Genomic DNA, 261,656 nt, shown 5'->3' with positions numbered 1-261,656 from the left:
CCGCCGGCCTCTGTAGGTCACATTCCTCCCAGGGCGGGGGTGGGCTCTGGTTACTTTCCCTCCTCCTGGCGAGAAACGAGACGCCCCAAACCTTCTGGATTCCATGATCTGTCCAAAAGCCTTTTAGATTCCATCTGTCCGTTTCACGCCTCTTGTCCGGCGGGGGGTCAGGGCTAGACGAGGAGGGCTTTGGCAGGTCAAATCGTAATTCTTGGCGGGATCGAGAAAGAGGACGCTTTGGCTTTCACCGTGCTGAATGATGTTACTTTGCATTCGTGATGCTCTATGTGGTTTGGGGGCAGAGGACACTGAACTGGGTGCAGATCATTGGACTGGAAGCGCACTGGGAGCAGAGCACTGTACTGGGAGCCTGGTGGGTGCAAATAACTGTTCTAGGCGATTGGAAAATATAATGATAATAATGATAATTATGGTATTTGTTAAGCTTACTATGTTCTAAACACTGGGGTAGATACACATTAATCAGGTTGGACACAATCTCTGTCCCACACGGGGCTCCCAGTCTTAATCCCCATTTTACAGATTTGTTCAATCGTATTTATTGAGCGCTTACTGGGTGCAGAGCACTGTACTAACAGCTGAAAAATAATAATGATGGTATTTGTTAAGTGCTTACTATCTGCCAAGCACTTCTAAACACTGGGATAGATACAAAGTAATCAGGTTATCCCCCGTGGGGCTCACACTCTTAATCCCCATTTTACAGATGAGGTAACTGAGGCCCGGGGAAGTGAAGTGACTTACCGCAAGTCACACAGCTGACAAGTGGCGGAGCCGGGATTAGAACCCATGACTTTCTGACTCCCAGGCCCGTGATCTATCCACTACGCCACATCGCTTCCCAGAGAAGTAAATTCCAGAGAAGTAAAAGATGCGACCTCTGTCTCCGAGGAGTTTAAAATCTGTCACCCACCGCCAAAGTACGGGGCTGAAACAGAACGGGATCTGCGGCTTGGTCATTTTTCTTGCACGTTGCGGATAAGATTAAATATTGGATGGCGATTGTGGGTTTTTTGAATTTGTCTCATTCGGTCCTGGGGTTGAGAGAGAGGAAGGCTTAAAGAGGTCTCAGAGTACTGAGGAAGACTACAACGTCAAAGAAAGGAAGGGAGCGATGACAAGCTCACCGGTCAGCGCCGGAGGCCGGGGCCCGGGGTGCGGGGCCGGGGGAGCCGAGAAGAGAGTGCAGGACGCTGAACTGGATTGACTCGATTTGACGTGCGGCCTCGAGGAAATCTTTCAGGATCTGAAGGAGCCGTGGCCTCGCACTTCGGGCTGGGCCGCTCCAGCCCGGCTGTACTCGGTTAATGTCAACAGCCATTAGGAGAGCAAACCCCTAAGCGAGGGAAAGAGAGAGATTCCTTGCCCCCATCAATAACTGTTAAAATCCTGCTCCCTTTTCTCCACGTCTCCCTGTCCTCAGCTCTATTCTCTCCACCAATAAAGAACAGATTTTATTCCCAGCTCCATCACCGCTAGCATCTCTCATTCATTCATTCATTCGATCGTATTTCTTAAGATCTTACTGTTCAGAGCACTGTACTAAGAGAAGCAGCATGGTTTAGTGGAAAGAGGCCGGGCTTGGGAGGCTTGGGTTTGAATTCCAGCTCCGCTGCTTGCCAGCTGTGTGACTTTGGGCAAGTCGCTTCATTTCTCTGTGCCTCAGTTACCTCACCTGGAAAATGGGGATTAAAACCGTGAGCCACACGTGGGACAAGCTGATCACCTTGTATCCCCCCACAGTGCTTAGAACAGTGCTTTGCACATAGTAAGCGCTTAACAAATACCACCATTATAACTAAGCACTTAGGAGAATACAATATAACAGTGAACAAACACATTCCCTGCCCACAACAAGCTTACAGTCTCCGACAGGCCTGAATACAGGAATTAACAGTTCCAGGATTTTTTTTTATAGAAAAGAGTCCCGCTCCTAGGGCAGAGAACCCAATAGGCTATTGTTGGGAATTATTATTGTTATTGGTAACAATAATAATAATAGCATTTAAGTTCTATAATAATAATAATAATAATGGTATTTGTTAAGCGCTTACTATGTGCCAAGCACTGTTCTAAGCACCAGGGTAAATACAGGGTAATCAGGTTGTCCCACGTGAGGCTCACAGTCTTAATTCCCATTTTACAGATGAGGTAACTGAGGCCCAGAGAAGTGAAATGACTTGCCCAAAGTCACACAGCTGACAGGTGGCAGAGTCGGGATTGGAACCCATGACCTCTGACTCCTAAGCCTGCGCTCTTTCCACTCGGCCACGTCGCTTCTGTGTGTCAAGCCGGCACTAAGCACTGGGGTGGATACAAAATAATCAGGTCCCACATGGGGCTCACAGTCTAAGCAGGAGGGGGGACAGTTATTGAGTCTCCCTTTTGCAGATGAGGGAACTGAGGCACAGAGAAGTCAAGTGCCTTGCCCAAGGTCACACAGCAGATAAGTGGTGGAGCTGGGATTAAAACCCAGGTCCAGTGATTCCCAGGCCTATGCTCTTTCCACTGGGCCACACAGCTTCAACCCATCAGTGGGATTTACTGAGTGTCTAATGAATGCAAAGCATTAGGCTCAATGCTTGGGAGAGTGCAGAGAAGCAAGATGCACGTTCCCTGGCTTCAGGGAGCTAACCGTCCAGTCAGGGAGACAGATGAGACAAAAATAATGAACCAATAATCGGGAGCAATTAATCAATCAATCAGTAGTATTTACTGAGTGTCTACCGTGGGCAGAGCACTATACTAAAGTGCTTGGGAGAGTAGAACAGAATAAGTAGAGATGATCCCTGCACTCAAGGAACTTACAATCTGGAGGATCAACAGATAGTGGGAGCAGAGAATGAAGAAGAGGGATAGAACAGGTAATAGCACAAATAGATCAAAATTGAATAGCTAAAGAAATAATGGAGTCTACCATAGAATACACACGTGTATATAAAGAGTGGGAAGTAATTTCTTCTCTCCCCAGACCCTGCATTTCATTTAGGAAATGACTTCTAAGAACTCTTACTCAAACTGGAGTCGTCTTACTTCATTTTGCTTCAGAGGAAAATGGTGCACTTCAGATAAAATATTTCAGCAACAGCTACAAAGACACCGACGAAAAAAACCCTCCCTCTCTCCCATAAGTCTGTCATCTTATTATATGTATTCACATTCCTCTCTTTCCAAAATGAGCTTTGCAGTTTATGTTTTTGTGGCACTGAACGGCGGGGGAAATTAAGTACAGTTAAGAACCGAACTGATTTTAACAACTCTCCTCCCTGATTACGGATGTCCCCTCTGCCTTGAGCTGACTTTACGGATGGGATCCCATTCTCGCCCCATCTCTGGCCAACAGCCCCAGGGAGGACCTCGCAGGGCAGCACTGTCCCATTGGAACAGGAAGCGCTCCGTAAACACCATTGATTGATGGACTGATGGATCGACGGGTCGGCAGGACCAGGGGTTTCAAGAGCCAGAGCTCCTCAGCCAGACCCTCGGTCTTTCCCCTGGGTGAGGCCGAAGACCGAGGAAACGTACGGAATTTTTTCCGGGCCACGATCTCTCCAGCTGGAAGAGGACAAAGAAAACTGAAAATGAGACTTCTTCCCACCCTGGCCTTCTCCCAACCAGTTAAACAACTTTCTCATGAGCAAGAGGTTCATGTCGCATCCTGGCCCATTTTAACTCATTCCAAACCACAAACCTAAAGGTCATTTTAAAACAAATCGGTCGTCCGATATTCAGTCACCGAGTGACCGCTTGCTCGCCAAACCACTCAGGCACGAACCTCTAACCCGAATCCTAACACACTGTGAATGCAGAGTGAGGGCCTGGAGCCCCCGAGACCAGATCTGGATAATCTGCCAATGGAAGCTCGCGGGGAATGTCCGTTTTGGGGCGATTCGATGATGATCGGCTAGTTCCCTGATGCAGGAGCTCGAAAGTCCCATTGCTGTTTGGGAGAAGCAGCTGGTGAAGTAAACCCTAATGAGGAAGGAGGTGATGACAAACCAAAACAATGAACAGCAGCATGATCTTGTAGGCTAGGTCCACTTGGTCGAAAACAATGAGAACATGGAACTCGGTAAGGCGGATGAGAAAAGGCAAAAGAGAGGGGTAGGGATGGGTAACCCGTCAATTGTATTCTCAGCTCTGAGGGCAAGAAGTGGCCTAGTGGGTAGAGCACGGGCCTGGGCGTCAAAAGGATCCGAGTTCTAATCCGGGCTCTGCCATTTATTCGCTGCGTGACCTCGGGCAAGTCACTTCCCTTCTCTGTGCCTCAGTTACTTCATCTGTAAAACGGGGCTTACGACCGTGAGCCCCTCGTGGGACATGGACCGTATCCACCCGATTATCTTGTATCTACCTCAGCTTTTAGTACAGTGCCCGGCACAAAGTAAATCCTTAACAAATACCATAAAAAAACAGAATGGGCACTCGGTTTTATTCCCGCCTCTCGGTGGGATCCTTAATGGGAGCTGGAAAGTCATGTCCAGTGATGGAGAGAGGGTCTCCTCTCACATTTAACTTACTGCTAAAATGGGCTCGTTCTTCCTCCACAACATTTCTCGCATCTGCCCCCATTCCTCTCCACCCAGATGACTACCATCTTGGTCCAAAGTGGGGGAGCAGCGAGGCCTAGCGGATAGAGCCTGGGCCTGGAAGTCAGGAGGACCTGGGTTCTAGTCCTGCCTCCACCACTTCTCCGCTGTGTGACCTTGGCTGAGTCACTTCATTTCTCTGGGCCTCAAGTACCTCACCTGAAAAATGTGGATTACGACTGTGACCCTAATGTGGGACATGGACTGTGTCCAACCTGATTCCTTGTATCTACTGCAGTGCTTAGAACAGTGCCTGGCACATAGTAAGTGCTTAACAAACTCCATAAAAAAAGTGCTTATCCTAGCATGACTAGACTCTTCTCTCAGGTTCCTTGTCGGTCTCCCTGCCTGAAGCCTCTCTTCTCTCCAGTAATAATAATTATAATAATGATGATATTTGTTAAGCCTGTACTACACACTGGTTCTCCTCATCTCACTGGCTGTTCATTTTCAGTCTCCTTCGCAGGCTCCTCCTCTGTCTCCCAACCCCTAACCGTGGGGAGCCCTCAAGATTCAGTTCTGGGCATCTTCTATTGCCCATCTACGCCCACTCTCTTGGAGAACTCTCTCGCTCCCATGGCTTCAGCAACCACCTCTACACGGACGATACCCAAATCTCCATTTCCAGCCTTGATCTCTCTCCCTCTCTGCAGACTTGCACTTGCTCCCCACTTCAAGACATCTCTTCTTGAATGTCCCCCGCATCACCTCGAGGTTAACGAGTCCAAAACAGAACTCCTCATCTTCCCACCCAAATCCTGTCCTCCCCCTGACTTTCTCATCGCCCTAGACGGCACCATCATCCTTTCCTTTCTCACAAGCCCATTACCTTGGTGTTATCCTTGACTCCTCTCTCTCGTTCAACCCACGTATTCAACCCATCACTAAATACTGTCAGTTCCACCTTCACATCATCGCTAGAATCCACCCTTTCCTCTCCATCCAAACTGCTATCACGCTAATACAATCACTCATCCTATCCCACCCGGATTGCTGCATTAGCCTCCTTGCTGACCTCCCAGCCTCCTGTCTCTCTCCACTCCATTCATTCATTTATTCATTCAGTGGTATTTATTGAGCTCTTACTGTATGCAGAGCACTGAACTAAGATCTTGGGAGAGTACAATACAAGAACAAACCAACACATTCCTTGCCCACAGTGAGCTTACAGTCTAGCGGCAGAGATAGACATCGATATAAATAAAAATCACAGATATTCATTCATTCATTCAATAGCATTTATTGAGCACCTACTATGTGCAGAGCACTGTACTACATGAGTGTCGTGGGGCTGGGAAGGGATGTTGAAAGAAGGGAGCGAGTCAGGGCGATGCAGGAGGGAGAGGGAGGATTAGGAAGGGAGGGCTTAGTTAGGAAAGGCCTCTTGGAGGAGATGGGCCTTCGATAAGGCTTTGAAGAGGGAGAGAGTTATTGCCTGTTGGATTTGAGGAGGGAGGGCGTTCTAGGCCAGAGGTAGGACCTGGACAAGAGGACGGTGGCGAAACAGATGAGATCAAGGCATAGCGAGAGAGGTAGCATTGGAGGAGCAAGGTGTGCAGGCTGGGTTGTAGTAGGAGAGAAGCGAGGAGAGGTAGGAGGGGGCCAGGGGATTGACTGCTTTAGGGCCAATGGTGAGGAGTTTTTGTTTGATGCTGAGGTGGATGGGCAACCACTGGAGTTTCTTGAGGTGTGGAGAAACACGGTCTGACCACTTTTATAGAAAATGATCCAGGCAGCAGAGTGAAGTACGGACTAGAGTGTGGAGAGAAAGGAGGCCGGGAGGTCAGCAAGGGGGCCGGTACAATAATCAAGGTAGGGTAGGATGAGCGATTGGATTAATGCAGTAGCAGTTTGGATGGAGAGAAAACAGTGGATTTCAGCGATGCTGCGGAGATGGAATTGACAGGATTTAGTGATGGATTGAATATGTGGGTTCAACGAGAGAGAGGAGTCAAGGATAAAGCCAAGGTCGCGGGCTTGTGAGACAGGAAGGACGGTGGTGCCGTTAACAGCGATGGGAAAGTTAAGAGGGAGGACGGGGTTTGGGTGGGAAGATAAGGAGTTTCGCTTTAGACATGTGAAGCTTGAGGTGACGGGAGGATATCCAAGTAGAAATGTCTCGAAGGCAGGAGGAAATGCGAGGCTTCAGAGAGGCAGGGAAATAAGCACTGCAGATGTAGAGTTGAGTAGAGGTGGTAGTTGAAGGCATGGGAGCCAATGAGTTCTCCATGGAGAATTGCAGGGGATCCAGAGTGAAGTCCATACTTCACTCCGCTGTCCGGATGTTTTTTCTACAAAAATGTTCAGGACATGTCACCTCCCCTCCTCTAAAAACTCCAGAGGTTGCCCACCCACCTTGGCATAAACAAAAACTCCTCACCACTGGCTTTAAAGCAGTCCATCACCTTGCCCCCTCCTACCTCACCTCGCTTCTCTCCTACTACAACCCAGCCCACTCTGCCCTTCTAATGCCAACCTTCTCCATCTCGCCTGTCTCACCGCCGACCCCTCGCCCACATCTCGCTTCTGGCCTGAACTCCCTTCCTCCCGAAATCCAAAGACAGTGACTCTCCCCACCACTTAAAAGCCTTATTGAAGGCATAGCTCCTCCAAGAGGCCTTCCTTATCTCGGCTTCCTTTTCCTCTTCTCCCATCCCCTCTGTGTCATCCTGACTTGCTCCCTTTGTTCATCCCCCCTCCCACAGCACCTATGTACATATCTGTCATTTATTTATTTAATGTCTGTCTTCCCCCATCAGACTGTAAGCTTGTTGTGGGCAGGGAATGTATCTATTTTCTCTAGTGAACTCTCCCAAGAGCTTAGTAGGGTGCTCTGCACACGGTAAGCGCTCAATAAATTCGATTAAGTGAACTGAATGATGAACACTTGATTCTCCTGCCTCCGTCCACTGGTCTGCCAGGCTGGAACCCTTTTCCCCACCCATCACAACAGGCCACAGCTCGTCCCACTTTCAAAATCAAGCCCCCAGGCCGCCCAGGGCCAGTCTGTGCTGGCGCCCAATATGGACAGGGTGGTGGGTGGGTCTCACGTCGGCCTTCTCGGCCCACCTAAGCACTGCAAAAAAGCATCGCTGTAGACGGCCTCTTCTTGGAGTACTAGGCAATGCGTTCACCTAAACGCCTCTGCCTCAGATCCTTATGTAATAATAATAATGATGGTATTTGTTAAGAGGTTACTACATACCAAGCACTGTTCTAAGTGCTGGGGTAGATACAAGGAAATCAGGTTGCCCCATGTGGGGCTCACAGTCTTAATCCCCATTTTACAGACGAGGTAACTGAGGCCCAGAGAAGTGAAGTGACTGGCCCAAGGTCACCCAGCAGACAAGTGGCAGAGCGGGGATTAGAACCCACGACCTTCTGACTCCCAGGCCCCACGCTCCATCCACTACGTCATGCTGACCAAAACAGCTTTGGAATTCTCTCAAGTTTCCTCTGCTCTTCACCCCAACCTGGTTTTTGCCCAGTGGCATAATAATAATGATGATAATAATTACGTAACTTAAGCACTTATTCTAGACTGTAAACCCATTGAGGGCAGGAAATGTGTCTATTATTGTACCGTACTCTCCCGAGTGTTTAGTACGGTGATCTGCACACAATAACTGCTCAATATATAGGATTGAGTCGCTAACTAGCTTACTGTATGTCAAACACAGTTCTAAACACTGGGGTAGATACAAGTTAATGAGGCCAGACACAGTCCGGTACTACATGGGGCTCGGTCTGAGGAGGAGGAGGATTTAATCACCATTTTACAGATGAAGTAACACAGAAAAGTGAAACTACTGGTCCAAGGCCACACAGCAGGCCCAGGACAGAGCCGGAATTAGAATCCAGGCCCTCTGACCCCCAGGCCCGAACTCCTTCCATTAAGCCCCGCTGCTTCTCAAGCAACCTGCAACTCCGGGAGAAAAATCCCATCCTGGGTACCTCTGGACTCTCTTGGTTTTTCTTTCCAGGCACTGACTGCCCACTAAGACCTCGGGGCTTCAGGAACCCCGGCTGACTGCTGCCCTTCACCGGGAGGAGTTCGGTGCTCTCCGGGGGAAAGCGGTTTCCACCAGCCCAGGGCCTTCTCAAGCAACGACTTTGCTCCCTTGCCCCTTCAGCCCGAGGGAAGGTGCAGAGGTGAGGCTCCGGTTGGAGCGGAGCAGGGGAGAGCGTGCTCTGGAGTTGGGGCCCCTTCCGTCCCGAGAGGCGGCGGGCCGATGCGGGGACAGGGGAGTTTAAACCGGCCGTGCGTCTCCGTTCTAACCTCCCGGTCGAGCAGATAAAGGTCAAGCCAGTGGCAGCCCAGAATGACTCGCCACTGGTGCGCTGCCATTAATTTTCATTTGTTGAAGAGCTGCACCTCCCTGGCAGGGCAGACTGCCAGGCTGTTCTGCGGGAAAGATCTGGGATGAAAGGCTCCGGGGGGGGGATGGGACCCTGCCCTCCACAGGGGCCCAGGGGGAGGGGGACGGAAGGACCACCGACAGACAGACGGGACAGAATCCCCTGTAACGGCTTTCGGAGCCCCGGGGGAGGTTCGGCAGCTGCTTGGACCTTAAATGGGGTCACCGCTCCCTGCCCCCAAGAGGAGTGGGGAGGAGTCCCACATTCTCCAGGTAATTTTTTCTCTCCCCAGGTTACATCCTCCCAGCAAACAGCTCAGCGGCTCAGCGGATGCTCACGACCTCCCGTCCAACTCTGGACTATAATGATTTACACGCTGCGCTACTGAATCACTTCCTCCTCCTATCCATAAATGATCCGGTCTCCCCTTGCTGGCAGGGAATTGGCCTCCTAGGCTACAAGCCCCTCGAGGGACACAACATGGTGTAGTTGAGAAGCAGCCTAGCCTAGTGGATAGAGCCCGGGCCTGCCACTTCTCTGCTGCGTGACCTTGGGCAAATCATTTCACTTCTCTGGGCCCGATGACCCCATCTGTAAAATGGGATTAAGACCGAGCCCCATGCGGGACGGGGACTGCGTCCGACCTGATTAGGTTACATCTACCCCAGAGCTTAGTACGGTGTCTGGCACATAGTAAGCGCTTAACGAATGCAAAAAAAAAAATTGTCGAGGCAGGCTCTGGTGAGAGTAAAATTGGCTCCTTCCATGAAGAGAGAGGGCCACGTGCTTCTTTGGAACAGGGATGGCATTGTTAGGACCAACACAAGTTTCATCTGTTTATCCCACAAACACTAAATGCTCTGGCAGCAGACATCTGGGATGAAAAGCCCACTAAAAACAGATCTGGCATTTGGGATTCTCCCTCCACCCACCCAGCCAAAATATGGGGCAGGAGGCAGAAGTTCAGGAGCTCTCGCTCTAGAATGCTATTTTTCCATTTTAAAAATGTGACGCGATGCCTTCAGGAGAAATCTTGGCCTGGGACATCTCTGTAGTTCTTGACATCACCATCATCATCAATAAGAAGATTTACGGGGAACCAACTGACGGCAAAGTGCTAAACTGGCCGGTTGCGAGTGCCCGATAAAAAGGGAGAAGCAGCGGGGCCAAGAGGGAAGAGCTTGGGCCTGGAAGTCCGAGGACTTGGTTCTCATTCTGGCCCCGCGCCTTGTCTGCTCCATGTCCTTGAGCAAGTCCTTCAACTTCTTCGTCCCTTAGTTCTCTCTGTAAAATGGGGATTAAGACTGTGAGCCACTGATGAACTTGAATCTACTCCAGTGCTTAGAATAGTGCCTGGAATTTAGTAAGCACTTAACAATTGCCATTTAAAAAAAAAATGAGACACAATCCCATCCCTTCAGCATTTTATCATCTAATAGGATATAGAGACTGACAAAGATCACACGCGACAACAGGCAGAGGAGGGAAAAAATAGGTACAACTAGTCGTAACAGAAGCAAGCACAACACGGATGAATGAATGAATAAAAGCAGCATGGCTCAGTGGAAAGAGCCCGGGCTTGGGCGTCACAGGTCATGGGTTCGAATCCCGGATCCGCTACTTGTCAGCTGTGTGACTTTTGGCAAAGTCACTTCACTTCCCTGTGCCTCAGTTACCTCATCTGTAAAATGGGGATTAAAATTGTGAGCCCTAAATGGGACAACCCAACTACCTTATATCTACCCCAGTGCTTAGAATGGTGCTAGGCACACAGTAAGTGCTTAACAAATACCTTTATTATTATTATTATTATTTGTTAGAGAAGCAGCGTGGCACAGTGGAAAGAGCACGGGCTTGGGAGTCAGAGGTCATGGGTTCGAATGCCGGCTCCGCCACTTGTCAGCTGTGTGACTGTGGGCAAGTCACTTCACTTCTCTGGGCCTCAGTGACCTCATCTGTAAAATGGGGATTAAGACTGTGAGCCTCATGTGGGACAACCTGATTACCCTGTATCTCCCCCAGTGCTCAGAACAGTGCTCTGCACATAGTAAGCGCTTAACAAATACCAACATCATTATTATTATTTTACCAGTTGGTCTCCAATCCTCTCGCCTCTTCCCCACCCCTTGGTCCTTACTGGGCCGGGACCGGCATCCAGCCGGCCTTCGGCCGCTCCGGCGCTTCAAGGCGGAAGTAAGACTGGATCTGGTCGCGGACATTCAGACTGCAACCTCACTGTAACTACTAACTCTTTTATAATGACAGCGCTGGTATTTGTTAAGCACTTACTATGTGCCAAGCACTGTTCTTCCTAAACGCTGGGGTAGATACAAGGTAATCAGGTTGCCCCCACGTGGGGCTCACAGTCTTAATCCCCATTTTATAGATCACTGAGGCACGGAGAAGTGAAGTGACTTGCCCAAGGTGACACAGCTGACAAGAGGCAGAGCCGGGATTAGAAGTCATGATTTCTGACTCCCAAACCCAGGCTCTTTCCACTGAGCCACGCTGCTTCCACAGGCTTCCAAATTATACTGGATCAATCAACAATCATATTTCTTGAATGCTTACTGTGTGCAGAGAACTGTACTAAACACGCGGGAGAGGACAACATGACAATATAACTGACACCTTCCCTGCCCACAGTGAGTTTACAGTCTAGAGGACTCTCCCAAGAGCTTAGTACAACGCTCTGCACAGAGTAACGGTTCAATAAATACGATCGATTGATTCGGAAGAATATGCAGGCGTCAGGGTGGGCCCCCAAAGGGAAGAGTCGATGAGTCAATCTTAGGGTGACGGAGAAGAGGGCCCTGACTTACTGGGAACAGCATCTGCTCAAGTCTCTGGCCACCATCGTCAACCATCAATGGTATTTATTGAGCGCTTACTGTGTGCAGAGTACTGTACTAAGCGATCAGTCCAGCGCTTAGAACAGTGCTCGGCACATAGTAAGCGCTTAACAAATACCAACATTATTATTAAGAGTACAACAGAGTTACTGGACGTTCCCTGCCCACGACGTGCTTACAGTCTACGGTATAATCATTTATTCTTCAGGTGTCTTGAAGCCAGTCCTGCATCTTGCAGGTCAAATACGAGCCTTGAAGTCACCTGATGGGCGAACGAGGTGGAGAACTTGGAGAAAGGACATCGTTTTGTGCCTCTTGCTTCTTCCTGGGGCTCTCTGGCTGCTGGGCTGGAGAACCGCTCCTGAACGCAGGAAAGATTTCACCCCTCCCAAAGAATCCTAAACAGCCCCACTAAACCGTGCTGAAAAATGTAAAGAAACCACTTGTTTAAAAAAGCCGAAACTGGTGCTCGGGTTGCTAGGGTGACCGGGTAGGATAGTTTCAGGCCCGAAGCTTTAGTTTCACAATCAAATGACCGAGAAAGCCAACAGAAGGGTTAGAGGGAATTTGGAGAGGGGGCGCAGATGGCCGGAGTGACTTTTTCCAGACAGTGGAAGAAATTGAATCTCTGAGAAGGGTGCCCTCTTCTTAATACTTTCCTCTAAAGAAGGATCACCTCTCCATCTCTCCCCTTCTCCCCGAGGGCCCCGTTTATGCAGAGGGAGAAGTCCCTGGACTAACAATCTACCCACTGGGTGGGAATCAATTACTCCTGTCTTTATAATACTGGGCAGTCTCCAGTCAACTGATTTGAAATCCAATCCTCCCATCCCATTTGGAACCAAAATTTTCTTGGGGGCAGGGAAATCTTACTCTACCAGGGAAGTTCTCGGGAGGGTAAAAACACTTCTTTAGGGGCTAAAAACAACTGGATGGTGGGGCTTGGATCACCTCCCCCGACCACTAGGAGTGGGCCACTCACACACTCAGTCCCTGGGAATATTCCAAACGAGTCCCCCGCCCCCCCAAGAGTTAGCTGCAATCAAGTTTGCTTCTTTTAAGGAGTATTTATAACTGGGGGTTGGGGAGGGGGGAGAGGCGGGAAACAGGGGGAGACAAGGGAAGAAAGAGGGAGGCAGGGAGAGACAGGTGGTGAGGAGTGCAAGATCAATTAATGGTATTTATTGAGTGCTCAATGTGTACAGAGCACTACTATGTGCTTAGGAGAGCACAAATTCAACAGGATTGCTAGACATGCACCCTGACCACAGGCTTACAGTGTAGAGAATGAGAGTCCAGACGGTGGGAGAGGTGTGGGATTCTGCAGTGGGGGAGACGTCTTGGGTTTTGCTGCCACGGTGGTGGAACCAAACTGATATCCAGTAGCTCCAGAAAACTTCTGACTTGCATATCCCCATCCCTTGTTGGGGGGTCCCACACAAAGAGAGGGACGGCTGGTTCAGGTCACTGGCTCAGAGCTTGCAGGTATGTGCATGAAGTGATCCCAATAATAATAATTGCGGCGTTTTTTAAGCGATTAACTCTGTGCCAGCCACTGTTCTAAGCACTGGGGTTGATAAAAGATTATCGGGTTGGACACAGTCCCCGTCTCGCATAGAGCTCACGGCCTCGATCCCCATTTTCCACGAGGTAACTGAGGCACGGAGAAGTGACTTGCCCAAGGCCACGCAGCAGACAAGTGGCGGAGCTGGGATTAGAACCCCAAACCTTTTGACTCCCAGGCCCGGGGTCTATCCACTGGGCCACGCTGTTTCTCTTGGTCTAAACAGAAAAGAACATTCTCCAGGGCTCACAGGGGGTCCCGAGGAGAGAGTGTCCGGCGGGGCTGTGAACCGGCTCTTCTTCCTCGGTAGCACAGGTAGCGCGTTGCCCCGGAGAGACCCTCACCAGAGGCCTGACCCTCTGCCCGACGTTTTCTCCTTGGAGGGTCTGGCAGCTGCGGCCAGGGCTTCCCCACCTGCACCGCTTAGCCCCTTATCCGGCCATGATCTCCCTCCTCACCTCAGGTCCACCTGGGGCGCCTGCAGCTGGACCCCTCCGCCGGGCCGAAGGCTCCAGACCCGGCTCTAAGTGATTTGACGATCCCCGGGACTTGGGGGCAACCGGAGTCTCAGGGAAAGGACGATCCCCCTGTCCCTTGCCATCTGGAGGATGGGAAAATTCCCTGATCATGCTTGGCCCCAAAAGCCACACATACAGATCCCCAACACTCGCCTCACACCCGAACACCCTTCCAACATACACCCGTCTTCTTCCCGCAAACGCTCCACACAGACACACGTGTGTAGCCCTTCCCTATAAACTTGCTCATAGTCAGCCCCATGCCTCTCCACTTACTCTCGGGACACAGATTCACACCTCCATTGACCTTTACCCTCTCTTGCAGAGAGATCCGGATACTTGACACAATAACAACACAGAACATGGTTTTACACACCCTCACCTGCAAGCACTCAAGAGATTTCAACTGGGACCCCTTCACAGGAGAACATACCCCCAAGGACTTGGACAGAGACACACCCCTTCCCTGGCTCCGGAAGCAGAGAGTCAAGTCCACACGTGCCCAGAAGAGAGACAGGCAGAAGGAGGGATACAGGGTTAGCAGAGAGCAGCTGCACAGTCAAGGCGACATAGAGAACCAGCATCAGGAGAAAAGTGAGAGGGCAGGGGAGAAAAACGAGTAATAGATTTTCCGCCTAACTCTGCTAGCCACACATAAAGAAGAAAGGTGAAGTAGAAAATGAGTCCTCCATTAGAAGATAAGACTTAGGACGCGCAGCAGTCAGAGCGGAATTCTCAACACTCACCTTTAACGGCTCACTCAGTCCCCGTGCAGGTCGGGGTTCTGTGGCTCGGAGGTCCTCGCTGTTTTGGAAATGCTAAAGATCTTGGTTACGGCTGCTTGAGGGGTAACTCTTTGAGGAGATGCTGCAGTGTCCTATTATGCTTAAATAATGCAAGCCTTCCCCTCACTCTAGGAGAGCAGCTGTCAAGGGGGGAGGGTGTGTCAACCTCAGGGGATACTTCAAAGGGTTGCGGGGATCAGACCTTTATGGCAGATGGGCAGGCAATGAGGACAAGCGAAGGTGGCCCGGTAAGGAGAGGCGACGACAGCAGGAGGTGATAAGGCAGTGCCCTGCTTAATGATGCAGGAGTTCTTTTCTCCCGTCGCTCGCTCCGGCTGCTGGCGCTGCTGCGGCTCTGTGCTCCACAGACGCTCAGTTTCAGGGAGTGTTTCCGAATGGGTGCGAGGGGGTGGGTGTGAGAGAGACAGAGAAAGAGGGTATGGAGGTTTGAGGGTGTGAGAGTGAGGGTGTGAAGGTGTGTATGTGTGAGAGTGAGAAAGAGAGAATGAGTGTCGGTGTCTGGAATAGAATGGATATCCTGGGTAAGTGGGGCAGGTATGTGATGGAGGTGGGCGTTTAAGATAAAACCTTGGATAGCGAGGGCTAGTTTTACTGAAAAAGGTCAAAAGCCCCCACCCTAAGGAGGAAAACTGCAGTTAGTAGCTTAATATGAGGATTTTCTCCTATCCCTAATTGCTTCAGGTTGACCCTTCCTATTTCGTGGCCCGCCAACTCGGGATGGTTCTAAAGTTCCCCTTAGGGAAGACGATCAAGGCTGCAAGGGTCCGGTGCCTGCGACAGACTTCTTCCTCGCGTTGCTCCCTTCACAGCTCAGCAGAGTCGTGCTCGCCGTACCGCGATTCCCGCCACCCCCTCTGCCGAGGACAGACGTGCTCCGAATCCCTAATTCTCTCTCCCCGGCATCGGGTCGAAGAATATTTTCTGGAAGGTCCTTCTGTGGACCGCCCGTCGCCCAGGCTGTGAAAAACGACAGCTCCGAACCGGGTAGGCCAATGTGAGTGGTTGCGTTCCCACGGCCTCTGGTTTTAGGCCCGGGGTGCCTGATGAATGGAAGGAGGAGCTCGATGGACATTCCTTTTTCAGTGGGCGGTTAACCAGCTTTTATTGCGCGCAAGTTCCCCCACACGGTTTTGGCCACTGGAAAATGGAAGGTGTACCCAAACGGGGATGCACAGGGGGTTGTAGAAAAGGCAGGGGAGAGAGGGAGAGACCGTTGACCAAAAGAACCCCAACCTGGGACAGAATGAGGTGACTGTGGTAGTCATACTATTTATTAAGCGCTTACTTTGGGAAGGGGCAAGCCCACGCACACATCAGGTCATCTGGGCGAGCCCCCTCCGCCTGGGGGGCTGGTCAGGAATCTGCCAGAAAGGTGTCTGAGCGTCACTGCTGGATGACATTCTACCCAGGGGGGCTTGGAAAGAGGGAATATTCCGGCGGGTTTCGACCCGAGCCTCCGAGGAGCGACTCGAACCCACCGCTCTCCTCCCCGGCCCTGCCACACACAGCCCTCGCGGCCAGGCTCTCTTCGGAGATGGGGTGAAGCGACCGACCCCGGCGGGCGAACAACCGGTGGGTTGGTCCCGCAAGGAAGCGGCAGGGCCCGCGGGATGTCCGATGGCACGCACTGGAGCCCGCCCGCCCGCCCTCCCGGGATGAGTTCAAGCAATCTTCCAAGACTTTTGTGTTGGCCAAAGGGAGAGAGCCGAGGGCAGAGCTTCCAGGGGATCAGAGCGAACGCCCTGAGTCTGTGGATCAGTCAGGGCTACGGGTTTGCCCAGTGGATGGTTCCTCTTGGATAAGTGGCCTGGGGGAAGACCAGGGGCTTGCGGGGAGGGGTCCGGGCGCGGGACTCCAAACCTTTACATTCGGTGCCCGCTCCCCCGACTGCCTCCCATCGCCCTTCCCAGGCACCAAGCAGGGAGAGAGGTCAGAGCAGCCAGCTGGGTGGGGAGGAGGTGGGGAAGGAAGCAAGGGGAGAGGGAAGGATAGGGTCAGGGTCACGGTACGAGCCCTTTAAGGAGGCTGCGGGGTCTCTCCGTCCCAACTCCCCGGAGAAGCAGCTTGGCCTAGTGGATAGAGACCGGGCCCGGGAGTCAGAAGGACCTGGATTCTAATCCAGGCCTGCCACTTGTCTGCTCTGTGACCTTGGGTGAGTCACTTCACCTCTCTGTGCCTCAGTTACCACATCTGTAAAATGGGGATTAAGACTGTGGGCCCCACGTGGGAGAGGGATGGCGTCCGACTTGAGAGAAGCCGTACATGGGACAGGGACTGTGTCCAACCTCATCAACTTGTATCTACGCCGGTGCTTAGTACAGTGAAGCAGCGTGGCTCAGTGGAAAGAACACGGGCTTTGGAGTCAGGGCTCATGAGTTCGAATCCCAGCTCTGCCACTTGTCGGCTGTGTGACTGTGGGCGAGTCACTTAACTTCTCTGTGCCTCAGTTCCCTCATCTGTAAAATGGGGATTAAGACTGTGAGCCTCACGTGGGACAACCTGATTCCCCTATGTCTACCCCAGCGCTTAGAACAGTGCTCGGCACATAGTAAGCGCTTAACAAATGCCAACATTATTATTATTATTACAGTGCCTGGCACGTAGTAAGAACATTGCAAATGCTATAAAAGACTCTCCTCTCAGCCCTGGGAGGGGACAGAAGGAAGAGAGGCTAAAGCTACAACCAAAAAGTGAGAAATGTTTTTCTAATCCCGGCTCCGCTTCTTTGTCTGCTGGGTGACCTCGGGCAAGTCACTTCACTTCTCTGTGCCCAGTTCCCTCATCTGTACAATGTAAATTGAGCCAGTGAGCCCCACGTGGGAAAGGGACTGAGTCCAATAATAATAATAACAATAATGGTATTTGTTAAGCACTTACTATGTGCAAAGCACTGTTCTAAGCGCTGGGGGGATACAAGGTGATCAGGTTGTTCCATTGAGGCTCACGGTCTTAGTCCCCATTTTATAAATGAGGTTACTGAGGCACAGAGAAGTTATGACTTGCCCAAAGTCATATGGCTGACAAGTGGCGGAGGCGGGGTTATTTGCTTGTATCCACCCCAGCGCTTAGTACAGTGTCTGGCATATAGCAAGCACTCAACAAATACCACAATTATCATCATTATTAACTCACTCCCTGCCAGGCTCGCTGTCTGATGGAAATCAATTCCACGAGCCTCTCCGCTTGGCCTTCTGCAGTGCTGATGCTCAGAGCGGCTCCCGCCACAAGGTCCGGAAAGCTGATGCTGGACTGCCCTTATGCTAAGGTAGACGTGGTCCAGGAATTGTTCCTGGGCGCTCCGTGGCCAGGGAAGCCTCAGGATAAGGTGGAGTTGGGAAGACATAGGGAGGTAGGGGGTGTCAAAAAAGGTGGCTTGTGTCAAACCCTCAGGGAGGCACCCAGCGGGACCAAGCAGAGAGGGGTGATGGAAACGGCGTGGGTGCGGGGAGCCCCGTGTGAGGGGAAAACCTGAGGCTCTGGACCTCCACGGCTGCCTAGCCCGGTCCTGGGCCTGAGGGAAACACCCGTAAATGGGAAGGAACGGCAGGAACATCCATTTTTCGGGACCAGGAAACCGTAACGGCAGAACCGCAGAGTCGGATAAAGGGTGCGATCCTCGAAATGCAGAAGGCAGTGGGTTTTCCGTGGAGAAAGTCTCGGCCATCACCTGGGTACTTGACCCAGACTTTTTTCTTTAAATCCAAAACACATTAGTCAAGTTTTCGGTGTATATGTGTATATATTTAAAAAAAAAATCCACCACAACATTTACTTGTGCTTTTAAAGCACAACCCATTTCTTCCGGGTCTTTCCTGGGGTGAGATCTTTCCGGCCATTCGGCTTTAAAAACGAATAAAAAAAAGAACGAACGGTGACGAAACCAGCCAACCCTGATCTCTGGGCTGCCAAACTCCCTCCAGCTAGGCTGTCCATCAGACAGGGGCTGCTACAAAAGAATCCCAGTTCTACACGGCGTGCAATCCTTTACTCATTAAGAATGCTTTCTGGTTTGGCTCACGGTTCAAGAAATTCTGAAGCATGTCCATGCCGTCCAAGGATCCCCCAGGTTTCAGGATGAGGTTTCGGTATTTCATACCCACCTAGTACGAGAAAGAGTTACGTGTAAGGGTTGGTGTGAGAGCCCGTTTGCCAAAATCCATCGGGCCAATCGAAAAGGGGGGCGCAGGAGACCCACCGCACTCGGCTGAGTATGGTGGGACCCAGGACTCCTGTCCCCTCCCTCTGCCCTGATTCCTCCACAACGCCCTGACCCCGTCGAGGGGCTGCTCTGTGGTTGATATGCTCTGGAAAGAGAATAATAATAATAATAAAGCAAAGAATTACGGTATCCGTTAAGTGTTTACGATGTGCCAGGCCTTGTACTAAGCACTGGGGTGGATACAAGCAAATCGGGTTGGACACGGTCCCTGTCCCATGAGGCCCTCACAGTCTCAATCCCCATTTTACAGATGAGGTAACTGAGGCCCAGAGAAGTGAAGTGATTTGCCCAAGGTCACACAACAGACAAGTGGCGGAGCTAGGATTAGGACCCATGACCTTCTGACTCCCAGGCCCGGGCTCTACCCACTACACTACGCTCCTGTGGGCCTCTCCTCAATACCTTGTGTGCAGGGACTGTCCCTCTTTATTGCCGTACTATACTCCTCTAAGCGCTCAGTACACACAGTAAGCACTCAATAAATGCGACTAAATGACTGAATGAATGAAAATCGTGGCACCTTGAATCTGTAAGGTGCTTGTCTGTTTTTCTACAGCGCTTTCCCCTCATCGCTTATCTCATTCCTGCCTCACAATACCTCTGAGAGGATAGGGGAGACAGATTATTATCCTGCTTTTTCAGGTGGGGAAACGGAGGCAACAGAGAGATTTAAGTGAGTTGCCTAAAGTCATCGAGCAGGTCTGAGGCACCAGACCTCTCCCATGCCTAGAACTCGGCTCTTTCCAATGTCTCCGAAAATTTGCTGCGCCCCTCTCTGCTGATAAGATCTCCAGATGTGAGAATCTTTCAATCTGCCAACTCCTGCGGTCCCCTCGAGGGCACGCCCTGAAGCAGCTGCTTCTCTTGTTGACTGTCTGAAGAATAATACTAATAATAATTGTGGTATTTGTTCAACTCTTACTATAAGCCAGGCTGGCGTAGATACGAGCAAATCGGGTTGGACCCAGGCCCTGTCCCAAGGGGGTTCACAGTCTCAACCCTCCATTTTACAGATGTGGGAACTGAGGCTCAGAGAAGTGAAGTGACTTGACCGAGGTCACCCAGCAGACAAGTGGGAGAGTCGGGATTAGAACTCGGGCCCTCCTGACTCCTCGGCACACTCGCCAGGAGGAACTGCTGTGGCCCGATCTGAGGGTTTATCCTTTGACCCCGGTCTGCCGTGCATCGAGGCGAGCAAGGGGAAGAGAGGGACTCTACCCCGACCGGAATGGACGACCTGTCCGTGCCTGGGAGCTGGGGGCAGAGGGGCTCCGATGCCTAAAGGGATGTGCATTTCTTCACTCGCCCCCTTCATGAAGACACTTGGGAGTGACAGCCAAGGGGAATTTGGATCGGCACCGCCCGGCAGGGTGTGGCGATGGGTTACATGGAGTTCCCGGATGAACGGCACACCCAGTTTTATCCAACGAACGTGATCGGACCCAGAGAAGCGGGAAGATGTGGCCAACGTCTGGTCCTCCCTCCGCGTTCCCCGCTCACCCTCCGGGCCTGCTCGGGACAGGGTGGAGGTCAAAAACCGGGCAGCAGGAAGACCGAAAGAAGAGGCGCTGGGTAATCACACCACGTATCAATGACACTCACTGAAGACCCGAAGCCGGCTCTACGTAGAATGTCTGGCCCCTTCCTCTTTATCAAACGCCACCTCCTTCTAGCTTCCTAAATCCATCTCCTCCATGAAGTCGGCCCGGGTTTAATGCGCTTGGCTCCAGTCCCTCTCGATGAGTAAACATCTTTGCCATGCCTTTTCCTAGGTTTCTAAGATGCCGGCTTCGGTACCTTGTGGGTTCCGTTGGTTTTTCTGTGGTTGGGTGAGCGCCCTCTTTCCCGCCTCCTCCTGTAGTGGATGGCTGAGCTGCTGCAGGCAGGATTCTCCACAGTCTTCCCGGGCTTAGAATCCTCCTCAGTCACACCACATCGCTACCCCGCACTGTCAAAAACAGCTTAATGAGAAGCAGAGTGGCCTAGTGGAAAGAGCACGGGCCTGGGAGTCAGAGGACCTGGTTTCTAATCTCGGCTTCCGCCACTTGTCTCCTCAGTGACCATCAGGCAAGTCACTTGGCTTCTCTGGGCCTCAGTTACCTCACCTGTAAAATGGGGATTAAGACTGGAGCGCCATGTGGAACATGGACTGTCTCCCCCCGGATCAGATGGTGTCTACTCTAGCATTTAGTACAGTGCCTGGCACATAGTAAGTGCATTGCAAATACTATTAAAGAAAGGGTGAACTTTGCTCTCTCATTCAGAGTGCTTAATCAATCAGTAGTATTCATTCAATCGTATTTATTGAGCGCTCACTGTGTGCAAAGCTCTGTACTAAGCGCCTGGGGGAGTACAATATAATAATAAACGGACACATTCCCTACCCATAACGAGGGGCAGACAGTCTAGAGGAGACATTAATATAAATAAATGACAGCTATGTACTTAAGTGCCGGGAGGGGGGATGAAAAAAGGAGCGAGACAGGGTGACGCAGAAGGGAGTGGGAGAAGAGGAAAGGAGGGCTGAGTCAGGGAAGGCCTCTTGGAGGAGAAGGGCCTTCGATAAGGCTTTGAAGTGGGGGAGGATAACTGCATGTCAGATGAGCCCTTTACTGAGTGCTTACTGTGTGCAGAGCACTCTACTAAGCACTTGGGAGACTACGATATAGCAATATAGCAGACATATTCCCCGCACACAGCAGGGGTTCAGCCAATCTTGGTGTCTCGTGGAGGTACCTGTTGCAATGAGGGGCCAGAGGAGATTTCCCCGGCCACCCAGGGAAAGGGTAAGAAGCCACCTTTCGGTCAGCCGATAAGATCCCCGTCCCAGCCCCGTCTCGCAATCTGGCTCACTTCCTGTGATAGAGGTCGCAAGCCCTTCCGATCATTAGCGGCGAACGGCCGTGAAATCCGTTTCGGTGCCAAGGAGCCGACTGAGGGATTATTATGAGAGCTGGCGAGGCCTAGCGGAAAGAGCCCGCACTCTGGTCTCAGCACTGCCACCGGTGAATTGCATCAAATCGGGCAAATCGCTCAACTTCTCTGGGCGTCCTCAGTTTCCTCCTCTGCAAAATAGGGAGAAGAATCCCTGCCCCTCCCTCACAGGGGTGCTCTCAGGGCAAAATGAAATGAGTCCGTGTTAATGCGCTACAAACCCAAGGCAGGATTGTTCAGGGACGAACTGCAGGCCCGCCAGTGGGCAGAAACCTGAGGGAGTCGGCAGGGTCGGGATAAGAGTCAGCGGGTGGAGTGGAGCTGGAGAGACCGTGAGTGAGATAGCGATAGAGGGTGGGGAGTCAGAGGGGGAGGGAGAGGAAGGGAGGGGATTATTAATGGCAGATTCAGAGGGGGGATTTGGAAAGGGCAGGGGTAATCCACCAGATCTGCTAAAAGCTCAGGGCCCAGAGTTTCAGGCGCGACAGCCGACCGGTCTCCCAAGAGCAAAGCAGGGCCCAGGATTGGTCAGCGGGGAAAGGCCATTTCAAAGCAGGGCACTGTTCAGGCTCACCATATGGGGTTCGATCCAGTTTGAGCCTCCCAGTTGCGTCCAAGCTCCAAACAGGCTTATTCAATTTCCTGAATTACGGAGCAATGGGCTCTTAATAGCTCCATTTCCTCCGCAATGAGATTTTGAGCCGGCCAGCCTGAAGCCCATCTGGGAATGGGGAGGGGGCTGCTGGAGGTCAGGGTTTCTTCCCCCTCTCCAAAGAGTTGAGCAAACTCTGGGGCTTGGGGCTTGAGGAAGGGGCCGGGGAGCTCGAGGTGAGAGTGTGGAGCTCAAGGGGGTTTTGCCAGGAGGTTGTTCGGTTGCGTACTCTGCCACAGGGTCGCCAAAGGGATCGTTTTTACCCACAAAAGAGGCGTGAGGATGAGGAGGGGAGGAGGAGAAGGAAGGGACTTGGAAAGAATAGGAGAATGAAGAGGAAGAGGAGGAAAAAAAAAATAAGGAGGGGAGGAGGAAAATGAAGAGGAGGAAAGAAGGGAGAGAAGAGGTGGAGGAGAAAGAGAAAAGGTGGAGGAAAAGGAGGAGAGGAGGAGGAGGAGGAGAAAGAGGAAAAGAGGAGGGAAAGGAGGAGGGAGAGGAGGAGAAAGAGGAAAGGAGAAGGGGAGAGGAGGAGGAGAAAGAGGAAAGGAGGAGGGAAAGGAGAAGGGAGAGCAGGGAGCCGAGGGAGAGGAAGGTGGGAAGGGGAAGGAGGAGGAGGGAGAAGGGGGAAGGAAAGGGAGGAGGGGGAGAGAAGGGAGGGAAGGAAGGAGGGAGCGGGGGGAGGAAGTGAAGGGGGAGGAGGAAGGGGGGGAAGGGAGGAGAGACGAGGATGATTGTGGCTCGAATCAAAAGCTGCAGCAGCAAACCTGAACCCAAGGAGGAAAGCAGTCATTTAGAGCCACTGGGAACGTGTCTGTCCACTCTGCTGTAATGTCCATTCCCAAGCGCATCGTACGGTGTTCTGCACATAGTAAGCACTCAATAAATACCATGTAGTTGCAGGGACTGTCCCACCTAGGTCCCCTCGACCTCTCGATCCGGGGCTGCTCCGGCCAGCGGGGTAGCTCGGGGGCCGTGGGGGTTGTGGTTGAGGGCCTTGGGACCCCAAGGTACCCGCTCTGGGCTAAGAGGGCTTCTGGGCAGCTTGGGAGAAAAGGTGAGAGGAGGAGAGGGGAATGGAGCCCAGGGGCCAAGCAGCTCCACCATCGCACTCAACGCTGGACCACAGCTCAAACTCCCAAACGGTTTAGGACGAAAACCACCCCCTGCTCTTACATTTGAATCTACGCCCTTCATTCACCCCTCCCTCAAGCCTCACAGCACTTAGGTACGTACCTGAAGTTCGTTTATTTCTATTAACTACATTAACCCAGTTTATTTATATTTCTATATATTTCCATATAAACACAGACCGTGGCTCAAATCGAAAGCCGCGGCAGCGTACTTGAACTGAAGGAGGAATCATTTAGAACCACAAGGCACGTGTCCGCCAACTCTGTTGTAAGGTTCTTTCCCAAGCGCTTAGGGCAAGGGAACTACTACCGACTCCCAAGCGCTCAGTACGGTCCTCTGCACACATTAAGCGCTCAATAAATACGACGGATTGCTCGATTGCTCTGGGGCCCGGCCTGCCCGGGATGAAGAACAGTCCACCTGCCCGGCAGCCGGTGAGCTCGCCGAGGGGCCAGGAGAGGAAGCTCCGCTCGTCCCCCGTCCGGAGCCCAGCTGGCAAGAGGCTAGGGAAAGAGGGCGAGTGGGAGAGGGGCCCACCGGGGTCTGCGCGGTCTGCCCTTCCACCCCGCCACCGGGCCGGACCCCCCCCAGAGGGGAGGGTCCGGAGGCGTCCGGCCCGGCACCGTGCCCACGCGGGCGCTGACAAATTCACTCTCCGCCGCTGGAATGTGTGAAGGTCAGCGGTCAAGCTGCAACTCGGTTTCTCGGGCGGCCCGAGGAAATCTTTCAGGGGCCCTTGTGAGCCAGAGCTGCTGTTCTCCTGCTGATCTCGCCAGAAAGGGCCCTTTGTTCGGTCACTGTGGGGAGACTTTCCCCAAGTCGCCGCTGACCTAGCTCGGCGAAAATCCATCTCCCCTCCGTGCCCTCCCTCAGCTGGGGCCGCCCGGGTGGGGAACCGCAGAAGGACCCCCCTCCGTCGGCAGTCTGGGACAACCCTGGGGAAAGCCCCGGGGCAGCGATACAAAGACCGACAGCTCAACACCTCAATGTCGGCACACTTCACAAGGCGCCGTGGGGCAGGGGGTTTCCGCCTCACCGAGGTGCTGAGGGGCACGCCAGGGAGACGGTAGCCGGGAAGCAGCACGGTCTAGTGGCTAGAGCCCGGGCCTGGAAGTCAGGAGGACCTGGATTTTAATGCTAGCTCCGCCATTTGTCTGCTGGGTGACCTCGGGCCAGTCACTTCACTTCTCTGGGTCTCAGTTTCCTCACCTGTAAAATGGGGATTAAGACCGTGAGCCTCACGTGGGACGGGGACTGTGTCCAACATGATTAGCCTGTATCAACCCTAGTGTTTAGGTCAGTGCCTAGCAGTTAGTAAGCACTTAACAAAATGCCATTAAAAAAAAAGGGGGAGGAGTGGCTTCCGTGTAGCCCGTAGGAAATCAGCTAGATGCCCTAGGTGTGCACAATGTTGTAGGGAAGAAGTTGCTCTCGCTCCTCTCCCGACAATAATAATGATGGTATTTGTTACGCGCTTACTACGTGCCAGGCACTGTACTAAGCACTGGGGTGGATACAAGCAAATCGGGTTGGACACGGTCCCCGTCCCACACGGGGCTCACGGTCTTGATCTCCGGTTTTACAGATGAGGTAACTGAGGCACAGAAGAGTGAAGAGACTTGCCCAAGGTCACACAGCAGACAAGGGGCAGAGCCAGGGTTAGAACCCAGGTCCTTCTGAGTCCCAGGCCCGTCCTCTATCCACTACACCACGCTGCTTCTCATAAGCCCAACCTCCTGCAAAACCAGAGGGCCGAGGGGCACGTGGCAAAACCGGCCTCTGTGATGCCCAAAGAGGTCCAAAACGGAGCTTTAAAATATTAATCATGCGACGTATCGGGATGTTAATGAATGGGAACAGACTGCAGAAGTAATTAATCACTTCACCCGGCAATCCGTTGCCACGGACGTGTGATGATCTTAGGAGACGGGGGCCTCTGAAGAAGCGAAAAGAAATGACTGGGACAGGTGTGGCCACTGTGCTCCCACTCAGAAAGGGGGAAAGAGGGACGCTGTGGGGAGAGAGGGCACCCCAGAGGAAGCTCCCTACCTCGGGATTCATCAATCCTTCTCGCTGGAAGCTGCTACAGAAGATGTCCATGGAAAACACTTCGCTCCAGAGGTATCCGTAATACTGGCCATCGTAGCCGCCTGCCAGGTGTCCAAAGGTAGCCGGCATATTTGTTCCTGGGGAGCAAGGCACGCTTAAGATCGCGGCTCGGGTCGGGATCTGGGAAGCCCCCGGGGGATCCCGGCTCGCCCAAGTGTCCAGGCCGAGGTGACCCTGAAATGGCCGGGACCGCCCGACCCCACCCGTAGCCCTTCCTCAGGTCACCGTGGAGCTTCCGAACTCTTCCTCCCTCCCTTTCTCTCCCATCTAGGTCCCCTGGTGCAGGTCGGTGGTGGCGTCAAACTGACGAATGCCCCAAGGTGCCCATCAGGCGCTTGGGTAATTCTGCTGTCTTCCTGCCTCTGCGAGCTCTCGGCGGCCACACCCGCCATTCCCCAGCCCCCAGGCTTGGACCTCACCTTGCCCCCTCTCACTTCCCCTGGCTACTGAGAAGCAGCGTGGCTCAGTGGAAAGAGCATGGGCTTTGGAGTCAGGGCTCATGAGTTCGAATCCCAGCTCTGCCACTTGTCGGCTGTGTGACTGTGGGCGAGTCACTTAACTTCTCTGTGCCTCAGTTCCCTCATCTGTAAAATGGGGATGAAGACTGTGAGCCCCACGTGGGACAACCTGATTCCCCTATGTCTACCCCAGCGCTTAGAACAGTGCTCGGCACATAGTAAGCGCTTAACAAATACCAACATTATTATTATTATTATTACTCTCTCTGCAGGCTTCCCTCCTCTAACACCAACCTTCTCACCGAACCTCCATCTCATCTTTCTTGCCGCTGACCCCTCGCCCACGTCCTCTGGCCTGGAACACCCTCCCTTCTCAGATCCAACAATGACTCTCTCCCACTTTGAAGGCTTAATTGAAGGCCCACCTCCTCCAAGAGGCCTTCCCTAAGCCCCCCTTTCCTCTTCTCCCACTCCCTTCTGCGTCGCCCTGACTTGCACCCTTTATTCAACCCTCTGCCCAGCCCCACAGCACTTATATGCACATATCCGTAACTGATTTATTTCTATTACTGTCTGTCTCCCCCTCTAGACCGTATGCTAATTGTGGGCAGGAAAGGTGATTGCTTATTGTTATGTTGTACTCTCCCAAGTGCTTAGTACAGTGCTCTGCACACAGTAAGCGCTCAATAAGTACGACTGAATTGAATGAAGGTCACTCCCCACGACCCTACGAGTTTGACTCTCCCAGCTCTAGGACCTTGCTCACGCTGTTTCCCCGGCCTGGAATTTCTTCCCCCCTTTAAATTCACCTCTCCACCTTTTCCTCCAGGGAACATTTCCTGGGAAATTTCTGATTGTGTCATCCCAACAGCAACTCTGAGCACTTACCAATCAATCCACTGTAGGCATATATATATATACACCTACAAACAACCCTCCATAACCCACGTGTGACAATCCATCTATGCACTATGCACTCTACTTGCTTATTCACTTAATTCAGTCATTCATTCACCTTTCTACGCTTTTGGATTTCCCTACTTCGCCCTCATTTCCTCTTTTCCCACTCCCTTCTGCATTACCCTGGGACTTGGATTTTGCTCCCTTTATTCACCCCTCCCTCAGGCCCACCTCCAAATCCCTAATTTATTTATTTCTACTGATGTCCATCTGGCTCTCTAGACCATAAGCTTGTGGGTAAGGAACGTGCGTCCCAACTGTTATATTAATATATTGTACTGGCCTAAGCACTTAGTACAGTACTCGGCACACAGTGAGTGCTCAATGAATGCCACTGATCGGTCCGTCTCCCCCGTTAGCCCGAGTGCTCTTTGAAGGCAAGGGGCGTACCTTCGAACTCTTCGGTACTCTCCCAAATGTCAGTCCAGTGCTCTGCACGCAGTCGGTGCTCCGAAAAGAGCATCTGTGGACCTCTCCAAGGATGGAAGACTGGGCCGAGGCCTAGCCTGGAGGGCTGGGACTGTGGATGGGGATTCCCTCTGTGCTTATAAGCTCTTGTACTGTACTCTCCTAACTGCTTAGGACAGTGCTCTGCGTAGGGTTCATGCTTAATAAATACCACTGACTGATTAATTGCTACTCCTGGTGCTGAATGCCTAGCTAGAGGGTAAATCCAAGCGTCTACAGAGCTGCCCTCTCCTGGCTCTGCCCATCTGCAGTAAAGCAGCGTGGCTCAGTGGAAGGAGCACGGGCTGGGGAGTCAGAGATCGTGGGTTCAAATCCCGGCTCCACCACTTGTCAGCTGGGTGACTTTGGGAAAGTCACTTCACTTCTCTGGGCCTCGGTTACCTCATCTGGAAAATGGGGATTAAGACCTGTGAGCCCCACGTGGGACAACCCGATCACCTTGTATCCTCCGCAGGGCTTAGAACAGGGCTTGGCACATAGTAAGCGCTTAACAAATGCCATCATCATCATTATTATTATTATTAGGACCACTCTTGTAGGACTACATTATGACAACCTGGGGCAAAATACTAACCACCAGACAATATCCCAACCACCCAGGCCCTGAATGCCGAAATGAGAACTTAAATCATTTGACAGGCACACCCTTCTCCTCTTCCTCCTCCTCCTCCCCAGCGATGAGACCCACAGGGACAAAACCGGCACCTACCTGGAGTTGCTGAAATCCCTAGGATCTCCAGGCAGAGCTTGGCGTACTCGTTTGCGGAGTCCAGCGACGTGTTCGTATGAAGAGACTGATCCACTTTGCTCAGAACAATCTGCCGCAGGGTCAACAGGCCTAACGGGGAGAGAGCGTCCAAGCGTGGGCTCAGGAGCCACTGGGAAACCACCCAGGGGTCCAAGCCCACTCCCGCTCCCCACAAACCAGAATGCCCACGGGCCACCGCTAGCAACTCCTCAGTCCATATTCAAAGGAAAAAAAAAGAAAACCTAAAATCATCTACTACACTTAGCTTGAATATATAGAGTGCTTTCATTTTGCCCAGTGTTTTCCCACCGATTAATTCACTTAGTCCTCCTAACAGCCTGGGGGCTGGAAAGGTAGGCGCGATGAGCCCCATTTTTTTCCACAGACGAGATGTGCAGTATGGCGGAGCGGATAGAACCCGGGCCTGGGAGTCAGAAGGTCGTGGGTTCTAATGCCGGTTCGGCCACTTGTCTACTGTATGACCTTAGGCAAGTCACTTCACTTCTCTGGGCCTCAGTTACCCCATCTGTAAAATGGGGAGATTGTGAGCCCCACGTGGGACGGGGACTGTGTCCAACCCCATTTGCTTGTACCTACCCCAGCACATGGTACAGTGCCTGGCCCTGTACTAAGGGAGAAGGCTGCACTATGTACTATACGCTTAAGGGAGGAGGCTGTACTAAGGGAGAAGCAGCGTGGCTCAGTGGAAGGAGCCCGGGCATAGGAGTCAGAGGACGTGGGTTCTAATCCCGGCTTCGCCACTTGTCTGCTCTGTAACCTTGGGCAAGCCGCTCGACTTCTCTGTGCCTCAGTACCCTCATCTGTAAAATGGGGAAGACTGTGAGCCCCACTTGGGACAACCTGATTACCTTGAATCTACCCCAGCGCTTAGAAGAGTGTGCGGCACAGAGTACGCGCTTAAGAAATGCCATAATTACTGTTATAATTATTACATAGTGAATGTTTTACAAATGGCATAATTATTACGATTATCAGATGAGGAGGAAGAGGGGGCCCAGAGACGTTCGGTGATCTATCGGTTGCCGAACTGTCCATTCCAAGCGTTTAGTACAGTGCTCTGCACATGGTAAGCGCTCAATAAATACTACGGAATGAATGAATCCGTCCGAGGTCACACAAAGTGGCGGGGCGGAGCTGGGACTGGAACCCGGGCCCCCCGACGATCAGGCGGCCTTCTTCCCTTTTTCCGCAGCGTCGATCCCTCTCCCACCAATCGCTGCAGGGCTGCGGCTCCGGGACGGCAGTAATCTGCCCCTGGCATCCGTAGGCATCCCCACCCGGCCTTAAGGGGCGTCGGGAACGGCACCCCGGGACGTTCCGATGCGCTTCTTTTAGCTGACCTTCTGGGGCCTACCTGTGTTGACCAGCCGGGAAGCCACGAGGTTGTCCAGGAGGTTGTCTGGGATGGGGCTGCCGTCCTTATAATGTCTGGAGAGCTGCCGGAGGGAGTCGGGGTCCCACACCCAATTCTCCAGCATCTGGGAAGGCACCTCGACGAAGTCGGTTTCCACGTTCGTGCCGCTGAATCGAGCAAAATCGGTCTGGAAGGAGAACGGGTAGGTGGTTGATATTAATAATAATGATCAATCAATCAATAGTATTTAACGGGGGCTTACTATGTGCTGGGCAAATGCCATAATAAGCGCTGGGATAGAGACGAGCAAATTGGGTTGGACACAGTCCCCGTCCCACATGGGGCTCACAGTCTCAATCCCCATTTCACAGATGAGGTAAAATGAGGTAGATTCATTCATTCATTCAGTAGCATTTATTGAGCGCTTACTATGTGCAGAGCACTGTACTAAGTGCTTGGAATGTACAATTCGGCAACAGATAGAGACGATCCCTGCCCAATAATGGGCTCACAGTCTAAACGAGATAACAACAACAGTGGTATTTGTTAAGCGCTTACTATGTGCCAGGCACTGTACTAAGTGCTGGGGCAGATATTAGAGAAGCAGCGTGGCTCAGCGGAAAGAGCACGGGCTTGGGAGTCAGAGGTCATGGGTTTGAATCCCGGCTCTGCCACCTGTCAGCTGTGTGACTGTGGGTGAGTCACTTCACTTCTCTGGGCCTCAGTGACCTCATCTGTAAAATGGGGATGAACACGGTGAGCCTCACGTGGGACAACCTGATTACCCTGTATCTCCCCCAGCGCTTAGAACAGAGCTCTGCACATAGTAAGCGCTTAACAAATACCAACATTATATAAGGTGATCTGTTTGGACACGGTCCACATCCCACGTGGGGCTCACAATCTCAATCTCCATTTTACAGATGAGGGAAGTGAGGTACAGAGAAGTGAACTTGCCCAAGATCACACAGCAGAGAAGCGGCGAAGCCGGGGTTGGAAGGCAGGTCCTTCCGGCTCGAACCACTAGGCCACACTGCTTCTGTGGTTAAATACCGGGCGCTCGGCAGGGATAGAGCGGTGAAGGAGCCTTCGACATCGGGGGCGGAGACGCACCACAGGGTGACAACTTTCCTGGCCTGGAGGAATCGGACCCCCAGGGGACCAGCCCGATGGCAGGGTCCAGCTTTCTGTAATAGTCCAGAGCGCTTCTGCATCGACCGTCTCATATTTGGTCTCACAACAGCCCGTGAGGCGGGGAGAGCTGAGGTTTACTGTCCCCATTTTACAGAGGAGAAAACCACGGCGCTCGCAGGCGGGCCAACGCCGGGTCCCCGCCCCGTGTCGCCTCCGTGAGGAGGAGCCGAAGCCTTGGGAGCGAACAAGTTCGAGGGTGAGTCCCTCCGAAGGCGGGCTGGGTCAACCTCGGGTTTTCAAACGGGGAGCCGGGAGGGGAAACATCCTCTGGACAGAACGGTGTGGAGATAGCGTCTGGAGATTTCCAGCCCTCCAAAGGCCCGAGAAATGATCGGGAAGCTTTGATCCCGACACGAGTATCTATACGTCCCTCCTAAAATAAATAATTACTGTCGAAAGCCAAAGCGTCTCCTGAAAGAATGTTCCTCTCCAAACAGAGAGACACATAAATCCAGGCCGGCAATCGTACCCCAACCTCCCCTCCCCTCCCCGGCCCTCATCCGGTTATGTTTATTCAGTACATGCCTTTCTAGACTACTCATCACCCCCGCTGTCTGAGCCCTCGGCCTCAATGAAAATCAAACAATTCGACAGCCCCATTACAACAATTCCACCCGACGGCCCTCCTGATGGATATCGTCGTCGCATTCTAGGGAGCCGAGCGTTGCAGACTGCTTCCTGACCTTCCTGGGGGGGGCTAAGAAAAGTCCCCTCTTCCCCCAAAAAGGGCTCAAGCTCTGGGTTGTCCCGGCTAACGGATGGAAGTTAAGAGTTAAGTGGGGGCTGAGGCAGGGGGTCCGAAGCGGGGGAGGAGTGACGGCTCCTGGGAATTTTTTTTCTTGAGACCGTGGGGGCCCTCAGGGTTGGGCAGAGGAGGGAAAACAACGGGCGTGGGCAAGTATCGAGAGAACTATGTCACGACAGCTACGGCGAAGACGATCCGGATCCCTTGGGGAACGGGGACGAAATCAAAAGCCAAGACACACGAGGGGAGCCGGATGCCAGAGGGGTTCTTGGGGGAGTTTGGGGACTATCGGATGAGTGCCCAGAAAGGCCACGGGGGAGGAAACAATATCTTCTCCGTCGCAGCTCCCCCCTCTGAACCCCGGGCTGGAGACGGTTGGCGCCCTCACTCCCTCCCACCTGATCTCCGTCGGGCTTCTCGGGAGGGACAGAGGCTGGGAAGCCCGGTCTGAGCAGGGGGTACCGGGGTTGTTTCCGGCGGACGAGGCCGTGGATGGCTCTCGCCCAGAGCCGGGGAGCGAAGGCTGAGCCGGCCCCTCCCCAGGACGCGCCCGGGAGAGGCAGGACCAGGCCGTGGACACCGGCTCTGGTCTGTGGCCATTCTAAGTCAATTCATAAATGGTATTTACTGAGCGCTTACTACATGCAGAGCGTTGCGATAGTCTCCTGGGAGGCAGTAGACACATTCCCTGCTTTCAACGAGCTCACGGTCTAGAGGGGGGGAGATGGACGTTAATACAAAATGAACTCCGGAATGCTGTGGGGAGGAGGAAGGGGTGAAGAGAAGGAGCAAAGTGCAAGGGGGATGCGAAGGGAGAGGGAGAAGAGAAAACGAGGGCTGAGTTTTGGAGGAGATGGACCTTCGATAAGGCTTGGAAGGAGGGGAGAGCGATCATCTGCCAGATATGAAGAGGGAGGGCGTGCCGGGTCAGAGGTAGGATGTGGGTAAGAGGTCGGTGGCGAGATAGATGAGATCGAGATACGGCGAGTACTTAGAGGAGCGAAGTGTGCGGGCTGCGTTGCAGTAGGGGAACAGCGAGGGGATGGGGGGGGGGGGCGAGGTGATTTAGTGTTTTAAAGCCGACAGTAAGGAGTTTCTGTTTGATACGAGGGGGGTGGGCAACCACTGGAGGTTCTTGAGGAGTGGGGAGACACGGACTGAACGTTCTTGGAGAAAAAACGTTCAGGAGAAGCAGCGTGGCTCAGTGGAAAGAGCACGGGCTTTGGAGTCAGGGCTCATGAGTTCGAATCCCAGCTCTGTCACTTGTCGGCTGTGTGACTGTGGGCGAGTCACTTAACTTCTCTGTGCCTCGGTTCCCTCATCTGTAAAATGGGGATTAAGACTGTGGAGCCCCACGTGGGACAACCTGATTCCCCTGTGTCTACCCCAGCGCTTAGAACAGTGCTCGGCACATAGTAAGCGCTTAACAAATACCAACATTATTATTATTATTAAAAATGACTTGGCCAGCAGAACAAAGTACGGATTGGAATGGGGAAAGACAGGAAACGGGGAGGTCAACAAGGAGGTTCATACGGTAGTCAGGGCGGGATGAGAAAAGTGCCCAGATTAACACGGTAGCGGTTTGGATGGAAAGGAAAAGGTGGATTTTAGCGATCTTGTGAAGGCTGAACTGACAGGATTTAGTGACAGATTGAGCATGTGGGTTGAACGAGAGGAGTCGAGGATAATGCTAAGGTCTGTGGGAAAGGAAAGATGGTGGTGTTGCCTGTCTACAGTGGCGGGAAAAATTCAGGGGAGGACAGGGTTTGGGTAGGAAGATAAAGAGTTGTTTTGGCCATTCTAAGGAATTTGGCCTGGACACTCTTTTTTTTGTTTAATGGTATCTGTTCATAGCTTATAATGTCCTAGGCCCCGTACTAAGCACTGGGGTAAAAACAAGCTAATCAGGTTGGACCCAATCCGCGTCTGGCATGCGACTCACGGTTTTAATCCCCTTTTACGGATGAGGGGACTGAAGTACCGAGAAGTTAAATGAAGTGCCCAAGGTCACACAGCAGACAAGGGGCAGAACTGAGATCAGAACCCAGGTCCTTTGGACTCCCAGGCCCGTGGTCTACCTAACCACTGGGCCCCGCTGCTTCTCTGGGCTGGATGGAATAGTTCTGGCTTCTCGTTTCCTCGTCAGCTTGGGGAGGGGAAAGAACACCCACTCCTCTGGAGCTCCCTAACTGGGGAGGCGGGGTGTCGACTGATTCCCTCTTGCCCACGGGGTTCACCCCAAATTTCAAAACCATGCGGAAGGGGATAGAGAAGCTCTGAGAGACAGCCAATCTGACCTACTCTCCAGACTGCCGTCCTCAGAAATTATGCGGCGTCTCCCGGGAAGGGTGCTGTATCGAGCGCCTACTCTGGGCACAAGGCTGTCCTGGATGCTTACCGTGAGCGGAGCGCCGTCTCGGGAGGCTAACGTTGGCGGAGGGGCATATTAGACCCTTGGGAGCATATCTCTGTCACCATCATCATCCCTACCGATATGGACGGTGGCATTTATTGAGCACGGTGCCAAGCACTTCTGAGATGACAATACAACAGAGTTGGTAGCCACGTCCCACAACCAACTTAGCCTAGAGGGAGACAGGCATGATATAGATGAATAAGTTCTAATGGATCACCTCTAGATACGTACGTAATGCCGTGGGGCGAATATCAAATGACCAAAGGTCACAGATCCAAGTGCGGAAGGGAGAGGGAGGTGGAGAAAAGAGGGCTGAGAACTGGTGGAAGACTTTCGTCCCTGCCTTCGACGTGTGGTGCTCTGCAGCGGCGTAGGCCGGCCGACTCCAACAGAGTCACACGCCGGCTCGTGTCGATACAGTGCAGGTGGTCATTTCCGCAAAGGCTGTGGAATATCCAATGAGGGGAAGCGGCGCGGCCCACTGGCTAGAACCTGGGCCCGGGAGTCAGAGGGGCCTGGGTTCTAATCCCGGCTCCGCCGCTGGTCAGCTGTGTGAAGTCCCTTCACTTCTCTGTGCCTCAGTTCCCTCATTTCTAAAATGGGGATTAAGACCGTGAGACCCACGTGGGACAACCTGATCACCTTGTATCCGCCCCCAGCGCTTAGAACAGTGCTTGGCACATAGTAAGCGCTTAACAAATACCATCATCTTCATCATCATCATGTGGGACAGGGTCCCTGTCCAACCCGATTAGCTCGGACCTACCCCAACATTTAGTACAGTGCCCGGCACATAGTAAGCGCTTAACAAATACCATTAAAAACAATACGGGTTTTAATACGACACCAGTGGGCTCCACAAAAATGAAATCCATAGAGCCAATTCCCAGACAGTGTCAGCCTGAACGGTTTTCCAGGAAAACACGTTGAGGGAGGGTAAAATGCAAAAACCGACACCGTCGACCCCGAGGACCGAGCCATCGCCGGTGAGCAAGGATGTGCCCAAGTCAGGGATCGACACGGCCCTCCTCGAGTCGCCCGGGGTAGAGCGGAGGTTTGATTCCGCGGCCCCAGACCAGCTTGCTTGGGGAGAGAGAGAGCAGAGCCAGCTCACCGACAGATCGACCGTGTCTTCTGGAAACAAAAGGAAATGTTTGCTGGGAGTGGATTCTAAAAATAGCTCTCCTGCTCACTCATTTCCCGCCACGCTGCTCTCGCTCTGTGCCCCAGGGGCAATACCGCTGGAATTAATTTCGAATAAAAGGCCGCACCAGGCCCGCTGAACTCCAAAGCTGATTTCCCACAAACGGGGCTCCGGAGACAAAGACCCCTATGCAGCCACTTCTGGTATGCGACTCCCCCCGCCCCGACCCCACAGCCCCCTCCCAAATGGGCAGAAACCACTTTCAGCCAAGGCTGGGGCGTCACATTGCACAAGAGAGGCCCTGGGCAAACTGGTTCTCACATTATTCCTCTCTCCCTAGGTCCCATCTGCCTCCCGTCCCAACCGCCCACGCTCGCCCCGCTACTTTAGGAGAGTGTCAGGAAGCAGAGAAGCAGCGAGACGCAGCGGATAGAGCCCGGGCCTGGGAGTCGGAAGGTGGTGGGTTCTCGTCCCGGCTCCGCCGCTTGTCTGTCTGCTGCGTGACCACGGGCGAGTCACTTCGCTTCTCTGGGCCTCGGTTTCCTCATCCGTAAAACGGGGAATGGGAACGTGAGCTCCATGGGGGGCGACGGGGACCGGGTCCAACTCCATTTACTTGTCTCCACCCCAGCGCTCAGTACGGTGCCCGAAACACAATAAGTGCTTAACAGATACTATTCTTATTACTATTTAGGGGAATTTTCCCCGTGGAAGGATGGGGGGGGTCTTCGAAGAGTTCCTTCGCTTTGAGAACTGACGAGTGATTCAGCTCACTGTGGGCAGGAATGTCTCTGCTGTTACGCCGTCTTCTCCCAGGCGCTCAGTACAGTGTTTTGCACACAGGAAGCTCTCAATAAATACGGCTGACTGAATGGTCAGGTTTTCGATGCCGGGGCGAGTACCGCACCCGTCAAGACACTGCCGGATGCGGCTGCTCCAGGAAACCGCTGTGACCTTAAAGATCTGGACAACTTCCCTTGGCTGGACTCCTGTGAGGTGACGAGTCCTTGACACGAGCAGGAGGTTGACTCGGCCCCAAGGCTTTCCTTCTACTCGGCTCACCCAGACTGCAGGAGTCCAAGACGCTGCCTCAGGACTCCTGGCCACTCCATCGGTTGGTACTTACTGAGCGCTCGTGACAGGCCCGAGGCACAGCCTGGTGGAAAGAGCCCGGGCTTGGGAATCGGGACGGATCCCGGCTCTGTCACTCGTAATAATAACAACGGTGGCATTTGTTAAGCGCTTCTATGTGCAGAGCACTGTTCTAAGCGCTGGGGGGATACAAGATGATCAGGTTGTCCCACCTGGGGCTCACAGTTTTAATCCCCACTTTGCAGATGAGATCACTGAGGCACAGAGAAGTGAAGTGACTTGCCCAAAGTCACCCCGCTGACAGGCGGCGGAGCCGGGATTAGAACCCATGACCTCTGACTCCCAAGCCCGGGCTCTTTCCACTGAGCCACGCTGCTTCTCTGTCTTCCGTGTGACCTTGGGGAAGTCACTTCACTTCTCTGGACCTCAGTTCCCTCATCTGGAAAAAGGGGGATGGAGCCTGTGAGCCCCGCGTGGGACCACCTGATCACCTTGTATCTACCCCAGCGCTTAGTACTAGTGCTTGGCACACAGTAAGCGCTTAACAAATACCATAATTATTATGATGATTATCATCTCGTAGTCTCCGTTCCTGTCCCGTGGCTTTACTGTGGTTTAGGCTTCCGGCAGCCCTCTGGCCTTTTCAACTTCTGTTTCCTCTCTCCATTCCTACCTCCCAAAGATGACTCTCTGAAGCGCTGGTGTGAGGGAACGATCAAACAATCAACTCACGGCATTTACTGAGCGTTTCCTGGGTGCGTAACGCTGTAATAATGCTAAAAATGATAGCAATAATAATTCCGGTACTTGTTAAGCGCTTCCCATGTGCCAAGTCCTGTTCTAAGCACGGGAGTTGATACAAGTTAATCAGGTTGGACGGGGTCCCTGAGAATAATAATTACGGTATTTGTTAAGCACTTACTATGTGCCAAGCACTGTTCGAACGGGTTGGACACAGTTCCTGTCCCACACGGGGCTCCCACTCTCATTCCCCGCTTTCCAGGTGAGGTAACTGGGGCCCAGAGAAGTGAAGCGACTTGCCCACGGTCACGCAGCAGACAAGCGGCGGAGCCGGGATTAGAACCCACGACCTCCTGACTGCCAGGCCTGTGCTCTATCCACTGCGCCGTGCTTGAACCAAACGTTTAAGCTGAGCTGGACGCATTCCTTGCCCGCAAGGAGCTTGTAGTTTAGAGGGGAGAAGATATTAATATAAATAAATGACGGACACGTACAGAAGGGTTACGGGGCCGTGGGTGGGGAGAAGACCAAGTGCTTAGAGGCTACAGATCCAAATGCATAAAGCAGAAGGGAGAGGGAGCAGGGGATAAAGGAGGCTTAATCGGGGAAGGCCTCCTGGAGGAGATAATGATCTTAATAAGGCTTTGAAGAGTGGCGGTCTCATATTTGGGGAGGGAGCAGCCGTGTGGCCCAGTGGACAGAGCGGGGGCCTGGGAGTCAGAAGGACCGGGGTTCTGCTCCCAGCTCCACCACTTCTCTTGCTGTTCATTTAATGTCTGTCTCCTCCTCTAGAATGCAAGCTCACTGTGGGCAGGGAACGTATCTAACCGTTCTGTTATAATGTAGTCCCCCAAGCGCTTAGTAGGGTGCTCTTAGTACGCTCACCTCCTCACCGTCCCCCGTTGGCGCCCGTCCCGCCGCGGACCCCCGGCCCACGTCCTCCCGCCGTCCCGGAACGCCCTCCCTCCTCACCTCCGCCAAACTCACTCTCTTCCCCTCTCCGAAGCCCTACTGAGAGCTCACCTCCTCCGGGAGGCCTTCCCACACTGAGCTCCCCCTTTTCTCTGCTCCTCCTCTTTCCCCACCCCTCAGCTGAGCCCTCTTTCCCTCTGCTCCTCCTCCCCCCCACCCTCCGCTCTTCCCCCTTCCCCTCAGCACTGTGCTCATTGGTATGTATTATTTATTACCCTATTTATGTTGTTAATGAGGTGTCCATCCCCTTGATTCTATTTATCGTGATAATGCTGCCTTGTTTTTGATTTGTTCGGTTTTGCACTGCCGTCCGTCTCCCCCGATCAGACTGTGAGCCCGGCATCGGGCAGGGATCGTCTCTGTTGCCGAATTGTACATTCCAAGCGCTTAGTACAGTGCTCTGCACATAGTAAGCGCTCAATAAATACTATTGAATGAATGAATGCTCTTCACCGGGTAAGTGCTCTTTCAATACCACTGATTGCTTGACTACCGTGTGACCTCGTGCAAATCACTTGACTTCTCTTCGCCTATTACCTCACCTGTAAAATGGAGATGAGACAGCGAGCCCCGTGGAGGACTGCGTCCAACCCGACCAGCTTGTACCTTTCCCAGCGTTACGACTGCGAGCCCGTCATCGGGCAGGGATGGTCTCTGTCTGTTGCCGAACTGTCCATTCCAAGCGCTCAGTACAGTGCTCTGCACGTAGTAAGCGCTCAATAAATACTATCGAATGAATGAACGAAATACCACTTCAAAAAAAAGAAAAACGGGGAGGACGGAGTTCCACATCCCTATGGGTCAGTGGGGAGACAGATGAGATGGAGGCGCAAGCCGGCGCTCGAGGAGCAGAGCGCGCGGGCTGGCCTGTAGTTTGATGCGGGCAGGGAACACACCGGGCTCTCCCAAGCGCTCAGTACAGTGCTCTGCAGACAGTGAGCACCCAATAAATACGACCGACTGATCGGGCTGCAGTAGGAGAGCAGGGAGGATGCCGGCGAAACCCAGCCGTGCCCGAAGAGCTGGTTCCGTGCCAGTCGACACCCTGGGCCAACACCGGCCGGAGCGGGCGGCGCCTCCGAGCTCCCTCCGGCGGGCTCCGACGGGCTCTGTCTGGCCAGCGGCGCTCTCGCCTTTGCAGACCAATCTGCCGAACGGGTTGTGCTGGTTTCCTCATTCGTTAAGCATCTCCCGGGCAGCTCGAGCCAAAAGTACCCCTGTAAGTGGAAGCGTGGTGGAGGCAGCGTGGCTTAGTGGCAACAGCCCGGGCTTGGGAGTCAGAGGACGTGGGTTCTAATCCCGGCTCCCCCACTTGCTGCTGTGTGACCGTGGGCAAGTCGCTTCGCTACCTCTGTTCCTCAGGGATCTCCTCTGCAGAACGGGGATAATAATGTTGGTATCTGTTAAGCGTTTACTACGTGCCGAGCGCTGTTCTAAGCGCTGGGGTACATACAGGGTAATCGGGTTGTCCCACGTGAGGCTCACAGTTAATCCCCATTTTACAGATGAGGTCACTGAGGCACAGAGAAGTGACTTGCCCACAGTCATACAACTGACAAGTGGTAGAGCTGGGATTTGAACTCATGACCTTTGACTCCCAATCCCGTGCTCTTTCCCCTGAGCCACGCTGCTTCTCATGAAGACAGTGAGCCCCGCGTGGGAAAACCTGGTCACCTTCTACCTACCCCAAGGCTTAGAACAGTGCTTGGCATGCTTGGCATGTAAGTAGCGTGGCTCAGGGGAAAGAGCGCAGGCTTGGGAGTTAGAGGTCATGGGTTCTAATGCCGGCTCCGCCGTTTGTCAACTGTGTGACCTCGGGCAAGTCGCTTCACTTCTCTGTGCCTCAGGTACCTCATCTGTAAAATGGGGATGAAGACTGTGAGCCCTACGCTGGACAACCTGATGACCCTGTATCTACCCCAGCGCTTAGAACAGTGCTTGGCACATAGTAAGCGTTTAACAAATACCAACATTATTATTAGTAGTAGTAAACATTTAACAAATACCATATTTATCATTCTTATTCTTGTCATCGTGCATTTGAGTGTCACAGGACAGGATGCCGGGCTCCAGAAGGGCGCCTCAGCCCCAGCATGTGTCCGTAGACTCTGTCGAATCGCACTTTTCCAAATGCTTCGTCCAGTGCTCTGCACATAGTAAGCGCTCAATCGATATCGACTGATTGAAGCAACTTGGCCTAGTGGATAGAGCCTGGGCCCGGGAGTCAGCAGGTCCCGGGTTCTAGTCCTGGCTCTGCTGCTTGTTTGCTGTGTGACCCTGGGCAAGTCACTTAACTCCTCATGGCCCCAGTGACCTGTAAAATGGGGGTGAGGACTGTGAGCCCCATATGGGACAGGGATTGGGTCCAACCTGATTAGCTTGGATCTACCCCGGGGGCTTAGAACAGCGCCTCGCACATAGTAAGCGCTTGACAAATTCCAATTATTATTATTACTATGAACAGGGGTGCTTCACCCGCTGGTGATCTGTTAGCCCCAAACCTTGAGAAAGCAAACAGAGCGGGGAGCAGAAAACCCTGAAACAGTATCGCCTGATGCCCCGATGGACGAGGAAACGAGAGATCGTTCTCAGCAGCGGGACTGGCCGAGGGAATGCACTGAAATTGAATTCGACGGGACAATAATTACGGTATTTCTTATGCGTTCGCTATGTGCCAGGCTCTGTACTAAGCCCTGGAGTGGATCCCAGCAAATGGGGTTCGACGCAGTCCCCGTCCCACATGGGGCTCACAGTCTTAATCCCCATTTTACAGGGGAGGTAACTGAGGCCCAGAAGTGAAGTGACTTGCCCAGGGCCACACAGCAGATAAGTGGCAGAACTGGGATTAGAACCCATGACCTTCTGACTCCCAGGCCCATGCTCTAGCCACCGGGCCACGCTGCTTCCTCCGTGTCCGCTTTTCCTCCGCGGACTCGATCCCGCCGGGCGGAGCCCCCGGAGTTGGGCCCAGCTCCGGGAACGGATGCAGACTCTGGCTGCCGAGGAGATTTCAAGTTCTTAGATGCCTAACGCCCCGGCCAGGCTGAAACATGTGCCGGGGGGGAACAATTTGGAAATTCCCGAAGCTCCAGTGGTTTTACACCGGAGTAGATGTTCCAGTGCAATAAAACAACCAGCAAATTAGGGACCTTTCTTTCTGTGTGAATTTTTCTTAGTGGCATTTGTTCAGCCCTTATTACGTGCCAGGCAGAAGCTACTGTCCACAGACCCTCGTCCTCAGCACGTTCTGTGTGTGAGGTCCCACACTGGGTGCCCAGTCCTGTCATAATAATAATAATGTTGGTATTTGTTAAGCGCCTACTATGTGCAGAGCACTGTTCTAAGCGCTGGGGGAGATACAGGGCAATCAGATCGTCCCACGTGGGGCTCACATTAGTGGATGCCTTATTGAGCACGTGGATCTGACCGAGAGCACAAGCCGAGTATAAATCACAGTCCCCGTCCTGGAGCTTACCCCCGAAAGATACCTTCAGGAGAAGCAGCGCGGCTCAGTGGAAAGAGCCCGGCCTTGGGAGTCAGAGGTTGTGGGTTCTAATCCCAGCTCTGCCGCTTGCCAGCTGACTGTGGGCAAGTCACTTAATTTCTCTGTGCCTCAGTTACCTCATCTGTAAAATGGGGATTAAGACCGTGAGCCCCACGAGGGACCTGATTACCCTGTATGTACCCCAGCGCTTAGAACAGTGCTCCGCACATAGTAAGCGCTTAACAAGCACCAACATTATTACCAAGACGCTCTCTCTGAAATCCCCGTCGCTGCTAGAAAGGGCCTCGTTTCTTCAGGAGTCGAGAGCGCAAAACTCGTCCTGCTCGGGTACCGACCCCGTGTTCAATTAGCAACTGAGAAGCGGCGCGGCTCAGTGGGAAGAGCCCCGGCTTGGGAATCAGAGGGCGTGGGTTCTAATCCCGGCTCCGCCACTTGTCAGCTGGGTCACTTTGGGCAAGTCACTTCTCTGGGCCTCACCTCATCTGTAAAATGGGGATTAGGACCGTGAGCGCCACGTGGGACATCCTGATCACCTTGTATCTCCCCCCAGTGCTTAGAACAGTGCTTGGCACATAGTAAGCGCTTAACAAATGCCGCCATTATTATTATTATTATTATTATTATTATTAACTCTGCCTGGAACTGCCCCTTCCCAACTCATGACCCTCCCCAGCTTCAAGGACCTCTGACAAAGCCACCTACTTCAGGAGAGAGACACCCAAGAAATTTTAAGTATGGTGGTCTCTTGCAGAAGGGGTTTTTTTTCCTTTACGGTATTTGTTAGGCGCTCACTATGTATCAAGCACTGGTCTAAGCGCTGGGTTAGACAGGAGTGAATCAGGCCAGGTACAAGCCTATCCCACACGGGGCTCGCAGTCAAGTAGGAGGTAGGACACGTGTTGAATCCTCATTCTACAGCCGAGGAAACTGAGGTACAGAGAATAACCACCACAGTAATAAAGGTGATATTTGTTAAGCGCTTACTACGTGCCAGGCACCGTACTACGCTCTGGGACTGATACAAGCAAATCAGGTTGGACACAGTCCCCGTCCCACATGGGGCTCACACCGTTCATCCGAGGTAACTGAGGCACAGAGAAGTCAAGGGATTTGCCCAGGGTCACACAGCAGGCAAGTGTCAGAGTCAGGATTAGACCCCAGGTCTTTGTGCCTCCCAGACTCAAGCTTTACCCATTGAGCCACGCTGCTTCTTGACCAAGATCTATCCAAAGTACCCTCTTTAATAGTAATAATAATAATGTTGGTATTTGTTAAGCGCTTACTATGTGCAGAGCACTGTTCTAAGCGCTGGGGTAGATACGGGGTCATCAGGTTGTCCCACGTGAGGCTCACAGTCTCCATCCCCATTTTACAGATGAGGGAACTGAGGCCCAGAGAAGTGACTCGCCCACAGTCACCCAGCTGACAGGCGGCAGAGCCGGGATTCGAGTCCGTGACCTCTGACTCCCAAGCCCGGGCTCTTTCCACTGAGCCACGCCGCCTGAAGTGCTCAGCTCTGGAGAAAAAACATGGATCAAGGGCAGAGAGTCTTGATGCGGGGATGCAGAGGTCTGAAAAGTTACCACAGGCAAGAAGTGTGAGATTACGAGTCTGAAGAATTTCCTTAGCTTGGAGTCAAAGGATCGAGGGAGGAAATATCTGGCATGCCACGACTTGCAAATCTGGACGGATTCATTTCCTAACCCTCTGCCGATACTTTTTTAATTAAAGCGGGTGAGCTCCGGGGTGAATTTACGTGTTCCTTCTTCCTATCTGTAATTTCTTTTAGCATCTCTCTCCCCGGCTAGACCGGAAGATCCTTGAGGATAAGGGATCGCACCTACTAATTCTATCGGCATCGCCTGCAGGCTAAGTCGGGTGCTCTCTGCTCATGGCAGGTGCTCAGGTATTGTTTAACCGATTAAGAGTCCCACCCAGAGATGGGAAGCTGAAAAGAAAAAGTCACGACAATATCAGCTGCTTGAACGGCCCTTCTCAACTCCCACTAGGGACAGAAAAGGAAAGGTGAGGGCTTTGGTAGTGATGATAATTCAAAAAATAGCCACTGTGATATTTGCTAAGTGTTAACTACGCGCCTCCCCTCTCCGGGCCGCACCTGGAGAGTTTCCAATCCCCTACCGGTCCCGACTACGGGACGGAGAGTCAAGCAGAGGCCCGGCGGTTCCGTTCCCGGCTTAGGCAGTGGCCGGCGAGCGGAAGGCCATCTGCTGCAAGTCAAAACTCCCCCGTGCCGGGCAGCGGCGACACGGGGGTCGAGGGGGGAGAGTCGAGTTTACCGCGTGGAGGGAGGCGAGGGTCAGTCGCGTCCCGATTCTGACGAAGAAAACTCTACGGAGACACTACCGGAACGACTGCAGATGGAGGTGGGGCGACCTGGGAGAGACGTGTCCGTGGCGTCGCTACGGGTCGGACACGACTCGACGGCATGAGACCACAAGAACGACGATGTGCCAAGAAGCGTGCCCTGAGGTAGATCAAGACGATCCGGTTGGCCACCTCTAGACTGTAAGCTCACCGTGGGCAGGGAACGTGGTTATCACTCATTAACTCAGTTAATTGACTAATTAAACTCAGTTGTACTGTACTCTCCCAAGTGCTTTAATAAGTGCTCTGCACACAGTAGGCACTTGTACTGTACTCTCCCAAGTGCTTTAATAAGTGCTCTGCACACAGTAAGCCCTCCACCGAGAAGCAGCGTGGCTCGGTGGAAAGAGCCCGGGGTTGGGAGTCAGAGGTCATGGGTTCGAATCCCGGCTCTGCCACTTGTCAGCTGTATGATTGTGGTCAAGTCACTTAACTTCTCTGCGCCTCGGTTACCTCATCTGTAAAATGGGGATGAAGACCGTGAGCCTCCCGTGGGACAACCTGATGACCCTGTATCTACCCCAGAGCTTAGAAATAGTAGGCGCTTAACAAATACCAACATTATTATTATTATCAATAAATACCAGTGATTGACCGAGCCGGTTCCTGGTCCTCAGGGAGCACGGGGACTCTAAGTGAGAGGGAGAACGGGGCTTGAATCCCCCAACTACAGATGAGGAAACTGAGACCCAGAGAGACGATGCGACCTGCTCTAGGTCCCACGGCAAGCAAGTGGAAGGGGCAGGATTAGAACCCAGGTTCCCTGACTCCCAGGCCCGGGGTCTTTCCACCAGGCCCCGCTGCTTCTTGGTATCTACTTTTACTCAACGATGAGACCGTCCCTCTTCTCAGCCCCAGGACAGCCCCTCTTTAGGGGGTTTACTACCAGAGGCGCAGTCCCCGGTGACTTGTTCCTGAAGCGGTAAACCGTGAACACGGCCACAATTTGTGCTTTTAGGGAACGGACGCAAACCGCTTGAACGCGTTGGGTTTATGAGAAGACAGACGCTTTCCCCGCAAGACCCTCCCCCGCCCCTCCTTCAGAGCTCTGCTGAAAAGTCATTTATTTCTGCCCCGGAGCAGTCCCCAACTAACCCCTCCCTCCCCTCCCTTCCTATCGTTTGTTGCGACGTCCCTGCTCTTTTACGGATTTGCTCTCTGGCAAGGTGTCCGCTTTAAGGTCCCATTCAATTCTAAGTTCTCTATGGGCAGGGACCGGGTCTTTTCGTGACTCAGTGGAAAGAACCCGGGCTTGAGAGTCAGAGGTCAAGGGTTCGAATCCCAGCTCCGCCACTTGTCACCTGTGTGACTGTGGGCAAGTCACTTCACTTCTCCGCCCCTCGGTTACCTCAACTGTAAAATGGGGATGAAGACTGTGAGCCTCACGTGGGACAACCTGATTACCCTGTATCTACCCCCGTGCTCAGAACAGTGCTCGGCACATAGTAAGCACTTAACAAATACCAACATTATTATTATTATTATATCTGTATCTGTTATATACATACAGAGAGAGATGTGAATCTATCTATCTTATAGTTAGATATATATGCATTTATCCGATATGTATGTTATTTATATATGTAAGTATGCATAATAATGTCGTTCTCCCTCTCTAGACTGTGAGCTCATTGTGGGCAGGGAATATGTCTGTTGTGTACTGTCCTCTCCCAAGCACTGAGTAGAGTGCTTTGCACACGGTAAGCATGCAATAAATACGATTGAATGAATGAATGAATCCGGAGGTGCACAGCAAGAATAATCATAATAATAAAAATCCTGGTACTTGTTGGCGCCATGTGCCAAGCACAGTTCTAAGCACCGGGGTAGATATAAGCTCATCGGGTTGGACAGAGTCCCCGCCCCACGCGGGGCTCACAATGTGGGCGCTTGGATTCAAAGAGGAAATGAGAGGGCGGTGAAGGTCCCCGACGCCACTGACCTGTGCACATATCTGATGCATGACGTGGCCGAACTCGTGGAAGTAGGTCCTCACCTCGTCGTGCCGCAGCAGGGAGGGCCGGCCGGCGGCCGGCCGGGAGAAGTTCACCACCAGGACGGCCACGGACGTCATGCGGCTGCCGTCGGGGAGGAGGCAGCCGGGCTGGAGGCCGAAGCAGGCCGCGTGGCCGTACTTCCCGTCCCTGGATGGGCGAGAGAGCCCCGGTGAGCCGGATCCCGGAGGACCCTCTTTCCGGGGCTCTCTCTCGCTCATCAGTCCCTACGCTTGGGAGCCAGGGGTGCGGAAAGAGGAGGGTGACTGTTCGGGACGACCGGGGGGTGCTTACTGCACCTGGTCTGGCTTTCGGAGGATGGGGAGGGGAAACCAAAAAACCGACATACACGCCTAGCCGAAGCGTTCGATACTCTCACCTGGGGCTGTTTCCCTGTTTTGATAACCGATTACTGAAACGAAGAGGAACGTCACCCCCCCGTTCCACCTGAAAACCCAATCTGAATACTACCCGTTATCCCCGAGGCAGAGCCCATTCGATTTTTGCCAACGGGAAAACCGCATTCATTTGGAGTCCTCGAATTCAGAATTCCCGACCTTCCCGACCCACAGTTTTCTCCCCCTGCTCTCCCTTCTGCCACCCACGCCAGGAAGCTTTTGCCTGACGAAGAGAGTACTCCACTTAGGCGATGCTCAGCAAAGCCCCAGGACACACGCTTGAAGGACCGAGGAGAGAACGGCGAGGCAGAGAGACATTTCCTGAATTTCAGCCCATCCCTTAGGGATCGAAGGCGAGGCAGGCCGTTACAGACCGCAGGAAGCTAAATCCAAGTTCGGCGGACATACGGAGTCACACACGTTTACCCCACGGGGTGGTAAAATGGTGTTAAAAACAAACAAACGTACATTCACGTTGAATTTATCCCCCCATTATCCAAATTACTGGGCTCATTCCACTCCACTTTTTCATTGTCTTCTTTCAAATACAGCTATCCTGTGTCTATACAACAAAGTCGTCTGTGACCTTCATTTTTTTGGTAGGGGTAACGAACCCATAAAATGACTCATCTTCCAATTCTGTCGAAGACAACTGCATACCAAAACTTCCCGGAATTGGGGATGGAGAGCTGAGACATTTCACTCTGTCTCTCCCCGCTTTCTCCTCTGGCTCCGAGCCTGAAGCCGGGTCAGAGACCTAGGCTGGAAGACCCGAAGTTTGTGGGTTTTTCCCTTCTTAGAAGAGTGGTCGGGGCTGAGCGCCAGTGCTCTTGAGCCCAGGAAAAAAAACAAGTAGAGGTTTGTTTGTCTTTTCTCCTGCCATACCCTTCTTGGTGGGGGTGTGCGTTGAGTTTGTACGCCCGTGTGGGAGTGTATATGAGTGTCTCGCTCTACCTCCCTAAATGACTCCTTAAACTGAGTTTCCAACAGTAAATTATCCTGAATGAAGCACCATGGTAGAAATAAAAGGTACATGAGGTGTCAGGTCAAGAAAAATGAGGGGAAAAGGCAAAGATGAGCTACTGAATTGGCCGTCTCAACACACACACAAAGGTTAATAATGACAATAATAACGGTAATAATAACTGTGGAACTTGTTAAGCGCTTACTATGTGCCAGGCACTGTACTAAGGACTGGGGTGGAGACGAGCAAATCGGGTTGGACTCGGTTCCCGTCTCACATGGGGCTCCCAGTCTCCATCCCCGTTATATAGATGAGGGAACTGAGGCCCAGAGATGTGAAGTGACTTGCCCAAGGTCACACAGCAGACCAGTGGCAGAACCGGGATTAGAACCCATGACCCTCTGACTCCCGGGCCCGCCCTCTATCCACTACACCAAGCCGCTAGGGAGGAATTCATTTTTCCAAACTGCAGCTTTTGATTTAAGGAAGCTTCTCCCGGCCCTCCAGGATAACCATCCCTTACTCGAGGATGAACGACGGGCTCTGAGGGAGAAACATCAGGGGCCACAGCCCTGAGACGCGAGGGGTCGGAAAATAAAGCACTTGATAAATACGACTGACCGACTGAATGACTATTTGGAGCTAAGCTGTTGTCGCGGAGGGAGTCTGGGGTGTTTCGTTTCGTTGTCTGCCTCTCCCTTCTAGACCGTGAGCCCGTTGTTGGGTAGGGATTGTCCCTGTGTGTCGCCGATTGGACTTTTCAAGCATTTAGGACAGGGCTCTGCACACGGTAAGCGCTCAGTAAATACGAATGAATGAATGAATGAAGAGCTCAGGCTGCCCTCATGAGTGCTCTGCAGACAGTAAGCGCTCAGTAAATACGACTCAAGAGCTCAGGCTGCCCTCATGAGTGCTCTGCAGACAGTAAGCGCTCAGTAAATACGAACTGAAGAGCTCAGGTTGCCCTCATGAGTGCTCTGCACACAGTAAGCGCTCAGTAAATACGACTGAATGAAGAGCTCAGGTTGCCCTCATGAGTGCTCTGCACACAGCAAGCGCTCAGTAAATATGACAATGAATGAATGAAGAGCTCGGGTTGCCCTCATGCTCTCAAGCCGCCAATTCCAATAATTAGAAGCTGCAGGTTCCCCTCGCCCCCGAACCCACACCCGAAGGCCCAGAGCGATGGACGGGGGCTACCTTGGGTAGAGGTCCAGGTAGAACTGTCCCAAGGTCTCCCCGGTAGCCTTATCCTTCACGGCGTAGAGGGTGACGCTCTCATTCCAAACGCTGGCGTCGGCCACTTGCTCGAACGACAGTCCCAGCAACTCCTGGTAGATGGTCAGCAGGCCTTCCGTGACCGCTTCGATGGGGAAGTACTCCTTGAGCTTCTCCTGGTCGATGGAGAATTTGAGCTCCTCTACCCGGGTCATGTAGTAATACAGATCCCAAGCGTTGATTTTCCCGTCGTAGTCAAACCCCCGCTCCGCGCACTCTTTTTTCTTCAGGTCCAGGATCAGCTGGCGCTCCTCCTCCCCTAGAGGTTTCAGCTTCTTGCTTAAGTCGTCTGCGAGGACCAACGCAAGAGGTTACCTTTCGTTAGCTTTAGGAACCGGAGGGAGCCTAGTGGGAAGAGCCCGGGCCTGGAAGTCAGAGGGCCCGGGTTCTAATCCTGACTGCGCCGTTCACCTGCTCTGTCACTTCACCTGCTCTGTCACCTCGGGTAGGTCGCTTCACTTCTCTGGGTCGTTCCCCCAACCGCAAAATGGGGATTCAAACCGGTTCTCTCTCCTTCTTGGACTGTGAGCCCCGTGTGGGACCTGATTAGCTTGTATCTACCCCAGTGCTTGTAAGCTTGGCATACAAGAATAATTACGGTGTTTGTTAAGCACTTACTCTGTGCCGAGCAGTGTTCTAAGCGCTGAGGGGGATACTAGGTAATCAGGCTGTCCCATGTGGGGTTCATAGTCTTAATCCCCATTTTCCAGATGAGGGAACTGAGGCACAGAGAAGTGGCTTGCCCAAGGTCACACGGTAGATAAGTGGTGGAGGCAGGATTAGAACCCACATCCTGACTCCCAAGCCCCTGTTCTTGCCACTAAGCCACGCTGCTTCCCTTGTAAGTGCTCAGCAAAACCACTATCATTATTATTCTTAGCTTTTCTCCTTATCTCCACTACTTATCTCACTCACCTATCTGTCCATTTCTCTTTCTTGCTCCTATCTGTGAATCCTTTTTGCTCCTTCCTCCCCCACTATGCTGTGAACTCTTTAAGAGCAGGAATCAGGTCTCCTACATAATAATGATGGCATTTGTTACGCGCTTACTCTGTGCCAGGCACTGTACTAAGCGCTGGGGTGGATACAAACAAATCGGGTTGGACCCAGTCCCTGTCCCACCTGGGGCTGTCTCAATCCCCGTTTTAGGGATGAGGAAACTGAGGCACAGGGGAGTTAAAAGACTCCCCCAAGGTCACACAGCAGGCAAGTGGCAGAGCCGGGATTAGAACCCATGACCTTCTGACTTCCAGGCCCGGGCTTTATCGGCTACTCCGTGCCGCCCTTCACGCTCTTCTTTAGTCCATCTAAATGTATTCTCCCAAGTGTTTGGAACAGTGATTGTTAGACATGTTTCTCCTGCTTAATAATAATAATAATAATAATGTTGGTATTTGTCAAGCGCTTACTATGTGCAGTGCACTGTTCTAAGCGCTGGGGTAGATACAGGGTAATCAGGTTGTCCCACATGAGGCTCACGGTCTTAATCCCCATTTTACAGATGAGGTAACTGAGGCACAGAGAAATTAAGTGACTTGCCCAAAGTCACACAGCTGACAGGTGGCGGAGCCGGCCCTCGAACCCATGACCTCTGACTCCCAAGCCCGGGCTCTTTCCACTGAGCCACACTGCTTAGACCGTGAGCCTGTCACTGGGCCGGGACTGTCTCTATCTGTTGCCGAATTGTACGTTCCAAGCGCTCAGTACAGTGCTCTGCCCATGGTAAGCGCTCAATAAACACTACTGAATGAACACAGTAGATGTTCAGGAAATACTATTGATTGATTTTGCAAGTTAGAGCCCTAGTCAATCCTTGGAAGGATCTTTCTGCCAGGTTGAAGAAACACAACTCTAGGCGGTAGATTTCACTTTTGAGTCCAAAAAGCTTCTAAGCACAAGGATATGCTCCCTTCACCGCTGGTAGCACTATAATGGCATTTATTAAGCACTGATAATAATAATAATAATTTTGGTATTTGTTAAGCACTTACTATGTGCCAAGCGCTGTTTTAAGCGCTGGGTAGATACAAGGTGATCAGGTTGTCCCACTTGGGGCTCCCAGTCTTCATCCCCATTTTCCAGATGAGGTCACTGAGGCCCAGGGAAGTGAAGTGACTGGCCCAGGGTCACACAACTGATAAGTGGCAGAGCCGGGATTAGAACCCACGACCTCTGAATCCCCAGCCCGGGCTCTTTCCCCTGAGTCACGCTCCCTCTCAAGAGATCTGATAGGACGTGAATCACTGAATCGAGAGCTGGCGGGAGAGGAATGAATGGACATAAATTCAGATGCAATCCCTGCTCCCAAAAGTAGCCTGTGAAGGTGGTCCAACCCCATTTGCTTCTATCGAGTGCTCAGTAGAGTGCCTGGCACATAGTAAGCATCTAACAAATACCGCCGTTATTCACAGTGCCTAGCCATTCATTCAGTCGTATATATTAATAATTATGGTATTTGTTAAGCGCTTACTACATGCAGAGCACTGTTCTAAGCTCCGGGGTAGACACAAGGTAATCAGATTGTCCCACGTGGGGCTCACATTTTTTTTTTTACCGTGTGCGGAGCACTGTACTAAGCGCTTGGGAAAGTACGACAACAAACGGTGACGTTCCCTGCCCTCATTGACCTCACAGTCTAGAGGACGGGGGGATGTGTTTAGTCCTGGGGTGCGTAAAAGAGAATCTGATCCAACGCAGTCTCCGTCCTACCAGGGGCTCACAGTGTAAGAGGGAGGGAGAGCGGAGATTTCGGGTTGAGAAAACTGAGTGTGAGAGGTATAAAACCCAAGCGCTCGCTCCCCGGGGGTGAAGGCCCCGCTTGCCTTTCCCGGCCTGATTCCCAGCCTTGCTCCGGCCTGGCCACTGACGAGGCCTCAGAGTTGCCATTTTCTGGGGAATGGCAAAAAAAATTCCCAAAGAAGCGGGGGAAAAAAAGAGTCAAAATGGTTTTCTGGCTTATTAGCCCTTCAGAGCTTATCTCCTCTGCCACGGCCTAAATAATAATAAATACTAATGGTGGTATTTGTTAAGCTCTTAGTATGTGCAAAGCACTGTTCTAAGCGCTGGAGGGCTACAGGGTGATCAGATTGTCCCACATGGGGCTCACAGTTTAAATCCCCATTTTTACAGATGACGTAACTGAGGCACAGAGGAAGTGAAGTGACTTGCCCAAAGTCACACAGCTGGCAAGTGGCGGAGCCGGGATTAGAACCACTGACCTCTGACTCCCAAGCCCGGGCTCTTTCCACTGAGCCACGCTACTTCTCTAAAATCCCGGCTTCCCGTCAACCCACGGGCAACGCTTAAAATGAAAAGTTGGTGCTTCTGGCAGAAACTTAATATGATTGCTGAGAGTGAGGGGATTCTGAAAACAGGATGCCCCGGCCGCCGCCAGCTGTTTTTAAACTTTGAAAGGCTCCTCCGTGAGCTGAGGGTAACAGGAACCTCCGCTTCCTTTCTCTGGTCTCGGGGAAGTAAAGAGTGGGAAGACCAGAGTCATACTGCTGCCCAGCACCCATTCTTCTTCCCGAGCGGGCTTCTCTTCTGTCACAAATAAATGCACAGCTATCGAGAGCAACCCGCGGCTAACTTTTCTCCAAAAAGCTCAAATTGCCTGTACTAATTCCCCCTACGACCCTCTTCGCGTAGAAATGATTAGAGTGTGAGCCCGTCAGTGGGCAGGATTGTCTCTGTCGCCCAATTGTCCATTCCAAGCGCTTAGTACGGTGCTCTGCACATAGTAAGCCCTCAATAAATACTATTGAATGAATGAATAATATAAATAATTGTAGTATTTAATAAGAACTGTGGTATTTGTTAAGCCCTTACTGTGTGTTAAGCCCTACTCTAAGCGCTGGGGTGGAATCAAGGTAATCAGGTTGGCCACAGTCCACGTCCCGATCTTGATCCCCATTTGACAGATGAGGTAATCGAGGCACAGAGAAGTGACCCGCCCAAGGTCACACAGCAGACACGTGTCCGAGCCGGGATCGGAACCCACGACCCGACTCTCAGGCCCGTGCTCTTCCCACTAGGCCACGCTCGTTGTGGGCAGGGAATGTGACTCTTTATTGTTATATTGTACTCCCCGAGCGCTTAGTACAGTGCTCTGCACACAACAAGGACTCAGTACGACCGAATGAATTTACCGTGTGCCAAGCACTGAACTGAGCCCTAGAGAGACACGAGCTGATCGAGCGCCTCGATCACCTCGTATCGGAACTACCCACATGAGGTTCCCAGGGTAAGTGGGAGGGAGAGCAGGTCTTTAGCCCCCATCTGACAGATGAGGAAACTGAGGCACAGGGAAACGAAGAGACTTGCCCCAGAAGGGGGTTACTGTGGCCTTGTTCTCCTCCCCCGAGAGTCACCCGGCCCTATGAGGGCAGTCCCAGTAACAGGAACTGCGGGAACCAGCTCGATGCGGAGGGAGGGAAATGAGCCGGTGTAGAAACAGATGCCGGAACGCACCGAGGAAGACAGCTACGCAACTGGTGCTCTTCGCAGTGTTCACCTCGAGAACGAAGTCGGCGTGGGTGTTATAGCCAAGCAGCTCTGCTACTTTGGCACGGAGAGGAAGCAACTCCTGAAGGATCTTGGTGTTCTCCTAAGAATTTAATTAAAAAAAAAAAGGGCGATAATTAATAGAAGACAAACCCATTAGGAGGAAAAACCTATTTCGGTTCAAGCTGACGTCCCTCGTGGGGCTCCTTGAAAAGAAGTTTTAATATTGTCCCGGGAGAGGACATCGGGCCGGCCAGTTCCGGCTCGCGGAATTCCCTTGCCGTCAGTCTCGTCTGGTGCCGCCGAGTCGTTTCCGACCCACGGCGACCCCCGGACGCGTCTCTCCCAGGAACGCCCCGCTCTCCGTCTGCAACCGTTCCGGTAGTGGATCCACAGTGTTATCGTGGCCCAAATCCGGCAGCGGTTGACCCTCACCTCCTTCCGCGCGGTAGACTCGAGTGTCCGCCCCCCCCCCCCCCCGACTCTCTCCGGAGCCGCCGCTGCCCGGCACGGGGGAGTTTTGACCCAGAGCCGATGGCCTGCCGCTGGCCAGCCACTGCCCGAGCTGGGAATGGAACGGACAGGCCTCTGCTTGACTCTCCCTCCTATAGTAGCCCAGAGAAGGGAAGTGACTTGCCCAAAGTCACAGCAGACAAGCGGCGGAGCCGAGATTAGAACCCATGACCTCTGACTCCCAAGCCCGGGCTATTTCCACTGAGCCACGCTGCTTCTGCTTGTATGTACCCCAGTACTTAGAACAGTGCAGCGTGGCTCAGTGGAAAGAGCACGGGCTTTGGAGTCAGGGCTCATGAGTTCGAATCCCAGCTCTGCCACTTGTCGGCTGTGTGACTGTGGGCGAGTCACTTAACTTCTCTGGGCCTCGGTTCTCTCATCTGTAAAATGGGGGTTAAGACTGTGAGCCCCACGTGGGACAACCTGATTCCCCAATGTCTACCCCAGTGCTTAGAACAGTGCTCGGCACATAGTAAGCGCTTAACAAATACCAACATTATTATTATTATTATCACATAGGAAGCATTTAACAAGTACCATAATAATAATTATTATTATTATTATCTCGTCTGGCAGACGGGGCCCTGGTCATGGGCTACAATCCCTGCTACTCTCCCCTCCCTATCCCTGCTTCCCCACCACAGCGGGCAAAGGGCTGGGTGGTGAAAAGGTGACTTCGTCACGTGACTTAACTTCTCTGTGCCTCAGTGACCTCATCTGTAAAATGGGGATTAAAACTCTGAGCCCCACGTGGGACAACCCGATGACCCTGTATCTATCCCAACGCTTAGAACAGTGCTCTGCACATAGTAAGTGCTTAACAAATACCAACATTATTATTATTATTATTCACCTGCACGACACGGCACCTCCTCACCCACCGGCACGGCAAAAAATAAAACCCTTTCACTGCCCGAACTGCGCACAGTCCACACTTCGTTACTGGAGACGAAGGAAAGCAACGCTGTTCCCCAAAATGGGCAAAAAGCAATGCTCAACCGCAGCATCTCTAGGTACCTCTTTGCACCTTGTGTTAAAAGCAAGCTCCATCTTCCTTCTGGTCTCCGAGATGCAGCACTTTTTCATGACCGGAAAGTAGTGGGGATATTTCAAGGTAACTTTATATTTGTTATTTTCCACCTTTTCTAAGCTGTCAATGAAATCATCGGGAAGGGAGCCTGTTTGAAAAAACAAACAAAAAACAACAGGTTTTGCCATAAATTCAATTCCCCGCCTTCAAAAATGGGTTTCTTTGGTGTTGAACAGTGCATTTCTTTTTTAAAACAGATGCATTCATATGTTCAATCCTATTTATTAAGCATTTACTGTGAGTAAAACACTGTATTACGTGCTTGGGAGAAGACAATATGACAAACAGACATATTCCCGCCTTTAAAAATGGGTTTCCTTGGTACCGAACAGTACATTTCTTTTTAAAAACAGATGCATTCGTTCACTCAATCCTATTTACTGAGCACTTACTGTGAGTAAAGCACTGTTCTACGCGCTTGGGAGAAGACAGTATGACAGACAGACACATTCCTGCCCACAACGAGCTCACAGTCTAGAGGGAGAGACAGACTTTAATATAAATAAGGATAATAATGTTGGTATTTGTTAAGTGCTTATTATGTGCCGAGCACTGTTCTAAGCACTGGGATAGATCCAGGGTAATCTGGGAGTCCCACGTGAGGCTCACAGTCTTAATCCCCAACTGTATATATAGAGACATATACAGTGTATATATAGGTGCTGTAGGGATGGGAGGGAGGGTGATTGAAGGAGCAAGGAAGAGCGGCGCTGTAGGGAGTGGGAGGATTTGATGAACGGACATTAGAAAATAATAATTATTACAGAAAATATTATATAATTATAATAGAAAATAATAATCCTTCCTTCAGGTACTGTAAATGAGACCCAGACTTGACAGACTATAAAATTAAAATACTATACTTCATTTACTATAAAATTAAGTAAACAACAAAAAAGAGAGAGACAGACTCGGGTCAGAGTCAGAGGAATCAGAATCAGACCGGGTTGCAGCTGGAAGGATTTAGACTCGAGACAGTGATACATCAGACAGTTTTGCAAAAAAGAGACCTAACCCCTAAACCCTCCCGTCTTCAAAAGGAAAATACTTATACAGTCCCCCCTCTGGAATATAAGCTTGCTGTAGGCAGGGACGTGGCTACCAACACTGTTAGACTGCACTCTCTCAAGCACATAATAAGAAGAATAACAATAATTAAGTGCTTATTACGTGCCAAGCCCACTTTGAAGTGCTGAGACAGACACATGTTGGTCAGGCTGGACATAGTCTTTGTCCCACACGCGGCTCACAGTCTTAATCCCCATTTTACAGATGAGGCAACTGAGGCACAGAGAAGTTAAGGGTCTTGCTCACGGGACGGAGCGCGACCTCGGACTCCCGGGCCCGGGCTCTTGCCATTAGGCCACGCCGCTTCCCAGCAGACCGTTCCGCACATACAGTCAGCGCGCCATAAATAACGACGATCGCCTACCAAGTTCATCCTTGGAGAATGTCAGGAAGCTGTTATCTTCATTAAGGTTCTTGTTGAAGTCTATACACAGTTCACTCATCCGCTTCTTCATCGATTTAATTTCCTGAATTGCAGGAAAAGGAGAGGAACGGTGAAAAGATCACGGCACCCATTCTGAGGTGCCCTTGAAAATTTGCTCGCCGGGAAGCGTCTGAAACCACGCCCTTTCGGGTGAGGTCAAATATACGGTGGCATTTTGCCTCTCTCTCGGTTGAGAGTTCAAGTGAAATCCGCTACCCCGTTAATAGCGGGGTATTAATAGGTTAATAGCGGTATTAATAGGTTAATAGCGCCTCCGGTGACTATCTAGGGACCTAAGAAGAGAAGCAGCGGGGCACCAGTGGTTAGGACAGTGCTTGGCACATAGTAAGCGCTTAACAAATGCCATCATTATCATCATCATAGTGGACACAGCACGGGCCTGGGAGTCCGAAGGTCATGGGGTCTAATCTCGGCTCTGCCACCTGTCTCTTGTGTGACCCTGGGCAAGTCACTTCACTTCTCTGTGCCTCAGTTCCCGCATCTGGAAAATGGGTAGACTCTGAGCGCCATGTGGGACAGGGACTGTGCCCATCCCGATTTACTTGTATCCATCCCAGCGTTTAGTACGGTGCCTGGCGCGTAGTAAGCGCTTATATTATTGAGTCCGACCACGGGAATAGCCATCCGAAGCCGTGGCTCTGCCCGGCCGGTGATTTACTAGCGACGCGAAGCACATCGGAGGAGGCCCTGCCGTCGCCTCGCTCCCGGGGAGGGGTGGGACGCCAGACTCACGCTCTGCACTTCCGGCGACAGATGGAGGCCGTTCCTCTTCCCCATCTGAATGGACTTCTCCAAGTACCGCTTGGCTTCGGGCTTCACCTTCCCGAGGTCACACGTCCGCTGGAAGGAAAGAACACGAGAACCGTCTCCCAGCGGCCACGTTCACTCGCCAGCCCCAGGGGCAACTGGCTCTGGGCTCGGTCTCTTCCAGAGGCCCAAGTGCCACGTTGGCACCCCTCTACCCGCTCCCCAAATTCCCTTAACTTGCCCCCGACATAAAACGATCCACCCCCTTCACCAGCCCGAGTGTTCGTTGTGTTAGGTCACCCTAGGAACTCCTTCCCGTGGCGGGGCTCTCTAAGGCACATTCTCTGTCACCAATCCCCAGGTTTCTATTTTCAACCGTCGGCTGACCCGGCTCGAATTCGGGCTGCTCTCTGATCTCCCTTCCTCCTCTGTCTCCCCGCTCCAGTCTAATCTTCACTCCGCTGCCCGGCTCATCTTCCCGCAGAAACGCTCTGGGCATGCCACTCCCCTTTTTAAACACCTCCAGTGGTTGCCTATCGACCTCCGCACGAAACAAAAACTTCTCACTCTAGGCTTCGAGGCTCTACGTCACCTCGCCCCTTCCTACCTCTCCGCCCTTCTCTCTTCCTACCGCCCACCCCGCACGCTCCGCTCCTCCGCCGCCCACCTCCTCGCCGTCCCTCGGTCTCGCCTATCCCGCCGTTGACCCCCGGGCCACGTCCTCCCGCGGTCCCGGAACGCCCTCCCGCCTCACCTCCACCAAACTGACTCTCTTCCACTCTTCAAAACCCTACTTAAAGCTCACCTCCTCCAAGAGGCCTTCCTACACTGAGCTCCCCTTTTCCCTCTACTCCCTCTACCCCAGCTAAACCCTCTTTTCCCCCCATTTCCCTCTGCTCCTCCCCCTCTCCCTTCCCTCCCTCAGCACCGTGATCGTCCGCTCAACTGTATATATTTTCATTACCCTATTTATTTTGTTAATGAGATATACATCGCCTTGATTCTATTTATTTGCTATTGTTTTAAGGAGATGTTCATCCCCTCGATTCTATTTATTGCTATTGTTCCCGTCTGTCCGTCTCCCCCAATTAGACTGTAAGCCCGTCAAAGGGCAGGGACTGTCTCTGTTACCGATTTGTCCATTCCAAGCGCTTAGTACAGTGCTCTGCACATAGTAAGCGCTCAGTAAATTTTACTGAATGAATTCGGGGGCAGAAGCGTAGCCACAGAGGACGGGGAGAGCGGCCAGCGTCCCTCTCCGTGCGTGTCAACCAAAGGCACCCAGAACCAGGGCCAGAAAGGAGCTCCCGAAGCCTTGGGGGAATGTCACCCGGTCCGACCGCAAAGGGCACGCGAGGGGAAGGGGGACACAGCAAGCAGTGTCCGGGAGCCATTTCTGGAAAGGGTGAGTCAGCGCTGGGTCCGCGGGGGGTCGGGATCGGCTCCCGGGGAGTGAGCGACGCTCGTTCCAAGGAGCCCTGGGCCCAGAAGCTTCTCCTGTTGCCAATCCCAAAAGGCAAGGAGGAGGCCGGCAGAGGTGGCTAAACGGAAGATGGCTCTTCCTCCCCCTCCTCCATTCGGGGTGGCATCGGCAAGTCATGCTGGGGGTCCCCAAAGAGAAAATAATGCACAGCCCGAGTCAGGGAGCCCTGTGGGATTTAGTCCCACCTCTCTGCACTCCCGACAGGCTGACGCTGCTGTCAGGTGCTGGACCTTCCCCTCCCGAGACGGTGCTTTTTAAGCAGCCGGATGTTCGCGTACCCATCTGAGCGGTTCGGTCACCACAGAGAGCCCGCTGTCTGTAGTTTGGCCCTTATACAGAGTAATAATAATAAGGATGGTAACTGTTAAGCGCTTACTATGTGCCAAGCACCGTTCTAAGCGCTGGGGGAGATACAAGGTCATCAGGTTCCCCCCCCCCGCGGGGCTCACAGTCTTCATCCCCATTTTCCAGATGAGGAAACTGAGGCCCAGAGAAGTGAAGTGACTTGCCCAAAGTCACACAGCCGGCATTAGAACCCCCGACCTCCGACTCCCAAGCCCGGGCTCTTGCCACTGAGCCATGCTGCTTCTCTTTCCCCCGGGGCCACGCTTTGGGCCCCGAGTCTGGGCAACGCCACCCCAGCCTTCCCTGGTCTCATCGGTCATGTGGTGCTAAATTTTAGCCTGAGCGAGCCCGGGAGGTTCATTCATTCATTCAATACTATTTATTGAGCGCTTACTAGTGCAGAGCACTGTACTCAGCGCTTGGAATGTACAATTTGGCAACATGTACAATTCGGCAACAGGTGAGGGGAAGCGGGGAACGGGGAGGCGACCGCGTGGGAGATAAATGATGCGAAAGGGATTTGAAAAAGTGGAGTACGAAATCCCTCTCTGCATTCAACACAACATCGTTAGTATTATCGGTATTATCGCGACTTGCTCTGTGGGGAAGCTGCTTAATTCAGCGGGGTCCCATCCGCTCGCTCCGGCGGCCACCTGCCGTCGGGCAGGCTCCGGAGACCGGGTCACTCGGTTTTCGGGAAAGGGTGGACGCCGGCCAGGGACCAGTCACCCTCCTTCACAACGCCCTCCTTGGCGGGCCCTTCCGTCTTACCGAAAATGCTGCTGCCGTGGTGAGGGAGAGACGGAGCGAAGGAGAAAGGACAGAGGGAGGCGGACGCGGGGCCAGGAATCGGATCGGGTCCGATTCCAAAGAGGGACCTGGTCCCGGCTCTCTGCGGTGGCCTCGGGCAAATCAGATCCCAGCCTCGGTCACATTAATTCATTCCTTCCATCGTACTTATTGTCTGCAGAGCCACGATACCACAATAAACAGACACATTCCCCGTCCACAACTAGCTTACAGTCGAGAAGCAGCGTGGCTCAGTGGCAAGAGCACGGGCTTCGGAGTCAGAGGTCATGGGTTCGAATCCCTGCTCGGCCACAGAGCTGTGTGACTTTGGGCAAGTCACTCAACTTCTCGGTGCCCCGGTTACCTCATCTGTAAAATGGGGATTAAGACGGTGAGCCCCACGTGGGACAACCCGATTCCCGTGTCTACCCCAGCGCTCAGAACAGTGCTCGGCACATAGTAAGCGCTTAACAAATACCAACATTATTATTAGAGGAGGAGACAGACATTAATCTATATAAATACACCAAAATTCCCGGTATCCCAGCAGCAATCAGGTGATACTTAGGTCCGCTGAGAGTACAGTGGACACTGGGGATGTTCTACCCTACTCCCAACGAGAACTCCAGAACGCTGAACCAGATGCTTCTGTCCCTTCAAAGATGCTTCTCGTTGAAGGTGGGAGCGGGAGTTTTCCCTAGCGCTTTGCGTAGAGCGCTGTGCTGCGCTGGGCCGGACACCTCTGCAGCCCGACGGTCTCCTCAGCCTCCCTCTGCAACCCAGCTGAATTCACGGAGGGCTCCCAACGGCTGCTTTGCCACTCGGTCCAATCAATCAATCGTACGGCGTGCGTACTGTGTGCCGAGCGTGGCACTAAGTGCTTAGAAGAGAAGGATTCAACAGAGTTGGTAGACACGTTCCCTGCCCAACTAAGCTGCCACTCGATCAATCGATCGATCAATCGCTGACTCTGCGCAGATCACTACACTAAGAGATTGGGAAAGTACAGAACAACCGAGCGGAGAAGCACCGGGGCCCGTGGCTCAGTGGAAAGAGCACGGGCTTTGGAGTCAGAGGTCATGAGTTCGAAGCCCGGCTCTGGCACTTGTCAGCTGTGTGACTGTGGGCGAGTCACTTAACTTCTCTGTGCCTCAGTTCCCTCATCTGTAAAATGGGGATGAAGACTGTGAGCCCCACGTGGGACAACCTGATTCCCCTGTGTCTACCCCAGGGCTTAGAACAGTGCTCTGCACATAGTAAGTGCTTAACAAATACCAACTTTTTTTTTTTTATTATTTAATGGTTTAGAACACGGGCTTGGGAGTCAGGAGGACCTGGGTTCCAATCCCGGCTCTGCCACTTGTCTGCTCTGTGATTCTGCCCAAGTCACTTCACTTCTCTGAGCCTCAGTTACCTCATCTGGAAAATAAGGATTAAGACTGTAAGCGCCACGTGGGACATCGACTGTGTTCAACCTGATTACTTTGTGTCTACGCCAGGGCTTAGAAGAGTGCCTGGCACCTAGGAAGTACTTAACAATTACCATTAAAAAAACTCCCCAAAACCAGATTTAGAAGACGCAGGCCCAACCCGTTAGGAGCTTTCAGTGAACAGCGCGAGTGGCACTCTGTGCATTCAGGCCGAAGAAAATGGGCAGGGTCCCGGGCAGCAGATCTGCGACACCGATTCATTTTCTCCGGGATATTGGGATTTCCAGATAGCCATTCCCTCCCCCATCACCCTCCAATGAGGTGGGGGAGAATTACACGGCGATCCGCCCAACCCGTCACTGCAGCACCAGCAGGATTAGGGGGAGGTCTGTTCCCCTCATGGTAGGTCCCTCTCATGGGAGAAGCAGCACGGCGAAGCGGATAGAGCCCCGGCCTGGGAGTCAGAAGGTCACGGGTTCTAATCCCGGGTCTGCCACTCATCTGCTGTGACTTTGGGCGAGTCGCTGCAATTCTCTGGGCCTCAGTTACCTCGTGTGGAAAATGGGGTTTGAGACTGAGAGCCCCACGTGGGACAGGGACTGCGTCCAACTTGAAATGCTCGTAAGCACCCCAGCCCCGGCACTTAGTACAGTAACTGGCACATAATAAGCGCTTAACAAGTACCATCCTTGTTATTACTATTATGGTGTTTCACGAGGGCAGCTGTGGCCTGGGTGGCGGGGGGAGGTCACGTATTTTTGAGATGGAAATGGACGGGTTAATTCAGAATACACCCTAAAATATTAGGCCACGGGTAAGAGATGCTGACCATGACACACACAATGAGGAAAGAATGAATCTAATGGTCCTCTGTAACACACGGGGTAAATAATAAAAAATAATCGCTCTGCACAGATAAATTACCGATAATGATTTCAGAAAGTCATGACTAGAGCTCTTTCTGCGCAACAGAATAACACAAGACTGTTCCTCGGGATTCAGGAAACCAGCTTCGTGAGCCCGGCCAGACTGAACCCATTGTGGAAAATAAAATAAAGAAGGCAGTGTGGTGTCATTAGAGAAGACAGAACCGGATCTTGGACTGAATGAGAAAGCCCGCTAATTTCTCAAAAGCTGAAAGAGCTCTGTTACCGTATTTTCTTAAGGGTGGGTGTTTTCTTCCAGGCTCCTTCCTCTCCCTTGCCCCCATTTCTGGAAAAAATACATAAAATCTTCTTTCGTCCCCATTAAAACCTAATTTTGGGTCCTTACCTCAGGCCCAGAAGGATTTTATTCCAGTTGAGGAAGAAAGTGTGTGTTTGTGGGGGGAAGGGATGGGGGGAGGCGGGTGATGGGATTTGCCAGAATGTTCTGGGCACTCAAGAAGCCCATTCCAGGTCTCCAAGGCCCCTGTGCCCTGCTGGCTCTGCCCATGGGAAACTGGGAATGGGAATCTGGGAATGTCAGCAGTCGCTCCAGCAGCTTCAAGACTCTGGGTCTCACATTTCCATTTCCTCCTGCCTTCAGGACACCTCTACGTGGATGTCCCGGCCAAAGTTTTTGTTTTGTTCTTTTTTTTTGTGGTATTTGTTAGGCGCTTACTATGGGCCAAGCACTGCTCTAAGTACTGGGGTAGATACAAGCTAATCAGGTTGGATACAGTCCCGGTCCCACGTGGAGCTCACGGTCTTAATCCCCATTTTACAGATGAGGTAGCTGAGGCCCAGGGAAGTGAAGTGACTTGCTCAAGGTCACAGAGCAAACCTGGGGCAGTTTCCTCATCTATCAAACGTGCACTCGATATCCGTTCTCCCTCCTCCTTAGACGAGGAGACCCATGAGGGATTACCTTGTAACTACCGCGGTGCTTGGACGCAGAGGGCTGGCCCAGATGACTACTTAACATTCCTTCTAGGTTCTGGGATTCCTTTTTTTTAATGGCATTTAAGATTTTACTACGTGCCAGGCACTGTCCTAAGTGCTGGGGTAGATACGGAGTAATCAGCTGGGGCGCAGTCCACGATCCGCATGGAGCTCACGGTCTTCCTCCCCATTTTACAGCTGAGGTAACTGCGGCCCAGAGAAGTGAAGTGACGTCCCCACAGTCAAACAGCAGACAAGTGGCGGAGCCAGGATTAGAACCCAGGTCCTCCTGACTCCCGAACCCATTCGCTTTCTGCTAGGCCTCGCGGCTTCTCTGAATTTCTCTGTGGACCCAAGCGCCCGTTCGCTCCCCACCTTGCACCTCGGTCTTGCCTGGGCAGAATACGGTTCGACTGCTCAGTTCGCCAGATGACGTAAGAGACAGATTTCTCTATAAAACCGGAGACTCCCAGGGTGGACAGGGCACTTACAGACCCTATCTAGAGCTCCCCAGGCAGAGGAGTTTCTTGCTTTCAGAGACCCATCGTCTCCCTTAGAATTTCAGGATTTCCGACGGAGGAAGGCAGGGGTAGAAGAGGAATCCGCCCCCGCCAAGCAGATCCGTTACTTTTCCAAATCCAAGGCTTTACCCCTCAGTTAGGGCCAGAGAAAGTCCCCGGGGAGATGGGCTATTACTTGTACTCTATTTCTCAGAGTTGATTTATTATTAATATTTCCTTTCCCTTCTGTTCTATTAATGGATGGTGGATGACCGATGGCATAAAATCCTACATTTAACTTGCCTCAATTACCGCAGGAACTCCAACTTTTAGTACTCACTCAATTTTGGCAACGTTATACTCTTTTTTAAACAATCCACGTCCCGATACCTTACAGCTTCAGTGTTATGTCCAGCGACCTTATTTCCAATTCTCCCTGTGCGCTTGACTCTCTCTTCAGAAGCCAAGAATGCCACACAGTGGCTACGTCTTATTAAACCAGTTATCTTTAATCTACTCAGCCCTACTCTCAAAGATGATCCGAGTCCTATTCAGTATGATTTTAAAATTTCACTTCGAGTACTGCCGAGAGGACAAGTCTATTTAAAGTACTTCAGAGCTAATTCTCAAGTCTTTAGAACTGCAGAGCCTAAGAGCCCTCCCGGGGAAATTTAGCCAAAGCTTTGCAAGCCTAGTAGCAGGTAATTGCTATTCTTGTCATCAGGCACCTTCGATTCACTTACGTAAGAGTCACCGTCCGGCCACTTTCTGCCGATCGGCTACCAGAAAATTTGGAAATGACAAAGAAGATTTAGTGTTAGAAACAACCTCTTCATAAGCGTGCTATTCCAAGAAATCAAAGTATCAGGCCGACTTCATCCACTTTGAATTTATCCTCGCGTGCTTTAACTCTGTCCCCTCCTCTGCCCGGCAGAATTATTTCCTCACCCTTATTGCGCCCAAGTCCCTTATTGCGCTGCGTTGAGGTTGCAGCCTCCCCTGGAGGCGTGGGTTCGCATCCTGCTTCTGACAGACGTTGTTTTCCCTGGGATGCAGCATGGTGGAGTGGCTAAAGCCCGGTCCTGGGATTCAGAAGGTCATGGGTTCTGATCCCGGCTCCGCCACTTGTCTGCTGGGTGACGCTGGGCAAGTCGCTTCGCTTCTCTAGGCCTCCGTTCCCTCATCTGGAAAATGGGGATTGAGACTGTGGGCTCCACGTGGGACAGGGATTGTGTCCAACTAAATCAGTACCCATTCCCACCTCAGTACAGTGTCTGGCACATAATAAGCGCTTAGCAAACACCACAATTATTAGCATTGCTATCATTATTATTAACGAGGGACCTTACAACCGAAAGTCTTCAGTAGATTCCAAACGAGCAGCTCTATCAGACCCTGGACTCCATGGCCCTGGGGGACAGGCTACTGTTTGATTCTCCTCCCAACTACAATAAAAATAACACAATAAAAACAATTATGATCATTATTTAATTATAATTATAATAATTAATAGCAACAATAATGGTATTTGTTAAGTGCTTAATAGGTGTCAAGAACTGTTCTAAGCACTGGAGTAGATAATAATAATGGTATTTATTGATGATGATGACGGCACTTGTTAAGCGCTATGTGCCAAGCACCGTTCTAAGCGCTAGGGTAGATACAAGGTAATCAGGTTGTCCCACATGGGGTTCACAGTCTTAATCCTCATTTTACAGATGAGGGAACTGAGGCCCAGAGAAGTGAAGCGGCTTGCCCAAGGTCACGCAGAGCAGACATGTGGCGGAGCCGGGATTAGAACCCACGTCCTCTGACTCCTGGGTCCAGGCTCTACCCACTAGGCCATGCCGCTTCTCAGGGCACGGGACTCATTTGAGCCGCAGGGGAGCTTAGAGTCTAGAACACTACAGAGCTTTGTTTTATGTCTTTATGTCGTCTTAGGGTTTTGTTTCATCTCCCCTTATGTGTCCGTCTCCTGGCCTCTCTCCCCATTTTAAATTTTCATTCATTCATTCAATAGTAATTGTTGAGCACTTACTATGTGCAGAGCACTGTACTAAGCACTTGGAACGTACAAATCGGCAACAGATACAGTCCCTGCCCACTGACGGGCTTACAGTCTAATCGGGGGAGACAGACAAAAACAGTAGCAATAGAATCAAGGGGATGTACATCTCATTAAAACAATAGCAATAAATAGAATCAAGGTGATATACATCTCCTTAACTAAATAGGGTAATAAAAAAAATATATACAAATGAGCGGACGAGTAATGTTGGTATTTGGTAAGCGTTTACTATGTGCAGAGCACTGTTCTAAGCGCTGGGGGAGATACAGGGTAGTCAGGTTGTCCCACGTGAGGCTCACAATCTTCATTCCCATTTTACAGATGGGGTTACTGAGGCCCAGAGAAGTAAAGTGACTTGCCCACAGTCTCACAGCTGACAAGTGGTGGAGCCGGAATTCAAACCCATGACCTCTGACTCCCAAGCCCGGCATCTTTCCATTGATCCACGCTGGGACAGGGTTCGGTGTATCCTCTCCCACTGCTCAGCACAGAAGCAGCACGTAAGAAATAGAGATGCAGCATGGGGGAGTGGATAGAGCCCGGGCCGGGGAGTCAGAAAGTTACGGGTTCTGATCCCGGTTCCGCCGCTTGTCTGCTGTGTGACCTTGGGCAAGTCGCTTCCCTTCTCTGGGCCTCCGTCGCCTCATCTGTAAAATGGGGATTGAAGCTGTGAGCCCCGCGTGGGACAGGGACTGTGTCCAAACGGCTCTGTCTGTATCCACCCCAGCACGTAGTACAGAGCCTGCCATATAGTAAGCGCTTAAATACCACATTATTATTTGAATTATTCTTCAAATAAATTCTATTCCTGCTGCAACTCCTAAAGTTGGGTGGCGCCTTCCTGATACGCCGACGTGATCGGCGAGGCCCCAAATATTTGAAAACAGACAGGTACCACGAGGCCCGCTCCACTAATCAAGGCATGCCGAAGCCTCGGTGGCCCTGGGTCATGGATCAAAGTATGGCCGGAGGACAGAAGCACAGAGCTGATCCCTACGATAGCCTGAGGATCGAACGCCTCAAGTGAAAGGAAACCGACCTCGGGCGGCAGAGGGAAGAAGAGTGAACAAGAGGAAATTAGAAATTCTCGAGCAGGGGATGAGGGTGGCGAGGGAACAGCCCCCTGAAACATATCACGTATGATTGGGGTATTAGTTAAGCACAGACTAGGTACCATGAACTGTACTAAATCCCTACGATGGCCTGAGTTTCGAGCGCCTCAGGTGAAAGAAAACCGACTTCAGACGGCAGAGGGAAGAAGAGTGAACAAGAGGAAATCAGAAATTCTCGAGCAGGGGATGAGGGTGGCGAGGGAACCACCCCCTGAAACATATCACGTATGATTGGGGTACTAGTTAAGCACAGCCTAGGTACCATGAACTGTACTAAATGCTGGGACGGATACGAGATAATCGGTCTCTGTCTCCGACCCGATTATCTCGTATCCGGAGATATGAGCACGCTACGCAACTCCAGGGGAAAGTGAAATATTTGGGGGCGTAAGAGTTGAGGAATGTCCAGAGCCGTCCCCAGACGGACTCATCCCCCCGGTCAGGGGAAGAAAGGCCTTCAGCGGTGATCCTGCCAGGATTTCCTCTTCTTTTTTGCCCAAACCGAGGAAGGACAGGCACAAGAGCCAGACGGCTGGTGAATTTCCAAGTGGCAGTTCACCCCGGTGACCTGAGAGTGAAACACGAGCACTGTCTAGCAACAAACAGCGCTGTTTTGAAATACAGCAGGTATGGAAATAGGCTCAATCGAAAATAATTCTCCTATTTCACTTCCTGGCCCAAAACACTAGTTTGTCAGTTCCACCGGGCTGTGTGATGCGCCCTGAAGGGCCGAGCACAGCCCTCTGCACACCGTAGGTGCTCAGGTATTTCCAGTGACGACCAAGATACAGGAAATTGGAGACTTGGCAAAATTAAGAGGAAAGGGAGGCCTACGGTCTGAGTTGCAAGATGCTCGGGGGTTTCTCTCACAAATTCCTGATACATTAGTTAGGACCACAAGAAACTCAACTGAACACTGGAATATAACAACAATAATGATGGTATTTGTTAAGCGCTATGTGCCAAGCACTGTTCTAAACGCTGGGGGGTGGGTGGATACGAGGTCATCAGGCTGTCCCACGTGGGGCTCACAGTCTTAATCCCCATTTTCCAGATGAGGTAACTGAGGCACCGAGAAGTGAAGTGGCTTGCCCAGAGTCACACAGCTGACGAGCGGCAGAGCGGGGATTAGAACCCATGACCCCTGACTCCCAAGCCCGGGCTCTTTCCACCGAGTCACGCTGCTTCTCTGCTGCAGCTGGGAAGGCACAAAACCAGTGTACGCGCCCTTCAGGGTTCACTCCCCTAGGACTTTCATTCAATCATATGTCTTGAGCGCTTACTGGATGTAGGGCACTGTACCAAGCGCTTGGGAGAGTACACAATAAACGGACACGTTCCCTGCCCAGGATGAATTTACAGTCTGGAGGAGGGGAATAACTGGTATTTGATAAGCGCTTACTATGTGCCGGGCACTGGAGTCAGCACCGGGGCGGTGACAAGCAAATCAGGTTGGACACAGTTCCTGTCCCACATACGGCTCACAGTCGCAATCCCCATTTTGCAGATGAAGTCACTGAGGGACGGGGAAGACATTTCACCTGGTTTCCAGGTGTCCCCAACTTTCTGGAAACACCGACTGGGTGAGATCCCTCCGCTCAATGGACTTCGGGAAAAAACTACCATGATCGTCATCACCTGGCATCCCCTCATCTTCCACTTGTCCCCAGCTCGGGATCTTCGCTCTTATCGCTTCCTCCTTGTCCGCTTCGACCCTCTGCGGCAGAAACGCAATCCCCCCCTCCACTTGACCACATTCCACTCCTTTTTTCAAGGCCTCCTTAGAAAGCGGCCTCCTCCAGGTCTTTCCTCACTCACCCCGTCTGCCTTCTTGGCCATCCCATCCCCTACCATGGCACACGTGGTCTAATCAGTTTCTTTCGATTTACCTTATTTCTACTATTTACAGCTATTATCTCTCAAGTCGGGTACAGTCCCCGATTAACATCTTATTTCTCGCTGGTTAAATTGTAGGCGTCTCATTCCTGAACAGATCTAAACAGATCAGATCTACAAAGAGAGAAGATCTCGGCTCCCAGCACCATGAGCGTCACCCCAAAAGATGCTAAAAAATAAAGGTAACACGTTGTGAAAATAGCAGAGTTGAGGCCCTGACCTTTTTGACTGGTTTCAGCCAATGGAGGCTCATTACTCTGGGAGCCTGTCTTTGAAATAAAAAGGAAAATGAAACTACTGGAGGACACTTTGTATGTCTGACGGGGAATACTTTGAGTTTTTACATTCCGACTGGGGCCCACTTAATTACCAAGTCGACGCTCGACAAGCTGAGGACGGTAGAAGCCTCAGGTTATGATCGACGTGAACTGAGGATGGTAGAAATCCAGGGTTATAATCAGAACAGGGAAGCGATTCCACAACACAAGGTCACGCTGGTGCGAGTGGAGGGCGGGAGAGAAAGGTACGGCTACGATCGGCGTGAACCGAGGACGACAGAAATCCAAGGATCCGATCGGCGGGAGCCGAGAGACTTCAAAAACAGGATTTCTTCCCTTTGGACAGGCTCCTGCCCAAGCCCACTGGCATCTGAGCGAGCATCTTGCTTAAACCCGTTACCTGGAGATGAACAATCCTCTGAAAGACGTCTTCTCTCATGCTCATCTCGACGTCGAAACGGGAAAGTCTCTTATCTGCCTCCGTGCTTGCCGCTCGCACATCCTTGTCAGGGGAGACGTGCTGGGGAAAGTCCAAGATGCTCCTTTCCACTGTCGGAGAAAAGAATAAAGTCCGCGCTCTGTTAAATTCTTCTAAATTCTCTTTTATCCACAAGAGCTGTGTGGTGCCACTTCAGAGGGCAATAAAATTCACTAAAGTCATCATTTTACGGCTTAAATACTGTAAGGGGATCAGGGATGACGGGAATGGGGAGACCAGTCTGTGGTGGGAAAACCTACACAGTGGCTTTAAGGTTCCTAGGCACCTCTGATCTAGATCCTCTGAAGCTACTAAAATCGTCCAGACTACACAATAAAATCCGAGTTTCTAGGCAGTCAGGGGGATTTGGTGCCAAGCTCTGGAGATAGAAATGTTCCTACATCAAGTGCAAAATAGTTTGGCAATTAATAGTGTTTTCCACCTTGTAGACGTAGAACATTTTAATTTTCATACAGTGCTTTCACCTCATTTCTGTCCTCAAAAGAGCCATTTTACAGATGAGGAACCTGAGGCCTAGACAGGTAAAGTGTCATAAAATAACCAGTGACAGAACTAGGATGAGAATCCGAGTCTCCCTATTACTAGCCCCGTATTCTTTCCACTGGGCCACTCGTGTTGCCTCCCGCTGGGGATGAGATTAACAAATTAATCTTATCACCATCATCATCGGTACCACTCCCCTGCGGAGCCTTTTATTAGAAACTGGGGATCCTACCCCAGAAGTTTACAATCTCATGCTATCTTACAATTTTAAACCACAATCACTCATCCTAACCGACCTGGATTACACCAACAGCCTCCTCGCTGACCTCCCAGCTTCCCGTCTCTCTCCACTCCAGGCCACACTTCACTCTGCTGCCTGGATCATTTTTCTACAAAAACGTTCAGGACGCGGCACCCCGTTCCTGGAAAACTCCACTGGTCACCCATCCACCTCCATATCAAACAAGAACTCCTCACCGTCGGCTTTAAAGCCGTCCATCCCCTCGCCCCCTCCTACTCCAACCCAGCCCGCACACTTCGCTCCTCTAATGCCGACCTTCGCCCTGGGCCTCCGTCTTGCCCGTCTCACCGCCGACCCCTGGCCTACCTCCCGTCTCTGGCCCGGAACGCCCTCCCTCTTCAAATCCCACAGAAAATTACTCTCCCCGACTTCAAGTTAAGTCCTCCAAGAGGCCTTCCCAGGCTAAGCCCCCACTTTCCTCTTCTCCCACTCCCTTCTGCGTTGTCCTGACGTGTTCCCTTTGTTCTTCTCCCTCCCAGCTCCACAGCACTTACGTACGTAGCCGTGATTTCTTGATTTGTATTGATGTCTGCCTCCCCTGTTCTAGACTGTAGGCAGGGAATGTGTCTGTTTATTGCTCTACTCTCCCAGGCGCTTAGTACGGTGTCCTGCACACAGTAAGTGCTCAACAAATATGGCTGAATGACGGAATGAATGAATAACGCACGGAACGACTGAAGTCTTACAATTTTGTGTTTTGTTTCCTCATGGTAACAATTCCACCATCTCCAACCAATCCATCAGCCATATTTACTGAGGTAATACCACGTGCACAGCACTGTACTAAGCCTTTGGGAGAGTACGATATAAGCAGCGTGGCTCAGTGGAAAGGGCCTGGGCTTGGGAGTCAGGGTTCATGGGTTCGAATCCTGGCTCCGCCACTTGTCAGCTGTGTGACTGAGGGCGAGTCACTTCACTTCTCTGTGCCTCAGTTTCCTCATCTGTAAAAATGGGGATGAAGACTGTGAGCCTCACGTGGGACAACCTGATGACCCTGTTATCTTCCCCAGCGCTTAGAACAGTGCTCTCCACAGAGTAAACGCTTAACAAAAACCAACATTTTTAACATAATTGGTAGACAAGTTCCCTGCCCACGACGAGCTTAAAGTCCACTCATTCATTCAACCGTATTTACTGAGCGCTTACTGTGTGCAGAGCACTGTACTAAGTGCTTGGGAGAGTAAAGTAACAATAAACAGACACATCCCCTGCCTACAACAAGCTTACAGACTAGAGGGAAGGCGTTTAAGATCGTGTCTGCCCTTCCAAATGAAATACTGAGATGTTCCCTGGCAGGGCCCCGTTCCCAAGCCCAGCGGGAACTTGAGTTCGAGAGAGCAGCACGTTACTAGTGATCCCATGAGCCTGGACTCTTGCGGGCCCACCGGGGATGCGGCACGCATGCCCGCTGGCCCTGAAGCCACCGCTCTAATGATAATAGCAATGATTCTGTTAAGTTGAAGCAGTATGGCCTAGTGGAAAGAGCCCGGGCCTGGATTCAGAATAAATAATGATAATGCTGGTACTTGTTAAGCGCTTACTATGTGCCGAGCACCGTTCTAGGCGCTGGGGTAGGTGGAGAGTAATGAGGTTGTCCCACGTGAGGCTCACAGTCTTAATCCCCATTTTACAGATAATAATAATGTTGCTATTTGTTAAGCGCTTCCTATGTGCCGAGCACTGTTCTAAGCACTGGGGTAGATACAGGGTAATCAGGTTGTCCCACGTGAGGCTCCCAGTCTTCATCCCCATTTGACAGATGAGGGAACTGAGGAACCGAGAAGTGAAGCGACTTGCCCAAAGTCATACAGCTGACAGGTAGCGGAGCCGGGATTAGAACCCATGACCTCTGACTCCTAAACCCGGGCTCTTTCCACTGAGCCAGTCAGAAGGTCATGGGTTCTAATCCCTGCTCCGCCACTCGTCTGGGTAAGTCACTTCGCTTCTCTGGGCCTCAGTTACCTCAGGAGATCGAGAGTCCCACGTGGGACAGGGACTTTGTCCAACCCAATCTGCTTGTATCCACCCCAGCGCTTAGTACAGTGCCTGGCACATAGTTAAGCGCTTAACAAATATCATAACTATTATTACTATTTGTTAAGCGCTTACTACGTGCTTACTTCTAGATGGGGAGCCCGTTGTCGGGTAGGGATTGTCTCTGATGTCGAACTGAACTTTCCAGGTGCTTAGTACAGTGCTCTGCACACAGTAAGCGCTCAATAAATACAACTGAATGAACCAACGCCTGAGCCCAGGTTCTCCTTTCCTCTTCACCCACTCCCTTCTGCGTCGCCCTGACTCGCTCTATTTTTTCATCCCCTCTCCCAGCCCACAACACTTTAGGTCCATATCTGTAATTTTACTTATATTAATTACTGTCCGTTTCCCTTCCTAGACTGGAAGCTCATTATGGGCAGGGACTGCGTCTGTTATAACGTCTTCTCCCAAGTGCTCTGCACACGGTAAACGCTCAATAAATACGACTGATTGAATAACTGCCATTCCACGGCCTGGACGGGGCACTTCAGGCTGTTGTCATAAGCAGCTAAGAGAAAGCAGCGCCTCCGTTAATCAAGGGTGGCGATGATCACGCCACTCCGGTTTCGTCAAATGGAATTTCATTTCTCCGCCCAGTGGAGAAACAGAAGGGAGGTTGTTACGCCGAACGGACGTCCGAACCACCCAGAGAAATGGACGCGGTGGGCATCGTGATGACGGTTTGGGCTGCGGGAATTGAAGGGCCCAGGCAAAGATGGGAGAAGGGAAGAAAATCGCTGCCAATTAGGCGTACGATAGGCCCATCTTAACACGGCCAACCGAGAGCTGGCGTGACAGTGAACTTGAAAAATCCTCCTTAACCGCCGACATTTGATTTGATCCTACGGGTTGCCTCTTTCTGAAGCTCCATCTCCAGGACCCAGGCCGGGCAGGGGACCGACCGGGCTAGGTCCTAGACGAGGGTGGCAGGGAATGGGACGGCAGAGGTCAGACTTGGGGAAAGGAAATACGTATCATCAAGGCTCCTTTCCTCGGCTCTAAAATCCCGCCCTGCCCGAAGGGTCGGTGTCGGGGAAGACCTAGGCGTTCTCAACACAGGTCGAGGCCGGTGATAGTCTGTCCTTAAGAACTCTTACGTGTGTTGTCTAACGTAGGCTTCCCGGCAGGGAGCCCGACAAAGGGAAACCAACCGGAGAGACTGCTCCTCTCGCAAAGACGAGAGACGGGCCAGCAAGATCTACCCCGGGCCAGGGCTGGGAGGAGGGGATGCGCTCTGGAATGATTATTCAGCCACTCCCAAGGACAGTTATGCACTGTTACCCCCCGATTAGACCGTAAGCCCGTCAAACGGCAGGGACCGTCTCTATCTGTTGCCAACTTGTTCATTCCAAGCGCTTAGTACAGTGCTCTGCACATAGTAAGCGCTCAATAAATACTATTGAATGAATGAATGGCTGTTAAACAGACCAGACGCTTTACAAGACAAAGGCGTACAATGCTCCCCCGTCACCTTCCCCGCTCCCACTTGGTTCCTTCGCTCACCTGCATACTTCACCTCCAGATCCGCCAAGACCTGCAAACTGTTTTCGTACGTGACCTTTTCGACATCCAGCATTCCAACGGCGTCGTACACCTGCTTGGTCTGCACGATCAGGTCTTCGGTCCTTGCCTTGATCTGCTCCGGGGTGAGGTCCCATTTTAAGAAGTTTCCGCTGGTCGCCGAACGGGAAGAAATGACCCGGAGGCTGGCCGCGCCGCCTCTCCCCAGCGTCATTCTTGGTAGGAACGCGGAACCGCCGGCTCTGAAAAGGATGGGACGGAGGACGGCAATGAATATCCCCGGGCAAAAACTCGGGGGGCGAGGAATTTCCCAGTCCGATGGAGATTTCCGAGCTGATTGTGAATAAAGGACACCTTCCCAGCGGACATTCAGAGCACTGAGAAACGGAAGCCACTCGTGAAGTTTCTTTGTAAATTGTTTATTCGTTTTACCGACCGTCTCCCCCTCTGGACTGTGAGCTTTCCTCTTAGGGTATTCGTTAAGCGTCTACTACGTGCCGGGCACTGTACTAAGCTAATCAGGTTGGACCCAGTTACTGCCGTCAGCTTTCCGAATTCATTCGATCGTATTTATTGAGCGCTTACTATGTGCAGAGCACTGTACTAAGCGCTTGGAATGTACAATTCGATCTGGCGGCGTAGCACCGGGAAGGAGAAGGCGCCGTTTCCGGCAGCATTCCTGACACTACTTTTCTTTTTCGGTCTCTGCTGGGCGCTTACTATGAGGCAGGAACTGTACTAAGCTCCAGGGTAGATTCGAGCTAGTCACGGTGGATCGGGTCCAGGTCCCACACGGGGCTCCCGGTCTTAACCCCCATTTTACAGATATGGTAAACGAGGCACAGAGAATAATAATAATTATGGTATTTGTTAAGCGCTTAACTATGTGCCAGGGACTGTACTAAGCGCTGGGGTGGACATAAGCAAATCCGGTTGGACACAGCCCCTGTCCCACGTGGGGCTCACAGTCTCAACCCCATTTTCCAGATGAGGTAACTGAAAGCCAGAGAAGTGAAGTAACTTGCCCAAGGTCACCTAGCAGACAAGTGGCAGGGCCAGGATTAGAACCCAGGTCCTTCTGATTCATTCATTTTTTCATATTCGTATTTATTGAGTGCTTACTATGTGCACAGCACTGAACTAAGCACTTGGAATGGACAATTGGGCACCAGATAAGAGACCATCCCTGCCCGATGACGGGCTCACAGTCTAGAAGGGGGAGACAAGTCGTCAGGCATCAATACCATCAAAATAGATAAATACAATCATAGATACGTACACATCAGTGCTTAGAACAGCGTTTTGCACATAGTAAGCGCTTAACAAATATCATTATTATCAATAAAATAAGTAGAGTAATAAATAATATATACTCCCAAACCCATACTCTTTCCTCTAGGCTGGAGTCAGAGGATGTGGGTTCTAATTCCACCTTTGCCACCTGTGATAATAATAATAATAATGTTGGTATTTATTAAGCACTTACTATATGCCGAGTACTGTTCTAAGCTCTGGGGGAGATACAAGGTAATCAGGCTGTCCCACGTGTGGCTCACAGTCTTCATCCCCATTTTACAGATGAGGTAACTGAGGCACCGAGAAGTGAAGTGACTTGCCCAAAGTCACACAGCTGACAGGTGGCACAGCCGGGATTAGAACCCATGACCCCGGACTCCTAAGACCGGGCTCTTTCCACTGAGCCATGCTGCTTCTGTACTACGCTGCTTGTCTGCTGTGTGACCTTGGGCCACTTAACTTCTCTGTGCCTCAGTTCCCTCACCTGCAAAATGGGGATTCAAAGTGTGAGCCCCAAGTGAGACAAACTGATTACCCTGGATCTCCCCCAGAGCTTAGAACAGAGCTTGGCACATAGTAAGCGCTTAACAAATACCATCCTCATCATCATCAACAAATACCATTAGATTAGCTACTCCAGCGCTTAGAACAGTTCTTGGCACATAGTAAGCTGCGTGGCTCAGTGGAAAGAGCGTGGGCTTGGGAGTCGGAGGTTGTGGGTTCTAATCCCGGCTCTGCCACTGATCAGCTGTGTGACTTTGGGCAAGTCACGTCACTTCTCTGGGCCTCAGTGACCTCATCTGTAAAATTGGGGGGTAAGGTTGGAAGCCCCACGTGGGACAACCTGATTCCCTCGTATCTACGCCAGTGCTTAGAACAGTGCTTGGCACATAGTAAGCACTTAACAAATACTATCATTATTATTATTAAGCGCTTAAATGCTATCATCATCATCAAGTACCGTTATTATTATCTACTGCAGTGCTTAGACCAGTGCTTGGCACATAGTAAGCTCTTAACAAATACCATAATAATCCTTATTATTAAGTAACGAGGCCGAGTTGTGGCTAGGGGACACGTCAACCAGCTCTGCTATACTGTACTCTCCCAAGCATTTAGTACAGTGCTCTGCACGTAGTAAGCACCCAATTCAATAGTATTTATTGAGCACTATGTGCAGAGCACTATACTAAGCGCTTGGAATGTACAATAAATACCACTGATTGATTCTAGAGGGTTTTTTTTTTAGCGGGGGAGGGCCAAGAGGCACAATCCCAGCAGCCTGGCTCAGCTTCAAACTTTCAATCCTCCTCCAGACCCTCTCCCGCTTACCAAGAAGAGAAACGGCGCCGAGATCCCGTTTAAAGACCCTGGGCGAAGAGAGACTTCAGCGCCCGTGAAGATGGTTGACAGTGCCTCGCGGGGGAACAACCGGACTTTATCGTTCAAAGAGAAATCATCCCCCCTCCGCCGGTTCATAAGCCCCTTCTTCTCCGCTAACCTAACCAATCGGCACCTATTACGAAGGCGGGCCCTGAAATTAAAGCTTTTAGCTTCAACCCAAATAGACGAAGCGGGTTCCTTGGAAAAGCGGGGCTGCTGGTCCAACCGCCGATTAGCAAAACTCCACGGAACCCAACAGCGGCGCTTTCAATTAGGGAAACAGGGATAAAGAAAGTGGAAGGTGGGACTTGCCGTTACCGAGCTCCTGTCCCTCGTCCCAAGAGAGCGACCTGGTTCCGGCCGTACTATTCAATATTAATAATAATAATAATCATGTTGGTATTTGTTAAGTGCTTACAATGTGCCAAGCACTGTTCTAATAAGCGCTTAACGAGTACCTCCATTATTCTGGTTATGCTCTGCAGAGAGTCAGAGTGCAATAAGCACGATGCAGAGGCACTCAAAAATAGAGGCGCCACCATTTCCCAAGACGGAGGCTGAGGATAATTCAGTTGCACACTGGGCTATCTAAACCCTCAGAGTGAAAGTGGTCGGAGAGGTCATTTTCTCCTTTGAAGTCCAACCGTTGAAAATAAGAAGCTGGCTTCGTGTCGCTTCGGCGTTTGGCCGCTCCTACCGTCCCGGGTCAGATCTACCGGTCGCGCACGGGTCGGCATCGCCCTTAGTTGGCGTCCGAAGAATACACGGGCAAGAGAGAGGTCGAGTCCCCAGATCGCTTGGTCTCTGAATCGTTCTAGAGTCCGACCGAGGCCGAAAGGAATGAGATATTTCAGCACTTGTGACCAGAGAGAAAAAAATTAAAAGCCACGATGCTCCCTCTAGACTGTAAGCTTGTTACGGGCGGGGAACGTGTCCGCCAACTCAGCTGCATCCCTCTCTCCCCTCCAAACACTTAGTACACGGCTCTGCAGTGCTCAATAAATACCACTGATGAGGACTGATGACGCCAGTGTGTCTCAGGGGCAAGAGCCCGGGCTGGGGAGTAAGAGGCCATGGGTTCAAATCCTGGCTCTGTCGCTCGTTAGCTGTGTGACTTTGGGCTTCTCTGGGCCTCAGTTGCCTTATCTGCAAAATGGGGAATAAGACTGTGAGCCCCACGTGGGACAACCTGATCACCTTGTATCCTCCCCAGTGCTTAGAACAGTGGTTTGCACATAGTAAGCGCTTAACAAATGCCATTATAGAGAAGCAGCGTGGCTCAGTGGAAAGAGCCCAGGCTTGGGAGTCAGAGGCCTTGGGTTCGAATCCCGGCTCTGCCACTTGCCAGCTGTGTGACTGTGGGCGAGTCACTTCACTTCTCTGGGCCTCAGTTCCCTCATCTGTCAAATGGGGATTAACTGTGAGCCTCACGTGGGACGACCTGATGACCCTGGATCTCCCCCAGCGCTTAGAACAGTGCTCTGCACATAGTAAGCGCTTAACAAATACCAGCATTATTATTATGACGGGGAACACCTTATAGCTTCTGGTGGCCAGACACCAGATCGCCTGGTTTTGCCTGCTCCTGCCTCCATCTGCCGGCTTTGCCACACACATCATTTTTCCGGCGGGCTTTGCCTGGGAAGCAGGGGGACGTGGCCATAAATCCCTCAAGCTCTGGGGAACGCGACACTTTCTTTTGAGTCTCTGGGCAAAGGGAAAGGGAACCCCCCCTCCCATGGGAAACAGAGCATGGGAAGCAGCACCGGAGAGATCTCGTCACCGTGATCCTGGGCAGGATGCAGGCACCTCGTGCCAAAATGGAAAGAAGCCCGCGCTGGCCTCAGCCGTTTCGTTCATTCATTCATCCATTCATTCATTCATTCAGTCGTACTTATTGAGCTCTTACTGTGTGCAGAACCCTGTACTAAGCGCTTGGGAAAGTTCGACACAACAATAAACGGACACATTCCCCGCCCACGACAAGCTTACAGTCTAGAGGGGAGGATGTTTCATGGCATCTCCCAAGTTCCAGAGGCCTTGGTTTCCCTCCCCTGACCAACTCCCCCTCTAGTCTGTAAGCTTCTTGTGGGCAGGGAACAGGCCTAATAATAATAATAATGATAATAATGATAATAATAATGATGGTATTTGTTAAGCGCTATGTGCCAAGCACTGTTCGAAGTGCTGGGGGAGATTCAAGGTAATGAGGTTGTCCCACGTGGGGCTCACGGTCTTCATCTCCATTTTACAGAGGAGGGAACTGAGGCCCAGAGAGGTGAAGTGACTTGCCCAAGCTTGCCCAAAGTCACACAGCAGACAAGTGGGGGAGGCAGGATTAGAACCCATGACCTCTGACTCCCAGGCCTGGGCTCGTTCCACTGAGCCACGCTGTTTCCCAGCTATGTTGCATTATACTGTCTCAGAGTGCTCTTCACACGGCAAGTGCAGGAGATGCAGCGTGGCGTAGTGGAGAGAGCACGGCCCTGGGAGTCAGAAGGTCATGGGTTCTAATCCCGGCTTCGCCACTTGCCTGTTGTGTGACCCTGGGCAAGTCACTTCCCTTCCCTGTGCCTCAGTTCCCTCATCTGTAAAATGGGGACTGAGAGCGTGAGCCCCACGTGGGACAGGGACCACGTCCAACCTCGTTTGCTTGTATCCACCCCAGTGCTTAGAACAGTGGCTGGCACAGAGTAAGCGCTTACCAAATATCATTATTATTATTATTCATAAATACCACCGATTGACTGATTCCTCTTCTCCATCCTGATAAAAAAAGAAGGATTTAGCTAAGGTGTCAAGGATTATTGTCTTCTAATCGTAGCGCGGTCACCTGGAAGAGAGAAAAATTTCCTGGACTATTTGGTGAAGGTCACCACTGTTATTCACGCAAGCCTTCCTGTCCGTCTGTCAACCTGAACGAAAATCTGAGCCTGTGTCCCAGGGTTAATATTCACCTAGTTTAGCAACAACTTATCAAAAACGCTGATTGCAAGCGAAAATAAAAAACAGTCTGCCGAGATAAGCAAAGGTTAACAAAAAGGGAAACGGGCATCCGGGAGCGAAATGAAAATAAGCAGGCCTTGCCTCTAAATTTCATAATAAATCCGAGAAATGTGCTCTCCCCCAAAGCTCCTCTTTGAAAACCAATCCCCTCTGAAGAACGAGAGAAAATGCTTGCAAGGCAAAGTCAGTCAATCAATCAGTCGTACTTCTCGAGCGCTTACTGTGTGCATAGCGTTGCACGAAGTGCACGGGAGAGTAAAATACAACAATATAAAGACACATTCCCTGTCCACGACAAGCTTACAGTCTAGAGGGAGAGAAAGACATTAACGTAAATATATTACAGATTTGCACAAGAGTGCTGTGGGACTGGGGGGGGGGGGATGAATGGAGCAAGTCAAAGTGACGCAGAAGGGGGTTGAAGAAAAGTAAAAGAGGGCTTAGTCAGGGAAGGCTTCCTGGAGGAGACGGACCTGCAAAAAGGCTTTCGAAGGTGGGGGAGAGTCGTCGTTTGTGGGATTTGAGGAGGGAGGGCGTTGCGGGGCAGAGGCAGGATGTGGGAGAGGTGGTGAGATAGAGGTGCAGCGATAAAGTGGAGTAGGAGATAAAGTGGGCTGGAAGAGAGAAGCAAGGTGAGGTAGGAGGGGGCAAGGGGATGGACTGTTTTAAAGCCGATGGTGCGGAATTTCTTTTTGATGTGGAGGTGGATGGGCAACCACTGCTGGTTCTTGGGGATTGGAGAAATGTGACCTGAACGTCTCTGTAGAAAAATGATCCAGGTAGAAAAGTGAAGTATGAATTGGACTGGGACAAAACAGAGAGGCTAGGAGGTCAGCAAGGAGGCTGATGTAATATTTAAAACGGGATGGTAATGATGATGGCATCTGTTAAGCGTTTACTATGCGCCAAGCACTGTTCTAAGCCCTGGGGTAGATAGGGCTCACAGTCTTCACACCCCCATTTTCCAGACGAGGTCACTGAGGCACAGAGAAGTGAAGTGGCTTGCCCAAGGTCACACAGCAAATGGTGGCGCCGGGATTAGAACCCACATCCTCTGACTCCCGGGCCCGGGCTCTTCTCGCTGAGCCACAGGATAGGATGCTTCATAAGGCAGGATAGTGATTTGATTAACAAGGCGGCAATCCGGATGGAGAGAAAAAAGCGGAATTTAGCGATGTTGTGGAGGTGGAACCGACAGGATTTAGTGATGGATCGAATACGTGGGTTGAGAGAGGGGGTCAAGGATTAGGCCAAGGTCACGGGCTTGTGAGACAGGAAGGATGATGGTGCCATCTACAGTGACGGGAAAGTCAGGGGGAGGACAGGGTTTTGGCGGGGAAGATGAGTTTTGTTTCAGACACGTGAAGTTTGAGGTGACAGTAGAGATGTTTTCAAGGCAGGAAGAAACGCAAGACTGCGGAGAGGCTGGAGATTGGGGAATCACCCGCAGAGATGTAGGTGGTAGTTGAAGCCACGGGAGCGAATGAGTTCTCCAAGTAAGTGGGTGTAGACGGGGAATAGAAGGTGGCCCAGAACTGAATTTTGGGAGGCACCCACAGGTAGGTAAAAGAGGAGCCCGTGAAAGAGGCTGAGAACGAGCGGCCAGAGAGGTAGGAGGAGAACCGGGAGAAGACAGTGTCAGTGAAGCAAAAGTGGGATGATGTTTCCAGGAGAGGAGGGTGGCTCGCAGTGTCGATGGCAGTTGGGGAGGATTAGGATGGAGTAGGGGCCACTGCCTCTCAGGGTTGCTACTGGTGATTTTCCAGTCCTCTACAGGGGGAGAGTCAAGCGGAGGCCTGTCCATTCCACTCCTAGCTTGGGGACTGGCTATTCAATTCAATCGTATTTACTGAGCGCTTACCGCGTGCACAGCACCGTACTTAGCGCTTGGGAAGTACAATCGGGCAACAGACAGAGACGATCCCTACCCGGGCTAGTGAGTGAAACGCAATCTGCTACAGGTCACAACTCACCTGGGCTGGGCAGCAGGGGCACGAGACAGAGTCGAGGGTAGAGATTCGTTTACTAAGCGCAAGGAACGGTCCACCACTTGCAGATTTTGACCAAGAAAACAGTACGGATCCACTACCGGCTTGGGAGTCAGAGGACACGGGTTCTAATCCCGGCAGATGGAAGTGCAGCGTTCTGGGAGAGAGGCGTCGATGGCGTCGTTACGGGTCGGACGCGACTCGACAGCATAAGACAACAGCAACGAGAGGGCAGGGGTTTTGGCAAGAAAGAGATCACTGGTGACCTCGTAGAGGGAGGTTTCCTTGGAAGGGTCACGGAGAGAATCGGAGGGGAGGAATTTGAGACGGCAGGTGCAGACAACCCGCTCAAGGAGTTTGGAGAGGCATGGTAGGCGGGAGATGGGGCGATAACTGGAGGGAGCCGTGGGGTCAAGGGGGGGTTTCTTTAGGATAGGAGAGACATGGGCATGTTTGAAAGCATCGGAGAAGAAGCCACTGGAGAGGCAACAGTTGAAGATGGCAGTTAGGGAGGGCGCAAGTGATTTGATATGGTACTAAGGAATGGAATCGGATGCAGATGGAGGGGGTGGATCTTGAGAGAAGGCAGGAAATCTCTAGAGATACTGTTAGGCAAGAGGGGAGAGTGGAAGAAGGGGCAGAAAGAGGGAGGGGCTGGGACATTTTAGGGAGATGGCACCTGATAGTGTCAATTTCCTCAACAAAGTAGGTGGTCAGGACATTAGGAGCTAGGGATTGGCTGGAGGGGGTGGAGGAGGCAGGGGGAATGGGAGTTTGAGGAGGCAGTTAAACAACTCAACTGGAACAACCGGCGGAGGCAAGGGGCATGGGTGTTAATAAGGATGGAGAAATAATTTTGCCAGGTAGTTAGAGCACGCAAGGGTAGACTCGAAGTGGATGAAGTCAGCCTGATGTCCTCCCGTCACCTCAAACTTAATATGGCTGAAACTGAACTTATCTTCCCACCCAAACCCTGTCCTCCCACTCATTTTCCCATCACTGTTGACGGCACCAGCAACCTTCCTGTCTCACAAGCCCCTAACCTTGCATTATCCTTGACTCCTCTCTTTCTTTCCGCCCACTTATTCAAGCCATCGCTAAATCCTGTCAGTTCTACCCTCACGCCATCTCCCAAATCCACCCCTTCCTCTCCTTCCAAGCCGCCACCACATTAATGCCAGCGCTTCTCCTGTGCCGCCTTGATTACTCTATCAGCCTCCTCACAGATCTCCTTGCCTCCGTCTCTCCCCGCTCTGGACTCCACTCTGCTGCCCTAATCATTTCCCTTCAAAAACGTTCAGACCATGTTTCTCCACTCCTCAAGACATTCCGGCGGTTGTCCGTCCACCTCCGCATCAAACAGAAGCTCCTCATCATTGGCTTTAAGGCACTTAATCACCTCGCCCCCTCCTACTTCACCTCGCTGCTCTCCTACGGCCCAGCCCGCACGCTTCGTTCCCCTAATGCTCATCTTCTCACTGTCCCTCCATCTCGTCTGCCTCGCCACCATCCTACCTCTGGCCTGGAACGTCCTCCCTCCTCGTATGGGACAGATCACTGCTCTCCCCCACTTCAAAAACCTTACTGAAGACCCACCTCCTCCAAGAAGTCTTCCCTGATTAAGCCCTCCTCTCCTCCCTTCTACGCCGCTCTGACTTGCTCCTTCATTCATCCTCCCCCCCCCCCATCCCCACAGCACATATATATCTGCAATTTATTTATAGTAATGTCCACCTCCCCCTCTAGACCCGTGAGCTCGTTGTGGGCAGGGAACGTGTCTCTTTGGGCGCTCGGTACAGTGTTTTGCACGCAGTGAGGGTGAAATAAATACGACTGAATGAATACAGCCACATTTCCGCCAGCAGCACCCTGCGGCTCGTACACGTGAACGAAGGACGTCATCCAGGGCTGTGGGTGAGTAGTACAAGATCGACAAAAGGGCCGGGAGGGGAGCGGATAGAGTTCAGCGGAGAGGACGGTATCGAGGGCGTCAACCTGGCCATTTGGGACCGGACGCTAAACGGGGCACGATGCCTTGAGAAAACCTGATGGGGTCAAAAGATCGGCGGGGAGGAGATGCGTGTGGGAGGTGAGGAAGCTGTGGTCAGAGAGAAGGATTTCAGAGTTGGGAAGGGAAGAGATTTTACAGCCGTTAGGGACGATGAGATCGAGTGGGTCCAGGTTGGTGAGGGGGTGAGATGGCGCGGAGCCGGAGGTCAGTAGAGCTGAGAAGCGATAGAAAGCCGACGGCGAAAGGGTCGTCGGGAACATCTATGTGGACCTGCGGGGCCTTGGCCAAGCCACTTCACCTCTCTGTGCCTCAGTGACCTCGCCCGTAAAATGGGGATTAAGACTGTGAGCCCCACGGGGGACACCCTGCTTACCTTGTATCTACTCCGGCGCTCAGAACAGTATCCGGCACATAGGAAGTGCTTAATAAATGCCGTCATTACTGTTATTATCATAATGAAGTCCCCAGGGTTCAATGTAGGGATGGAGAAAGAGAGAAGGAATGTGAGAAAGGGATCAAAACGGATCGAAAAGTTGGAGGTGGGGTCTGGGGGGGTGGGAGATGACCATTATTCGCATCTGGAGTGGATGGTAGAGGTGGACGGCGTGGGCTTCGAAGGAAGAGAAAGAAAGGGACGGGGGATGCGGATTTGAAAGTGGCACTGGGGCACGAGAAGGTAGCCGATACTTCCTCCTTCCCCGGTGAGTCTGGGGGAGTGAGTCTGGGGGAGTGGGTGAAGACCAGGCCCTCTCTAGAGAAGCAGCGTGGCTCAGTGGAAAGAGCCCGGGCTTGGGAGTCGCAAGTCATGGGTTCGAATCCCGGATCTGCCACTTGTCAGCTGTGTGACTGTGGGCAAGTCACTTCACTTCTCTGTGCCTCATTTCCCCCATCTGGAAAATGGGGATGAAGACTGTGAGCCCCACGTGGGACAACCTGATGAGCCTCTATCTACCCCAGTGCTTAGAACAGTGCTCTGCACATCGTAAGCGCTTAACAAATACCAACATCATTATTATTAGAGAGCGCAGCAGGGGAGACCGTGTTGTCTGGGGAGAGCCAGGTTTCAGTGATGGCGAGGAGGAGCAGTGAGTGGGTCAGCAACGGGTCAAGGATGAAGAAAAGCTTCCTCAAGATGGAGCTGGGGGGGACGGAGAGTCCACAGGCTGCAGTCGGTTGACGCTGCTGTGCGGGACGGAAGGTTTGGGAGAGGGGGACGGCGTGAGGGGTGGGAAGGGGGATGAAGGATGGCGCTGGGAAAAGACGACAGGGATGGGGAGGACTGGGATGGGATGACTGGAAGTGGGGGAGAGAGGGCTTGGGGTGGGGTCGGTGAAGTTTAAACCTCATAAATGAGATCACAGACAGCAGTAACTATTTAATCCGGTGGGTCCCCGAGGAGATGGTTGAACCGCGTGCAGGTCCTTGAGAGCAAAGAGGCCAGTGTGTAGAAGGAAAGGGGCTGGGTGGCCGGGAAAGCAGGAGAAAACTGGGGCTGGATTAGCGTGAAGGCAGGCGGCTGCCGATATGTAAAAATCTGGGTCTTTGTCACCCGGGGGGTTAGGCGGCCAAACCCTGATCTGGGCTGTCCACTGGGCAGAGTCAAAGCCACCTTGGACGTTTTTTCAGGATCCCCTGGCAGTTGATGAATAGGACTCTCAGGTCCCCGTTTTCATTAAAGAGAATATCAGCAACCGATTACAAAGCACAGAACTCCAATTTCAAAGGGGGGAAACAAAACCACCAGAATATTTGTGGAGGAAGATTTCTACCTCATCTTGAATCATTCTAGCAACTATAGACGGGCTCGGGTCTGGCTTCATAAATCCTCACCTGGTGAAGCCACGTGAGACCCAAGGTCACACTAAAATAAATGTTGTTTCAAAAATGTAATCAACAGCTGCTCCTGAAAATTAATATCCAAAGGTCTCATCCTAAGGAAAACTACAATTCAAACATTCCTTTATGTCAATGGGACTTTTTCTAACTTCAGTTTTCCCTTGGAAACACGAGGCAGGAATGACTAGTTGAGCATTTGATCGGCTCAGTTCCCTCAAGATTAAAGATAAATCATCGGCAATCCCGCAGGAGAGTCTGCTCTCTCTTCTATCAAGCAATCGATGGGATTTATTGAGCTCTTACTGTGCGCAGAGGGCTGTGCCGAGCAGTTGGGAGAGAACAATACCGCAGAGTTGGTGGGCGTGTTCACGGCCCTCAAGGATCCTAGAGCCTAGAGGGGGAGACGGATATTCAAAGAAAGAAATAAATTACGGATCTGTCCGTAAGCGCCGCGGGGCTGGGGACAGGGTGGGTAGCAAGGGTTTAAAGTGCGCGGATCCAAATGCCGATAAGGGAGAGGGGTTAAGGGAAAAGAGGGGTTAGTCCGGGAAGGCTTCCTGGAGGAGACGTGATTTGAATAAGGCTTGGAAGGTGGGAAGAGTGCTGGCCTGTCACAGGTGAAGGGTCAGGGCGTTTCAGACCGGAGGGAAAATGTGGGCAATTAGAGGAGCGAAGTGTGTGGACTGGGTTACAGTAGGAAATCAGCGAGGAAGGGTGCTAATTCATTCATTCAATAGTATTTATTGCGCGCTTACTATGTGCACAGCACTGTACTAAGCGCTTGGAATGTACAATTCGGCAACAGATAGAGACAATCCCTACCCACTAATAGTAATAATAATGGCATCTGTTAAGTATTTACTAGGTGCCAGGCACCATACTAAGCACTGGGGTGGACACAAGCAAATCGGATCGGACACAATCCCTGTCCCACACCGGGCCATAGTCTCACTCCCCATTTTACAGACGAGGTAACTGAGGCCCAGAGAGGTGAAGCCACTCGTCCAAGGTCGCCCAGCAGGCAGGTGGCGGAGCAGGGATTAGAACCCGTGACCTTCGGCCTCCCAGGCCCGGGCTGGAGCCACTCCGTCATGCCGCTTCTCGAGGACAGGAAGGGGCAAGCTGCATGAGGGCTTTAAAGTTGATGGGAAAGAGTGTCTATCAGTGCAATATCGCTTCGAGTTAAGGATGGCTATCGTTTAAACACCTCTCTTCTCTGGCAGTGGTGAAATTATGACAGTCGAGTGCCACAATACAGCGGGATAGACAGGCGGCTGTACAACCCGACGCGAGTGCCGAGGACGGCTCTAAATGAGCATTAGGAGGGTAAGGCAGAATGGTTTAGTGCAAAAGAGTGGAGACCTGAGTTCAAATCCCAGCTCTGTCCCTGGCCTGCTGGGTGACGCCGGACGAGGCAACGACCTCTCTGGGCGTCAGTTTCCTCATCTGTAAATTGGGGAATAGAATTCCCGCCCTCCCTCTTCTGCGGTGAATCCCGTGTGGATCGGGGGCCGTGTCGGTTCAGATTCTCCCGGACCTAATAATAATAATAATGTTGGTATTTGTTAAGCGCTTACTATGTGCAGAGCACTGTACTAAGCACTGGGGTAGACACAGGGGAATCAGGTTGTCCCACGTGGGGCTCACAGTCTCAATCCCCATTTTACAGATGAGGTAACCGAGGCGCAGAGAAGTTAAGTGACTTGCCCACAGCCACACAGCTGACCAGTGGGCAGAGCCGGGATTCGAACTCATGACCTCTGACTCCAAAGCCCACGCTCTTTTCCACTGAGCCAGGGCCCTGTAATAATAACGACTGTGGTATCCGTCAGCTGCTTACTATGTGCCAGGCACTGGGGTAGACACGAGATAATCAGGCCCCAGATGGGGCTTACAGTTGAGGCAGTAAGGAGAACGGGTACTGAATCCCCATTCTGCAGATGGGGAAACCGAGGCACCGAAACTTGAAGTGACTTGCCCAAGGTCTCACAGCAGAAGCAGAACCAGAACCCAGGTCTTCCAATTCCCAGGCCCGTACTCTTTCCCTAAGCCACGGCGCTTCTCTCCGCACAGTAAGCACTTGCTATGGAGACCGGAGTCGACGTCCTTGCATTTCCCCCCTGCCGGCAGTGATTAGCACAGTGTCATCACACTATAATCAAACAGTGATATTTACTGAGCGCTTACTCTGCTCAGAGCACTGCACCAGCGCTTGGGAGAGCACATCACGACAAAATCTCAAGCATACTGATTGCCCGGACGAGGGTTTGGTGACCCCCGAGTAGATCGTGGGGTCCCTGTAAGCTTGTGGGCAGGGAATATAGCTATTGTTTTCTCATACTCCCCCAGGCACTTAGCACAGTGCTCTGCACACAGTAAGCGCTCAATAAATATGAATAAATGAATATGAGAAGCGCGGTATGGCGTAGTGGCTAGAGCATTGGTGGCCGGGGAGTCATCAGGTCATGATTTGCTTGTATTATCAGTATTATAATAATAATAATGTTGGGATTTGTTAAGCGCTTACTATGTGCAGAGCACTGTTCTAAGCACTGGGGTAGACACAAGGAATCAGATGGTCCCACGTGGGGCTCACAGTCTTCATCCCCATTTTACAGATGAGGTAACTGAGGCCCAGAGAAGTGAAGTGACCTGCCCACAGTCACACAGCTGACAAGTGGCAGAGCTGGGATTCGAACTCATGACCTCTGACTCCAAAGCCCACGCTCTTTTCCACTGAGCCACGCTGCTTCTCTTATTATGGTATTTGTTCATTAAACTGTGGTATTTGTTAAGCGCTTTACTATGTGCAAAGCACTGTTCTAAGCGCTGGGGGATACAAGGTGATCAGGTTGTCCCACGTGGGGCTCACAGTTTTTTAATCCCCATTTGACAGATGCGGTAACTGAGGCACAGAGAAGTTAAGTGACTTGCCCAAGGTCACGCGGCTGACTAGCGGCGGAGCCGGGATTAGGACCCATGACCTCTGACTCCCGAGACCGCGCGCTTTCCGCTGAGCCACGGTGCTTCATTCATTCAACAGTATTTATTGAGCGCTTACTACGTGCAGAGCACCGTACTAAGCGCTTGGAGTGGACAATTGGGCAACAGCTAGAGACCGTCCCTGCCCGACGACGGGCTCACGGCCTAATCGGGGGAGACGGACGGCAGAGCAAAACAGAACAAATCAAAAACGAGACAGCATTATCACGATAAGTAGAATCAAGGGGATGGACATCTCATGAACAAAATAAAAAGGGTAATAAATAATCTATACAAATGAGCACAGTCCCGAGGGGAAGGGGGAAGAGCAGAGGGTGGAGGAATGGGGAGGGGAGGAGGAGCAGAGGGAAAGGGAGGGCTCAGTGTGGGAAGGCCTCCTGGAGGAGGTGAGCTCTCAGGAGGGCTTTGAAGAGGGGACGAGAGCTTGTTAAGAGCCTACTATGTGCCTGGCACTGTACTAAGCGCTGGGGCGGATACAAACAAATCAGGTTGGACACAGTCCCTGTCTCACGTGGGGCTCACAATATCACTCCCCATTTTACCGATGAGCCACAGAGAGCAATAATAATAATGATGAAGGTATTTGTTAAACGCTCACTAAGGGCCAAGCACTGTTCTAAGCGCTGGGGGAAAATATAAGGTAATCGGGTTGTCCCACGTGGGTCTTCATCCCCATTTTCCAGATGAGGTCACCGAGGCCCAGTGAAGTGACCCCGCCCAAAGTCACACAGCTGATAAGTGGCGGAGACAGGATTAGAATCCACCACCTCTGACTCCCAAGCCCGGGCTCTTGCCACTGAAGCGACTTGTCCAAGGTCACGCGGCGGATAAGTAGCAGAGCTGGGATTAGAAGCAGGGTTGGTCTCTATCTGTTGTTGGGCAGGGATGGTGTCTATCGGGTGCCGAGTTGTCCATTCCAAGCGCTCAGTCCAGTGCTCTGCACAGAGTAAGCGCTCAATAAATGACTGAATGAATGGCAGGGATGGTCTCTCTCTGGTGACCAACTGCACAAAGCGCTCAGTCCAGTGCTCTGCACAGAGTAAGCGCTCAATAAATACGATTGAATGAATGGGCAGGGATGGTCTCTCTCTGGTGCCCAATAGTCCTCTCCCAAGCACTCAGTCCAGTGCTCTGCACAGAGTAAGCGCTCAATAAGTACGATTGAATGAATGGGCAGGGATGGTCTCTACCTGGTGCCCATTTGTCCATTCCAAGCGCTCAGTCCAGTGCTCTGCACAGAGTAAGCGCTCAACAAATATGATTGAATGAATGGACAGGGATGGTCTCTCTCCGGGGCCCATTCCATTCCAAGCGCTCAGTCCAGTGCTCTGCACATAGTAAGCGCTCAATAAATACGATTGAATGAATGGACAGGGATGGTGTCTCTCCGGGGCCCATTTGTCCATTCCAAGCACTCAGTCCAGTGCTCTGCACAGTAAGTGCTCAATAAATACGACTGAATGAATAAACGGGCAGGGATGGTCTCTCTCCAGTGCCCAATTGTCTGCTCCAAGAGCTTTGCCCAGTGCTCTGCACAGAGTAAGCGCTCAATAAATACGATTGAATAAATGGGCAGGGATGGTCTCTCTCTGGTGCCCAATAGTCCTCTCCCAAGCACTCAGTCCAGTGCTCTGCACAGAGTAAGCGCTCAATAAGTACGATTGAATGAATGGGCAGGGATGGTCTCTACCTGGTGCCCATTTGTCCATTCCAAGCGCTCAGTCCAGTGCTCTGCACATAGTAAGCGCTCAATAAATACGATTGAATGAATGAATGGACAGGGATGGTGTCTCTCCGGGGCCCATTTGTCCATTCCAAGCGCTCAGTCCAGTGCTCTGCACAGTAAGTGCTCAATAAATACGACTGAATGAATAAACGGGCAGGGATGGTCTCTCTCTGGTGCCCAACCGCACGCTTAAAGCACTCAGTCCAGTGCTCTGCACATAGTAAGTGCTCAATAAATACGATTGAATGAATGAATGGACAGGGATGGTCTCTCTCTGGTGCCCAACTGCACACTTAAAGCGCTCAGTCCAGTGCTCTGCACATAGTAAGCGCTCAGCTACTGAATGAATTAATGGGCAGGGATGGTCTCTCTCTGGTGCCCAACCGCACGCTTAAAGCACTCAGTCCAGTGCTCTGCACATAGTAAGTGCTCAATAAATACGATTGAATGAATGAATGGACAGGGATGGTCTCTCTCTGGTGCCCAACTGCACACTTAAAGCGCTCAGTCCAGTGCTCTGCACATAGTAAGCGCTCAATACGATTGAATGAATGGACAGGGATGGTGTCTCTCCGGGGCCCATTTGTCCATTCCAAGCGCTCAGTCCAGTGCTCTGCACAGTAAGTGCTCAATAAATACGACTGAATGAATAAACGGGCAGGGATGGTCTCTCTCCAGTGCCCAACTGTCTGCTCCAAGCGCTTTGCCCAGTGCTCTGCACATAGTAAGCGCTCAATAAATACGATTGAATGAATGAATGGGCAGGGATGGTCTCTCTCTAGTGCCCAATTGACTGCTCCAAGCCCTTTGCCCAGTGCTCTGCACATAGTAGGCACTCAACTACTGAATGAACGGGCAGGGATGGTCTCTATCTGTTGCCCAACTGTTCACTCCAAGCATCAGTCCAGTGCTCCGCACATAGTAAGCGCTCAATAAATACGATTGAATGAATGAATGGGTAGGGATGGTCTCTACCTGGTGCCCCATTGTCCGCTCCAAGCGCTTTGTCCAGTGCTCTGCACCTAGTAAGCACTCAACTACTGAATAAATGAATGGGCAGGGATGGTGTCTATTTGGTGCCCAATTGTCCTCTCCCAAGGGCTCGGTCCAGTGCTCCGCACATGATCAGCACAGCGCTCAATAAATCCGATCGAATGAATGTCATTCTTAGGAACAAGCGGTTAACCAACGCCATGTGAAGGAGTCGGCGCCTTGGCAGGGCGGTGCTGATGGGGGGGGGGGGGGGGATGGCTGTGGCCCGGAGCCGGGCACCCCCTTCCACCGGGCATCGGCTGCACCAGTTGCACCAGCTGCAGGAGCTGCACCGGCTGCAGGAGCGGCGCTAGGTGCAGGAGCCGCACCGGTTGCAGGAGCCTCACCGGTCGCAGGACCTGCACCGGTTGCACCAGCTGCAGGAGCTGCCCTAGCTGCAGGAGCGGCACCGGTCGCAGGACCTGCACCGGTTGCACCAGCTGCAGGAGCTGCCCTAGCTGCAGGAGCGGCACCGGTTGCACCAGCTGCAGCAGGGCTGCGCGGGACGGCGTCGGGGGCACCGGTACCTGGGGAGGCCTCTGAGCGCCCAAGCGGCGAGGGCGAGCATGAGGGTGGGCACGGCCGGTCCTGCTCCCGCCGCCGCTGCTGCCGCTGCTGCCGCCGCTGCTCCTCGTGCCCCTCCCCCCGCTCAGGCCGGCACGTGCCTCCCCCCGCGGCCCCGCCACTTCCGGCCGCGCGGCGCGAGGCCCGGCGAGGGGGAGGGGGCCGGCGCATGCGCGCGGCGCCACCTGGCGCCTCGGTCGCCTCCTCCGCCCCAAAGCCCTGAAGGGAGGCGCGCGCCCCCCCCCCGGGCAGTCGGCGCATGCGCCGCCCGGGGGAGGGGGGGAGGGAGGGAGGAGAGGCGCGCCCCCGACACGTCCGGAGGCGCGCTCCTCCAGAGACGCGGACGGGGGGCGGTGTAGGCGCAGTGCGGGGGGGGGAGGGGGGGCGGCGCAGGCGCAGTGGGGGGGGGGCGGCGCAGGCGCAGTGCCGGGGGGAGGCGCGCCCCCAGCCAAGCGGATGGGGGCGGCGCAGGCGCATGCGCGGGAGGGGGAGGCGCGCTCCCGCCGCTTCCGGGGGCGCGCTGTCCCGGTCGCCCTGAGGGAAGAGCGGCGGTCGGCGCATGCGCGGGAGGGGGAGGCGCGCTCCCGCCGCTCCCGCCCCCCCCCAAGGCGCCGCCATCGCCGCCCCTCGGCCTCCCCTCCCGCTCGGCCCGGTAAGGAGCGCCCACGACCCCCCCTTTTCCTCTCTTTTTCCTCTTTCTCTCCCTTTTTTTCTCCTTCTCCATCGCGGGGGCGGCGGGCGAGGGGATGAGGACCATCGAACACCCCAACGTTTGGGGGCGTCGTCGTCCCCTTCCGCCTCCTCCATTCAGTCCTATTTATTGAGCGCTCCCTGGGTGCGGGGCGCTCCTGCCCACCTTCATTCATTCAGTCGCGTTTATTGAGCGCTCATTGCTTGCAAAGCACTGTGCTGAACGCTCCCTGGGTGCAGGGCGCTCCTGCCCACCTTCATTCATTCAGTCGTGTTTCTTGAGCGCTCCCTGGGTGCAGAGCACTGTGCTGAGCGCTCTCCGGGTGCAGGGCGCTCCTGCCCACCTTGATTCATTCAGTCGTGTTTATTGAGCGCTCCCTGGGTGCACAGCATTGTGCTGAGCGCTCTCCGGGTGCAGGGCGCTCCTTCCCACCTTCATTCATTCAGGCGTATTTATTGAGCGCTCCCTGGGTGCAGGGCGCTCCTGCCCACCTTCATTCATTCAGTCGTGTTTATTGAGCGCCTACTGGGGTGCACAGCACTGTGCTGAGCGCTCCCTGGGTACAGGGCGCTCCCGCCCACCTTCATTCAGGCGTATTTATTGAGCCCTTCCTGGGTGCAGAGCACTGTGCTGAGCGCTCTCCGGGTGCAGGCGCTCCTGCCCACCTTCATTCAGTCGTGTTTATTGAGCGCTTATTGGGTGTACAGCACTGTGCTGAGCGCTCCCTGGCTGCAGGGCGCTCCTGCCCACCTTCATTCAGTCGTGTTTATTGAGCCCTCCCTGGGTGCACAGCACTGTGCTGAGCGCTCGCTGGGTGCCGGGCCCTCCTGCAGCCAGTCCTGCTCACCTTCATTCATTCAGGTGTCTTTATTGAGCGCTTCTGTGTGCACAGCACCGTGCTGAGCGCTCACTCTGTGCAGGGCGCACCTGGACTGGTCCTGCCCACCTTCATTCATTCAGTGGTATTTATTGAGCGCTCCCTGTGTGCAGAACACTGTGCTGAGCGCTCCCTGTGTGCAGGACGCACCTGGAGCCCGCCCTGCCCCGTCCAGCCCTCCTGGGCCGCGCCTGCCCACTTCCATTTATTCGGTTGTATTTATTAAGTGCTTACTGTGTGCAGAGCACTGGGCGAGAGCTTCCTGTGTGCAGATCACACCTGGATCCGGTCCTGCCTCCTTCCTGCCCCACTGGAGCCTGTCCTGCCCCCCTTCCTGCCCCCTGGAGCCCGTTCTGCCTGCCTCCGGAGCTCGTTCTGCCCCGCCCCCCCCCGAGCTCATTCTGCCCCCATTCTGCCCAATGGAGCTCGTTCTGCCCCCCCCTCCTGCCCCCTGGAGCTCGTTCTACCCCCTGGAGCCCGTTCTGCCCCCCCTCCTGCCCCCGGAGCTCGTTCTGCCCCCCCCCAGCTCATTCTGCCCCCCATTCTGCCCACTGGAGCTCGTTCTGCCCCCCCCGCCCCCTGGAGCTTGTTCTGCCCCCCCCCGCCCCCTGGAGCTTGTTCTGCCCCCACCCCTGCCCCTGGAGCTTGTTCTACCCCCTGGAGCTCGTTCTACCCCCCTCCTGCCCCCTGGAGCTCGTTCTGCCCCCCCTCCTGCCCCCTGGAGCTCGTTCTGCCCCCCTTCCTGCCCCCTGGAGCTCGTTCTGCTCTCCATTCTGCCCCTGGAGCCCGTTCTGCCCCCCATTCTGCCCCCTGGAGCTAGTTCTGCCTCCCCCGCTCCCTGGAGCTCGTTCTGCTCCCCCTCCTGCCCCCCGGAGCTCGTTCTGCCCCCCTCCTGCTCCCTGGAGCTCGTCCTGCCCCCCCCCCACCCCCTGGAGCTCATTCTGCCCCCCTTCCCGCCCCCTGGAGCTCATTCTGCCCCCCCAGCCTCCCTGGACCCTGTCCTGCCCCTTTCCTGCCCCCCTGGACCTGTCCTGCCCCCTCCTCCCCCCCCCCGGAGCCCATCCCGCCCCCCAGATACGGTCCAGGGGCCACGGATAGATACCCCACCCCTAGCCCTGATGGGTCCGTCGGTTGCCCTGGGGCAGTCTCCCAAGCGCTCGGAAGCACTCAAGACGATTGAACGGATGAATGAGGGGTCCAGGAGAGCGGGCCGGACGGGGGTCGGGGAGAGGGGAGGCCGTCGATGGGGTGGGCACGGAGCCGCCTCTCCTCTTTCGATGGCTTGAGGGTTGGGGGGCGGTGGGCGTCGCCTTGGCAGGAGCCGTTAAACCCGCGCCATCCCGAGATCTCGCCGTCCCTGGCGTCTTTTCAGGTCAGCCTGGCTTCCGAGCCGGAGCGGCGGAAGACACGGCGCGTGTTTACAGCGGAGGGATTGGTGCGGTTACGTAAATACGACGGGAAGAAGCTCAGCCCCACGGCACTGGCGTCCCTAGCCTTTAATAAATGTCTTCATTTCTACCAACGCCCGCCTCTGCTAGACCGGGAGCTCGGCGGCGGCAGGACCGTCTCTGTCGGTGGAGCGTACGCTCGTTCATCCGTTCAGGGGTATTTACTGAGCGCTTACTGTGTGCAGAGCGCCTCCCGAGCGCTCAGTGCAATCATTGGTGAATGAGGCGTGCATCCCCTTGATTCTCATTACGGCCATCGCGTGGCTCAGCGGAGAGAGCCCGGGCTTCGGAGTCAGAGGCCATGAGTTCGAGTCCCGGCTCTGCCGCTTGTCAGCTGTGGGACCGTGGGCGAGTCACTTCGCTTCTCTGGGCCTCAGTGACCTCGTCCGGAAAATGGGGATTAACTGGGAGCCTGATGACCCTGTATCTCCCCCAGCGCTTAGAACAGTGCTCTGCGCAGAGTAAGCGCTTAACAAATACCAACATCGTTATTATTCTTATTATTGTCCGTCTGTCTCCCCCGATTAGACTCTCAGCCCATCTGTGAGCAGGGATTGTTTCTGTTACCGTACTGTCCATTCCAATCGCTTAGTCCAGTGCTCTGCACATAGCAGGCGCTCAATAAATACTATCGAATGAACGAATGAAGCGCCCAAATAGGATCCATCGACGCGCGGACGCTGGCACCGTGAGGGGCTGGCCGTCTTCATCGGTCGGTCAGTCGTAGGTATCGAGCGCTTACTGTGTGCGAAGCAAGTAAGTAAGCGCTTAACAAATACCGGCGTTGTTATTATTATTATTAGCACACGGGAGAGTAACGATGTCAATGTAAGAGAGGAGGGGGAGATGCCTTCCTTGCCCCTCATGAGCATCTCGTATTCTTGGAATCGAGGGACCCTCCCGAAGCCCAGAAGGTGACCCTTTCTCGCCCCCCCTTCCCGTTAACGAAAATCTGAAAGTTTACCGCTGTTTTGGGGAAAGTAATTGCTCTCAAAACCGAGGCGATGCCCTCTGCCGCAGCTCCCGAGTGAGCGGAAAGCTGTCGATCCCAGATCTGTGCCGCGGGCGCGGCGTTGGAGGCAAAGGGAGGAAATATTCCCCGGAGCCGGGTCTTCCCGCTGGGAAGAGAGGGGCTGAACTCCGGCCACCAAGGCGGGGCCGAGCCGCTTTAATTATGCCGCCCCGAGGAAGTCTCCGGAGACCTCGCCGTGGCCCCCGGTTGTAAATCGGAACGGATCAGGAGAGAAATTCAGTAAATCGCTCTTCTAAGCTTCGCGTTCACTGTGACGGCGAAATCCGAAGAGGCCCCTTCGAGTGATTTTTTTGTTTTCCAGCGTGATTTGGTTTGATCGGAGGGGCCGGCGGCCGGGAGAAGTAAGTAACCATCTCCCCGTCCCTCTTAGTGTAGGGGGAGTCCTCCTGACGATCGGTAAGATGTCATCCGTCAAGCGCTTGGCGTTTGCCGTCGTCCATTTCCTCCGGGAGCAGAGCCAGATGGGCAGCTACACGTCCGACGAGCAGGAGAGCTTGGAAGGTAATTCGCGGCCTGTCCCGCCTCCGCTGTCTTGTGGTGGCTTGCGTGGGGATTCTCGACAGGTGGTAATCGTATCTATTAAGGGTTTACCGTGTGCGGAGCCCCAGGCTAAGGGCCGGATACTCGGTCGGGTCCTCGGAGGGTTCGTAATTTCAAAACCAGCAGTGGACGTGACCTGTCGGGCCACGGGTTTCCCGTGGGGCGAATCCCGGATGTTTGTTTGGCCTTCCGAGGAGGGAAGGTCAGTTCCGCCGCAGCAGCAATGTTTTGGGTTTCGACTCCGTGGCTTTCTGGCTAGAACGCGCTGTCAGTTGATGGAGAACGTACCGGCGGCGGGGCACGGTACCGAGCACTGGGAGAGTCCAGTCGAGTTAGAAAACACCATCCCTGGCCTCAGGGAGTCTCTGATTGAGTCGGAAAAAGACACAGGATAATTTACAGTTAGGAGAAGAGAACGCAAAGGCGGGAAGGATGACTTAGCGCTATTGTTTTTGTCCGTCTCCCCCGATGAGACCGTAAGCCCGTCAGAGGGCAGGGACTGCCTCTATCTGTTACCGATTTGTCCGTTCCAAGCGCCTAGAACAGTGCCCTGCACATAGTAAGCGCTCAATAAATACTGCCGAACGATTGAATAAGTGTTTAAAGACTAGAATCTGTAAATCCGGGGCAGTGTTCGAGGCACACATACTCCAACTTGAGAGTTGGGCCGGTAGGATTTATTGAGCGCTCACTGTGTGCGGGCGCTGTGCGAAGCACCTGGGAGGGTACGGCGTGATAGAATTGGTAGATCCGCTCCCTGCCCACAACGAGCTCATCGCCTGGAGGGGGATACGGATGTTAATATTAATAAATCAGGGACGGGTACCTAAGTGCCGTGGAGCTGAGAGTTTTCCTTAACGTGGAGCGTGTCAGGACGCCGTGTCCGTGTTTTGGGAGAACCGACTGTAACGTGAACCAGCGATTAAGGGTGAACAGACACCTTTTACCTGTCGTGACGGTTTCTCTTGCCCCAAACGAAGCTTCTTAGAGACGGATCCGATTTCTAACTAAGCCATCCGATTTGCCAGATTTCCAGAGACTTCTACGGAAGGTTGCGAGGAGACTGGTAAAAAATCTTCCTCGGAAAAATGGCTCAGTTGGCGAAATGACCCTGCTGTGGAGACTCAGAGGGGCGATTTCTTTGCTTGACCCAGGAAACAGAGGTGAAGAAGGGACAGAGAAGGGCAACCGAGATGATCGGGGCGATTGAGATGCTTCTTTAGGAAGACAGATGGAAAGATTCCGGATTGTTCGGTCTGGAGAAAGGCAGACTAAAAGGGGACAGGATTGAAATGAATATTCCCGAAGGGCCCTGTCGGGGCAAAACAGCATCATTCTTCGTGAAAACCGTCATCGCCAAAGCCAGTAGCAGCCACAGAAGCCACGATGGCAGATTCAGAACCAGCAGAGGGAAACAAGGGGAGGAAACACGGCATCCGTTCCCACAGCCAGAAACCCTGGCAGGTTCCGGAGGGGTTTGGACAGATGGGTGGATGAGCGGTTCATCCCGGACGACTGGAGGAGAGTCAGGGAGGGAGCGGGAAGAGTCAGGAGTGTTGGATGTTCCATGCTGGATCGCAGAGGGAGAGTCAGGGATGGAGAAGGGAGAGTCAGGGGTGTTAGCGAGGTGTACATCTCCTCGATTCTATTTATCTCGATGATCTTGTTTTGTTCTCTTTTGCTTTGCCGCCCGTCTCCCCCGTTCAGACCGGGAGCCCCTCACTGGGCAGGAAGGGTCTCTCTCTGTCGCCGAATCGTCCTTTCCGAGCGCTCAGTACAGTGCTCTGCACAGGAAGCGCGCCGTAAATACTATTGAATGTTGGATCGTCCAGGCCGGCTCGCTGAGGAAGAGGCGGAGATGAAAAGGAGAGGTTGTGGTAACGGAGGACACCGTGGTGTCGCTGGGCAGGCACATTCCCGAGTTGGATGATCCAGGGATGGCACTCGTTCTTCATCATCAAAATAATGGTGGTATTTAAGCGCTCACCATGCGCTAGGCACCGTTCTAAGCGCTGGGGTAGATCCGAGTTAGTCCGGTTGGACGCAGTCCCTGTCCCACATGGGGCTCAGGGTTTTAATCCCCATTCTACAGGTGAGGGAACTGAGGCCCAGAGAAGTTCAGTGACTTGCTTAAGGTCGCCTTCATTCATTCATTCATTCAGTAGTATTTATTGAGCGCTTACTATGTGCAGAGCACTGTACTAAGCGCTCGGAATGGACAATTCGGCAACGGAGACGATCCCTGGCCAGCGACGGGCTCACAGTCTAATCGGGGGAGACAGACAACAAAGCTAAACAGAACAAAACAAACACAAGACGACGTCATCACGATAAGTAGAATCAAGGGGATGCGCACCTCATTGAGAAAATAAATGGGGTAATAAATCATATGTACAAATAATATCTACAAACGAGCACAGTGCTGAGGGGAGGGGGAGCGGAGGGGAAGGGGGAGCTCAGTCTGGGAAGGCCTCCCGGAGGAGGTGAGCTCCCAACAGACAAGTGGCAAAGCCGGGATTAGGACATGGTTTAGAACCTGTGTCCTTCCGACCTCCAGGCCCATTCAGTCATTCAAGAGTATTTATTGAGCGCTTCCTATGTGCAGACCACTGGACTAAGCGCTCGGACAATCGGGCAACGGATAGAGACCGTCCCTGCCCGATGACGGGCTCACAGCCCGCGCTGTTCCCACTAGGCCGCCCTGCTTCTCATTCATTCAGTCGTGTTTATTGAGCGCTTACTGTTCGCGGAGCCGGAAAATAGACACATTCCCTGCCCACGACGGGCTTACGGTCTAGCGGGGGAGCAGACAATAGAAATAAATGGCAGATATATATATATATATATCTCTTTCAATATAGAGAGAGATATATATTGTGTATATATGTGTGTGTATGTATATATATATATATGTGTACGTATATGTATATATATATATTCAGGTGCTTTGGGACTGAGGGGGTAACGAATAAAGGGAGCGAGTCAGGGTGACACAGAAGGGAATGAGAGAAGAGGAAAGGAGGGGTGAGGCGGGGAAGGCCTCTCGGAGGTGGTGTGTCTTCAGAAAAGCTTTGAAGCAGGGGAGAGTCATTGTCGGATACGAGGAGGGAGGGGGTTCCAGGGCCGAGGCTGGACGTGGGCGAGAGGTCGGCGGTGAGAGAGACCCACGAGGTCACGAATGAGAATAATTATAATAATTAGGGTATCCGTTAAGCGCTTCCTATGTGCCGAGCACTGTTCTAAGCGCTGGGGGAGATACAAGGCGATCAGGTTGTCCCCCGTGGGGCTCACAACTTAATCCCCATTTTCCAGATGAGGTCATCGGGGCACAGAGAAGTGAGGTGACTCGCCCCAAATCACACAGCAGACAAGTGGCGGAGCCGGGATTAATCATAATAGTGTTGGTATTTGTTAAGCGCTTACTATGTGCAGAGCACTAAGCGCTGGGGGAGATACAGGGCGATCAGGTCGTCCCACGTGAGGCTCATAGTCTTCATCCCCGTTTTACAGATGAGGGAACTGAGGCCTAGAGAAGCGAAGTGACTTGCCCACGGTCCCACAGCTGACGGGTGGCAGATCCGGGATCCGAACCCATGACCTCCGACTCCCGAGCCCGGGCTCTTTCCACTGAGCCGCGCTGCTTCTCTAATGAGCGTTTGGGTGACTGTGCAGATGCTGTCTGGTTTGCGCCATGGCAATATAGAAAAAAATGTCCCCCTTCCTCCATCGCTCTCACCCTCCTTCCCCCTCTCTCCCCTCGCGGACCCCCCTGAATCCCAAAAGACTTGGCATCGTCCTCTCCATTTAGGGTTTGGCAGACTTGCCCGTTCATTCAGTAGTATTTATTGAGCGCTTACTATGCGCAGAGCACTGGACTAAGCGCTTGGAACAGTCCCTCGGGCCGTGGAGAAGGGAGTGTCCCCCGCCTCCTCGAGATCACTTTCCTTCGCGTAGACGGCAGCGGGACGGGGCAGGTGGCTGGCTTCCCGCCTCGTGCCGTCGCCGACCCGTAGCTCGGCGGAAAGAGCCCGGGCGTGGGAGTCAGAGGTCATGGGTTCGAATCCCGGCTCTGCGGTGGGACTGTGGGCAAGTCACTTCACTTCTCTGGGCCTCCGTGACCTCATCTGGAAAATGGGGATGAAGACGGTGAGCCTCACGTGGGACGACCCGATGACCCTGTGTCTACCCCAGCGCTTAGAACAGTGCTCGGCACATAGTAAGCACTTACCAAATATCAACGTTATTATTATTGTTATTCTCTGGGCCTCATTGACCTCATCTGGAAAATGGGGATTCAGACTGGGAGCCCCACATGGGGCAACCTTATGACCTTGTATCTACCCAGCGCTTAGAACAGTGCTTGGCACGTAGTAAGCCCTTAACAAATACCAAAATTATTACTATTAATAATAAAAAGTCCTGTGGCTTTGTAGGCTCAGGAAAGAGCCCCGGCTTGGAAGTCAGAGGTCATGGGTTCTAATCCCGACTCCGCCACTCATCAGCTGGGTGACCTCGGCAAGTCACTTCGCTTCTCCGTGCCTCAGTGACCTCATCTGTAAAATGGGGGTGAAGACCGTGAGCCCTCCGTGGGACAACCCGATGACCCTGTATCTCCCCCAGCGCTTAGAACGGTGCGCGGCACAAAGTAAGCGCTTAACAAATACCAACGTTGTTACTGTATTTTTCCAGAGCTTCCTTTTCATTATTTCTCTCATTTCGTCCCGATGACATCCCTGTAAGTAAATGAGAAGTAAGGGTTATCCACCCCATTTTTCAGACGGGGAAACAGAGGCCAACGAGCCGCGAGATTTGCCCAGCCTCACGCAGGAGGTCAGCGGCGGAGCTGGGACTCGAACCCGGGTCTTCTAGCTGCCGGTCCCACTACCAGAAGCGGCCTAACGGCCAGAGCCCGGGCCTGAAAGTCAGAGAAGGACCTGGTTTCTGATCCCGGCTCTGCCACGTGTCTGCTGCGTGACCTTGGGGGAGTCACTTCTGCGCTTCATCTGTAAAATGGAGATTAAGACCGTGAGCGTCAGGTCGGACGTGGACTGGGTCCAACCCGATTCGCTTCCGTCTGTCCCGGCGCCTGGTACAGTCCCCGGCACGGAGTAAGCGCTTAACGCAGTCCATAAAAAAAAAAAAATGGGCGTTAGCCGCCGCTGTGCCGAAATCAGGCCCTTTTGAGCCTCTCTCCGGTTTAACCGGGAGGAGGAAGGAAGATGACCGGGAGGTGGAGAGGAGGGGTGGTCGGGGAGCAAATCAACCGTGCCGTCGTTTCAGCAGAGGTGGCTTTCTTTCGGAAGGGGATCTGGTGCTTTCAGGGGAACACGGGCGGAGAAAACCCAGTCACACGTTTTCACCGAAGCACCCGATCCTATTTTGGGTGAGGTGTTCTGCCAGAAATAGGAGTCTGCTGACGCCTTTACCCGGCATTACGAAACTCTGCCAGATAATTGATGTCTCCAGCCTCTTTTCCTCTTTGGGATTTCAGTTTGGTTGAAAAAGATGGTAAGGTGCTTGAAGGGGCAGGGACGGTGCCTTTTAATAATAATAATAATAATGGGATTAGAACCCACGACCTCCGACTCCCAAGCCCGGGCTCTTTCCACTGAGCCGCGCTGCTTCCGTAAGAACCGTGAGTCAGAGTACCAACCCTACTGTACCGTCCTCTCCCAAATACTTAGTACAGTGTTCTGCACACAGTAACTGCACAATACTCTTTGGGGGGGGTGTTGGGGGTATTTGTTAAGCCCTTACTAGGTGCCAGGCACGGTTAGTAAATGCCAGGGTAGAGGAGCAGCGTGGCTCTGGCAAGAGCCCGGGCTTGGGAGTCAGAGGTCGTGGGTTCTAATCCCGGCCCCGCCACCACTCAGCTGTGCGACTTTGGGCAAGTCGCTTCGTTTCTCGGTGCCTCAGTGACCTCATCTGTCAAATGGGGAGGAAGACTGTGAGCCTCGCGTGGGACAACCTGATGACCCTGTATTTACCCCGGCGCTTAGAACAGCGCTTGGCACCTAGTAAGCGCCCACAAATGCCTTCGTTATTATCGTATAAGTTAATCAGGTTGGACACAGGCCCCGTCTCACCCGGGGCTCACGGTCTTCATCCCCATTTTCCAGATGAGGGCACCGAGGCCCGGGGAGAGCAGTTAGGTGATGTGCCCGAGGTCACCCCGCAGAGAAAGTGGCGGGGCCGGGATTAGGACCCAGGTCCTCCCGACTCCCAGGTCCAGGCTCTGCCCACCGGCTTCCCCTTCGGTGATGAGGGATAAAAGAGACTGACGATTCTGTTTATCTTGATGATATTGACGGCAGGCTCCTTGTTTTGTCGTCCGTCTCCCCGGTTTAGACTGTGAGCCCGTCGTCGGGCGGGGACGGTCTCTCTCTGTTGCCGCCTTGTCCATTCCAAGCGCTCAGTCCAGTGCCCTGCGCACAGTAAGCGCTCAATAAATACGACCGAAGGATCGAATGGCGGCTTTGCACGTAAGTCACCAGGCCGAGCGGGCGGGTCGCCACGTGGCTGGGGCCGATCCGACGGCAGGTTTTAGAAACTTTTAAGTCTCGGAGGTCGGCCGAGGCTCCGAAAACAAAACCTGTCCGGTTCTCCGTCTCCAGCTTCTCGTCGGTTTGAGATCTTGAACGGATTCCCCGCGCTTCTTTAATTCTCGGTCGTGAACGGTCCGTGCCGTCCGTCGAGGCGGTGGGACTTGGCGATTAGTCATAATGAGGCTTGGATTTCAAGGAGAGATTCTCGTCGTCGTTTTTATGGGGCACCACCCGGGTGCCGGCAGCGTCGAAGTGAAACCCCCGGTTCCTGTCCTCGAAGCGTGTACTCTAGGCTTTGAGCTTGTCATTCATTCAGTAGTATTTATTGAGCGCTCACCGGGTGCAGAGCACCGGACTAAGCGCTTGGAATGGACAGTTGGGCAACAGACAGAGACCGTCCCTGCCCACCGACGGGCTCACGGTCTAATCGGGGCAGACAGACGGACAAAAACAAGACAACGTGATTGTCGTGGGAGGGGAGGCGTTTGCCACCTCTGTGGTATTTGTACTCTCCCGAGCGCTTAATAATAATAATAATGTTGGTATTTGTTAAGCGCTTACTATGTGCCGAGCACTGTTCTAAGCGCTGGGGGAGACACAGGGGAATCGGGTTGTCCCACGTGGGGCTCACCGTCTTAATCTCCATTTTACAGACGAGGTAACCGGGGCACCGAGAAGTGAAGTGACTCGCCCACAGTCGCACAGCTGACAAGTGGCAGAGCCCGGATTTGAACTCATGACCTCTGACTCCAAAGCCCGTGCTCTTTCCACTGAGCCACGCTGGGGGAGACACAGGGGAATCGGGTCGTCCCACGTGGGGCTCACAGTCTTAATCCCCATTTTACAGATGAGGGAACTGAGGCACCGAGAAGTGAAACGACTTGCCCAAAGTCACACAGCTGACAAGTGGCTTAGTCCAGTGCTCGGCACTGGTGAGCGCTCAATAAGTATCGTCGATGAGGATGGTTTACGATCGAGGGGGCTTATACGGAGAAGCGGCGTGGCTCGGTGGAAAGAGCCCGGGCTGGGGAGTCGGAGGCCACGGGTTCGAGTCCCCGCCCTGCCACTTGGCAGCTGGGGGACTGTGGGCGAGTCACTTCACTGGGCCTCAGTTCCCTCATCTGGAAAATGGGGATGAAGACCGTGAGCCCCACGTGGGACCACCTGATTCCCCTGGGTCTCCCCCAGCGCTTAGAACAGGGCTCGGCACCTAGTAAGCGCTTAACGGATACCAACATTGTTATTATTAGAACAGTGCTTGGCACATAGTAAGCGCTTAACAAATACCGTCATTATTATTATTATTATTACGAGAAAGGGTGAATATGCACAGATCCCACAGCACTTCTGTACGTACCTTTACGTTATGCATTATAAACTATCCATAGCGACGTCTCTCTCCCCCCCCTAGACTGGCAGCTCTCTGAAGGCGGGGACCGTGTCCCCTGACTCTTGTACGGCAGCCTCCCAAACCCTTAGCACGACGCTCCGCTCGTAGTAAGCGCTCAGTAACTACCGTCGCTCGACTGCAGGTCCTCACGCCGTTGCTTTATCTCTCCCTGCTGCTTTCGTTTTTGTTTTTTTTAAGTCGCCATTCAGTGCTTGGAGACGGTTTTCAAGATCAGCCCGGAAGACACCGACCTCGCGGTGGGCCAGCCCCTGATGGAAATGTTCACCAACTCGTTCTGCCAGGTGAGCCCCGAGTCGCCTTCGCCTCGACGAACCTTTCGGGGTCGGGGACAGGCAGGTCCCTGGCAGCCGGGCGGGATCTCTACGTTAGCCGGAGGTTGGCCAGATCCTCCCCGTGAATGTAAGCTGCCTCCCCAGAGGACGTTGTTATTGCAGCGTGCCGCGGTGGAAACGGCCCGGGCTTGGAAGTCAGAGGTCATGGGTTCGATTGCGGGCTCTGCCACCCGGCAGCTGTGGGACTGTGGGCAAGTCACTTCACTTCTCTGTGCCCCGGTTCCCTCATCTGGAAAATGGGGCCGAAGACCGTGAGCCTCACGTGGGACGACCCGATGACCCTGTATCTACCCCAGCGCTTAGAACAGTGCCTTGCACATGGTAAGCGCTTAACAAATACCAACATTATTGTTATTATTATTACTGCTGCTGTTATTAGTAGTGATGATAATAACCGTGGCATCTGTTAAGCACTTACTCTGTATCGGCACCGATTTAAGCGCGGGGTTGATAGAAGCAGAGCGTGTTAGACACGGCCCCTGTCCCCCGCGGGGCGCTCGGTCTCCATCCCCCTTTTACAGATGAGGTGACCGAGGGCCAGAGAAGCCAAGTGACTTGCCCGGAGTCACACAGCTGACCGGTGGCGGAGCCGGGATTAGGATCCACAACCTTCTGACTCCCGGGCCCGGGCTGTATCCACTACCCCGTGCCGCTTCAGGTTAGGCACTTGAGGAGAAGTTGCCTCCGATGATAATGATATTTACGCGCTTACATTGTGCAAAGCACCACTGTAAGCGCTGAGGGTGATGAGGCTGTCCCACGTGAGGTTCACAGTTAATCCCCGTTTTACAGATGAGGTCACTGAGGCCCGGAGAAGTGAAGTGACTTTCCCACAGACACCGAGCTGCCAAGTGGCGGAGCCGGGATTCGAACCCATGACCCCTGACTCCCAAGCCCGCTGAGCCCCGCTGCTTCTCTGTATTGAGCGATCTCCCTCCGAGACCCAACCGGGACAGGCCGGGGGTTGCCGTCCCTCACTGAGCGACTTCCTTCCCCCGCCCCGCTACTTTGACTAAGTGCTTCCGACGTATCAGATGCTAAATGTTCGGGTAGAGACGAGCCGGACGGGGAATCGAAACCCGTTCTCCTTCCTACGCGGACCGTGAGCCCCGTATGGGACGGGGCCTGTGTCCGACCCGATTATCTTCCGTCTTGACACGGCGTAAGCACTTAACAGATATTATTATTGTTAATTATCAGAGGGGATGCTGTCCCTGTCCCTCGTGGGCTGCGCTGTCAGAGAAGTAGGGCGAGCCAGGCGCCTTATCCCCATTTTACGGACTAAAAGCCCAGATAGGGTGACTTTCTCAAGGTCCCGGGGCAGGCCAGACGCGGAGGCGTAACTAGAATCCAGGTCTTTCGGCTCGCGGTTTCCTGCCCTTTCCGGCCGTTCCTTTCGAGGTGCCGGCGAGCGCACGGAGCCAGTCTCTGGGATCGGCCCCTGGACCGGGAAACTCCCTGGAGGGAAAGGTCAGCTCGGCTGTCGTCCGTCGAGTGGTGGGTTTTTAGCGCAGTCGCCTGGTCTAAACCCATTTCCGTCGACCGCGTCACCGCCCGAAAAATAGAAGTAAATGAGACGTCCCGGAAGGATACGGTTCTTGAAAGAATGCATTTCTAGATGTTGCTGAACGCTTTCACTCCCCGGGTTTGCTCGCCCGTCCCAGTTCTGCCTCTGTCCAGTTCAGTTAGGGGCATTTAGGTGATGACCTGTTGAGACTCAGTCTACATTTGGGAATGGGCTACCCGGAAGGGTCGATTTTTACGTATTTTGTGAAAGAAGGAGCGGAATCTAGTTGCTCGATCATGGGCCTGGGAGTCAGGAGGACCTGGGTTCTAATCCCGGCTCCACAACTTCCCTGCTGTGTGACTTTGGGCAAGTCACTTCACTTCTCTGTGCCTCGGTTACCTCATCTGTCAGGTGAGGATGAACACAGCGAGCCCCACGTGGGACAGGGTCCGTGTCCAACCCGATTCGCCTGTATCTACCCCGGCGCTCAGAACAGTGCCTGGCACATAGTAAGCGCTTCACAAATTCCTTAATTGTCATTATGATTATTGTTTTCAATAAGGGGGTTTCCCTTCCTTACTCTGGGAAGAACCTGGCCTCACTTTAGGGAACCGATAACCACGCTCAGCTTTAGCTTCTCTTGCGTGAACACTCTCGTTTCCGTCTCTCCGAAACCACGATCTGAGCGGGGCTAAGTGTCCAATGGATTCTTGTCCATTCCAAGCGCTTAGAACAGTGCTCCGCACCTAGTAAGCGCTCAATAAATACTATTCAATGAATGAATGGAGTCCAATACCGTTAAATTTGGGGTGAGGTGGGGCAGCAGTGGGAACGTCTGCTGAGCCACTGGCAAGTACTAGAAAGGAGTCAGATTACCTGGCATTCAAAAAAATGGAAAAAAAAAAGAAAAAAATTGAGGAAAAAAATTGAAAAAAATTAGGGAAAAGATTATTTTGAAAAAAAATATTTTGAAAAAAATATTTCGAAAAAAAATTTTCATTTTTTGGCGTACATAGCACTGTATTCATTCAGTCAGTCGAATTTATTGAGCGCTTACTGTGTGCAGAGCACTGTACTGAGCACTGGGGAGAGTCCAATACTATAATAGACACATTCCCTGCCCACAACGAGCTTACAATCCCCAGTTAGAAGCTAAACCCACGTTCCTTGCTCACACGGAGCTGACGGGCTAATGGGGGAGTCAGGGAGACAGAAATTAAGTACAAAGAGTGGGAACAGAGGCTTAAACTTCCTGCCTCGGATAAGATCAAGGGTAAGATAGGTAGTAAGTAGTGTCATTATGTCAGGAGGAAATTCGGCAGTAAATGTTGAGCGAACCTGTAAGCATGGATTCCTATGACATGCCCAAGACACCTGCCAGGCAGATGCTGGGGAACGTAAACCGTAAAAATAAAAGCTGAAATCGAGCTTCAGATGGAAAAGAAGGGAATCACGTCGTCCCGTGTGGGACTCACAGTCTTAATTCCCATTTTACAGATTAGGTAACAGGCACAGAGAAATGAGGTGACTTGCCCAGAGTCACACAGCTGGCAAGCGGAGGAGCCGGGATTAGAACCCATGACCTCTGACTCCCGAGCCCATGCTTTTTCCACGCTTCTCCTATAACATTCTCCGCCCACAACGAGCTTACAGTCGGGTGGGGGAGTCGGACATTAATCTAAAGAAAGAAATTAGAGATACGCACATAACAGTCCAGCGCTTAGAACAGTGCTCGGCACATAGTAAGCGCTTAACGAATACCAACATTATTATTATTTCAAACGCTGGCTCTGCGCTTCTTGGTCAATTTGCAGTTTCTCCCGTGGTGAGTGAAAATCGACCTTCGTTCCCGGTTCTGCAACGATACGTTGTGAATTGTAAGGCCGAGGGATCATATTATCTCCAGGTCAGGAGTCAGACACGTCTGGGAAAGGATGGAGAAAGTAATAAAGGCCGACCCACTTGCTATTCCTGTCATCCTTTAGGGAAGGCCAGTCTGTGTGGAAGATTTCAAGCCTCCCCAAGTTGCACCTGGGTCACAGCAGAGAATCCACGGTCACTGCTCGTTGACCCCCCCCCCCCCCCGGGAATTGGGAGCGAAATAATAATAATCACATCGTAATGTTGGTATTTGTTAAGCGCTTACTATGGGCAGAGCACTGTTCTAAGCGCCGGGGGAGATGCAGGGTCATCAGGTGGTCCCACGTGAGGCTCCCAGGCTTCATCCCCATTTTCCAGATGAGGTCACTGAGGCACGGAGAAGCCAAGTGACTCATCCAAAGTCACACAGCGGAGCCGGGATTCGAACTCACGACCCCCGACTCCCCAGCCCGGGCTCCTTCCACCGAGCCACGGTGCTTCGAGGAATCCCTTTCTAGCGTCCAGAGCGGCCCCGGGAAGCAGACGCGTGGGGAGCCAGCCTGAATTCAGACCCCCTCCGCTCTGGGGACCCGTTGGTGGCCTCCAGATTTAGCAACCGTTCCCTTGTTCCCACTGGTCTCTCTGATTTCCCTTCGTTTCAGAATGACATTCTGCCCCTCTCCAACTCTTTGCCAGAAGATGTGGAAAAAGCTGACCAGCTGAAGGACGAGGGTGAGTTAAGGCGAAAGAGGGAATCATTGCTCTTTCTTTTCCAAGTTGCAACTCCCGGGAGAGGCTGCCCGAAACTCTGGGGTACCTTGGGGCCGGGAGAGGGGGAAGGGGAGAGAAGCCTGACCGTCTTTCGTAGCTTCGCCGCCTCCTCCCCGCTCTGGCTCCCTCCCCTCTCCGTCCACGTCCACACCTTCACGCCATCCCCGTCCACGCAGGCCCGGAGCCTCAGGGCAGAGTCGAGACATTTTGGGGGGCGGAGACGGAGGGGAACCGGGGAGCAGAGCGAGGGGAAGCTCCGGGGGCCGCCCAGGGCCCGGGCGGGGTCGCGGGCGCCGGGGAGGAGCCTCCCCAGATGGCGGACCGACCCTTCTCTCCCCTGTTCGGACGGGGTGGGGGAACGCGGGGTCCGTGGGAGAGCGCGGAGAAGCCGGGCGTCCCTCCCGGCACAGCCTCTTGCCGGGCCACGGGCTCGGTCCTCTCGGGCCCCGGGACGTTCCTGCAAAGAGATTCTCCACGGGGAAAGAGGAATAATAATAATAATAATAATAATGATGCATTTGTTAAGCCCGTACTCTGCGCCAGGCACTGTAAATAAAATAAAAACAAATGGCGGTATTGGTTAAGCGCTCACTCTGTGCTGTTCTAAGCGCTGGGGGATACGAGGTGATCGGGTTGTCCCACGTGGGGCTCGCAGGTTTAATCCCCCTTTTCCAGATGAGGTCACTGAGGCCCAGAGAAGCGAAGGGACTCGCCCAAAGTCACACAGCTGGCAAGCGGCGGAGCCGGGATTAGAACCCACGGACCTAGGACTCCCAAGCCCGGGCTCTTGCCACTGAGCCACGCCGCTTCTCTGTACTAAGCACTGGGCTGGATGCAAGCCGGTCGGGTGGGACACAGTCCCCGTTTGCACACAGGGCTCACGGTCTCAATCCCCGTTTTACAGCCGAGGGAACTGAGGCCCAGACGAGGGGAGCGACTTGCCCACGGTCACCCGGCAGACACGCGTTGGAGCCAGGATTAGAACCCGTGACCTGATTCCCAGGCCTGTGCTCTAGCCACTGCACCCAGCTGCTTCTCGGGGAAATCTGCCCCGGGGACGGAAGCTCCGGTCGGGCTCGGCCCACCGGACAGCTCGGGGCCGGGAAGGGGGACGAAAACCCATCGCCCTCCCGCTTGCTGTGCCAGGATTCATTCGACGGTATCTATTGAGCGCTTACTATGTGCAGAGCACTGGACTAAGCGCTTGGAGTGGACAGTCGGGCAACAGATGGAGACCGTCCCTGCCCACCGACGGGCTCGCGGTCTAACCGGGGGAGACGGACGGACAAAAACAAGACAGCTTAATCTCCTCCTCCCCTGACCCTGGGCGCAGAGGAACCTCCGCCTCCCCCCCGGCCCCGGACACCGCCCGCCTTCCCACCCGGTTTCCAAGGAAGCGACGGGCCGATGATAATGTTAGTAAGCGCTTAACGAATACCATGTGCAGAGCACTCTTCTGAGTGCCGGGGTAGATACGGGGTCATCGGGTTGTCCTACGTGAGGCTCACCGTTAATCCCCCTTTTACAGATGAGGGAACCGAGGCCCAGAGAAGTGAAGTGACTTGCCCACAGACACACAGCCGACGAGTGGCACGGCCGGGATTGGAACTCATGACCTCTGACTCCCACGCCCGGGCTCTTTCCGCCGAGCCACGCTGCTCCGTCCGCGCGGTGCCCATTTGATCGCCCGTTCGAGGGTTTCGCTCAACGGTGCCGCTGCCCCCCGGTGTGGACGGGCTGCTTGCCGAGCGCTTTCCCGAACTAGGGACCCTTCCATTCGGGAGAAGTGAAAGGCAGGATCCCGGTCCCCCCCGATGCCGACCCGGCCCACGGCAGAAATCGGGAAAGGCTGCTGGGCGTCGGCGTTTCGGTGACCCTGGAGACGGTCGTTGGGCGTTTCTCCGTGTGCCTCCCCGTCCCAACTCTTCGGGTCCGACCGGCTCCGTTTTGACCCGGCGAACGGGCGGGGCTGGGGTAGGGTCTCTGGCGCCCGCCGACGGGCCCCCGGAGGGGAAGGCGGGCGACGTCGCGGCTTGGGGCCGGCCGGGCCCCGGGGGGGTTGGGGGGGGCGTCCCGGCCGCCGCCGCCCCCCTCGAGCGGAGAGGAGGTCGGCGCTGCCGTCGGCCCCGGGACGGGGAGTCGCGGGGGGGGAAGCTGCCGCGGGCCCGAGGCCGGGCGGAATCCCTCCGGGAGACCCGCCGGGTCCGCGGCGGGACGATCACCCCCGTCCAGAAAGGGAATCGTCCGCCTGGCCACCGGCCGCCTCCGGGCTTCGCCCCCCCCCCCCCCCCGTCTTCCCCGCGTGACGCCGCTCCACCCTCTCCCCTTGCAGGAAACAACCACATGAAGGAAGAGAATTACGGAGCGGCGGTGGACTGTTACACCCAGGCCATCGAGCTGGACCCGAGGAACGCGGTTTACTACTGCAATCGGTAAGTCGGGGTCTCCGCTGCGGCCCCCGAGAGGGCACCGGGACCCCCGTCGACGGGAGCGGGTCGGCCTCCGATCCGAGCTCTCAACGCCTTGGGCGGTCGGGGGGGGCGGATTTCGGGTCCGGGCTTTGCTCGGGGGCCGAGGGTTAAAATGGAACCGTTTCCATTTTCCAGTGAAGCGGCGCGGCTCGGTGGAAAGGGCCCGGGCTTGGGAGTCCGAGGTCATGGGTTCGCATCCCGGCCCCGCCACCTGGCAGCTGGGTGACTGGGGGCGAGTCACTTCACTGGGCCTCAGTTGCCCCGTCTGTAAAACGGGGATAAAGACTGAGAGCCCCACGTGGGACAACCTGATGACCCCGTATCTACCGCAGCGCTTAGAACGGCGCTCGGCACGTAGTGAGCGCCTAACAGATGCCCAGTTGTTATTCGGTAATTCCTGACAAGCCCTGCGTTAAGGAAAACGTCTGTTGTAGTACACCCGGCTTGGCCAGTGGCTGGGGCGGAGCGGGGGTTGTGTGTGTACGTGATCAGCCCGTCGCTGGGCGGGGACGGTCTCTATCTGTTGCCGAATTGTCCGTTCCAAGCGCTTAGTACAGTGCCCTGCACGTAGCGCTCAATACCATTGAACGAATCGTCGTTTCGGCGGACATCCGGTCGCACGCAATCAGTCGACGGTACCGACTGAGTACGGAACGCTGTCCTGAGCACCCGGGAGAGGGCAAGCCAACAGACACGTTCCCGGCCCACGGCGGGCGTCCTCCCGACGCAGACGCGCGTTGGCAGGAGGACAGTCCTGAGCCACGTCCTATCCCAAAGGTAGCGAAAGCGGGCACTCCGGAAGAACCGAGAGAATTTACCGCGGCGGGGGAGTATGCGTGTCGCCGTCTCTCACTCGGATTCCGGTCGGGGAATTAGGGGGAGGCAGAGGCACGGTTTGGGAAACGTCCGCGGAGTTAGATCCCCAGCCGCCCGCGGCGTCGCGGGTGCCGCACCCAGCGAGCGACAGACCGAGCCGCGGCTGCGTCGTCGACCGCCGGGGAGGTCGGTCCCGTCGCTCGGTCGTAGGTAGTGCAGCCGCCCAGGGCGCAGAGCGCGGTGCTCAGTGCTTGGGAGGTTACAGGGTCTGACGGGTGAGGCGGATTACGGTTAGGAGGAAAGAGAGACTGGAAAGGCGAATAAGAACTGTAGCGGAGTCGGTGAGGCGGGCCGGGCCGGAAGGACCGCGGTCCGCGGCGAGCGCGTGAGGGTCGAGGTGGGGCTGGGAGGGAAGGACGTACGGAGAGGAGGAGGGATCGGGTTAGGTTTCCCGGCAGAGGCGAGGTTTCCGGAGCGCTTCGAGGCGGGGGTGAGCTGTGATGTGGAGAAACGGAAGGGAAAGGGAGGGCCAAGCAAGGGGCTGGAGGCAGGAGAGGCGAGAGGGAGCGACGGCGAGAAGGCCGTCTTGGCGGCGAGGCCTCGTGGATGGCGCGCGGGCCTGCAAGTCGGGAGGACCTGGGTTCTAATCCCGGCTCCGCCACCCGTCTGCCGTGGGACCCTGGGCGAGTCGCTGCACTTCTCTGAGCCTCAGTTCCCTCATCTGGAAAATGGGGATTGAGAACGCGAGCCCCCCGTGGGACGGCGTCCGACCCCATTTTTGTTTTTAGGAAGGGGGATTGGCTCAAACGGGAGAGCGCTCGCTTAGCATGGGGGAGGTAGCGGGATCGACGCCCGCGTTCTCCAAGGTTTTAGAGAAGCGGCGTGGCTCGGGGAAAGAGGCCGGGCGTGGGAGTCGTCAGAGGTCGTGGGTTCTAATCCCGGCTCCGCCGCTTATCAGCTGTGTGACTTCGGGCCAGGCGCTTCACACTCTGTGCCTCAGTGCGCTCATCTGGAAAATGAGGACGAAGACCGCGAGCCCCGCGTGGGACGACCTGACGACCTCGCGTCCGCCGCGGCGCTTAGAAGGGTGCTCGGCCCATAGCGTTTAACCATTACCGGCGTTATCGTAATCCTTCTCTGGACCTCGGTTAGCTGATCTGGAAAACGGGATTTAAGACTGTGAGCCCCACGGGGGACAGGGCCTGTGGCCGAACCTCATCAGCGCGGGTCGATCCCTAGCACTTAGAGAAGTCCCCGGCACGTAGCAGACGCTCGAGGAATACCCAAAAAAGCGATTGAAAAAAAAGCCTGAGACCGACACCGGCCCGGGGTTCGGCTCCCGGGAGGCGCTCGCCGAATCCCGGCGATGCTCCCTCGTGTTCGGACCGGACGCCGCCAGGTGAGTCCGGGTCGTTCAGGGTCGCGTAGACGCTCCGACCTCGGGGGTCCGAACGCGCCCTTTCCATGTCGTCGCCCCTGTAGGGCTGCAGCTCAGAGTAAGCTGAGCCACTACACGGAAGCCATCGAGGACTGCGAGAGAGCGATAGCCATAGACTCGAAGTACAGCAAGGCCTACGGGAGAATGGGGTACGTTTGCGTCCGGTCTCCTAAGGGCGCGGGAGGGGCAAGGGGCCCGCCGGGAAGGCGTTCCCGGGCGCGGGGGGATGGGAGTCGACCCTGGTGGACCGTCCGAACTCAGTCTTCCAGGGGGCCCCTGTCCGGAGCCAGACTCCGGGCATTCACTCGGTCGTATTTATGGAGCGCTCGCCGTGGGCAGGGCACTGCACTGAGGGCTCGGGGAGCGCGACGCGGCAACGGACGGAGACGGTCCCTGCCCGCAACGGGCCGCCGGTCTAGAAGGGGGCACTGGGGGAATGATGGGAGTAAGGTGCTCATAGCAGAAGGGTGACGGGAGAGACAGGAGGCAGCGCGGGGAGGGGGCCGCGCGGGAGGGCGGTCCCCCAACGCCGGAAGCCCTCGGCGGGCGACGGTTCGGGCGACGGCGGAGAACGGGGACGCGGCGCGGAGGGCGCGCCGACGGCGGCGGCCCCGGGGTGGGCGGTTCTCCGGGGGAACGTGGTCTCGGGCGCCCGCTCGCTCTGCGCTCCTCAGGCTGGCCCTGACTGCCATGAACAAGTACGAGGAGGCCATCGCCAGCTACCGCAAAGCCCTGGATCTCGACCCAGAGAACGACTCCTACAAGTCGAACCTGAAAGTGGCCGAACAGAAACTGAGGGAGGTGGCCAGCCCCGTAAGTTCTCCCCCCCGTCCCGGGCGGAGAGGCCCCGGGCCTCCGCGTGGGCACCCGCCCTTTCGTGTGTGTGTGTGGCGGAGTGTGTGGTTCTTTTCCCGTCCCCCTGCGGTGTGTGGTGCGCGTGTCTTTCCCGCCCCCTTCCCGGTGAACGGAGCTGCTCCGAGTGGGGTGATCTTTCCGGCCGGATCTCTTTACAGACGGGAACGGGGCTGAGCTTTGACATGGCCAGCTTGATCAACAACCCGGCGTTCATCAGCATGGTGAGTGTGCCCCTTCCCTTCCCGAGCCCCGCGGCCCCGACGACGGTGTTCGTTCGGGGCCTCCTGTGCGTCGGGCGCCGTCCCGGGCGCTGGGGCGGATCCCGAGCCGATCGGGTCAGATGCGTCCCCCGCGGGGCTCGCGGCCTTCGGCCCCGTTTTTCAGACGGGGTGACGGAGGCCCGGAGAGGCCAAGCGACGGGCCCGAGGCCCCCCGGCGGGCGGCCGGGCCGGGATTAGAACCCGGGTCCTTCTGACTCCCGGTTCTGCCTCTGTCTCCTCATTCACGTGTCTGCCCTTATCTAGAGAAGCAGCGTGGCTCAGTGGGAAAAGCCCCGGCTTGGGAGTCGGGGGTCGTGGGTTCGAATCCCACCTCCCGTCAGTCGTGTGACTCTGGGCGAGTCACTTCACCTCCCGGTGCCCGGTACCTCACCTGTTACATGGCGACGAAGACTGTGAGGCTCAAGTGGGACAACCCGGTTACCCCGTATCTCCCCCGGCGCTTAGGACAGCGCTCGGCACATAGGAGGCGCTTGACAAATACCAACGTCGGCATTATTGTCATTCTGCTCCCTGTGCCGTATTTGGCAACCAGCCCCCCCCACCCGACTCTCCGTCGTACCGCTTCTCTGCTGCTTCTCCGTTGAGAAGCAGCGTGGCCCAGCGGGTAGAGCAGGGGCCTGGAGTCAGAGGACCTGGGTTCTCATCCCAGCTCGACCCCTTTTCTGCCGTGTGACCTTGGGCGAGCCGCTTCACTTCTCTGTGCCTCAGTTTCCTCACCTGGAAAATGGGGGTTAAGTCTGCGCGCCCCATGTGGGGCACGGACTGTGTCCAACCTGATGATCAAGCTCTTAGTGGAGTGCTTTGCAGACGGTAAGCGTTGGATACGTACAATAACGATCTTGTATCTGCCCCACAGTGGCACAGTGTAAATGCTTAACAAACACTACAATTTTTATCATTATTATTATTATTATTATAACGCAGTCGACCCCCGGAGGGCACAGACCTCGTCTCTGTGTCTGCGGCGTGTTTTCAACCACTTGTAAGGTGCTCAAAATAGCGCCCGCGCCCCAGAAGCGGCCCAGTGCTCTGCCCTGAGTCGTAGCTCGGGGGAAGAAGAATAGGGGAGGTGACAGAGATCCCCCAAAGGCGCATGAACGTGATGGGAATAGGTGCCAAAGTCCCGCCCGAAATGCTGGGCGAGTAACCTCAGCGTTATCCCCGCCTCGCCTCTCTCGCTCCAGCCACTCTGGCCGCGTCCCGTGGGTTCCTCCTCCACAACGTTGCTAACCTCCACCCTTCCCTCTCCATCCGAACCGCTCCTCTGCTGGTCCAAGGCGCTTCCCATCTCCCGCCTGGATGAGCGCGTCGGCCTCCTCGCCGCCCTCCCTGCCCCTCCCCTCTCCGAGTCCAAACTTGACCCCGCCGCCGGGATCGCCGTTCTGAAAAACCACTCGCTCTCCATCTCCCCCAGTCCTCGAGAACCTCCGAGGGTTGTCCGTCCACTTCCGCGTCAGGCGGGAAGGCTCCTCACCGGCAGCTTTAAAGCGGCTTTCCCTCTCCTACCCGGCCTCACCGATTTCCTCTCGCACCTCGGCCTGCGCGCTCCGTTCCCCTGACTCCAACCTTACCACGGTGTAACTCAGTCTCGTCTGTCTCGCCACCGACCCCTCGCCTAGAATCCCCCTCGGGCCTGGAACTCTTTTATGCCCGGTAGAAAACCCCGCTCCCCGCCAGAGAAACCCTCCTAAAATCACATCTCCCCCCAGGTCCTTTCCCAACTAAAGCCCTCGTTTCTCCTACTCTCTCCGCGTCGACTGCGAACGTGGCTAGGCACCCACTAAAGGCTTCGGAGACTCACCCCAGCCCCCAGATACTTTTGTAAATATTCTCAAACTCTATTTCCCCTATCCCCGATGGATTTTAACGTTTTTCTTCCCCCTAAAAACGACGACAGACTCCTTGTGGGCAGGGATCCCGTCTGCCGACTCCGCCGCATCGTACTCCTTAGTACAGCCCTCCGTTTACAGGAAGCGTTCAGTGAAACTATTGAGAGATCGATGGATATAAGATAATCGGGTCAGTTAAGGTCCCTGTCCCACCTGGGGCTCCCGGTCTAAGTAAGAGGGAGGGTGATTTCATGTCCGTTTTACAGATGAGGAAACTGAGGCCCAGCGAAGTGAGCTGCCCGAGGTCACAGAGCGGGCAAGGGGCAGACCTGGGATTGGAACCCAGGTCCTCCGACGCCCAGGCCCGCGTTGTCTCCACGAGGCCACCCTGCCGGTCAGTGCTGACCGAAGTCCGGTTTCAGGCGGCCGCACCCGCGTTTTTACTCAACGGGGCCACCTCGGCGCCCCGCTGCAGCCCGTCGTGAGCACCGCCGGCTTCCACCGGCCTCCCCGGCAGAAAGCGGTTGACCACCTTCTTGACTTCTAGAGAAGCAGCGTGGCTCAGTGGCAAGAGCCCGGGCTTGGGACTCAGAGGTCGTGGGTTCTAATCCCGGCTCCGCCACTTGACGGCCGCGGCTGACCTGGGGTCAAGTCACTTCACTTCTCTGGGCCTCGGTTACCTCATCTGTGAAAATGGGGATTAAAAAATGTGAGCCCCACGGGGGACGATCTGATTCCCCTGTATGTCCCCCAGCGCTTAGAACAGTGCTCTGCACAGAGTAAGCGCTTAACCAATACCATGGTTATTATTATCATCGTTCTCTTCCGAGGCTCCCTGGCAGGTCCGGGCCTCCGGCCGTCCCTTGGCTTGTGGGCCCGGACCAGCCCTTCCCGGCAGCCTCCTCTCGGGATTCCGTCATCGCCCCCGTCTTCCCGCCCGTCTTCCTCAGGGCCCCTCAGCCCGGCGGCGGCGGCGGCCGCCGCCACGGGAAGCATGTCCTTCCCTCTCCTTTGGGAGACGGGGAAAGGTCGAAAACTAGCGACAGGAAGAGAGAGGGCTTGCGTGTGGCGTGTTGGGGGCTCGGCTGAGGGGCTCCACCGTTCACTGGATCTGGTGCGATCGTATTGATTGAGCGCTTACTCTGTGCAGAGCACTGGACTGTGCGCTCGGGAGAGGACAGTTGGGCACCAGAGAGAGACCATCCCTGCCCATTCATTCATTCATTCAGTCGTATTTATTGAGCGCTTATTCTGTGCAGAGCACTGGACTGAGCGCTTGCTTGGGAGAGGACTATTGGGCACCAGAGAGAGACCATCCCTGCCCATTCATTCATTCAATCGTATTTATTGAGCGCTTACTCTGTGCGGAGCACTCGACTGTGCGCTTGGGAGAGGACAATTGGGCACCAGAGAGAGACCCTCCCTGCCCATTCATTCATTCAGTCAGTCGTATTTATTGAGCGCTTATTCTGTGCAGAGCACTGGACTGAGCGCTTGCTTGGGAGAGGACTATTGGGCACCAGAGAGAGATCATCCCTGCCCATTCATTCAGTCCTATTTATTGAGCGCTTACTATGTGGAGAGCACTGGACTGAGCACCTGGAGCGTACAGTTCGGCACCAGAGAGAGTTCCTTTCTAATCCTGGCTGTGGCTCGACCCCTTCCACGAGGATCAGCGGTGACTTTTCCCTCCTGTCGCGAAGAAGCGGCTGAGCCCGGCCTGATCCAGGGGCTAGAACCCGGGCCTGGGAGTCGGCTGGACCTGGGTTCTAATCCCAGCTCCGCCACTTGTCTGCCGGGTGACCTTGGGCAAGTCACTCTGCTTCTCTGGGCCTCGGTTCCCTCATCTGGAAACTGGGGATTAAGACTTTGAGCCTCATGTGGGGCGAGGACTGAGTCTAATCTGATTGGCTTGTGTTTACCCTAGCGTTTAGTACAGTGTCTGGTACATAGTAAGCACTTAATAAATATCATTTGACGACAACAACAACAACAAAAAAAAACCCAGTCCGAGTGACAGTCTTGGCCCGGATACTTTCATCTAAACAATTACTCCCTTCCGTTAACGGGCTCCGAGTTTTCTCTCGGTCCTTTCTGGATCTCCCTCCGGGGTCCCCGGTCCCTGGGGAAGCAGCGAGGCCTCGTGGAAAGAGCAAGGGTCCGAGGACCTGGGTTCTAATCCCCGCTCCGCCGCTCACGTGCCGCGTGACCCCGGACACCTCGCTTCTCTGCGCCTCGGTTCCTTCGGCTGCCAGATGGGGATCCAATCCCCGTTCTCCCTCGTACTCCGAGTCCCGTGCGGAACCAGATTATCTTTTACCCCAGTGTTCGGTACGGTGCTGGGCGCGTAGGGAGCGCTTGAATACCGCGATAATTATTGTCTGTGTGGCTTCTAGGCGGCAAGTTTGGTGCAGAATCCTCAAGTGCAGCAGCTGTAAGTATCTGCCACCTGTCCCGGAGACGGCCACGCTCGGCGCTCCCTAAGTCCCACCGATCGATGGATCGATCGATCGATCGCCCTGGGCCCTGCCGGTGTTTCTGGCTGCACGGCCGCCTCTGTGGGAACAGGTTTCCTCTGCTTCCAGGGACTGACTGGAAAATGCGTGTCCTGGGGGGTGTGGAATAAATACGTCACCTCTGAGTTGCGGGGTGGGGGGCGGCCCCGGTCCCCCGTCTCCCCGGTCCCCTCCGCGGCCGTCAGGGCTGTCCCGGGCCCGCGGCCCAGAAGGGCCCCGGGACCGTCGGGAGCTCTCGGCTTGTTCCAGGATGTCCGGGATGATGACCAACGCTATCGGGGGTCCGGCCGCCGGCGTCGGGGGCCTGACCGACCTGTCCAGCCTCATCCAAGCGTAAGTTTGGCCGGCGGCCCCGGGGGTGGATCGGGGAGGACCGCGGCCGGGGGACGGCGGGCTCCGGGGGACGGCGCCCCCTCGGCCTAACCGGGGCGGGATCGGAACCCGTCCTCCCGACCGCCTGTGCGGAGGGGGCCGGCCCGGGGCCGAGCCGGAGAGAGGAGCAGCTGGCCCTGGCCCGCCTCCCCGAGCGGGCGGGGGAGCCCCCGCTTCCAGTCGCAGCGCTAAGCCTGTCGGATGAGGCCCCGGACCTCTCCGGGCCTCAGTTTCCCCACCTGTATAATGGGGATGAGGTCACTTGGAACGGAGAAGCGGCGGAGCCCAGTGGATACCGCACGGGGCTGGGAGTGGGAAGGTCGCGGGTTCCACTCCCGGCTCCGCCCCTCGGGCTGACGGGCGTCCCGCCTCCCTCCCCGCAGGGGACAGCAGTTTGCCCAGCAGATCCAGCAGCAGAACCCCGAGCTCATAGAGCAGCTGCGCAACCACGTCCGGAGCCGATCGTTCAGCGGCAGCGCGGCCGAGCACTCCTGATCCGCTCCTCCTCCTCCTCCTCCCCCGTGGCCCTCTCCCCCGTCCCCCTCCCGGCCCGCCTCCCGTTCCCCCCGTCCCCCTCCCCCGGACCCCCCGCCCCACGGATGGTCGCCAGCCCCACCGTGCTCGCTTTGGCGGCGAAGAAACGAAGAACGGGTCCCGGGCACGTGCGTCGGCGCCGCGGCCGGGGCCGGGGCCGGGGGAGGAGCCCGGCGTGCGTTCGGTCACGTCGACGCGTTAGAGAACGGAGTCGCCCCCCTCCCCGGCCCCGACCGCCCCGTGTCCGCGCAGCGCGGTGTCGCCGCCGCTGTAGAGGAAGAGCCTTCGGCTCGGGCGGCCCGCCCGACCTCCAGCCCCGCTCTGGGTCGTGGTGGACGTCGGGCTCTCGCCTCGGCCTCTCCCCCCTCTCCTAAAGCGGGGCGGGGGGGGGGCTTCGCCCCCTAATCCCGGGACCCCCCGCTCCCCGATCCTCGCCCGTCCTCCGGTCTCCAGGACCCCGGCCGCGGAGAGAGAGCGGTCCTTCCCCGAGGCCGTCGTACCCCCGGGCGATGGAGGGAGGGGTGGCCGAGAGAGACACCGGGCCGGGGCCGCCTCCCCCTCCGTCGGCGCGACCGGACCGGCGGCGGGAACCGAAAGCCGCGGTCGGGTCCGTCGCCGCCCGCTCGGTTAAGGATTCCCCGGAGTGCGTTTGATCGGGCTCCGGTGGGCGTCGATCTTTGAGCCCACGGTGGATCGGAAACCATTTCAGGCGTAGCCGTCGCCCCCCTCCCCTCATCTTCCGCCCCGAGGCCGTGGCTCTCCTCTTCCTCGGCCCTTAACCGTCCTGCCCGAGTCCGAGGTTTCCCCTGCGGGGCGGGTGGAGGCGGGGGGGGGGGGGGGGGGTCGGGAAATGAAGGGAGTAGAAGGGTTGGGGGAGTCGGGCTCCCCGAAACGGCCTCGCCCGGCGGACGGGGGCCCGGTTGGGGTTCCCGTCCCGAGGCGGACCGTCTTGGGGGGCCTCGTGAGGGACGGGCGGCGGGGGGGGAAAACGATAAAGCACTTTAGGGAGCAGATTCTAGAGGGAAACCCGATCCTGCCCCCCGGGACGACCTCCCCACCCGGGACCTCGGACTCTCCGCTCCGACAGGGGGCAGGACCGACGGGCGAGGAGGAGAGAGCGGCCGCGGACCCCGTGGTTTCTAGGCTGAGGAGAGGGAGTCGGTCCCTGTCCGTGTCACGCGGGGACAATCCGGAGTTGGCCGAATGCGTTTCGCGGAGGGGGAGCCCGGCTCCCCCCCAACTCAGTGGCTTCGGGTGAGCGGGTGGGTGGCCGTGCCCCCTCGCCGCCGCCGGACGCCCGAGGGGAGAAGCGAGAAGCTGAGGGCCGAGGCTGGTGAGGGTGACTGATACTAAATTAGAAGCGACGATTACCCTTGAAATGTGTCCTAAAGCCATGGGAAAAACCCCCACCTACCCTGTCTCTCCCACTGCCGCTAATCACCAGTCGCATCAGAGCGCTGACCGGTCAGACCCCGACACCCCGTGGCCCGCCGGTCTTCGGCCACGTGTCCGCCTGCCCCGTCGGCGGTTTCCCACCCGTCTCTCCGCGGGGACGCTTCCCTTTTCCGACTACGCGGCGAAGCCGGGTCGGAAAAGATGGAGAAGTCAGGTCGGTGAAGCGCCGCGGTCTGCGTCCCTGCCGGGGCGGGCGCTCGGTCTGACGGTTTCCGTCTCCCGCGCCGGATTTACTCCGCCGTTCTTGCGGCTCCCGAGTGGGGTGAAGGCCCTTTCCTCCGACGGGTGAACGGAAGCGGCTTTCTAGCCCCCCAAAAACCACGCGAGGGGAGCGGGTCCCCGCTGACCTTCCCTCCCCCCCCCCCCCCCACAATCGCTCCTGAAATGGAATTAGGGAAAAGGCAGAAGGTTCACGCGGGCGCGGATGTGCTCGGTGAACGAGCGGCCCCGAACGCCGCCTCTACGGCGACCGAAATGTTGTGCTTAGTCCTCATTTAACTCGTCTTAATCATTCCGGGTGAGGAAAGACCGACTCTCTAGTTTTACACTAACTGCACTTTATTTTGCACTACGAGAACATTTCATACCCACGGTTCCAGTTAGCGGAAAGCCACTCTTTCGGGTGAATATCGCTCTCATTTTAGACTCCACTTTGTCATGGAAAGTAATAAACGATTATGCATCGAAGACTTGCCTCTAACTTTCAGTTGGACGTTCTGTACTTTTCCCTAGAAAGCTCTAAACGAGCCAAAACGCTGCCGGGCGTCAGGGGACTTGAATTCTAGTCCCTCCGCTGCTCTGAGCCTCGGTTTCCTCACCTGTAAAACGGGGAGGAGAGCCTCGCTCTCCCTGTTGGGTGCTGAGCCCCGGGGTGGGGGGGCGGGGGGGCCGAGGTCCGACGTAATCTTGCTCCTACCCCATTCGTGGCTTAGAGCAAGCAACCGAATAAATGCCCTAACTCACGGGCGGGCCAACTCTGTTGTACTTTCCCAAGCGCTTAATACAGTGTTCTGCCCATGCTAAGCGCTTAACAGATACCAGAGTAGCAGCCCGGCTCAGTGTGGAAAGAGGCCGGGCTCGGGAGTCCGAGGTCGTGGGTTCTAATCCCCGCTTGGCCGCTTACCAGCTGTGTGACCGTGGGCGAGTCACTTCACTTTTCCGGGCCTCGGTGACCTCATCTGCAAAATGGGGATGAAGACTGGGAGCCCCACGTGGGGCAACGTGATCGCCTTGCATTCCTCCCCCCGCCCCGGTGCTTAGAACAGTGCTTGGCGCATAGTAAGTGCTTAACAGATACCATCGACGACATTATTACCCCAGCACTTAGGACAGTGCTTGGCACGTAGTAAGCGCTTAAACAAATACCACCATCATTACTAAGAAACCAAGCGGGTGGCAACTCGAGGTTGTGGTTGCCTACTATGAGGCGGTGGATTTCTTGACCAAATGTGGGGAAATTGTCCGTGCCCCCAGGCAGACGCCAAGCGGGAGCACCCACCCTGCTCTTGCTTTAATAATAATGACGTCGGTATCCGTTAGGCGCTCGCTATGGGCCGAGCACCGTTCTAAGCGCCGGGGGAGATAGAGGGTCATCGGGTCGTCCCACGTGAGGCTCACGGTTAATCCCCATTTGACAGATGAGGGAACTGAGGCCCGGAGAAGTGAAGTGACTCGCCCACAGTCACCCGGCCGACAAGCGGCAGAGCCGGGAGTCGAACTCATGACCTCTGACTCCCCAGCCCGCGCTCTTTCCACTGAGCCACGCCGCTTTAGACTGGGAGCCCGTCGTCGGGCAGGGATGGTCCGCTCCAAGCGCTCAGTCCAGCGGTCCGCGCGTAGTAAGCGCTCGATACGTACGACCGGAGGACAGCGCAGACCCACCTCCCCCGTCACGTGAATCCGACCCGGCCCTCGGTCGGGGACGGCCCCTGCGGTGCCAGGTCGGACGTCCCGCGTGGGCGGGCACCGACGCGCCCGAGTCCCGCCGTCCTATCTGGCGGGGGGGGGGGGGGGGGGGGCCGCTAGCCCAACGGGCCGGCCGCGCGGGACGGGCGCTCCCCGGCTCCGACCGCGCTCCAGCCCGGGCGTCCGGGGGAGACGGGCAGACGGGTGACCGGCGCCGAGACGGGGGACGGGGCACCGAACGCCGCGGGCGAGTCGCGGTTGAGTTACCGCGGCCGCCCGCCCCGAGGCGAAGGCCGAATGCCTTCTCCGCGGGAGCGGAAGCTCCGTTTCTCAGGCGGTATTCACCCCGCTCCGTCCTTTCCCTTCAAAAAACCTCCGCCGGCCTCCCCTCGCCTCTAAGCAGCCCTCCAGATTTCCCATCTCCCGTTCCATCTTGGGCCGTTCCCTTCTCCCCAGCTCGTTCTTCTTCTCTTCTAACGGTATTCAAGTACTTACTAGGGGCCGGGCACCTCCTGAGCGCCGGGGCAGGTACCGGCTGCCCCACGTGGGGCCCGCGGTCTCCACCCCCCTCCCGCAGTCGAGGCGACCGAGGGACGGAGAGGTCTAGCGGCCCGCCCGAGGTCACACGGCGGACAGGCGGCGAAGCCGGGCTTAGAGCCGGCGTCCTCCGACTGCCGGGCCCGGGCTCCGTCCGCTAGACCGCCCCGCTCTGCCGTGCGGCGGCTTCGCCCCCGAAGAGGAATCCAGCCGGGATCCGAGGGAGGCCGTCGACCAAAACGGGGCCGTGCGCGCGGTGGATGTCGAATCGCGGCATTCGCGTTTATTGTCCCCCTTGAAATAAAACCGGCAGAGACTCTTCCCTTTAAAGACCGACGCCCGGGCCTAGGGAGTTCCCGCAAAACGTCCCCGAGCCCGCTCCGTCGGACCGCCGCGGGCCCCGTGGCGTCCGGCGGGCGGTCGGTCCCGGAGGCTCGGCGGAGGCGGCCTCAGCCTTCCACCCGCACGGTCGAGGACACCACGCAGACCTGCGCGATGTCGTCGTATTCGTAGGTTCTCTTGAGGAACGTGTCGGTCAGCCTCAGCCCGGAGACGCTCTGGGGGACGGAGGGGAGACGGAGAGGTCGGCGGGGCGCCGCGTCCGGCCTCCGGAAGCCAGAGCCGAATCGCGAGCTGGGGGAGGCGGCGGGGCCCGGGGGACGGGGGAGGGGTCTGGGAGACCCAGGGGATCTGGGTTTTGATGCCCGCTCGGCCCCGTGCCCGCCGTGGGGCCCCGGGGAAGTCACTTGACTTCTCCGTGCCGAAGTCCCTTCCACGGTAAAACGGGGATTCGGCGCCTGCTCTTCTCCCTCCTCCTCAGACGGAGTCCTCTGTGGGGCGGGGACCTGGTTCTCTCGTATCTACCCCGGCACCCGGGACGGCGCGCGACGCGCTTCCGTTAAAAAAACCCAAAAACTACTTCTTAACGGCCTTCCTTAAGCGCTCACTACGCGCCGGGCGCCGTACTAAGCGCCGGGGTGGACATGAGCAAATGGGGCCGGACGCGATCCCTGTCCCGCGCGGCCTTCCCGGTCTTGATCCCCACCTAACGGATGAGGTAACCGAGGCACGGGGAAGTTAAGCGACGCGCCCGGGGTCTCGCGGCAGACGGCGGTAGGGCGGGGATCCGAACCCAGGCCCTTCTGACCTCCAGGTCGGTGACCTGGAAGCGCTGCCGCTCCGTTAGAGGCTCGGGGCGGCCCGTTCAACCCCAAGCCGCGAGGAGCCCGAAATCCCGAAACCGTCCCCCTCTGGCCCCGCTGCGGTTGCGGGGCTGAACGCATCTCACTCTGTTTCTATAATAATAATAAGGTTGATGGCATTTGTTAAGCGCTTACTATGGGCAGAGCACCCTTCTAGGCGCTGGGGTAGATACAGCGTCATCAGGTCGTCCCACGTGGGGCTCACAGTGTTTATCCCCATTTTACAGACGGGGTAACTGAGGCACGGAGAAGTGAGTTGCCCAAAGTCACCCAGCTGCCAAGCGGCTGAGCCGGGATCTGAACCCATAATAATAAAAACAACGTTGGTATTTGTTAAGCGCTCACTATGTGCCGAGCACCGTTCTAAGCGCTGGGGTAGACACGGGGGAATCAGGTCGTCCCACGTGGGGCTCACGGTCTTAATCCCCGTTTTACTGATGAGGGAACTGAGGCACCGAGAAGTTAAGTGACTTGCCCGTAGTCACACGGCTGACAAATGGCCATGACCTCCGACTCCCAAGCCCGGGCTCTTTCCACTGAGCCGCGCCGCTTCTTTTTACCGCCTCGTCGACCCTCGTCCCCGTCCGCCCCGCCCTCGTCCACGGACAGGGAGCCCCCCGGGGCGTCCCGGACGGGGACGGAGGCTCACTCCGGGGACGCCTTCCCCGCGGTCGCCCCGGGAACGGCGGCAAACCAAGGCGCCGGGCGCCGAGCGGGGAGGGCCGGCTCCTCCGGCCAACGGCGGGGGCTCGCGGGGCCGGGGCTCCTCCTCCTCCTCCTCACCTGCAAACCCTGCACGGAGGACAGGAGGGTGAGGGCCAGGTGGAGCGACGAGTTGGGACTCAGCTTGCCCAGCTGCCGCCCGGAGACCCCGCACCAGTGGATGGACTGGGTGTTGCACATTTCCAAGACCAGGTCCATGGTCCTCTCGCCGCTGAGGAGAACGGAAACACGCGGGCCAGTCCCGCCGGCGCCCGCTCCCTCCGGCCCCGGCCCCGGCCCGCCGGCCCCCCTCGGGCGACCCGCGAGGCTCCCGGCCCCCGCCGCCTCCCACCGATTTTCCTCTTCACCCCCGGCTCTCCCGTCTGTCCGCGGCCCCCCCGCCCCCCGGGGCTCCGTGAACGAGCCGCCCCGGGCCGCCTCCTCCCTCCGGGTCTCGGCCCCCGGCGCGGGGGGTCGTCGACCCGTGCCCCTGCCGCTCCCCCCTCCCCCGGGGAGACCGACCCGGTGGGGACGGCGAGGGGAGGTCCGCCCCCCGACCGAGGCCTCGCGCCCCACGGGCCCGCCGGGCCGCCCCCGCCCCCGACGTCACCTGCAGTTGGTTATTTTGCAAGTGATGTGGAACGGCTCTTCCAGGGTGACCGTGTCCGGTACGGTCTCCAGGGACAGCCGCACGTCGCCGTAGCCCGGGGCCTGCGCCGACGGGAGACGGCCCCCGTCACCTCCGCCCCCGCGCCCGGCCCGCCCGTGCGGATCCCGTCTCGGGGAGGCCGGTGCCGTCCCCTCCCGCCGTCTCTTCGCCCCGAGGAGAGGGGCCGGGGGGCCGTCGCCCCGTCGCCCCGCCGGTCCCTGTCCCGACCGAGCCCGGAGGGGGCCGGCGAGGACCCGGGAGGGAGGGGGCCGGACGGGGTGCGGGTCTCCTGGGGGGACACACCGTGCCCCGTCCCCGTCCCTTCTCCGGCCCCCGCTCACCATCCTCTGGAGCTGGCTGGTCTGAAGCCTTCCCCGCTCTCCCAGGTTGGTCTTCCACACGATGTCCAGCTTCCCGATGACCGTGACGCCCTTGATGACGCCGGCCTTTTCGGCGAACTCCTGCTTGGGTTTCAGGCAGTAGAGATACTGGCGCGTGTCCGAGGGCTGCAGATACGTCCTGGCCCCGAACGTCGACACCCTGAGAGGGAGAAGAGGCCGCCGTCGCCGGGCGCCCGTCGCCGGCCCGCCGCGGGCGAGGTCTCGGGCGCCGGGCCTCTCCGGATCTCCGTTGCTCGTCGGGGGAATGACGATTCCCGCCTTCCTTGCTCCCTTACGGGATCGTGGGGAGGGTGGAAAGGAGACGGGAGAAGCAGGGCGGCCTGACCGGCAGGCTCCGCCACCGCGGGCGAGTCGCTTCGCTTCTCCGTGCCTCGGTCACCTCATCCGTAAAATGAGGATTAAGCCCGTGAGCCCCAAGCGGGACGGGGACCGGGTCCGACCCGACTGGCCCGTATCCACCCCCGGTGCCGGGTACGGAGCCCGGCACGGGGTAAGGGCTCAACCGATACCACCAAGAGGAAAAGGAAACCCGGGCCTCCCCGGCAAGCGCTCGATAACTACGGGTGACCGACCGACGGGCCGACGACGGGCTCGAGGAACCGAGGCGGGCCGGCCGGGGCCGGGGCCTCGCGCCTCCTGCCCGGCGGCCTGCGCCGCGTCCCGCCGGGCCCCCGGCGTCCTCACCCTCGTCCGCCGAAGCTGGCGGCGTTCAGCTCGGTGACGTTGTACATGACGGAAGGCTCCAGGGAGACCTTCTCCATGAACATGGGCGACGTGGTGATGTTCTGGATTTGAGCTTCGAGGAAAACCTCGTCGGTCTGCGGGGGCGGGAAGAGACGGGGGCCGGCTGCGGCGGCGCGCCGGACCCGGGCCGGCGGCCGCGGGTTAGTTCGGGGAGGAGGCCGGCCCCCATCAACCCCCCGGTGCGATTAGTTCAGCCTGCAAATCGAGGCGACGGCGATTAATGCGAGAAAGCCGGCAGCGAGCGGCCCCCGGCGCGGTCCGCGGGAGCAGAGCGGTCGGGCCCCGGCCGACGGCGGACGGGGGGGGAGAAGCCGGACTGGGGATCCCGAAAGCGGACCTCCCCCGCACCGAGGGAAAAACAAAAAAAACGCCCCCAAAACCCAGGTGGGAGCCCAGAGGGGGCTCGGTCCCTCGGCGGGGAGCGTTCCGGCCCCGGGGCGGCCGGCCCGTACCTCGCTGCGTCGCCGCGGGTCCCGCGGGCGCTCCGATACCCTCGCCCGGGGTTCGCTCGCTCCGTGATTCCCGAGGACGACCTCGGCCCCCACGCGGGGGCCGGGGGCGGCCGGGACGGGCGAGGCTTCTAGCGCCGAGGCTCCATCGAGATTCGCAGGCGAGCGAGAGGCCGGCCGGGGGCCGCTCTCGGGCCGGGTCATCCGCTCTCACCCCGCCCGGGGGAACCGAGGGGCCAGAGGGTCTCCCGGGCCTCGTCCCGGAAGCCCCGGGGGCCGTCGGCCCCCTCGCCTTTCCTCACCGAGGGGCCCCGGTGGGCGTCCCGCCCGTCCACTCTCTCGGACGCCGCCGCGCGCCCCGTCCCCGAGGCGCTCGGCGGCGGCGAGGCGCCGACCGCCAGCTTGGGTTTAGGAAGAGCCGGGTGGGAGCGAGGGAGGGAGAGAGAAAGAAGCAGCCCGGTGGGGAAGCACGAGTTGGTCGGAACGGTCGGGCGAGCGGGAGCGGAACCGCGGAAGCCGGGGACCCAACCGGAGCCGCCGGGGCTCGGGCCCCCCGGCCGGCTCCGAGGGGACAAGGAGACCGGGGGGCCGCCGATCCGGTCGGCTCCCGACTGCCCCACGGAGAGGAGGCGGCTCTTCGACCCGTCTCTCCGGGTCGACCGTGCCGAGCCGGCCTCTCGCCGCCCCCGGGGCCGGGCGGGCGGCCGGTCGGGCGGTTAGGCCGGCCGGGACGGTCGGCCCGGGGCGTCGGGTGCCCCCGACCCTGAAAGGGGCAGGGCTCCGTCTCGCCTCTGGAATTTGGAAAGGCGACTTCTCGGTTTTGGCGGAAGGCTGCCGCGGGACCCAGCTTCGCAACCAACTTTGCTTTCCCACCCTGTTTTTCCAGAGATGTTAACGGGCACGGAGGTGATTAGAAGACACCAAGGAAAGCAGACTCATCGCTAATAAAGTAAATAAAATTACCACAGAACTGAGGTCGCTCTAATGGGAAAATAAAAAAAAAAACAAAACACAAACAGAAAAATCCGCGTTAAATGTTAACGGAGGAGGACGACGACCAACTTCCGCACAAAATGCGCCCGGGCATTTTGGTCCCGTCTAGACGAGACGGCGTTAGCGCCCGAGAGAGGAAAGAGAGATAGACGGGCACAGAGGACGGAGGGGACCCGGCCGCCTCTCGGCGGGGGGACGGACTCCGGGGAGGGACAACCCGCGGAACCGGGTGGCTTCGGGCGCCTTGTACCTCCTCGAGGTCCCGGACGCTGGGACCTGACCCACTTTCTGCCCCGGCACCCCGCGTCCCGCGCCCGGAGGCGGACCGACCGTCGGCCCGACCTGCTCATCCCCGCCCCAGACCCACCTCCGGGTCACCTTTCTGGGCCTGCTCACCCCTCTTTCATATATCTATAGATCCATATCGATCTACATGATGGCGTTGGTTAAGTATTTACTACGCGCCAGGCACTGTAGGAAGCCCTGGGGTAGATACGACACGTCAGCTGGGTGACTTTGGGCAAGTCACTTAACTTCTCTGCGCCTCGGTTACCTCATCTGTAAAACGGGGTTGAAAACCGTGAGCCCCACGAGGGAAAACCCTGATCGCCTCGTCTCCCCCCAGCGCTCAGAACGGTGCTTTGCCCATCGGAAGCGCTTAACAGATACCAACATTATTATAAGCGGGTTGGACAAAGTTCACCGTCCCACATTGGGTTTAACCCCCGTTTTACCGATGAGAGAACTGACGTCTAGAGAACGATATTAGCGACGGTCTCCGTTAGGCGCTTACTAGGTGCCAGGCACTGTGCCGAGCGCTGGGGTGCGATAAGCAGATCGAGCTGGACACAGTCCCTGTCCCATACGGACCTCTCGGTCACAACCCCCATTTTAAAGATACAGGCACAGGAGAAGCGGACTTGCCCGAGGCCATACATCAGACGTGGCGGAGCGGGATCAGAACCCACGACCTCCCGCGTCCCAGGCCCGGGCTCCAGCCACTACACCGCACTGCTGCCCTTTTTCCAGGACTCTTCAGCTTTCCCTCGAAAATGCTATTTGGGGACAAAGTGACCTCCCGTCTCCCGCCTCTCTCGCGCGCGCTTGGATTTGTACCTTTTATTCACCCCGAGGAACTTAGGTCCCTGTCCAGAATTGATTTTAACGTCCGTCTCCCCCTCCGGACGGTAAGCCCGTGGAAGGGAGGGAACCTGTCCCCCAACTCTGTTGTACCGTACTCTCCCAAGTGCTTAGAACAGTGCTCTGCACCCAGTCAGTATCGCTGACGACGACGACGACTGTTCGAAGGATCGATGAGGCCAAGGGGCTCACACCTCCTGCCCCGAACACGACCCGGCATCAGCAAGGTGTTCGACGTCGGTGAGCCGAGACGCTCTCGCCCTGAAATTTGTTAGAGCCCGGGCTTGGGAGTCTGAGGTCACGGGTTCGAATCCCGGCTCTGCCACTTGTCAGCTGTGGGACTCTGGGCTAGTCCCTTCCCTTCTCTGTGCCTCAGTTCCCTCATCTGTAAAATGGGGATGGAGACCGTGAGCCTCAGGTGGGACGACCTGATTGCCCTGTATCTGCCCCGGCGCTTAGAACACTGCTCCGCACATAGTAAGCGCTTAACAAACACCAACGTTATCATCATCATTCCTGGGCTGCAGGAGGAAATCGGCGAGGTAAGGTAGGTGCGGGGAGCCGATCGAGTGTTTTCATGCCGAAGAGTCTGTCTGATGCCGGGCGGGATGGGAGACCACTGGGGGGGGTCTTGAGGAGGGGGCGGATGTGGACTGAACGTTTATTTAGAAAAATTATCCGGACAGCAGAGCCAAGTAAGGACTGGCGTGGGGAGAGACGGGAGGTCAGCGAGGAGGCTGCGGGCTCTAAGCTCGCCTCTAGACTGTAAATTCCTTATGGGCGGGGTGCGGGCCTGCTAATTCCGCGGTACTGTACTCTCCCGAGCGCTGAGTACACTGCTCTGCACATAGTAAGTACTCAATAAACACCACTGACTGACTGATGTAGTTGTCAAGACGGACAGGACAAGTGTTTGGATCGATGTGTATGTATCTGTGATTCTACTGACCTATTTTGATGGTACTGATGCCTACTTGTTTTGTCTTGCTGCCCGCCTCCCCCTTTTGGACCGAGAGCCCATCAGTGGGCAGGGATGGTCTCTATCTGGTGCCCAAGTGTACATTCCAAGTGCTCAGTACAGTGCTCCGCACACAGTAAGCGCTCAAGAAATAGGATCGAATGAACGGTCACCCCGCCCTGGCTCCCCGGAGAGGCAGCCCTCCCCCTGCTTCCTTCCTTCTCCCGACCCCCGATTCCCCGACCAACCCCTCCCTCCTCTTGCGTGCTGGGGTATTTCCCGCCAACGTTGCCTGGGCGAGGAGCTCCGGATCGGCCCGGCGCCCCGATGTCCGGGGAGAGGACGGGGCCGCAGCGGAGACCCGGCTTCCCTTCCGTTCTGAACAGGGGTCCTGCCGATCCCGGCGGTCTCCCCGGAAGGGGAGAGGCGGTCCCGGCGGCTGCTCAGTACGGGTTCGCGCGTGACAGTCTCCGCGCAGCACCCCGAAGAACGGCTACCCTTCTTCAGGCTGATCTCCGAAAGCCATCGGGGCTCTCGGCGTGGCCGTCTGGATCCGTGGACGGGATTTACCAGACCTGTTACCATTATGGCTATTGATTCCTCACCTCCAAAGCCGGTGAGGGGTACAGGACAGTGGCCACGGAAAGGAGAGTCAGGCTCCCCGACCAGGCAACGAGGTGTTTCGAACCCAACGTCTCTGTCTCAGAGATGCGGTCCACGGTCCGGGAACCGAAAAGTGGAAGCGGAAGCGATCGATTCGCCGAGCCCCGGGGTCCCCGTCACCGATCCCGGATTGAACGGACACTGGCTTCCCACCGATAATTAGCGCGGCCAAGTGATCCGTTCATCTGAAAGCGGGGGCGGGGAGGAATGCCTGGTTTTCCGTTCAACAGATTGAGATTCTGCCTTTCCAACGAAAGCCGTCCCGCTCCGCCCAATGGCTCCGAAGGCGCGACGGGGCGGGGGGGCAGCCGACGCTTACCTCGGCGTTGTAAAATTTGGTTTTCACATCCAGGGGCTTGAGAACCTGGTGAGAGGAAAGAACCGAGATGAGCGAGACGGCTCTCCTTCCCGATACGCCCCGTCGCCGGCCGGAGCCGCGGCCCCCGAGCTCCTCTGCGCATCGAACCCGGCGCGGCGCCTTCCCGGGGAGAATCGAGACCAACGAGCAAGGCCCGGCGTCGATCCGGGGCGGATCCTCTCCCGCGCTGGCCCGGCCGGGCCGAGAAGGGCAGGCCGCCGCGGCCGCCGGCTCCGCACCTGGAACTTGAAGAACTTCCTGAAGTACATCTTCTCTCCGCTCTGCGTGGTGTAGCTGACCGCACAGACCAGGCTGAAAGACAGGCGGGGCATTCATTCGTTCATTCGACCGTACTTATCGAGCCCTGACCGTGTGCAGAGCGCCGGACTAAGCGCTCACCGACCACCCCTGAGCCGGCACGTCTGAAGTTTCCGGGGAGGAAGCCAAGCCAACCCTGCCACTTCATCTGAGAAACCGAGCTGTTTAACGTGCAGGATGCCGGTCCCTCTAGATCTCTCAGATGCTCACACGATCAGTGGTATTTCTTGAGGGCTCTCGGGGCACCGAACACTGTCCCGAGCGCTCGGGAGCGGGTGATATGGTAAAGCTGGTAGGCACGGTTCCCACCCGCGGTTAGGGATGTTTTGGGCAAATCCCCCCAGAACACCGACGACACTAAGGCCGCATTTTTCGAGGCGACCTCACGCCACGTATCCCCATCTGACAGGTTAGGAAACAAACCCAGAGAGGCCAAGAGACGCCCCCCAAGGCCACGCAGCAAGCCGGGGCAGAGCTGGGACTGGAACGCCTGCCCCTCCACTCGGGTCCTTTAACGAATAACTGGGGTATGTCGAGCGCTTACTACGTGCCAAGCACCGCGCTCAATAACAACGATGATAATGTTGGCATCTGTTAAGCGCTTACTGTGTGCAGAGCGCCGTTCTAAGCGCTGGGGGAGATACGGGGGGCATCAGGTCGTCCCACGTGAGGCTCACGGTTAATCCCCATTTTACGGACGAGGGATCCGAGGCACAGAGAAGTTAAATGACTCGCCCACGGTCACACAGCTGACGAGGGGCAGAGCCGGGAGTCGAACTCACGACCTCTGACTCCGAAGCCCGGGCTCCTTTCCTCTGAGCCCCGCTGCTTCGATACCGAGGGAAAACCTAGGAAATCAGATTGGACGCAGTCCTGTCCTCTAAGGGGCTCAGAGGCTAATGAGGAGGGAGGCCAGGTACCGGATCCCCACTTCACAGACGAGAAGTTGAGTGACTCGCCCGAGGTCGCACAGCTGACCCGTGACGGAGCCGGGATCCGATCCCAGGACCCGGGACGCCCGGGCCCAGGCTCTTTCCGCTAGGCCACGCGGCTTTCCCCGAAAGCCCGCCGCCTCCCCGGAGGCAAGAGTCGGGGAACAGAATTCCTTACATGTGCGTCCCGATTTCTTTCACTTCGTGGTGGATGACGTCGTCGATGCAGCAGTCCGGTCTGAGCTCGGCCACGGCAGAACTGGACGCTGAAAGGTTTAGACGCTGGGAGCTCGTCTGCAGGTCGGCCTGGAGAGCGGGGGAGAACCAACACCCCGCCCCCGAGTTACAGGAGACCCATTTCGGAAACGTCTTCGGCCGGAAAGGACTTCAGCCTCCTCCCGCTTATCTGACCGTCCGGATTCCCCCTCCTCCACCCCCCCCCCCAGTGCTGTCTTCACGGGCAACGGCTGCCTCTGAGGAAGCAGCGGGGCTCGGTGGAAAGAGCCCGGGCCGAGGAGTCGGAGGTCACGGGTCCCGATCCCGGCTCCGCCAGCCGGGTGACTCGGGGAAGTCACGTCGCCGCCCGGGGCCTCGGTGGCCTCGTCCGGAAGAGGGGGATGAAGACCGTGAGCCTCGCGTGGGACGACCCGATTACCCTGCGTCTCCCCCAGATGGAACGGTGCTCGTTCTTGGACGTTTCTAGTTCCCCGTTTCTCCGGTTTCTCGTTCCTAGAGCTCAGAACGGTGCCGGGCACAGGGTCAGCGCTTAACCAACACCGACACGACTGCCTTCGCAGAAGCGCGGCGGGGGCAGCCGGGACGGGGCCGGACCGCAGCCACGCGCAGCGGAGGCCGGGGGGCCGTCACGCTCCTCGGCCGTCCGGAGGAATCAAGCGCCGCGCTGACAGCCGGACCTTTAAAACCAAATCAAAGGACCCTGCGGCGGCCCCCGCCGCAGTCCCAGAGAACTCTGAAGGGAGAAGAGCTGCCCCCGGGACGGAGGAACAGGTGGCGGGCATCACAATCGGGGTATCCGTTCAGCGCTCGCTCTGCGCCACGCGCTCCGCCGAGCGCTGGAGTGGACAGGAGCGAATCGGGTCGGTTCCCGTCCCGCGTGGGGCTTCGGAGGCTTAATCCCCGTTCGAGAGAGGAGGAAACCGAGGCCCGGAGAAACGAGGCGGCTCGCCCCGGGTCGGGCGGCAAGGCCGGGATTTGAACCCGGGTCCTTCCGACTCCCAGGCCCGTGGCTCTCCCGGCCGGGCCGACCCGGGGCCGCCTCCCGCTGACGGCCACTCACCTTGACCAGGATGTCTTTGACCATCTGGCTGCTGTCGTTGTGGACGCTGATGTAGCTGGAAAAGGTCTCTCCCAGGAAGATGTTTCTGCCAGAGAAGAGAGGTCTGTAGGCAGAGTCCGGTCCGGACGGCAGTTCCGAGCGCGCGGGGGGCCTCGGCCCGGTCGAGACGCTCGGGCCCCCGAGCTCGCTCACTTGGGGAGCCCGATCCGGGCCGTCCCTCGCGGGGCGTGACGCGCGAGAGGTCGCCACCGCTTCCCTCTGCCGGGGCCGCCCGTCTCCCGCCTCCCCGGACGCGCCGGGGACGGCCCCGATCGGAGATCCGCGGGCGGACGGTGCGGAGGTTCGTTGGGGGGGGGGGGGGGGAGGTCCGGGGGGGCGGCGGCTTCCCGTTTCCGAAACCGGGTGGCCTCGCCGTCCGCCGGAGCCGCCCGCTCCCGCCGCTCCTTCTGCGGAGTGGGCCCTCTCCGGTCCGCGGGCGCCGCGCGAGCGGCGGGGGACGGCTTCGGCCGACAGCCGGCGCCCGCCGCGATGCCGCCCCAGGTCTCCGGAGCGCTCCGACGCGCCGGGGGAGCGGGCGGGCGGCCCGGGGCTTTGGCGGATCGGGAGCTGAGGGAATTCGAGAGAGAGGAGTCGTCCCAGACAAACCCTCAACGCTCCCGGACGGAGGAGGACAGCGGTCGGTCCAAAGCTGCAACGTTAAGGGGCGGGGGGGAGGCCACAGCGGTCCTGGGTGGCGACTCCGTCCCGGCCCTCGCACCCGGCTGCGTCTGCTGGCGAGGTGCCGCTTTGATCGGTCAATCGATCAATCGCTGGTACTTACTACGCGCTCACGCCGAGCTTTCGGCCTAGAGGGGGAGGCGGACATCGTCGTAAATCATTCAGGGTACCTAATTGCAAGGTATGTACATACTAATCACCATAATAAGGATGTTGGTATTTGTTAAGCGCTCACTATGTGCCGAGCACCGTTCGAAGCGCTGGGGGAGATACGGGGGTCATCGGGTCGTCCCTCGTGAGGCTCCCGGTCTTCATCCCCATTTTACGGATGAGGGAACTGAAGCCCAGAGAAGTGAAGTGACTCGCCCACGGTCGCACAGCTGACGATAATCAAAATAATAATGATGTTGGTATTTGTTAAGCGCTTCGAAGTGAAGCCCGTCATTGGGCAGGGACTGTCTCTCTGTTGCCAAATTGTCCATTCCAAGCGCTTAGTACAGTGCTCTCACATAGTAAGCGCTCAAATAGTACTATTGAATGAATGAAGCGACGTGCCCACAGTCACCCAGCTGATAATAATCCTAATAATAACGTTGGCATCTGTTAAGCGCTTCCTCTGTGCCGAGCACCGTTCTAAGCGCCGCGGGAGATAACGGGGTCATCGGGTCGTCCCACGTGAGGCTCACGGTCTTCATCCCCCCTTTACGGATGAGGGAACTGAAGCCCAGAGAAGCGGAGTGACTCGCCCACGGTCACCCGGCTGACGAGCGGCGGAGCCGGGATCCGAACCCATGACCCCGGACTCCCAAGCCCGGGCTCTTTCCGCCGAGCCACGCTGCTTCTCTCGAGTGCCGGGGGGGGCCGAGGGTGGCCCTGTTATTCTCTCCCCGGCCCGCAAATCCACCGTGGACCAGAAACCCGGCTGGAATCACCCGCCCCTCTAATTTCTTTCCAGCTCAACACCCGACACCTTTTAGGCACCTAGTCATCAGTCAGGCAGAGCCGACCTCAGCACCTGTTCGTCTTTGGATTTACGTGGATGAAAAGTCCTTCATCTCGCCGCCCTGCCCAACTCCCGTTGGGAACGGTTTTAATAATGTAATAATAACGTTGGTATCTGTTCAGCGCTCACTATGTGCCGAGCGCCGTTCTAAGCGCTGGGGGAGATGCAGGGGAATCGGGTCGTCCCACGTGAGGCTCACGGTCTTCATCCCCATTTTCCAGAGGAGGAAACCGAGGCCCAGAGAAGGGAGGCGACTCGCCCAGAGTCACCCAGCCGCCGAGTGGCGGAGCCGGGATTCGAACCCCTGACCCCGGACTCCCCAGCCCGGGCTCTTTCCGCGGAGCCGCGCCGCTTCTCTTCCTCGCCGGCACCCACTGAGTGCGAAGCAGGGCACTGAAATTCCCGGGAAAAATCCGCCCCCGCCCCGCCGGAGGGGCTCCCGGCCCACAGCGTCGTGCTTTCTCCCGCTCCCCGGGTCGCATCGCTGTGCCTTTCCGTCTCCCGCTTTCTGCCGTCAGATCGAGTGCGGGGACGGTGCCGCTCCTCCGGACGCCTCGCGCGACGCCCCGCACCCGGCGCGAGGCGCCCGGCCGAGCGGGCCGGCCGGGGGGGCTTCTCCTCTCCCCGGGTCCCCGGTGTCCCCGCCGCCCACCCCCAGGCCCCCGGGCCCGGCCCCCCGCCACTCGCGCCGGACCGAGCCCGGACCCCCCTCTGTTCACCCCCCCCCCCCCGGTCGAGGCCGACGTCGGGGCTCGGCGCCGGACCCTTGGGCCTCACCCGAAGTTCTGCGGCAACGTGAGCATCTCGCCCAGCGTGAGGATCTCGGCCCCGGCGACGGTGGAAGGGTCGTCTCTCATGAGGCGATCGAAGAGGTCGCCTGCGGGGACAGAGGGTCACGCGCCTCTCGGCACCGCTCCCGCGCCGGCTTCGGGGGAGCGACGAGCTCCCGCGACGGCCGGGATCTTTAACGGGCGGCGCTCGGATCCCTCGGCCTCCCGGGGGCGTCCCTTGCTACGGGAGCGGGAGGGATGACGGAGATCCGGGCCGTCCGGTCTGGGACGGCCGGGAAGAGCCGGGGCTCGGGTCGACAGCAGCGGGAAGACGGGGGGGGGGGGGCGGAAAAGATAGGTGGCGTTCGGCGTATCCCGGGCCCCAAGACGAGATCGGGGGGGCGGCCCCCGGAAGCGGGGGCGGCAGGACCGAAACCAACGAGAGGAAACTCTTACTAATAATAATAACAATAATGCCGGTATCGAAGCGCCCACTGTGTGCCAGGCACCGTTGTAAGCGCTGGGACGGAAGGGGATCAGGTCGTCCCGCGTGGGGCTCACGGTCTTCATCCCCATTTTAGAGATGAGGCCGCCGAGGCCCGGAGAAGCGACGCGACCGGCCCCGGGTCACCCAGCCGGCAAGCGGCGGGGCCGGGATCAGGACCCACGACCTCGGACTCCCCGGCCCGGGCTCTTTCCACGGAGCTGCTTCTCCAACGCCGCTTCACCCAACGGGTGGGGCGGGGGAGGGGAAGTCCCGCGGCCGAAACTCTCTGAAGATACCCGTTTCCGAGACGGGCGTTGGGCCGCGAGACCCCTCACGCCCGTCTCTACGAGGACGCCCCCCCCGGGGGTTCGAAACCCGATGAGCCGGAGGCGTCGCGGGCTCAAAATCGAGGCTCGCGGAGCGGGGCGCGCCCGGGTCGGGGGGGGGGGGGACGGGGACGGGGACGACGCACGTACCTGGCAGGTCTTTGTCTTCGCAGGTCACTGGGATATTGGTGAAAAGCGTGGGCTTGGTTAACCTCATCACTGCAAATTCAGAAAAGCCAGAGGGAAGAGTCAGTGACGATTCCGGCAGCTCCGGTCGGGTGATAATGTCGGTAACGGCGGCGTTTGTCAGGCGCCTACTATGTGCCCGGCACCGTCCTAAGCGCCGGGGGAGATACGGGGTCATCGGGTCGTCCCGCGTGAGGCTCCCGGTCTTCGTCACCCCTTTGACAGATGAGGGAACCGAGGCCCGGAGAAGCGAAGCCGCTCGCCCGCAGTCGCCCGGCTGGCGAGCGGCGGCCTTCGAACCCGTGACCCCGGCCTCCCGGGCCCGGGCTCTTTCAGCCGCTCCGGGCCCGGTGACGAGCCCCTCCCGATGACACGAAGCAGCGCGGCTCGGCGGAAAGAGCCCGGGCCCGGGAGGCCGGGGTCACGGGTTCGAAGGCCGCCGCTCGCCAGCCGGGCGACTTTGGCCCAGTCGCTTCGCTTCTCCGGGCCTCGGTTCCCTCCTCTGTCAAATGGGGATGAAGACCGTGAGCCCCACGTGGGACCCCCTGCTCACCCTGTATCCCCCCCCCCCCCCCCCGGCGCTTAGACCGGCGCCTCGCACGGAGTAAGCGCTTAACGAACGCCATCGTCGTTATTTTTATTATATTATTCCGGGTTTCGGCTTGCTCTTCCGTTAGACTAATCGCCCCGCAGGGCCGGTATTTCCTGGGTAACCTCAGGCCCTCGCGGAGTCTACAGGGGCAGCACGGCCTAGCGGCTAGAGCCCGGGGCCTGGGAGTCGGAAGGTCACGGGTTCCAATCCCGGCTCGGCCACTTGTCTGCGGTGAGGCCTTCCTCGGGCAAGCCGCTTCCCCGTGCCTCCGTCTCCTCGCCTGTAAAAACGGGGACGGAGACCGTGAGCCCCACGTGGGACGGGGGGTCCCGTCTGATTGGCCCGTCTCCACCCCGGCGCCCAGTACGGCGCCCGGCACGTAGTAAGCGCCTAACGGATACCGTAATTATCACCCTCATCCTAAAGGGAGCAGATCGGGGCGACGCGGGACGGGGAGGGGGAAGAGGAAAGGAGGGCGCAGTCAGGGAAGGCCTCCTGGAGGAGACGGGGCCCGCGGAAATCGGTCTCGCGCAGCCGACTAGCAGGAAAACCAGGTTCTCCCGGCGGAAAGCCTTTCGGGCTCAACGCCAATATTCAAAGCGGACGCTCCGCTGCGGCCAGGGAGGTTCCGCCGGAGGAAACGCTCGCTAAAGACCCCTCCCCCGAAGCCCGTTGCACCCGGCGCCGTGACCCCGGGGGCGAATGACCCGCGGGCGCCGACGTGCCGTCCCCCCCCGGACGGGAGCCGAGAAGCCGGCGGGGCTCCCGATCGGACGACGTCCCCGCTCGGGCATCGAGCGGGGTCGGGGGGCGTCCGCGGGCGTCTCAGCTGGAGCTGGGCCGGCCGGCGGCCCCACGGAGGACGCCGCGACCCGGACGCGGAAAACCCCGGCGCTTCCCGCTAGGATTTCGGGGTCCGATTCGAAACCCGGGGCCACAGCGGGACCGTCCCCCGGCCAGGCGCGGCGGCGGGTCCGGATCCCGCCCCCGGAGACGACGGGCGGCCGGAGGATCTGTCCCGGGGAGGGCGGCGCCTCTCCCGTTCGTCCGATGGTATTCACGGAGCGCTTGCTACGTGCGGAGCACTGGGCCGAGCGCTCGGAACGGACGGGTCGGCGACGGACGGAGACGGTCCCCGCCCACTGACGGGCTCGCGGTCCGACCGGGGGGAGACGGACGGACGAGGACGATGAATAGGGTCGAGGGGAAGGACGTCTCGGGAAAAACGACGGCGACCAAACGGAACCGAGGCGATGCCCGTCTCACCGACGAGATAAATAGGGTGACGAAGATACAACCGGTCGCGCGGACGGGCACGGTGCCGAGGGGGACGGGAGGAGCGGAGGGAGACGGGGGGGGGGGGGAGAAGAGGGTTGAGCCGCGGAGAGGTGAAGGGGGGGGTAGAGGGAGAAGGGGAGCTCCGTCTGGGAAGGCCTCTCGGAGGAGGCGAGTCTTAAGTAGGGTTTCCAAGAGGGCCGAGTGAGCCGTCCCTCGGGGTCCTCGCCGCTTCGGCTCGGGCCCCGCGAGGGGAAGGGGCCGGAGGACGGCCCGGCCGCCGGCGAAGCCGCGCGGTCCTCGCCCTCCGTCGCTCGGGTCCCGGGACGCACGCGATCGCGGCGGCCGGCGGCGGATCTGCCCGCGGAAACCTCCGGCCCCGACGGGTCACTCTCCCTCTCTCGCCGGACCGTCCGCTCCAAGCGTTCAGGCCGGTGCTCGGCACGTAGTGGGCGCTCAGTAAAGACAACGTTATCGCTGTCGTTCCCGTCCGTCGCCCCCGATGGGACCGACCGGGAGCCCCGTCGCTGGGCAGGGACGGCCTCCGTCCGTCGCCGAACCGTCCGTCCCGAGCGCTCGGGACGGTGCTCCGCACCCGGCGAGCGCCCGGTAAATACTGCCGAATGACCGACCGAACGAACCGAGTCGCCGAGGGTCACGGACGTCCGACGCCGCCACCGGCCGGGGGCGTCCCAAGGTGGGGGCGGGGTGACGACACGCTGCGGAGAAGCAGCGGGCGGGGTCGGGGCTCGGGGGTCAGGGGTGGCGGGTTCGAATCCCGGCTCCGCCGCCTGCCGGCTGGGCGACCACGGGCGAGTCGCTTCGCTTCTCCGGGCCTCGGCGACCTCGTCTGGAAAATGGGGGGGTTGGGGGGGGGGGGAACGAACTGTGAGCGCCCCCGGGGTGGGACGACACGATGACCCTGTATCTACCCAGCGCTCAGAACAGTGCTCGGCACATAGTGAGCGCTTAACAGATACCGACATTATCCAACGGAGCCGGCGGACCGGACGCGATTCTCACACCCGGGTCCGGGTCTCTTTCGGCCTCCCCCCGGGGCCGCGGCCTAGAGAGGCGGCGCGGCTCAGCGGAAAGAGCCTGGGCTTCGGAGTCGGAGGTGACGGGTTCGACTCCCGGCTCTGCCACTCGTGGGCTGTGGGACCGTGGGCGAGTCGCTTCACTTCTCTGGGCCTCAGTTCCCTCATCTGCAAAATGGGGATTAACCGCGAGCCCCCCCCGCATCTCCGCCGGCGCTCGGCACGTAGCGAGCGCTTAACGGATACCGACGTTATTATTATTAGAGAAGCGGGCCGGCCCGGCGGGTCGGAGGCCGGGCCGGGGACCCAGAGCGCCCGCTGCCGTGACGCCCCGGGCGAGTCGTTTCACTTCTCCGTGCCTCGGTTCCCTCGTCCGCAAAACGGGGACGAAGGCCGGGAGGCTCCCGCGGGACGGGGACGGCGCCCAACCCGCTTCGCTTCCCGCCGGCCCGGCGTGCGGCCCGGCGCCGGCCGCCCGGCGAGCGCGGCCCACGCCGCGAGGAAGACCAGCGGGACCCGCCGAGCCGGCGCCTCCCGAGCCGGGGAACGCGGCCGTCGGCACGCTCTCTCCCGAATGCTCACTCCAGTGCTCCGCACCCGGTAAGTGCTCCGCTGCCTCCCCTCCTCGCTCCAGTGCTCCGCACACCGTAAATGCTCCGCTGCCTCCCCTTCCTCACTGCAGTGCTCCGCACACGGTAAGCGCTCCGATACTTTTCCTCCCTCACTCCGGTGCTCCGCACCCGGTAAGCGCTCCGATACCTCTCCTCCCTCACTCCGGTGCGCTGCCCCCAATACCTCTCCTTCCTCACTCCAGTGCTCCGCACCCGGTAAGCGCTCCGATACTTTTCCTTCCTCACTGCGGTGCTCCGCACCCGGTAAGTGCTCCGATGCCTCCCCTTCCTCACTGCAGTGCTCCGCACCCGGTAAGCGCTCCGATACCTCCCCTCCCTCACTCCGGTGCTCCGCACACGGTAAGCGCTCCGGTACTTTTCCTCCCTCACTCCGGTGCTCCGCACACGGTAAGCGCTCCGGTACTTTTCCTCCCTCACTCCGGTGCTCCACACACAGTAAGCGCTCCGGTACTTTTCCTCCCTCACTCCGGTACTCCGCACAAAGTGCTCCGATACTTTTCCTCCCTCACTCCGGTGCTCCGCACGCAGTCAGCGCTCCGGTACTTTTCCTCCCTCACTCCGGTGCTCCGCCCCCGGCGAGTGCCCCGAGGCCTCCCCTCCCTCACCCCGGTGCTCCGCACAAAGCGCTCCTATGCCTCTCCTATCCTCCCTCCACCGCTCGGCACGCGGTGGGCGCTCCGATACGTTTCCTTCCTCGCTCCGGTGCCCCGCACTCGGTAAGCGCTCCGACACCTCTCTCCCCCCCCTCGTAGAAACTACAGGAGACGCGCGTGCTGGAGTCAGACTCGTTTTTCCGTTTATTCACTGGCACGTGCGTTTGAAGAAAACAAAACAAGACCTGGGATTTCCCAAGGAAGACGGAGAGATTTCGCCTATCTGGACGCTCGTCACTGAAACGTCAATCACGTACATCAAAATCACCCGGACCGGGGTTTCCGCACGAACAAATTCCGTCTTCCCGATCCGGTCCGGTCCGGCCTTCCTCTCTCCAGAAGGTGCCCCACGCATTCGCGGGCGCGCTACGTCCCGGGTCGGCCACGTCCGGTCCGCGGGCCTCCGTCGCGCATCCGGACCCTCGCCGACGTCTAGAGGCGGCTCGGCGGCGGGAGCCCGGGCGCGGGAGTCCGAGGTCCTGGGTTCGAATGCCGGTCCCCGCCAGCCGGGGGGACCCCTCGGGCGGCTGCCTCCGCTTCTCTGGGCCTCGGCGACCTCAATCCGTCAGACGGGGGCTGACGGCCGGGAGCCTCCCGTGGGACCGCCCGGCGTCCCCGGCGCTTCGGACGGCGCTTCGCGGCGCGCGGCGCAGGCGCTCCGACTCCCGCGTCGGCGGGCGACAGCCATCACAGGCTGAAAACGACCCCGTGCTTCCGCACGGAGAGGTGGATCTCCCCGGCGAGGCCCAACCTGCCCTTGAGGAGGTTCCCCACGTCCTCGCCGCGCGCCAGGTCGCAGAACACCCAGATCTGGCGCGCGGGCCTCTGGATGGTGGCGTTGCAGGAGGGCAGCTCGCCGCGGCGGACCAGCCGGTTCAGCTGCGCCCAGACGTCCTCCAGCGTCTGCCGGGGGCAGGCGGACGGCTCGATGGTCCACCGGGCCCGGCAGCACCACGGCAGCCTCCGCTCCGCCGCGGCCCTCCGCAGCTCCTCGGACGGCGGGGGGGCCGCCGGGCGCGCGGCGCCCCGGGGCCCCGAGACGCTCCAGCGGCGCGCCGGCCGGACGGGGGGTCGCCCCCGGGGCCGGGGATCCGCCGGGCGCGGCGGGAGGGCGCGGTCCCGGGGCGCGGGGGCCGGGGCGGGGGCCGGGCCTGCCCGGCGTCCTCCGGGACGAGCGGCGGCGGCCGGCGGGGCTTCAGCGGACGCGCGTCCGGCCGGCCGGGGAACCAGGGCCTGAACGTCGGCGCCGGGCGCGCGGGGAAGGGCGCCAGCGCCTCCCGGGCCGCCGCGCGCCAGCGGGAGGGGTCCGCCTCGCCCGGCCGGTAATGGAGGAGGACCTCCGCGGTCATCCCGCCCGGGCCGCCGGGCTCTTCGCTCGCCGCGGGGGAACGGCACCTGCGGCGGAGGACGGCAGAGAAGGCGACACGCTCGTTCTCGGGGCCCGGAGTGGGAGGGGGCGCGGGGAAACCGAGGCGCGGGGGGGGAGGGGAGGGGGGGGGGGCTCCGGGATAACGGACCGACCACGACGGTATCCGTTAGGCGCTCGCCGTGTGCCCCGCACCGAGCGCTGGGGTGGACGTCGGGTCGTCGGGTCGTCCCCCCGCCCCCGGGGTTTTCCGGGGGAGGGACCGGAGGCCCGGAGAAGCGCGGCGGCTCCCCCGCCGTCGCCCGGCCGACGTCATTCTTCTTCACCCCCATTTTACAGACAGGGTGACCGAGGCCCAGACGGGAAACCCCGCAGCGGGTTCGAAACGGAGTCGTCACGCCGGCCTCTGCCCCAGCCCGTACTCTGTGCGGAGCGCCGCTCTACGCGCTGGGGGAGATCCGGGGTCATCGGGTCTTCGCCCCCATTTTACAGACGAGGAAACCGAGGCGAGTGAAGAATACCGATGCTGGCATCCGTTAAGCGCTGACTAGGTGCCGAGCACCGTGCTAAGCGCTGGGGGAGACCCGGGGGCATCAGGTGGTCCCACGGGGGGCTCACGGTCCCCATCCCCATTTGACAGATGAGGGAACTGAGGCACCGAGGAGTCAAGTGACTCGCCCAAAGTCACACAGCTGACGAGTGGCAGGGCCGGGATTCGAACCCGGGACCTCTTTCCACTGAGCCGCGCTGCTTCTCTGGGAGCCCCCCGGGGGGCAACCCCGATCACCCTGTATCCTCCCCGGTGCTCGGCGCATAGTGAGCGCTTAACAAATGCCGTTATTATTATTATTATTATTATTATCATCATCAGAGAAGCGGCGCGGCTCAGTGGGAAGAGCCCCGGGCTTTGGAGTCAGAGGTCACGGGTTCGAATCCCCACTCGTCCGCTGGGGGACTGGGGGCGAGTCACTTCTCCGGGCCTCAGTCGCCTCCTCCGTCAAATGGGGATGAAGACCGTGAGCCCCCCGTGGGACCACCTGATGCCCCCGGGTCTCCCCCAGCGCTTAGCACGGTGCTCGGCACGTACTGAGCGCTTAACCGATACCAACGGTGTTATTTTTCTGTCTCCCCCTTTTCGACCCCGAGCCCGTCGTTGGGCAGGGAGGGTCTCTCCCTGTCGCCCAATGGTTCATTCCAAGCGCTCAGTCCAGTGCTCTGCACCTCGGAAGCGCTCAAAAAACAGGACTGAATGGAGTGAAACTCGTCCTCTCCCCAGCGCTCAGCCCAGCGCTCTGCACCTAGTAGGCGCTCAATAAATACAACCGAATGACTGGAGTGAAAATCGTCCTCTCCCCAGCGCTCAGCCCAGCGCTCTGCACCTAGTAGGCGCTCAATAAATACAACCGAACGACTGGAGTGAAACTCGTCCTCTCCCCAGCGCTCAGTCCAGCGCTCTGCACCTAGTAGGCGCTCAAAAAACAGGACTGGAGGGAAAATCGTCCTCTCCCCAGGGCTCAGCCCAGCGCTCTGCACCTAGTAGGCGCTCAATAAACTGAGTGAATGAATACCGTCCTCTCCCCAGCGTTTAGTCCAGTGCTCTGCACCTAGTAGGCGCTCAGTAACACGACTGAATGAACACCGTCCTCTCCCCAGCGCTCAGCACAGCGCCCCGCGCACAGCAAGCGCTCAGTAAATAGTAGCGAGGGAGGCCCGTGGGGCCCTCGGTAAGTAGGACGTGCCCCAGGCCCCGCGGGAGGATTCGAACCCGGGACCGGGCGGCGACGACGCGGCGGGGGGGGGGGGGGGAGGAGGGAGGGAGGGCGACGGGCGGGCGCCTTGCGTTTCCGTCCGCGCGCCTCCCGAGGGGCCGCGCTGCCGTTGGGGGCGGGGGCGGATTTACCTTTGAGCGCCAGCAGGTGCTCCTGCTTGGGCGGGTTGACCTCCATTATGGCCGCCGGCCTTCTGCCTCAGGGACCACGACGGCGGCCGGCGAGGACAAACCAGTTCCGGCCGCCTCAGCGTCTACGGGGGCCGGTGGGGCCAAACTAGTTCCGGCCTCCTCAGCGTTTACGGGGGCCGATGGGGCCAAACTTATTCCGGCCGCCTCAGAATCTACGGGGGCCGATGGGGCCAAATTTGTTCCGGCCGCCTCAGAATCTACGGGGGCCGGTGAGGCCAAACTAGTTCCGGCCGCCTCAGCGTCTACGGGGGCCGATGGGGCCAAACTAGTTCCGGCCTCCTCAGCGTTTACGGGGGCCGATGGGGCCAAACTTGTTCCGGCCGCCTCAGAATCTACGGGGGCCGGTGAGGCCAAACTAGTTCCGGCCGCCTCAGCGTCTACGGGGGCCGATGGGGCCAAACTTGTTCCGGCCGCCTCAGCGTCTACGGGGGCCGCCTCAGCGTCTACGGGGGCCGATGAGGCCAAACGAGTTCCGGCCGCCTCAGCGTCTATCGGAGCGGGTGAGGCCAAACTTGTTCCGACCGCCTAAGAGTCTACGGGGGCCGATGAGGCCAAATTAGTCCCGGCCGCCTCAGAGACTACGGAGGCCGGTGAGGCCAAACTTATTCCGGCCGCCTCAGAGACTACGGAGGCCGTTGAGGCCAAACTAGTTCCGGCCGCCTCATTCATTCATTCATTCATTCATTCACTCAATCGCATTTGTTGAGCGCTTACCATGTTCAGAGCACTAGTACTAAGCGCTTGGAATGGACAATTCGGCAACAGATAGAGACACTCCTTACCCAAGGACGGGCTGACACCCGCCCGACTGCTCGCTATTCATTCATTCAACTGTATTTATTCATTCATTCAATCGTCATTATTGGGCGCTTGCTGTGTGCAGAGCACTAATAATAATAATAATGTTGATATTTGTTAAGCGCTTACTATGTGCCGAGCACTGTTCTGAGCGCTGGGGTAGACATAGGGGAATCAGGTTGTCCCACGTGGGGCTCACAGTCTTCATCCCCATTTTACAGATGAGGGAACTGAAGCACTGAGAAGTTAAGTGACTCGCCCACAGTCACACAGCCGACAAGTGGCAGAGCTGGGATTCGAACTCATGAGCCCTGACTCCAAAGCCCGTGCTCTTTCCACTGAGCCACGCTGCTTCTTCTGCTGCTTCTGCACTGTGCCGAGCTCTTGGACTGTACAATTGGGCAACAAGTAATATTACAATAATTATTAACAGCTAATAATGTTGGTATTTGTAAAGCGTTTACTATGTGCAGAGCACCGTTCTAAGCGCTTGGGGAGATACAGGGTCATCAGGTTGTCCCACGTGGGGCTCCCAGTCTTCATCCCCATTTGACAGATGAGGTAATATTATTATTATTAAGCTTTTGCTATGTGCAAAGCACTGTTCTAATAATAATAATGTTGGCATTTGTTAAGCGCTTAATCTGTGCAGAGCACTGTTCTAAGCGCTGGGGATACAAGGCGATGAGGTTGTTCCCCCGTGGGGCTCCCAATGTTCACCCCCCATTTGACAGATGGGGTCACCGAGGCCCAGTGAAGTGACTCGCCCCCATTCACCCAGTGGCAGAGTCGGGATTCGAACTCATGACCTCTGACTTCCCAGCCCGGCCTCTTTCCACCGACCCGCTTCTCAGAAAACCCTTTCATGGAGGGTTTTCCAGGCGACAAGGCCGGACCGCCCTAAACGAAAGAACCCCCAGATCACTCCTTCTGAAGGTTCCTCTGAAGAGAAGCAGCGTGGCTCAGTGGAAAGAGCCCGGGCTTGGGAGTCAGAGGTCATGGGTTCGAATCCCAGCTGGGCCACTTGTCAGCTGGGTGACCTTGGGTAAGTCACTTCCCTGGGCCTCAGTTCCCTCATCTGTAAAATGGGGATGAAGACTGTGAGCCCCACGTGGGACCACCTGATTCCCCTGTGTCTCCCCCAGCGCTCAGAACAGGGCTCTGCACATAGGAAGCGCTGAACAAATGCCAACATCAGGAGTCCCTCAGCTGCCCTCAGAGAGTGAGGGCAAACATGGCGGCCGAGGCGCTGCCCGGGCCTCCTGCGCATGCTCGGGGACGCCGCGGGGGGAGGGGGGAGGAGGGCCGCGGAGACGGGCCCCCAGTGCGCCTGCGCGGCCGGAAGTGCGCCGCGCGCGACCGGAAGCGCCCCCGCCATGATGGCGGCGGAGGCGGCGGCCTGAGGCGGCGGCCTGAGGCGGCGGCCTGAGGCGGCGGCTGAAGCGGCGCCATGGCGGCGCTGCTCGGAGCCAAGGCCGGGGCGGCCATGGACGGCGCCAGGCAGGCCGGCAGGGGCTCGGCCGCCGTCAAGGTGAGGCGGCCACCGACCTTCTTCTCCCCTCCCCGACCCGCCTCCTGTCATGGCCGCCCTCCCTCCTCCTCACAGCACCCATAGTCATCCTCACCATCGTATTGGTGTTTGTGAAGCGCTTCCTATGTGCGGAGCACTGCTCTAAGCGCTGGGGGACATCCAGGGGCATCAGGTGGTCCCACGTGGGGCTCCCAGTCTTCATCCCCATATTAATATAATGATGATAATAATGTTAGTGTTTGTTAAGCGCTCATTATGTGCAGAGCACTGTTCTAAGCGCTGGGGGAGATCCAGGGGCATCAGGCTGCCCCACGTGAGGCTCACAGTCTGCATCCCCATTTTAATATAATAATAATGTTAGTGTTTGTTAAGCGCTCATTATGTGCAGAGCACTGTTCTAAGCGCTGGGGGAGATCCAGGGGCATCAGGCTGTCCCACGTGAGGCTCACAGTCTGCATCCCCATTTTAATATAATAATAATGTTAGTGTTTGTTAAGCGCTCATTATGTGCAGAGCACTGTTCTAAGCGCTGGGGGAGATCCAGGGCATCAGGCTGTCCCACGTGAGGCTCACAGTCTGCATCCCCATTTTAATATAATAATAATGTTAGTGTTTGTTAAGCGCTCATTATGTGCAGAGCACTGTTCTAAGCGCTGGGGGAGATCCAGGGGCATCAGGCTGTCCCACGTGAGGCTCACAGTCTGCATCCCCATATTAATATAATGATAATAATAATAATAATGTTAGTGTTTGTTAAGCGCTCATTATGTGCAGAGCACTGTTCTAAGCGCTGGGGGAGATCCAGGGGCATCAGGCTGTCCCACGTGAGGCTCACAGTCTGCATCCCCATTTTAATATAATAATAATAATGTTAGTGTTTGTTAAGCGCTCATTATGTGCAGAGCACTGTTCTAAGCGCTGGGGGAGATCCAGGGGCATCAGGCTGTCCCACGTGAGGCTCACAGTCTGCATCCCCATTTTAATATAATAATAATAATGTTAGTGTTTGTTAAGCGCTCATTATGTGCAGAGCACTGTTCTAAGCGCTGGGGAGATCCAGGGGCATCAGGCTGTCCCACGTGAGGCTCACAGTCTGCATCCCCATATTAATATAATGATAATAATAATAATAATGTTAGTGTTTGTTAAGCGCTCATTATGTGCAGAGCACTGTTCTAAGCGCTGGGGGAGATCCAGGGGCATCAGGCTGTCCCACGTGAGGCTCACAGTCTGCATCCCCATTTTAATATAATAATAATAATGTTAGTGTTTGTTAAGCGCTCATTATGTGCAGAGCACTGTTCTAAGCGCTGGGGGAGATCCAGGGGCATCAGGCTGCCCCACGTGAGGCTCACAGTCTGCATCCCCATTTTAATAATCGTAATAATAAATAATGTTGGTAGTTGTTCAGCGCTTACTGTGTGCCGAACACTGCTCTAAGCGCTGGGGGGGATACAGGGACATCAGGTCGCCCCACGGGAGGCTCACAGTTAATCCCCATTTTAATAATCATCATAATATAATCATAACGTTAGTGTTTGTTAAGCGCTTCCTAGGTGCCGAGCACTGTTCTAAGCGCTGGGGGGAGATACAGGGGAATCAGGTTGTTCCACGGGAGGCTCACAGTTAATCCCCATTTTAATAATCAAAATAAATCCATATAATCACAGTTAATCCCCCTTTTAATAATCGTAATAGTAATAAATAATGTTGGCGTTTGTTAAGCTCTTACTATGGGCCGAGCACTGTTCTGAGCGCTGGGAGAGATACAGGGTCATCAGGTTGGCCCACGTGGGGCACACGGGCTTCATCCCCATTTTAATGATCATAATAATGTAATAATAATAAGATTGGTGTTAAGCGCTTACTATGTGCCGAGCACTGTTCTGAGCGCTGGGGGGATACAGAGGAATCAGGTTGTCCCATGGGAGGCTCACAGGCTTCATCCTCCTTTTAATAATCATAATAATAATCTAATAATAATGTTGGTGTTTGTTAAGCACTTACTTTGTGCAGAGCACCGCTTTAAGAGCTGGGGACATACAGGGGAATCAGGTGGTCCCACGTGAGGCTGTCAGTCTTAATCCCCATTTTACAGATGAAGGAACTGAGGCCCAGAGAAGAGGAAGTGACTCGCCCACCGTCACCCAGCTGACAAGGGGCAGAGCCCGGGATTCGAACCCATGACCTCTGACTCCCAAGCCCGGGCTCTTGCCACAGAGCTGCGCTGCTTCTCTGTGTCCTCCTCCTGGGCCCGCCACTCAGTCGCCCATTCATTCAGTCCTATTTATTGAGCGCTTACTGTGTGCAGAGCACTGGACTGAGCGCTTGGAATGGACAATCGGGCAACAGATAGAGACAATCCCTGCCCAGTGACGGGCTCGCGGTCTAGAAGGGGAAGACAGACAACAAAACAAGTAGGCGTCATTACCATCAAAATAGGCTCATAGATTCCTTCAGCTGTATTTATTGAGCGCTCACTGTGCGCAGAGCACTGGACTAAGCGTTTGGAAAGTACAATTCGGCACCAGAGAGAGATCATCCCTGCCCAGCAATGGGTTCACAGTCTAAACTGTGTTGGGAAGCAGCGCGGCTCAGTGGAAGGAGCCCGGGCTTTGGAGTCAGAGGTCATGGGTTCGAATCCCGGCTCGGCCACTTGTCAGCTTTGTGACTCTGGGCAAGTCACTTCACTTCTCGGTGCCTCAGTTCCCTCATCTGGAAAATGGGGATGAAAACTGTGAGCCCCACGTGGGACAACCTGATTCCCCTGTGTCTACCCCAGCGCTTAGAACAGTGCTCTGCACACAGTAAGCGCTTAACAAATACCAGCATTATAAAAGAGCCTGGGCTTCGGAGTCAGAGGTCATGAGTTCGACTCCCGGCTCCGCCACTTGTCAGCTGTGTGACGGTGGGCGAGTCACTTCACTTCTCAGTTCCCTCATCTGTAAAATGGGGATTCACTGTGAGCCTCACGTGGGACGACCTGATGACCCTGTATCTCCCCCAGCGCTTAGAACAGTGCTCTGCACATAGTAAGCGCTTAACAAACACTAACGTCATTATTATATTATTATGATTATTAAGATGGGGATGAAGACTGTGAGCCTCCCGTGGGACAACCTGATGTCCCTGTATCTCCCCCAGCGCTTAGAACGGTGCTCTGCACATAGGAAGCGCTTAACAAATACCAACATTATTATTAAACGGGGGGGAGACAGACAACAAAACAGAACAAGGAGTCAGGCATCAATGCCATCAAAGTAGATAAATAGAATCATAGATATATGCACATCATTAATAAAATAGAGAAATAATATATACAAATAGACACAACTGCTTTGGGGAGAGGGAGGGTGGAGAGGGAGGGAGTCCGGGCGATGGGGAGGGGGGGGCAGAGGGAAAGGGAGGGCTCAGGGTGGGAAGGCCTCCCGGAGGAGGTGAGCGCTCGGTAGGGCTCTGAAGAGGGGAAGAGAGTGAGTTGGGCGGAGGTGAGGAGGGAGGGCGTTCCGGGACGGCGGGGGGACGTGGCCCGGGGGTCGGCGGCGGGACGGGCGAGGACGGGGGACGGCGAGGAGGCGGGCGGCGGAGGAGCGGAGCGTGCGGGGTGGGCGGGAGGAAGAGAGAAGGGAGGAGAGGTAGGAAGGGGCGGGGGATGGACAGCTAAGCCGCGTCAGGAAATTCAAAAAGAGTTTGGATCGATTCATTCACGAATGGATTCTTTAGAGGGAAGGTTTGGGATGGAGAAGGGCGTTGGAGGGTCGGTGCCGGCTCACCCGGGGAGAGTCTTGTCCGGGAAGAACTCGTTGGGAGCGATGGACCCTCCGAATCTCTTGAATCTCCTAAGGAGGTCTGGAGGGACTGTTGGACTGACCAGCGATAATAATAATAATGTTGGTATTTGTTAAGCGCTTGCTACGTAGCGAGCACTGTTCTAAGCGCTGGGGTAGACACAGGGGAATCAGGTTGTCCCACGTGGGGCTCACAGTCTTCATCCCCATTTTACAGATGAGGTCACTGAGGCACCGGGAAGGGAAGTGACTCGCCCAAAGTCACACAGCCAAGTGGCCGAGCCCGGGATTCGAGCCCGTGACCTCTGACTCCAAAGCCCGGGCTCTTTCCACTGAGCCACGATGACATTTCGTGGGCTCTTCTAACGGGAGGATGCTTGGGGCTCATCCAGAAAAGATGCCATCCCTGCCCTTGAATTTACCGTCTGGCGGAGGAGGCCGTAGTGAGGGAGATGAGGGCGAGCACGTCGACGCAGCCCCTCTGTCCTTGTCGACGCCCGTCGTTTCCCTGGAGCGCCCAGGGAGTTGCCCCGCAGGCCACCTCAGGGAGCCCCCCGTCTTCAGTTGAATGATCCTGCGCAGACTTTTCATTCAGTCCGTGCTACTTACTGAACACTTAGGGCGCGGAGAGCCCTGCGCTAGACACGCGGGAGAGAACGGTACAGTAGAGTTCACGGACACGTTCCCTGCTCACCAGGAGTTTACAGGCTAGAGGGGTAGGCAGGCATTCAGATGAATTACAGGCAGGAAAGAGGCTGTGGACGGGGTATTTATCTATTTCATTCATTCATTAGTATTTATTGAGCGCTTACCATGTGCAGAGCACTGGACCGAGCGCTTGGAATGGACAAATCGGCAACAGATAGAGACAGTCCCTGCCCTTTGACGGGCTCGCGGTCTAATCGGGGGAGACGGGCGGACGAGAACGGTGGCAATAAATAGAGTCGAGGGGAAGAACATCTCATTAAAACAGTGGCAGATAAATAGAATGAGGGTGATGGACATCTCATTAAACAAATAGGGTGGTGAAGATATATACAATTTATTATAATAAGGTCCGTCCCCCCCTTTAGGCTTGGTGTGGGCGGGAAAGCGTCCGTTTGTTGTTCCCTTGTCCTCTCACAAGCGCTTTGTACAGTGCTTTGCACACCATGAGCCCTCAATAAATACGACTGAGTGAACGAATGACAGAAGGGTTGGAGTCAGTCAGTCAGTCATACGCGAGCCCACGTGGCTCACAGAGAAGCAGCGCGGCTCAGTGGAAAGACGCCGGGCTTGGGAGTCAGAGGTCGTGGGTTCTAATCCCGGCCCCGCCACTTGTCGGACGGCTTTGGGCAAGTCGTTTCACTTCCCCGTGCCTCGGTTACCTCATCTGTAAAATGGGGATGAAGACTGTGAGCCCCGTGTGGGACAACCTGATTACTTTGTATCCCCCCCCCCCCCCCCCCCCCCCGGCGCTTAGAACAGGAAGCGCTTAAAAAATGCCATCATCATTATTTTTATTATCATGATTAGTACAACAACAGACACATCCCCTAGCGATTATCAGGTGCTTAAGGGATACAGGCCCAAGTGCCTAGGCGATGCAGAAAGCGGCGGGGTCAAGTAGGGGAAGTGAGGTCTTGGGAGGAGATGTGACTTTAGTGATTTTGAAGCTGGGGAGGGTGCGGTGTGTCGTATGTAATAATAATAATAATGTTGGCATTTGTTAAGCGCTTACTATGTGCCAGGCATCGTTCTAAGCGCTGGGGGAGATACAAGGTAGGTTGTCCCACGTAGGGCTCACAGTCTTCCATCCCCATTTTACAGACGAGGGAACTGAGGCCCAGAGAAGTAAAGTGGCTTGCCCAAGGTCACACAGCAGACGAGTCTCAGAGCCGGGATTGAAAGAAGAAATGGTCTCCGGTCTTGCCTGCCTGAAGAATAACACATTTCGGACGGGCGATTCCACATTCTTTAAATGGCTTTGAGAAATGTGGGGGGCAGTGACAACAGAAGGTCGAATTTTTCTCCAGCGGGGATAGAGCGTTTGATGTAAATTGCAGGCTCCATCAGATCGGTTTTTGCACATTTAATTCAAATTGGGTAAGTTAACGGAAGTGCTTTGGAAAGAAGAAGAGAAAGAAGGATTTTCCTTTCCTTTTTGGCCAGGTGGTTGAAAGTTAATGTACAGTGAGAGAGTTGTCCTTTTGCAGTTTGAGTTGTCGGGGAGCCCAGCGTTGGTCTGCAATATTTAAGAGACTCTCCGTTTCTGGCAGTGTTGTTTTTCAGCTGGTACTCGCAGGGTTTAATTTGAATGACTTCCTCTTTTAAACCTGCAGAAGTTAGAATGAGGTCTCCGGTTCAGGTCTTAAGGTTTAAGAAACACGTCCTGCTGTAACCGGTTTGCTTTTTCCGTTGGGTCTCCTTTTCCTTCCCCTTTCGTTCCGTGCTTTAGTTTTTCTAGGGTCGGAGATTTAAAAATAAGCAGCCCAACCCTCTCATTGTGGTAAGGTGGGGAAAGTATTTGAAGTTTGTCTAGGGTGCAGTGCGCTTCCAGAGCGAACGGGCTTCCAAAGGATATCTGGGCTCCAGGGTTTGCCCAAGGCATCTCCTTCCCCTTCAAGCAGAAACTCCCTCCTCACTGCTCTCAACGCTCTCCTCGGCTTTCTTCCTCTGACATCTCAGCTTGCACGCCTCACTCCCTTCCCGGGTCACCATCTGGGCCTGGCGCTCAAGCGCTCACTACAGTGCTCTGCACAGAGTGAGCGCTCGATAAGTACGACTGAATGAATGAATGAATGAATGAATGAATGAACTCTCCCACCCCGCGTTCACCCTGCTCCCCAGGCCTGGAGCCCTGGCTCCCCCAAACATTGGCGCTTATTTGGTGGGACCCCCGAAGGCCTGTGGCCCTGACAACGTTTGGAGCTGAACCCTTTTTCAAACCTGGTCATTTCAGATCTCTGCCGTGACCCGATTATTTCCCGTCAGGATCAAAAGGACCGGCGTGGTGGCTTTCCGCCCCTGCTTACCTCCTTGTCCCCTCCCAATCCCGTCCCCCCCAAATCCCTGTCACCCCCACACTCAGAACAAAAACAGTTGGCACCCGTGCCTCCCCAAACGACCGGACCACCCGCTCCCCTCATCTTGAAATTTCTTTGGAAATCCTCCTCCTGGAAGCCTTCCCGTCGTAATTCTCATTAGCCAGTCCAGCACCGACTAGCGATTCTGTATTTTTCCTTTCTATTCTCCGCCCCTGCGACTCTGTTATCTGTATATTTCCGTCCACCCCCCAGGTGTTTCCGGAGAGATTTGAACTTCTTTTCCTATTATATCCTTGTTTCCCCTCCTGCCCCCAAGTGGAGCGGAAGCCCCCGGGGGTCAGCGCTGTTTTATACCCTGCTGCTTCCCCCGGCTATTTTCACGTCTGTCAGATCGTAGGCCGTTGGAGGGCGGGGATCGTGCCGACCAACTTTAGGGTGCTGTGCTCTCCCAAACCCTTACTACGGCACCCTGCGCGCACAGTAAGTAAACGCTCAGTAAATACCACCGCTGGATTCCCTGGGAGACGGGGCTGGCGGAGTGCCGACAAGGGCCAGTTGCGGAGCGACAGACGTACCCACCCAGCAGCGCCAGTGTGGGTGTGTTTGAGAGGTAACCATAATAATTATGGTATTGGTTAAGCGCTTACTATGTGCCGGGCACTGTACTGTGCTCTGTGGGCAAGGGGAGGGGTGAATACAAACAAATTGGGTTGGACCCAGTCCCTGTCCCATGTGGAGCTCACAGTCTTAATCCCCGTTTTACAGATGAGGGAACTGTGGCCCAGAGATGTGAAGTGACTCGCCCAAGATCACACAGCAGACAAGCGGCGGAGCCGGGATTAGAACCCAGGCCCTTCTTACTCCCAGGCCCGGGCTCTATCCGTGAGGCCACGCTGCTTCCCGTAGAGACGTCATCTTCCCTTTAGCCAGTTGCCCTGGTCTCCATGTAAGGAAGCAGCACGGCTTGGTGGAAAGAGCCCGGGCCTGGGAGGCAGAGGTCGTGGGTTCTAATCCCGCCGCCGCCCCTTGTCAGCTGTGTGACTTTGGGCGAGCCGCTTCGCTTCTCTGGGCCTCAGTGACCTCGTCTGGAAAATGGGGATGAAGACAGCGAGCCCCACGTGGGACCACCTGATGACCTTGTATCTACCCCGGTGCTTAATACGTAGTAAGCACGTAACAAATGCCATCATTATTATTTCAAGCAGTTAGTAGAGTGCTCTGCAGAGAGTAAGCGCTCAGGAAATACGATTGAATGGATGAGGGACTGTAAACCACCCAAAAAAAAGTGGCGTGATTTTTTTTTTTTTTTTTCCTCCCCTCCAAAGCCTATTCCAAATGAATCCCGACTGACCACGTCCCCGCTCCTATTCTAGGTGCTGGAGTGTGGTGTCTGCGAAGATGTGTTTTCCTTGCAAGGAGACAAAGTTCCCCGGCTGCTTTTGTGCGGCCACACCGTCTGTCACGACTGCCTCACCCGCCTGCCTCTCCATGGAAGGGCAATTCGCTGCCCTTTCGATCGACAGGTGACCGAGCTCGGTACGTACGACCTCTCCGCCTCCGCTTGCTCTCCGGCCCTTCTGGCCAACTCTCTGAGCTCTCGTTATCGTAATAAACACTGGGCAGGGCGCTGCGGGTCAGTGGGAAAATCGTCTTCCTTTTCCAGCGTCATAATGCCTAGAGAGCTGGGGACAAGAGGGACGAGAAAAAAATATAAGAGCAACCCCGGACTTGGAGTAAGAATGACGGTCCCTGAACCTTCCCCGGCGCAGGAGTTTCAGTTCTGAGGTTACAGTCTGGTCTCTGAGGCGTTAAATCATTGTTGGCGTGACGCGGACGGCGAGGAATATGTTTATCGAGTCGAGGGATGTTCATTGCACTCTAATCAGTTACTCCATGAGGATATGAATCCAGTTAAATGGGGTTTTCATTTCTAACGCCTCGTGTACGGATAAATAGATGACCTCCATCGACTAAAAATGATGCAGGGACAATGAGGTCATCTGTGAATCTCTCCTAATGTTTTCATTGCGGCGCATGTGGGGAACAGCTGTCCTTCAAAGCAGAGGCTCCCGAGGCTAAATCTGCCTTGATCTCATCATTTCCCAGTGTAAACCCCCAGCTAGAAAGGTTGTTTTAGGGTTATTCATTAATTCGTTGACTCCCGTGGTATTTTGGAAATATTTAAACCAAGATGTGTGTCTTTTTAAGGTACCGGACTTTAAAGATGTATTTTTTTTTTTCCTCTGACCCTGCCGTATCCGGGGTGCCTCGTCCAAAGGTGGGTGGGGTTCGGGTGGTGGGTAAAGTTTATTTTTCTCCATGGCCACATCTCATTTTGGAGACTAATTCCAATCCACGTGGGAGTGCAGACTTGTGACCGTATTTGAAATGGAACACACCCAAGAGAGTTCGGGCTCCAGTTTGAGACCGTGACCTCTAAAGTGCCAGAGACCTTGGCTCCAGAACCGCCCCTTTCTTTCCCTCAATAACCCTTCTGTACATTTATGCGGAGAGGAGCCGAGGCCCTTCGGATCCCAAATGGCAAACAGATCTATGCTCCACGAGGCATCCTTGGGTAACGTTTTCTAGCCGCCGCGGTGAAATGACCTCCAACGTGGAAAGGGGGAAATTACCGGACTCCCGGGGAACGCCGAGACCACTGGAAAGACCCAGATTCTGCCCTTCAGTTGCTTACCCGGTCTTTCCCGTCAGCGGCCGTTGGCCTTTTGTAGAAATGAGAAACTGAGGAAGCTGGCTCAGGCTCCTAAGATTTATTAGATTTAGTTTAGATTGATCACCTCTTAAATTTAATATTATTCCTCAGAATGGTGAGATTGAGCGGCCGGAACCTTTTGGGTCTGTGAGGCTGCCCCGCTTTCCTTCCGTTATTACCCGTGGCGGTGGGCCTTGGATCCCAACGTCCCCAGCCCGGCCTTATCCCCCTCACCCTGGGCACCGCTTTACTGTTTTTTGGGTTTTGTTTTTTATTGTATTTGTTAAGCCCTTACTATGTGCCAGGCACTGTACTAAGCACTGGGGTGGATACAAGCGAATCGGTTTAGACGCCGTCCCCGTCCCATGTGGGGCTCATAGTCTCAGTCCCCATTTTATGGATGAGGTAAACTGAGGCCCAGAGCGACTTGCCCAAGGTCACCCAGCAGACAAGTGGCGGAGCCCCGACTCTCTCCCCATCGCCCCGACTCTCTCGCTTTGCTCTACCCGCCCCAGGGCACTGGTGTATATAGGTACATATCTACAATTCTACGTATTTATAATTAATGCCTGTTTACTTGTTTTGAAGTGTATGGATCTATAATTCTGTTGATGTTATTGATGCCTGTTTACTTGTTTTGATGCCTGCCTCCCCCCTTCTAGACTGTGAGCCCGTCGTGGGCAGGGATGGTCTCTCTCTGTTGCCGAAATGTACTTTTCAAGCGCTTAGGACAGTGCTCTGCACACAGTAAGCGCTAAATAAATAACGATTGAATGCATGATCCCAAGTCCTTCTGACTCCCAGACCCCGGCTCGGTCCACTAGGCCACTCTGCCTCCGGTTCATCTGGAGTTTCGGGAATCGAGGTGCCCTCTGGCCCGGAGTTTGGCCATCACCCAGGCCAGGGTCCACGGGTCCGGCTCCTCATTCATTCATTCATTCATTCATTCAATAGTATTTATTGAGCGCTTACTATGGGCAGAGCACTGGACTAAGCGCTTGGAATGGACAATTCGGCAACAAATAGAGACAATCCCTGCCCATTGACGGGCTCACAGTCCAATCGCGGGAACCAGACCGTCTCCCCAACTTGGGTGACCCTGAAAGGCCGAGGGCGGGGGCTGAGGAGTGGGGGCGGGGAGCCAGCGACCCCGCTGCCCCGACCCCCGGCCCGGGGCCCCGGGGCGGCGTCTCCTTCGGCGTATTAGCCACAGGGGCCTCTGACGAGAGCCAGCCTCCGTTTAACGGGGAACGATCGCTAGGATAATAATAATATTCATGTTGGTGTTGGTTAAGCGCTTACTATGTGCAGTGCACTCTTCTAAGCGCTGGGGGAGATGCAAGGTCATCGGGTTGTACCACATGAGGCTCACAGTCTGCAGCCCCATTTTACAGATGAGGGAACCGAGGCCCAGTGAAGTGACTTGCCCACAGTCACCCAGCTGACAAGTGGCAGAGCGGGGATTCGAACCCACGACCCCTGACTCCCCAGCCCGGGCTCTTCCCACTGAGCCAGGCTGGAATCTCGGCCTGCTCCGAATACGGGGTCTCATCGGCCCCCGAGGAGAGACCCACGGGCAGAGGCTGGCAGCGTGGGCGCGGAGCAGGAAAGGGGGCGCGGGGCTGGGCCAGGACCGCGGGATCCGGGGCCGGGGGATGCTTGAAATCCGGGGAAGCGGCAGGAGCGGAGGGGGGAAGGATGGAAAGAACCACCACGTGGCCACTTGTTGGCCCGGAGACCCGAGTCCCAATCCTAGCCCTGCCCTTAGCTCGCTGGGCGACCTCGGGCAAGTCACTTAACCGCTCTGGGCCGCGGCTTCCTGGCCAGTGGAATGGGAATCAGATACCTGCTCTCGGGAAGCAGCGGGGCTCAGCGGAAAGAGCCCGGGCTTGGAAGTCAGGACGCGGGTTCTAATCCCACTCATCTGCTCTGTCCGCTTCACTTCTCTGCGCCACAGTTCCCTCATCTGGACAATGGGGATCATAATAATGGTGGTATTTGTTAAGCACTTACTATGTGCAGAGCACTGTTCTCAGCGCTAGGGTGGATACAGGGTAATCAGATTGTCCTCTGTGAGGCTCACAGTCTTCATCCCCATTTTACAGATGAGGTAACTGAGGCACAGAGAAGTTAAGCGACTTGCCCACAGTCACACAGGGGATGAAAACCGTGAGCCCCACGTGGCACAGCCTGATTACCTTGTATCCCCCCAGCGCTGAGAACAGTGCTCGGCACATAGTAGGCGCTCAACAAATACCATAATTATTATTATTATTATTATTCTTCCTCCTGAGAGTGTGTGTCCCGAGTGGGAGAGGAACTGCGTCCGATCCCACGGGCCTGGGAGCCAGAAGGTCCTGGGTTCTAATCCCGGCTCCGCCTCATGCCGGCTGTGTGACCTTGGGCAGGTCGCGGCGTGGCGTAGTGGAAAGAGCCCGGGCTTGGGAGTCAGAGGGCGTGGGTTCTAATCCCTGCTCCGCCATTTGCTCTGTGACCTTGGGCAAGCCACTTCACTTCTCTGTGCCTCAGTTCCCTCATCTGGAAAATGGGGATGAAGACCGTGAGCCCCACGTGGGACAACTTCACTACCTTGTATCTATCCCAGCGCTTAGAACAGTGCTTGGCACACAGTAAGTGCTTAACAAGCCCCATAATAATGATCATTATAATTATTATTCTCTAGGCCTTAGTTACCTCATCTGTAAAATGGGAATTAATGTGGGACGGGGACTGCGTGTCCAACCTGCTTATCTTGTATCTCCCCCAGTGCTTAGAATATTAATAATTCCGGTATTCGTTAGGTGCTTGCTGTGTGCCAGGCACTGTACTGGAGTGCGTACAAGTTAATCTTGTTGGACGCAGTCCCTGTGCCACGTGGGGCTCACAGTCTCAGTCCCCATTTTGCAGATGAGAAAACCGAGGCTCAGAGAAGTGAAGCGACCCGCCCAAGGTCACACAGCAGACAGGTGGCGGAGCCGGGATTAGAACCCCGACCTTCTGACTCCCAGGCCCGGCTTCTACCCACTACACCATGCCGCTTCCCCAAGAGCAGCGCTTGGCACGTAGTAAGCCCTTAACAAGTATCATGATTATTATTATCTTGTTTCTACCTCTGCGCTTAGTGCCTGATGAGGGCACAGAAAAATACCACGATCATTATTATGATGATGATGAGGCGAAAGGGCATTGGTCAACACCACGGAATTCTCAAAGGAGAATCTTTACCCTTGCTTCCAAATAATGTCGAGTAAATACGCTCTGTACACGTGGTAGGTGGAGAACCCAGAAGCAATCTGAAAAAAGACACCTTCCTTGCCAATTAGGGTAATGTTGCCTGAAGAACGATAACTTTGACGCAGAACAATTTAGGAAGACATCTTCCATCTAAACAGAATCACAGGGGACACCCACACAAAGCGGAGCCAGTCTTTTGGTTTAAATTGTCCTAAGCCGCCGAGCGGTCTCTAGTCGGGCTCTGCGGTTTTGGAAATCCCTGTCGAGAAATGAGATGAGAAGTGACTCCTGCGTCAGCCTCCTCACTGACCTCCCTGCCTCCCGTCTCTCCCCACTCTGCTGCCCGGATCGTTTCTCTACAAAGACGTGCAGTCCGTGTCCTCCCCACCTCTGCGGCACCTCCGGTGGTTTGCCCCATCTACCTCGGCGTCAAAAAGAAAGTCCTCTACCTCAGCTTGCCCACTCTTACTGTCCCTCTTCGGTCTCCCATCCTGCACACCCTGCCCCCGCCGTACCCCCGTCACCTCTCTCGCGCCGCTGACCCCTTTCCCCTGTCCTCCCCCCGGGCCAGAAATCTCTCCCCCTCCACGGACCCCCCCCCCCGGCACCGCCGTCCTCCCCACCTTCAAAATCTTATTGAGGTCACATCTCCTCCTAGACGTTTTGCTCGCTGAAGCCGTCTTTTCCCCGGCTCCCTCTTCCTTTGGGCATTTGATGTTCGCCCCGCCCAACCCCACGGCCCTTAGGTGCACCTCTTTAAATTATCTCTCATAGATTATTTATTTGCAGCAATTTCCGTCTCCCTCCGGACCCGTAAAGTGACCGATGACGATGGTATTTGTCAAGCGCCTACTGTGTGTCGAGCACTGTTCTAAGCGCCTTGGTAGATACAGGGTAACCCCACGTGGGGCTCACAGTCTTCACCCCCGTTTTCCAGGTGAGGTCACTGAGGCCCAGAGAAGTGACGTGACTTGCCCACAGTCACACAGCTGACGGGCGACAGAGCCGGGATTAGAACCCACAACCCCTGCCTCCCAAGCCCGCCTTCTTTCCACCGAGCCCCACTGCTTCTTACTGTTCCACTGCGGGAAGGGTACGTGCCTGCCAAGGGTCTCGTAACGTCCTCTCCCAAGCGCCGGAAATGACTGAGCCCGTCATTGGGCAGGGATTGCCTCTATCTGTTGCCGAATTACACATTCCAAGCGCTTAGTACAGTGCTCCGCGCAGAATAAGCACTCAATAAATTCCATCGACGACGAGGTAAAAGTTGCGGGCCTTCGGGTCTTTAACTCGCTTTCTTTCCTCCCTACCATTAGGAGATTCCGGTGTGTGGGGTCTGAAAAAGAATTTTGCCTTGCTGGAACTCCTGGAACGGCTTCAGAATGGCCCCATCGGTCAGTACGGAACCGTGGAGGAAGCGATCGGGATATCTGGAGAGGTACCGACCTGGCCTAACTCGAATGTTTTCAGTTTCCAAACCCTCATCAAAAGTAGAGAGAGGTAGATTGGATGGGAAACCTCGAAGCAGGGATTTCCAGTGCCCAAAAGGGGTGACGGAAACTCTCTCCCGCACCCCCTTCCCCCTCCCCCCACAATAAATGATAGCGGTGATAATCGTAATTATTATTTTTATGGTATTTATTCAGCACTTCCTACGTGCCAAGCCCTGGGGTGGACGCAAGCCAATCGGATTAGACGCAGTCCACGCGTCACGTGGGGCTCACCGTCTCAATTCCCATTTTACAGTTGCCGGAACGGAGGCTTAGAGAAGATAAATGACTCGCCCAAAGTCACACTGCGGACAGACAGACGGCAGAGCCCGGATTCGAACCTTTTGACCCCCGGGTCCGTGCTCTACCCACTAGGCAACTGTTAAAGGATGGCATTCATCAAGCACTTACTTACTCTGTGCTAAGCACCGGGGTAGTCATTCATTCAGTAGTATTTATCGAGCGCTTACTACGTGCAGAGCACTGTACTAAGCGCTTGGAATGTTCAGTTCGGCAACAGAGACAATCCCTGCCCAATGACGGGCTCACAGTCGAAACGGGGGTAGATAGAAGAAAAAGTCTTTTGTCTATTACACAGTCTTGTATGATAGAAATTATCGCAGTGGATTTTAAACCAAGAAGCCTTTTGCTTCAGACTCGGTGAATTTCATCCACCGCCCATCCCTGGAGTTTCTGTCTTCGTAGTAAAGATGGGTAATAATTATCATTTGCTGTCGACAGGCTTGATAAATCCAGTTGGACCCAGCAAAAATGAATATGTCATGTTTTCCGTCTTTAACACGTGTAGAAATTTTTATTTTACTGCGATATCGAAGCGGGTGATTTTCAGAGATCTTTTGCCCAAACATCTTGTGGTTAAAACGCTTCACGGAAAAAACCGTTTCTTTCCGTCTCGGTCGACTGTTGCCGCCTTACGGCTGGTAGATAAGTCTGCAACTTTTAAGGGTGGCCTGGGGATTTTTATTCTATTCGGTGCGTCCCACGAATGATTACGAAGAGACCCGTGGCACCGGGCAGAGAGGTAAGAAGCTCACCTCGAGTTACCGGCTAGTTTCTGCCGGTTGTAGAGCTCTTCCCCCACCCAGCGTTCTATTCGGCGTCGATCGCCTGGTAGATCCGGTCACGGTAGTTCGGGGACGGGTTGGCATCGCTGTTTTTAAAACCAGGTTTAACGCCGGCCTTGAATTCCAGGAGTGGGGGAAACGGCTGGGCACGCGTACTCCTAAGGTGATCTTAGCTAGGTGAGTCGGAAGGACGGATCAGTCGGTCAGTTGTATTTATTGAGCGCTTACCGTGGGCAGAGCAGCGTACTGAGTGCCGGGGGAAGTACGGTGTAAGAATAAACAGACCCATTTCGTGCAGTCTCATTCACTCATAATAATAATTGTGGTGTTTAACCGCTTCCTATGTGCCAAGACCTGTTCTAAGCGCTGGGCTAGATACAACGTAATCAAGTTGCCCCACGTGGGGCTCACAGTCTCAGTCCCCATTTTACAGAGGAGGTCACTGAGGCCCAGAGAGGTGAAGTGGCTCGCCCAAAGTCACACAGCAGACAGGTGGTGGAGCCGGGATTAGAACCCGCATCCTCTGACTCCCAAGCCCGGGCTCTTTCCACCGAGCCACGCGGCTTCTCCTCCTCCCTCCCATCCCCACAGCACATAGGTAGAGATCTGTACGTATCTGTAATTTATTTACGCCAACGTCTGTCTTCCCCTCTAGACTGTGAGCTCGTTGCGGGCAGGAATGTGTCTCTCTGTTGTTCTGCTGGACTCTCTCAGGCGCTTAGTGCGGTGCTTTGCACGCTCTGAGCGCCCAGGAAAGGCTATCGAGTGAATGAAGGAATTCCTCCGTCTTCCAGGGTACCCGGCCGAGCAGAGGGTGACGGGTACGCGGCGGCGTGGGGGCGGGCTGACCCGCGCGCTCGGTTTCCCGGCGGCCGTGGGGTCTGCGACCGGTGGCTCTCGCCCTGTCCGCCAGAGCGTCGTGCGCTGCGACGAAGACGAAGCCCACGTGGCGTCGGTGTACTGCACCGTGTGCGGCACGCACCTGTGTTCCGACTGCTCCCAGCTGACCCACTCCACCAAGACGCTGGCCAAGCACCGGCGGGTGCCTCTGGCGGATAAACCCCACGAGAAGACCCTGTGCTCCCAGCACCAGGTGCACGCCATCGAATTTGTCTGCCTGGAAGAAGGGTGCCAAGCCAGCCCGCTCATGTGCTGCGTCTGCAAGGAGTACGGCAAACACCAAGGCCATAAGGTAGCAGGCTCCCCCCCCCCCCCCTTCCTTCCCCTCCATCCCTCCTCATCCCTTTCGCCCCGCCAGCTCGAGCCGCGGGGCGGTCTCGCTCCCCCGGCCCCCCACGTCGGCGACCCGGCTCCCCTTCACCCGGCGGAGAGACCGTCGGGGGAGCGTTAAGTCAAAAGTCTGAGAGGAGAGGGAGCGCGGGCCTTTATTTTGGGGTATCGCCGTCCCTCTCCCCCACTCGAGACTGTGAGCTCGTCGGGGGCAGGGAGTGGCCCTGTTTCTCGTTGCACTGTCCTCTCCCGGGCGCTTAGTTCAGTGCTCCGCACACGGGAAGCGCTCGGTAAATACGATTGAGTGAATGTCAGCAGGACCTGGGTTTTGGGGTGGTTTTTTTTTCAAAGCGCTTACTGTGTGCAAAGCACGGTTCTAAGCGCTGGGGAGGATACCAGGTCATCAGGTTGTCCCACGTGGGGCTCACAGTCTTCATCCCCATTTTCCAGATGAGGTCGCTGAGGCCCAGAGAAGTGAAGTGACTTGCCCAGAGTGACACAGCCGGCAAGCGGCTGAATGGGGATTTGAACCCATGACCTCTGACTCCTGAGCCCACACTCTTTCCACTGAGCCCCGCTGCTTCTAATCCCGGCCCCGCCGCCACTTGTCCGCTGCGTGACCTCAGGCAAATCACTTCACTTCTCTAGGCCTCCGTTACCTCATCTGTAAAACGGGGATGAAAATGGCGAGCTCCATGTGGGACAGGGACTGTGTCCGACCTGATTATCTTGTACCTACCCCAGTGCTCAGTAGTAGTAATAATAATATTGGTATTTGTTAAGCGCTTACTATGGGCCGAGCACTGTTCTAAGCACCGGGGGAGATACAGGGGAATCAGGTTGTCCCACTCGAGGCTCACGGTCTTCATCCCCCTTATACGGATGAGGGAACCGAGGCACCGAGAAGTTAAGTGACTTGCCCAAAGTCATACAGCTGGCGGAGCCGGGATTAGAACCCGTGGCCTCTGACTCCTAAGCCCGTGTTCTTTCCACTGAGCCACGCTGCTTCTCGTACAGCGCCTGCCCCACGGGAAGCGCTTAACCAATACCTCGGTTGTTATTATTAATCCCGGGATCCAACGGGGCCTGACGTCTGACGGGCCTCGTCCCCTCCCCGGCCCACCCACCGTGGGCTCCTTGGTCATCTCCTCGGGGCCCACCGGCCCAGGATCCGCCCGGCCCCAATCCCACCGGCTCGGAGGCCGCGGCTCCGGGCACCAGCGGGCCCGCCTCGATCCCGTTCCCGACCGGACGTGGGGCCGCCCGGGTCCCGCTCTTCCACCCCGGCTTAGCCGCCTGACGGTCCCCCTCTCCACCGGGACCGAATCCTCACGGCGGGGGCGGGTGAGGACCGTAGCGGACGGCCCAGAGCTGGGCTCCCGTCTCGGGATCCTCTCACGTCCGCCGTTCCTTCCCCTAGCATTCCGTGTTGGAACCCGAAGCCAACCAGATCCGGGCATCCATTCTAGACATGGCCCACTGCATCCGGACCTTCACCGAGGAGATCTCGGAGTATTCCCGCAAGCTGGTGGGAATCGTCCAGCACATAGAAGGGGGGGAGCAGATCGTCGAAGACGGAATCGGGATGGCCCACACGGAGCACGTAAGCTATTTTTCTCCTTCCCCTTTCTCGGTTCGAGGTGTTCTCTGTAGGCGGACTAGACGCGGGAGCCTCTTCCCTTCTAGGAGGAGGAGGAGGCGTAAGCTCGTCCCCGGTCCGTCGGCCCGTTAATGTCTGCTAATTCTGTCGTGTTCTCCCAAGCACTTAATTATTCCCCTATTTATTTTGTCAGTGAGGTGTCCGTCCCCTCGATTCTTTTTATCGTGATTAAGTTGTCTTGTTTTTGTCCGTCCGTCTCCCCCGATTAGACCGTGAGCCCGTCGATGGGCAGGGACGGTCTCTGTCTGTTGCCGAATTGTCCGTCCCAAGCGCTCAGTACGGTGCTCTGCACATAGTAAGCGCTCAATAAATACCGTTGAGTGAAACGAGTGAACCGCAGTGCCCTGCGCAGAGTAAATCCTCAGTAAATACCCTCGATCGGGACCGGCGGAGAAAGGGAACGACCGACGGCAGCGTGACGTCCTCCGCGGCTACGCAGAGCGACCGATCGAAACGAGTGGTCCGAAGGGCAGGGGCGGCCGGGGAGAGGCCTTGCACGCGATGCGAATTAAAAGGCGGATCCCGCGCAGGTCCCAGGTACCGCCGAGAGTGCCCGCTCCTGCGTCCGGGCCTACTTTTCGGACCTCCACGAGACCCTGTGTCGCCAGGAGGAGATGGCCCTGAGCGTGGTGGACGCCCACGTGCGGGAGAAGCTGATCTGGCTGAGGCAGCAGCAGGAAGACATGACCATCTTGCTGTCCCAGGTTTCGGCAGCCTGCCTCCACTGTGAGAAGACGCTGCAGCAGGTAGGCGGGCGACGCGCCGGCAGGCCGGGCTCCCTTCCGTCCCCCCGAGGTGACGGAGAGAGGCTCGGGAAAAAACCCCAACCGTCAGCTAGCGCTGCCGGGTTCACCGGCCCGTCCCTGGCGGGCAGATTCCAACCGGAGGAATTGCGGGAGGGAGAGGCCGATCGGAGGAAAACGTACGTCTTGGCCCCCCGCACCTGCACCGACACCGCCCCGCGTCCCTCCGGGACGCGTGCTGTCGGGAGGACGACTGCCCCCACCCCACCCCCCAGTTCCTTATCGGTGGGGAGATCGAAGGGGAAGAAGAAGCGTGGGAAGGGGAAACGGTCGCCGAGGCAGAGCGGGTGTTGAGTCTCGTGAGCAGGTGGGCGCAGGACAACCGGGGAAGGCATAGGCTCGTGGGACACTTTGAGCCGCCCGTAAGATCAGGGGCCACGGCCCGGAGTAATTGCCGCCGGAGAGCAGGAGCCGTCGGCCCGGACTGGAAAATCCGTCCCTTCCCCACCCCCTCCTCTCCCCGGGCTGCCGGGTGCTCCCTCGGCCCTCCTCCCAGCGGCTCTCCTCCCCGCCCCGACTCCCGGCTCGGGCCCTCAGGAAGAACGGAGGGGAAGAGCTATGGGGGGGGGGGGGGGCAGTTGGGGAGGGGGGCAGTTCACGATACAGCCACGCTGTGGAAGAAAGTATGACGGATGTGCGCGGGGGTTCCCCCGTCTTTGCCACCCACCCGACTGTTGGAGCTCCCCCGTTTAGACCGGGGGGGCCCTATGTGGTCTCTATCTGTTGCCGAATTGTCCATTCCAAGCGCTTAGTCCGGCGCTTTGCACGTAGCAAGCGCTCAGTAGATACGGTTGAATGAATGAATGGATCTGAACAACCGAGCCCTTACGAGACCCTTTTCCTCAACGTCCCAACAAGGTGGTGGTTAAGTAGCCGAGCGAATTCACCGTGGCGGACATTTAAAAAGACCGCGCCTTTCGTACGTCAGGGCGATTTAAGCCTCTCCTCTGCCCCCTCCCCCACCTTTTCTTTTTAATTTGGTCCGACAGTGAAATGATCGTCTGCTTTTGGGTCCGCTCTAGGATGACTGCAGAGTGGTTTTGGCGAAGCAGGAAATTACGAGATTGCTGGAGACGTTACAGAAACAGCAGCAGCAGTTCACCGAGCTTGCGGATCACATACAGTTGGATGCCAGCATTCCCGTCACATTCACCAAGGTATAATGTTTTAATGATAACGATGTTGGTATTTGTTAAGCGCTCGCTGTGTGCCGAGCACTGTCCTAAGCGCTGGGGCAGATACAGGGTCATCAGGTTGTTCCCACGTGAGGCTCACGGTCTTCCATCCCCGTTTTCCAGATGAGGGAACCGAGGCCCAGAGAAGTGACTCGCCCACGGACACACAGCTGTCAGTGGCAGAGCCGGGATTCGAACCCGTGACCTCTGACTCCCAAGCCCGGGCTCTTGCCACTGAGCCACGCTGCTGCTGGCTATCCAGTATCAGGGGTCATGATATATTTATTTAGAGAATGCGTGGCTTTCCCTCTGTAGGTAAATGGGCCGTCATGTATTCTTGCAGAATTGATCTTTCCTGGCTTTATTGCAGTCTTTGCAATATAATACCGAAAGCGTATTTTAAATGACGCGGGGCTGGGATGGCAGTTACTCGGTTCTCCCAGCCCTCCCTTCGTCTTCCCCCACTCTCTTCTGCATCGCCCTGACCTGCTCCCTTTATTCATCCCCCCGTCCCAGCCCCACGGCCCTTTTATTCAATCTGTAATTTATTTCTCTCCACGGATGTCCGTCTCCCCTCTGAACTGTAAGCGCCCAGTGAGAGCCCACGTGTGAGGAGGGTCACTGGCCTGAATTGTGAGAAGCTTCTGAAAAACGTCCTTGTTTTCTGTAAGAGTGGAAAGAGTGTCCGTCTAAACCCAGAATTGTCTAGGCCTCCTTACCAGAAAGTCCAGCCGGTGTCCCTTCGATCCGTGTATCTCTGTCTTGAGGAGCACGGCAATCTGCTGCTTCTGAGTCATTCGTCTTCTATTTTAGGGGCTAGCGGTTGCTTCCTGCCGCATTTCTTCCCAAGAGAAATCCTCTTTTAAGGAATCCTGGCCAAAGGGCGCCTTCGGGGAAACACTCGACACGGTTTCCTCGGGGCCAGCTTCGGCTTGGTGGTTTGTTTTGGTCTCCAGAACTCACATTTCCGTAGCTCTCCGTGGGGGGGTCCCGTCTTAAAGGCCTCAGTTTGGGCTCTACGGGGTTCGGTCGAGCCAGCTCCCGGGTCAGGCCCTTCCCCAGCCACAGCAGAACAGACCCCTGAGCAGAGCTGGCCATTCTCTCCCGCTGACCGGAGCCGGGCCGGACCGTGGGCGGGGTCGCTTTTCCTCCGAGGCCCACGGTGCCCTTCAGGAGTCTGGGCCCGGCCGAGTCCCCGGGTCTGATCCGTCGGTCCTGTCACCACGGCCTCCCCGCAGAGGAGGCACCTTCCCTCTTTGGGCCACATCTGACCACCAGGGAACATCAGATCAGCGAGCGTTTGAAGCGATGCTCCGACTGCGCGGCCCGGCGATTCGGATCCCCAACCCCGAAAGTCCCGCCCCCCTCGGCTCGGGCCGCCCTCAGCTCGGCAGCGCCGGGGGGGGAGACCCCGACTCCCGGGACCCCCGACCGCCCCTGCTGCCGCCTGAGAAGAGGGGCCTGGGTCCGTTTGGAGCCCGAAGACTCGGGAGAGCGGGGGGGAACACTGGCAGATAGAGCGGGTCCCGGGAGCGGCGGCGGCTCTCGCTCCTTGAATGCAACGGGGACCTCTCCACGGAGAAAGGCGAGACCCGGGGCTGGGGAAACCCACCATTTCAGACCTCCGTAAACATTGGCCTTCTCCCGTTGCAGGACAACCGAGTCCACATTGGGCCCAAGATGGAAATCCGGGTGGTCACGCTGGGCTTAGACGGTGCCGGAAAGACCACCATTTTGTTCAAGCTGAAGCAGGACGAGTTCATGCAGCCGATTCCAACCATCGGTAACTACGGGGGCCCGCCGCTTCGTAGGCTCCTCTGCCGGCCGGGCCGCGGCTAGGGCGGTGGGGGTGAAAGCGCAACCGAAAACCGTCTCCCAACAGGTTTTAACGTGGAAACCGTGGAGTATAAAAACTTAAAATTCACCATTTGGGATGTAGGAGGGAAGCACAAGCTCCGGCCCTTGTGGAAGCATTATTACCTCAACACCCAAGGTAGGAGTCGCTCGACCTTTCCGGTTTCCACCTTGATCGCTCCGGGCTGCCTTCCCCCAACCCCAGACGGGTGGCCGGGGACGGTGATAGGCGGGTACTGGTAAGACGTTACCGGTGACGGTGTCCGGTTTTTTTTCTTTTTTAAAGTTGAGGGACGGGGAAAGGAGACGTGAAAGAGTCTGCCGCGATTTTACGCTACCTGTTGACGTGCGGCGTGTTCTTGGTTGCTAAATTTGATGACCCTGAAAACCGGCACGGTCCCAGACGATGCATCTTAAGTACGGTAGAGAGCCGGCCGTTCCAACCCAGTTGGGGGTCAAGGCAAGCTCAGAGGAGCCGAGAACTAGACAAGATCAGGTTTCGGGATCTCCGACAGTTTTCGGTCCCGGCTGGTGCTTCGGGGAATGTCGGAACCAAGTCGGGAGAACGTGCTTTCGGGAATATCGGAACCAAGTCCGGAGAACTCATTCATTCAGTAGTATATTTGGAGTGCTTACTACGCGCAGAGCACTGTACTAAGCACTTGGAATGTACAGTTTGGCAACAGAGAGAGACAATCCCTCCCCGCTGATGGGCTCACAGTCTAATCGGGGGAGACAGATGGCAGAGCAGAACAGAACGAAACGAAAACAAGACAGCGTTATCACGATAAGTAGAATCAAGGGGATGTACACCTCATTAACAACATAAATAGGAGAATAAGTAATATATACCAGTGAGCACAGTGCTGAGGGGAAGGGGGAAGAGCGGAGGGTTGGCGGGGAGGAGAGGGGGAGCAGAGGGAAAGGGGGGGCTCAGTGTGGGAAGGCCTCCTGGAGGAGGTGAGCTCTCAGGAGGGCTTTGAAGAGGGGAAGAGAGTTTGGCAGAGGTGAGGGGAGAGGGCGTGCCAGGACAGCGGTAGGACGCGGGCCAGGGATCGACGGTAGGATAGGCGTGAACGGGGGACGGCGAGGAGCGGGGTGGGCGGTGGAAAGAGAGAAGGGAGGAGAGGTAGGAGGGGGCGAGGGGACGGACAGCCTCGAAGCCCAGAGTGAGGAGTTTTTGTTTCGTGTGGAGGTCGATGGGCAACCACTGGAGGTTTTTGAGGAGGGGAGTGACAGGCCCAGAGCGTTTCTGCAGGAAGACGAGCCGGGCGGCCGAGTGAAGAATAGACCGGAGCGGGGCGAGAGAGGAGGAAGGGAGATCGGAGAGAAGGCCGACACGGTAGTCTAGCCGGGATATCACGAGAGCCCGTAGCGGTAAGGTAGCCGTTTGGGTGGAGAGGAAAGGGTGGACCTTGGCGATATCGTAAAGGTGAGACCGGCAGGCGCTGGTGACGGATCGGATGTTCGGGGTGATTGAGAGAGCCGTAACTAAGGCGTGAAGGGGGAGAGCCGGTGGCCGAGGCAGGCAGGGCAGACCCCCTCGGGCCACTCGCGGGGACCCCAGATCCTCGGGAGGGTCGGGCGGGCCAGGAGGGAGAAGGGTCGACGGCCCGCCGTCGTCCGGAGCCGGTGACTCCCGGGGCCGAAGGGGACTGTCTGTGTCTTCGGTGGTGGTGTGGAGGAGCTGCGGTGCCGTGTGCCGGCCGGCCGCCCGGCGTGACCCACGGCACGCTCCTGGGTCCCCGCCCACACCGCCGGCTCCAGAAATCGCGCGTCAGTTTCCTGCTGGCATCGCCGCGGCCTCAAGGTGGTCGGAGCAGGCTAGGCTCGAGGGGTTATCGGGGTCCGGGGCCGCTCCCACGTGATCAGAGCGGGGTGAACAGAGCGGGATGACGGGCGGTTGGGGATGCCGTGCTGCCCTCCCCACTGGGCCCTGATGGTGGGGGGAGGCGGACGGAGCCAATCCCGGCTTGGTCTCCGCGGCGAGGAGGCGAGTGGATCGGGGCGGCGGGCCTCACGGGGGCTCCCCGTCCCCCTCTCCGCACACGGCGTCATGTCTTCCCGCCCCCTGGAAGTGCAGGGGGGGAGGCTTAATCGGTCGACTGGGGAGAGCGGAGATCGCGGGGGAGAAACTCCCGGGAGTGCCAGCGAGCCGCAGAAGCCACCCGCCCGGAAGGGCGACGGCCACCCCGGCTTGCGCTCCCAGCCCGGGGTGGGGTCTTTGCCGCGATGGCCCCGCTCGTCCCCTCTCCCTGTCCCGAGCCTGCGAGGGCAACCGCCCGTTGCGGGGACGCCGGAACCTAGGCCAGCGACCTCGGCCCGTCTCCTGCGCCCAGCGTTGGCCCTCGCTTTGGGTCGTGCGACCTCTTGGGGACAGAGCGACCCGGGAGGCTGGCAGCGGTTCCTTTTCTGGGGCTTCTGCCGCCCACGTAGATGATTTGGGCAAGGGAGGATTGGAGGAGAGGGTGGGGGCGGCGTCCCCGGGGGGGCCGAAACGTCGGTTTCTCAGGACGCGTTGGAAGGCCCGCGCGCCCTCGTGTCCGTCCGTCCGCCCCTCTTTGGGGCCGGGGGGCGGGGATACAAACACGGCACGAGGCTTCGGGACTGTATTTCTAGCGATGCATTTGGTCCGGAAGTACATCTCTCCCCCGCTGTTGGTAGCGGCCCCGACCATTTTGAGAGCGCTCGGGGATTTGTGCCGTGGGAGATATTTCTGTCGAAGCGTCCTTTTCCAGAAGTCCATCCTGACGTTTAGAGCATCTCCGGCCCCCCCCCCCCCCGGGCAACGCTGACCCCCCCCCCCCCCGCCCCGGGCCGATGTTTGTCTCGGCAGCGGTCGTGTTCGTCGTCGACAGCAGTTACCGGGACCGAGTCAGCGAGGCCCACAGCGAGCTCGCCAAGCTGCTGACCGAGAAGGAGCTGCGGGACGCCTTGCTCCTCATCTTCGCCAACAAGCAGGTACCGACGGGGGCCGGGACCACGCCACCCCCTCCCCTTCCAGTAGTCGGGGAACGCGACCCCCGAGTCCGTAAGAGCGAACCCTCCCAGGCGCCGAATGCGGTGCTCTGCACACAGCAAGCGCTCGGTGAATGCCACTGGTCGTTTAGCGTCCCGTCGGCACCGGGGCCCGTCTGGCGCCGCTCTCGGCCCTAACTGTATATATTTTCGTTACCCTATTTGTTTTGTTAATGAGATGTACATCACCTTGTTTCTATTTATTTGCTGTTGTCTTAAGGAGCCGTTCATCCCCCTGAGTCTATTTCTTGCTATTGTTCTTGTCTGTCTCCCCCGATCAGACCGTAAGCCCGTCGAAGGGCAGGCACTGCCTCTATCTGTCACCCATTTGTCCATTCCAAGCGCATAGTCCAGTGCTCTGCACACAGTAAGCGCTCAATAAATGCTATTGAATGAATGAATGAGAGGGGAAGACGGACTCGCGCGGAGGGCTCCGCGGTGCCCTTCCAGGCGCCTCGCCACGGACGCTCAAGCGATCCGGGGAGTTGCTCCCCGGATTCAAGTCGCGTTGCCTTCGACGTGTCAGAGAAGCCACCCTTCCCGCCCCCAGCTTGGCCATTGAGCCTCACGTGGGACAACCCGATGACCCTGTATCTCCCCCAGCGCTTAGAACAGTGCTCTGCACGTAGTAAGCGCTTAACAAATACCGACATTAGTAGTATTTTTCCAGCTGGTTCATTAAGTGCGCAGATTTTAGACGTCATTAGTGGACCACATCTCTCCGGGTGATGTTTTACCGGGTGAGAGGCCTGACCCCCCGGGCACCAGCTGTTCTAGGACCCTCTGGTAGTCCGGACCACCGAATCTTAACCGCTCTGGGACCCTCTGGGACTCCAGCCTGCAACGCTAACCTTGTTGTTGGTTTTTTTAACGGTATTTGTGAAGCGCTTACTGTGTGCCGGGACACGGTCCTAAGTGTTAGGGTAGCTATAAAGTAATGAGGTGGGACGCAGTCCTTGCTCCGCATCGACTTCCGTTTTACGGAAGAGGTAACCGAGGCCCAGGGAAGTAAAGTGGCCTGGCTTCGGTCACCCGGCAGACAAGTGGCGGAGTCAGGATTAGAACCCAGGTCCTTCTGACTCCCAGGCCAGCGCTCTCCCCACTAGGCCACGTTTGCCCTGGGGCCCTCTGAGAGTCCGGTCCGCTGAACCGTAACCACCTTGGGAGAAGACATTTGAAATGCATTTGAGAAGCAGCGTGGCACAGTGGAAAGAGCGTGGGCTTGGGAGTCAGAGGTCGTGGGTTCGACTCCCGGCTCCGCCGCTTGTCAGCTGGGTGACTGTGGGCGAGTCGCTTCACTTCTCTGGGCCTCAGTTTACCTCATCTGGAAAGTGGGGATTAACTGTGAGCCTCACGTGGGACAACCTGGTTACCCAGTATCTCCCCCAGCGCTTAGAACAGTGCTCTGCACATAGTAAGCGCTTAACAAATACCGACATTATTAAATGAGAATGGCGTTTTGGGTCAAGGGCACCGGCCTGCCCGTCTCCTTGCCCTGCAGCGCTTAGAACGGTGCTTAATGCAGGTATCCGTTAAGCGCTTACTATGTGCCGAGCCCCGTTCTAAGCGCTGGGGGTAGATACAGGGTCATCGGGTTGTCCCACCCGAGGCTCAGTCTTAATCCCCGTTTTCCAGATGGGGTGACTGAGGCACCGAGAAGTGAAGTGACTTGCCTAAAGTCGCACAGCTGACGGAGCCGGGATTCGAACCCACGCCCTCTGACTCCTAAACCCGGCCTCTTGCCACTGAGCCACGCTGCTTCTCTACCATGTGCTTGGCGCGTAGTAAGCGCTTAACGAGGACCAATATTATTATTATCATCATCAGCCTGACTAGCTCGCCGTCCGACTGGTGGCCGGGGGAGCGGGCCGGCCAGGTAAAGCCCGAGGGCCGGGAGAGATGGGCGGCGAGCCGGAGCGGGCTTCTCTTCTTCTCTTCCAGGATGTGGCGGGGGCCCTGTCGGTGGAAGAGATCACGGAACTGCTCAGCCTCCACAAACTGTGCTGCGGGCGGAGCTGGTATATCCAGGGCTGCGATGCCCGCAGCGGCACGGGCCTCTACGAAGGACTGGACTGGCTTTCGAGGCAGCTCGTGGCCGCCGGCGTCTTAGATGTGGCCTAATTCTCGGATAGAGCGGTGGCTTAAAGTCCGCGGCGAGCCGTCATGTGCACGTACTAGGTAGTTTTAAGACGTCCGGTGTCTCCCGACGTGACGGGCGACGTGGGGGTTGGGGGTTGGGGGGGGGGGGGGGGACGCTCACGCGAGAGAGCGGTTTGACCGGCCGCCCGGGGGGAGTCTCGGGGCGGCGCGAACTCTCTTTTCTCCGATTCCCACACACGGAAGGAGGCCGGGCCTCGGGTTTGGTTTTCCAAACGTTGGGAGCCGGTGGGTGTATCGTGGCGGGAAGGGTCCCCGAAGGAGAAAGGCTTACGGACTCGGAGGCCCCGGTCTCCCTGTGGAGGAGGAGGAGAAAGAGGGCAGTGGCCGTTCCTCACCCCTTGCCGCTTCCGCGCTCTGTGGTCCGGGACGCCACGGGGAAAAGGGGCGGCCTCAACGCCCACGGCAGATCCTCCGTGTCGCGTGCAGGGCTCCTTCACCTCGCTTTGCACCGGCCAGCGGGACGTCGGTTCCTCAACACTAAAAAACGTATTTAAAAAACGAAAACGCGGATTCCTGCCGAGGGCGGGCGACCGAACCGCCGGCCTCGGGCACCGACGACGGAGGGGATCTTAATGAGGTTGGGGTAGCACCCGGGGTCGGGGAGCTCGGGTTGGCGCGACCAGGCGATGGGGATGACCCGGCGATGTTCGTCCCGCAGCCTGGGCCTCACCCCTCTGGCCGCCCCCCGACTTTCTGGGTTCCCCGAGCTTTACGTCCCGGTTCTTCCGTCCAGTTAGCAACCCCCCGGTGCCCCCGAGAACCCTCAGAAACGCCGTTTCTTCCGGCCGCGATTGAAATACGGCAGACCCAGCTGTCGGGACAAAACAGAGTCGAGCCATGACACAAACAACCCGCTTCTCCTTCCCAAAGGCCTTTTCGGGGCGTTTAGCAATTTTCATCCTCTGGCGGAGGCGGGGGGAAAAAAAATTCGATTAAAAAAGCGACAGGCGGCCATTTGCAGAAATAGGAATGGATCCAGACTGCCGGCAGCGATCGAAGGGCCCGTCTCCAGTCGTGAGGCCGTTCTCGAAAACACACCCGCGGGAAAGTAGAAAAGGCAGGCGTATTGCGCGGAGACCATTGCAGACGTTCACGTCTGAAACTCGGCACGTGGCGTTCGGAGCAAAGCTTCGAAAAGGAGTTGATGTGGATGGCGGTGTGTTTCCCGAGCTGGAGGTTGCTCCCGGGCTTTGGATGCAGGATGTTTAAAAAGGGAATCGTCATTTCCCTCCTTATGGCTGCCTCCCCGGCCTTGCCCGGATCCTTCAGACCGAAGCCTCGCTTTCATTCCCACCCTCCGTAGCTCCGGGCCCATTTCCCCACTGGCCGGAATCACACCGGGATGAGGGGAGGGGCTGTGGCCCCCGCGGGGTCCGGCGTTGGTCCGTGTCCCGGAGCGAAACCTCTCCGTTGGAAAAAGCCCCCGCGGCTTCGACCCCTCCTAGCCGAGCGTCCGGAGAGCGCGGGGAACTCGCGTCGGAGAAACGTGTGGGTCACCTGGCCCCGCTACGCCGTGTGGCTTGGTGACGCGAAAGTATTATTCGAAACGTGTAAATCACTGACTATCGGAAAGGCGTCGGTAACTGTGAAAGTGGACTTTGCGTTGGCCTGTGAACCCTCGGAGCGTCTGCTTCACCCCTCGTACGCGTAGAGGTTTGTCGGTGTGAATTTAATACCGCTTCGCTTGTAACCTATAAGCTCGTTCCTTCAGTTTTCACTTTGTAATTCATGTTTTTAACTCGTTACTGTTAGGATCGAACCGTATTTCTCTGCTTAAACCCGGTTAGAAACTACATGAAGTGTGTGGTGGTGGTTTTTTTCTTTTAAAAGGAAACAGGTTCCGAGCCCTGTTTTTGCGATACCCAAATCCGTTCCTTTGCATCTCGGTTGATATTCTCTCCCAACTGTCATTTTACGCTCTCGTCGTCAAAGTCTGGGTCAAAAGTAAAACCATTCCGCTCTCTTTTTCCAGCAGTCTTTCAACGCTAAGCAAATCGGTGGACCAAATTTAGGGAAAGAGTGAGTGGAAAGCAATATTTAGGGGGGTCCTTCAAGTCTGGGGAGAGGGAACGATCTCTGAGGCGCCTTGTTCCACAGCCGGGGCAGGGACAAACTAATCAGGTCGAACCCCGCCCACGCGGGGCTCACAGTCTCGATCCCCGTTTTACAGATGAGGTAACTGAGTCGCGGGATAGCGAAGCGACACGGGAGGCGAGCGGCGGAGCCGGGACCGGAACCCAGGTCCTCTCGATTCCCTCTCCACTGGGCCGCCCTGCTTCAGTCTGAGGAGGATCATCGGGGCAAGAAGGAAAGTCTCCGTGTAAGGAAGAGGCCTTTTAGAGGTGACCGACCCCTCTCCCCCGCCCGCTGCCAAGCCTTCCGCGTCATCTACGTGTTTGAATCTGTGACCTCGGGGCACTCGCCGTTCACCCCTCGGCCCCACGGCTCTTATACCGTATCCGTAATTCATTCATAATGCCTATCTCCCCCTCTAAATCAATACCACTCGAGTGCCCACCGTGTGCAGAGCGCCGTTGGCGGCCTCGGGGAGAGCAGAGTTCCCCGCCCGTGAGCTTACCCTGGAGCCGGGGAGACGTCGATGGAAATTCCGGCCGTGTACCTAAAGGGAACGGATCCGAGGGCTTAGGGAGGAGCGGGACGCCTTTCGACTTTAAGCTCCTTGAGGGCGGGGGATGTGTCCCCCAACTCTTCTGTACGGGACACGGCGCTCGGTACGGTGCTTGAAGAGGACCGCTCGGTGGCCGGTCGCATTCCCGGTATAATTCTGGCTCGGGGCCCCCTCCCCGGCGGGCTCCAAGATCCTCCGGGGAGGAAGCAGCGGCAGAGGGACGGCCGGGGAACCGTCTGCAGCGGCTGAAAACTCCCATCAGCCGGCCTAGCTCCTGCCGGACTCTCTCCCCTCCTCACGCCCGTCTCCGGGCCTTGGTCCTGCCTCGACGCTCCCTCTCCCTCCCTTCTCCTCTCCCCCGCAGCGCAGACGTCGGCTTCTGGATCCCGCGCCGCGGATCCATCGGTGTCTGTCCCTCGTGTTTTGGGGGGGGCTGTTGCATTTCACGGTCTTTAAGCGCTAACAACTTACAGAGTGGTCACTGTTTTCGGGGAGTTTTTCGGGCGCATTTCACGGTCTTTGTTAAGTGCTAACAACTCACGGAGTGGTCACTCACTATTTGGGGTTTTGTTTTTTTTTTTGCATTTCAGTCTCGGTTAAGTGCTAACAGCTCACGGAGTGGTCACTCGCTATTTGGGGTTTTTTTTTTTTGCATTTCAGTCTTTTTTAAGTGCTAACAATTTACAGAGTGGTCACTCACGTTTTGGGTTTTTTTGGCATTTCAGTCTTTAAGTGCTTACTTAATTTACGGAGTGGTCACTCTTGTTTTACGCGGGGGGGGGGGGGGGGGGGGGGGGGGGGGGGGGGGGGGGGGGGGGGGGGGGGGGGGGGGGGGGGGGGGGGGGGGGGGGGGGGGGGGGGGGGGGGGGGGGGGGGGGGGGGGGGGGGGGGGGGGGGGGGGGGGGGGGGGGGGGGGGGGTTTGCATTTCATGGTCTTTGTGAAGTGCTAACGACCTACAGAGTGCTCATTCACGTTTTGGGGCTCTTTTTGCATTTCACGGTCTTGGTGAAGTGCTAACGACTTACAGAGTGGTCACTCAGGTTTTGGGATTTTTTTTTTGCATTTCACGGACTTTAAGTGCTAACAATTTACAGAGTGGTCACTCAGGTTTTGGGATTTTTTTTTTTTTTTGCATTTCACGGACTTTTGTTTTCCTTGCATTTCGTGGTCTTTGTGAAGTGCTAACTTGACTTACAGAGCGGTCACTCATGTTTTGGGTTGGGTTTTTTTTTTTTTTGCATCTCACGGACTTTGTGAAGTGCTGACTGAACTTACAGAGCGGTCACTCACATTTTGGGTTTTTTTTTTTTTTCGCATTTCACGATCTTTGTTAAGTGCTTACTTAACGTACAAAATGCCTGCTACGTTCTAGAGACCGTCCAAGGCTCTGGGTTGGATAGAAGCCAGCCAGCTTGGCCACGGTCCCTGTCCCACATGGGGCTCCCCGCCGTAATCCCCACCGAGGTGACCTGCCCGAGGTCACGCAGCAGCCCCGGGGCGGAGCCAGGATTAGAACCCGGGTCTTTCTGACACACTGCTGCTCTCCCCTAGTCTGGACACCACGACCAGGCCCTCCCCTCCTCTCCCTTACGTGCCACGGCGAGAAAACCCTCCCCCAGTCCCCCTAGGCGTGGCCGGCTCAGCTTTCAAGGAAGCTTTTAGTAAAAGACCGATTAAAAAGTTTCTTGACCCGTAAACGGGGTTGTGTCCGAAAGCAGCGTCCACCGCTGCTCCTGAAGCCGGCGGCCGTGACGGCGCTTTTCACTTGACCGTGATGTTAATGATGCTGATGTCCTCGTAGGGCTTGTCCGTCTTGGGGTTGACTTTGACGTTGGAGATTCTCTGGACGACTTCCATCCCCTTGGTCACTCTTCCAAACACGGTGTGCTTGTTGTCGAGCCACGGCTGGGGTAGGGGGAGAGAACGAAGACGGAGAACACAGAGGTCAGGGCGTCGGAGAGAGCGGTCCGGCCCACCCAAACGCTTTCCCGCCTCTACGCGCGTAAGGCGTCGAGGGGGGAAATGTTGCAAGTCCGCGACGGGGAGACCGATTCTCCGCGTGAAGGAGGGTTGGTTCGAAACGGGGATCCAGGGCCCGGAGCCGGCGCCTGGCCGCTAAAGTGCAGGCTGAAAATGAGCGACATGGGACGGAGGAGACCCAACGGGGATGGCGAGACAAGGAGCACGGCCGGGGGACGTGGATTCCGAACCCGCCACTCGCACGGAGTTCGGTGACTTGCCCGAGGCGACACGGCAGGCAAGAGGCGGAGCCGGGATTAATAATAATAATAAGGATGGCCTTCGTTAAGCGCTTACTACGTGCAAAGCACCGTTCTAAACGATGGGGGGGGAGATCAGGTTGTCCCCCGGGGGGCTCCCAGTCTTCACCCCCATCTTCCAGGTGAGGTCACCGAGGTCCAGCGAAGTGAAGTGACTGGCCCACAGTCACTGATGGATTGGGTCGGGAACAGGTCAAGGATGAAGAGAAGCTTCCCCGAGACGGAGCAGGGGTCCACGGGCCGCAGTCGGCCGAGGGGCGGGGGGGGACGGCACCAGGGGCGGGGAGGGGTCGGGTGGGATCGAGTTGGCCGCGACTCACCGTGGGGACGACGGTGACGAAGAACTGGGACCCGTTGGTGTTGGATCCGGCGTTGGCCATGCTGAGCGTGTAGGGCCGGTCGTGCCGCAGCGTCGAGTGGAATTCGTCCTCGAACTCTCCTCCCCAGATGCTCTCGCCTCCCATGCCGGTGCCGGTGGGGTCTCCGGTCTGGATCATGAAGCCCTGGGAAGGAAGCGAGCGGCTGAGCGCGGCGGCGGCGGCCGCGAGAGCAAACCACCGTCCTCTACCCCAGAGGCCCACGTCTCCCTTGGGCGCTCCCCGGCAAGGTCAGGCGGGAGGTCGCGGGGGGGGGGCGGCGCCGCCCGTCTCCTCGGTCCAGGATGGACGGCGAGGAGACCCCACCCCGGAAGACTAGCGAGCGTCCACCGCCGTTCCGGGCCGGGGGGGGCCGGGTCTTCCTCTCTACCATCTGAGGAGTCCCCAAAGACCCCTCCGCTGCGAACTCACGAACCCACCTGGGGGAACGGCGCGAACCGAGGCCACCGGAGAGCAACTCCTCCGGGTTCCCGGGCCACCCGGTGTCCCATCGGGGCTCGCTGCCCACCCGGGAGAGCTCGCCCCGTGGGGGGAGGCCCTCCCCCGGGCCCCACGTCTCCTTTCCACCCCCGGAGCCCAGAGGGCGTTCGTTACCTTGATGATGCGGTGAAACGTGTGTCCGTTGTAATAGCCGTTGCGGCTGTGGACGCAGAAGTTTTCCACCGTCTTGGGGCACCTGTAATGCACGAGGAGAGGATCGGGCGCCCTTTTCATTCAATCGTATTTATCGAGCGCTTACTATGTGCAGAGCACTGGACTAAGCGCTTGGAATGAACAAGTCGGCGACAGAGACGGTCCCTGCCGTTTGACGGGCTCACGGTCTGATCCCGTCCCTTGGGGGACGGGACCTGGTTCCGTTGAAAACTCCTTCGAGCCGTCGAGCCCAGATGCCCTGATTTTGGGACCATTTAAAGAGTCGAGGCCTTGGAACACAAAAACCCACTAAGGGCCGCGCGCCGAACCTCTCCGCCGGCCACTCTGGGCGAGGTCCTTGCCCGCAGAGGCCGCTCCTTCGTCTGAGGCGGCTACCCGGGTGGCGATCCGGTGGAGGGCCCCATTCCAAGCGCTCAGTACAGTGCTCTGCACAAAGTAAGCGCTCAATAAACACTACCGAATGAGTCGGAGAAATTCCGGTCCAGCCAATCTCACTTTTTTGCCAAGTGTCCCAAAGGGGGAGAGAGGGAGAGGAGGAGGGAGTGTGGTCTGGTGGAAAGAGGACCTGGTTCCAATCCGGCTCCACCTCTACCCTATTCTTCCTCCACGGGCGAGTCACTTCTCTGTGCCTCGGTTTCCTACCCGTAAAATGGGGATTAAAAACCCGTCCTCCCTTCCGCCTAGGAGCCGCTCGCTTCTGCAGGGACCGTGTCCGACCTAATCAGCTCGGACCTGCCCCCGTGCTTAGCAGGGTGTTTGATACGGGGGGAGCGGGGAGAGGACCGTCTAAAAAGCGGTCAGTCCTCGGTCCGTCCGCAGGGAGCGGCAGGAAAAAAACCGGTCCGGAAGGAGAGGTCGGATGGGCCACCGGTGGCCCCGTACGTACTCGACTGGAAAGAGCTTGATGTGGATGTCTCCCATGCTGGTGTGGACGATGGCGCTGTCCGAGACCCGCTTGGGCCCCTCGGCCTGCGTGGCCGCCATGACCTCCTCTTTGGACGGCTTCTCGTTGAACACGTCGCGGTCGGAATCGGCGCTCTTGGTGTCTTCCGGCTCTCGTTTGGTGAACTGGAGGAGAGGGGGGGTCGGGTCACACAACCGGCGCCGGCTTTTTTCGGTTTGCAAATCCGCAGGGTCTAGCGTCGCTGGTTGGGGTTGGCAGAGGGCCCGGCCCGGGCAGGGCGGGGCGCCGTTCTCCGCCCCCGGGAGGGAGAAGATCAGGATGATGCAGGAAGGAGGGGAGGAGAGAGAAGGGGGCGCTTAGAGAAGGCCTCTCGGAGGAGACGGGCCTTCGATAAGACGGACGTGGGGTGGGGACGGTCGTCGTCCGTCAGATTTGAGGAGGGAGGGCGTTCCGGGCTAGAGGCGGGACACGGGCGAGGGGTCGGCGGCGAGACGGGTGAGCTCGAGGCCCGGGGAGAAGGTTAGGAGCGAAATGCGCGGGCCGGTGGCGCGGGAGACGTCAGGAAGGATGGCAGGCGGAGGGCCTCGGGCCCGGCTCTGAATCCGTAATCGAGGCCGCCTGCTCCTGCAATGCCCCCCGCGGTCGGGCTCCCCAGCCGAAAGACCAGCGTGGCCCACCGCGGCAAGCGGAAGAGTCCGAGCGGAGAAGTCGGAGGTGTCGATTCATTCATTCGGTAGTATTTATTGAGCGCTTACTGTGTGCAGAGCACCGGACTGAGCGCTCGGGACGACAATCCGACAACAGTTAGAGACCGTCCCCGCCGACGACGGGCTGCCGGTCTGATCGGGGAGACGGACGGACAAAGACAAGACGACGACAACACGATAAATAGAATGAAGGGGACGGACACCTCGTTAACAAAATAAATAAGGGGATAAAAATATCTACAAATGAGCACAGGGCGGAGGGGGAGGAGCAGAGGGAAAAGGGGGAAGCTCAGGCTGGGAAGGTGTTATCACGGTGAGATTGACCATCTCATCTGCGAGAGACTGCCCGGAAGGGCAACGCGTCTCAAACAGAAGACGCCGGAGGGTTGAGAAAACTCCAATGCCGGGACGAGCGTGTGAGGGGGGAGACGGGCGGGAGGGAAAGACAGGAACGCAGGAGGTGGAAGCCTCCGGCAGGGAGGAAACCGATCCCGCCTCCGCCTCGTCCCCTCCCAGGCGCTCCGAGCGCCGCCGCCGCCAACCTACCATGTAGAAGCGGTTCTTTTTGAAGGAGGTGCAGACGACGGTGGGGTCGGCCTGGACGTTCTGCAGCACGGGGTTCTCCGACGCTTTCATCTCGATGGTGGCGGCCGCCCGGTGCTTCTTGGCGACCCCCTGGAACAGAGCCAGCTGCAGGACCCGGACGTTCTCCTGCTTGCCCAGGATCCGCACGCACCTGGGGGACGAGGCGGGAGCGGTGACGTGGTCCGGCCCCCCCCCGGGACAGCCAGGAGCTCCGCCACGCCCGCCGTCGATGCTCCCTCTCGAGCGCTCGCTACGCGCACGGCGCCGTACTAAGCACTCGGCAGTCACCGTCCCCGCCCCTCGCTGGCCCTTATGGGGGAATCCGGCCGTTTGCACAAAGGGGCGACGTGGCCGAGGGCCACGCTGACTTGGGATTCTCCGTCTCGCGGGACGGAGCGCCGAACTCCGCGGTGAAAACGCCCGGCTGCCTCTCGCTTCGACCGTTTACCCGATCTGAGTCGGCACGCGAGAGACAGACCGAAGCCGGGGAGAAACGATAAAGAACGACAGAAAGGAAAAAAGGGCGGAGGAGCTCCCCTCACCGACGTCTTGAAACACGCGAGGGGAGAATTTTTACGTCGGACCGCGGCAGAAGGGACCCCACGCCGCGTCTGGCCGGGGTTCGGGTTCTGGGCTCGGTCCACGCGCGAGTCGGACCCCTGCTGTCCGTGGGGGCCGACGCCCCCAACGCCCCCCAGTCGGTCAGCGGTTCCGAGCGCTCACCGGGTGCTACACGCTCGGGAGAGGGCGACGACGACCCGGACCCGTTCCCTGCCCCCCCCCCCCCGCCGGCTCGCCGTCCGGAGCGCTGCGGCCCGGGCTCCCGCTCACCGGTTTGTCTCCACGTTGACCACCTTGATGCCAGCATGGTGCCGTAGAGGACGAAGTGTCCGGTCTCGTCGAAGACGACGTTGATGAAGCCGCACGGCGGTCCACCTTCTCCAGCTCGCGCTCCCACGGCCATCCTCCGCCCGAACTCCATGTCCGGGAGCTGCTGACGCATCTGCTGCAGCTGGTGAACACTGGGGGGACACGAGCCGACCGGTGCCCTTACGTTCCCTCGTCCGGAAAGCGGGGACGGAGACCGCCAGCCCCCACGTGCGACAACCCGATGACCATCTAGCTACCCCAGCGCGTGGAACGGAGCGTAGTGAGCGGCTTAACTACCGTCCTTTACGTTTTCTTTCTACCGACGGAGCCCGCGCTCGGCCCACGGACGTGGGGTGAGCCACCGGCGCTAGGAAAGCGATGGGAGCGGGGAGCGAACCGCTAGTCCCGTTACCTTCCGTCCACCCCAGCGCTCAGTACGGTTCCCGGTGCCTAGAGGACGGAGGCGGGCGCCGGGGCCTCGGAAGCTCGTGGTTCTAATGTCACCACAGAGAAGCAGCGTGGCTCAGTGGAAAGAGCCCGGCCCTCGGGAGCCAGAGGTCATGGGTTCGAATTCCGGCTCCGCCACCTGTCAGCTGTGTGACTGTGGGCAAGTCACTTCACTGGGCCTCAGTTACCTCTTCTGCAAAATGGGGATTAACTGTGAGCCTCCCGTGGGACAGCCCGATGACCCTGTAGCTCCGCCAGCGCTCAGACAGTGCTCTGCACGTAGTAAGCGCTTAACAAATACCAATATTATTTTATTTTTTACTTTTGGCTGCTGTGAGAACCCCGCAGCGGCTTGTGTGTATACATATTTATTATTTTTAATGATGTGTATGTATCTATAATTTGATTTAACTATTTTGAAGATACTGATGCCCGTCTACTTGTTTTGTTGTCTGTCTCCCCCTTCTAGACCGTAGCCCGTTGTTGGGTCGGGATTATCTCTATCTGTTGCCGTACTGTGCTTTCCCAGCACTTAGTCCAGGGCTCTGCGCACAGTGAGCGCTCAATAAATACACCTGAAGTGACCGACCGAATGATCTCGGCTGGCCACTTCACCCCCCGAGCCTCAGTCCCCTCATCTGTAAAACGGAGATCGAGACCGTGAGCCCCACGTGGGACAGGGACCGGGTCCAACCCCCTTTCTCTGTATCCGCCCCAGCGCTTAGCACGGAGGAAGCGGCTTAACCAACGCCGTGGCCGTTATTACAGAGCAGGCGCTTACCAGACGCCACGATCGTCATGGGAAAGCCCGTTTTAAACGAGGAGAAGGCGAAGCGAGAGGATCCCGTAGAGGGGCCGTGAGGACCCTCCAGGAGAGCACTAGGGCCCCTCCTTCAAGAGACGTCGGGCTCTGCCCCCCCGGCCTCCTCCCCGCTCCCTCCCTCAACTTGCCTCTCTAAATGGAGCCGGCGCCCGGTACGGTTTACTGCGTCAGTGGACCCTCCCTAAAGAGGTGGCCTCCTAAAATTACATCCGTGGGTCGTCAGGGAAATGGCCCCTGACGGGGCCGGAACTCAGACGGGGCCCGTTGCTTCTAGAAACGCGGTGGCCCGGGGGCTCTGTGGCAGCAGGGAGGGTCCCAAGGATCCGGGACGGATGCGCGCCCCGCGCCGACTTTCCGGGAAGAAGGGCAAGGCTGATGGGTGACTGCGCCTACCGCGTTCGTCGATGCGTCCGTAGTGATCATCACGGCATTTAAGTGCTCACCCTACGAGCCAGGCGCTGGACCGAGCGCCGGGGCGGATACGAGCAAATGGGGTCGGACACGGTCCCCGGCCCCCACGGGGTTCACAGTCTTAATCCTTATTCTGCCGGTGAGGTTACCGAGGCACAGAGATGGTAAGTGTCTTGCCCAGAGTCACACGGCGATTCCCTTCCTTAGTATTTACGGAGCGTTGACCATAATTGTCATTCTTATCATCGTGGTACTTGCGAAGCGCCTACTAGGTGCCAAGCACCGTTCTGGGCGCTGGGTAGAGACAAGGTAACGAGTTGTCCCTCATGGGGCCCAGTTTCATCCCCACTTTACAGGTGAGGTCACTGAGGCCCAGAGAAGTGAAGTGACTCGCCCAACGTCACACAGCAGACAGGTGGCGGAGGCGGGATTAGAACCCATGACTTCTGACTCCCGAGCTCTTTCCACCGTATATATCTACGATTCTATTTATCTATCTTGATGGTATTGACGGCCCGACTCCTTGCCTTGTTGTCCGTCTCCCCCGTTCTAGACTTTGAGCCCGATGTCGGGCAGGGACGGTCTCTATCTGTTGCCCGATTGTACACTCCAAGCGCTCGGTACAGTGCTCTGGCCCCCAGTAAGCGCTCAATAAATACGACTGGATGAATCCCTGCTCCCCGCCCCTCTCGGACGACGAGTCCCACATGGGGCAGAGACTGTCCGACGGGAATCTTCGGTATCTACCCGCGTATCTACTCTGAGCACATAAGCTCATGAGAAGCAGGGCGGCTCGGTGGAAAGAGCCCGGGCTTGGGAGCCAGAGGTCACGGGTTCTAATCCCCTCGGCCCGCTCGTCAGCTGGGTGATTTGGGGCCAGTCACTTCACTTCTCGGTGCCTCACTTCCCTCATCTGTCAAATGGGGATGAAGACTGTGAGCGCCACGTGGGACCACCTCATCACCTCGCATCCTCTCCGGCGCTTAGAACGGTGCCCTGCGCAGAGTAGGCGCTTAACAAATGCCATCATTATCATTATTATTATTAATAATAAGCGCTGTACCGATCCCATCGCTACCAGCCCGAGTCTGGCTGAGCAAACGGGGGGAAATATCCCGGGGTAGCTGGTTGGAAACGAGGATCAGGCGATGAGGGGTTGCTTCCTTAATAATAATGTCGGTATCTGTTAAGCGCCTACTATGCGCAGAGCACTGTGCTAAGGGCTGGGGGAGATACAGGGTCATCGGGTTGTCCCACGTGAGGCTAACGGTCTTCATCCCCGTTTTCCCGATGAGGTAACCGAGGCACCGAGAAGCGAAGTGACTCGCCCACAGTCACCCGGCTGACAGGTGGCGGAGGCAGGATTCGAACCCATGGCCTCTGCTACCAAGCCCGGGCTCCTTCCACCGAGCCGCGCTGCTTCTCTCTCCCTTAACGATGCCGACCGAGGCTGTCGGCGGAAGGATCGGGGCAAGCGGCCGACGCCGGTGGGCCCCGACTCCTCGCAGGGCGCGGCGGGGGCCGCCTTCTCCCGCGGGACGGAAAAGCCCGGGCCGCAACGGGCACGAGCGCGTTTCCCACGGCGCGGGCCGCCGGGCGCCTCGCGGCCTCCCCGCCCCGGGCCCCCGGTCGACTTCACGGGGAAAGGGCACTTCACGCTTAAGGACTCGTCGAAGACCCTCATGAGCTTCCCGGTCAAGAACCGGAAAATCCTGACCTTCCTGTCGGAAGCGAGCGGTGGCGATCTTCTTCCCGTCGGGCGAGAAGCAGATGCTGGTGGGGTAGGCCTGGCACTTGGCAAATTCATACAGGTCCGTGTCCGTCTTGTACTCCCAGGCCACGTTCCGGGGGGGAACCCGTACTCGTGGGGAGGCCCCGTCCAGTATTCGATCATCCCGGATTTGTCGGAGGACACCACCGCCTTGAAGACGGGGTTGAGCCGGATCTGGGTAAGCGGCGCCGCGTGCAGCTTGTTGAAGACGTGGAGCGGCTGGTTGTCCCTCGCCCGTCGTAGATGAAGACGGTCCCCGTGCTCTTCTCCGAGGCGGCCACGGCGGAGATGGCGTCTCCCGGGCAGTACACCCACTCGCACTGCCCGGGGACGTAGCTGGGCCGCGGGAGGAAAAGGAAGGGAGGTGACGGTTCGACAATCGAGCCGGACTAGAGGTCACCGCCCCCTCCGCGCCAGGCCCCGATCCGATCGATCAGTGGTTTGGATTGAGCGCTGACCGTTGCCGCAGGCGCTCTCCTAAGTACGCGAGAGATTACAACAGAGCTATACGACGACCATACCCGGCCGCGCGCATCCACGGACTTCTGCCTTGCCACCGCTGCCCGTCCCGCGCTTTCCGGCGACCGTCCGTGCGTCCGGCTGGAGGCTCGGAAGCCATCCCGCCCCCGCCCGAGAGCCGCCTCGCTCCCCTCCCTTTCCCCAGTTTGCCCCCGACGCCGGAGGCGCGGGACCGAGCCCCGGGCGGAGGAGGCGCCGACCCGTCCCGCCCGAATCCCGGAGAGAATTCCCCGACGCCGTCCACCGGGCGGGTCCGGGCCCGACGGACGCCCCCCGAGCTCCCTCCTTTGGGCTCACCCGAGCTTCAGCATGTTGATCATGTCGAAATTCACCACGTCGAACACCTTCATCGCTCTGTCGTCCCCGACGGAGCAGAAGAGCGCGCCTTCCAGCTGACGGCGATGCTCTCCACCACTCCTGTCACGACGAAACGAGAGAGGGAGGGTCCCGCCGGGGTCTCGCGGCGGGAGGGGGACCCCCGCGGGCGGGGGCGGGGGACCGGGAGAAGCGGGTCTCACCTAGGTGGCTGCGGAAATGTTTGACGAACTCGATCCCCTCCTCCACCTTCTCCAGAACTTGACGTGCCCGTCGTGGCTGGCCGTTATGATGAAATCCGTCCTGAAGAAGAAAAACCGCCAACCGGGCCCCGTCGGCCTAAGGCCGGGAACGAGCGGAGCCGGGAGCGCCGGGAGTCGCCTTGCGGCCGCCCGAGCCAACAGTCCGGCAGGAGAGTCCGGGGGCATTCTTCCCGCAGCACGTCTCTCCGGGTGGAACTCGATCCACACGTCGGGGCTACGGGAAGACGCGGGCCGCGGGTCCCGGTGGGGACGACGGCGGGAGTCTTCTCTCCCGGACCGACCGACCCGCCCGCCATCCCTCCGGTAAAGGGCGGGGGAGTGAGAAGGAAAGGGACTCACTTGGTACACGCTAGGTGCGTGATGACATCTCTGTGCATGTAGCTGCGTTCGTACATGAGGCGCTGGGGAGGTTTTCCAGATAGCCCGTTCAAACTCCAGGACTGCCGGGAAAGGTCGAAGAAGAACAGCGTCACCCGGGGAGCGAGCCCGGGGCCGCGGCCTCCCCGTCCGCCTTCGCGAAGGGCTTGGTCTTCCCCGACGGGAACCGCTCTGAGGGGGAGACCACCCAACGCGCCCCTCGGGAGTCAGATACCCCAGAGGAAGAGAGTGCCCGGAGACGCCCCCCCCCCCCCCGGCTCCGCGGGAGAAACCCCCAGCCAGCGGCATCTGAGCCGGGCTTCCAAGCTCTCCATCCCCCGCCCCTTCCTACCTCTCCTCCCTTCTCTCTTCCTCCCGCCCACCCGCACGCTCCGCTCCTCCGCCGCCGCCCCCTCGCCGTCCCCTCCTCGCCCGTCCCGCCGCCGCCGCCGGGCCACGTCCCCCCGCCGTCCCGGAACGGCCTCCCTCCTCACCTCCGCCCAACTCACTCTCTTCCCCTCTTCCGAGCCCTACCGAGCGCTCACCTCCTCCGGGAGGCCTTCTCACACCGAGCCCTCCTTTCCCTCTGCTCCTCCTCCCCTCCCTCCCTCTGCTCTTCCCCCTTCCCCTCCTCCCAGCACTGGGCATCCGTGTATATTATGTATTACTCTATTTTCTTAATGAAATATATAGCTACGATTCTATTTATCTACTCTGATGGTATTGACGCCTGACGACTTGTTTCGCGGCCTGTCGCCCCCGTCTAGACTTTGAGCCCCACGTTGGGCGGGGACGGTCTCCATCTGTTGCCGGATTGTCCATTCCAAGCGCTCACTACAGTGCTCTGCACACAGTAAGCGCTCAATAAATGCGACTGAATGAATGGGATCGATGGTACACTGGTGCTCTTAGACCAAGTGGATAAAGCAAGGGCCTGGGAGTCGGAAGGCATGGGTTCGAATCCCGGCTCCGCCACTGTCCGCTGGGTGACCCTGGGGGGCAAGTCACTTCACTTCTCCGGGCTCAGCTACCTCAAATGGAAAACGGGGCTTGGGACCGTGAGCCCCACGTGGGACGGGGACCGTGTCCAGCCTGATTTGCTTGTACCCACCCCAGCGCCTAGTAATAGTAAGCGCTTAAAAACACCATCGTGGTCATCACGACGCCGTGCTACTCCCGGGGAGAGCATAAAGGATCGGCTGGCACGATCCCCGCCCTCCAGGAAGGAGGAACCTGCAGGAATCCCCTCCCCTCGACGGACCGACGGTATTTAGGATCATTGCTACTTTTTAATTGGGATGATTACTACTTTTTAATCCAGAAGCAGCACGGTCTAGTGGAAAGAGCCCGGACCCGAGGTCAGAGGACCCGGGTTCTAATTCAGACTCCACCGACTGTCCACTGTGTGACTCTCGGGCAAGTCACTCAACCTCTCTGGGCCGCCGTGACCTCACCTGTAAAATGGGGATTAATTAAGACTGCGGGACGTGCCCCTATCTACCCCGGCGCTTAGAACGGTGCCTGGTACATAGTAAGCACCTAACGAATAACACTGAAAAAAAAATTTGGTAAAGTACAATAACGTAGCCATGATCTGTGCCCTCTCTCCCCTCATTCTCAGGACTGCAGGCCCCCTTTGACAAGGCTTTCCAGCGTGCCTCGAGTGAACCCCACTTTCATTCATTCAATAGTACCTATTGAGCGCTTACTATGTGCCAGAGCACCGGGACTAAGCGCTTGGAATGGACAATTGGGCAACAGAGAGGGACAGTCCCTGCCCACTGCTGGGCTCGCAGTCTAACAGGGGGACAAAAACAAGGACAATTTAGAGTCTAGAGGGGAGGACGGACATTAGGGGAACTCAGTAAATGACGGGTGCGGACGTGAGTGTCGTGGGTCGGGACGGGGGGGGATGAATAATAATATAACGTTGGTATTTGTTAAGCGCTTACTATGTGCCGAGCACCGTTCTAAGCGCTGGGGTAGACATAGGGGAATCAGGTCGTCCCACGTGGGGCTCACAGTCTTCATCCCCATTTTACAGATGAGGGAACTGAGGCACAGAGAAGTTAAGTGACTCGCCCACAGTCACCCGCCGACAAGTGGCAGAGCCGGGATTCGAACTCGTGAGCCAGGCCTCCAAGCCCGTGCTCTTTCCACTGAGCACGCTGCTTCTCTAATGAATAAAGGAGCAGTCAGGGCGACGGGGAAGGGAGTGGGAGAAGTTTACTCCCCCCGCCCTGGGATCCCTCCCCCTCTATTTATGCCGGACAACCGCTCTCTCCACCTTCAAGTCTTACGAGAAGCAGCGCGGCTCAGTGGAAAGAGCCCGGCTTGGGCGTCAGAGGTCACGGGTTCGAATCCCGGCTCTGCCGCTTGTCAGCTGGGTGACTGTGGGCGAGTCACTTCTCTGGGCCTCAGTTCCCTCATCTGGAAAATGGGGATGAAGACCGGGAGCCTCACGTGGGACCACCTGATGACCCCGTATCTCCCCCAGCGCTTAGAACGGTGCTCTGCACATAGGAGGCGCTTAAACAATACCCAACATTATTATTATTATTATTATTAGAGTGTGCTCACTCCTCCAAGAGGCCTTCCCAGACTGAGCTCCCCTTTTCCCTCCTCTCCCTCTACCCCCAGCCCGGCCACTTGTCAGCTGTGTGACTGTGGGCGAGTCATTCACTTCTCTGTGCCTCAGTTCCCTCATCTGGAAAATGGGGATGAAGACAGTGAGCCTCACGGGGACAACCTGATCACCCTGTATCTCCCCAGCGCTTAGAACAGTGCTTGGCACATAGTAAGCGCTCAACAAATACCCACATTATTATTATTATTATTATTATCTCTGCTCCTCCCCCCTCCCTTCCCCTCCCCTCGGCCCTGTACTCGTCCGCTCGACCGTCTATATCTTCATCACCCTGTTTATTTTATTTAATGCGCTGTCCATCACCCTTATTCTATTTATTTGCCACTGTTTTAATGAGATGTTCTTGCCCTCGACTCTATTTATCGCCATCGTTCTCGTCTGCCCGTCTCCCCCGATGAGACCGTAAGCCCGTCAGAGGGCAGGGACCGTCTCTATCTGTTACCGATTTGTCCATTCTAAGCGCTTCGTCCAGTGCTCTGCACATAGTAAACGCTCAAGAAATACGATTGAATGAATGAATGAATGAATGAATGAAGGTTTTTACCTTTGCGCTTTTTGGCTGGTGCGGCCTCCACGGGCAGGGGCCCGACCCACCGCTCTCCATTTTCTTCTTCCTCCTCGTCCTTCTTGTCCCGCTGCTGCTGCTGCTGCTGCTGCTGCTGCTGCTGCTGCTCCTCCTCCCGCTGGGGCTCGGGCGGCTCCGACCGCTTCCTCCTCCTGCCGTCGGCCGCCATAACCGCGCCTGCGTCACTGCCCCGCGACCCCGCTATTTCTACCCCCGGCGCAGAGCGATGGCGTCACGGACTCCCCTCCCCCCTCTCCCTTACCGGGCCTCGCGATTGGCCGCCGGGGCCGGGCCCGGCAGCCAATCAACGGAGAGCGCGGGCCGCGGGTTTTGGCCGTCGGGCGGGCCGGGCTCCTGCCGGGAGGAGGCTCGGCTCCGGCTCCAGTTCGGCTCCGATTCGGCCTGGCCTCGGCTTCGGCTCCGCTTCGGTCTCGGCTAAACCTCGGCTCCGGCCTAGGCTCTGACTCGGCTTCGGCTCCGTTTCGGCTCCGGCTCCGGCTCGGCTCGACTTCGGCTCGGCTTCGGCCTCGGCTCGTCTTCGGCTCCGACTCGGCTCGACTTCGGCTCGACTTCGGCTCCTCTTCGGCCTCGGCTCGTCTTCGGCTCCGGCTCGGCTCGGCTTCGGCTCCTCTTCGGCTCCTCTTCGGCTCCTCTTCGGTCTCGGCTCGGCTTCGGCTCCGACTCGGCTCGGCTTCGGCTCCGGCTCGGCTCGGCTTCGGCTCCTCTTCGGCTCCGCTTCGGCCTCGGCTCGTCTTCGGCTCCGGCTCGGCTCCGTCTGGTCCTGTTCCCTGCCCTCCTCCTCCTCCTCTTCCTCCTCTTCCTCCTCCTCCTCATCAGGGTCCGGCGGCGCCATGGTGGGTGCCTGCAGAAGGGACCCCTGAGGGGAGGCCACGACTCATGCTCTCCCACCCCCAAGGCCTTCTTAATAATAATAATCACGATGGCATTTGTTATAATAATAATAAGGATGGCATCTGTTAAGCGCTTACTATGGGCAGAGCACTGTTCTAAGCGCTGGGGGGGGATCCAGGGTCATCAGGTGGTCCCACGTGAGGCTCTCGGTTAAGCAGCGTGGCACAGTGCCAGGAGCCCGGGCTTGGGAGTCAGAGGTCATGGGTTCGAATCCCGCCCCTGCCAACTTGTCAGCTGGGTGAGGGTGGGCAAGTCCTTTTAACTTCTCTGGGCCTCAGTGACCTCATCTGCAAAATGGGGATGACCAGTGAGCCTCCCGTGGGGCCACCTGATGACCCTGCATCTCCCCCAGCGCTTAGAACGGTGCTCGGCACACAGGAAGCGCTCAACAAATACCAACGTCGTTCTGATTCATCCCCATTTCCCAGATGAGGTCACTGAGGCCCAGAGAAGGGAAGTGGCTTGCACGGCACGGGTCACACAGCTGACAGGTGGCGGAGGCGGGATTAGAACCCACAACCTCTGGCTCCCAAGCCGGGGCTTCTTGCCACTGAGCCGCGCTGCTTCTCTTTTCGTCTCGCTCACATCCTGCCTCTGGCCTGGAGCATCGTCCCTCCTCAAATCCCACAGGCGACCACTCTTCCCTGCTTCAAAGCCTTCCTGAAGGCCCACCTCCTCCAGGAGGCCTTCCCTGACCGAGCCCCACTCTTCCTCACCTTCCCCTCCCTTCTGCCTCACCCTACCTCCCGCCTTTCACTTTCCTCCCCCGCCACCCGAAGCACTTGTGTACAAGTAATTTGATTTATTCGTTCGTTCATTCATTCAGTAGTAGTTATTGAGCGCTTACTATGTGCAGGGCACTGGACTAAGCGCTTGGAATGAACAAGTCATTCATTTGTTGATGTTTATCTTCCCCCACCCCCCTACTGTGAGCTCGTTTTGAGCAGGGAATGTCACTGTTTAATAATAATAATAATGTTGGTATTTGTGAAGCGCTTACTCTGTGCAGAGCACTGTTCTAAGCACTGGGGGAGATGCAGGGGAATCAGGTTGTCTCACGTGAGGCTCCCAGTCTTCATCCCCATTTTCCCGATGAGGGAACTGAGGCCCAGAGAAGTGACTTGCCCACGGTCACACGGCTGACGGGTGGCGGAGCCGGCATTCGAACCCGTGACCTCTGACTCCCAAGGCCGGGGTCTTTCCACTGAGCCACACTGTCTGTCTCCCCGCTCTAGATTGTAAATCCGTTGTGGGCGGGGACTCTCTTGTTGTATTGTACTCTCTCCCTTGTGCTTAATGCTGTGCTCTGCACAGAGTAAGCGCTCGGTAAATTCAACTGAGTGAATAAATGAATAAATAAATCAATCCAACACCCCCCCGATTCTCCCCTCTCTATCCGTGACCGACCCCCCCAACCATCCAACATCCTCGACTCCTCTCCGACCCTGACCCCTCTTCCCAGTGATGCAGCAAGGAGGATCCAAACAGCTCTAACTCTGTCCTCCCGGTCCCTGACTCCTTCCCCTCCAGGCCACCTGTCGTGGAGCGGCGCGGCTCAGTGGCAAGAGGTCATGGGTTCGAATCCCACTCTGCCGCTTGGCAGCCGCGTGACTATGGGCAAGTCACTTCACCTCTCTGGCCCTCAGTGACCTCCTCTGGAAAACGGGGATTAACTGTGAGCCTCACGTGGGACGACCTGATTACCCTGTATCTACCCCGGCGCTTAGAACAGTGCTTGGCACGTAGCAAGCGCTTAACGAAATACCAACATTATTATTATTGTTCGCTTCTCTGGGCCTCAGTTCCCTCATCTGGAAAACGGGGGTGAAAAGCGTGAGCCCCATGGGGGACCAGGTAATGTTGGTATTTGTTAAGCGCTTACTATGTGCCGAGCACTGTTCTAAGCGCTGGGGTAGACACAGGGAATCAGGTTGTCCCACGTGGGGCTCACAGTCTTAATCCCCATTTTACAGATGAGGTAACTGAGGCACCGAGAGTTAAGTGACTTGCCCAAAGTCACACAGCTGACAAATGGCCGAGCCGGGATTTGAACCCATGACCTCTGACTCCAAAGCCCGCGCTCTTTCCACTGAGCCACGCTGCTTCTCTGATTACCAGATGATTACTTTGTATCTCCCCTGGTGCTTAGAACAGTGCTTGGCACATAGGAAGCGCTTAACGAAATACCAACATTATTTTTAACAAAATACCAACATTATCATTATTATTCACTTCTCTGGGCTTTCGTCTGGAAAACGGGGAGGAAAAGCGTGAGCCCCACGGGGGACAACTTGATTACTCTGTATCTCCCCCAGCGCTTCGAACAGCGCTTGGCACATAGTAAGCGCTTAACAAATGCCAACATCATCGTTATTATTGTCCACGGATCTGTCCAGCAGTCCCCTCGGCCCTTCCGATATTTCCCACGAGGGATTCATTCATTCGTTCAATAGTATTTATTGAGCGCTTACTATGTGCAGGGCACTGGACTAAGCGCTTGGGATGGGCAGATCGGTAACAGATACAGTCCCTGCCCTCTGACGGGCTTCCGGTCTGATCGGCGGAGACGGACGGACGAGAACAATAGCAGTAAAATTGCTATTTTAACGGGGATGGACTGTTCAGGTTTGGGAGAGAAACTACGTTGCGGATGAGTTGCTTAAGGGCGTTAAGATTATGCTTTGAAGCAGGGCATCGTGTTATTTTCGAGTTTGTTTGAAAGGCCTTTGGACCCACCGTCGCTTTCGTACTTCTGTTTCAGGAGCAACAAGAAGAGCTATTAAAGGGGGTAAGTCCAATATTCAATTTTCCCTTTGGTTTTGGTTCCCAAGTCAATGAAACGAATTCTGGTAAACCCGAGAGACCTTTAACGGGTCATGGCCTTGGGTAAAAGCCAAGGAGCGGCTATTCCTCAGTAGTTCAGGAACTGAGCAGCGTGGCTGTGGACAAGTCACTTCACTTCTCTGTGCCTCAGTTCCCTCATCTGCAAAGTGGGGATGAAGACCGGGAGCCTCACGTGGGACGACCTGATGACCCTGTATCTCCCCCAGCGCTTAGAACAGTGCTCGGCGCGTAGTAAGCGCTTAACAAATACCGCCATTGTTATTATCACCGGAGATGATCTCTATCAGCAGCCCAAACAATAGAGTAACTTTTGGAGGGGGGCTTGGATGATTTGTTTATGTGAACTGAGTGAGCCGGATAAATGATCAACTCTCCGCTTCATTTGTCCGCTCATTTGTCTAGATTTTTATTATCCTATTTATTTTGTTAATGAGGTGTCCATCCCCTTGATTCTATTTACTGCTGTTGTTCTCGTCCGTCCGTCTCCCCCGATTAGACCGTGAGCCCGTCAAAGGGCAGGGACTGTCTCTATCCGTTACCCATTTGTCCATTCCAAGCGCTCAGTCCAGTGCTCTGCACATAGTATGCGCTCAATAAGTACTATTGAACGAAATAATGAATTTGTTATTGGGAGACACAGCTTGGGTGACTCTGAATTCCTGCTCGTAGAGAAGGTAGAATTGGGAATTGCTCCATTGTTTCCCTGCCCGGGTAGATCGCCGGGGAAGAGTGGAGCAGAACGAATTCACTTTCATTCGACCTCCAGTTGGTCATCGGACCTGGGTTCTGCGTGGGACCTCGGGCAGTCGTTTCACCTCCCTCCGCCTCAGTTTCCTTCTCTGTAAAATGGGGACGAGCACCTGTTCTCCCTCCCTCTTAGACTGTGAGTCCCCCGTGTCCAACCAGATGACTTTATACCTACATCAAGCTGAGCACACTGCCGGGCCTCAACACCGCCCGCCGTCATCCAGCCGGCCCCCAGGCTGTAAACTTGTGGACGGGGACTACGTCTGCTCGTTATATTGTTTTCTCCGAGCGCTTAGTACCATATAACCCGCTAAGCGCTCAGTAAATAAGCTTGAATGAATTACCAGAGTAAGAGCTTAGCAGACACCGCAATTATTATCATTATAATTTTTGCTGTGGTTATCGTCGTCGTGATCAATAGCATTTATTAACGTTTTCCTGGTTGCCGACTGGGTGCGGTGTTCTGTAGGCAGCAAGTGCTCAATAAATACAGTTTTTTTGATTGATTCATTCATTCAATGGTATTTATTGAACGCTTACTATGTGCAGAGCGCTGTGCTAAGCGCTTGGAGTATACAATTCGGCAGCAGATAGAGACAATCCCTGCCCAGTGACGGGCTCACGGTCTAATCGATTGATTGCAGTGCACTGGTCTGAGCACTACATCGAACAGACAACTGGTCCGGATACTTACTACGTGCAGAGTTCCTTAAAAAGAGCGTGGCTCAGTGGAAAGAGCCCGGGCTTGGGAGCCAGAGGTCATGGGTTCGAATGCCGGCTCTGCCACTTGTCAGCTGTGTGACTGTGGGCGAGTGACTTCACTTCTCTGGGCCCCAGTTCCCTCATCTGGAAAATGGGGATGAAGACCGTGAGCCTCACGTGGGACCACCAGATGACCTTGTATCTCCCCCAGCGCTTAGAACAGTGCTCTGCACATAATAGGCGCCTAACAAATACCAACATTATTATTATTATTAAGAGATCATAAAAACCACTAGCCGCACCTGGAGGATGTAGGCGTGAATTTTTCATTTTTAATTTTCCCACCAAAGACAACTCCTCCGTGATGGGGGAAATGCCGACAGGGGTGTTTCCTCTGGGTCCGGTGAGCGAGCTGCGGTTTCTGCCTCAGTTTCCCGAGCGTGCGTCGTCGGACTTGCCCCGGCCGGTCCGGGATGGGCGGGAGCCCGAGGACCGACCCAGCCTCGGGGCTACTGTTAATCCCCCGCCTCCCTCGTCGCTCTCCGTGTGGCTTCAACTGTAGGCCCGGCGGCCGGGGGCCGGGCGGACCGCAGCTCGCGTCCTCGGCCGCTGGTATTTGCTTTGAGGCCATTGCCGACTTCTTTTTTTCGCCTTCAGGCCGAGAGGCTAGCGAAACACATGTCGGTGTACCAGCAGGATCTGGCTCCAGACATCACCACAGATGCCAGCTACGCCGCGGAGGCTAAAGAGGCGCTGATAAACGAATGCGAGGAGCTCTGGAAACAGATGGAAGAAGTAAGTACCAGAACCACATTCCTTTCATTCATTCAGTAATATTTATTGAGCGCTTACTACTAATATAATGTTGGTGTTTGTTAAGCGCTTACTATGTGCAGAGCACTGTTCTAAGCGCTGGGGGAGATCCAGGGTCATCGGGTCGTCCCACGTGAGGCTCACAGTTAATCCCCATTTGACAGATGAGGTCACTGAGGCCCAGAGAAGTGAAGTGACTCGCCCACAGTCACACGGCTGACGAGCGGCAGAGCCGGGAGTCGAACCCATGACCTCTGACTCCGAAGCCCAGGCTCTTTCCACTGAGCCGCGCTGCTTACTTTGTGCGGAGCGTTGGACTGAGCGCTTGGAACGGACGATTGGGCACCAGAGAGAGACCATCCCCGCCCAGTGACGGGCTCACGGTCTAAACTGTGACCGTGGGAGAGTCACTTCACTTCTCTGTGCCTCAGTTACCTCATCTGTAAAATGGGGATTAAGACTGTGAGCCCCACGTGGGACGACCTGATTCCCCTGTGTCTACCCCAGCGCTTAGAGCGGTGCTCTGCACATAGTAAGCGCTAAACAGATACCAACATTATTATTAAGGGGGGGGGGGGGACAGACGGCAGAGCAAAGCAGAACGAAACAAGACAACATCAAGAGAAATAGAATCAAGGAGATGTACACCTCAGTAACAAAATAAATAGGGTAATAAATAATATATACTAACGAGCACAGTGCTGAAGGGAAGGGGGAGGAGCAGAGGGAAAGGGGGGGCTCAGGCTGGGAAGGCCTCCCGGAGGAGGTGAGCTCTCACATTCTGCTTAGTCACACACGGGGACGCAGGTCTCTTGTAGAGAAAAGGTCAGAGGAGAAATTCTCCAGGGGCGAGCAGACTCCTTTCCGTGCTTGGGAAATCTGGTCTCGGAAATAGCGGATTTGGGCCGGGAAGGGCGGGTGTGGTGAAGTGGACATCCGGCGGTAGGCGTAGAAAACAGCGCGGCGAGTTGCCCGACCTGGGGTGCACGAGTAACTGCTCCCCAAATTTTCTATAATATAATTACGATATTTATTCAACGCTTAGGTGCCAATTCGCCGCACTCAGTGCCCATTCTACAGTTCCTAAGTCCCCTGTCTAAGAAGTAGGGAGAGTAAGAATAATATATTGTGGCATTTGTTAAGCGATTACCGCGTGCCAGGCGCCGTACTGAGCGCTGGGGTGGATACGAGCAAATCGGGTTGGACACAGTCCATGTCCCACACGGGACTCACAGCCTCCTTCCCCATTTTACAGATGAGGGAACTGAGGCACAGAGAAGTGAAGTGATTTGCCCACGATCACCCAGCAGACAAGTGGTGGAGCCGGGATTATCCCATTCGTCAAATAGGAAGCAGCATGGGTTAATGGAAGGAGACGGGGCTGGGGAGTCAGAGGTCGTGGGTTCTAATCCCGCCTCCGCCCCCTGTCTGACGGGTGACCCTGGGCAAGTCACTTCACTTCTCTGGGCCTCAGTTGCCTCATCTGTAAAATGGGGATTAAGACTGTGAGCCCCATGTGGGACAACCCGATCACCTTGTATCTACCCCAGCGCTTAAAACAGTAAGCGCTTAGCCAATACCATCATTATTAAATAGGAGTCTCATCCCATTCATTCATTCAGTTGAATTTATTGAGCGCTTACGGTGTGCGGAGCACTGTCCTAAGCACTTAGGCGAGTACAATACAACAATAGACAGAGTCCCTGCCCACAGTGAGCTTACAGTCTAGAGGGGGAGACTGACACGTCTGTAAATAAATTACGTTGTATAAATGAGGAAACTGAGGCCTAGAGAGTTTGAATGTGTTGCCCAAGGTCACCCAGCGGGCCAGGGACAGAGATGGATTTAAAATTTGGCTCTTCTGTCTCTCTGTTCCATGTTCCTTCCACTAGGCCACGCTGCCTCCCACTTCTAACTTGTTTAATGTTCATTTTTGGTTCACTGTGACAAAAGAATAACAATCAACGCGTCTCCTCACGTTTGGTGTTTTCTCTTTCGACGTGCCCAGTCCCCAGATGCTCCGTCGAGCGGGAGTCTTTCTTGGCTCCTGTCCTCCAGGGATCCGGCTTCTCCCACTCTCCCCGGCCGCTCCTTTTCCCTCCCTTCTGCTCCCTCGGTCGGCGACGACCCTCAAGCCTCCTCTTCCTCACCGCTCCCTCGGCCCGCGGCGGCCCCCCGACCCTCTCTCCCTCCTGCCGTCGGCCTGTGACCCCAGCCCGCCCCAGCGAGCCGGAGCTCAGAATGAATCGTTCTTGAACGCCGGGACCTCGGCCGTATTGTTTTTGGAAGCGTATTAACCTGGCCGAGCGAACGGAGAAGGGAGGGGACAATTTGGACTGCCCAGAATGTAACCGGTCTTCTTTTATTTTCGAAATGTAGTGTCAGAATAAGTTGAGCTCTCTTGGACCTGAAACTCTTACAGATTCAGATGCTCAGGTAAGCGTTGGTGGAATCCATTCGTTTCTTCTACCGGTAACAGTGCGTGTGTCTGGGAGTCGGTCGTATTTCTGAAGCACCTACTGTGTGCACAACACTATGCTAAATGCTTGGGAGAGTTCAGTATAACAGTAGAAGAGACACATTCCCTGCCTGGTATGTAAAGAAACGCACGTACACACACCTGTATCATGCCCGTGGGGTATATTTTCGGTCATAATACGCGTCACTCCCCGTTGGAAGTTTCTTGCTTGGTTTTTATTTATTAATAATAACAATAATAATAATGATGTTGGTATTTGTTAAGCGCTTACTACGTGCAGAGCACTGTTCTAAGCGCTGGGGAGATACAGGGTGATCAGGTTGTCCCACGTGGGGCTCACAGTTTTAATCCTCATTTTACACATGAGGTTACTAAGGCACCGAGAAGTGAAGTGACTCGCCCACAGTCACACAGCTGACGAGTGGCAGAGCCAGGATTCAAACCCATGACCTCTGACTCCCAAGCCCGGGCTCTTTCCACTGAGCCACGCTCTGCCCGCAGCTTCCCCCTCCTCCCTAAAGAATTTCACAGCTCCGAGTTTTGGCACGTGCAGCCTAAAATGGGAGCCAACACTGTAAGCTCCCGGAGGGCAGGGAATTCATTCAATTCATTCAGTAGTATTTACTGAGCGTTTACTATGTGCAGAGCACTGTACTAAGCACTTCGAGTGTACAATTCGGCAACAGATAGGGAATGTGCTCCTTACTTCTGCGGAACTTTCCCTAATGCTTAGTACTGTGCTTCTCCCTCAGGAAGCACTCAGTAAATGCCCCTGATGCCGATGCTGAATGCTTTAATGATAATAATAATAATAATGGTGTTTCTTAAGCGCTTACTTTGTGCCAAGCACGGTTCTAAGCACTAGGGTAAATACAATGTAAATCAGGGTGCCCCACGTGGGGCTCACTGTCTTCATCCCCATTTTCCAGATGAGGTCACTGAGGCCCGGAGAAGTGAAGTGACTCGCCCGAAGTCACACCGCTGACAAGTGGCAGAGCCGGGATTAGAACCCACACCCTCTGACTCCCAAGCCCGCGCTCTTTCCATTGAGCCACGCTGCTTCTCTAGAGCCCGGGCCTGGGAGTCAGAAGGTTATGGGTTCGAATCCGGACTCTGCCGCTGCCTGCTGTGTGACCTTGGGCAAGTCACTTCGCTTCTCTGGGCCTCAGTTCTCTCCTCTGTGAAACGGAGACGAAGACCGTGAGCCCTGGGCGGCAACAGGGACTGTGTCCAGCCCAATTGTCTTGTACCTACCCAGCGCTTAGAACAATGCCTGGCACATTGTAAGCAGTTAATAATATCATTATCATTATTATTATTATTTAGATTATCCGTGCTAATGGGCAGAAGTAGCGCGGGTGATCCGTTCCAGAGAGATGACGGTCAGTCAGCGGCATCTAGACCGTAAGCTCGCTGTGGGCAGGGAGCGTGTCTGTCGGCTCTGTCGTATCACGCTCTCCCAAGCGCTTAGTAAAGTCGTGAAGCCGCGTGGCTCGGTGGAAAGAGCCCGGGCTTTGGAGTCAGAGGTCATGGGTTCGAATCCCGGCTCGGCCACTTGTCAGCTGGGTGACTTTGGGCAAGTCGCTTCGCTGCTCGGTGCCTCAGTTACCTCATCTGTAAAATGGGGATGAAGACTGTGAGCCCCACGTGGGACAACCTGATGCTCCTGTGTCTACCCCAGCGCTTCGAACAGTGCTCGGCACATAGTAAGCGCTTAGCAAATACCAACGTTATTCTTATTATTGTCCGTAAGCGCTCAGTAGATGCCATCGCTGCGGATGATCTGATGAGGGGCTTCCGTGGGAGCAGGGTGCCGGGGCTGGGGTAGAAGCCGGGTAGCAGGCCGGGAGGGTCACCCGCGGGGGCCGGCTCGGAGGGGAGTCAGCCTCGCTGCCAAGAACTGAAAAATCTGCCGGGAACCCGTCAGAAAATCCACATAACCGCCAGCTGCCTAGAATAGAAGTCCGCACAAGGCCTGTTGTAATTGTATCTCATTGCAAACAAAGGAAAACATATTTCTGCCTTATTATCTCAAAGCCCAAGAGGTCTCCAGTCCTCCCTGGTGAGGGGGAGAGGAGGTTCGACCGTTACCGCTTGTTTTAGCAGCTGCCTCTTTACCGTAAGGATGTTTATTTTCCAGCCCTCCTCATTTCCTCCTCGTCTCTCCTTTATCCCCTCCTGGTAGAACGTTTTAAAAACCGAAACCGCCGACGTAGCTGCGTATGTTCTTCGGGGGGGTCAGTTTTTTCGCCGGTGATGATCCGCTCTGTTTTGATGTTGCTGGAGATTCATTTTTTTTACCTAAGATGACATATGCCGACGTCCTAAGCGGCAAACAGATGGGTGGCTTGAGTCAGAAAAGGCCGTCAGGAGGCGGACGCAGATCGAAAGGAAGTCAGCGGACTCCCCCCCCGTTTGGTTCCGGTGCTAACTTTACCGACCTCGTTCTCGACCCAACATAAAAGACCCAAAAACTAGTACGTCCGTTCAGAACTCAGCCTCGGGGGCTGGAGGTTGTTAAACGGGGCAACCTAGCGATGGAATTGCAGCCCTGAGCTCGTTTTCTGACAGGCCCGTGGCTTCGAATGATGGACGGCCGATGCCCGGAAGCCTGCCCGGGCTCCGGGGAGGTAACGTCCCAGCCTGGGCACCCTGGAGGCTCCCCGTCAGTCGAGCCGATTCATTCATTCATTCAGTAGTATTTATTGAGCGCTTACTATGTGCAGAGCACCGTCCTAAGCGCTTGGAATGCAACATTCCGAATGCCAGCCGAGCCGATGCCAGCCTGCGAACTGAGCCGAAGATCGGGACTGGTGTTTAGCTCTGCCGATGCTGACTTGGGCCGTCCGCCCGCCCCGGTGTTTGGAATTAAGCTCTCCTAGGACAGAAACAAAGTGTTTTCCTGAAAATTCCTCTATTTATCTGCCATTTCCGTAGGCGACACGGAAGGGAGGGGGAGAAGAGATAACGATACCCAAGTCGGGGAAGGCCTCTCCGGGGAGATGTGCTTTCGGTCAGGCTTTGCGGGCGGGGAGGGAGATTTTTCCCGTCGGATGACCTGGTCCCTGCCTTCGAGGAGCTTACAGTCTAGTTTTGCTTTGCTGTCTGTCTCCCCCTTTTAGACCGGGATGAGCCCGTCGTCGGGCAGGGATGGTCTCTATCTGTTGCCGAATTGTACATTCCAAGCGCTGAGTACGGTGCTCTGCACACAGTAAGCGCTCAATAAATAAGAAATGAATGAATGAATAGTGGCCCCTTGCAATCTTGTAAAGACCCATAGGCTTTGGGTGGGTCAGCAAATGACCGTCCCATTAAAAGAGTCCCATTATTTAACGCAGCCAACGACTTAAAAAGTGTTAAATGTTTTCTGAAAGGCCTCGGAAAGGAGCAGTTTATCTTTAAGAAGCTCTTTCCTCCCCTGCCAGGTCATTTTAACATGTGAAGCTGGCCGAGGCTTCAATAGCATAGCTGATTTTTGAATTCTTCAGTACGACAAAAGCCAAATTGTGTTGGTGCAATGTCTTGTGGAATGCGTTACCATTTTCAGTACATTGTGTACTTAAATACCCATTTGTTTCCAGGGACTTTGTTAGCCTTTTCAAAAATGTTGGCAAGAGGCTGCGCTGCTGCTCCATTTTTCATTTTTTAGTAGGATCTAGATAAAGATGAACTTAATTCACCTGGGCGGTGATATCTCCCCGCAGTCCTGGGCCCTGAACCTAGCCGCGGTTCTGTTTGCCTGAAGCCAGTGATAAAATTCTGAATTCCGATTTTGGACGGAAAGGGGGCTCGTAAGCGAGGTGCCGCTGTCAGTGACGGGGTTTCTGAGTCGGGTTTGGCAGAGTTTTGAAGGGGCAGGGTAAGTTCAGCTCCGCAGAGGTGCCTGGCACCCTGAGGTCCCAAACAGGTGCCCATCGGGACCTCTTACCTTAGACCACTGTCCTCCCCCACCATCCCCCCACCCCCTGGCCCCGGGCCCTGTCCCTCGGTGGGAGAATTAAGATGGATAAGTAGTTAAATCATTCTCCATTGGAACTCTCCGGGCCGTCCTCCCGAAAGCATTCAGGCTACAGATTCATTCATTCATTCAATCGTATTTATTGAGCGCTTACTATGTGCAGAGCACTGTACTAAGCGCTTGGAATGGACAGTTGGGCAACAGATAGACAATCCCTGCCCAACGAGGGACAGTCTAAACGAGGGAGACGGACAACAGAACAAAACAAGTAGTCGGGCGTCAGTGCCATCAAGATAAATAGAATCGTAGCTATATACACATCATTAACAAAATAAATAGAGTAATAAATAACATATACAAATATGCACCAGTGCTGTGGGGAGGGAAAGGGGGAATGGGGAGGGGAGGAGGAGCAGAGGTGAAGGGAGGGCTCAGTGTGGGAAGGCCTCCTGGAGGAGGTGAGCGCTCAGTAGGGCTCTGAAGGGGGGAAGAGAGTTAGTTGGGCGGCTGTGAGGAGGGAGGGCGTTCCGGGACAGAGGTAGGACGTGGGCCAGAGGTCGACGGCGGGACAGGCGAGAACGAGGGACCGTGAGGAGGTGAGCGGCGGCAGAGAAACGGAGTGTACGGGCTGGGCTGGAGAAGGAGAGACGGGAGGGGAGGTAGGAGGGAAGCAGGAGGTCTCTTGTGGTTTGGTGATTTTTTTTTTCCTTCCTGCTTTCTTTGTAGCTCTCGTTATTAATTATGCGAGTGAAAGGCCTGACCGCCGAACGCAATCAGTGGCAGAAAAGAACTCCTGAAAGTAAGAATCGCTTTTGACTTGGCAGCATTTCCCTGTGAGATTAGAGTCAAATACTCTATCTACCTGTAAACAATTCCAAGAATACCGTCCGGACGATCGATTGTGCAGGCACCCGGAAGGAAAGGAATTTCATTCATTCGTTCAGTCGTGTTTACTGAGCGCTTACTGTGGGCAAAGAGGGCCGAGAGTCAGTTCTTCCCCACTCACCTTCACCAGCAGACAAGCACGTTCTGTGTCTGTTTATTGTTGCCTTGTGTTCTCCCAAGCGCTTAGTACAGCTCCTCTCTTTTCCTCAGCTCCCCCTCCCCTCCGCGTCACCTCGATTCCCTCCCTTTGCTCTACCCCCCTCTCCCCACCCCACAGCACTTATGTATCCATCTCTCTATAACTACTTATTTCTACTGATGCCTGTTTACTATTTTCGATGTGTATATATCAATACTTCTGCTTACATCGATGCCAGTTTACTTGTTTTGATGTCTGCCTCCCCCATTCTAGACTGTAAACCCGGTGTGGGCAGGGATTGCCTGTCTTTATTGCTGAATTGTACTTTCCAAGCGCTTAGTACGGTCCTCTGCTCACAGTAAGCGCTCAAAAAATACGATTGAATGAACGCATACAGTGCTGTGCACCCAGTAAGCACTCAGTAACTCCGAATGAATGAACACGGATGGTCACGTGTCCGCGCTCAGTGGTTGGAACGCCACCCTCCCTGGGGGTAATCCCATGCAATCCCACGTTTTTGTCCCGGAGAATCGATCATTCGGTCGGGGTTATTTACCGAGCGCTTACCGTGCGCAGAGCCAGCGTTTTGGATTCAACAGTGTTGGTAGACACGTTCGCTGCCCACAAGGAGCTGACAGTCGTAGGGGAGCCGGACGTTACGATAAATGACTACGTTACGGATATATACACAAGTGCCGTGGGGCCGAGGGTGGGGCGAATATCAAGATCCAACCCTCTAGGTTCTTTATTGCCGAATTTTACTTTCCGGAACAGTGCTCTGCCCGCAGGAAGCGCTCAATAAATACGATTGAATGAGTGAAGAGTAGGCGTCCTTTGCAACCGAGTCGTTGGCACCTCTGAAGCTCGGGACCTCTCGCCGGGCAAAGGGGTCACAGCTCCGAGCTGCCGGGCGGGTTTAAAAGAAAGAAGCCCAGCGTCGGGGACCCCGTCAGTCGGGGTCTGTCTGAAACCAGTCGGTCGGTTCCCTTTATTGTTACCCTCACGGACTCATTTTGCTCTAAGCCAAATCTTAAAAATCTCCATAGGCTCGTTTGAGGCTACCCTGGTTGTCAGATGGAAGTTGGTGATGGAACAGTGGTCCGTTTTGGGGCCCTCGTGGGCCAGGGCCCCGTGTCCCGACTGACCGTCCTGAATCCATCCCCAGTGCTTTGTCCCGAGCTTGGCGAGTAGGAAGCTCTGTCCGAGCGCCACCGGTAATCGACGGACTGTCGCTGGCGACAACTGGCAACCGGCAGCGACTCTCGGTAGGAGAGGCTGGAGGAATGGGGCCGCTACGGGCTCTGAACTTCCTCCCCTCCGGCTGATAGCGGCCTGTCGGGTCCTTGGTCGCCTGACGAGGGAGGGGACCCCGGGATGATGTGGGCGGCGGGAGATGCGGCCTTTCCCCAGTGTCCTGCTGGGCGTCCTCCCACGAGCCGGCCTGGAAGTGCTCATTTTCTGCAAGCCTGAAAATGCTCATTTTCAGTCTCTCCGATAGGCGATCGTTTTGGCGCTTTTGCGGACGCTTCAATGGAAGTACAGTCGGGTTGGCTTGGATCGTATTTTCCAGCCCATTTTTAAATACTACTTGGCTCGTGGGGGCGTTCTATTCTAAACTCTGATGGCTATTTTTACAAGTTCAAAACGCTTTTGTCCTGTTGGTGATTAACGCACAACAGTTTTCGAGCTACGCCGCTACCCTTTATAAGCAAAAACCACCGATCCTTCGTCGGGGCCCGGGAAACCGGCGCGGCGAGGACGGTCTGGGTTCGTTGTCCGTGCCGCCGGGTGGAATTTCTGCTTAGAGGGGACCGTGCCAGAATGTGGGATGATTTATTTTCCTGAGGTGAAGCACAAAGAACTGACTCCCGATGAACTGATAGTTGCTGGGCCCCTGAAATTCTGAAGAAGAGGGCGCTCCGTTTTGTAATAATAATAATAATAATGTTGGTATTTGTTAAGCGCTTAGGATGTGCAGAGCACTGTTCTAAGCACTGGGGGAGATACAGGGTAATCAGGCTGTCCCACGTGAGGCTCACAGTCTTAATCCCCATTATAATAATTATAATAATAATGTTGGTATTTGTTAAGCACTTAGTATGTGCAGAGCACTGTTCTAAGTGCTGGGGTAGATACAGGGTCATCAGGTTGTCCCACGTGAGGCTCACAGTTAATCTCCATTTTACAGATGAGGTAACTGAGGCCCAGAGAAGTTAAGTGGTTTGCCCACAGTCACACAGCTGACAAATGGCAGAGCCAGAATTCGAACCCATGACCTCTGACTCCCAAGCCCAGGCTCTTTCCACTGAGCCACGCTGCTTCTCTAGAATGTACTGTCAAATCTGGGTTCCGGGCACCGAACCAACTGCCTCCCGACCACAGCTTTATGTTTTTTTTGTTACTATTTTTTGGGTTATGGTATTTGTTAAGCACTTATTACGTACCGGCGTCTGTACTAAGCCCTGGGGTAGATACAAGCTAATCAGGTTGGACACAGTCCATGCCCCAAATGGGGCTCACAGTCTCAATCCCCACTTTCCAGGTGAGGGAACTGAGGCACGGAGAAGTGAAGTGACGCCCCCGAGGTCACAGGGCAGACGAGTGGCGGAGCCGGGATTAGGATCTAGGTCCTTCCGACTCCAGGCCCCGGGGTCTCTCCGCTAGGCCGCCCTGCTTCTCACGATCAAATTTTATCACGGTCAATATTGGTCCGGATGCACCTGCGGGACCTGCCGCAGCTCTAAGCCCGTCAGTGGGCGGGGATGGTCTCTACCTGTTGCCGAATTGTCCATTCCGAGCGCTTAGTACAGCGCTCCGCCCATAGTAAGCGCTCAGTAAATGCTATTGAACGAAGTCGTCGGCGCACTCTGGCGAAGCCTCAGCTTTCCTCCACGCGGATTTGGATTCCAGAACTGCAGGAGGGGTCCGAGGGAGAAGAGCGATGGAAGGCGAAATTGCCGCTGTAGTTCCGGAGGCCGGGCGTCAGCCCAGCTGTTGCTCGTCATTCCCCTCATTCGTTCATTCAGTAGTATTTATTGAGCGATTACTATGTGCAGAGCACTGGACTAAGCGCTCGGAATGGACGGTTCGGCAACAGATAGAGACCATCCCTGCCCAATGACGGGCTCACGGTCTGATCGGGGGAGACGGACGGACAAAAACAAGACGACATAATCACGATAGATAGAATCAAGGGGATGGACACCTCATTAACAAAATAAATAGGGGAATAAAAATATCTACAAATGAGCAGAGTGCTGAGGGGAGGGGAAGGGAGAGGGGGAGGAGCAGAGGGAAAGGGGGCTTAGCTGAGGGGAGGTGACGAGGGGGAAAGGGGAGGGAGCAAAGAGGGAGTAGAGGGAGCAGGTTCATTCAGTCGTATTTACTGAGCGCCTACCGTGTGCCGAGCACCGAACTAAACGTTTGGCACAGTACGAGAGTAAGCAGGCACGTTCCCTGCCCACAACGAGCTTGCAGTCTAGAGAGGGGGAGACAAACGTTAATATAAATAAATGACACATACGGACGTTAGCGCCTTGGGGTTGGGAGGGGAAAAGAGCAAAGGGAGCGGGTCAGGATGACGCAGAAGGGAGTGGGAGAAGAGGAAAGGAGGGCGCAGGCCGGGAAGGCTTCCTGGAGGAGATGGGTCCTCGATAAGGCTTTGAAGGTGGAGAGACCGTCGGGTTTGTCCGTCGGGTTTGAGGAGGGAAGGTGCCGGAAGGGATCCGAGGGGCAGACGCAAACGCCTCCCCTTCCCGCGCCCAGGCGGCAGGTGGGCAGCGGCTCTCTTGGAACGCCCCTCCGGCTCCGGACCGAGCCGCCCGCAACCGTCCGGCCAGACGGGCGCGAGGAGCCCGGAGGGAGCGGGACTGCGAGGCAATCTGGCGGTCGTGACATTCCCGCTCCGGCTGAACCTCGTTCCAATGGAACCCAGCCTGAAAATAGTTTCAGAAATTATTTATGACTTCCAGTAAACAATGTAAAATCTGCAGAAATAGGTTCAGTGGAAAACTGGCAGGGTCTGCGTGGGGCAGATCAGCGTCTGAGAAGAACAATAAAAAAAAAAAATGGAATCCGCTGGTGCCTCGATTGGGCTAGGAATATCTGACTCATTAGCCAGTTAATCAGAATTGGACAGGCTCGCTCACCCCATTCTGTAGCCCCTTAGGTGGGGCTGGTGCGGCTAGGGAATTTTCGTCACGAGATTGGATCCTCGAGCCTTTTTCCCGGTTGTCCCGGAGGTGGGGTCGCCGTCCCTCCGACCCCCAGATCACGTGCAGAGCTGCCGGCGCCGCTCTTTTCCCCCTTCGCCCTCCTGCCGTTTCGGCTTCCAGTGGCAAGCTAACCTTCCTCCGGGCCCGGTTCGGACCGAGGGAATCCCAGGAAGACCCTCTCCAAATCACCGATTTTGCATTTGTAAATGCATGCCCGTCACACCGGGTAATGATAATCATCATTACGGCATTTGTTAAGCGCCTACTGTGTGCCGAGCACCGTTCTAAGTACTGGGGTAGATGCAAGGTAATCAAGTTGGGGCTTACAGTCTTAATCCCCGTTTTCCAGATGAGGGAATTGAGGCAGAGAGAAGTGAAGTGGCTTGCCCAAGGTCACACAGCAGACAGGTGGCAGAGCCGGGATCAGAACCCACGTCCTCTGACTCCCAAGCCCGGGTTCTTTTCAGGTGATGGAATGGGTTTTATGGTGCTCATGGAATTGAAAACGCACAGTGGACGGAGCACAGGCCTGAGAGTCAGAAGGACCTGGGTTCTAATCCTGGCTCCGCTCCTTGTCTGCCGTGTGATCTTGAGCAAGTCACTTCACTCTCTCTACTTCAGTTCCCTCCACTGCAGAATGGGGCTTGAGACTGTAGGCCCCATCCGGGACGTGGACGTGTGACCGACCTGATTATCTTGTATCTACCCCAGAGCCTACTACAGCAGCGTGGCTCAGTGGAAAGAGCCCGGGCTTGGGAGTCAGAGGTCATGGGTTCGAATCCCAGCTCTGCCACTTGTCAGCTGGGTGACTGTGGGCGAGTCACTTCTCTTCTCTGGGCCTCGGTTCCCTCATCTGTAAAATGGGGATTAAGACTGTGAGCCTCATGTGGGACCACCTGATTACCCTGTACCTACCATAGCGCTTAGAACAGTGCTCTGCACATAGTAAGCGCTTAACAAATGCCAACATTATTATGCCATGCTGCTTCCCACGCAGACTTCCTCGGGGAGAGTAGCTGGGGTGGAGGACATTCCTGAAGCCTCTGGATGGGTGTCCTTAAGAATAATAATAATTGTGGTATTTATGCAGCGCCTACTATGTGCCAAGCACTGTACTGAGCGCTGGGGAGGATACAAGCAAATCAAGTTGAACACAGCCCCTGTCCCACACGGGGCTCACAGTCTCAATCCCCATTTTACAGATGAGGTAGCCGAGGCCCAGAGAAGTGAAGTCCAGGGTCACACCCAGCAGACCCGTGGCGGAGCCGGGATTAGGCCCCATGACCTTCTGACCCCCAGGCCCGTGCTCTGCGGGGTAACCCCTCCCTGCCAGTTGTCCCCCTGAGGATTCCTCAGCGCTTAGGACAGTGCTGTGCACATAGTGAGCGCTCAATAAATACTATTGAATGAATTCCTCGCCTGGATCACGGGCCTCCTGCGTTCGCGGAGGAGGGCCGTCTCCTGCTGCGGTTTTTCATTTTCAGACCCAGCTAGAGTGTCCATCTGTCTGCGGTTCACTCCCCAGCACCGTCGTCCTGTGCTTAGAACAGTGCTTTGCACATAGTAAGCGCTTAACAAATGCCGTTATTATTATTATTCTCATTACTTCTGGGGAGCTTGGGGCTACAGAACATTTATTTGGTGCTCCTGTCAAACTGACCTCCTCGAGCACTCCGAGTTTGGCCAAATCAGAAACTCCTCCACATCCACGCCTTTTGGGACACAAGAATAAATATCCTCGGTACTGGATGAAAGAGGAAAAAATTGCAGATCAGATGCTCCCTGATCTTCTTCGAGAGTCCGTGCTATCCTCTCCGCATCTAGGCCAGAGTCGTTCCTGGAAAAGGATCGAAGTTGATGATGGAAAAAGTTGGAGACACCAGCCTCGCCGTCCTCCTCTGTCTCCGATGATGATGGCATTTGTGAAGCACATGTTATAATAATACTAATGTTGGTATTTGTTAAGCGCTTACTATGTGCAGAGCACTGTTCTAAGCGCTGGGGGAGATACAGGGTCATCAGGTCGTCCCATGTGAGGCTCACAGTTAATCCCCATTTGACAGATGAGGTAACTGAGTCCCAGAGAAGTGAAGTGACTTGCTCACAGTCACACAGCTGACAAGCGGCAGAGCTGGGATTCGAACCCATGACTGGCTCCCAAGCCCGGGCTCTTTCCACTGAGCCACGCTGCTTCTCTATGTGCCAGGCATTGCACTGGGGTAGATAAAATGTGCCCCCCGCCCTCCTGGGTAGGGTGGGAACATCTGACATCCCTATCGCTCCCCTCTCCATCCCTGACTCTCCTCCAGTGGGCCGGCACAGACCGTCCAACACAGCTCTCTCTCCCTTCCCTCTCCGTCACACGCGAGGATCCAAATAAGTTCATTTGCGCTAGAGTTAGATGAAGGGATGATATATAGCTCAGAGGGCCGGGGACTCGACCGGAGAAAACTTGTTGGAGGAGGTGGGACGTTAGGAGGGCTTTGAATGCGAGGGGAGGCTGTGGTTTGGCCACGTGTGTGGATGGAGGGGACGGGTCTGGGAGAGGCAAGAGTGAGGTACAGTTAGGAGGTCGGCTTGGGACGAAGGAAGACGGCAAATCGGGAAAAAGGGGGTAAAGCTTTCCCCTCCAAACACAAGCCGAGTGCCCCTTTGTAGGGTTGCCGACTGCGCGCTAAACATTCAACTCTTCCCTCCTTTGCCCTGCGCTAACTCCAAGTCGACTCAGCTACGTGACCGTATTTCCTCGCCTCCGAAGAGAACGTGACAGAGGGAGCCCGTATTCCGTTCTTTCTGTCACTCCTCCCGGTCTCGGCGTCGATTTCCGCGGAAGAGGAGATATTTTCTCACCCACCGTTGTCGGTGTGGAGCCGTCCGGCTCGCGAGCCCGCTTTCCGCCATCGGCACAGAGAAATGAGGAAACGCGATTCAGAGTTGCGAATGTTTATTGTGCTGTGGTTTTTTTTTTAAAAAAAAAACCCTTCGAAGATGGCTTCTTTGCCTTATATAGAGATCTTCCCCTGCTCCCTTGATTTGGGATTAAGTAAATTGAATGGAAAAAGTGCTTCATAGAACCAAAACAAAATGAGGATTAATTGATGTCAATTGCTTCTTTTCAAAGTGAGATGGTTGGGTGACACATGGTGGGCATGAACCAAAAAAGGGAAGGAGAACAGAGTGAAAAGAGGCAGACGGAGCCCCATGGAATTAAAAAAAAACAACAAAAAACAAAAACCCGGCCCCGCTGTGACTTTAACACAGTGGGTCAGGCCAAATAGGGAAAATGAGCCGTGCGGAGTGTGACCATGCAATCGATCGGGAGTCATCTCCGCTCGGGCCCGCAGAACTCTGCAGCCGCATTGCCGGTGGTTGGGTCGTGCACGGGGCGGCGTGTCCAAGTGGTGTTCTCCCCACTCGGTCCCGTTCACATTCAGCGCTCCGGCTTTGCGGGGGTGGAAGTCTCCCAACTATGGCGCTCTAGGGAAAGGGTTGCTAAGAAAAGAGAAATGAAAATGCCCCGGGCGGGAAACACAGGATGAGACAATGGTGGGGAAAAAGAAACAAGGAAGTGAGTCAGCTAGGAGTTCTGCTTGCCCTCTCGGGGTCTGACCTAGCCGAGGGCCACTTCGGCCTCAAGACGCCAACGGGGCCCCGGCTCCTCCCCGGCCCCTGGGGTCTCGTGGTCACTGACCCGACTGCCTGGCCGGCCCATGGGTTGTGTCTGGGGGTCGGGGCCCCCCACGCCGGTGGCCAGGAGGAAAGTCGGCGCCGAGCAGGCTAGAGGCCGGGGTGGCCCCTCCAGTGCTTGTTTTGGGCTGACCCGAGGAGCCCCGGGAGCCGCTGAAAGACTTTCCCGGAGCAGGGTGATGGGCCCCCACTGGGGCTGGAGGGAGCGTGCCGGCGTCCATCGCTTCCCTACTCCATGCCTACCTCTGTCCAGGAACGCCCTCCCCCTTCATATCCGACAGACGCTCACTCTCCCCTCGCTCAGAGCCTTAGTTGAAAGCACATCTCCTCCAAGAGGCCTTCCCCGGCCAACCCCTCATTTCCTCTTCTCCCCCTCCCTTCTGCATCGCCGTTACCCTTGGATTTATTCACTCCTCCCTCAGCCCCACAGAACTTACGTTCGTGTTCCCCCCCTTTATGCCTATCAGTGTCTTTCTCTCCCTCTAGACCGAAAGCTCCTCGTGGGCAGGGAAGGTCTACCAACTCTGTCATGCTGTACTCTCCCAAGCGCTTAGTACAGTGCTCTGCACACTGTAAGTGCTCAGTAAATATGACTGATTGATCGATAGACTGACCAACATCGCGGGGAAAAGCAGCACGGCAGTTCCTGGTCTGCCTTCCCCCACCCTCCCTTTCGCTTTCCCCTCTTCTTCCTTTTCCTCCCCTACTCCTTTTCTTCCCCTCTGGTATTTGTTAAGCGCTTGCTGTCTGTCCGACGCTGTACTAAGCACCGGGCTAGGTACAAAGTAATCGGGTCGGACACAGCCCGTGCCCTACTTGGGGCTCACAGTCTCGATCTCCATTCTACAGACGAGGGAATCGAGACCCGGGGAGGTGAAGCGACTTGCCCAAGGTCACACAGCAGACAAGTGGCAGTCGGAATTAGAACCCAGGTCCTCTGACTCCCAGGCCCTCGCCCTATCCGCTGTCCTCTTCTGGTCCACCTCCTCTCCCCTATCTTCTTCCCAGATGCTGTTTCTGACCAGGGGGATTTTGGTGGGAATCCTGGCCAGGCCTTCTTCCCTCAGAGAACCTGAGATCCGCGCCGAACGCAGTCTCTCCAGGATTCCCGCTTCCTTGAGCCTCTCCAGTGCCGTGGGGAATCCGCCACGGGCAGGGCGCTCCCACTGGGGAAGGCGAGGCAGCCTGGAATTGCGGGGGCTGCGTCTGTCATCCCGGCAACTCCCGGTTCCTCCTTCCCTCCTCGGGCCTGGGAGATCCCCCTGGAGCTCGAGGGGTCTCGGTCTTCTGCTTGGGGGGCTACGGCGGGTCCCCGTCTCCGCGGGCCCGGACCCTCTGTCACGGCGAGCAACGGCTCTCGGCAGTCCACTGGCTTCGAGCGCCTGAAGGGCCCAAGGAATGTCCAGCCTAGCGGAGAGCCCTGCTCTGCCAGAACGCCGTGGTATGTAAGTGGAGAGGGACAAGTGCCATCTTATGTAACGTTCTGGGCTGTTTAGCCAACCGCAAACTCTTCGTTTTGCTAAATTTAAACTTTTCTGAGAAATGTCTTGGATTCAGACAAGCCGAGGATGTACGTGTACATGTTATTTGCTTTGTCTGTTTTTTGTTTCCCCAGTAGTCCCAAACAATCAAGATATCCTCTCGGCATTAGGGAAGGAAGAGGTAAGTCCTAAATATAAGCCGTTGGAACTCTGTCGTGAAATCTTTGGGGAATGAAAAAGATGTCTCAAAGACAGGGACTCGAAGACAAGCCACTCGCTTCAAAAAGATCCCCCAGGGGCCAGGCGGCCTGGGACCCGTGGACAATTCCGACTCTCATCGGTTCCTGCTGCAGCCTACCCGAGTCAAGCTTATAGGGACCAAATCAATCTGAGCGCCGTTTTTATATTATTATTATTATTGTTACTATTATTCCGTAACACAGAGGAATTTTATGTCATGCCAGCTTCACTCCTGAGATCCCAGGACTGCAGCAATCAGCATGAGTAAATATTACATAAACTTAACGGGCAAGGGATGGATTCGCGGTCAGCTAGGAACTCCTCACCGGGCATCGAGGGCGTAGTTGGGGAAGACCTCTTAGCGATAACAGGTAGGGAGAGTGATCGTCTGTCGTATCTGAAGTTGGGCGGGTATTCCAGGCCAGAGGCGAGATGTGGGTGAGGGCGAGGAAGATGAGATCGAGGTACAATGAGTAGGTTGGCGTTAGAGGAGTGAAGTGTGCGGGCAGGGTCGAAGGAGGGAGCAAAGTGATCGAGTGCTTTAAAGCCGATGGTGAGGAGTTTCTTTCGGATGCGGACGTGGGTGGGCAACCTCTGGAGTTTCTTGAGGAGTGGGGAAAGGAGGACTGAAGTTCTGTAGCAAAATGATCTGGATAAGGGCTGTTTTCTGGCCCTCCCAATCCCCGCACGGAAACTATTAAGGGCGGACACTGCGGAGTCCTCGGCGTTTTCTGCTCCAAGCCCAGTTCAACTTTCCATTTGCTGTTTTCTCTTGTAGTTGCAAAAGTTAGACCAGGATCTTGAAATGGTGTTGTCTGCAGTTCAGGCCCAGAACGTGAAGCTGAAGGAAGACCTGAGGCGGTAGGTACTAGAAATACGATCGTAGACCCGCTTCCCTGGCGGCCCCGGGCCGAAACAGGCAACGGTCCTCTGGGCTTCCCTCCCCTTGACTCGGTTGTCTCCTTCTCCCCTCCAGAGAGCAGCAGTGGTTGAACGAGCAGGAGCAGCTGATAGAGTCTCTTAAAGTGACACACGACGAGCTGAAAACCCAAGAGGTTCACTTTTCGGAAGAAAGGTATCGATAGCGAGCGCCGAGGCCTAGCACGCGCCGAGGTACGGTGGGCATTGAGCCAAATAGGCAGTTGAGGAGAGAGAGAAATTGGGGCTCAAGGCCTGGTGACCTGCATCCCTAACTCAGGCTCCCTAGCCACCCCTCCGCTCCCCGGTCCCCAGGGTCGGCAAGTGATGTGGCTCAGCCCGGAACTTGCCTTTCCCATCACCTGTCTTTGACTGTGACTTTGACCGGCTCTCCCTGGGCCATCTTCGAATGGGACCGCGACCCTCGGGCAGGAACAGGGAAGGGGCTTAGTCCACCGGGGGACGGCCAAGCTAGGACCCGAGGATGGCTTTCTTCCGGCCTGGGGGCCGGAAGGGGGTCCGGGCTTTTAACCGGCTCACGGTAACGCGTACTTGGTTCTGAGCCAGGCGAGGGTTCCGAGTCACGGCGGGTAGGGTGGTGGTATCTGATTCTCCAAGCTTCGTCAGCCCCTCTTCCTCCTTCGCTCCACCCGCCACCACGTTCATCACGGCCCGTCGGGGCTCTCTAAAAGGAAGAGGTAGCCTGGAATGACTGGAATAACAGGGCTGGAATAACTGCCCACCCCTGTTCTGGTCAGTCCTCGAGCTACCTGAAAGAGTTAACCCAAAGTGCCCGTTTTTCTCCCAGGCAGGGACTTTGGGGATGGGCCCGATTGGAATCTTGAAGGGGATTAATGAACTGGGCGTGTCAAGGAAATCAAAATTGGTGTTTCACTCCGCGCGTCAGTCACCGTGCCTTTTTTTACTATCCCCTGGCAGAGCCGTTCGGGAATTAAAAAGTAAGATGATTAAAATCAAAGCGTATAAGGAGGAGCTACTGAGCGCCCTGGGCGAATTTCTGGACAATCACTTCCCTCTCCCTGAGGAAGATGAAAATGTCAAAAAGAAGAAAAAGGTACGCTTGAGAGCAGATCATTATGGTTAGGGTGGTTCTGTGGATGATGACGGGGACTCGCCTTGTGGATAGATTAAAAAAAGAATCGGTGAGTGTTTAAAATCCAAGAGTGGGTTTGTTGTCTCCTTACATTACCCGCCCTCTCCTCCATACCCCAGGTTTGGGGCAGCTCGAGGCAGAGGACTGGGAGGATCTACTCCAGCTTGGAGTGACCCAAGTGAATTATGGAAAAGGTTGCTCTAGGATTTTTTTGTCACCAACTGGGCCCTGCTTAGGCTCCTCCCGAAAGATGTATCCTCCCCGAGTTCTGCCCTGGCCAAAATGAGGGTCCCAAAGTAGGCTGAGAAATCGGGAGACGCTGAAGGCCTAAGTCAACTGGCCCGTAAGCGAAGTCCTGTGGGCCCCCAGATAATTTAGTGCCGGGCATTTTTGGTCCCTGGAACGGCTAAGATGGGCACCCTGGGCTTTGTTTCCCTCCTTTCTCCCTCCCTCCCTCCCTTCCTCACTCCCTCCCAGCCACTAGATTTCCTTTCACTCCTAGCTATGGAGCCATCCCAGTGACCTGTTTCTCTCTTCCTTCCAAGCATTCTAATCCCCCTACTGACCCAGACCCTCTTTTTCCACTCTGCTCCAGACCCTCTCTTTGTCTCTCTGTCTCTCTTTCTCTCTTTTTCCCCTTCCAACTCTCATTCCCGATAGACAGCCACTTCTCCTACTGACCTTCTGCAGGCCTCCACTGACCCCATTCCTTCCTCTTCCCCTTCTCCAGGAATCCCTGTCCCAAACCATTTTGCCTTTCTGTAATGGGTCTCCCTGTCCCTGCCTGGCTTTCCACCTCCCACGCTCCTGCTTCTCCTCGCCAGTGCTCGCTCTCTTCCCCGCTGTCCCTCATCATCATATTTTAAGGGGACAGAAAAAGCTCGTCCTCATATAATGCTTTTTTTTCCTCTCTTGGTGGTGGGCGGGGTTTTACCAGAATCGAATGCAATCCCATTAAAAACTGACATTAATGGTCTAACCTCAAACTGGAAGAGAGCATTGTTTAGTCCAGTGCTTCGCACTCTTTGGTCACGCAGCCAGAAGTGAGAACACGCGCCCCAAGACCAGTGCTCTGTGCTAATAACACGTTGACAGAACTTTGGAAAAACCCTTCATGAAAGTCCTCTGCAACCGCAATACAATTACTGAGACGCTTTGAACTGCATATTGGATTTTCTAGCTTGTTTGTCAGCCACTCTACGCAGTTCGGCATTGCGGATAATTGTCCAGATCATTTCAACGTCGTATTAAAATGCGCTAATTTAATCTACCGGATTACCTCCTGACGGTCAAAGTATGAGAAGAGAAAAAATTAGTCGACTGAGCAGCAGTATTTGAGAAGTTATAAAATGAATCCTTTCTCTTTTCCCCTCCATGTTCCCCCTTTCTTCCGCTATAGAAAAAGTGTGCGGGACCAACTGTACAACTAATCAGTCTGCATGAAATTTTAGAGGTGAGTACCTTGGGGTGTTCTCTCTTCTTCCCCAGACAGCGACTTGTAGCCAATCTGAAAGTAGTGGGGTTTTATTGGTTTGTTTTTTGTGATATTTGTTGAGCCCTCTTTTTTAAAATGGTATTTGTTAAGCATTTGCCGTGGGCCAGGAACTGTACTAAGTTCTGGGATAGAAACGGGTTAATCAGGTTGGACACGGTCCGTGTCCCACATGGGGTCCACAGTCTTAATCCCCATTTTGCAGATGAGGGAACTGAAGCCCAGAGAAGTGAAGTGACTTGGCCAGGGTCACACAGCAGATGGGTGGCGGAGCCGGGATTAGAACCCAGGTCCCTCTGATTCCCAGGCCCAAACGCTATCCACTAGGCCACAGTGCTTCTCATCATCGCTCTGCTTAGGTGGAGATGTCTCGGAGTCAAAGACTTTCGCGTCCAGAGTCGTTTTATAACCAAGGACAGTTGTTACGACTCTCCAGGACTTGAGAGAGAAAACTGACTGCAGCGGAACTGAAGATATAATAATAAGGGCAATAATTATGACAGTCGTTAAGTGCTTACTATGTGCCAAGTACTGGGGTCGAAACAAGTTAATCAGATTGGACACGGTCCCTGTCCCACATGGGGCTCAGAGTCTTAATCCCCATTTTACAGACGAGGTAACTGAGGCCCAGAGAAGTGAAGTGACTTGCCCAAGATCACACAGCAGACAGGTGGCGGAGCTGGGATTAGAACCCAGGTCCTTCTAACTCCCAGGCCCGGGCTCTATCCACTAAGCCATGCTGTTTCTCAAAATACACCCTAACACCCAACATTGTCCTACTCGTTTCAGTTGAATTCGGCTTCAAGTCACAATTATTACTGACATTTTTATGCGGTGTTTTTTTGAAATATTGTGGGTTTTTAAAAATATATATATATATACATATATATATTTTTGTGTGTGTGTGAGGAGAGGATCCAGAGTCATCTTCTAACGCGGCTTGAGATCCAGGTGCCCCCACAGTAGTCTTAAGACAAGTTTTTTTCGGTTCCTTTTTTTTAAAATGATATCTGTTAAGCACTTTCTATGTCGCAGGCGCTGTAGTAACCGCCGAGATAGATGAAAGATGGACAAGTTGGACACAGTCCATGTCCTTCGTGGGACTCACAGTCTTAATCCGCATTTTACAGATGAGGCACAGAGAAGTTAAGCGACGTGCCCCAAGTCCCACAACGAACAACTGGCGGAGCCGGGATTAGAGCGATCGATGGATCGTATTTATTGAGCGCTTACTCTGGGCAAACCGCCGAGCGCTTGGGAGAGTACAACATAACAGAGGTGGTAGAAACGTCCCCTGCCCACAGCGACCTTACAGTCTAGAGAGGGACGCAGGCGTTAATATAAATGAATAAATTACAGATATGTACATAAGTGATGTGGGTCTGAGGGAGGGATGAATGAAGGGTACAAACCCAAATGACCCCTCGCCCACATCCCGCCTCTGGCCTGTAACGCCCTTCCGCCCCAAATCCGACCGACAGTTACTCTCCCCCGCTTCAAAGGGAGCAGTGTGGCTCAGTGGAAAGAGCCCGGGCTTGGGAGTCAGAGGTCACGGGTTCGAATCCCGGCTCTGCCACTTGGCAGCTGGGTGACTGTGGGCGAGTCACTTCACTTCTCTGGGCCTCAATTCCCTCATCTGTAAAATGGGGATTAAGACTGTGAGCCTCACGTGGGGCAACCGGATGACCCTGTATCTACCCCAGCGCTTAGAACAGTGCTCTGCGCATAGTAAACGCTTAACAAATACCAACATTATTATTATTATTATTATTAAGGCACCTCTCCTCCAAGAGGTCTTCTCCTTTCCTCTTCTCCCACTCCCTTCTGCGTCGCCCTGACTTGCTCCCTTTGTTCATCCCCCTTCCCAGCCCCACGGCGCTTAAGTCCGTATCTGTCATTTATATTGATGTCTGTCTCCCCCCTCTTTAGACTATAAACTCGTTGTGGGCAGGGAATGTGTCCGTTTATTGTCGTATTGTACTCTGCCACACGGTAAGCGCCCAATAAATACGACTGAATAAGCGAATAAACGAAAGTGCGATGGTGAGTCCAAGTGTGAGATCTTCTGACTCCCAAGCCTGTGCTCTTTCCACTAGGCCACATTGCTTCTCATATCCCAGAAGCAGCGTGGCTCAGTGGAAAGAGCCCGGGTTTAGGAGTCAGAGGTCATGGGTTCTAATCCCGACTCCGCCACCTGTCAGCTGTGTGACTTTGGGCAAGTCATTTGACTTCTCGGTGCCTCAGTCACTTCATCTGTAAAAAGGGGATGAAGACTGTGAGCCTCCCATGGGTCAACCTGATTACCCTGTCTGCCTCAGAGCTTAGAACAGTGCTCGGCACATAGTAAGCGCTTAACAAATACCAACGTTATTATCATTATTGTTATTAAGGCCTTCAAAACTCTGACCCTAACACTTCCACTCGAACTCTTAGCTCCTGTTTTCTGACCCTACTAGGGAGATGAGCAGAAGCAGAAGGCTTCTAAAAAGTCCTAGGTCCCTTAGGAGAGAGGCTGTGTTTGGAGGGAACGCCCTCCCCCGTCCCCCAGATTGGTGATCGCCTCCATTCCACCCATAACCACACCAATGAAACAGAGCACGGGCCCGGGAGCCAAAAGGTCACGGGTTCTAATCGTGGCTCTGCCACTTGTCCGCCGTGTGACCTTGGACATGTCACTTCACTTCTCTATGCCTCAGTCACCTCATCTGTAAAATGGGGATTAAGACTGCGAGCCCCATTTGGGACAGGGACTGAGTCCAGCTCGATTTCTTGTATCCACACCTCCGCCTAGTACAGTGCCTGGCACATAGTAAGGGCTCAACATATACCGTAATTACAATTCACTCTCAGCAGCATGGCTCAGTGGAAAGAGCACGGGCTTGGGAGTCAGAGGTCATGGGTTCGAATCCCAGCTCTGCCACTTGTCAGCTGTATGACTGTGGGCGAGTCACTTCACTTCTCTGTGCCTCCGTTCCCTCATCTGGAAAATGGGGATTGAGATTGTGAGCCTCACGTGGGACAACCTGCTTACCCTATATCTTCCCCAGCGCTTAGAACACTGCTCTGCACATAGTAAGCGCTTAACAAATACCAACATTATTAAGAGAAGCAGCGTGGCTCAGTGGAAAGAGCACGGGCTTGGGAGTCAGAGGTCATGGGATCGATTTCCGACTCTGCCACTTGTCAGCTGTGTGACTGTGGGCGAGTCACTTCACTTCTCTGGGCCTCAGTTACCTCATCTGGAAAATGGGGATGAAGACTGTGAGCCCCATGTGGGACAACCAGATGACCGTGTATCTACCCCAGCACTTAGAACAGTGCTCTGCACATAGTAAGCGCTTAACGAATACCAACGTTATTATTATTATAATCATCATCACTCCCATCCTTCCAGCCCAACCGAAGGCAGAGTAACACTGACTGCCCTGGGGCTCCCACTTTGAGTTTTCCCCGTGACAAATAGCCAAGGTGTTAAACCGCATCGTTCCGGTTCAGCCCACCTTCAGCGAACACTGCAAAATGGTGGACGGCGAAGGCGGGGAGTCCAACCTTCGGGGTCCGTCGGGCTCAGAGATTCTCTCCGGAGAGTTGCACGGAATGGGGCGAGACTGTCCGTAAATATCAGCGGGCTTCTCTTATGATTCACCGATTGAAAAATTCTGACTTTCTGGCATTAAGACGTCTCAGCTTCCCGCTCGTGCCGACGTAGCTGCGCTTTCCTTTTAAAGCGCAGCCCGAGTTAGCCGCCCAGTCAGAGGCCTCAGAGTTCACGTTGTGCCCTTGGAAATGCCTTGGCATTTCGGCAAAGGCCAAACTGGGCAAGGTTTGATGAAGGGTGAGGGTCCGGGGTGGGATTTAGAGTGTATTTGGATGAAGTCGATCTGTGGGGTTGTAAACCGGTGGAGAGGGCCAAAGGTACAGCATTATCGTTAAGTTTAGATGAACTCAAGGTGTTTAAAAAAAAAAAAATTAATTTAGCTATCATCACAGCAGTCTGGAGCATCGGCCTTTATTTCTATAACGTTTACCCATTTCAGGGCATCAGTGAATCAGTGATATTTATGAAGCGTTTACGAGGCGCAGAACACTGTACTAAGCATTTGGGAGAGTAAAATACAGCAGAATTCTCCGCCCACAACGAGCTTCCAGCCTAGAGGGGGAGACTGCGGTAATATAAATGAGTAATTTGGAAAATAAGCTGGTTCTCCTCCAAATCCATGTTCAACCCTGAAAGCCAGATTCTCCCAGGCAGAGGCCCGTCTCGGGTAGACCTTCATTAATGGTATATATTAAGCACTTAATGTGTGCAGAACACTGTTCTAAGCTCTCGAAACCTAAGAGGGGGAGTTCTCTGCAAGGAGGATAGAGGAAATAATAATGACAGAGATGATGATGGCATTTATGAATCGGTGGTATTTATTGAGCGCTTACTGTGTGCCCAGCCCTGTGTTAATCACTGAGGCAGAATCAAGGCGGAGAGATCGGACACAGTCCTTGTCCCCCGTGGAAGGAGGGAGAACGAGTCTCTTATCCCCATTTTACAGATGGGGAAAATGAAGTGCAGTCCAAGATGTCACAGCAGATAAGAGAAGCAGCGTGGCTCAGTGGAAAGAGCTTGGGCTTGGGAGTCAGAGGTCATGGGTTTGAATCCTGCCTCTGCCACTTGTCAGCTGTGTGACTGTGGGCAAGTCACTTAACTTCTCTGGGCCTCAGTTACCTCATCTGTAAAATGGGGATTAACTGTGAGCCTCAGGTGGGACGACCTGATTACCCTGTATCTCCCCCGGCGCTTAATGCAGTGCTCTGCACATAGTAAGCGCTTAATACCAACATTACTATAAGTGGGATTAGAATCCGGGTCTCCTGACTCCTCGGCCTCTGCTCTTTCCTCAGGGCCCCGCTGCCACCAACCCTGAGTTGGTGGGGGTCCCCAGGGGGTTTCTCTCCTCTCCCCTCTCCTCCTCCAAGCACAGGAAGGAGAAAGGCTGCATGTCTTCGCCCGTGGGAGTAGGAAACATCTGTATCGCCCGAACCCTTGGGTGGTAACTGGCACGGCCCAGAGAAGACGGTGCTGTCAGTTTCAGCGGAAACGGGACATTCCTGGGCCCGTTGTGAAGGGGCGCCCGGGGTGGGTGGGGGCGGGGGCGACATGTATCCCGTCTTGGCCTCTGGCAGTCTAATTATGCAGGACAAGGTAGCCACGGGCCTTTGGTTTGGATCCCCCAGGGCCTTCAGCCGTGTCCTCCGAGACCAAGGGACAAGTTCCGGGAAAGACAAAAAGTAGGGCAGGAGTGAGCGTAGGAGTTGTGCTTTCAGGGGATGTTGGGGCGAGCGGAGGGAGGGAGCGCGTTCCAGAACGGGCGGAAGGTATGCGTTGAAGGCGCAGGGCGAGCCCTGGGGGATAGAGAGTTTGGAAATGGCCGCAAGTTTTGACTTTCCCGCAAAAGGGTACATCATAGGCTTCCGGAAATGACCGATCGGATATAATAATAATGTTGGTATTTGTTAAGCGCTTATTAGGTGCCGAGCACTGTTCTAAGCGCTGGGGGAGATACAGGGTAATCAGGTTGTCCCACGTGGGGCTCACACACTTTTAATCCCCATTTTACAGATGAGGGAACGGAGGCACAGAGAAGTTAAGTGACATGCCCACAGTCACACAGCTGACAAGTGGCAGAGCCTGGAGTCGAACCTCTGACTCCGAAGCCCAGGCTCTTTCCGCTGAGCCTGGCAGGCATTCCGAGTTCATTTTTTCTGTTCATTCATTTATTTATTCAACCATATTTATTGAGTGCTTATCGCGTGCAGAGCGCTGCATTAAGTGCTAGTTTGCTTTAAGGTTTAATGAGTCTTCCTGTGAGCCTTCAGTCGATTTTTTTGCAGGGGGCTTTTCCTCCGTTCTGCTTAAAGATGTCAAAGGGAAGTTGGAAATCAGCCAGAAATTTAAAAGCCCCCTTCCTCAGACTAACTACGGAGAAACTGCAGAAATGGGCTGGGAATTTTCTAAAAATGCATCTCTGAATTAAGCAGAGCTTCCCTCTTGGAGAGGGAAGATAAGCGATTGATGTCCACGCCTCCCTTGACAAATCGTCTTCATTCCGACCGGGACAACTTCTCACGAACGTGCGACTGATGTGGGCATTTTGAATTTCATTCTTCCCCCAGATTCTCATAAGCAAACTACTGACCGCCCCACACGAGCCCTATGTGGCAATTCAGGATTCCTTTTGGCCACCTTATATCGAGCTGCTGCTGCGGAGCGGGATTGCGCTGAGGCACCCGGAAGATCCGAATCGAATTCGCTTAGAAGCCTTCCACCAGTGAAAAGGCAGCCGGGAACCGGGCTCTCTTGCTGTGAGGAGACCACCCCCCTCGCCCGACCATCTTGCTGGACGAAGACCAGCGTCTGTCGAGAGACGGCGGATTGTGTTTAAGGCTGTGTTTTATAATAACCCTGAATAAAGTCTCGGTAATTACGCCCAAATGGGTGCGGCAGACCTCTCTGTGGGCTTGTAGGGGCTGGCATGGGGTGGACAGATTTCTCCCCGATTCCAGGATGGGGGAATCGAGTCCCCGCCTAGAGACTCATCCAAGGTAACAGATCCCGCCCGGCCGACCGGTAGAAGCCCTTGTGGGTGGTCAGCGGGGCCCGATCCCCTTCCCGTCCCAAACCCGTTAGATGTTAACGGAGAAGCAGCATGGCGTAGTAGAGCCCGAGCCTGGGAGTCAGGAGGTCATGGGTTCTAATCCCGGCTCCGCCGCCTGTCTGCTGTGTGACCTTGGACAAGTCACTTCTCTGGGCCTCAGCGACCTCATCTGTAAAATGGGGATTAGATTGAGAGCCCCATGTGAGACAGGGACCGTGTCCAACCTGATCAGGTTGTAGCTACCCCAGCTCTTAGAACAGTGCTTGACATATAGTAAGCGCTTAACTCAAATACCTTATTATTGCTACTATTAATAATAATATCCCTGGTGTGAGAGTTGTATTTAAGGGCACCGCATTGCTGAATACGTCCAGTGGCACGGGGCAACCTCTGTGAGAGGATCCCGGGCGGCCGCGGATAAATTTCAGCGTCAGCCGACGTGGAGCACAGCTCACACAGGCATGAAAGCATCACTGGGTAAGTAGCTCTCATCCCAGTAATACTAGGGGTCGGGTGGAGTTTGCTTTTTTAGCAGGGGATTCCCTCTGTTCCCCTTCAGCGTCGGAATGGGCTTTGGTGAGAAACCACCTCCTCGTTCATCCGGCTTTCCTTTCTCAAAGCGTCCGGAGGGCCGTCCGGGGATGAAATCTTCAAAGCAGCCGTAACTAGAGGAGGAGGAGGAGATTCGCCCTCAATAAGGCTTTGAAGGGAGGAGAGGGTAATTGTCCCACCATCGTAGTAGAAGTTGGCAATGTTGGTTAACCCAGCAGGATAACCCCTCTGCCTCTGCCCCCTACCCGGTCCCTGGCAGAGATCTACCAACAGGCTACAGATTAATCAGATCCTTGGGGCTCCCGGTCTTAATCCTCATTTTACAGATGAGGAAACTGAGGCCCAGAGAAGTGAAGTGACTCGCCCGAAGTCCCCCAGCAGACAAGTGGCGGAGCCGGGATTAGAATCCGGGTCCCTCCGACTGCCAGGCCCGGGCTTCTGCCCGTGGCAGCGGCATGGTGAATTTGGCCAGCCGGACGGTGGTCCGGGAGGTCAGCTGTCACGCTGGGCCTTGCCGGTCCCGGGATGCCGTTGTGGTGCTCGAGTGTGTTGCTCTGGGGCGGGCGGGAAAACCCAGTCCTCTCCCCGCCCCCTCCTCCTGCCCGGAGAGGCTTCTCCGGCTCCGCGCTGGGTCTGTGCTCACCAGTGGAGGAGGGAAGGAGAGATGACAAAAAGAATGAAATGACAACTCTGAGAGGAACGATCATCACGTTTTCCACTTACATCCCCCCGGGCCCGATTTCCCCGGCACACGTGATTTGTATGCTGCTCGGCGGTGGCCCGCTTAGGCTCTTTCCAGCTGTTGGCCGAGGCCCAAAGAAGAGGAGTTTACATCTCCCCCCCAGAGCGCAAGGGTCTTCTTCTCTTTGGGCTCCAGTCCTCCACCCAAGTGAACTTCTGGCAGGCTCGTGGGAAGCGCTCAGTACAGCCCTCTGCACAGAGTAAGCACTCACTTGACTCACTGATGGCTCCTGTATCCTTTCCACCTCCCAGGCTGCCCTTCCTTTTCCCTCCTCATCTAGAAAAGCCTTCCCCCTTCCCCCTCCCCACACCCTGCCACCATCGAGGCCAACCTAGGTGCCCCACGAAGTGGAATCGGATCTCCCTGCCCCTTGCCCAGCCAGCACAACGCAGTCCCTGACAGAAAAGTGCAGAAATAAACCAGCAGCTGGTCTTAAAAAAGAAGCACTTTGAGGCCAGGGGCAGCTCCACCTTGGGCAGAGGTGAAGTTAACACAACTGTCCCCGGTAAAACTGAACTATTACTGAGGACAAGCGAAGTCTTGAGAAGTCAGTGATGAGCCTTTCACAGAAGACGGCATAATCTCCTAGGAGACACTGCATCTTTGAGAAGGGACCTAGATGACCTCGGTGACCTAGGCCCTAGGTGACCTAGGTGATGATATTGACGCCAGACTACTTATTTTGTTTTGACGTCTGTCTCGCCCGTTTAAATAAATAAATGTTGGTATTTGTTAAGCGCTCACTAGATGCCGAGCACTGTTCTAAGCGCTGGGGGAGATAACAGGGTAATCAGGTTGTCCCACGTGGGGCTCGCACACTTTTAATCCCCATTTTACAGGTGAGGGAACTGAGACACAGAGAAGTTAAGTGCCTTGCCCACAGTCACACGGCTGACAAGTGGCAGAGCCGGGAGTCGAGACTGTGAGCCCGTCATTGGGCAGGGACTGATCTATCTGTTGCCTAATTGTCCATTCCAAGCGCTTAGTACAGTGCTGTGCACATAGTAAGCGCTTAATGAATACTATTGAATGAATGAATACTAATCATCAATCCGCTTTTTCTTTTTTTGCACGTCCCTGACCTGTAAATCCATGCTTCCAAGGGGTGTGATTATCAATTATTGGACACCGGGAGCCGCATTTTTCCATCGGACTTTTGCCTATAATTATCTGCAATTGACAAAATTTCTTTTTCCATTCTGTCCTTTTACCAGTAGGTGGTGGCAACCCTGCATTTTCCCCCGAACGATTTTCCGGCTACCAATAAAAATATGTGACCCGTCTGTACCTGATGGGGAGGAAACGAACTGAATTGGGTGAAATTTGCCTACTATTATTAACCAATCAATGGAAAACCTCTGGAATTGGGAACCATCAGTTCCCAATTGGGTAACCACCCAAGAAGACAATCTGCTCTGTGTTTGGAGGAATAATAATAATAATAATAATGTTGGTATTTGTTAAACGTTACTACGTGCTGAGCACCGTTCTAAGTGCTGGGGTAGATACAGGGTAATCAGGGTTGTCCCGCGTGGAGCTCACAGTCTTCATCCCCAATTTACAGATGAGGGAACTGAGGCACCGAAAAGTGAAGTGATTTGCCCAAAGTCACACAGCTGACAGGTGGTGGAGCCGGGATTAGAACCCATGACCTCTGACTCCAAAGCCCGGGCTCTTTCCACTGAGCCATGCTGCTACTCGATAATAATAACGATAATAATAACAATAACGTTATATAATAATACCTACTGTATATTATGATAGATGGTAATATATAATAATTATTAATAATCAAGGTATTTGTTAAGCGCTTACTATGTGCTGAGCACCGTTCTAAGCACTGGGGGAGATACAGGATGATCATTCATTCAGTTGGATTTTTTGAGCGCTTACTATGAGCAGAGGTGGACTAAGCGGTTGGAATGGACAACCGGGCAACAGATAGAGACCATCCCTGCCCAACCACGGGCTCACAGTCTAAACAGGGGAGACAGACAGCAAAACAAAGCAAGTAGTTTGGCATCAATATCATCAAGATAAATAGAATCATATAATCATAGATATATACACAATCAGATTGTCCCATGTGGGGCTCACATTTTTTAATCCCCTTTTTTACAGATGAGGTAACTGAGGCACAGAGAAGTTAAATGACTTGCCCAAGGTCACACGGCAGACAAGTGACGGAGTCGGGATCAGAACCCACGTCTTCTGACTTCCAAGCCCGGGCTCTCGGACACATAAACGCTCACACACACACACACACACAACATGCATCATCCTTGCCTCTCACTGTTTCCGCCTCTCTGAGTCCTAGGTTGGGACATTGGAGGCCCAGAATTAGTGGCTTTTACATCTCCTGGTGCGACCCACTCACTTGACAACCGGACAGTTGGATAATTAATTGTGGTACGTGTTAAGCACTTTTACTATGGGCCAGGCTCGTACTAAGTGGGGCGGATACAAGCAGAAAAATCAGCTGGACACCGTCCCTGTCCTTCGTGGGGCTCACCGTCTTAATCCTCGTTTTACAGATGACTACTCGTTTTGTTTTGCTGTCTGTCTCCCTCTTTTAGTCTGTGAGCCCGTCGTTGGGCAGGGATCGTCTCTATCGGTTGCCCAGTTGTCCATTCCAAGCGCCTAGTACAGTGCTCTGCACACAGTAAGCGCTCAGTAAATAGATAAATAAAATGAGGTCACCGAGACACTGAGAGGTGGAATGACTTGCCCACGATCACGTAGCAGATAAGTGATGGAGTCGGGATTAGAACCCAAGTCCTTCCGACTCCCAGGCACACGCTCCATCCATTAGGCCGTGCTGCTTTCCTATCAACAGACGGGAAGTTATTGTGTCAACCAATGGGAAATGAAGTGAATTGAAGGGTTTTAGTCCCTTCCCTGGCACTCGTGTATGTGGTTATATTATTATTTACTTATCTGTACACGCAATTATCGATTCAGCTAGTTCGACTGCATCCTTGTTCTTCCTCCCCTCCCCTTTTGTAAAAAATTTTTGTCTGCCTTCCCACCCCTTCCTTTGGGAACCCCCAAAAGATGGTAAGGTCCTCGCTGCAGGAGTCTCTCAGGTGCTCGGTCCACAACTTAGCAGTCGGGACCCGAATGAAAACCCTCAGCTGGCCAAAATGCCGGCAGGGGCTTGGGTGAGCCGAACGGACCCTCACAGATCCCTTGACGGGAGTCGTGTCTGTCTATCTCTCTCTCCCTCCCCTAAATGCATTCTAGATGTGCACTTTAATATTCTAGCCATCAGCTGCAATATAATGTTATAACTAATCACTCATTTGACTCCCACAATAGCTTCCTCACTGGCTTCACCGCCTCCAGCCACCCTCCCTTCAATCTAATAATAATAATAATAATGTTGGTACTTGTTAAGCGCTCACTAGGTGCAGAGCGCTGTTCTAAGCGCCGGGGGAGATACGAGGTGATCAGGTTGTCCCACGTGGGGCTCACAGTCTTCATCCCCGTTTTACAGATAAGGGAACTGAGGCACAGAGAAGTGAAGTGACTTGTCCACAGTCACACAGCTGACAAGGGGTGGAGCCGGGATTAGAACCCATGACCTCTGACTCCCAAGCCCGTGCTCTTTCCACTGAGCCACGCTGCTTCTCTATTTCATACTGTTCGGCCCGGATCATTTCCTAAAACATCCTTCCGAACGCATCACTGCGTGGGACAGCCCGATGACCCTGTATCTACCTTAGCGCGTAGAACGGTGCTCTGCACATAGTAAGCGCTTAACAAATACCAACATTATTATTATCACTGATCTTCAAAAGCCTCCCATGGCTCCCCATTTCTTTCTGCAGCAAACTGAAGCTCCTGACCATCGGCTTGAAGTTTCTCCATCATCTCTCTTCTCATTATTAGGTATCTTCTCTCTTTACCCACTACTTCTCACTCGGCATTCTTCTCCCCCCTTGAACGTTTTACGTCTCTTGCTCTCAGCTCACCTACTCAACATGCAGCACCCTCCCCCTTCAAATCCACCAGCCCACAGCTCTCCCCCTCTCTTTTAAAGGTCATGGGTTTGAATCCCGGCTCTGCCACTTGTCAGCTGTGTGACTGTGGGCAGGTCACTTCACTTCTCTGGGCCTCAGTTCCCTCATCTGGAAAATGGGGATTAAGACTGTGAGCCTCATGTGGGACAACCTGATTCCCCTGTATCTCCCCCAGCACTTAGAACGGTGCTCTGCACATAGTAAGGGCTTAACAAAGACCAACACTGTTATTATTATTTAAATGATATTTGTTAAGTGCTTACTATATGTCCAGGGCTGTTTTAAGCACTGGGGGTAGATTCCTGCTAACCAGGCCCGTTATTGGACAGGGACTGTCTCTATCTGTTGCCGACTTGTCCCTTCCAAGCGCTTAGTACAGCGCTCCACACATAGTAAGCGCTCAGTAAATAGTATTGAATGAAGCAGGGTGGCTCAGTGGGAAGAGCCCGGGCTTGGGAGTCAGAGGTCATGAGTTCTAGTCCCGGCTCCGCCACTTGTCGGCTGTGTGACTTTGGGCAAGTCACTTCACTTCTCTGTGCCTCGGTTACCTCATCTGTAAAATGGGGATGAAGACTGTGAGCCCTATGTGGGACAATCTGATTACCTCGTGTCTACCCCAGTGCTTAGAACAGTGCTTGGCACATAGTAAGCGCTTAACAAATACCAACATTATTATTATTATTATTATTAATGAATGCAGTCCCTGGCCCATGTGCGGCTCACAATTGGAGGAGGGAGAAGGGGTATCGAATCCCCCTTTTGGCATTGAGGAAACTGAAGCCCAGAGAAGTTAAGTGAGTTGTCCGAGGTCACGCAGCGAACAGGAGGCGGAGCCGGGATTGGAACCCTGGTCCTCTGGCTCCCCGGCCTGTGGAAGTAATACTAATAAAAAAGGTATTTGTTAAGCGCTTACTATGTGCCAGGCACTGTACTAAGTACCGGGATGGAGACAAAAAAAATCGGGTCAGACACAGTCCCTGTCCACATGGGGCTCACGGTCTTAAATACCAACATTATCGTTATTATTATCCCCATTTTACAGATGAGGTAACAGAAGCACAGAGAAGTGAAGTGACCTGCCCAAGGTCACACAGCAGATTAGAACCCAAGTACCATCTACTCGTACCCATTCTCTCCCTCTTACTTGACTGTGAGCCCCCGTGTCCTGCCGGATTATCTTGAGCCCGTCCTCGGACGGGGATCGTCTCTGTCTGTGGCCGAACTGTCCATTCCAAGCCCTTAGTCCAGTGCTCAGCACACAGTAAGCGCTCAATACGTACGATTGAATGAATGAATCGTACATCTACCGCAGCGCTCGAGACTTAGTAAGGGCCAACTTTTTACCATTAAAAAAAAGGAAAAATGGGGGAGGCTACTCTCTCCAGGCCGTGTGGATTCACGGCAGCGGAAGTCTAGGATCGGGTACGGGAGATGGAGCAGAGCTCCGGGCCGGGGGTGGAGAGCGGGGAGACAATGGCAAGTTTCTCCGCCGGGGCCTGGAAGGGCATTCTGGTCTTCCTCCAGAGGGGTTATTTGAGTTCATGTTTGTGTGGCATGGACTGTCCTGGCAGATCTCAGGGTGAATTTGACTTGCCTGGCCCAAGTCCCGGAGGGGGTAGGTGGGAAGCGGTGTGGCCGGAGCCCAGGAGTGGGAGTTGAGAGCTCTTGTGTGTAATCCTGGCGTGGCCGGGAGGAAGTGTGGTCTCCTTGGAAAGGAGGCTCAGGCGAGCTGGGAGAACTGAGCCGCTCCGCTGGCACCGCTCCGGCCCGCTGGTGGAAAACGGGGGCGGGTCGCTGCTCCGGCTCTCCAGACCCCCACGTCCCCTCCGTCGGGAAAATGGGATGCCACACGGCAACCTCCCCCGGCACGGCCGAGCCGCCGCCGCCACCGGGGCAAGGGTGACTCCGGACGGGTGTCCGGGCCGGAGTTCCGGAAGGTCGCTCCGTCTGGAAGCCGGCGGTCAAGCGGGGGTGAGGTCCGTTGACCTCTCCCGCCCGGTTCCTTCTGAGTCATTCCTAGGGGTCGAAACTTAACTTGACCTTTAGAAATCCCTCCCTCTCCCCCTCCCCCCACCCCGGGCCCCCCAAACCCCACTAGATTTAGTATTATCACCCTAGTGGGGTTTTCGGGGGGCTCCTAGCCTGCTCCTGCTCTCTCGGGGGGTTCCACCGTGTCTCCTCCAAGAGGCCTTCCCTGACTAAGCCTCCTTTTCCTCCTCTCCCACTCCCTCCTGCGTCGCCCCGACTTGCTCCCTTTGTTCTTCCCCCTTCTCAGCCCCACAAGACTTCTGTACGTATCTGTCATTTATTTATTTTTTCTGAAGCAGCGCGGCTCAGTGGGAAGAGCCCGGGCTTGGGAGTCAGAGGTCATGGGTTCGAATCCCTGCTCTGCCACTTGTCAGCTGGGTGACTGTGGGCAAGTCACTTCACTTCTCTGGGCCTCAGTTACCTCCTCTGTAAAATGGGGATGAAGACCGTGAGCCTCACGTGGGACGACCTGATGACCCTGTATCTCCCCCAGCGCTTAGAACAGTGCTCTGCACATAGTAGGCGCTTAACAAATACCAACAGTATTATTTTTAACTGCTGTCTGTCTCCCCTCCTCCAGAGCTTAAGCTCGTTGTGGGCAGGGAATGTGTCCGTTTATTGTTACGTTGTACTCTCCCAAGCGTTTAGTACAGCGTTCTGCACACAGTAAGCGCTCAATAAATACAATTGAATGAATGAATGAATGAATGAATGGCCCTGCCAAAAGGGTCTTTCATTTGAGCCCTCTCCCTCCCCCCATGACTGCGCTTTCTAAAAAAGCCAGCGCTTTCTAAATTCCTTTGCTCTCTCAACCCCTGTAGCCACCAAATTAGAATAATAATCTTTTTTTTTCCACCCTCTGGTCACCCATCAAAACATTTTTCCGATCCCAAAGGTGCTATTCTTGTGATTAAGGCACTGGAAGCCTCCATTTTCATACATATTCTTGGGCAAGGCCACCCCTCTGTCTTTCTTCAAATTGTTTCCAGGTTAAACAATGAATATTCCAGGGCAGCTCCACAGCGAGGGACTCTCCATAATTATAATCAGCCAGAGTTACAAAAAGTTCTTTGTTCTATAAAAGTTGAAAAATCCGTGCTTTACAAAATTTATTATAGCCAATGAAACTGAATCTCGCCTTCTCTTTTTGGAAGCCGTTTCTGGCACAGGTGCGCCAGATGAGGTTTGGGGGTGGTGGCGAGCCAGGACAAATGCAATTTTGGTGACATTCCTATAGCGTCGGAATGCAGGTCTTGTTTCAGTGAGCCGCTGGAGGCCACGCTTCCTGCAGCTCAGCGTTCCATAGCGGAGAGGCCTGGGTGAACGGTGAGGAATTCCTAGTGAATACGGGCTGAGTGGTTGCTTTCGTCCATTCAGTCCTATTTATTGAGCGCTTCCCGTGCGCAGAGCACACTACTGAGCACTTGGGAGAGGACGGTGTAACAGTAAATCAGACACGTTCCCTGCCCGCGACCAGCCGTATCCTTTTGGAAGGGAGCAGGTGGGGAGGCAGTCTCGTGGATCACCGAGCACATAATAATAGATAATAATCGTGGTCGTCGTTCAGCGCTAGGTGCCGGGGACTGTACTATGCGCCGGGGTGGATGCACGCAGATTGGGTCGGACAGCTAGCCGCTCTCTTCCCTGATCTGGTCCGACTTAAAGACAATTCTTCTCAGAAAATGAGCGCACGATCGAAGATAGTCCTCTGAACTGTAAGCTCACCGTGGGCGTCTACCCACTCGGTTACACTGTACTCGCCGGAGTGCTCAGTACCCCGCTCTCCGCATAGTAAGTGCTCAATAAATGCCATTGATTGAAGATACGCAGCTGATCATCGTGAGCGGTGGAGGATTATCCCCTCTCAAACGATCCAGACTGTGTGATTCTCGAGGGCAAGGGTCCGTCTTTTGTTTGCAGGGTGAGCTCTCGACCTCTTGCCTATGGTAGGCGCTCAGAAAAGCGCCCCGTGGGGTAGGCCTTCATCAGAGCGCTCAGTTCAGTGTTCAGCACCGCAAGAGGACGTCGGCGAAGGACACTGACGATGATCCAGACAGTCGGTTTTGTCCCAGATTTGCCCATATAATAATAGATCTTTCCAACTAACTTTGGCTAGGAGTATGTGTGGGTTTTTGCATCCGTGTCTGTGTTTATTCGTACTTCAGTTCTGTGCTGAGCGTGGACTGTTCTGTATTGCTTCAAGTACCTGTTTGTGCAGGTTTGATATGACGACCGACGGAGCAATCTGCCCGGTGCTTAGCGCCATCTTCCAGAGCGCAGACAAGCCACTCCCAGGAGCGGACGCACATGTGTGTATCTCTTTCACGTTTGAAGAAGTCTTGTCTTATGCCGTCATTCATTCGGTCGTATTTGTGGAACACTTACTGTGTGCAGAGCACTCTACTGAGTGCTTGAGTCGTTTCCGACCCATAACGACCCCCTGGACACATCTGTCCCAGAAGGCCCCGTTCTCCATCTGCAATCGTTCTGGTAGTGGATCCCCAAGGTTTTCTTGGTAAAGATCCAGAAGTTACCATCGCCTCCTTCCGCGCAGTAAACTCGAGTCTCCACCCCCGACTCTCTCCCGGGCCGCCGCTGCCCGGCACGGGGGAGTTTTGACTCGTAGCCGATGGCCTGCCACTCGCTAGCCACTGGCCAAGCTAGGAATGGAACCGACGGGCCTCTGCTTGACTCTCCCTCCCACAGCCGAGACTGGTACAGGACTGGAAACTCTCTAGGTGCCACCCTGAGAGGGAAGTTTGAAGGAGGGAGGTTATTTTTATCTGTGGAAGAGTGAAGACCGATGTCTACTGATGAGGCCCTCTCTCCGAAAAGTCCCTTCGCTCCCCTGCTCAATCTCCTCTTTGCAGGTTGTCACGTCACTTTCAATTCTGCCTCCTGCTTTTGTGTTCTTTCCCAACTTTAACGCTTGGCTTCGAAAGGCTGGACCAGACTGTTGTTTCAGTAACGTCTGGCTCCCAGGACCCGGCTCTTTCCCCTAGGCCAGGCCGCTGCTCAGTGCCGGCGATCTGTAAATGCTCGTCTCTCCCGAGAGTCTGTGAGGTCCTTGACTTCTGCTTTTCTTCTATTTTTATTGTACGTTCCCTCGTCTCCCGTGTGAACTTGGGCAAGCCGCTTCACTTCCCTGTGCCTTAGTTCCCACATCTGCAAATTTGGAGATTCAATACCCGTTCTCCCTCTTTTTTTTTAATGGTATTTGTTAAGCGCTAATCAGATGGGCTACAGTCCACGTCCCACCTGGACTGTGTTCCGGAAAGCCGGAAATTCACTGTACGTTTTTCTATCGGATATTTCGTTTTCTTTACAGGTAAAAAATTCGGAGCCTCTATTCCAGATCTACTGGGTCAAAGAAGAGAAAAAGGCAACGTAGAAACTACACGTGTCAAAGAATTTAAAGAAGAAATGATAGGTGAGGTAAACCAGGTACTGATCCAAGATGACAGGCATCATCAGTGATATTTATTGAGAGCTTACAGCGTGGGGAACACTGTACTGAGTGCTTGGGAGAGACCAATATAACAGAGTTGGTCGATACTTTCCCTATTTAATCCATTTCTTCTCAGTCCCAGTGATTTTGGACCTACCTGCCATTTGAAAGGGATAGATGTGTAACAGATTAGACGAAAGGCTTTCTGTTTGTGGCTCAGACTGTGACTTTCCCGCTTTGGTCCTTCCCTGTCCTCTCCCTTCCCCACCCAAGCCAAGCAGGCCAGTTACTCTTTGCAAGGTGGCAATAATTTCTTGGGCGGGGCTTGCATTTGTCCATGTGCTCTTCAAATCCCAAGGGTGACTCTAAGTCCAGAGGGATGTTTGATGTGCGGGTGCCAGGTAATTCATATTTTAAAGGCTCAGTGAAGCAACGGTGCAGCTGATGTTCGAGAGACCACCCCAGCAGACAGACAGTGATAATAATAATAATGGTAATGATCATAAGTGCCGGGGTAGGTACGAGATAATCAGGTTGGACACGGTCCCTGTCCCACGTGGGGCTCACACTCTTAATCCCCATTTGACAGATGAGGGAACTGAGGCCCAGAGAAGTGAAGCGACTTGCCCAAGGTCACACAGGAGACAGGGGGCGGAGCCAGGATTAGAACCCGGTCTCTTCCGAATCCCGGGTCTGTGCTCTATCCACTAAGCCATGCTGCTCTTCTACACTGTGAGCATTGTTGGGCGGGGATTGTCTCTATCTGTTGCCGAATTGTACTTTCCAAGAGCTCAGTACAGTGCTCTGCACACTGTAAGCGCTCAATAAATACGATCGAATCAATGCTCTGGTGGGCGGCGGCCAGGAGAGGGCTTGGAGCTGGAGCGGAGAGGTCCGAGATGGAGGATTGGGGGAAATCAGCAGAACCAGAGGCGGGCAAACAGCAAATAAGCCTGACTGGGGCAAGTATATCAAGGAAGCAAGGAGTTGGAGGTAATAGGAGTTGGTTACTTAACTTTAAATACACACAGTGTGGAATGTTGTGGTATTTATTGAGTGCTTACTGTGTGTAGAGCACTGTACTAAAAACCTGGGAGAGTACAACAGAGTTGGTTGACACTTTTCCCGCCCACACCGAGCTTACGGTCTGGAGGGGCAAGAATGATTTCAACTACCATCCTTTTCCACACAGGTAAACTCCCACTGTCCATAGTTTTTGCCTCCAGGACAGAGATTAGAACTATAGGCATATAATAATAATGATAGTGATAATAAAAATAATAGTATCTGTTAAGCATTTATTATATGCCAGACACCGTACTAGATGCTGGGGTAGATACAAGCAAATCGGGTTGGACACAGTCCCTATCCCACATGGGGCTCACAGTCTCGATCCCCATTTTACAGACGAGGTAACTGAGGCACAGAGAAGTGAAGTGACTTGCCCATGGTCCCACAGCAGACAAGTGGCGGAGCCGGGATTAGAACCCAGGTCCTTCTGACTCCCAGGCCCGGGCTCTTCCCACTGGGCCACGCTGCTTCTCTACACAAGTGCGGGGAGATGTTCGTGAGTGGTGGGGGAGGCCGGGGGGAGCGTTGCTCACCCTCGGGATCGAAAAGTGCCACCCTTGGGGAAGTCTTCTCCATCGGAAGGAAAGCTCCCCGAAGCCAGGCGGGCTGTGGGTTCAGCCCCGATCCCACCACGCGGAGAGCACGCCACCGACGTTAAAAGCGGCAAATCCCTAAAATAAGTTTGTACCTTCCAGCACGGCTAATTACGCAGATCTATCGAAAGGAACGAGCGAAAGTTGTTTTTCACCCCGCAGCCTAATTTGTCCGTTGGAAATACTTCGATTCCAAGGGTAATTAAAGTCACTCGTCCCGGAGATGCCGTTTCCAAAGAAACGTTCCTAGGAGACGAGGCCGATAAGTAGTTTCCCAGGCCAGTTGCCCCTGGCAGAGTAATTCCTGCCTGTGAACGGAGCCTGGGGTCGGTATTCTTTACATCTAGATGCAGAGATTTGGCCCGTCGGTGCATTCCTGGGCTTCGTGCACACACGTGACTATAACCGCTGATAAGAATAATTGCTTTTTTCACCTGCTCCAGCCCAGCTGCCTCTCCTCTGCTTCTCGATAGAGATAATATTAATACTACTAATAATAATGACGACATTCATCGAGCACTTACGATGTGCCAAGCACCATTTTAAGTACTGGGGTAGAGACAAGGCGATCGGGTTGGGCGCAGTCCCTATTCCTCATCGAGGTCACAGTCTTAATCTTCATTTTACAGATGAGGTCACTGAGGCACAGAGAGAAGCGCGGTCGTTAGCCCAAGGTCACACAGCGGACATGTAGCAGGGCCGGGATTAGAACCCACGCCCTCCGACTCCCAGGCCCGTGCTCTTTCCATTAGGCCACACCGCCTCCGGTGTCACCCGGTCAAGGGTCCGTCCACGAGCAGGGTTCGGGCGGCCTTGGCCTCAGTCAGCCATTTGTGAAGATGTTTGGAAAAAGCTGGCGGGGGAGGTGGCAGAGACGTGAGCAAGAGAAGCAGCGTGGCCTGGTGGGTAAAGCACGGGCCTGATAGTCAAAAGACCTGGGTTCTAAACCCAGCTCCACCACTTACTGATAATAATAATGATGTTGGTATTTGTTAAACGCTTACTATGTGCAGAGCACTGTTCTAAGTGCTGGGGGAGATACAGGGTAATGAGGTTGTCCCATGTGAAGCTCCCAGTCTTCATCCCCATTTTACAGATGAGGTCACTGAGGTACAGAGAAGTGAAGTGACTTGCCCACAGTCACACAGCTGCCAAGTGGCAGAGCCTGGATTCGAGCCCATGACCTCTGCCTCCAAAGCCCGTGCTCTTTCCACTGAGCCACGCTGAGAAGCCCCATGGCTTAGTGGAAAGAAAATGGGCCTGGGAGTCAGGGGTCCTGGGTTCTAATTCCAGCTCCACCACTTCATTCATTCATTCATTCAATAGTATTTATTGAGCGCTTACAGTGTGCAGAGCACTGTACTAAGTGCTTGGAATGTACAATTCGGCAACAGATAGAGACCGTTCCTGCCCAGTGACGGGCTCACGGTGTAATCGGGGGACACTTGTCTGCTGTGGGACCTTGGGCAAGTCTTTTAACATCTCTGGGCCTTGGCTTCCTCCTCTTAAAATGGGGATTAAGGCTGTGAGACAGAGAAAGAGGGACAGGGACTGTATCCCACCCGATTATCTTGTATCTACCCCAGTGCTTAGTACAGTGTCTGGCATGTAGTACACTATTAGAGAAGCAGCGTGGCTCAGTGGAAAGAGCCTGGGCTTGGGAGTCAGAGGTCATGGGTTCAAATTCCGGCCCCGCCACTTGTCAGCTGTGTGACTTTGGGCAAGTCACTCCACTTCTCTGGGCCTCAGTCACCTCATCTGTAAAATGGGGATGAAGACTGTGAGCCCCACGTGGGACAACCTGATCACCTTGTATCCCCCCAGCGCTTAGAACAGTGCTTTGCACGTAGTAAGTGCTTAACAAATACCATCATTATTAACAAATACCACAGTTACCATTATCATTATCTGTTGTGTTCTCCCAAGTGCTTAGTACAGTGCTCTGCATATAGTAAGCTCTCACTAAATACCAATGATTGATTGAGGACAGCCAAACCAGGGCTGGCTCGGGGCTGCCAATACACTGTGAAAGGAAGCATTCATGGGTGAGGTAATAATAATAATAATAATAATTATGGCATTTGTTAAGCACTTCCTATGTGCCAGACACCGTACTAAGCGCTGGGGTGGTTACAAGCCAATCAGGTTGGACACAGTCCCTGTCCCACATGGGGCTCACAGTCTCGATCCTCATTTTCCAGATGAGGAAACTGAGGCATAGAGAAGTGAAGTGACTTGCTCAAGATCACATAGCAGACAAGTGGCGGAGCCAGGATTAGAACCCACGACCTTCCAACTCCAAGGCCCGGGCTCTAGCCTCTACGCCATGTCGTCCCTGAGCTAGGGAAACATTCCACCTCGGGCAACTTCAGCCGAAGCAACTTACTGCTGGAGTCCGATTTAGCCCCAACCGTTATCTGAATTTTTTTCTTTGTCTTTCATCCTCATTAAGAGAGGGCATTGTTAAGCATCTTCCGTTTGCTTGACACAGCGCTAAGCTGTTGGGAGAGTAATAATACTAAAGATAAGGGTAGTGGTTGTGAAGCTCTCGCCATGTACTGAACCCTGTGCTAAACCCCGCGGGAGAAGCAAGATAAAATCAAGATTCAAGATAATCGAGGGAAGCCGCGTGGCCGCTCGGCCAGGGAGTCGGAGGACCTGGGTTCTGATGCTCCCTCTGTCGCTTCTCTGTGTCCAACCCGATCATCTTCTGTCTATCCCACCACTCAGTACGGTGCTTGGCACGTAGTAAGTCTACCGCAGTGCTTAGAACAGTGCTCTGCACATAGTAAGCGCTTAACAAATACCAACATTATTATTACCAAATACCATAATTAAGTCAGACGCAGTCCCTGTCCCCCTTGGGGATCGCAGTCTAAGCAGGAGGGAGGGCAGGTATTGAATCCCCAATTTTCAAGTGAGGAAACTGAGGCCTGGAGAAGTAGAGTGGCTTTTAATCACTCATATTTATGAAGTGCTTACTGAGCACGGAGCACTATACTAAGCGCTCAGGGGAGTACAGCATAACAGAGTTGTTAGGTTCCCTGCCCACAGTGAGCCTAGAGTCTAGAGGGGAAGTCAGAAACTAATATAAATAAATTACAGATGGGTACGTAAGTGCTGTGGAACTGAGGGAGGGGCGAATAATAATAATAACGTTGGTATTTGTTAAGCGCTTACTATGTGCAGAGCACTGTTCTAAGCGCTGGGGTAGACACAAGGGAATCAGGTTGTCCCACGTGGGAGTCACAGTCTTAATCCCCATTTTACAGATGAGGTAACTGAGGCCCAGAGAAGTGAAGTGACTTAGCCACAGTCACACAGCTGACAAGTGGCCGAGCCGGGATTCGAACCCATGACCTCTGACTCCAAAGCCCGGGCTCTTTCCACTGAGCCACGCTGCTTCTCAAAGGGAATAAAGGGAGGAATTCAGGGTGATGCAGAAGGGAGTGAAGGGAGAGGAAACGAGGACTCAGGGAAGGCCTCTTGGAGGAGATGTGCCTTCAGTAAGGCTTCGAAGGCGGGGAGAGTAAACGTCTGTCAGACAAGAAGGAGGACGTTCCAGCTCAGAGGGTGAGAGGGGGTGGGCGAGAGGTCGGCGGCGAGACGGTTGAGATGGAGGTACCGGAGAGCAGGTTGGCACCAGAGGAGCCAAATGTGCAGGGTTGCGTGCAGGCGAGCGGCAGAACTGGGTCTAGAACCCAATTCCTCTGCTTCTCAGGATTGAACTCTTTCCTCGAAAGCCACCGGTTAGAAGACACGATCCCTTTCCTGAAGGAACTTACAGCCTAGAGAGGGGAGAACCTCATTTAAATTAAAGCCAGGAGGAGGAAGAGGGCAGAGAAGGTACGTGCACAATTGCTACAGAGAAGCAGCGTGGCTCAGTGGAAAGAGCCCGGGCTTGGGGGTCAGAGGTCATGGGTTCTAATCCCGGCTCCGCCGCTTGCCAGCTGTGTGACTGTGGGCGAGTCACTTCACTTCTCTGGGCCTCAGTTACCTCATCTGTAAAATGGGGATTCATTCATTCATTCAATAGTATTTATTGAGCGCTTACTGTGTGCAGAGCACTGTACTAAGCGTTTGGAATGGACAAATCGGCAACAGATAGAGACGATCCCTGCCCAGTGACGGGCTCACAGTCTAATCGGGGAGACAGGCAGACAAGAACAATGGCAATAAATAGAGTCAAGGGGAAGAACATCTCATAAAAACAATGGCAAAGACTGTGAGCCTCACGTGGGACAACCTGATCACCTGGTAACCCCCCAGCGCTTAGAACAGTGCTTTGCACATAGTAAGCACTTAACAAATACTACCATTATTATCATTATTATTATTATTATTATTATTATTATGGGGGTTGTACTCCCTGCAGTGGATAGGTGGAGGATATGAGGTAGAAGATCGCTGCCTGCTTGGGGAAGCTTTCCTGGAGGAGATGAGCTCTCTAAAGGGCTCTGAGTATTAGAAAGAGCGACGTTTTGATGATTTTAAGGGAGGAGGGAGTTCCAAGCACGGAGAAGGATGTGAGCCAGAGGTTGGAGGCAAGGAAAGTTGACCCTGAAGCTTGAGAAGGACAAAGATTGCGAGCTGGGGTGTGGTAGGAGAGGAGAGAGAATAATGGAAGAGGGAGAGAGCCGACGGAATGCCTTGAAACCAGTGGTCAGGAGTTTCTGTTTCACGCAGAGAAGAATGGCCCAGTATTGGGAGTTATTTGGAGACTTAGCTAAAAATAACAATAATGACGGCATTTGTTAAGCGCTTACTGCTTAGGAAGCAGCGTGCTTTGTGGAAAGAGCCCGGGCTTGGGAGTCAGAGGTCGTGGGTTCTAATCCCGGCTCCGCCACTTGTCTGCTCTGTGACTCGGGGCGACTCACTTCGCTTCTCTGGGCCTCAGTGACCGCATCTGGAAAATGGGGATGAAGACCGTGAGCCTCACAGGGGACAACCTGATGACCTTGTATCTACCCTAGCGCTTAGAACAGTGCTCGACACATAGTAAGTGCTTAACAAATACCATCATTATCATTACTGGATGCCAAGCACTGTTCTAAGCGCCGAATCTCAGAAGCAACGTGGCCTAGTGGGTATACACAAGCCCGGGAGTCAGACGGACCCAGGTTTTAATCCTGGCTCTACCACTCATCCGCTGTGTGACCTTGGGCAAGTCACTTCACTTTTCTGGGACTCAGTTACCTCATCTGTAAAATGGGAATTAAGATCGTGAACCCCATTGGGGGACATGGACGGTGTCTAACCTGATTAGCTTGCATTTACCCCAGAGCTTAGTACGGTCCCTGGCACATAGTAAACGCTTAACAAATGCCATTAAAAAAAGTGGGGAGAGATGTTTTAGAATGATTTCCCAAAATGATCTGGGCAGCAAACTGGAGAGGAGAGAGGCTGGAAGCAGGGAGATCACTGAGGAGACCGATGCGGTAATGGAGCCCACATAGGACAGGTGCTCGGATCGGCGTGGTGACCGTTTGGGTAGAGGGGAAGAGGTGGATCTGGAAAAGTTGTAGAGGAAGAATTTGAAGGACTTGGCAACAGATCGGATGTGGGGGATGAAAGAGAGTCAAGGATAATAATGGGGTTATGGGCTTGAGAGATGGGGAAGGTGAGGTGGGAGAGGGCGTTTGTTGGGGGAGATGAGTCCATCCCCTGGATTCTATTTATTGCTATCTTTTTTGTCCATCTGTCTCCCCCGATTAGACTGTAAGCCCCTCAATAGGCGGGGGATGTCTTTATCTGTTGCCAAATTGTACATTCCAAGCGCTTAGTACAGTGCTCTGCACATAGTAAGCGCTCAATAAATACTATTGAATGAATTTGGGGGCATCCATATATAAGCCTGCTGCAAGCGAGACAAGATGAGATTGCAGCAAAGATGAAAGTCTACATAGGTAGACCTGGGAGTCCTTTGGGTAAAGGTGGTGGTTGAAGTGAGGGGAGCAGATGAGCCCCCAAGAGAACAAGAGTAAATTGAGAAGCGAAGCGGATCCAGAGGGGAGACTTGAGGGCCACTCACAGGTAAGATGTGGGAAACAGAGGAAGAGCCCGCTAAAGGCATCAAGAAGGACTGACCAGAGAGGTAAGAGGAGAAAACAGGCAAAAGGGGGCAGAGAATCCACGGGAGTGCTCCTAAGTGCCAAAGGCAGCCCACGGATCGTGGACAATTAACGATAGAATGGAGTCTGTTTGTGTGGACAAAAGCTAGTGTCCTTGGAGAGAGTGCTCTTGGTGGGAACGATTGTAATGGGTCAAGAAGGGAGGTTTTGGTAGGGGTTGTAGGAGAGAAGATAGGTTAGAAGGTTGTGACCGCATGGCTTAGTGGAAAGAATATGGGCTTGAGAATCAGCAGACCTTGGGCGCTCACCCCAGCCCCGCCACTTGCCTGCTGTGTGATCTTGGACTAGTCACTTACCTTGTCTGTGTTTCAGATTCCTCATCTGCAAAACAGGGATTCAGTATCTGTTCTCCCTCCCCCTTGCAGTGTGAGAGGGACAGAGACTGTGTCCATCCGGATTATCTTCCTCACATTTACCCCAGCGCTTATTGCTTGGCACATAGTAAGTGCTCGACGGATGCCACAGTGCTTATTGTTGTACTCTACTGGGATAGGCAGACAAAACTTATTTGCCCATAATGGGAATGGGAAAAAGAACATGACTATGAGAGGTAGGTCTCTCCCTCTGAGTGAAAATTTGTGGGCAGGGATAGTGTTTCATGCTTCTCTCGTACTTTCTCAAACCTTGCAACTAGTGAGTGCTCAAAAGCTACCTTCCTGTCATAACTAACATTATTAACAGATAGTAGAAGAAACATAAGAAGAAAGAGTTAAATAATTGATTGTACAAATGCAAATTGCAATAAAAATATACATAGGTTCAGAAGTGTTGATAGGAATCAAATCTATTCCTATTCTCAAATCTATTTGAGAAGCAGTTTGGCTTAGTGGAAAGAGCGAGATCTTGGGAAATGGAGGTCGCGGATTCTAATCCTGACTCTGCCACTTGTCAGCTGTGTGACGTGGGGCCAGTCGCTTAACTTCTCTGTGCCTCAGTTACCTTATCTGTAAAATGGGGGTTAAGGTTGTGAGCCCCACGGGGGCCAACCTGATGACTTCGTATCTACTGCATCGCTTAGAACAGTGCTTAGCAAATGCCATCATTATTAATCAAATCCCTAAATTCTAAGGGCGGCTGAGAGGCTGGTGTGATGCCAGTAGTGTGAATTATTCGGAGAAGGTTAAACAATTCCTGGAGGAGGAGGGATTTTTTTTTTTAGGAGGATTTTAAAGATGGGAAGTGGTGTGATGTCTGATGGGACGTCTGATGGTTCTGGGGGCCAAGAGAGACACCTAAGCGAGGTGTTGGAGGCAGAAGCGTCTCAGAGACGTCGTGTGAAACGGGGATGATCCCTATTTGCCCTACCTCTTAGACTAGGACCCCCATGTTGGTCAGGGGCTGCGTTTGACCCGATTGTCTCATCGCCACCCCAGCACTTCTCACAGTGCTTGGCACAGAGTAAGCATTTAATGAATGCCAAGGGTGTTAACATTAAATTGTGTCATGCTATTGGTGTCCATGCTATTTAACAGGGAGACCTGAGGTCCAAATCCTCCAAGACAACACTGTCATCCCGGAAAATCAACTCCACAGACCCGGCGGTTTATAGGCAGTGTTGTTAACGCACAGCATCCCTCTCAAAGCCGGACCTCACCCACGTTGAAATGTTAGCCTCCTTTCTGGTGCTTAGAACAGTGCTTGGCATATAGTACGTGCTAAACAAACACCATCATTATTATGATTATTATTTCCCCCTGGGTAATTTGGATTTCCCATTGATGGGTCATTTTGCAACACTCTGGGATGCCCACTCCAACCCCTTTCTTTCCTACATTGACATGTGTCTCTCCCTCTAGACTAAGTTTGTTGTGGGCAGGGAATATGTCTGTTGTATTTTATATTGTACTATCCCAAGCGCTTAGTACAGTGTCCTGCACACAATAAGCACTCAATAAATACGATTGACTGATCGACTTCCCATTCTGTCCGCTACTAGTCAGTCAACCAACGAATCAGTTGTAATTAGTGACCCGTGTGGTCTGTTTTAAAACGCGTTCTTTGATGAGAAGTGGGCTTCTGATTTCCTTTCCTTTCTGGATATGCATCCAAGCGTCGCACTGAGAAGCAGCGTGGCTTAGTGGAAAGAGCTTGGGAGTCAGGGGTCGTGAGTTCTAATCCCAACCCTGCCACTTATCAGCTCTGTGACTTTAGGCAAGTCCCTTCACTTCTCTGCGTCTCAGTTCCCTCATCTGCAAATTGGGGATTAAGACTGTGAGTCCCGCGTGGGACACCCTGATTACCTTGTATCTACTCCAGTGCTTAGAACAGTGCTAGGCACATAGTAAGCGCTTAACAAATGCCATCATCATTATTATTATCATTGCGTCCACTGGCAAAGAACCACAAAGCTGAGGATACGGTGTTCACCTCAAAATGGAGGGACGGTTAGAGAGCAAGAAGTCTTTGCCCACTCTTGGATTATTTATATATAACAAGTGACTTGTCTGAAGTCCAGACATCAGGGATATCAGGTTTTTTTGTATATATATATATTTTTTTGAGTCATCACTACCCAACAGATTAGTGTTTTTCCAAAGAAACAGGAAACCTTCCTCGTCATTTCTCCAACTTTTTCTCCAGTGAGGTGGCCTGAGTGGGAGCTCAGACCTCTTGGGTTCCTGCCTGGCTGTTTCCCTTTCTTTCTGTTGCTCGGAACAAAACCCCGTAATAATCCTCTGTTCCGTGCAGAGTTCTGTTCCGGGACCACAGTCTGCCCCCGTTCTCTTTTTCCTACCAGCCTTCTCGTGCCATTGGACGTGGGTGGGTGGATGACTCAGTCCAAACCATCCCACTACTACTGCTTAAACAACTCGAGCAGAGCGGCTTAGTGGATAGAGAATGGGCCTAGGAGTCAGAAGGACCCGAGTTCTAATTCCGCTCTGCCACATGTCCGCTGTGGCCCGGGTCAAGTCATTTCACTTCTCTGTGCCTCAGTTACCTCATCTGTAAAAAATGGGGATTAAGAGTATGAGCCCCACGTGGGACAGGGACTGTGTCCAACCTGATTAACTTGTGTCTGTCCCAGCGCTTAGAACGGTGCTTGACACAAAGTGAGCACCTAACAAGTACCGTAATTATCATGATTGTTATTACCCTGCCGGCAGGGGACGGACCTTTCTCCCAACTTGGTGACTGAGCGATGCTCACCCAGAAAAAGGGCGGCTTTTTCTGAACTCACACTGTGCTTCCATCTCACCGATCTGACCGCCGACCCTTAGCCCGCGTCCTGCCTCTGGCCTGGAAGGCCCTCCCTCCTCAAATAATAATAATAATAATAATTACAGTATTTGTTAAGTGCTTACTGTGTGCAAAGCACTGTTCTAAGCGCGGGGGTTGATACAAGGTAATCAGGTTGTCCCACTTGGGACTCACAGTCTTAATCCCCATTTTACAGATGAGGTCACTGAGGCACTGAGGTCATCTTCAAACCGCAGGGCATCCCTGCAAATTAGAGGAACATGTACCCCCTAGGGGATGGAGGAGAGAAGCAGCATGGCATAGTGGAAAGAGCCCGGGCTGGGGAGTCAGAGGACGTGGGTTCTAATCCCGACTCCGCCACCTGTCTATGTGACCTTGGGCAAGTCACTTCACTTCTCTGTAACTCAGTTACCTCATCTGTAAAAATGGGGATTAAAAAATGTAAGCCCCACATGGGACAATCTGAGTACCCTGTATCTACACCAGCGCTCAGCACATAGTAAGCACTTAACAAATACCATAATTATTATTATTATTTCTCAAGAGGCAGCACTGTTTTGGCCCAGCCTGAGGGGAGGGAGGAGCCTTGACCCCGCAACAAGTTTGATAAGGGGCCTCAGACACGCTTTTGAGCCTTAGTGACCGCTAGGTCACGGAGAGGTCGGCGGCCCCAAAGGAAAAGTCTCTGGGCCAAAATGCTCTCAAATGTGCAGGAACCCTCATATTTAGGTGGCTGAAGAGTGCCGAGAAGGGGACAGTTGGAATCAGATCTCGATTCGGGACTGTGCCCTTTGACGGAAATAAGGACTCGATCACGGCTTTCGCAGTAGCTTCATTAGGTGCAGTGACGGAGGAGGCAGCAGGATTTGGAACTCCCACTATGCCGAGAACAGTAATTGGGACGTTAGAATTTAACTGTTCCCCACCCGCTTCAGCAGCTGATTTTGGAGTTGACATGGGACTGTTCCTTCCAGCTCATGGGCTTGTTGCATCGTTCATCCAATCAATGTATTTACTGAGCGCTTACTGTGTGGAGAGCACTGTACGAAGTGCTTGGGAGAGTATAATCTAACAATAAACAGACTCCTTCCATGCCCACAACGAGTTTACAGTCAAGAGACTGGTTGTTTAGAAGACACTGCTTCTAAGAATATGCTAGAACCCAGCTGTGTTGTAGCCAAACTCGGGCCTTATCTCCTGCTTCTTAGGATTTTGGGAAATTCTAGCTCGTGGTATTGAAAGAAAGTCACTTGACGCAAAGCTCAATCAATCAGTCAATATTTATTGAGCACTTTCTGTGTACAGAGTACTGTACTAAGCACTTGGGAGAGCACGATATACCAGGGTGGGTAGACATGTTCCCTGCCCACAGCGAACTTACGGCCTAGAGCGGGGACTCTCAGCAACCAGTAAGGAGTGGTAGGAATAGTATTTCTCTATTATAATAGTAGAATAGATTATATATTATAATGCATGTATTATATATAACATATTATAATATAACATATAATATAATATTATAATAATAGCAATCACTGGATGCAGTTCGCTGTCAGAAGTGCCTGAGGCTTACAAAGTACCGTATCCCTCATTCACAGAGAACTTACACTCCAACACTCTTCCCCTTTCACACGCTTCCTTCTTCAACCCAGCCTGCTCTCTTGACCCCCCAACACCAACCTGCTCACCCTACCCTACCTTCACCACCCTGAAGCAGCGTGGCTCAGTGGAAAGAGCCCGGGCGTGGGAGGCAGAGGTCATGGGTTCGAATCCCAGCTCTGCCACTTGTCAGCTCTGTGACTGTGGGCAAGTCACTTAACTTCTCTGTACCTCAGTTACCTCATCCGTAAAATGGGGGTGAAGACTGTGAGCCTCACGTGGGACAACCCAATCACCCTGTATCTACCCCAGCGCTTAGAACAGTGCTCTGCACATTGTAAGCACTTAACAAATATCAACATTATTATTATTATTATTACCTGAATATCGCCCATCTCGCCGCCATTTCCCCATAATGGCCTTGGCCTGAAATCCTTCCTGATTGTCATTCTGGAGCCAAAATGGCAGCCGGCAAATCCCGTCAACCCATCACACCCGGCTCCCTCGGTCTGTCGGGTGCCAGAAGAGTCTTAGCTCTTCCAGCCCTAAGACTGTAAGCTCGTCGTGGCCAGGGAGCTTGCCTACCACCTCTGTTGCACCGTACTCGCCCAAGTGCTTAGTACAGTGTTCCGTAAGCGCTCCATAAAGACAACTGATGATTGGCGATTGTAACATCTCCAAGTCCCTGAGGGGAATTGCTCATTTTCTCTTCCATTCTTGAAACTAGATCTGCCAGAAAAGGGAGATTTGTTATTCCTGATCGTGGATGTTGGGCTTTCCGCCAGAGTCCCTGTCATGAAGCAGCTGGGTTTTTTTTCCCCTTTTTATAGCTCTGATATATGTTTTTTGGTTTAAGTGCTGTGTGATGAAGCCAGAGGTTGGAGTGTACTTGATCAAAAATGGAAAACTACCGACCAGAATGCATTGTCCTCGCTCTGAGCGGAAAAGGTTGCAGTGTCGAAAAACCTTTATTATTGGCCTGCTAGGGTGGCCTCCCTCACCTCTGGAGCTCTGTGATTCTCACATCTCTCTTGCGTGAAGAAAAAAGCCACCCTCCAAGGAGCATCTTGTGTTGGGTTTTACCGCTTCCAGGCACCCGCTCATTCTTTCTCCCGTCATCAGGTTTTACCAATAGGTAAGGATCTAGTCGTCATCAAGAGAAGCAGTGTGGCCTAGTGGACAGAGCAAAGGCTTGGGAGTCAGGGGGACCCGGGTTCTAATCTCAGCTCCAACGCATGTCTGCCGTGTGACCGTGCAAGTCACTTCCCTTCTCGGTGCCTCAGTTCTCTCATCTGTAAAATGGGGATAAAGACTGTGAGCCCCATGAGGGACAGGAACTATGTCCAATCCAAATAGCTTGTTTCTACCCCAGCGCTTAGTACAAAGCCTGGCACATAGTAAGTGCATAACAAATTCCACAATTATAATTATCTTTATTCCAGCGGTCCCATAATCCACTACTCAATTTCTAGCCAGATATTTAGACTGTGAGCCCATCATTGGGCAGGGATTGTCTCTATCTGTTGCCCATTTGTACATTCCAAGTGCTTAGTACAGTGCTCTGCACATAGTAAGCGCTCAATAAATATTATTGAATGAATATTTCCGTTGGAGTGGCCTATATACTTCAGAAGGATGACCCCTCACTTTTCTGCATACCCTTCCCAATCTCTAAAAATAACTTCCCCTTCCCCTCTGCCCATCTCCCCAGGCCCGAAGACGCAAATGGCGAATCCCAATCCAGTGTAATTTACTGTCTCTGTCCTGTGGGTTTTCTGAACGTTCTGGCATTCCTGAAGTCCGACGCACCGTGCCGATCTCATCCTGGCAACCGGCCGGGACCGTGATAGGTGAGATTGAGAGGCTTTTCCTTTTTCTTTTTTACTGGATCGCATCCACACCTGGGCCAAGACCTCCACCCCAAATCCTTTCTGACCCTCTCTTCTTAGGCTCACAGTAGTCACCTCTAACAACGGAAGCGATAGCAGAGTCTTAGGTTCCTCATCCTCTAGACCGTAAGCTCGTTGTGAGCAGGGAACAGGTCGGCCAACTTTCCTAAGCGCTTAGTACAGTGCTCTTCATATGGCGCTCAATAGATACCAGTGATCGATTTCGCGATAGAGATGAGCTCATGGACCCGCCCACTCTGGGAATCTATTAATAATAATAATGATGGTCTTTGTTAAGCGATTACTATGTGTCGAGCACTGTTCTAAGCACTGGGGTAGATACAAACTTATCAAATGGGACACGGTCCCTGTCCCACATGGGGCTCACAGTCTTAATCCCCACTTTACAGATGAGGGAACGGAGGCCCAGAGAAGTGAAGTGACTTTCTCAGGGTCACACAGCAGACAAGAGGCGGAGCCGGGATTAGAACCCAGGTCCTTCTGACGCCCAGGCCCGGGCTCTACCTACTAGGCTGTGCTGCTCTGTTTCACCGCACCGCTGTCCCTTATGGTGCCTTCACTTTGGCACGGGTTGGCCCCAGACTCCATCCCCGGTTTCACTCGACCACTTTCCAGTGGACCACGACACTTCCAGATTGGTCCGGTTTAGCAGCTTAATAGTAATACTAATAATAATTATGGTACTCGTTAAGTGCTTACTATGTGCCAAAGACTGTTCTAAACACTGGGGTAGGTACAAGCTAGTCAAGTCGGACACAGTCCCTGTCCCACATGGGGCTCACGCTCTTCATCCCCATTTTCCAGATGAGGTAACTGAGGCCCAGAGAAGTGAAGTGACTTGCCCCAGGTCACACAGCAAACCTGTGGCGGAGCCAGATTAGAACCCATGACCTTCTGCCTCCCAGACCCATGCTCTATTCACTAGGCCATGCTGTTTCTAAGGGGAAAGGCCACCTCTCCACGTCAGTCAGTGCGGAGAAGCAGCGTGGCTCAGTGGAAAGAGCATGGGCTTTGGAGTCAGGGCTCATGAGTTCGAATCCCAGCTCTGCTACTTGTCGGCTGTGTGACTGTGGGCAAGTCACTTCATTTCTCTGTGCCTCAGTTCCCTCATCTGTAAAATGGGGATTAAGACTGTGAGCCCCACGTGGGACAACCTGATTCCCCTGTGTCTACCCCAGCGCTTAGAACAGTGCTCGGCACATAGTAAGCGCTTAACAAATACCAACATTATTGCAACCAGCCATCCCCCGGGGGGGAAAGAAATGCAGTCGGGGGAGCCGGAGGTGCTTATCTGGCTGCCTGTCCTGACTGCCCCTTACCCTTGGAGTCCAGGCAGCGCTCAAGTGCTCAGTACTCTCTACACAGAAAGTGCTCAATAAATATCATTGAGCCACAGAGCCCGAGCTGCCTGTGCGAGGGTGGCCCAGCCTGGAGTTGTCTGAGACCCAGGCAGAGAGAAGTGACCAATAACAGCATGGCTGAGCGGAAAGAATATGGGTCTGGGAGGCAGGAGGCCCAGATTCTAAGCTGGACTCTGCCACCGGCCTGCCGCATGACCTCGGACAAGTCATTTTACCTCCCCGGACCTCGACTGCCTCATCGGTGAAGTGAGAAAATAACACCCCCTCTCTCGGAGTGGGATGATTGAGGTGAGTGGCCTGTGGAAGGATGAAAACAGCGCTCCTTTGAGCCCAAGTGCCATTCCTAAGTTTGTTATTTTCCTGTTTCTTCCGCCCTCTCCAGGGATATTGTGAGGGCAAAATGAGATACCTGATGTGAAAGCGCTTCGGAGAAAAAAAAAAAGCCCTAATCAGATTTGAAACAAGCTTTTTATTGTTTACCCCTCTTGGCTCCGAGGACTATTGGATTTTGTGGTCAGGAAGGGGTCTGGATATGTGACTCCGCCATCTCCATCCAAGGGGACCTTCCCCCTTCTCTGCCCCCCTCCCCTTTCCCCGCCATTCATCTTGGCAACTATCGACTTGGGTTAACCACCTGTGTGGCTGGGTTAAACATTAGGGAAACATTCTTTGGTGGGGCAGTTGAAGGCTAGAAATGTTTAGCTAAGGGAGGTGGGGAGTGGGGGTTTGGGGGTGGGGGCGGGCGGGGGCGACTCTCCCTTCCTATGACTTCGAAGGGAGCCTCTGAAGGAGGCCAGTCTCTGAAGGAGTTACTGGTGACGGTTTGGGCTCTTGCACCGCCGCCTGAGGTGGTCCCCGCAGACCTCTTCTGGAGGGGCTTCCGGACTCCTTGCCCGTGAGTCAGTTGTACAGGAGGGGTGGAGAGGGGGAAAGGTTTTTAAGATGGGGAGTTGAGAATTGAAATTACGGAGAGATGGGAAATTTGTCCCGAGCCACGTACACAAGGGGAACAGAAAGTTCCTATTTTAGGGGGCCAGACTCCCGGGCCCGGCAGATTTTACTCCCGAGTGGCTCTGTGTTAGGGGAGGGGAGACCAGAGGTGTGTTGGGGGTGGGTGGAGGTGGGGGACGGGGACAGGGAGGGAGGTGTAAATGAGGTGGTGAGACAGGGATTGTCTCTACGTGTTGCCGAATCATACATTCCAAGCACTTAGAAAAGTGCTCTGCACATAGTAAGCGCTCAATAAATACTATTGAATGAATGAATGAATGAGACTGGACTTTGGAGAATCTATCCTTCAGTGATATTTATAGTGTTTTCTATGTGCAGAGAACTGTACTAGGCACTTGGGAAAATACAATATATTAGAATTGGTAGACACAATTCCTATCCACCAGGAGCTTAAAGTCTAGAGAAAGTGAGAAGCAGCATGGCCTAAGGGAAAGACCACGGACCTAAGCGTCAGAGATCCTCGGTTCTAATCCCGGCTCTGCCACTTGTCTCCTGTTTGACCCTGGGCAAGTCACTTCACTTCTCTGGGCCTCAGTTCGCTCATCTGCAAAATGGGAATTCAGTAGCTGGAATTCCCAGTTAGACTGGAAGCCCCAGGTGGGACCTAATTATTTTGTATCTATCCCAGTGCTTAGTACAGTAAATGCTTAAATACCGTAATTATTGTTTTTATCATTACTATTATGGGATGAATGCCCCAACTGTTCTCTGTCATATCACATCAGGAGTGGGATTCACTTCAGTAGCCTTTATACTAGGCTTGGAAAACCCAATAAGTTGGTCTGTCTTTAGTGGGTCATGGCAGTGTCGGGGAGTATTTTCCCTAGCTGACCTTTCAGTGGAGGTCTTCCCCCAGTGGGACTTCCTGGGGGAAGAGGAGTGAATGGTTTTGAAGTCAAACACCGTCAGGTGCTTTGAATGGAGAGCTCCCTCTAGACTGTGAGCTCGTTGTGGGCAGGGAATGTGTTCGTTGTGATATTGTACTCTCCTTAGCGCCTAGGACTGTGCTTTGCGTACACTAAGCGCTCGATAAACACTATCATTAATGATTCGAATAAATATTATAGTGACAATCAGAATATGGCTCCCCAACCCAGAGGAAGCAAGCCCCTTTCAGTGGCTTCCTTTTAAGCGATATCCCACAAGAGTTTGGCGTTGATTCTGTTTCACTAACGTCTCGGTAGCTGATGTGGAGGAGGAACGTGAAATCCCATTCATTATTTGCAGATGATGTTAACCCAGGAAGAGATGGAAATATAAGCCGGGCACGGGAGATTGGAAAAGCAGACCAATAAATAGGTCGGGGTTGGATCTGAAAAGATCCAAGTCGATCTGCATCCGCAGAAGGATTTCCTAATTCTGAAGTCCTCCGGGAGACAGACGCAGCCGTCCGGGAGACAGACGCAGCCGTCCTGGGCCAGGTGTTGGGTGAGAGCAGGGAGGCAGATAGAGATCCAGGAAATTAATTGAAAAGCCAAATTGGGGGCCATTTGAGTACATCAGTCCTAACGTCCCCAGATGAATATCTCTGTCTCTGTAGCCCCGACCCAGTCGCTTGCCACTGTGAGGAGCGCCTTGCCCCCCCGGGACATGATTGATGAATGTTTATGGGGGTCCCCAGACCTGCGGAGAGCCAGGACCTGCTGCAGCGAGGCTCCCCCGGTTCAGCAATGGCCCTGGGGACCCCTTGACACTTCCCTGGGCTGTTCCAGTCTCCCTGTCCTTCGGTAAGCTGTGACGGATTGCCAGAAAAGCAATCCTCCTGTCTCTTCTCTGTCAGCTGTGTGACTTTGGGCAAGTCACTTAACTTCTCGGTGCCTCGGTTACCTCATCTGTCAAATGGGGATTAAGACTGTGAGCCTCACATGGGACAACCTAATTACCCTGAATCTACCCTAGCGCTTAGAAACGTGCTCGGCACATAGTAAGCGCTTAACAAATACCAACATTATTATTATTACTCCCTTTTGTTCTTTCAGTTGTATTTACAGAGCTCTCCCAAGCGCTTAATACGGTACTTCTCACACAGGTAAGGACTCAATTATTGTGTGCAGAGCACTGTACTAAGCACATAGGAAAGTACAGTACAACTTCCTTCCACTTCACCCCACACCCAATTGATCTCCAACTGTTACTAAGCCCTGGAAAGTGTTTTCTTTCCTCATTCTATCTCCTTCTTTCACTTTTTTTTTTACCCTAGTGCTTCTGCAGTGCAGCAGGAGAGGTTTTTTTATGGTATTTATTAAGCACTTACTATATGCCAGGCGCTGTAGTAAGTGCTGGGGTGGATACAAGTTAATCAGGTGGGACCCAGTCCCTATCCCACACAGCACTCACAGTTTCAAACCCCATTTTGCCAGTAAGGTAACTGAGGTCCAGAGAAGTGAACTGACCTGTCCAGGGTCACACAGTTGACAAGTGGTGGAGCTGGGATTAGAACCCAGGTCCTCCCATTCCCTGGCCCATGCTCTTTCCATTAGGCCACGATGCTTCAGTGATTCTCATCCCCAGAGCTTAAGTCTTTGCACCCAGAGGGCTCAGCTTGGCAGGTCAAAAATCCAGGCCAACACACTGAAGGCGGACCCTACTTTGGTTGCCATCTACCCCGCCTCCATTGTACCCAAGTTCCCGCTCCTTTCCCCTCGATTTCTCAGCCTCTGATCCGTTCCCACCCCTTGGTCTCTCCCTTCCCTCCCATGATTGCCCAGACTCCCTCCCACCTGGTGTGGCTTTTCCCAGTGGGAGCAGCTGCCTCTTCCTGCTGATCCACTGATAGCATCAGATTGAATCCATCTAGCTGCTTTCATCAGTGAGCAATCGCTTATATTTCCTGAGGGCAGAGCACAGGCTAAGCACTGGAGAGAGGACAAGAGGGCTCCATCTATGCCCTCAAGGAGTTTACCATCTAATAATAATAATAGTGATGGTATTTATTAAGTACTGTGTGCCAGGCTCTCCTCTCAGTGTCGCACCAGGAGAGTTTCCAGGACTCCACCAGTCTCAGCTGCGGGAGGAAGAGTCAAGCGGAGACCTGTCCTTTCCATTCCTAGCTTGGCCAGTGGCTAGCGAGTGAAAGGCCATCGGCTACAAGTCAAAACTCCCCCGTGCCGGGCGGCAGCGGTACGGGAGAGAGTCGAGGGCGGAGACTCGAGTTTACTGCGCAGAAGGTGGCGATGGTCAACCATTTCCTGATTTTTGACCAAGAAAACTCTGTGGATCCACTACCGGAATGATTGCAGATGGACAGCGGGGCCTTCTGAGAGAGATGTGTCCGTAGCGTCGCTATGGGTCGGAAACAACTCGACGGCATAAGGCAAGATAAGATGTGCCAGGCACTGTACTAAGCACTGGGTTGGATACAAATGAATCAAAGTGGACACAGTGCCTGGTCATTTATTCATATTTACTGAGCACTTACTGTGTGCAGAGCACTGTATTAGCGCTTGGGAAAGTACCATAAAACAATAAACAGACACATTCCCCGCACACAGGAGCTTACAGTTTGGGGTGGGGTCGAAAGACATTAATATGAATAAATTACAGAATGTACCTAAGTGCTGTGGGGCTGGGAGGAGGGAAGAAAAAAGGGAACAAATCAAGGTGAAGCAGAAGGGAGTGGGAAAAGAGGAAAGGGGGGGGGGCTTAGTCAGGGAAGGCCTCCTGGAGGAGATGGGCCTTCAGTAAGGCTTTGAAGTCGGGGAGAGTGGTTGTCTGTCGGAATTGAAGAGGGAAGGTGTTGTACGCCAGAGGCAGGATGTGGGTGAGGGGGTGGCCCATGTGGGTCTCACAGTCTCAATCCCCATTTTACAGAGGAGGTAACTGAGGCATACAAAAGTGAAGTGACTTTCCCAGGGTCACACAGCAGACAAGCGAAAGAGCCGGGATTAGAACCTATGACTTTCTGACTCCCAGGCCTCTGCTCTATCCACTGTGACATAATAATAGTAATAATAATTATGGTATTTGTTAAGCGCTTACTCTGTGCTGAGCACTGTTCTAAGTGCTGGGGGAGATACAGGGTAATCAGATTGACCCACGTGGGGCTCACGTTTTTTAATCCCCAATTTTACAGATGAGGTCATGGAGGCACAGAGAAGTGAAGTGACTTGCCCAAGGTCACACAGCAGACAAGTGGCAGAGCAGGGATTAGACTCCACGACCTTTGACTCCCAAGCCTGGGCTCTTTCCACTGAGCCTTGCTGCTTCTCTATGCTGCTGCTTCTACTTACAGTATAATAGAGCTCCATCCCCTCCCTCAAGGAATTTACCATCTAGTGAAGCAGTTTGCTGTCTAGTGGGCCCCAGGCCCTCCAATTCCAGGAAGTCTACCGTGATAATAATAATGTTGGTATTTGTTAAGCACTTACTATGTGCAGAGCACTGTTCTAAGCACTGGGGGAGATACAGGGTCATCAGGTTGTCCCACGTGAGGCTCTCAGTCTTAATCCCAATTTTACAGATGAGGGAACAGAGGCACAGAGAAGTTGTGACTTGCCCACAGTCACACAGCTGACAAGTGGCAGAGTGGGGATGAGGAGGAGGAGGCCCTGAAGCAGTGTGGTCTAGAAGAAAGCACATGGGGCTGGGAATTAGAAGACCTGGGTCTCTTCCACTTGTCTGTTGGCTGGTCTTGGGCAACTCACTTTCATTCATTCATTCAGCAGTATTTATTGAGCACTTACTATGTGCAGAGCACTGGACTAAGCACTTGGAATGGACAATTCGGCAACAGAGACCATCCCTGACCAGTGACGGGCTCACGGTCTAATCGGGAGAGACAGATGGACAAAAATAAGACAACGTCATCAAGATAAATAGAATCAAAGGGATGGACATCTCATTAACAAAATAAATAGGGGAATAAAAATATATACAAATGAGCACAGTGCTGAGGGGAAGGGAGAGGGGGAGGAGTAGAGGGAAAGGGGGCTTAGCTGAGGGGAGGGGAAGGGGGGAAGGGGGAGGGAGCAGAGGGTGGAGGGGGAGCAGAGAGGGAGCAGAGGGAAAAGGGGAAGCTCAGTCTAGGAAGGCCTCCCGGAGGAGGTGAGCTTTCAGTAGGGCTTTGGAGAGGGGAAGAGAGTTAGTTTGGTGGAGGTGAGGAGGGAGGGCCTTCCGGAACAGCGGGAGGACGTGGGCCGGGGGTCGACGGCGGGATGGGGGAGAATGGGGGACGGTGAGGAGGTGGGCGGCGGAGGAGCGGAGCGTGCGGGGTGGGCGGTAGAAAGAGAGAAGGGAGGAGAGGTAGGAGGGGGCAAGGTGATGGACAGCCTCGAAGCCCAGAGTGAGATGGGCAACCGCTGGAGGTTTTTGAGGAGGGGAGTGACAGGCCCAGAATGTTTCTGCAGGAAGATGAGCCGGGCAGTGCAATGAAGAATAGACTGGAGTGGGGAGAGACCGGAGGAAGGGAGATCGGAGAGAGGCTGACACAATAATCCAACCGGGATATTATATCACTTGCCTTCCCTGTGCATTTAGTTTCCTCATCTGAAAAATGGGGGATTAAATCCTACTCCCTTTTACCTAAACTGTGATAGAGACTGTGTTTAAACTGATAATGATTATAAAAATAACTATGGTATTTGTTAAGTACTTACTAAATGCCAGGCACTATAATAATAATTATTATTATTGTATTAAGCACTTACTATGTGCCAAGCGGTTAGTAGAGTGCAGTTAGTACAGCGATTAGTACAGTGCCTGGCATAGAGTAAGCACTTAAAAATATCACCATCATCACCAACCATCATCATTAATTAATATAATTAATTGTAATATATAATTAATGTTAATTAACAATATAATTAATAATAATAATTCCTGACCCGAGGATGAGCAGTGGTGGCTTAGTGGAAAGAGCACAGGCTTGGGAGTCAGAGGACATGGGTTCTAATCTTGGCTCTGCCGCTTGTCAGTTGTGTGACTTTGAGCAAGTCACTTCTTGGTGCCTCAGTTACCTCATCTGTCAAATGGGGATTAAGACTGTGAGCTTCATGTGGGACAGGGACTGTGTCCAATCTGATTATCTTGTATCTACCCCAGCGCTTAGAGCAGTCCTTAGCACATAGTAAGCGCTTAACAAATGCCATTATCATCATCATCATCATGGTGGTGAAAATGGGCAAGGAAGAGGGAGGAGGTGTTGGTGGGAAAGTTGGCAGGCAGCTCTCCCAGTCAGAGACTGGGAGGAATGGGCCCCTTAGAGTAGAGTGCTCTGCACACAGTAAGCACTCAATAAATACTAATTAAATGAATGCATGAATAAATGTGGGGCTTGAGGCGAGGCCCTCAATGGGCCTCACTTCACAACATCGCCAAGATCCGCCCTTTCCTCTCCATCCAAACTGCTACCTTGCTGGTACAATCCCTCATAATATTCCGAATGGATTATTGCATCAACCTCCTCTCCAATTACCCATCCTCCCATCTCTCCCCGCTTCAGTCTATACTTCACTCTGCTGCCCGGATTATCTTTCTACAGAAAGGCCCTGGGCACGTCACTCCCCTCCTCAAAAACCTCCAGTGGTGGCCTACCAACCTCCGTATCAAGCAAAATTCCTCCCTCTTGGTTTCAAAGCTGTCCATCCCCTGGCCCCTTCTTACCTCACCTCCCTTTTCTCCTTCTCCAGCCCAGCCCTCACACTCCGCTCCTCTGCCCCCGCTCACCTCCTCACGGTCACTCGTTCGCGCCCGTCCCGCCATCGACCCCTGGCCCGTGTCCTACTGCTGACCCGGAACGCCCTCCCTCCTCACCTCCGCCCAACTCACTCTCTTCCCCTCTTCAAAGCCCTACCGAGAGCTCACCTCCTCCGGGAGGCCTTCCCACCCTGAGCCCTCCCTTTCCCTCTGCCCCTCCTCCCCTCTCCATTGCCCCTACTCCCTCCCTCTGTTCTACCCCCTTCCCCTCCCCACAGCACTTGCGTCTATTTGTATATATTATTTATGAATCTATTTTATTAATGATATGAATATATCTATGATTCTATTGATCTATTTTGATGGTATCACTGCCTGACTACTTGTTTGGTTTTGCTGTCCGTCTGCCCCGTTTAGACTGTGAGCTCGTTGTTGGGCCGAATTGTCTGGTGCCGAATTGTCCATTCCAAGCGCTTAGTCCAGTGCTCTGCACAGAGTAAGCACTCAATAAATACGACTGAATGAATGAATGATTGGAAGGCCCCAGCTGACCTGCCTCACTCTCTTCCTTTGTTCCGGCTCTCTCTGGTCCCCTCTGTCTCCCAGGGCCAGGCAGCCCCGGTTTCCAGGAAGATGAAGGGGGCGTTTGTTTTGGGCTACGGTTTCTACGCCCTGTCCCTCCTTGCCAGCCAGCAGAGCCCCCCTACTCTCTCCTCAGTGGGAAGGGGGTCCCGCAGCCTCAGGCTGGGGGTCATTTCTGGAGCAGAGGTATTTTCCACTGCAGCAGTTCCATCCTTTAAACCACCCCCTCCCCAGACGGCCTGGGGCGACTTTGGACCTGGTAATCAAAGACTTCCAGGGAGGGGGTGGCTTCTTAAGGAGCGGAACTTTCTCCTGCCCCCCAGGGCCTGGATAATGCAATTTGCCAGGGGCAGCTAAAGTGCTTATGCCAACCTATGCGCCCACGCACACATTCTCTCTCCCTCTCTCCTTCCTCCTCCTCTCTGTCCCCCTCTCATTAGGGAGCAGTCCAGGAGATGAACACTCTATTTCCATCTCTGCCCCTGGGCTGGTTTAGGTCACCTTGGGCAAGTCACAATCTCTGCGGGACTTAGTTTCCTCAACTGAAAAATGGGGATGAGAGAGATCTGCGCTCTCCACCTCACGATGTGTGTGTGTGGTGGGGGGGGGGGAGGGGCGTTGGGAGAGTTAAATAAGGTAGTGAATAATAATAATACTAGTAATAATAATAATGGTTTTTATTAAGCGCTTACTATGTGCCAGGCACCATACTAAGCGCTGGGGTAGGTACGAGCAATTCGGGATGGACACGGTCCCTGAGGAGCAGCGTGATGTAGTGGATAGAGCACGGACCTGGGAGTCGGAAGGTCATGGGTTTTAATCCCGGCTCTACCACTTGTCTGCTGTGTGACCTTAGGCAGGTCATTTCACTTCTCTGTGCCTCAGTTATCTCATCTGTAAAATGGGGATTAAGACTGTGAGCCCCACGAGGGATAGGGACTGTGTCCAACCTGATTTGCTTGTGTCCACCCTAGCACTTAGGAAAGTGCTTGGCACATAGTAAGTGCTTAACAAATATAATAATAATAATGGTGGTATTTGTTAAATGCTTACTATGTGCCAAGCAGTGTTCTAAACGCTGGGGTAGATACGGGGTAATCAGGTTGTGCCACGTGAGGCTCACAGTCTTCATCCCCATTTTACAGATGAGGTCACTGAGGCACAGAGAAGTGAAGTGACTTGCCCAAAGTCATACAGCTGACAGGTGGCAGAGCCAGGATTAAAACCCATCACCTCTGACTCCTAAACCGGGGCTCTTTCCACTGAGCCATGCTGCTTCTTATCATCATCATTCCTGTCCCACACGGGGCTCACAGTCTAACTCCCCATTTTACCGATGAGGTAACTGAGGCCCAGAGAAGTGAAGTGACTTGCCTAAGGTCACACAGCAGACAAGTGGCAGAGTCAGGATTAGAACCCATGGCCTTCTGACTCCCAGGTCTGTGCTCTATCCACTATACCATGCTGCTTCCCTGAATGTGAATGTGAATGGCTCTGGGAAAGGGCTTCGTCGTATTGTACTTTCCTAAGCGCTTAGTATGGTGCTCTGCATAAATAATGTTGGTATTTGT

At 55.0% G+C, this 261,656-nt stretch overlaps 6 protein-coding genes across 12 annotated transcripts; 3 read left to right on the top strand and 3 right to left on the bottom strand.

Moving 5' to 3' along the window:
• Nucleotides 1-18,428: 18,428 nt before the first annotated feature.
• On the bottom strand, nt 18,429-91,493 carry NLN (neurolysin). Of its 4 annotated transcripts, none has more exons than XM_029066911.2 (14): nt 91,373-91,493; nt 73,547-73,806; nt 69,124-69,272; nt 56,946-57,053; nt 56,133-56,235; nt 54,628-54,788; nt 53,065-53,200; nt 48,517-48,883; nt 45,903-46,104; nt 29,764-29,950; nt 28,350-28,478; nt 25,695-25,831; nt 18,905-19,013; nt 18,429-18,809 (listed from the first exon to the last, which is right to left on the bottom strand). In XM_029066911.2, the coding sequence occupies exons 1-14, from the start codon at nt 91,411-91,413 to the stop codon at nt 18,724-18,726; spliced, it is 2,175 nt and encodes a 724-aa protein (XP_028922744.1). In that variant the 5' UTR covers nt 91,414-91,493; the 3' UTR covers nt 18,429-18,723. The 4 variants fall into 4 exon arrangements, 3 of the variants coding, with proteins under 3 accessions (XP_028922744.1, XP_039766463.1, XP_028922745.1); XM_039910529.1 differs by having other exon boundaries at nt 45,957-46,104; nt 91,373-91,468; XR_003760117.2 differs by lacking the exon at nt 18,905-19,013 and adding an exon at nt 20,726-20,876 and having other exon boundaries at nt 18,725-18,809; nt 91,373-91,467.
• A 520-nt stretch (nt 91,494-92,013) lies between these two features.
• Nucleotides 92,014-121,678, top strand: SGTB (small glutamine rich tetratricopeptide repeat co-chaperone beta). Of its 3 annotated transcripts, XM_029064237.2 has the most exons (11): nt 92,014-92,061; nt 95,829-95,959; nt 104,132-104,235; nt 108,316-108,385; nt 110,757-110,856; nt 113,194-113,298; nt 113,824-113,962; nt 114,163-114,225; nt 118,511-118,548; nt 118,880-118,963; nt 119,386-119,497. In XM_029064237.2, the coding sequence occupies exons 2-11, from the start codon at nt 95,860-95,862 to the stop codon at nt 119,495-119,497; spliced, it is 915 nt and encodes a 304-aa protein (XP_028920070.1). In that variant the 5' UTR covers nt 92,014-92,061; nt 95,829-95,859. The 3 variants fall into 3 exon arrangements, 2 of the variants coding, with proteins under 2 accessions (XP_028920070.1, XP_028920071.1); XR_003759260.2 differs by lacking the exons at nt 118,880-118,963; nt 119,386-119,497 and adding an exon at nt 116,183-116,304 and having other exon boundaries at nt 118,511-118,540; XM_029064238.1 differs by lacking the exon at nt 92,014-92,061 and having other exon boundaries at nt 95,860-95,959; nt 119,386-121,678.
• Nucleotides 121,679-123,804: 2,126 nt separating this feature from the next.
• Nucleotides 123,805-145,704, bottom strand: TRAPPC13 (trafficking protein particle complex subunit 13). 2 transcript variants are annotated; one of them, XM_029070004.2, is made up of 13 exons: nt 145,184-145,704; nt 137,693-137,761; nt 136,737-136,836; nt 134,240-134,324; nt 133,121-133,248; nt 131,932-132,004; nt 131,654-131,698; nt 128,544-128,561; nt 127,072-127,205; nt 126,328-126,526; nt 125,948-126,048; nt 125,419-125,569; nt 123,805-123,990 (listed from the first exon to the last, which is right to left on the bottom strand). In XM_029070004.2, exons 1-13 carry the CDS (start codon nt 145,227-145,229, stop codon nt 123,883-123,885), a joined length of 1,257 nt encoding a protein of 418 aa, XP_028925837.1. In that variant the 5' UTR covers nt 145,230-145,704; the 3' UTR covers nt 123,805-123,882. The 2 variants fall into 2 exon arrangements, with proteins under 2 accessions (XP_028925837.1, XP_028925839.1); XM_029070006.2 differs by lacking the exon at nt 128,544-128,561.
• A 1,756-nt stretch (nt 145,705-147,460) lies between these two features.
• Nucleotides 147,461-174,812, top strand: TRIM23 (tripartite motif containing 23). Its single transcript, XM_029063639.2, has 11 exons — nt 147,461-147,572; nt 155,760-155,922; nt 161,650-161,771; nt 163,822-164,100; nt 165,559-165,741; nt 166,329-166,544; nt 167,624-167,758; nt 169,430-169,559; nt 169,659-169,769; nt 172,467-172,591; nt 174,590-174,812. The coding sequence occupies exons 1-11, from the start codon at nt 147,492-147,494 to the stop codon at nt 174,767-174,769; spliced, it is 1,725 nt and encodes a 574-aa protein (XP_028919472.1). The 5' UTR covers nt 147,461-147,491; the 3' UTR covers nt 174,770-174,812.
• Nucleotides 174,813-179,077: 4,265 nt separating this feature from the next.
• PPWD1 (peptidylprolyl isomerase domain and WD repeat containing 1) lies at nt 179,078-192,116 on the bottom strand. The gene is given in 19 exon segments (XM_029072024.1): nt 179,078-179,343; nt 180,038-180,220; nt 180,689-180,770; nt 181,635-181,816; nt 182,906-183,095; nt 183,776-183,809; nt 183,812-183,966; nt 187,148-187,230; nt 187,232-187,345; nt 187,348-187,496; nt 187,499-187,602; nt 188,083-188,176; nt 188,179-188,202; nt 188,304-188,354; nt 188,357-188,403; nt 188,703-188,760; nt 188,763-188,786; nt 188,789-188,803; nt 191,912-192,116. Coding segments are annotated over 19 exon segments (1,923 nt in total). The 5' UTR covers nt 192,102-192,116; the 3' UTR covers nt 179,078-179,199.
• A 542-nt stretch (nt 192,117-192,658) lies between these two features.
• Nucleotides 192,659-225,041, top strand: CENPK (centromere protein K). Its single transcript, XM_029071511.1, has 11 exons — nt 192,659-192,786; nt 195,606-195,632; nt 197,795-197,932; nt 200,330-200,386; nt 205,114-205,186; nt 214,928-214,974; nt 215,812-215,894; nt 216,010-216,108; nt 216,891-217,026; nt 218,465-218,518; nt 224,723-225,041. The coding sequence occupies exons 1-11, from the start codon at nt 192,784-192,786 to the stop codon at nt 224,879-224,881; spliced, it is 876 nt and encodes a 291-aa protein (XP_028927344.1). The 5' UTR covers nt 192,659-192,783; the 3' UTR covers nt 224,882-225,041.
• The last annotated feature ends 36,615 nt before the right edge of the window (nt 225,042-261,656 follow it).

This window comes from Ornithorhynchus anatinus, chromosome 1 (genome assembly GCF_004115215.2).
Source record: "Ornithorhynchus anatinus isolate Pmale09 chromosome 1, mOrnAna1.pri.v4, whole genome shotgun sequence".
Classification (NCBI taxonomy): domain Eukaryota; kingdom Metazoa; phylum Chordata; class Mammalia; order Monotremata; family Ornithorhynchidae; genus Ornithorhynchus; species Ornithorhynchus anatinus.
This window is presented reverse-complemented; position numbering and strand designations above follow the sequence as displayed.

Coding starts and splice junctions, on each gene's coding strand:
- TRIM23 (XM_029063639.2), top strand. CDS start 147,492: ATGGCGGCGCTGCTCGGAGCCAAGGCCGGGGCGGCCATGGACGGCGCC. Junction 147,573..155,759: donor GGGGCTCGGCCGCCGTCAAG/GTGAGGCGGCCA, acceptor CTCCTATTCTAG/GTGCTGGAGTGTGGTGTCTG. Junction 155,923..161,649: donor TCGACAGGTGACCGAGCTCG/GTACGTACGACC, acceptor CCCTACCATTAG/GAGATTCCGGTGTGTGGGGT.
- TRAPPC13 (XM_029070004.2), bottom strand. CDS start 145,229: ATGGAGGTCAACCCGCCCAAGCAGGAGCACCTGCTGGCGCTCAAAG. Junction 134,325..136,736: donor ACGTTGCCGCAGAACTTCGG/GTGAGGCCCAAG, acceptor CTTCTCTGGCAG/AAACATCTTCCTGGGAGAGA. Junction 131,699..131,931: donor GGAAGTTCTTCAAGTTCCAG/GTGCGGAGCCGG, acceptor TCCTCTCACCAG/GTTCTCAAGCCCCTGGATGT.
- CENPK (XM_029071511.1), top strand. Junction 214,975..215,811: donor CGGCATTAGGGAAGGAAGAG/GTAAGTCCTAAA, acceptor TTTCTCTTGTAG/TTGCAAAAGTTAGACCAGGA. Junction 216,109..216,890: donor GTTCACTTTTCGGAAGAAAG/GTATCGATAGCG, acceptor ATCCCCTGGCAG/AGCCGTTCGGGAATTAAAAA.
- SGTB (XM_029064238.1), top strand. CDS start 95,860: ATGTCATCCGTCAAGCGCTTGGCGTTTGCCGTCGTCCATTTCCTCCGG. Junction 113,299..113,823: donor AAGGCCTACGGGAGAATGGG/GTACGTTTGCGT, acceptor TGCGCTCCTCAG/GCTGGCCCTGACTGCCATGA. Junction 114,226..118,510: donor ACCCGGCGTTCATCAGCATG/GTGAGTGTGCCC, acceptor TGTGGCTTCTAG/GCGGCAAGTTTGGTGCAGAA.
- NLN (XM_029066911.2), bottom strand. CDS start 91,413: ATGCTCGCCCTCGCCGCTTGGGCGCTCAGAGGCCTCCCCAG. Junction 25,832..28,349: donor AGGGATTTCAGCAACTCCAG/GTAGGTGCCGGT, acceptor CTTGCTCCCCAG/GAACAAATATGCCGGCTACC. Junction 18,810..18,904: donor ACCATACTCAGCCGAGTGCG/GTGGGTCTCCTG, acceptor TTCTCGTACTAG/GTGGGTATGAAATACCGAAA.